Source organism: Fringilla coelebs (assembly GCF_963513975.1).
Source record: "Fringilla coelebs genome assembly, chromosome: 3".
In the NCBI taxonomy this organism is placed as follows: domain Eukaryota; kingdom Metazoa; phylum Chordata; class Aves; order Passeriformes; family Fringillidae; genus Fringilla; species Fringilla coelebs.
The window spans coordinates 46,701,610-46,971,263 of NC_140030.1; the positions used below are offsets into that span (position 1 = coordinate 46,701,610).

Here is a 269,654-nt window from a genome sequence, read left to right on the forward strand (position 1 = left end):
CTGCTCTGTAAAGTCTGGCATCTGGACTGAGGGAAAACCAGTCAGTACCTAGCTTAAAGGAAGGGGATGCCCTCATTAACCTTTTACTGAATTAAGGGTCCCAAGTCATACCAATTATCTCACTTAAGAGTCCAGCACTTGTTTACCTCTCTTCGTGCTTCCTGACATCTTTTCCACACCCAGCTGAAACAGTTGCCTGCTCCAGCTGACACCAGAGCCAGGGATATAGCACTGGCCTTAAAGAAGCAGTGCTGTAATTTATGCTGGCTAACAGGACAGGAACCAGTGCATACATCCCATGCTTCTGCCACAACCAGGATGCCTTTTGCAGAGGTGCTGTAGCTTGTAGGCACAGACAGCTTGGGAGAGTAAAGAAGAGAGGCTGTGCTGCTGAGAAGAAGAAATGAAGCTGCAAACTGGGGGTGAGGAGAGAGCAGAGCAGATGCTGATGTATTACCTTGGTTCATTGGTCCTACAGGTATTGGCCAGGCCAAAACTGCAAGGGATGCTCTCAACTATGGCCTGCTGTTCTTAAACAAACCAAATTAGTCTATGTTACTTGTGAGCTTATGTTAAGTTTTGTTTTGGTTTTTTTTTGGTGGGGTTTTTTTTTTGGTTGGGTGTGGTTTTTTTTTTTTTAGTTCTTTGGTTTTTTTTTCCCTATAGAATCATAGAAGGTTGGGGTTGGAAGCAGCCTTAAAGATCATCTAGTTCTAACCGTAACCGTGTTTGTTTGTATTATTTTGTTTTCTTTAATAAGAAATAAATCATTCAGAAGCATGACTAGACTTTCTTGCAAGTAGTTACATTTAGCTGTAATCTGCCTGGTAGGAGAAAAATTGCACTAGTTTGAACTGGACTGAGTAGCAAGGATACTTTAATCTGAGACAGCAAAGAGAAAATTGTATAACACTGTTGTATTGTCCTGAGTGGGAGAAGCCAGTGAATTGCATGATTTTTCCATCTTTGTAATCAGCTTGTTATGCAGAGAACAATGCCACGAGATTCTGCATTTTATCTGCTGGGTTTTCCCTGGCAGCATCTGAAGAAGTTCATTATAAGTGTTTATCACATGATGCACTTAATCAAACCACTGAAACTCGGAGAATAAGTCATTCTAATAAGACCCTTCAGAGCTGCCTCATGAGCTACTTACTGATGTCCTCTTCCTTGGTGAGTGTACAATGAGTTTCCTTGTATCCAGTCCATGATACAGGAAGTTCATTATCCCCAGTCCGAATTCAGACCTAAAGAAAGGAAGCAGGGCTTACAAAGAAGTGACAGTGATAATTTGCAAAGGATTTTAGTTAGCCACTCAAATCCCAGATAGAGTCAGACTGTAAGCTCTTCGTTAGAACAGCCTTCTGGTATTCAGCATGAGGCACAAGGCAGCTGTATCTACATAGCTGCTTCTAATGTTGTAAAATTCAGGCAACACACAAAAAATTATGAAAAATTCTTCTTTTGTTTAGAGGTTGGGAGCGTGTGAGAGAAAAGGGAAATCAGAACTGAAAGCATGCTTTTACATCTTACACAACTTCAGCATGATAGTCAGAGCTGATAGCTGGGCTGATATGAAATGCCTTTGCTAAATCCCCATGTGCACCAAGGGGTTGAGGCACTGAGACTTGCCTGACAGGCCTGGAGCTGCAAAATGCTGTTTGCAACCTGTGCTTGTACCCCCTATGTCTGGTAGGATAAATGCCTTTCCCTGTGATGTACCTAAGAAATGTCCTGGTTGTAGGGAGCAGGTAGGTCAAGGACTCCTCATTTTACTGAGCTCTGCCACAAAGAGTGTGACACCAGATTTCCTGGCACTCTGGATTTTCTCAAAAATGCTGTTTCACAGACAGTGTCTCATCGTCTTCTTGCCCTCTGCAAAAGACCAATTTGGGCATCACCACAGATGTAGGCTTAGACCATACTTAAAATACAAATGCACTGGATAGTTTTGCCCAAGCACCACCCTCTCTCCATACAATAGCACTGCTGAACTACACCTCTTATTTCACATCATGTGAAGGCAGTACAAGGTCACACCACATCCAGTGTTGATTTTGTGTAGGGATGCACAGGCTGAGCTTGATGTGGGTCCCTGGATGAACCTTTTTTTTTGTAGTGAAAAAAGCTGGGGTCTGGAAAGTTGGGCCTTGGAACATCGGCTGTTTTAGACAAAGCTACTCTGTAAGACATTAAAACCAGGGAAGTGTACACAACTGAGAAATATGGGCAACAGAAAAATGATAACCTGCTTTGATGAGGATGGTGCTTTTCCCCTTGTATATCTCCAGTAAAGCAAGTCACAAAATTCACACTACTGTCCGGGCACTGCTTTGAGGGAGTGGTGAAACCTGTCTCTGCAATGCCAAGTCCATCCAGCCCAGAGCTTAAAATTCAACCTGTTAATTACTCCTGGGAATAATTCACTCCAGCCTGGAGTGAGCAAGGAGTCTTGACTACATCGATCAGTGTTAGGGTCTGAGATGTGCAGTTTTCATTCCTTGTGTTTTGCATGTGTACCTCTATACCTGCCTGTCTTGCCTTGATGCAGCTGTCTCTTGACTGTTGGTATACTGCTACAGCAAATTGTCATCAGTGTGACAGTCAGGAGGGACTGGGCTGCTTTAGTAGGTTGGTTTCCAACTACTAAGTTAAAATAGGACACAAAAGCCTAGGGGAAAATACTGTTTTTTCTCTTTTTCCTCTTCTTTATAAAAATAGTAAGTGCTAAGTTATTTTACCTCTTAAAAAAAGAAAAAAGAGACCAAAAGAGATGAGTCTATGCTAGCTGATTAGTTTTGCTACTGCATTCAATTTTATTACCGTGTAGTTCCCTTCTTCTTTCTCACTTCTTAATTGTACTCTGTCTGTCTTCTCAGGTGCTATTGTGCCTATTTTAAGAGCTCCCCTTCATTTCTCTTTTGGGATAGTCTTACTGCTGGCTTTCTGCTGTTTCAGCTTCTACACAGCTGGTGCTTCAAGGAAAAAACTGTCTCTTGTAAGGCTGTGAGGAGAATAGACCCATAAAAATCAGTAATTTTTGTATGTACGTGCTTCTTTTAATCAGTAAGTTTTCAACAACCTTACCTAAATGGCCACTTTGCTATTATCTCAGCTTCTTAGCTAAGGAGGCTGCAGAAGAGTGAGTGGGTAACTTTCTACTGTCTGCAGCAGAGCAGTAATAAAGTGATGAATAAAAAAAAAAAATCTCTGTTTCCCAAACAATTCTTTGCCCTGTATGTGGGGAAAGCCAGTCCTAAGCATCTGGAACCATTGCTGGTAGGGATATTTTTAGTCAGCTGTAAAGAGGGGTGGTCAGTTGTCCTCTGTATGCTGTTGGTTTGGCATTTGGGAACCACTAGTGCCTTCTCAGTGCTGAGGATAGATTTCAGTGTCTCTGTACAGTCTGTTTGGGGGGAAGTTCTGGGAGGAGGACTGTGGCAGGAGCATCTGGATGTGTGCATTTGCACATGTGTTAGATGCACGCAGCACCTACTGAGAACTGATGTTACCAGATACTGACTGGACTGGGCTTGGTCAGTGCCAAGCTGGGCTCAATTCCCTCTCCTAACCTTAGAATGAAAGATTCTTTAATGCACTCACTGCTTCTGGGATGTTCAACTCAATCCCCAGTACTGTTGTCTGTTTAGAAGTCTTTCTCACTGAATTTCTTCCTTTGAAGAATGCAGCGTTTTTAACAGTGGACTGCAGCACCTGCTGCTTGCTGGAAATCCCAAGGCTGGCACAGGAGCATTGCAGTGCTGAACGTGGCAGTCACAATGCATCACATTTATCAGATTTTCACTAGGTGTAGCTGATGAAAACCAGAACAGACATGCTGTAAGGACTGTCAGCCCAAGTAAAGGAAGGTAGCTTTGAAGAAGGCCTCCAAGATAGTATTTCCAGAATATAATTCCTTAGGAAAAAGGTGGAAAATTCCAAGAATGGAATTCAGACAGAATGAGCTCACTGCAGGTGCTTGTAATGATTTTTTAAAAATCAATTTTAGTTATTAACTATTTTAGTAGTTTATTGGGGGGGGGGTAGGATGTTTGTCCAGGGTCTGCCATTCTTCTGCACCCCAGAAAATCCACACATTTGAGGTTCTCTGGAGCTTTCCAACAGTGTGCATTTTCCTATTCTGAGAAGAGTGGTACAAGTCAGTCAGAGAGGGCTTCATCTGCCCAACCATCAAAGTAGGTCCTGGGAAGTTTTCTACTCCTTGCCAGGCCCCGCTTCCACAACAGCCAGTCCTGGGGGGATTTACATCCACTGGGTTCATCCAAGTTTCACCTGAGATTCCCTGGATCTGTCCATTAGCCCCAAGGACTTGGTGTCTGCAGAGGTTGCTGTGGAATTCCCCTTATGCCAGAGTTAGGTGGGCAAGCAGCTGCTTGCCTCTCACCCTCGGGAAACCGGAGAAGTCCCTGATACTTTTCAATAAAGAACAAGAAAGAAAGCCTGCCTTTGCTTCTGGTGACATTTCTTGCAGTTTGCATGGATCTGTGCAGTGGCATGCAGTGCTCAGAGCCACGATGCAGGGAGTATGTGTGTTTGTATTTGTTTAGTCCCATCTATATCAGCAAGCCCTTGAAATGCAGCCCAGCTGGCAGATCTGGTTAGGCTGGGCAACTTAGCTTTAGATGGTTTTTTGTTTGTTTACAAGTGATCTTGGCCACAGACAGGGACACACAGCTGGTGGTCTGTGCACTGTTCCATGATCGGGCTGAGGCTGGGCTCTGAGCCGATGGAGGCTGGAGTGGGGCTAAGCAATTCCATCTTATTCTTGGCCTGATTTGGAGGGGGATTGGACAGGCTGCTACTCTGCTGCCTTCTTCTGTGGTCTGGCATCTCAGGGCCTGGTTTGGCTTTGCCTGTGTGGGCAGCAGCATTCAGCACCCCTCTGCCATGGCAGTGGAACCTCTGCTTGCTCAAATGTCCTTCCCTGCAGCCCAGAGAACACCTCTTGCCGTGAGCAAAACCTTGTAATACAAATACCACATAAATACAGGCATTTCTCTTCCTGCACTGGTTGTGATATGCAGGTGGGGGAGGTGTGTCTGATGTCTCAGAGAGGGTTTTGCAAGTGACTTTTGTGAGATGTTCGTGTGCCAGCGTGGTGCATGCTGGCTGAGGGGACTGTGTGAGCATCCGTTGCTCTAGGAGAAATGACACACTGGAGCTGTGTAATGATACCAATGTGCTGTGTGCCAGCCTGGAACTTCTGCAGAAGACCCGTGCTGGGGGTTCTGGGGGGGGGGTTCTGCCAGCCCATTATTACTGCAAACTGGGTGCTGTGGCAGCGCTTCCCTGCAGCAACATTGTGATAAAAGGTGGTGGAGGAGGAGGCTGACCAAAGATGTGACCTTCCAGGCAGGATCTTTTTCCCAAATACAGGTAAAACATTAGCAGACTGCTACAGATGTGGGCATGGAGGAACCTGTTAAATTAAAGCCAAAGTGTAACAAGAGAGATGTTTGCTTTGGAAGATAAGGTGTGCCTGTTCTGCACACTGAAGGTGAGGGAACCCCTTGAGACATGTTTTACTTCATTACCACAGGGGACCTCTTGCACTGCAAGGCCACAGAGCTCCCAGTTCCTCCCTCCCACATCCCTTTCCCTTTTAAGACAAGGGGTCTGTCAGCTTTACCAGTGCCTCCATCTGACAGCCCAGAGCATCCTAAATGGTGGGAATTGCTCCTTTTCTTATCTCACTGAGGAGCTGCCTGACCACACTGCCCAAGTTTGCTGCCCAGACTGATGCTGTTATTGACATGCCCATGTCTCTGCTACCTGCAGCCTGGTCAGTGGCTGGAGATGAGCAAAAGGCTCTCAGCAAGGCACCCTTTGGTGGAGCTGTTTTAATGAGCCAGTTTCATTACCTGCCTTGCTGGTGGTCCTAGAGAGGCTGCAAGGAAGTCTGCTGATTTGTTTTCTTAAATGGCATCAAATGATGGCGTTTAAGACCCTACCAGGAGCAAATGAGCTCTTAGAGTAGCATTTCTTGTCCCGTACAAGGCTTTATTAAATTAACTTTGTACTCGAATCTCCCTCTCTGGAGAGGTCTAACTTAACTGTGGGATAAAATTTTGCAACCCTATTTTTGTCACACAGGTGACTTGCATAACAAAACCTTTACATGCATTAATGTCATCTGAGTTCTGGCAAGCCTCCAAAGCAGGCTGTCTCTAAATCCTCTATTTCTATCTTAATGTCGCACTCATCCCAGTGTTAAGTATGTAATTCTCTTGCTTTGCTTACTTTCCATGTTAGGGACAATGGATTTCCTCTCCCACACACCCCTCGCAAATTTACAGGTGCTGTGAGAAAAACCCCTTGTCCTGTCGCCATCCTAGTGATGCCTTTTGCTTCTGTGGGTACCTGCAGCTTGGCAGCTCCAGCTGGGCAGCAGCACTGCCAGCCTGCAGGATGGAGTCCTGCATATTTTCAGCTACTTCTCTGTTATTTGCACTTAATAACTGACTGAAGAGGCCATCTACAAATATATATTTTGGGCTACTCTTAGTAAATTTTCCCTCTCTCAGCCACAAAGCTCTTGTTTTCTGCAATTTCCTTTTCGTATTTTCCCTTAAACCCAATCCATTCTAACATTATTGCATTAGTTTTGAAACAGCTGGTGTATTCTCAGCCTCTTCTTCTTCCTTACCTGCTGATTATTTCTTTCCTTTTTTTTTTCCTTTCCTCACCATCCTCTATACTTCTCCTGTTTGCAAAAACCGGCTTTTCTCCTGCCTCTCCCTCTTCACAGCTCCCACCATCTGTCTCTCTACAAATACAAAGCTTTAGGGGAAATGATTCACTAGGCTGCTAGCTCATTACTCACAGTCTCCCCATCATGGTTCCTGTCCTTGTAGGATGCTCTAACTAATGTAAAGATCAATGAATCCTGGGAATTGTTATTCGATTTAAAAAAAAAAAAAAAAAAAAAAAAAAAAAGGCCCCAGCAGTTAAATAGATTGGGCTCTTTGTACTTCCCAAACAGCAGAGCTTAGTTTTTCTTCCTCACTCTGCTAGTATTGTTTTGCAGAAAAGGATCGTTTAAACAGAAAAATAGAAATAATCACTGGACCATTTAATGCAACCTTGTGCATCACATGATGCAGGAATTACTTAATGAAATTCCCTGGCCCAAACCAAGCAAATCTGTGGTAAATCTAGAGCACATATTTTCGGATGACAGACAAAATGATGAAAGGAATTTACTACCCAGCCTCACTAATAATTTTGAATGCTTAACTGCACTCCCTAATACACTGCTTTGCAAGCAGCTAAACTGACACAGCCTCATTCCCCACATGCTTCTCTCCTCCAGACTTGTGCAGGCTGTGTAGCCCAGAAGGCCTCCCAGCCCCCTGCCAGGGCCAGGGTGGCCAGCTGTCCACCTCTGGGAAGAGACCAGAACCTCTCCCTCCTCAGCATGTGGGTTTGGGGCTCGCTCTTTGCTTGGGTAAATCTTTCCATGAAACTCACAGGCACTTAGTATCTTTGAGCGCTCCCTATTAAATGTGGCAGAAATTGGCTAAGAGGCTCAGAAGCCAATTGAGACAGACTATTTCACAGTGCTAAAACACTTCAGATACCTTGAAATAACAGAGGCAGCCATACTGAGTTGGCAGATAATGCCCCAGCATTTCAGGAGACTCACTCAACCTGGAGGCTGAGCTTGATGTTGTAGTGCACTCTAGGTGACCCCAAATGTCAACCCACATCCCACTCCTTTTGTGTTTACTTTGGTGACCATTTAAGATAAATTTCTGTCGTGATTTTAGGCTGTCACCACATACCAGAAAATTATTTTCTTAATTGAAAATTTATCACATGAGAAACAGACCTCCCTTCCCCACATTTAAGTAGGTGCCAAGAAGTACCACTGCCTAACACAGTTTTATTGTGCCTTCTCAGGAAGCTGCTGAGCATGTCAGGTATTAGTCTGTTTCAGTTGTTGAGCTTCCCTTTTGAAACTGGAGTTGCAAGAAGCACAGAAAATACCACAATAAAAATCATAGAAGTTGACAACACTGAATACACCCTTCCCTTAAATGGCTGCAATTATTTTTGTGCAAGTCTGCTAAAGGAAAATCTGAGTTTTAATTTTTTCTCCATAAGCACCACAAAGCATGTGCTGCATCAACACACCATGCTGGCACCACCTCCACGGAAAGCTAATTAAATAATTTGGATACTGTACGAGGAGTATCAGTTTCTGGGCTAATTTTCTTTTCAGGCTACCAAACACATGTACTTTTTTATAAAGCTGTGTTTGGGTCATTCTATGACAAATATGAAAGCTGGGGAGGATCTTGGTACAACTGCTCTAAAGAATAAGGGCTGCAGAAATTTAAGCCAACAGGGTCCACTGTTACCTCAGTAAGGTTAAGGCTGTTAAAAAAACAAAAAAAACCTCACCAAAGTCAGGCTTATGTGGTCTGTTAAAATATGTTTAATTTTAGTAGACGTGATGTTGCTGAGCCATCCTGGTGTCCAGCACCCTGTGGCCCTCCATCTTCGATTATTTTATTGTTCCATACTGCATACTGCAAGTTGTAGGAGTGAATGTTCTTTCTCTTAACAATTGCTGGCTTCCCAAATGCCAATTGTCCTTTGACATGCTCTGTTTTAAATAAGGGCTGAAGAGCAATAGTGAGGCTGAAGGTCTGCCATAAAAAATACTGCAGTGTTCCATGGCACTGACAGCACACACGTAGTCGTGCATTCAGCTCTCCTTTTGGGGACTATTGCTGCAACACGCTGGAGGTGTGAGGGACCAAGCTGTAAGGAAAGGGAACTCTGGAGATTCCAGATCTGAAAGTCCTCTAATTGAAGACGAGTCTCTTTATGCCAGACAGGCTAAGGAAAAGCTGCTTACCCAACCCACTTCTCAGCTGTCCCCAGCAATAATAGAAGTGGACATGGTATATAAGATTACCTTACAAAAGGCAAATATATTTAATAGTCTATATACAAATTGATGGTTCAGTAATGCTATACAAAGCAGGAATATCTTTAAAGAAACCCTGAGCAAAAAGGAGGATGTAATTTTTATTTTACACTTATTGCAACATTATTTCTGGTATTTGTTTGCTATAATGACTAATAAAAGGAATATGTTAAAACCAGATGTTAAAATAAAAGTGGGCATTCTTTCCATTTGTAGCTTATTAAAAAATGTAGAGAAGAGAGTTCTGCCCCATCAGCTTTGGAAATAGATGTTTAACATGGTAGAGAACAAGCTGAGCCTGAGTAACCCAAGATAACCAATTCCTTTAGCAGAAAGAGTGTCTTCTGTCATCAAAAAGAGCCATCTGGAAGAGTGTTGGCTCCCTGCCAGGAACAACCCTTTAACAACCACTCGTCATGTGCTTTAAGTTATAATGTTCATAGCGGCACAACCTGGAGTGTTGGTAAAGGTCCTATTGGAGGAGCAACGTATTCCTCCTCCCGCAGCAACCGCAAAAGGATGTTCTTCTTATTCTTTGGCCAGCTATAAATGTGAGTGTTCTGCAGCCAGGTAGGCACGTGCTCCTGAAAAAAAACAAGGAAAATAAAAGCTAAATCCCGTAAATCCTTCTGAATCTCTACGAGAATCTTTCAGATTCCATCACACCCTGCCAGGGAAGATTTAATTCTGTCTGTTCTAGGCACTTCCTGTAACAACAAGAAATGTTAATTTGGCTTCAGAATTGTATTTGGGTTCCTAAATAAATGAACTTTGTGCGATCTCACAGCTTGCCTGTCTCTCTTCTGCCATCACATTGGCTAATTTCACCATGTTTCAAAGGAAGTCTGATGTCAATGACAGGCATCGAAAAGCTTGTGAAAATAAACAGAGGAGAGGAGAGGGAGAGGGAGAGGGAGAGGGAGAGGGAGAGGGAGAGGGAGAGGGAGAGGGAGAGGAGAGATTGCAGTGCCCCTAGCAAGGAAAGGCTGCCACATTAGTAGCTGCTAAAGAATCCATACAGCACATTCAGCATTGGGATGAGGATCAAGAGGGAAAGCCTGGGACCCCACAGGAATATTTCACATGCTGGTAGCCCTCTCCCCCTCCCCTTGCACCTTTCTTCACCAAGCATGGTGTGCTCTGACCAACTGAGCAGAAGGCTGAGGCTGATGCTGAGTTTGAGGAGAGACTAAGGCATCTCCAGATTAGCAGGGTCAAACCTCCACCAATCCCTGCATCCTGGAAAAGGTGCAGTCCTTCACAGGGGGTGGCTAATGGCCATTAACATAATGAAGCTGGGACCACCATGGCACTGGAGAGTGACAGCCGGCTAACGGAGACGAGCCTGCTCAGACCTCATGTTTCCATGTTCCCACAGCCTTGGGAAGTTTCCATATGGACAGCCTGGATGTGTAGGGGTGAAGGGCCATTATAATACCACTAATAAACAGAGGGACACATCCTTGACCAAAACCAGTGCATGGTCACCATGAGAAAGAGATTTGTTTTGGAATTGGAGACACCAGAACCCAGCAAAAATGAGACAGCAGGTAAGCAACATGAGGAGCCAGGACATCCAGCACTTGATCCCTGGACCTCTTATTCAGCTGTCCCCAAGACAGCCTCTGTTAGGAGCAGCAGAGTTCCTGTCAAGCTAGTGGAGCTAGCTCCAAGAGGACAGAGCAAAAAGCTGCTGGCATGCACATCTCTGGCACCTCACCAGGGGATGCCCTGGCATGGGCTGCACATGTCCTGCTGCCAGCAAACAGCCTAGCTGCAGTCTAAACCTTTCATTCCCATGATCATGCTTCTCAAATTGGCTGTCTTTTCCTTGGCCTGTACAGCTGTAGGAACAAGGCTGCATTGCTTTCCCTGCTCAGGGAGCAGTTTGTGGTAATTGATGCAACCACTCTGTTAGAGCTACAGGATTTATGTATAGGAAGAAGGAGGTAAGTCACACAGGCACCTACAGATCCATTAGTGTGAACTCACCTAGGCTTCTGAACAAGCAGCTTTGTGACTGGCAGAGGTATCTATCAAACCTGACCTTCCTCTTTCTCCAGTGGCTGAGAAAAGACAGGCTTTGGTCAGTGGTCTCCCTGAAGTGGAGGTTGTTCTTCCAAATGGACATCTCACTGCCCAGGGGTAAGATCCCACAGCATTCCCTTTGGTAGGAGCAAAAACAAGGCTTCTTGCCTCCACCTGCTAGTCTTTTTATTTTGGCATAGAAATGGATTTCAATCTTTGTGAATTTAACTTCTTTATCAAAGCTCTTTGGAATTGGCCAAGAGACTCAAATGTGACTGGGAGAAAGAAAGATGACTTGTGTTTGCATGCACATGCATACCATTGTTACATGGAATTTGTTTCTTTACTAAATCTTGTTAAGAGCTATAGAAGGAAATGCAATTAAAAATGGCAGAGTTTTACCAAATGAGCCCTTTCTCTACCTTTGATAAGAAACTACATTTTTTGGACAAAGGAAATACAGGAGATATAGCCAGTCTAGACTGCAGAAATGCATCCGATAGAGGTCCACATGGGTAAATCATTAGTTAAGATGGAAATTAGTGTGAGAAATGTGTAGTAGGTAAGAAATCAGCAAGTGGATATAGTGAGAGAGGCACTATTCATCCGGAGACAAGCTCTGTGCCTTGTTTCCAAAACTGCTTGTACAGTTTTGTTTAATACCCTCCATAAAGAAGTCAATGCAAAAAGCACCTGGACATGAATCAGCTCTGGTAATAGTTTTAATTTGAGGGAGGTTGTGTAGGGGTAAAGGGTAGCTATAGCTGCTGTTTTCATCCAGAGTGAGAAAGGGGCTTTTCCCTGCCACACAACAGCATCTGTCACTGCAGGTGGGAGTAATGGGAAAATGGTTACTGTCCTTTACATTTTTAAAATTTGGCTGTGTATGTGTGAGCTGAGAGGAAATTCTCTCTATGCCATACGGAGAGTATTCGAATACTCCACAGTTCAAACTACTAGGAAGAGGGCAGAGTGTATTGGTGCAGAGGACAGGACTGTTCAGGACTGTGACAGCAGAGCATGGTTTGACATCTCCTGCTTTCCCTGGCACCAGCCCTGCTCATCCCACCCCCTGGCTGCTTCCAGAGGAGGCCTCTAGCATGGGGCAATCTTGGCTTAATGCTTTGGTCATCAGGTGGCCAGATGAGGAGGACAAGGATGCAAACCTTGAACCAGCAAGACCCACGTTTCCTTTAGCAGTGTACAACTGGAAGCTGGAAATGCCAGTTCCACCTTAACCGTGTGTTGTGCATTCCTCGCCTCATTATTCAGCTTCCTAATGAACGCTCCTTGGATCACACAGATCTCTTCCTGTTGGAGGTCGACTAATTTTCACATACCAGCAGTGCTTTATGATGTGCTGTGTATGAGATTAACTCATCTAATAGCCCCATCCCCAGATGAAACCTCCAAATCTTTTCTGCTTTTTTCCACTGCCAGCTATGCTAACACTTGAACGTATAAAGGACAGTATAAAAACGACAAAATTGAAGTAATTCGCCCACCAACATCATCCAATTGTACATATAAGTGGCAGTTTTTCAGGTACCTCACTCCCTCTGACTGCCTCCAGACTTCATTACTGCAACTTGTTCAGGCTCTGGTGCTCTCCTTCCACCCATGATGTCCTCAGTTACATTATCATTAAGCAGATGAAGGTAGGTGATGTACCAAAGCATTATGCTGAGAAAGAGACTAAAGCTTAACAGCAGTAGAAAATGCTGATCTGCATAATTTAATGAGAAAGGCACCTCTCATAAGGGTTATGTGGACTGCAGAGGGTGGGCAGGAAAGATTCCTGGACCTTGATGCCTTGATAGAGGCAGCTGGATAAACCAACCCTGGAAATTCCTTACAGACCACTGTCTGAGAGAACTGCTGCTATACACTAAATAGTCTTCTGGTAAATAAAGCTGAGCCCAAATTAACATAACTTACTGTTCTGTCTCAGAGCTCCAAGACAGCTGAAGTGCCTCCTGGGACACTTTTCTCTGCAACCCTTAAGGTGCCAAGTGGCTCTAGACTGTGTGTCTGTTCACATGGTGGGCATTCAAGTAGCCCCAAGGTCAGGAGGCCTTTTCCCCGATCAAAAACTGACTGAAAAAATGCTGAATGTTTCTCTGCCTTTGGCCTGCCCAATTCCCACCACTGCTGTCTTCCAGGTACTTACTTAAGGTACGTAGCAGACTGAGATAATTCAGGAAGGGATCTGAATGACATGAAATACCAGAGGTACTGCTCAACCCACAGGACCTCACATATTATACAAACCCAGGGACATATTTTCAAATTTCTGATCTTAAATCGCTGCTTAAATAAAGAACTTCATTACACTAAAATCCACAAGTACGGTGGGACTGCACAGCCTTGTAACCATTGATAACACTGTTTAAATTTTGACTCATGTTCCAAAATTTGGGCACCCAAAGAAATATAAAGATTTTTTCCATACTTTTCTAAAATGCAGCTGTACCTAGCGGCAACATATAAGCTACCCAACAGTGCACAAACAGTGCATTTAGTTATGCAAAGTAAACATGAATACAATGCAGGAGATTGAGAAAACTATAACTGAAGCTTTTTAATATTTTTGTCTTTGTAAAAATCCAAGAGATTTTCTCAGTAAGGTAGAAGAGATGGGAATCTGTTGCATTACTTATTTCTTATTCTCAAATGAATCTTCAAAACAAGTAAGGAGGGCAGAAGAAATTGCAAGTCCTAAAAAATCTTAGTTTGCCTTTGATTGGCCTGTCAAAGGTCAAGAAACAGCCTAGTATTTTAGTATTTATTATACTCTATTTTTATATTCTCAACACACCCTCTTCAGACCCTCTCTTCACATCGGTCATAAATCCTGCCCATCTATCTCGCTCATCAGCATTGCATTTGGACAAAATTATAAAAGGGTTAATATAAAAAGCATGCTTCCTGGATAGATTGCCCCTCTCCATTTAAATTCTTTCAGTGCACAAGGCAATTTGAGTTTTAGTTGTACATTCATCATCAGAAATACATTAATACCCTGATTTACATTGTGGATGAAATGTTTTTTATTTGCATGTACACAAACCTATGAACTTTGGAATACATAAACCTATAAGCTTTGAATATTACTTGTAGGCTATTAAGAACCAAGAAATTGAGTGTTTGGGTTTTAAGATTCCATCTGCTGCACTGTGATCAAAATAACGTGCACTTAATCATGTACAAAGCATATAAGCATGCATGTACGTTACCTTTTTGGCATTTGGGAAAAGCACAGGGATGAATCTGAAGTTCATACTTCCTTGCTGTATAAACTCAATCTGCATCTAGAATAGAACAAAAAGCCAGTTTTATTGTAATGACATGACAGGTTTTTTTTTCTCTGCATGCATCTGAACCCTATGTATAAAAACATTCCTTGCTTACTTAAACTGCTCTTCTGTTAAATGAGTTGATCTACTGCTGGTGGACTCGGTGTTGTTTGGTTTGGCCACTTAATCTAATTCTTCATTGCTACAGAAAGGATACAGGAAAGATCTGTCAACATTTCTTGAACATTCAGTTTCATGGTGTGAAATAATTGTGGGTTTAGCTGCATGTGCAATCCCATGAAATCCATCTTGAACTGGTGAAGCCTGACTTGATTAACACCCCTGTTTGGCCTACAGACAGGTGAAAGATTTCAGCCAGAGGCCAGGTCCATGTCTGAGCCAGGGCCCAGTCTGTTCCCCATGGCCCTGGACAAAGGCATCCCAGGGCTGGTATGGACAGCAAAGTACTGCTGAGAGCTCAGCTGCTGGTGACAGCTCCTAAGAAAACCTGACTGCAGATTCCAACTGTGGGATCAGATGGGTTACAGGCTGAGAAAGGCAGCTAACTGCAAACCAAGGGAGAAAGGATCAGCTTCATGGCTCTATGGGCTCTTCTGGGCTGAATGTGCATCCTGTGACAGGCTGTAGAGATGGGTGTCTGGTCCTCTGACACCTCTCTGCACCCCCCAGGAGCCCCACATTGCATCTCTGGCCTTTGCTTTGCAATTCCATCCTTCAGTCAGCTCTACTGCTGCCTAAGAAAAGACCTCAGCTCCAGGATGGCTGAAGCAACAGGGGCTGGTTTAGAGGGAGGAAGGTCAGGCACTGTTAGATAAGATTGTGCTCAGGGCTATACAAGGGCTCAAGAAGGTGAAGGAGGGGAAAAACACTGAACAATAAAGAGTATGAAGAAATAAGATGAGCATGTTTAATAGGATTTTTCTTCCCTGAACCTCTTAGCAGATGTTAATGAGCATATGAGCTGATGAGAGGAAGGATTAATGAATTCCAAAGAGGGGTGTTTAACTATGGGGATTAGGGAAAACAAAGCAAAGAACCTGCCATTTGGAGACAGATTTGCCTTTTGAGAAGAAGAGACAGTCTTTGTACAACAGCAAATGCATGTCCTTGCTTACCATCCTGTGGATGTATTTAGTATGTAAGCCGTGTTCATCCCTGTCCAGCTGGGATTCAGCCCCTTCCACATCCTGTTTGTATTTTGGACTGATTGCTATGATTATCATCACCGTCTTCTGTTAGGGAGAAAAGCACTTTCATGAAATTGAGAAACGCAGCGTGTTTGGTAGAGGCAGATCGGAAATCTGCCAGTTTGTGTTTTAAGTGATCTTTGTGTTCCTGGCAAACACAAGAGGATCTCATTCATTCTGGCAGGAAATACAGGAGAACTCACACACTCTTTCTCCTCGTTATTTCTCAACATCTCAATATAGAAAATCTAAATGTCAAGAGATGTATTAGCAGCTACCAGTTGACACTTGGAATCCCTGTCATAAAAAGCTACTTTTTATCAGTGTAGAGTGTCTATGTGCATACACATAAAACTTTTGTCTTTAAATTCAGACCCAAATGTTTTCCAACAGCTCATGTAGAAGTGCATCTCTTTAGTCATCTATGGCTTTTTATACAAAAAGCTACTAAAGACAGCAGTCTGTGGAAGCTACTTCTAGTGCTCTCAGTGGAAGAAATGATATCTTTTCTTGCTGATCTTAGTGGTAAAGTGTGCAGAGAGGTGGCTGTGCAAAGAGGGACTGTTGTGGATGACCTGGGTGGGTTTAGGGGTACCTGGAAGCTCTGTCATTATGGGCTGAAGGCAATGCTCCTCCACCTTGCTAGGACAGCCTGGATCCTGCCTCTGACCTGTTTAATCCCAGACCCACATTGAGCTCAGGGGCTATCCTTTATATCTGGGAAACATCTCTCCTCTTTAATGGCAGGCCAGTTGAAATGCAGCAGATGAAAGCTTCCTACTTGTGTTTACCTGGGGCCTGCCTTTCATCCCTGGCACATGAAGCCTGTGTAAGGCTTCCAAATCTTGCAGTCTGCCAGGCATATAATTAACTCTTTCATTCTGTGCTGTATCAAGACAATCTGCCCCACCATAGGGTCAAATATGGTAAGGAGCCATTATCCCTCTCACTGACTCAACATACTCCTGAATTACTTTTGCTTGTGCTTGACATGCATGTAAGCACTTACAGATGTTGAGGGTTTGCAAGAGACATGCCCAGTTGCACACTTTCCTCTCTTGTGTCCAAGCAGTCCCATTCCTCCACATGCAAGGGTTTTGAAGTTAGAAACTGCCTCTACAGTCAGTGAGGGAAACCAAATTCTTCTGGAGTGGATAGTCAGAGAAAGATCCTCAGGTGGAGGCAGGAGATTGTTCTCTGCACATACTGGTTTCTCCTACTGACTGTGCACAAGTCCCAGAGGAGATCTGCCAGCTTGTATTTTAAGTGATAATGATGTTTTTGGCAAAAGCAAAGTCACCCTGTCTTCTGGTTTCATTACCTACATTACACACAGTGAGCCCAAGCCTAATTTGTCCTGATGCAAGCCCCAGTAGGCATGACTGCATTTCCATGGCAGAGGTCCCAGGCTAGCTCTGCATGCAGTTGTATCCTGCCTGCATGGACACCTGCAGGAAACCTATGTAGGGCTGGCTCAGATGGTTGAGCTTCCTTGCTCAGGTGGAGGAGAGTCCAGCACTTCTGTCATCCTGCTCCTGAACCATGGAGATCAGGCCAAAGCGAGTCAGAGACCCGGTGGACACTTAAGCAAGGTGAGAATCCAAGGAAGGCAGCCCTTGGATTCTGTCCAGCAACAGAATTGCCAGTTTGCACCCAGCTGTGCTGGTATAGTCTGACCACTTGGCTTGATTCTAAAGGAGATGTGCACTCACTGCTCAGGGGAACTTCAGAGGAAGTTGCTGCTGCAGGGGACAGCACTGGCAGCAAGATAAATCTGTTTTACTGCTTAGATAGATAAAAAGTGATGAGAACACATCCGTATATCAACCAAGAGAATACCAATTTTTAGTTTAAATGTAGGATGGTTTATCCAGAAGAATCCTTCAGCATTTTAGGTATCAGTGTAAAAGCTCCAGGAGAGAAGGATGAACATGAGCCATGACTATGGCAGCCTGGGATGAAAGACAGATATCGTTGTAACCAAGTGCAGCTAAACCCCACTATTTAAAAAGGGGATGGAGGAATAACTTTTCCAATGGCAGCTTCAGGCTGGATGTAACAGGCAGCATTAGAATTTCGCAAGAATGCCAGGATTAGCTCTTCATTTCTTAAAGAAAGAGCTCTGGGGCCATCAGATACATGTGAGAGATTTGCCTACACTCTCTCTGCAACACCTCTGCCATTTCTACAGGGGCAGGGAAGACAACAGTAGGGTCATGCATTTTCATTCTGTCCCTGCTGTGTATTAGAATAATTCAACCATTTTCCTCAGGTCACCTCTGCTATAAACAAGGTTAAATTGCCCTTACATACATCACCTAGGTAGCGCTCCATCCACTTAATGATGTCAATACCTCGCACCGTGTCCTCAAAGATATCAATCTGCAAGAGAATGAAAGTCTGTAGTGAGCATCCCTTCACCTTTCCTCCCCATTTTAGGGCACTGATAGAGCACCTACTCCTTTCTTTGTTTATGACAAGCATTTCCAATTTCCTTTTCCTAGGAAAAAAATGTGTACATGCACTTCTCCCCTTTCTGTGCAGTCTGGAATCAAGCTGGACAGGCAGCAGGCAGGCAGAGAGGGACTGCTGCAGGCACATCCTTGAGCTCCCACTCAGCTGGCCCTTTGACTGGCTGCCCTGCCAGTCCCCTACTCCCAGGCATTTTTTACTGGCCAGAACAAGGTGCTGCCCACCTTCTCCATCTGAAGAAAATAGCAGCACATGCCTGCTATTTTCTGACTGCAAGGGTCTACTTTAGCTTCATATTGAACTAAATATTCAGGGTGTGTGGTGGGAAGTCAGCCAGGTCACTGATAACTGGGTGCAGTTACCCAGACTTCAGTGACAGCAGAGCAGTGGAGGACTTCATAGGACTCAATATGACCAACACTGCTGGCTTCTCTGCACACCCTGTAAACCCAGAAATCAGCAAGCAGTGACTGTGACCAATGGAATAATTATTAACTTCTCCAAGTTTTTGAAATAAGAGTCATGATCTGCTCTCAAGTCTTTCTTTTTCCCTTTCTGAATGCAGAGCCCACTTATTTCCCTGCTTTGGGGCCATTTTGCTGTATTTATTATTCTGCAACAAGCTCCAAGAGTTGCCTGTCCAGCAAAGGTGCTATTAATGAGCCCTCTACTCTGTAAAGCTATGGTGCCCAAAAGCTTTCTTATGAATTGGTCATAGCACAGAACTGCTGGAGAGAAGTATAACTGCAGTCTCTGTAAAAAAATCTTTGATTCACGAAAATAAATAAGCATGTTCAAAGCTCCCCACTGAGTCTCATTCAATTTAATGATAGCCACTTGCTTAAATGCTTTCCTGAAATGGAGCCAAAGAGTGAAGGTTGAGGGGTCAGGTAGCATATGCTCTTGAAATAAGAAAATATGAATCAAGATTTTGATGAACACTGAATCCTAGAGCCTCTGTGGGCCTCTAAGATGAAGCAAACTCATGAGAAATTCAGTAAAAATCTGAATGGTTTATGGGATTAGAGAGTATGACACCGACCTTTTCAGGCCAATGATTTTCAGAATCCCTTTTAGAAGTATAACAAAGCAAAATCACTTTTAAAGGGATAACAAAGCAAATGAAACCATGAGATGGGCTGTTTCATTAAGCTGTGTGAATTTTAGAATCTACTTTTAGATCTTTTTTAGCAGAAAGTTACATCTGAAAAATTGATGATGTAATAACATGGAAGAAAATAAAAGGTAGGATGGCAAGAATGTAGAATTGACCTTTTGTAATCCTGATATTACATATCAAATATGAGACAATATTAATGGAATAGCTCACAAAACCTCATATTATTGCCCATCTGGTGTCACTGAGTGAAATTTGCCAGGATCATTATTAAAGCATATTTCAAAGCACAAAATTCAGTTAAAAGAAGAATAAACAAAAAGGCAGATCATTTAAGTTATAGCTTGCTAAACCAAGGCTAGTTCATCCTATCTGTATCTTCTTTAGCCTACAAAATGTGATGATAAACAGAGAAACATTTAAATGGACAGTGTATTGCCTCTGCTTTTTTTAAAAAACCTCTTCCCTGGTTGAAAGCCATTTTTTCTGGAAGGAATACTTACAGCAGTTTGAAATCCATTTACAGACAGGAAGTTCACAAATTTCATAACCTCCACTGCTGTATCCACTGAGTAGGTTATAAAGACTTTGCCTGGGAGAGAGAGACTGTATGAATACATAACACATTTAAATACACCATTCAGGGGGTGAGACTGTCACAGCCCTCCTTTAAATACACCATTCAGGGGGTGAGACTGTCACAGCCCTCCTTTAAATACACCATTCAGAGGGTGAGACTGTCACAGCCCTCCTTTAGATACAACATTCAGGGGGTGCAATTGTCATAGCCCTCCTTTAAATACACTATTCAGAGGGTGAGACGTCACAGCCCTCCTTCTCCACCATGCTGCAGGTTCTGCCCACTTAGGTCTCTCTGGATTGTTTACGAAATGTGGGATAGTGCAGTGGCTCAGTGTTGAACACAAGCCCCTGTCACAAAGCCCTGCTGTAGATTTGAGCTCCTCCTGCCTTACTGGCAGGCTGCAGAGGGTAAATTTCTCTGTTGCTCCCCCTGCCCTGTGGCCAGAGCTGCTTTTTCCCAGTGCTTGGGTATACTTGAGCCAGGGCTCTCACCAACATCTCAAGTTACCTGCACTGGCTGCAGCCAGCACAGCTTTCCCCAGAACCACTGATATGACAGAGCTGGAGGAGCCCCTATGCATGTCATCCTGCCTCTCCTTGGAGTAGCATTAACACCCTGTGCAGGCAGGATGCATGGCTGGTGACAGCAATGCCCTTGCCCTTGTGGGAGGGGTTTTCATGGCTTTGCATCAGGGTAAAGCAGCTGGCTGATCTAATCCAGCTGTGCATGTACCATAGATGACCCTGTTTTACCCAGTAATTCCTCCATCTAGGACACACTAACTGATAAAGTAAGGTTTATCCAAGAGTGGCATCTGGTATCATCACTCATTCCTACAGGCCAGAGAGGTGTGGCTCTCTGGATTTGAAAGGTGATATGCAGAATGAAGAATAAAGGGAAAATCACAACCTCAGGAGAGCTGTGGAGGGTTCTTAGCAATGGTACATCTCACCTACTAGTCAGATTGGCATTCAGAAAGAAGCTATTTTTCTGAAACCTAACTTTCCCCTAAGAGTTGGAGGGTGAATGCATCTGTGGTGCTGGTGGCAATAGAAGCAAGTCACTTGCTGTGCTGCCCTCAGCAAGTCCCAGAGTCCTCTCCAAACTCACCAGTTCAGGGAGAAACTGAGGTCAAGGCTCAATGTATTTGTCTGGTTTGGGACAGGCAGAAACATTTTATCCCTCAGGCTTAGTTTGTTTTTAGTCTTTTACTGTAAGCTCCAGCCCCTCCTGCCTCAAAGGGACATCCTGTTTAGCAAGGAGTCATGAAAACAATCTGACAGTATTTACTTTTTGTAAACAAAATAACAAGCAATTAATGACCATGATGTTTTCAGGATTCAAGGGGGTAATTCCATCCCACCAAACACAGACACTCAGACCCAAGAGATGTGGTGACACTCGGTATTTTCTTTTCTTGTTGTCTTATTGTCATTTCCCCCTGCCTTTTCCTCCCCCTTCAGCACTCTGGAGCTCTCCCACCTAAAGCTGTTAGGCCATGCTGTAAAATCTTGCACAGAACAAATTTGCTAACCACTTACGCAATTCCTCCGGCAGATTGCTGGTTCTCAGAGTTCCCCTGGCTGCAGGGTTACTGAGAGGTCTTGGGACTGCAGCTGGAGATGGAAAATTGTCAGAAGGACAACCACATGCTTCATCCAGGCCACATGCCTTGGGGGGCAGCTGACCATTAGGCAGCTGGTTGTATAGCTGGTTTCTACAAAGAAAAGCAATGGAGGATTTGGAAAATACTTATTTTTAGGCAAAATTCAGAATTTCTTCTCCTGTTAATAACATACTAAGAACTTTATCTGCATATTAGCTATGAAAAGTTCTTGCAGAAATGCTTGGCTCAGCATATCTTAGTTATTACTTTGGAACAGATACCTTGGTGACAGGCCACCACAAGAAGCAGTTTATTGGAGAAACATTCATCACAGGAAGTAAGTCATATCATAGCTGAAAGCTGTTCAGTTTGCAATTAGCAGAAGCAAAGGCTGTTTCTGAGTGAGAAATAATGGCATGTCATGGATGTTGTTATGCACGTATGGGAGCAGGGTGGCCCTTGGGTAATGTCTTCCCATTATCTAAAGAATGCTTCATGGCACCTCAGATGCTCTCACGATGTCCTGTGCAGTGCAAGAGGCTCAGAGAAAGCTGGAAACTGGGAAAATGGGTCTACAAGGGCACTCCAGCTCCAGCTCCAGTTTTGGAGGGCCTCCAGTCTTGGACAAACCCAATGTTTTGCCAAAGGAACAAAGTTAATTTCTTGACCAGCAACGGCAGACCCAAACGAGAGTTTCTGGTGTCAGGGACTGGTATTCCAGACCTGCAATAACCTTGCCTAATGTCTTCTTCATTGTAGTAAACAGACAGAAAGGGATGATTTTAGGAAGCTTGGCAGTCCTTGTCCTACTACACTTTGGCTTCAGATTTTAAGTCAGTGCGAAGGTGAATCTACAGAGATTTTTACGCGAGGTGTGCTTGCAATCTGCTGGGTTGAATTTGCTGGATGAATTTTAGGTTTCTCTGAGAGCTTTTCCCCACAGAGCCATGATGCTTAGTCAATCAAGACCACTCTCTTTATTTTCTTAGCCTTCCTTAAATGAATGATGACAGGCTGGTCGCAGCATGTTTTCTGTTGTCACATTAAGATTTGGTTTATTCATTTCGGTGCAGATGTTTTCTGTTACAAAATACTCTATAGGCAAATATTACCAGCATATAACTGCTGTTCCTGGAGTCAGTCTGCAAGCAGCAGCCACGCAGCCACAGGACAGACCCCAAGTACTCTGGATCTCTTTTAGCAAAAGAAAATACTAACAAAAGCAACACATGCCTCATCAATGGCCACAAAACACTACAGGGTGGCTAATTTACAGATCTTCCCAAAACTCCTCCTTATCTAACAAATGTTCCAAAAATCAGGAGTTTGGTTTTAAATTTTACTACTGCAAAGGATACCCACTATTCCCCAATATTTTTACATTTTCATACAAACTATTCAGTGCAATTCTCTCTGCTGCAGGTACTCCTTGATCTTGCTGTCACTTTTTCTGTACAGCCCTTAATTTTTCACAGGCCAGAGCAGAATGATATTTCAACTGTTTGCCCTTTTTTGTCCTGCCCATTCTCACAGTTCCCTGCCAAGACCATGTCACATAAGTGGACATTTTCAAGCACAGATGCCTGTAAGTTTAACACCTCTAAAAGTATTGTGGCACTTGAATAAAAACAGTGTCATTTCAGATATTCTCAAAACCTGAAGCTTCAATTTATTTTTAGATAGCTGAATCTGAAGGAACTCCTGCATGAATAGGATTTCCTGTCTGATAATGAGACACTTATAAGAATATAAGGCCTGGTAATTAGTCAAAAAGCCCTGGATGAAAAGTGCCAGACATTTTGCCATGCAAAATCACAGAAAAGGCTGCAAACTGTAGTGTAGAGATGTATCAGCAACTGATGGGATTTTCTCCCTTTTTCTCTGCACCACAGAAGAGATATGAAGGAAGTCACTGGAAGCCAGTGATTGAGTTGTCCCAGGCTGGTACAGTGTAAAGCTGAAGACCCAGCAAGCCATCAAGCTGACCTTTGCCCATGAGCAGGAGAGCTCTAAGGTTTCAACTGAGATATTTTTCAACCCCTCATCCCTTTAACCTTTAAGCATTTATCTTCCTTAACACATGCATTTCAGGGTGTGCTCTAACAACTATCAGGTATCTGGCTTTGAAGTCCTTTAGGAAAGGGTCAGGCCCCCACTGGGTGTAAAACAGCAAATAAAGAAAACAACCCAGCATCTCACATGTACTCCTGTAGCCTGGGCACGCTCACAGTACAAGGATTCAGAATTACTGGTTGAAAGCCCACAAAATCAGATCAGAGGAACTTCCACTTCCCACAACCCCCACTCCCCCAGGCATACTTACGGGAATCGAGGAGGACCAGGGGAGGAGCACGTCCTCTGGGGTGGTCGATCTCCAGCGCCTTTGGGAGCACGGAGGTTTGAGTAATTTGGGATGACTTGCTGGGCCGGGCGGATAATTCTCATGCAAGGTCCAGGAACAGGAGGAAGTGGTTGCGATGGCTCAGCAAAATGTTGGTAAGGAACTCTGCCATCTGGGAGGGTGAGAAAATAAAGGCAGCAACTATCATTTCAGCCAACACATTTTTGCCTCAGTTTGTGTTTATTCCTTTCCAGGCATGTCTCAGGAAACTGAGCAGTTTGGAGGCATTTGCAGGTATCTCGCTCTGAAAGAAGCCAGATGAAGGAATGTTTTGGAGTCTAAAGCTTGCTATTTCCCATCCACATACGGCACGGTTCAGATCCCTGCTCGGGGCTGGGCTGTTGGGACAGCTGACAGTTAAACATTCAGAGCTGCCTTGTCCCTGCATTTACTGTGCCTCAGTGTTTTTTGGTAGGGTTTTTTTTTAATTTCTTTTTGGCAATGACTTGTGAAAATGAATCATCCCAAAGTTCTCATGAAAGCAGATGCAAAATCCTGGAACAAATCAGTCTGCAACACTAAGGCTAAACAGACTGTGATTATTGTAAATGAAAAGAGGAAAAATAATCGCTTAGTTTGTTACTTCACCCTGTGTGAATTTTCTGTCAAAGTGACATTTTAAGGACTTGCTGCTGCTCCCGTTGCCATCTGAGAAGCTGCAAGGGAAGCCCAAAGTGATAATTTTGCTCAAGTAATTCTGAAAACCTTTACTGTTGCTGGCCACACATAATACTGATTAATAACTATTGTACAGTGGAACTGTTGGCATAAACTGAAAGAGAAAGCAATGTAAGCTGTTTGTTTCCCAATTGGGGAAAAGGAATTTTATTTTTTCTTTCTCTTAGTCTTTCTGCTTGTGGTTTTCATTAGGCTGCAGCTCTGTGCACTTCCAAGCTGCTGTGTGCAGATCAAAGTCCAGCCTGGCAGGGCTTATTAGCACTGCATGATTATGGTGTTATGAGCTGTCTCTAAAAGCCGCACTACTCAAATGCTCTTTTCCTCCAAAACGGTTTTTTAAAATCCTTTCAGCTATTTTTGGGTCATGCCTTCCTTTCCCTAGCAGCCATGAGGACCATCTATCTTTTTTTTTTTTTTTGGGGGGGGAGGGTAAAGAACGAAAACAAAGCTTCGATGGAATACTCCAATTCCAGGAGCCAACACTAAAGAAAAAGACCCCTCCAAGTAACCCCATAATTACAAGATTCCTGATGAAATTGTGAGGCAGCAACATTGTATTTGTTGAGATTGTTTTAGGTGATTTTTCCCACCCCCCCCCCCCCTCCTAACTATTTGCAACAGGACAGGGTGAAAGGGACTGGTAGAACCATACTGCAAGTCAGTATGGTTTCCTCCTGGATTCCTCATGACCAGCTCTAGGGAAGGTGACAGAGATTTGGGAGCCTTGGTTTGATTTGGAGGTTTTAAGGCCAATGTTTCACCAGCTTCCTTTGGATCCGTCTGCTGCTACAGTACATTGGATGCAGCCACAGTTCAAAGCACAGCGTGGCCAGGTGTGTGCGCCCACACACCCCCACATCCCTGAAAGACAAATATCTGAAATTATGGTCCCCGGGCACACGGCACTGTTGTGAACATTTCTTTGACTTCAGAAGCAGTTTTGTTGTTGTATCTCAAATAGCAGGTGCCCCAGCCAGCTTAGAGCCTCCGGGCACAGTTGCTATTCCCCAGGGGAGGTGCAGAGCTTTGTTGTGGGTTGCCACTGCCCAACAATTATCTGAGACACAAGGAGCTGTCAGGAGGTGATTTACGCTGTAGCAGGCATGTGAGAAACAGGAGTGCAGTTGCCAGCTTCTTGGTCCTGACCAAATCTGCTCCAGCCATCTGAGTTTATTTTACTCTTTTTGCCCCCTGGATATGGCTGGAATGGTAGTGATTTTTCTGAAGAAAGCCTTTCAGAGTTCCTGCTTTCAAACAAAATGTCCTCATTCAGTAAATGTCCTACTTCTCACGATGCCTGCTTGTGGAGGAGTTAAACGGAGGTAAATAGTGAGGGGTGTTGTGCAACCAGCTCTTTGTCTGCTTAGAGCTGAACTCAAAGGAGAAGGTAGGAAAGAAAAACCAGAGGACATTTTCCAAATGCTAAGCTGTAGATGTTGTTGAAAGCCAATATGTAGCCCCTTCCCCTTTACAAAGTTCCAAAATCAGAGCTGGAAGCCGAGTTTCTGAAACCCTCCTCTTTCATATACCTAATTATAGCACATAGCTGAAATGACAAAACTCCTTAAACAGATGCAATATAAATGCTGCAGAGTCAAAAAGATGTTAAAAAAAAAAAAAAAGATTTATCAGAACAGGCCTACAGCTTATTATTACAAAGCCAGCCCAAAACAGGTCAGGGTCTCATGAGCTTCATGTAATATAAATTATATCAAAACAATGATATTGCTGTTGAATGTTCAAAGCTCACTTCATAACAGATAAAAATCTCAGAGACTGAAAAGGAATACTAATTAATAGCAGGCTGTAAACTGCACTGTAGTCTCCCAGAGCCAGAACGCCCATATTGAGGGAGTCACATCAGCACTCAGCAACACAATCACCAGCAGCTGAGAGGGCTCCATTTTAAGTAATGAGCTTTCATTTCAGCTGACAACAGAAAAAAAAATTAGGATGATGGATGTCATGCTCTTTTCACATAGAAATAAAACACATGGGTGAGTCTGGTCATAGTGCTGGGAGATACTATTTATGGAGATCAAGGGTAACCTCCCATCCTGATCCTGGCAGGAAATTCTCAACTTCGGGGATCCAAGGGGGAGCAAGGAAATCTATGAAAACAACAGGAATTGAGTGGGTATAGGAGGCTGCCGAATGACTGATGCAAGGAGGAAGGAAATGACTAGAATATGAAATAACAGCAGGGAGAGGCTGTGCATGCTCAGCGTGACCGACAAAGGCTGGTTCCTAAGCAAAATCATTCGCCTGCACTCGATGAGTAACTGCGACCTCTTTAACTTAAGAGGTTCAGAGGTTTTGCAGCAAAGAGTCCAGCCACATAACCCAAAAATCTGAAATTGTAAAATGGACTGCAATTAGATGTTTAAAGAGCTTAATAATTGCATGCTGTGCTGGAAACATGCCCTTGGTGAACGATGGCTGAGATACACCCAGAGAACCTCCAGGGGGGTGAGAGGTGCTACTCACATGGGCCTGGAGGCAGCTGCTGTGCCGGGCAGCGATGCCTGAAGCAGCCATGGGCTTGTGAGGGCGTGTTGGGATGGGGCAAGTGATGGCACACAGGGCACTGCTGATGCTCAGGTCCCAAAAACTCTCTGGAGGTCAGTGGTCCTGGGAGGTCCTGGGGGTTCAGCACAGACACCAGTGGTAAGGGGGGCTCCAGATGCCTGATGCCCATGACATCTTGTGACTGGGAGTTGTACCCAGTATCTACAGTCCCCAGCTCTGCCACGGGCCTGTTTCCTGAGGGTTGCTGTGACTGTGAACTCCCTTGGCTGCTCTCCTCCAGTGAGTCCTCAGGAACATCAGACAAGATCTGCTCTGATTTACTGGACTTGTGCCTGGTGTCAGCTGAAAGCGGTGATCTTGGCTGCATGCCTGGCTCATCCATAGCCATAGAATGTGTCTTAGAGGGAAATACTCCTGATATTGATTCACCAGGGGAACAGGAGTGTCCACCTCCATCAGGATCAGTATATTTTGACCATAAGCTGCTGTCTGGCTCCACGGACAGTGCTGAATGATGATGTGCTGGTGCTCTGCAAAGGCAAGATGGATCAGCCTGAGGTCTTTGAGCAACACGTGAACTCTGGGCCTCCTCATCCTCCATATCCTCTCCAGAAGGCTGCAAAACCTTTTCCAAGACATGTTCAGGTAACTGGGACCATGGCATGGATTCATCCACTTCGACTGGTATGCTTCGACCCACAAAAGTGCCTGAAAAATTGAGAGAAGTAACACTGGAGATGGACAGCCACACAGTCAAATGCCTGTCATCCATCATCATTCACTGACTGTGAGCTGGAATAATGAAGAGCAGTATGTATTCTTTATATTCTTTAATGCTTTTTAAAAAGATGGCAGAAAACAGCAAGAAAGGTCTGCTGACTTTTGGCAAAACAAGAAAGTAGAGGGTTAGCTGGAGTGAAGCTAGTAGAGAGTTATAATTTGGACTAACCTGACACAGAGGCCATTTCCAAAGTTTTTTGTTGAACCGGAAGTGAGTCAGCTGCCTTACTGCAAGGCCAGGATTTTTCAGCAAACTGGAAAACAAGAAAAAGGACTCTTGTGAACACGGTACAGTTTCACATGGGCAATAATCCTAAAATAACTCTATCTCAGATGCTGGAAAAGAAATAGCAGTTAAAGTTTTGGAAATTGTGTTGCGCAAATCAAATGTTTTTTATGGGATTTATGAAACCTACTGTTCCTGCTGACACTGGAGGGGGGCAAAAGCAGATGAACTGTCTCTCAGAAGTAATTCTGGCACCTGACAGTAGATCAGACTTAGGTCTGGAGGTTTGGTTTAGGCATAATCTAGGCAATACAACCACTTGCAATTATTTTATTCCTGACCTTCTAATAACAGCTGATGTATCAGATCTAAACTTTATGACACACTTAGCTGAGTAATTTCAACTTGAAATCTTGTTTCCAAGTGCTGCTCCTTAATTTATTGCACCATTTCTTCCAGTCTATTATCACATGACTCTCATTATTTTGAATTGTTGAAAATTAAAAGAAAATTTAGAAAGATTAGTTATTGGTTGGATTTTTTTTCCTCTTTCCTTCAGAACTGACTTGGGCCCAAAACAAAATTATCACTTCGTTTTGGGACTGCTATCCCAGTAAATTTGGTCTGGCCAAGTGACTCCTGATGATGGACACCTCTGCTTCACCCCGAGACAGCAGCAGTGATGGGTGAAGGCTGAGCAGGCTTCAGGAAGAGCAAGCCATCTTCATCCTCTTGGAGGGTGCAGCTCAGCTTCCTCCCAGCAAATTCTCTTTTTTATCATGGAGTATAGAAAAACACACTCGGTGCTCATCATTTCACCAGCCACTCACCTTATATCAGATTGAAGAAGCTAAAATCCCAAGTAGGAGAGTTATCAGAGGAGAGGGAACTAACATGACAACATTTGGTGAAAGAATCTGGCCAGAAAGCCTCATAGAAAAAGTCAAAATCACATCGTGTTTGAAGAACTTTTAGAGATCCAAGGGTTTCTCCCAACTTCAGTCACAGTGCTTTGAACAAAAAAGTCAAATGAACAACAAATTTAAATGATCACTCTATGAAAAAGAGTTGAACAGGATCACAGAGAGGTACTAAGCAGTGTCCCAGCCTTTACTCTGGCTTCCACAGTGATTCTGTAAAAGCAAATGTTGTGCCCCATGTTTACAAGGCAAGGTTGAGGCTTTACATTTTTGCTGATCAGATCAAATGACACGTACTTCCCCCTGAAAGTACCTCTGGCACAGAAAATTCTGGGTGTAACATTTGCTGGGAAGTAGGATATAAACTGTGCTCTGCTGCTGGGCTGCAATGTAAACATTCCTCCTCTATGTAACTTAAACCCCATCTGTGCAGAAGATTTGCCATATATTCATACATACCCTATGTTATATTAAGCACATCCACAGGGAGAGTTATCCTGGGATAATTACAGTGGGATAATTACGCTGGTACATTTTCCCATGTAGGCAAGTCCTCAGAGCAGCTATTAGCTGCACCAGCACAGCACACACGCTGCTGCTGCTGCTCTGACAGCTGCAGCCCCTGCACGAGCGAGCTGGGTCTGGTGCCAAACCAGCTCCTGCCATTCCAGCACCCAGGCTGGAAAGGCTGACAGCTCACCACTACCACGTCTCTCCCTGAGGTTTGCACCCCTTTTCCTCTATGCCAGGTCACAAACATCAGCCAAGCCCACTGAGTCCTGGTTTTCCGACTGGCATATCCAACGTGATGGGAAAGAGAAAGCCTGGAGCTCTCAGCACCAGTGTCAGGAACTTGATGCTATGCAGGGGTGGCAAAGTGTCCTTTGCCTGGGACCTTTGGTCACAGCCAGTTTAAATGATGACTGCCCTGGGGTGGTGACTCACCAGGGCAGCACAGCACAGTGAGATTTATACCAACCAGGCTGTAAAGCTGCTGAGTCCCCTGACAGAGAAGCACCTGTAAAGGAGAGGTGTCAAATGCCCTGCAAAGCATCTGTCTTCTGCTTACCTCAACAGTTTTGTAAACCTGACCCTTGGATCAGCTGGCCTTGAAGTGCCTGCTCAGACATGCTTCAACTTGAGGATATCTCTGTATGTTTGGTCGTAAAGTGAATGATGTGCACTCCAGCAACACAAATCACATTGCAATCTCTTATTTCCCCTCTGAGCATCTCCAGTTAACTGATTCCTTGTGCAAAATTCACCTGGTGTTCACAAACCACAACTCAGCTGAGGAATGGGGTGCAGGCTCCGCCTCATAGGCCACATGCATTGTCTGATCATGCCTCTATTCGATATAATCCTTAGCAAACATACAAACTCGACTTTTCAGAAACAAATTTGCAATGCCTCATATACCAAGATGCAGTTTTGATGGTCTCTGAAGTACCTGGGTGAAAATACTAGAAAATACTTTGAATTCGGATACCCTGTATTCAATAGCCTTCAGTTTAGCACCATGCCAAGAAGAACAGATTTCTGTGGAGAAACTGAAATCTCAATTCAGAGCTCAATGAAGTAAATGGAAATCTTTCTATTTACTTCTGTAGGTTTTGGATTGGATGTCAGATGGGGTTTAAAAGTCACTAAATTCCTTTGGAGCCTACAACCTTGAAAGCTGTTGGTCTTTTTTTTTTTTTAGTTCCATTGCTAACATCTGACTATCTATGAAATGAACTGCATTAATCTAATGAGAGGGACAACATGGGGAAGAAAACTTCAGGTTTGCTTTCTTAAAGTTTGTTATTTAATGTATTTAGTCTGCCTTTTGGAGAAGGGATATTAGAATTCTAATAAACTGTATCACAAATCATCAGCCACTAAACTCTTCAAATGTCTTGCTTCAGAATATTTCAAAAATGTCTTTCCTATTAGTTTAACCTCAGAATGGATACATGCCTCTTTATCTCCCAAATCAACTTAATATTTAAAAGACAGCCTTATTTCCTTCCTGTGTAACATGACCTCAAAAAATTACTCCAAATACCTGAGTGAAAGAATTTGGTCAGACAGGAGACACAACTAATTCTATCACTTATGTTTTTACCTGCAAAAAATTATAGTTTTTCAAGATAGGTTTTTGCTTAGACCCTGCTGTGGGGTGTAAGCAAAAGCTGAGCTTTGACACCCACTCACAGCCCCTGCTCTCACAGGGTCAAGGTAGGAGGCACCAAGGGGATGAGGGTTTTGGCATTAAAAGAGTAGAAAATGTGACTTCATCCTCCTCCTCCCTCAGTAGCCCTGGCTGGAGAGGGAAGCTGTTACAACAGCAGAGCTCTGTCTGTAGCAATGGCCCCCGGGATAAATTAACCCCAGGACATGCTGAACATCTTTTAAGCAATGCCGGCAGTGGCATGTGGATGGGAATTCCCAAGAGAAATCCCCACACTGCTGAAAATATAACAGATGATTTAAAAACATCCTCCTCCAAAAGCAGTACTTCAGGGTGTTGTTTTCGTTCAGCTGAAGATTCTTGGCTTTTGGAAAAAGACCCAAAAGAGCCCATTATCCCTGTATTTTATGTTGCCTTGTGCTGCTGAGTTTCATTTTGCTTCCTTTGACTTTTCTAGTTAGCTTATCCTGCAAATACAGTTAGGCAGAGGGCAGAAAAATTACCTGCTTGGTCTCCTGTGTTGAAGAACTAGAGGAAAGGAATGCTTCAGCATACTGAAATACCCTCAGAAACCTGTAGCCTGATCCCTTCTCTGGCACACAGGCTGCTGGAGAGCAGAGATCGTGCCCAACCTCATTTGGAAAGACACTGCAACTTCAAGTCAGTTCATGATATTGCCAGAAAATGTGAAGAATTTAATATCCCCCCTGCACCTCTGACTATTCAAGGAGATTACTGATAACCAGCTGGAGGCACTGCATATATTTCTGCTTGTAATAAAGTGAGGAGGCCCTTCCTAGAGGGACAGAGCCTGGACTGCTCCCAAAAATGTCAAGGGAACTCCTTAAACCACTCTTTTTCCTTCCTCTCCTTATACACCCAGTTCTGCAATGTGCATTAATTCAGCAAATAACCTTTGTGGGTGGGTGCTCAGTGATTCAAGCTCCTGAGAAGAACCCCCTTCCAGCTTCCTTGCGAGGCTTCCCACACCCAGAGAACTTCTTCCTCTGCTTCTGCCAGGGAGACAGGGGACACCACCCAGATCTCCTGCTCACATCCAGCTGCTGCTGGCCATGGCCATTCCTCGAAACCTGCAGGGAGAGCATAAATGAAGGGGAGCAAATTATTCTGCAGGTCAGCAGAGATGGGCCTGAGCATCCTAGTTGGAAGCAATGGCCAAAGTCCCCTAAAAATCCTCCCACAGAGGCAAGGGGACAAGGGGAAGGCCGTTGGGCTTAGCTCATCTGTGCTGTTTTCTTGCAGCTGATTGCAAAATCCATCAGGTATTTATTTCATCTGTTTTCCAGCAGGAAGACTTGTCAGGATGCGCTGTCCCAAAACACACACACTAACCATCTATCTGCTTTTGATTAGAAACCTTCTGTCATGAAGAAACAGAGGAGAGAGAGACTGCAACATGAGCATGGTTATGCTCTCTGCTGCTTCTGGAGAGGGGGAGAATATTTTTTGCTCTTTTGATCAAAGATTTATTTGTCTACCTTGTTAAAACAGAAAACATTAGGATAGAAAGAAACCTCACCTTCCTTGGTGCACAACACACAAGGACAGGGTTTTTTATTTGCCAGTCACAGCATTTCTGAAATGGCATGGGTAGAGATTAAGACAAAGCTGAGATCACAAGGGGTGGGGACAGACAGGTATTTCTTGATTTCCAAATAGTTCCTGTGTACTTTGGCTGAATCCCTTAAGCTCCCTGGTGCTGCTGATATCCATCTGCAGGATGGGAGTAAGTGGATGCAGAATCTGCAAGCTGCTGAGAGGATGCACATGCTGAGATCCCAAGGAATGCTGTTGCCATGGGGTGAGATGAATGTAAGTGTGCAAGAGCACTTGCTCTAAGTGCAGCTTTCTCTACAGAAACACTTGACACAACTTTCTTCAAAAAATCCCAGAGAGAAATCCTTACAGGAGGAGCAAGTGCAAATGTGGGAACTGGTTTGGGTCTACAACTTAAATAAGCACTGCCAAGGAAAACCAAGCATCAGAGTTTCGCACTTCACCGTGAGAAATTTCATTTGCTGTCATCATGGATGCTGACCCCCTTCCTTGGGTACCCTCCACAGCAAAGACTAAGGCAACATGTCACACTTCTAGCCCAGACTTTTAGCTCTCTAGGGCAGTAATTCTTATTTTTATGACTTCTGGAAAAATTAGAAAAATAATAAGGAAACAATGTCCCTCTGCCTATATGGTTGCTCTCACTTATTTTCTGAAGCCATGGCGGGAAAATCTACATGTGCCAGGAGAACATACTTCAAATCCTGTCTGTATAGCAAACTTCACATTCTCTTTTGCAGCATTAATGCTGCTTCACTGGACAATCCACAGTGCAAAGGCTAGAGCAGACCTGATATTTTTTGCCTTTTTAGTGCAGACATCGATATACATGTTGAAGGAATGCTTGACAATAAGTAGTAAGAAACTAGAAGGGTGACACCCTCTAGCAGGATCCAAACAGGCATCTCAGATATCGGCAGTTTTCTAAACTTTGTGAAATACGAAAACATCTACAATTATCTTCAGTATCCTTAAAAATGTGATTGTTTTCCAGATGCTAATTCCTACCAATTTCTGGTGCTGATAAAACTCTCACAGGCACTTAAGAACCCCCAGTCTGGGATATCCCATGACCCTGGGACATCCAAAACTCCTGTCACAAAACTGGGGCTGGCTCAGTGGGGTGGGATTACTCTGAGAAGCATCAATTTCCTCAGCCTGCTTTCCTACAGCTTCATGCTTTACATTGAAGACTCTGGTTCCTAAAGAGCCCCAAGTATTTCGCAGGGCTGATGTCTCTCCCATCCCATGCCTGCTCTGCGGCGCGAGGGCTGCGCGGTGCGTGGGCGGTGCGAGGCTGAGGGAAGCCTGTGGGACCTGACGTGTCTCCCTCGGCTGGTGTGAGAACAGCCTCGCTCACTTGCAGTCATGAAACGTGCAGAAATGTGTGTATCTTTCAGACATGTACCCTCTGCCAAACTTCAAAAGCCACTGCTGGGGGTGGGGGGCACTGACAGACACGAACGCCATAATTGCACATGCCTTGCTTCCTGCCTTAGGAAAAGAGAAAGAAAACTCAACTCCATTGGAAAATAAAAAAATGAAAATACAGCATGTTTACAGACACTGCCAGCACTCTGCAAGGGCAAGGCCAGCTTCAGAGGCAGACAGCATTGCAGGCAGCAGCCACCTGTACACCCTGGCCCAGCTACCCACCCTCTCGCATCCCTGTCTCTGGAATCACCTGCCATGGCTGTCACAGCAACACCTGGTCATGGTGGGGCACTGGTGTGGCCAGTCCAGGCCTTGATCCACCCACCCAGGGCTTGCAGGAAATGGGAATTTCTGGTCTCAGGGTTGCTGGTGGTGGTTGAGGACCAGTAAGCCCAGATGTGCCAATCTCAGTGCCCAGCCAGTGCTAACCCTACAAAACCTGTATCCTGAAACTGGGTGAAACGGGAGCGGGTTTTATGTGGGAGCAGGTTTTATATGGCTGATTTTATCCTAATCGAAAAGAAATACTACCATCTTGCTCCCACGTGTTTCCATGCCAAGGCTATAGAGGACAGGGCAAAACCGATGTGTGATCCTATTTTCTTCACACCTTGCAGCCACCTTTCCCTCACCAGGTCTGTGGACCTGTCCCATGCAGTCCCGGGTCAGCCGGGGAAGGGAAGGGAAAGGGAAGGGAAGGGAAAGGGCCATCGGCCAACACACCACCCTGAGCCTGTAGAGCCGGGCAGGGCGGGATCGGGATCAGGCCTGGCCGCCAGTCATTGCCAGGCAACTACGTAAATAGGCAGGACAACATTTCGACACCAGGCGTGTCCGTCCCCAGCCCCCTCCTGATTTAAAAAAAATAAAAGAACAAGAACCAGCAAACAAAACAAACTGCGGCGAAATGGCTGAAACATGTTGTAACCATCTGTGAAAGTCGGGCTCTCTCATGACCCGAGAGAGGGGGGAGAAGCGAGCGAGACAGCGATTTGAGGGGGGAAGAGAAGCCCCAGCGAGAGCCAGGCGTGGGTCAGCAGCTGAGGGCAAACAGGGGCCGAGGGAAGCGGCACCTCTGACACTTCTTACCTTGCGGGCGAGGGAGGTTCGCGCTGGGCTGCCCCAGGAGAGCGAGAGGGCTGCGCGCCTCCTGCGCTCCCCGCCGCGCCCGGGGCTCCTTCCTCAGCCGGCCGGGCGGCTTTCCCTCCTTTTACGACAGCGTCCCTGCCTCTCCCAGGTAAGCGGCAGAACTGGCTCTGCAGCAGGAAGTGGAAGAGGCACGCACGGCTCGGCTCGGCGGCGGGAGAGCCTCTGTGGGGGAGTGACACTCGGAGGCTCAGGGCTCCCCGGCCATGCCTGCGTGCGGCTCGTGGAAGCCGGGCGGCCTCTGCCTGAGCGCCGCGGATAAATAACTCAGGGGGAACCCCGGTGTGATTCCTAAACGAAGTGCCTCGTCGGGAAAGTCATCCCTTGCTTTCAGCCCTCGATCGCTTACTGTCGGTGCCAAATGTTAAATCAGCTGTGATTCAGACTACTGAAGACAATCACATGATGCGTGTAAGAACTATATAAAGAACATTAAAAAAAAAAAAAAAGGATTTCTCGACTCGTTCTTTCTTTTAGGTTAGATTTCTAGATACTTCCAAGTTTCTACACTGTCAAGGAGCAGAAACTCGCTTTTCCTACCAGCTGAAACTTCCGCATTCTCACGGCTCCTGAGAGCCGAGCAGCTCCGGAGATGCCCGTGAGCTGCCCCAGGAAAGCCGCTCTGGCCGCTTTTATCCCAGCCCTCACCACTGTCCTGACCTTCCACTCAGCGCACATCCCTGCCGAGAAGCTCTTCCTGATCTCCAGCCTCATTTTCTTAGCTTAACCCTAGAAGGAGCTGCAGCCTGGGCACGGCTCCTCATCCTCCAAGTGTCCGCAGGCAGACACCACTCGCTGCCTCAATGCCTGGCAGGTCTGCCTGGGCACACAGGGACATCTAAACCATCCCCCAAGCTCCTCGCTCTGCCAGTGCCACCGCTGCTCCTTCCAGTGCCCTTCTTGTGACACTGGCAGAGGAGGAAGGAGCCACATGCCCAGCATTCCTGCCCCCGGGAAGGGCTCTCTCTGCACGCCCACCACTCTGCCAGCTCCTCTTTCTGATCCAAAGGCAAAGCTGTGACCCAGACAATTATCTCCTCTCATTCGGGAATGGCTGCCCACATTTTGGGAGGGAAACCTCAAGCAGCGGGGAGCAGCATGTGCCCCCAGCTGAGCATCAAGTGTGATTGTATTGATGGCAGTGCAGTGATGTCCTGCAGCCTGGGCTTACCTTCCCTCTTGAGAAAGCCTACATCAGCCTGGCCCTGGAGCTTGCAATCCTGACCCCCTCCTTCCCCGCTTCCTCCCTCTAGTGCAAAGGCCAGCAGGACACCAGGGCTGCCTTTTGGAGCATCCTGAAGTTGTTCTTGACTGCTGCCAGACTTTGTGGACAGTCCCTGCTGGTCCCAGCTAGACCCAGATGTGATGAGCACTAGATGCTTACAGCTGGAGTGGCTGCATTACAACCACAGTCATTTGAGTCAGCTGAAGGTTTAATCCCTCTGGCCTGGCCTCTGCTGCACAGCTGTTTTGCACCATGAACACCCTGACAGCTGGCATCTCCATCAAGGCTGCCTGAGCCCTGAGTTGCACCGCACTGGGCTTGGCTGTCTGCCTCTCCTGCCAATTCTCCCACTGGCCTCACAGTGGGTGAGGGCTGCGAGGGGCCCACGGCCACGCAGGAGCCAAAACCAGGACCTTGGTGAATGGATGGCAGGATGGAAGCAGGGAGGGAAAGTTGCTCTGAGGAGTGCCTGACCTTCCTGGGATGTATGTGAGGGATGTATGTAGTGTTTGCTGCGCAGTGACCAGCTCCTCAGGGAATGCAGGCAGCAAGGGGACACGGCAGGCAGAGTGTCCCATGGAATATTTCATCAATACCCACATTTGTGGGGTTTCCTTGTAAAAGGCTCTGCTATGGAGCCATCAAGCACCTCCCTTCACGCAGTGGATGGCCTCCCTCACCGACAATGAGTATGGACAGTCCTCTGTTCTCCTCTGGTCAAAGCCTGGCCACTGGTCTGTAACATCCAGCAAACAAGAGTGTCCACCTGCCACCCCTGTAGACAGCTGCCAGTTGGCCAGGAGAGGAAGGTTCTGGCTGTGAGATCTGTCCCTTGTGTGAGCACTTCCAGGTCCAGAAATGTAGAGACCTCCTGGTGTCTGCAGATACGGCCAAAGAACCAGTCCCTGTCCCCTCTTTAACTTGCCAAGCCCCAGAAAACAGCAAATATTTGGAGCAGTTTCCTCTCACTTGAGCTTTATGTACTTTATTAACAGCCTGACAAAGAGAGGAAAAATAGCTCGAAAGTCACACTCTACTGACTATGTTAACAGCACTGTCTGCCGAGTGGGTTTCAAAGCTCCAGCCCAAACCTAAGTACCCTCCCACAAAGCTGTAGAAACTGCTGCCAATTAACTCATTTTTGGATTAGGAAACTTGGACGACAAATACTCGAGTTTATTTCAGCATTTCAAAAACCTCCCTCATCCTCAAAACTGAAGCCATCATAATTGCCTTCTGAAGGCCTCTTTTATATATTTGAAGTCTTCCTACCCTACTGACTTCACTCACTGAAAGCCAGATAAAGCTCTGAACTCTCTAAAGTTAGTATCTCTTCTGTACATTATTTACAAGCAGAGCGTGATGAGTCATATTGGGCCTGTCATAGAATGGACAGATTCAAGTGCAGGATGGTTTTCTTTGGCAAGGCAAGTAACACAGACCTTTTCTTTTTCTAAAAAGGTTCCTAATCCTGCAGGAGTTGTAATATTTCTTTTTCATTAGGAAGAAAGTGTTAGTATCGAATGCCCCTTCTCATATTTCCTTCCACATCTCTGTGTTTAGAGAAATAAATCATGAATCTTTTTGCTTCTAGATGATTAACTGTTTAAATAAAGCACTGTCATGTTGCTCCTCTTTTAACATTGGTGCTGTGAATTAACCTGGAGACACTGCAGTGAGCCTTTAACCCCCTCTGCCTCAGCAAAATGCACATGATGGTCTCACTCTGGTTCTCTGCACATGGCTTGTCCCTTGCTGCTTTTGCACTGTGAGGAAAACTGGGGCTTTCTGCCATGTCTTGCTGTTTACATTGCTAGGCACATGCCTGCAAAAAATATTTTCTACTTTATTTTAAGGCTCTTGCTTTGGCATTTTTCAGTCACACCCTGGAGAGACACCTGAAAGGAAGGAAAACAGTACTTGAATGTTAGCTTGTGCAGTGCGTGTAATTATACCCTACATAATGACAGAAACCTCTCCTGCTATTTGTTAAGATTTTCCCCACAGCATTATGTATCCTCTTAATTAAGAGCAGAAGCTAAGTAATACCTATTTTATTCCCTCTTGCGTCCAATTAGTCACCCATTGATCATTACCCACTCAACATTTGACAATTAACAGAGCCCCCATTCTCCGCAGGACAGGGATGTGTAGTCCTTCAGAAATGACACGTCCAGAATAACGCGATGGGAGCTGTGTGGATGAGTAATGGGGCAAGAGGTGGGGGGGGGGGGGGGGGGGGGGGGGGGGAAGGCCACCCAAGTGGAACAAAAGACATGTAACATATGCAAATGTTCAATATGTGGTATTTGTTTTATACACTGGATGTATATGAGGTCATAGACAAAGCTCAGCTGGCAGCTGCACTGCTTTTGGGAGGCATGGGAAGCATGGGAATTAAGGGAACACTTGAGCTCTCGTGTGATCAAACGTACCTAGTCCTCTCTCTTTAAGACACAAAGCTGTTCCCCATGTGGCTCGCTGCCTTTGCTTTTTTAGGAGGGCGGGATTCAGCATCTGGTTCTCCATTGTCACTGGGACTATGGGCTGTAGCAACACAGCCCCAGCCAAGTCACCCCAAGACCTGTCAGCAGCTCCACGCAGTTGTGCCTGAGCTGCTGCCAACAGAGCATGGCAGCCCTGGGTGTCCAAGGGGCTCCAGGGAAGCTGCAAGCCCCTTCTGCATTGCCACTCCCTCCTGGGAAGTCTGTCCCAGGAACAGTGATGGCCCAGGCCCTGCGTGGTGCCAGGAGCAGTGTGCTGGGACCCCTGCAGCCCTTTCCCAACACCAGGGACCCTTCCTATATGAGTAGCATTTTCTAGCTGGGGAATTCCAGCAGCCTGTGGGATTTAGAGGCAGCCCAGAGCCTGAACTGCAGCAGTGAATAAAGCACAGGGAATGCCAGGGCTCACAGACAAGCCTCTGGCATGAGGCTGAGCCCCAACAACCACAAAGCAGCCCTGCATTCTTTTTTCTTTTTCCAGATTAGAATTCATCCATTCCAGGGCTCAGGAATTTTGTGTGAAGCTGTTACAATAGGTAGCTGAGCAAGGCTCTGGGTGCAGGAGCTCGGCAACAAATGCTGATGCGCAAAAGCGCAAACCAGAGCCCTTGGCAAGCTCTAGCCTGGCTGTAGGGGAAGAAGGATAATCTCATTTCTTTACTCTTTGCCCTTTTAGCTATTCACAGAGCTTAATGCCGAGTTATTCCCAACAATGAGCCAAACAATCAAACTTCCATCTGGCCTGGTCAGGCAGAACCAACACTTGCCTCGCAGTCACAGGCCACACCAGTCCTGTGGTTTTTCCCCCCATCTTGAACATACACTATTTTCCTCTATGCTGTAACAGAGAAGATATTTACATTTGGAAGCAGAAACCGCAGTTCACGCTCCTCAGCCTGCTCTAATCTCATCGCCCAAATCCCTGGGCACAAGGAAGCACAGGCGCTGTGAGCACAGCTGGTGCTGCAAACACAGCTGCTGCTGCAACCTTTGGCTCTGCCTCTCCACCGCACGATGCAGCGCCTACCAGCTAATGACCTGCTTTTCCTGGGAGGGCAGTTCTCCCTGCACTCCTGCACACTCCCCCTGCAGGCTCCAAACTGCAGCCATGCCCTTGGGAGAAATGTTTTCTCTCCCCGACTTTAAGGTAGCTGCAGGCGGCTCTTTGCAGTAGCCAGAGACCCACAGCATCTCTGGGCTGTAGCAGCAGTGCTTGCTGCTACAACCTCTCCTGGTTTGGGAATAGGGATTGTAGAGGATCACATAGTGGGAACCAGCAGGGGGAAAAAAAAAGGAGAACAAGAAGAAAAAAAGAGCAGCTCTTTTGTTGTTAACAACATTTTGTCCTCTAATCTACTCATGTCCCAGTTTTACATTTTTGTTAAGCTTTCAGCTACAGGAGAGGAATACAAGGAGATAGATTGATGTTTGTGTAGATGTTTTTATGTGTGAATTTCCTTTTGAGTTACAGATAACTACACGCACACGCATAAGAACAGGCTCTGTATTAAAAGTCAGCAGAAAATATCTCACGGACTTAAGGGAAGCCAGCATTTCCTCTCTAACATTCAAAACTGACCTCAGCAACCTGGTTTTAGCTGTCAGAAGTTCTGAGAAATTTAGAAGCACTGAGAGGGAGACATTAGCACCCTACTCATGTGGTAATCCCAGCAAGGGGCCTCTTTTCCTTTGCTGCAGAAAGCACATGGGTTCTGGTTTGGTCTGTGCAGGAAAGTCTGAAACTAAAGTGCCCCTTTCTTCAGTTAAGACGGCAGGGAATGCTGCTCTGGTTGACAGGAGTCCCCTCAGTGATAAAATATCCCTGTGTATGAGTCACAGGAAATTATAATCACTGCTTTCCAAGACTGCAGAACACAATGAGATTTCTGAGCTACAAACAGACTTCAATTATTCTTGAAAGACAGACAGACCCTCAAACTGACACGACTGGAGAAAATAAATATCCTTTTGTCTGCACTGCTGGTGGTAATTTCCCATTAGACAGGAAAGGGCTTCTTTGATGAATGAATATTGTCTACACTTCAGAAGAGGAGCTACTGTATATCTCCTAATAGCTCTTGCATGCTCGGGCTCAGCCTCGTGTGAGGCCCTTAAACCCCTTGGGTGCAATATGGTAGCATTCATTAGCGTGCTGCATTTTTTATTGCAGCACTTGAAAAAAGGACGGTGCACGTTGAAATAAATTGGAGCAACTTTCCACTCACCTTGAAGTTATGGGGCAAGATCGAGATATTTAGCGCTTTGCCTCCTTGGGCTGCAGGTAGTCCTTTCCAGTCTAGAGGCTTCAGGAGAAACACTCACAGTGGAGACAGATTTTCCATTTGTGATTATTCTTGTAATTTTAGCAGTTAATCACTTTTCTGTTTTGTATTTACTTTGTTTTTCTACAGTGGTAATTAAATCAAAACCAGAGCGTCACCCAGAACTACACTGAGCACTGTTTACAAAAGCCAAAGAATATCATGTTAGTGCTTTTTGTCTTTTTCAAAGACCACCAAGTCTCATATAATTGCCTTCTCACAGAAATATAATAGCCATAAAAACCATCCCTTTTGCAGCAGTGTCCCATTTCCACCTGTCACTTTTCCTGAGATCGGTCTTGGGTTAAACTTGGCTTAGAGAAGCCTGTGTCACCCCATCGAGTCCTTTCTGCTGCTGGTAAGTCTTCTAGAAGACCTCTTTTGGAAATCAGCCACCACACTATAGATTGGTTGGGAATCGAGTGGGCTGGTGGGGGAGCATTTGGCCAATTGTTTTTACCTGGGTGGAATTTATGCAGTCATATGTTAAAAAATTATTGGAAGGGAGAGAATATTCTCAATCTCATAAATTCTATTTTTAGAGTCACCACACAACTACTTGTGGTGTATACACAGTGCTTAAGAAAAGGCTTTTATTAATTTATAGCAAAAAAACCTAACAACCTTGTTTAAATTTTTTGCTAATGTTTTTATTTGAGAGATTAAAAAACCCAAACAACAAAACTCCCAACATTAAGAAAAAGAAGCAGAAGAGCTACCGATGAGAAATGGTCTGGATTTGCCACTCAACAGTGGCACCAGTCTGCACACAAGCCAGCTGCAGGCAGAGATCCGGCAGAGACCAACATGGTACTCAGAGACCGAATACAAGAAACAGCAAACCCAAGAATCAGAAATAAAGGCCATAAAACCCCAACAACGCCCCATCTGAGTCATACTTCCAATGAGAAACATAGGCAAACTAACGTTTTAGGCTCGTCCCGCATTACAGATGGAATCTGCACTTAAGTTTGTGGCATAGCAAAGGCTGCTAAGGAACTTGGCAGAATGGCCACGCTTCACCACCGGGCTCTGGGCTGAGGAGGTGACATTTTGGCTTCACCAGCCCGCTGAGTTACTATGGAGTCCTTAGTTCCATGGATGATATTTTAAGGCAGGGGGGTAGCTGTGGGAAAAAAAAGAGGGCCACGACTTGCTTTGTAAGTACTAAGAGGAAGCTAGCAGTCCAGCAAGGATCATGGCCTCTTCAGTACTCCACAGCTACAGGTACAGCAACATTGAATAGATAATGTACATAACATTACTTATAGACTCTACATGTAAAACGTTAACCAATTTATCATGGAAATCTGGTAACAAGCAACATTGCCGTATAAACTCACACTTTGAGAAAGGCTAAGTGTGGAAGCCTCATTTGCAAGAGGATTTTCAGTCAGTTTTGTATAGAAAATATTAAAACAATGACAATTTGTTCTCTGAATCTCAATTGATTATTGGGTTAGTTTTCACAAACAAAGAAAGGTTCTCTTTAGAAAATGTGTGAATCTTCAGAATATGAATTCACAATCTAAGTACTAAATAATTAAAAAAAAAAGTTTCAACTGTCAGGAAGTCTTAGTTGGCCACAATTTTTTAAAGCAGTAACAGCAATACAAGACATAGAAAAGCTTTTCCTGCAACACTTGTAAATGTAAAAGTATTCATGTTAAATGCAACAGAACTAATAAAGAACAAACTGCTGTAAAAGAGAGGAAGGAGAGACTAGCTATGCATTCAGCCATCTTCCTTACAGTTGAACTCCAGCTATTTAAAAACATATTGACTTCATAATTTGGAAAATGATGTCCCATAAGTAATTGGTCTGCATACTCCTATGAAATATGATGCCCCAAATGGCATGACACCCCTTCTTGAAGAGTTTTTAATCACATGTCCACCATTAGCTCCACAGTTTAAACAAAAAAACAACTATCCAAATGTAAAATGCTCTTTTTTTTTAATTACTAAATTAAGAAAGTTAAACAGTTTTAAAATGTAAACTTGTGAATAAACCATAACAAAATGTAATTAAGACTTTAAAATTTGCAACTCAGTATTAAAAACTCAATAGAAATAGAAAGGAATTTTTTTTTTGTGTTTTTTGGTTAAACGTAAGTAATTCAAGGCTGGTACAGACAACTGAAAAGGTAATACTTTGTTCTGTGCATCCCCCATGAAATGTAAAGAAGTGCATAGTAATTCCACTGGAGAACTTGCAGACACAGAGAAAGTAATTTCATTAGCAGTACAGGACACTCAACACACTTATTTTACAATGGAAAAATGTTACACATAAAACAGAAAAATCCTAGTTGCATGACCAACAGTTTAGCGGGGGGACATGGCTAAAATGCTATTATTTTAAGACCATCTGAATGTGGTTACACTGCTCAATAAATCTTTTTGAAACATTTCAGTATACATGTTTTGATACAAGAAGTCCTTGCAGTTTCAATTTTCCAGTTCAAACAGTGATGGTGTAGTTTTCTTGTTTTAAATATGTTCGTTTTAATTTCAAGAACAAATCATCACACACTTGTCAAACATTGGAAACATTACTGTAAATACAGCACGTGATTCCTGAAAGAGCAAAGTTACAACCATCTACAGGTACATAATCATAAACAAAAAGTGCAATCCAATTTAAAAAAATCATGCTTGGCAAAAGCCAAAAATTAGATCACTGGCTTTCAGAATCCCACCAGTGTTTTCATGTCTGCAGTAAAATTATCACTTTCTGGGTACAGCTGCAGCAGGATTCATTCAATTCCAAATGAGCCTCCTCTGCAATAGCACCCATATACTGTATGTACAGGTATGTATATATATTATATATATTTTATATATAAAAAAGCAAAAACCCAAACACCTGTCCTGATTTTTTTATTTGTTAAAACATGAAAAAAAAATGTTTTAGACAAAGAGGCCACTTCTGGAAAATAATACTTTTAGTTGAATCAGGAGAAGACTAGTTAAAATCACATAGGTTTTGCATTTTAAAAAAAGGAAAGCACTAGGATCAGTTATTGGCACTGAGTTACTATTTACAATGAACAGAGGTTTTGCAGTTTACATAACATCAATACAATGCAGTTTTGGAGTCTTTGATTAAGAAAAAACAAGTGTTTTTCTCCTTTTCATCCAGGACATTCAGATTATTAGGACAAGTGGTCATAGGCAAGGGCTGTGGAAGTTCCCAGCTGCAGCCCCTCCTGTGCACTGCAGTGCTGGAAGATGTTGCACTCTGGAGAAGCCAATCACAGAGTTGGAAGGTGGAGAGCAGGTGGGACAGGGCTGAGAAATTTCTGGTAATTCATGACAGTGTCTGGAAACCAGGGATTTACAGGTTGTCACCAGGCTGGTACTGGGGCTCTGTTGCAGTGAAGTAGTCTTCAAGAAAACCCTGTAAATATTCAAAAGTTGGACGCTCCTCTGGGTCTTTTTTCCAGCAGTGAATCATAAGCTCATGCAAGGAGATGGGACAGTCCTGAGGACACGGCATCCGATAACCTCGTTCTACTTGCTCCAAGACTTCCCGGTTATTCATGCCTGTGAAGGGTAAATTGCAGAAAAATGAACCAAGTACAACTATATGTACAACATATGTGGTTTACTAATTTCTTTGGTTAAGGCAAGCGAAACACAACCACACTGATGTCCTATTTCAGCTCCTCATCCACTGCAAGGCAACCTGGATTATTTTCTTTCTCGGTAGAGGGTTTTTAGGATCAAGTGATGAGTAGAACACTGCTCCCATGGTTACCCTCTTGGCTTAGTCACAGTGGGAAGGATTTGGTGCTTTCCCTCTCTGACAGCAGGAACTGTGAAATGTAATATATGATGTGCTTAAGGAAAACAAATGCATTGCAAAAAGTGGAAAACTCAAAATTCTAGAAATTAAGATGAATTTCTGAAACCCTCACCCTGAGCGTGGGCCTTTGTGAAAACATTCTGTGAGGTCATGCTGCAGGACTTCAAGACCAACTGTGCTACTCCTGGCTACCAGGGTTGTCCAGCAGAATTGCCTTCAGTGTCAGCCCAGAAGCTCACTGCTGGTGACCTGCATTCTCTCCATCCGTGTGGGTTAGTGCAGTTTCTATCACAGTCGACTGTTCCCAAACTAAAACAGAGCAAAGCTGCTCACAAGACAAGTCAAATGCCAAGTAAAACATCTCCACTAAAGAACCACAGCTCTCCCTTTCTCACTCAGAAGAAAAAAGTAAAAAGTCGATTACCTTCACAGAATCATAGAAACATTTAGGTTGGAAAAGACCCTTAAGATTACTGAGTCCAGTTGTTAACCTAACACTGCCAAGTCCACCACTGAACCATGTCCCTACAGACATTTTAAATACCTCCAGGGATGGTGATTCATCTTGCTTCACTCTGAGAGTAAGGTCAGGCCCTTTGCTACTTTTTCTTTTCTATGTAACCCCTCGATTCCTCGGCTGAAGTGCTTTTCACCAAACATTAACTGCAAGTCACTCTAAGCTTTAGTTTACACCTCTCTCCCAGTACTCTCTTTTTAACAGTACCAGAGGTAAGACTGGCACCACAGGCATGCAGAGGTGTTTCAGAGCAAACCTGCATGCTGACTGCAAGCTTTGTGCTTGCTCTGCCCCAGTCTCCTCCTGAAAAATATCTGCAGAATTCATTTTCCTGACTTAGCAGGTCCTGCCAAGCATTTCTCCAGGAGAACCAGCAGGGACACTTCAGTTTCTCCATGACTGAATCTAGAAACCAGCGCCTCAATGTTGCACTTTGTGTTAGCTTATCCTCTTCCTGGCTTCCCTGACACTGTTCTTCCCTGGGAAACCTCCACTTTCTTTTTGCAGGATGTCCTTTTGAGGAGTCTTGTCCCACCTCCAGAACCCAAAACCTCGTATTTTTTGTAAAATTATTTGTGAGGAAAAATTCAATCACCTTCTTCAATACAGATTCATTTATCCACTCTACACTTTGACTCATAGAAATGTCTGGTTTTGGTTAGGATGGAGTTAACTTTCTTCCTAATAGCTGGTATAATGTTGTGTTTTGGATTTAGTATGAGAATAATGTTGGTAACACACTGCTGTTTTAGTTGCTGATAAGTAGAGTTCATCCTACGTCAAGGACTTTTCAGTTTCTCATGCTCTGCCAGTGAGGAGGTGCACAAGAAGCTGGGAGAAACTGTATTGTGCATAATTTGTTTTTCTTGGCTTATATGCCTCTCTTTTTCATTTCCAATAAAATTATTATTATATTTGACTTTATTTCAGTTATTAAACTGTTATTATCTCAACCTCTTGGATATCAGCAGAAGGATATTACTCTGTCAAGATAAAAAAAAAAAGGTTTTACCTTTTTTTTTGATTCTCCTCCCCATCCCACCTTTGGGGGGCCTGGGGGTGGGCAGTGGGAGTGAGCAAGTGTCTGTGTGGTATTTAAGTTACTGGCTGGGGTTAAGCCATGACAGGGAATAAAATCCTTACGTTACATAGCATTTAGGTCAGTAACTTAGCTGTAACCTTGGATTTGGTCTTTAGTCTGTATCCTTATGTCCTGGCTGTGTTTAATTATTAAGGATGCTTAGAAAAAACCATCTGTATCATTCAGCCTTTCCTGATCATCCACCTCTAGATTCTCATCTCATGTTAGGATTACAAAACCCCTCTTCCTCTTATCTTGTCAGGGTAATTTCCTCCTACTGATATCCATTTGCAGTGTCTGGGCAAGGATCATATTCCTATCCTGTCACTGTAACCACCCCTGGCATGGTCTCCCCACTTATTCCTTGTATTTATATTTAGGCTCTCAGTTATCCATGTCGTGGTCACAGCATGGTTCTGCTTAGCTTACTGCAGCACCTCCCATTTTCAAACACGAGGAGTACTTGGTTTGGTTTCATATTTGGGTTTTACTGCAAGGCAAGGGAAAGGAGAAAGGAAAAGTAGGGCACTGTTTCTTTTGCTGCCTGTTGTGCATTGAGGAAACTCTCCAGAAAACTGTCTCATACTGTTACAGGCCTCTCCTTAACACTTCCTTTAGCAGGGATAATTGCAAAAAGAAAGGTTAGATTACTGATTTAACAGTATTCCCTAACCTGCAGACCAACACTTCAGCACTGGTTTCTTGTGTTTCATTTATCAGACGCATCCACCCACCATATTTTTGGTGTTAGGTATTTATAAACTAGAAGCAAACACTTTTGAGTGGCTCCTAAAGTGGACCATACTTAGGTCTTCAAAATGATGAAAACAGAGTAATAAATAACAAGCCTCTGCAGACATCAGATTCTGCATAGAGTTAAGGTTCTCCTATATTATTGACTCCAAACTGATGTTGTTAGGTCACAGAGGCTCACAACAAACCAGAACACACTGAATAAATATTTGGATATTCCAAGAACATTTCCAAAGATATTTTACTTTTCATTAGACTACAAAACAGTACTGGTCTGTTAGGCACCACAAACCCAAGGCAGCCTCAACCCAAACTTTCTGGCCTTGCTGTTTTCAAGATACTACAAAGAAAAAACGTGCACATTTTGTTCAGGTTGTGTCCTCAATATTAGTTTTATAAATTTGTGTTTTGAACAAAAATCTGCACATTTTTTCATATCCTTGTCTTTGAATCAGCTGAATTACCTCATATTTTGGGGTGAGAACTTCTGCTGTGTTTTGCTTCCCTTGCATATTAAAGGCTGTGAAAATAACTGTTAGCGGTAACTCATCTGTTTGTGTATAAAAAACCACTAACAAACTGCATTCTTTGCTTTTATTTTGGCAGTACATCCTTAAGTACAACATGGATGGAAGCAGCAGCAGCAGCAAAGCTACTTCCCAATGATTTGTTGTTCTAAGATATCAAATGTTTGGTATTTTTATCCAGTGCTTTACTCAGTGCTGCAAAGCACACTCTGAAACCTGATAACGAACTGTGTGCTGGAAGAAAAACCCTGAGGAGACAGAGGGGGGAGGAAAACATAAACAGCTCTTCACTTCCCTTTGTTTAACAAAAAGGTAGAAAAAAGAACATGAAAGAGACATTGCTGTCTGAAATCATAGTCATTTTTTTGTCCCTGGAAAGTGAGTCAAGCACGGTTTATTCACCACAGTTTAATCCAGGAAAATGCCCTTCTTTTCTTTTCTCCTTTCTCCTTTCCTCTTTCCCTTCCCCCACAGTAAACCCCAGTTATGAAACTAAAGCAAGTAATCCTCATGTTCCTCACAGGAATTCATACATCCAGCAAGGGCTGAAGTACCTAGGATTTGCCAAAGAAATTCTGTTAGTTTTGACATGAACTGCTAATTTAGAAACAGACTTTCAAAGACTTTTATGTCTAAATCAATTGGATTAGTAGTCAGACTTATAAAAATAGCAGTGCTTCAGGTATACATTTTACCTCTTAAATGGCTTATTTATGTTTACAAACCTATTCTATAGACTTACTTATCCTCTAAGTTTTAGCATTTCTCTTTTGATAGCTGGAGTCTGTCATATCTTCACTTCTAACACCATAGAGAGAATATCTGAGCAGTCTGTAAACTCCTCTCTCCTAATGAATACCCAGGAGTTTCAACTCTTAATAAATAATAAATAACATTCTGCTTGCAGTATGCTTCCAGACCCCTTAAAAGTTTATCCTAAAATCCTTAGATCTGTGAAATAAAATTCTCAGCAGCATTCTTTTGTTGGGTACAGCTCTTACACCTGTGTTGGAGCAACACCTGCTATCAATCCGGGGGGGGACAAATAGAGTAAGAGCAGCCCTGCCGAGAAGGACTTGGGTGTGCTGGTGGATGAGAGGTTGGGCATGAGCTGGCAGTGGGTACCTGCAGCCCAGACAGCCAAACGTGTCCTGGGCTGCATCCAAAGTAGGTTGGCCAGCAGGGCAAAGGAGGGAATTCTGCCCCTCTGCTCTGCTCTGGTGAGACTCCACCCAGAACTCTGCATCCAGCTCTGTGTTCCCAGCACAGGAAGGACATGGACCTGTTGGAGCTAGTCCAGAGAAGGGCCCTGAAATGAGAAATGGCTGAGCAAATCAGGACTGATCAGCCTGGAGAAGAGAAACCTCTGGGGAAACCTTACTGTGGCCTTTCGGTACTTGGAGGGGGCCTGTTAGCAGAGCCTGTTGGGATAGGACAAGGGGTAATGGTTTTAAACTGAAGGAGATTACATTTGGATTAGGTGTAAGAGAAAGGTTTTTTACAATGAGGGTGGTAAAACACTGGAGCAGGTTGCCCAGAGTGGTCATGGATGCCCGATCCCTGGTAACATTCAGGTTCAGGCTGGACAGGACTCTTGAGTAACCTGAGATATCCCTGCTTATGGTAGGATTGGGCTAGATGACCTTTAAGAGGTCCCTTTCCACCCAGACTATTCTATCATTGTAGAATTCTATGAAAAATCAGCTTGTGCTCATAATGTTTCAAGAATTACAATTTGGCCAAGAAGAAAACATCCAATTCCCAAAAGATGGCTTTTCCATTACCTTTTTATTCCCTGAGAAAACCAAAAATCAAATAACCTCTCACCATCCAGCTTTATTAGTGAAACCTTCAATAATCTCAGGATGCCACAGGATATGGCCACTCTAATGCTCAGTACAATAAAAATCTACTGCCCATATAGACTGGGGACAGAAATGCAATACTGCTTGGCTTTTCTTAGAAAAGTCACTGTAACTTCAAGTTACAGTGACTTTAAGAGTTACTGTGACACAAAAAAAAAGATGTGGAGTTTCCAATTGTGGCTGAAGAAAACACTGGAAAGTACTTTGGTCTGCTCTTAGGAGCTTGATGAGATGGAGCACAGCAGATGTGCAAATAGCATGGATCTGGGCAATGCTATTGGAAACATTGGAAGACAGGAAACATTACTGTAACTAGGGAGTGTCCCTGCATGCAAACTAATGAGCTATACAGATTACTTTGGGACTTGTGAAGTCCAGTGAGGAGAGTGATTGTTTTAGGCTACTTTACTATTGCTTTCTTCTCTTAGACTGCAGTGGGTTGGCCCTGGCTGGATGCCAAGCACCCACCAAAGCCTCTCTCTCACTCCACAGCTGGACAGGGAAGAGAAAATATAACAAAGGGTTCATGAGTTGAGATAAGGACTGGGATAGATCACTTGCCAAATAGTGTTATGGGCAAAACAGGCTAGAACTAGAGATATCCATTGAGTTTATTACTAACAAAATCAGAGCAGGATAATGAGAAGTAAAATAAGACCTTAAAAACAGTTCTAGCTCCTCCCTCAGTGGTGCAGGGAGACAGGGAATGGGTGTTATGGTCAGTTCATCACTGGTTGTTTCTCATGCAGCTCAGGGAGAGAGAGGAGTCCTTCCCCTGCTCCAGCATGGGGTCCCTACATGGGAGACAGTTCTCCATGACCTTCTCCACCATGGGTCCACCCCACAGCCAACAGTCCTCCTCAAACTGGCACGTGGATCACTCTTCCACGGTCCTTCAAGGGCAGGCTGCTCCAGCAGGGGCTCCTCTCTCCACAGGCCTCCCACAAGGTCACAGCCTCTTCTCAGCCCCCCCATCCTCCCACTACAACAGCCTGGCCATGCAAACCCAACAGACAGACTGGGAATGATGCTCCTTCCATGTCAGAACTCAGGACATCCCTCTGGCTGTCCTGGACTGCCAAGACCCCTGCCAGGGGCTCAGAGACCCTGGCACAGAGCCCAAGACGCTTGTGGTTTTGATTTTGACCCATGGAGCAAATTACCGACCTTATATGAAGATCTGCAAGCCACGACAGTTTAAGTAGAATGATAGTGAATTTATCACAAGGTGAAAAAGTAGATTTTTGGGGTTTTTAAAATAGGGGTTCAGGGGGCAAGATGGAGGAATCTGGGCATGTCCGGCCTTTATCCTTCTTCTTCTTCTTGGCCTCCATCTTCTGCTGTGATGTGTTGGCACTTTGAGATTGGTTTAGAGTAGAAGCTCACTGTCTGACATAGGTGATAGGTATTGGAAAGTAATTGTAAATATTGTACATGTAGTTTTTAGTATAAAAAGATAACACCACCCTGGGGGCAGGCAGAGTGCCTCTGTCTGTCTTGCTGAGTGGACCTCAGCAGGACAGGAGAAAGAATTTTATAGATAAGACACAATAAACAACCTTGAGATGGAGAACTGAGGAGCTCTGACTCCTTCTTCGAGCGCCGGGCTGGGAAAAGAGACTTTCTAACTTATCTCAGGGTCACTCTGACCAGCTAGAGATCCTGAGACTTCCAGACCCAATGCATGCTTTCAGACCAGTGGTCAAAGTAATACAGGAGGGAACAGCAAAGCTGCTCCTAGGGAAGACAACCTCCGAATGCTATTCTTACTGAGTGCAATGCAAACCAAGTTATTTCTGGGGAAAAGGAGGAACAAGTTTTAAAACTCTGGAAGTCATGCCACTTTACTTAGAAATTAAAGCCTGAAAACCCCCAACACCTCCTCATCCTCAAAGCTAGACTATCAATATCTGTTTTTTGCTTTGGTTTGATTTTTTAAAATAAGTTATTTCCTTGGTATAACAGATGAATAGATGCAACCTTGAGCTACAGCATTTGTGAGCAGAGCTTCCTTGCTTACTAATAAACCCACCTGACCTTATCTATCCTATGTGGTGATTACACCTCTTTCTTTACCTTTTATTTACCCTCCATGATGATGTTACACCCACCTACCTGCTGGCTCACTGTTATGTACTTGGCCCCAGGCTTCAGTAGCACATGCTCTCTGGCACTCGTGGCACAGCTTCCCCCAGGGATGAGGAGGCTGAATACAGCAGCCCAAAGGCTGCAGGGCTGCTTGGAGCCCAGGCTCAGAGACCTGCCTGTCCAGAGGCAGCAATGTGAGTAGCACCATAGCTGTCACACTAGAGTTAAAATGAAAATGCTCTTGGCATGACAACTGCAGCAGAAAGCACAAGGGGCAAGGTCAGAGACACTCGTTTGGTATGGCTGATATTTCTCCCTATCCCAAAGGTAGCATGTAAAAAACCCAGATTCTCCAACTACTGCTAGGGAAGGGTGTTTGTCAAAGAGAAAAGAAACTGACACTGAGAAAGGTCCCCTAAGCAGACTCTTTCTTAAGCTTGGCTCCTCCTCTGGCCCAGTCTATTTTTCATTTCTCCAGCGTAATACTGGAAATAGAGACTCTGTGTGAAGGACTGTGAAAGTTGCTTATTTGAATCTGTTGCCTTGTGAAAAGGATAAAAAAGCATAAATTAGTTATCATAGTGGCCCATTATGATCACTGACAGAGAAACAGGCTTGGTTGAAGTATGAACATGAGGACACCTTCCAAAAAGTTGGTCTTGCTTGTGGGAGCTATGGAGTTTGGGGCAAGGCTTTGTTATGAACTCTAGACTGATCTTTATCTCCACCAGCAAAATCTTTACTGCTCATGTATCTCACTACTGCACCAGCCTCTCTTCCAAAATGGGGCATCAGGACAGGAACTGGTTAAAATCTGTAGGACAAGGAATGCCAAGTTTTGTGCCACCCAGTCTGTTTCCCTGCTGTAAACTGCCTGCCTTCCCCCTCTGTCCTACTCTTTGTGCTTCTCCCTCTTTCTACACAAGCTTAAAACAATGGTTCCAGACATGGGAAGGCACGAGGTATGGTGTCCTGCAGGCACGGATACCACCCCAGGACTGGGATGTGTGCTGTAAATCATCTCTCCAGGCACTAAGAGCTTGTCAAGCAAGAGAGCAATCCCTTTGTCTGAGGACCTCTCTCCACTTCTCCCAGCCTGCTACAAGCTGTAAGCAGAAACATCAGGACAACATGCCCACAACTATTTCAGAAACTGGATATTACAGCAGACAGACAGTTCCATGACCCTCTTTGTTTCAAGGCTGTCACTTTTCAGTGTCACATCTTGGGTACCAAAGTGCTGGCAGTGCCAACAGACTGCATTCTCTCACCTATGGGTTGTTTACTTGGATGAAGAGGGCTCAGTCTTGCCTCTCATAGTGATAGAAATCCAATTTTCTTCCTTGTACAAGCTATGTCATAATGGCAAGAAAAGCTCTGTGGGTGCATCTGAACCCTACTCCCTATCTCAGACAGGGATAGGTATTCACAAAACTTTGTTCTTCATGAGGTCCTTCCTCCTCCCAGTGTGAAACAGGAGATAGATGGTCCTTTCTATGTCAGGGGAAAAGAGAGCCTTTTCTAAGGAGCTCAGGAGGTCTTTGTCACCTTGGGAAGTACAAGCTCTCTTTTCAATCCACTTGCAAAGACAGATCCTCCTGAGAAGGCCCCACATCCCCTCCACTGCTGTCTCTATAAAAGCTTTCCCATTTAGGGTCTGGGAAATGAGACTGGACTGCAATCTGTAAAGACTTTGGACACTCAAATGTAAGATCCAGGCTGTAAAACTGGCAGAGGGGAGTGATGGTGACCATGAGAATTAAGACCTCCTAGGTGAGCAACAGAGGAGTCCTGGTGGGAAGGAATGGCTCTGGCCTAGAGCCTGGGCAGGGTGTAACCAAGGCAGTACGTGACTGTCCAAAAAATTGCTGACTTAGTGATATGTAACACACAAAAAATTGCTTCCAGCTACTTGGTGTCTTCCTAGTGCAGGTGGAGGAGAGTGAGCCAGAAGGACTTTTGGCATGTGAGGGCTTTATGTAGTGAGGGATGAAGGGGTAGGATGGTGCTGAAAGAGGAGAGATCCCACTGGTTGCCTTTGATGTGCTCAAGCTGCCATGTAATAAAACTGTCCAGAATTTCAGGACACAGCCCATGCTTGAGATTACTGTCATGGCTCCTAAAGGAAGTTATATATTGCAAGCACTTAATGGACATCCTGTGGACTCTTTCTCCTTTGGTGGGGGAATGAAACATTTATGAAGTGCAGACAGTCTCTGCAGCCATGGCCAACCTTGTGTTCAGCTACAGACTTGTGAGTAAACATAGGGCTTAAATGGTTGTTTTTGCATGGAATGGTATTTTCACCTTAACTCTGCCCTGGCTGGTGACAGCCCCTGTACACCCCCTCTGCTGGCAGTGACTAGAGAATTCCTGCAGCCCAGTCAGGAACATTGCCCATCCTCTGGGAGCAACAATGCACCAACTAGTTTATACATATTTTTTCTCTCTTTGACCTTTGCACAGCATGCAGTGTCTGCTTAAACCCTCAATAAACCTGCAGAAATCATAGCTTTCTCACAGCACTACCAGGAATCCTTATGGCAGGAAGACTTCTGTGCTGACTGGTGACAGAGCTGCTCTGACTGGAGGCAACACCCCACATGGGGAAGTGCTGGGCAGAAGGACTCATCCATTCCACAGAAACATGCCATTATATTTTCTGCTACCTCATTCAGTTGTCACAGCCACACCTTTGCTAAGCTGCTCTCTGTTAGGGATGCCAAAGTTCACTGCTGATCATGAGATGCCTTCCAGTCCCCACATTCTCTCCTCAAATATCAGCTACTGGCTGCTAGGTGCTAGCAAACTTGAAATTCCTGGCAAAAGTCTGGAAGATTAGTTTTGCTGAGTTCAGTCTTCTGAAGTGGTGTGAGACACCACAGGGCAAACTGAACTCCACCTTGATGCTTCTCCTGCCCAATTTGATATATGGATCTGACTGCTTGATCACAGCACAGATTGGAAAACTGAAACTGCTGTAGGGCATTTTCCATTAAATCAACTGCAGTGCACACAGCCAGACTGTTGAGTATTTAGATAATTTTTTTTTGTAATAAAAAGACTAAAAATGCAGCTAGAGGCAGCTTGAAATGCAGGGCATCCCCTGTTACTATCTATGCTGATGAGAAAAAGAAGGGATTAAATTCTTTTCCATGTAATGCATGGTTTCACCTCACCCCTTTCCTCTTCCCCTGAATGCCCCCAATCTTCAGGGGGGCAACACGAATAAAAAGCTCCTTCTGCATAGGCAGATCCAATCACCCCCTCCTACAAATCTTAATCCATTGGACACTTGGCAGGGTTTCAACAAAGAGCCATGGGGCCTCCAGTTCCCCCATGCAGAGAATCTGGCCCTGCTGTGACCCTGCCATGAGCTCTGGTCTGCACATTACAGAACTATTTTCTTCCCTTTCTATCCATCTCAAAAGCAAGGATTAAAATTTAAGAGTTTATAAAAAAGAGATTTGATAGCACCAGACATTCAGACAGTCATCAAATCTTGCAGTGAACCAGACTGACAGAATAAACTGAGTAAGGCCTCTGTGGGAGTTAAACTGTAGGTATCTTACAGTAAATGCAATACTGTGGAGAGCTATTTGCTCCAGAATATAATAATTTTACACTGCTTTCATTAGTTGTCTAGAAGTTATATTAATTCAATTGAGCACAATTAAAACAGTAGAAATGAATGTGTTGAATTGTCCCCTTGTCATTTTTATCACAACCATAGCAAAGCAGCTTTGAGTCAGAACTGTTTTCAAGCATACACGAAACTTACACATTATAGACATTCTCCTTTGAGCTCAGAGAATAGAAATAAACATTGCAGCTTAAACATATGGCCCATTCCCCCTCCTTTTTCCAGGTGAGGCAGGACATTTTTCTTACCTGGGTATGGCACTCTCCCTTTTGTTACCAGCTCTGTCAGCAGGATCCCAAAAGACCACACGTCTGACTTTATTGTGAACCTTCCATACAGTGCCGCTTCTGGCGCAGTCCATTTAATGGGGAACTTTGCACCTAAAGAGAGAATACATGAGTCTTAACCAGAACAGAGACAGAAGCAAAGCACCAGGTCACAGGTGACTCTCGTGTTCTGCAACACGTGCAGGTGGAAGGAGCTGCAGACAAGTGTTACCCAACAGCTCCATAGAGTACACTCAGAGAGGAGAGGTGGGCAGAAAGTGCAGGGCATCAGGAAAGACTAAGCAGGGAAAGGGTCAGTTTGTCCCAAATCACAAGAGAAGAATAAGACACTTCAAGTTTGAAGTTTTATAAAATGAAAAAAAAACCCACCCCAGTTTTAAAAACAAGCCAATTATAATAGAAATAACTTCTCCCAAAGTGGATTAAGTATTTGCAAATCAAACACAGTTGCTACATAGAAGCAGAACTGAGATATACTGGATATGTACCTCCCAGTTTGCCTGTTCAAGCTGAGCAAAATGCAAATGAACAAACATGGTGAAAACAAAAATTAAAAGCAAACCCAATATTTCATTAGAAACACACAAGGATTTGAAAATAATACTGCTGTTCAAGTTGCTTGGGGTGCTTGATGTCAAGGCACGACTTTGGCCTGTGATTTATAACTTGACAGTGTGCTTTAAGCTCCTGGCACTGCAAAGCCTGTAGTGCCTTAAATACGTGCAGTTCTAATGTGCTCATCCATCATCAGAGCCAGTTGCAGTAAGGATAGTGAGATAACAAACCTTTAAACACTGATTTATTTGCTTTTCCAATCACTGACTGTTTTCTTAGGAAAAATATTTTCAGTATGACTTTAAAGAAAAGTCTTGTGGTAATAATAAACTCATAGTATGTACAAAAGATATGCAGACATTTCCCTGTGCCTTGTATTAACATACAGGCAAAAGAGTTGCATTGCTTATTGCTGATCCCTAGTGACAAATGCTCTTGAGTTTGGAAACAGACTGACTTTGACTTCACATCACCCTCTCATAAAAGCTCCCTTTGCTTTCAGGAGGAGTGTGAAAGTGCAACAACGTGGACAAATCACTCTCAGGGAGTGAACTTATGGCACTGTTTAGAGTTCCCTGCTGGCACTGTTCCTCCGTCACATCCAGGGCTCAATGTCCTGTATCTTCTGCCACGCACCCCAGTCTGACGTGACTTAGAGTAAAAAGCACACATGGTAATTCTCATCTCCTTACTTAGTAAAACTTTGATGTGCTAAAATTTTTTCTGCTCTACATGTAAATGATCCTAAGAGAGACTACTCTACGCTAGTACAAATACAATTTTTTTTCCTAGGGAGTATTGCAGTTGATCAGGTAAGTCCTGCTAAATGACTGGAAAATGTCCTGCTAAAGGATGAAAAAGATGCAAGAGAAAGTTTCAGATACCTAATGCCTGAAGTCAGGACCTTAAGTCTAGTTAAGCATCAGCACATCACTGGCTAGATTTGCAAAGGTCCTGGAGGATTTTGGATGCCTGTTCACTTTTTAAAGTCTGTCTCTTATGTATTTTCATTGCTTGACAGGAAGGCAGAACTAAAATTTGGGTGCTTGGCTTTGGTCTCAATCTCCCTCACTTACACTTCTTTGTGTGACCAACCTTGGCTTACAAGACTTAAAATTTGCAAAACTTTGTTTTCTCCTTTTGCCTTGGCTGTGCTGTGTGAGTCCTTTGCAGCAGAAGCTGCCATCACTTGAGCCTCTCTCCTGGAAGCTGGCCCTGCTCCAGCAGCACCAGCAGCCACGTGGGCTTGGCAACTGGCTGCTCCAGCTGCCAGGAGGTCCTGGGGCTGTACAGCCCATGCCAATCCCTGGAAAGCCTGCAAGCTGCATGTGTCTGGTGGTCAGGCTGCCCAGGCAGCAGTGCATGCCTTTAGATGGGCCTGTGCAGGCAGCCCTGGACGTGCGGGCCAGTGTCCCTCTGCTCTCTGCTACGTGCAGCCCGGACAGTGCACACACCCTGTGCCAGCTGGATGAAGGAATAGCTCCAGGCTGACCAGGAGCCTGAAGCCTCAGACCTTGGCTGGTGCTGGGTGGGATGGACATGCAGGGGAGCTTGATTGTTCACATATTGCACACATTTTATTCAACAATTTTCTTCTTCTTTAATCAGCTGTGTTTGTCTGAGAAACTTAGCCGAATCTGCTCAATTCCCTTTTGCTTCAAACTCAGATCCAAAGGTAGCAACCACCTACAACTCATCTTTGGAGGAAGGAAATCTCTTCAGACTCTTTTGTGGCCAACTCCCCCAGTATTTTTGTCTTCCTCAACCTACTGCCAGGGTGTCACTGGGAGATGAGTATGCGTTGTGTTGTCAAACCACAGGAAAACGAGAAGCAAGGTAAGTCCCTCAGAAGGGGGACCAATTCCAGGACATCCCTTTTCCTGAGAGCTAGAGCAGTACAATCCTCACTGGGATGTGATGAACACTGCTGGAAAGATGAATGGTCTGTGCTGAGGATTTTCCAACGACAGGACAGCTATTCATTACTTCTCTGTGCTGCCCCTGCTGTGGATGATTCTCTGTCTACAGCAATTAATACAAAAAATCACGTTCTGCAGTTTGTGCAGCATTTCCTGATAGATGACAGATTTGGACTGGTAGATGGGGAGGAGAAAAATGCAAGCTTGGCAGAGAACTTGCTAGCAGAGCCCTGCCTCATGGTTTTCTGCAACACATGTTGGAGGCTAGATGGTTCAAGAGAGTGCAGTTCAGTATGGCAGAGCTGTCAGTGAAGGGAGAGCAGAGACCGGGGGGAGCACACCAGGCTGGTGACCTGTAGGTACAACACATGCACTGCCTGTGTGGATGGGAGTGTGTTTGTTTGTCTGAGAGGGTTCCCTCCAAGGTGCTGCCCCTCATTCAGTGCCTGGAACTGGAGACAGAGGCAGTGCACTGCTCCGCACAAAAATTCCCAAATGTGTTGAGCGCTGCCCTGAAGCCTCCTGCTTGCTGTAGCTCCATGGAGTGCTAGCACAGGCCAGATGCTGTGCGTGGTTCCTGACAGACACACAGTTCCTGTGCTAAGCTCTCTTCCCAACACACTGATTAAAACCCCCAATGCCTCTCTCTGCCCAGGCCTCAGAAGCTTATTAAACAAACTGACTTTGTGCTGCAAACAAATTACAGCATCAGATAAAACGTGTATTACTGACAAGCATGTTAATAAATCTGATAAACCAAATCACCCCGGCTGACAAGGCAGCCCATCTCCTGCTCTGAAGGCAGATTTTGCATCAGTGGGGGAGGGATTTTTCTCTTTTTGTTGCTGGAACCTGTTTTATTACAAACCAGCACATGAGTAACCCCATGCATGGACACAAACAGCAGACTGCATTCATCAGGTCAGGATGACCTGTCTTTGCCCCAAAACAGGGTACTAATCTGCAGCTTTTATCTCAGTCCCTCTTTTTTTTTTTAATGTTACAGCCCGGGGAAAGCCTTTTTTGGGTTTCTGCACTGCTTGTAACCACATGAAACCAAAGCTGCTGACACAATTTATGGTTAGAGCAGCAGCCCCGAGCCTGTGAGGATTTTTGTGAGGCTCAGCCCTATTCTTGGGACCTCTGCCCGACTCTGCCCAGGCATTCACACAGGTTATCTCCCAGGAGGATTTCCCTGGGAAAAATCAATCCACGGTCCTGTTTCAATTCTTTGCTGGCTTTAAGCGGGTCATGTGATGAGAAGGAGGAGAGGGGGCTGGGATGATTGAGTGACCTTGAGATACAACTCTCAGCATGGTTTCTTCTGAGGCAAGCGAAAATCCCTCAGAGCTTTGGTTTCTTTTCAGATCTAAATCTTGATGAAGTAGAAACCTCTGAAATTCATGCCCCAGAGCCACTGCCAGCTTGATAATGGTCCTGTTCCTGGAAATGCTCCAAAGCTGCTACCTCTTGTACCTTAAAACCAAACCCAGTGGAGGACTCCAAGCTCTATGACCCAAAACCTCGGGGTCCGCTCGGGTTAGCAATCAGGGAATGTAGTGTGCCATTGGATTGCTTCTGGGGCTGGGAAGGCAAAGCGGTAAAAGGTAGAAACGAAGTGCTGAAGCAAGCACGAAACAGGATACGAGTCAGCCCCGGCAGGCGATGCTGGGCGCCGTGTGGGAGGGACCGTGCAATCGCATTTCTTGCGCTGCGAGAGCGAACGCGCAATGACGAGCCTGGCAAACACCAGCGATGCGGAGCGGGCTCCGCAGGCGGACCCCTCCCAGGAAGCGGGGGGCGAGGGCGGGACTGCGCCTCTGAACACCCCTCTGGCTCTCTGCCTGCATTCCCCCTTCCCTTCCCTTCCTTTTCCTCGCCCTTCCCCTTGCCCCGGCCGCGCTGCTTCCCTCCCCAGGGCAGAAGGCATCTCTGCAGGAGCGGAGCGGGGATCCCCCGGGACCCGCTGGCTGAGAGCCAGGAGCCCTTTCTCCCGGGCTGGCTCAGGGAACCGCAGGTGAAGAGCGAGAACAAAGCCCTGGACGCTGCAGCCTGCAGGGCAGTCAGTCACAAACCAGCTCTGATTAGCTGGTGAACAAGTCTCTGCAAAGGGAATGGAGAGAGCCTGGAGGGGCAGGGGGGGAATCCCGCCTATTTCTAGGAAATCAAACTAAGAAGCATCACTTGATTTTAAGCAGGGCAGGAAGGAGTTACTTCTAAGTGTTAAGGAGGCAGAAATGATCTGTGAGTTTACAAACACGTACTAGAGCTCCCAAAATAGCTCTGATTCGTCTGGAAGGCATCAGAAAGATCCTTATTGTTTCATGTGTGCTTAGAGTGGCACTACTGCAAGTGCTGCTGGTGTGTGCAGTAGAAACACGGCCTGGAAAACAACTCTGCACTTTTTATTTATTGAGAAAATTTTAAATTTGTATCAGCTGCCTCTGCTTAGAATAGTAACAACTCTAACCCAGTGGCTCTGTGGAGCACTGGCACTCTCCACAAAAAGGCCGTGTGCTCAGCCATAGCTATGAACCATATCAGTGCAAGGATAGCAGAACTTTGTGGGAAGTCCTTTGCTGGGGGTGGTGGGAAGTTTCTCTTTGTCCTGTAGGATACCACGAGTTTTCAGTCTTGCCTTACAGGGCTGACACAAGCAGCATCACCAATGGAAGGGAGCAACACTCTATGCCTGGCACACTGTGTCTGGGGAAGATGTTGCAACAGCCAAAAGAAGCAATGGGACAGGCTGCAATACAGTCCCCCAGTGTAGCCTTTGAAATGGGTGTCACTCCAAACAGGCATGTTTTTCCCCTCTGATTACTCACTTCCTCTAAAAGCAAGAGGAGCCAAATGCTCATTACAAGCCAAGAACTTTTTTTTTTTTTGTATTATTTAATGGCAGTGTATGGCTGCTAGTCACACACTTTAAATCATTAGTGGCATGACCATCTCTTTCCTTCCTGACAGTTGCTGAGAAATGGCACTGCAGACAACAAACTGCTTTTTATTTACCTCTCATAAATCAGGAGCAGTCAGGCCTCCTTTGTTCAACCCCAAAAGAAAATAAACCGGTCAGTAAAACATTACCACCAGGCTAAGTAATACCCACACAGGTTCAGGAATCCTGCACTCTAGCCTGCTGGGGCTCAAAGCATCCCCATCTGTTTCCTTTCAAAATATTTAATCAGAGACAAAAGTGACAGTGGGGGAAGGGAGCAGGAGATCAAGCGAAGCTGGAGAAAACCACCTCTTCCCCACGCCAACAATGAGCTCTGTGCTAACACACTTAAGCCAAAAGAAGGATGGCTGCTGAGAAGAGTGACCAGAGACTTTAATCTTCAGATTTTGCAAGGAAAAACATTTCCTTTCTCCCACAGGAGCTGCCAGTCTGGAGCGCTCCCTGCTCCCCTCCCCTCTGCTGGCCAAGCTTTCCTCCTGTGTCAAAATTCCCACTGAAGCAGTAGTCAGCTAGATAAACAGAGCAGTCCCCAGATGCATCCCCTTGGAGGCTGAAGTAATAGGTCATGGGAAACAAGCAGAGGCAACCATTTCCTCCTGATACTGTGGTCTCCAAAAAGCATTGCTCAAACTGAAGCTTAACTAAACAAGCCAGAACTGAATTCCAGTTGAAAAAAAAAGATCCATTGGTGCATTAGAAACCATTTTTCTCCTGCAATAAATCAAAGGTCTTAGGCTCACCCTGGCTTGAAAGCCAGGTTAATTGCAATGAAATGTAAATTGAGTGTGTGCTACTTGGTCAAAAAAAAAGCACCCCTTCCTACTCCTTAAGAAAGGGACAAAAATATTAATGAAAGTAGGAAAGCCTTTCTACTTGATACCTGTGGTTACAGCTCTTTGGGTCTCTCTTTTAAGGAATTCTGTAGCTCTGAAGGACTTCAGCCTGACTCGGGGCTCAGGGGAAGGAATTATTGTCTGTTGCCCTCAAGTATGGGAAGGATGGATGACTTCTCCATACTGGCAAAAGGAGATGAAGCCAGGCAAACATGACTCAGATCTTCAGATCATCAGCAATGCATTTTAAAAGCTAAACTAATTCTCCCTTCCCAGACACTTTTTCCTCAGTACAAGTGCTTTCTGCCATGAAAAAAGGGCAGAAGACACCCACAATGCTCCCTCTCCCTGCCAGGCCTGGTGTTACACTTTTCTCAAAGTTTCTGGATCCCAAATCCAGTGATTTTTATTTAAAAATCTAAACTTCTCCTCAATATCAGTCAGGTAGGTTTTCACAACTTTTTAAACATGTGAAGAGGGCAAAACTATTCTGAGAGATTTAAACTGGGAGGCAAACAGGTCATCATAGGATTTCCTAGGGATCAGGAGCCTGAAGAGATTTGGCCAGAAGTAGGTCACATACTTGTCTATGAAAACAAATAATTAGTCATGTAAAACTATACTTTGGGTGGTTTCCAAAGGGAACAGAAGACATGGAAGCAAACCAGGCAGAAATGGAGATAATATAGGATACTCTTTCAAAGCCATTTTGCAGACTGGATCTGCCTGCCTTGTTCAGAGAAAACACTTCTTGTTTTACACAGGGAAACAGCAAGCGGGCAGCTTTCTGTCTGCCAGAGCCTCTCCAGACACTCTTATTGCTCTAGAGAGAATGACACAAGCCTGTTCTTTTCTAACAAGAAGCAATTCCCACCCTCAGGCTGAAATCAATAGTAGTTAAGGCTCTGCATTAGTATCTGTCACGGTTCCTCAAGGACCCCACCAAAGTAATCAGCCTCGCTGTCTGACTGTGAAGCAGGCACCTTGCAGGGTGGATGCAGCCTGCCGTCCACACCCCTGTGAGTGGGTACTGCCCACAGCAGTTCGGGGGGTGAGAACAGCTTGAGAGCTGCTGCTGCTGCTCCCAGGCCAGGGCAAGGCATGCTGGAAACTCTGCGGCTCCTTCTGTCAACACTTGGAGAAAAAGTTACAGAAAGAGGTTAGCTGTTTCCTAAGAATTAATGGCAGGGTCCGTGCTAAAACAGGGACTTTGCTCAAGAGAAGAAACTCACAAGAGGAAACCCGCAAAGAGAGTTTTTGGTGATGCACAACAGGGTTTAATGGGATCCTCCTTGGCTTTGGCACTGAAAGGATGGAGTCGTGTTTACCAACACATGTTGAGCAAGCACTACCAAAGTACTGCCAGCAGAAAGAGAACAAAACTGTAGCTCTGCAGCTTGGACCAACATCTGACAACTAAGCATGACTTGTAAAGAATAACTAAAAAGAGCCTGTGACATGGCTCAGTTTGAACACACATGCTTTTTAGAAAAAGCTACAAAACTCTTTGATACATTTCTATAGAGTAGCAGTGATCATCTGTGCCCAGCACCCTGTGTAGCACTGGAAGATGGCATAAGAAAGAAAGAAAGAAAGAAAGAGAAAAAGAAAGGAAGAAAGGAAGAAAGGAAGAAAGGAAGAAAGGAAGAGAGAAAGAGAGAAAGAGAGAAAGAGAGAAAGAGAGAAAGAGAGAGAGAGAGAGAGAAAGAAAGAAAGAAAGAAAGAAAGAAAGAAAGAAAGAAAGAAAGAAAGAAAGAAAGAAAGAAAGAAAGAAAGAAAGAAAGAAAGAAAGAAAGAAAGAAAGAAAGAAAATAGAGTGCTTACAGAAGCAGCTCCATTGCACAGAGGCACAACTTTTTGACCTGTTTGAAATAAAGAAAGTAAGAATAGTACAGGAGTGATAGTAGTGGTTAGTAAATACTAGAAGGCACACTACAAAAGAAATACCCTACATCCACTTTTCTGGATTACCACATTCTCATAACCAATAAGTAAAATATCCTCTTTGCTATGGCACCATGAAGATCCTGTCTTTGCTGTCATTTCCAGCTGTGTTCTCACTTATCACCTTAGTTTCATTTTGGTTTTCAAAGAAAAGACAACGAAATAAGACGTTCTCTTTAGGACATGCATTCAGCAGTGAACTTCTGACTAAGAGTTAATGTGAGTTGAAGATTTACTGAAAGCAGCTCCGAAGCATAGGAGAGAGAGCTTTTCAAAACCACCTCCCACAAGAATGACACTCAGTGCTGCACCTGCTGCTGCATTTACCTTGTCTGGCTGTATATTCGTTGTCTTCAATCAGCCTTGCCAATCCAAAGTCGGCAATCTTGCATATTAGGCCGTTGCCCACCAGGATGTTGGCAGACCGCAGATCTCTGTGGATGTAATTCATCCGCTCGATGTACGCCATGCCCGCGGCCACCTGCGAGCAGCAGGAGAGACAAGCCATGCATTTAAAACAAACTCAGTTCACACATGGGCTATGAAACACCCACACCTCAGTGCTCAGTACTCTGGAGACAGACCTGGGCCGCCATGTCCACCAAGTTCGGTAACTTCAAAGCTCTTCCTTCTCCGTCCTTTAAGAAATCTAGCAAACTCCCTGTGAATGCAGAGTTGACACAACAGAGAGGTGTTAGGAAGACAACTCATCAGAATGGAGGTGCAATATTAAAGACAGCAATGTTTCAAGTTAAAGGGACAGTTTCAAAAAACCCCATGATATCTCCAAATTCTCCTGTTGTACTCGCTTCACTCTTTAAGTTGGCTTGCAGAAGAACGTGCAACTAGTACAACGAGAGTTGCAGGGAAAGGAAACAGGATTGTTTTAAATTTTCCTGACCATTACTGAGAAAGCTGATATTTCCCAACTTTTCCAGTGCTCTTTAAAGCTACATACCTGCTGCTCTCTAAAGGCCTCAGCTAACTGCAAAGCAGCAGCTCAGTTCCAATCCACACAAGTTATGGAAGAAGTCAGATCCTAGCTCAACCTGCTCCAAAAGAAAGGTCAGCCCAGAGACTGGTGAGCCCAAGGGGGATAGCATTGGCACAGGCTGTTTTTCCTTAGAAATGAGTGGTGCTCCTCCTCTAGATAACCCAGAATTAAATACAGCATGAATCATTAATTTTAGAAGACAAAGGAGAGATGAAATGAAAGCAACTTCAGCAAAAGTTATAAGAACATCACTTTCCTGTGCAAGGGAAAACAAATACCCTGTTGCCTTAAAAAAAAAAAGAGCCTAGGATGTATAGCTTCTGTCCTAATCTTGTATCTGAACAGAGAAGTGTAGCAGTCTCCTTTAAATAAGGCCAGAGAATTGGTTTTAAAAAATAAAGGAAAAAGACAGATGATTAAGCGTTTCTCCCTTGATAAATTGTCAGCCTCAAGCTCAGATCCAAAGATGTAAAATGTTACAGTACAAACCAGTAAAGTAAGCCAAAATAAACCCATACTTCAGAAGGGTTTTGAAAAGTCTTTATTTTTAAAGGGAAAAAGCATATGCTTGTCACTGAGACATATGATTAAAGTGTGAGTTAGTCAGGGCTTGGATGCCTCTGAGGAGGGAGGTGGGCAAGCACCTGCCAGGAAAATAAAAGTCAACTCCAAATAGACTGAAAGAATGCACTTAAAATTTCAGAGTGTATCCTCCAATGTACAATGAAACTTCCCTGTGAGAACTTATGTTTCCTATTTGGTTCTTTTGCTATTCCAAAACAAGCAGATTTTTTGCTCTGCTCTCAGCACCCTGCTGGAGGTCTGATGGAGCAAAAAGTTTTCTTTTTCTCATTTTACTACACTGTTACCAGCTAAGTAGCTTAAGGAAGAGACAAGGGGGAAGGGGAAAGTGAGGGAAAAAGAGGAGAGAAAGAATAATATGTGCAAATCATGTATTAAGATGGTAATGGGTGGACTGAAAGTGAAGTGTGATCTGAGAATGAGGTGCAGTGACAAGATTCAGGATTGGGTAAACAAGGAAACAGAAATCCTAGGCCAACAAGTAAACACTGAAAGAAGATGTCCTAAGAACTCTCTGATGCCAGGAAAAGCTAGGATCTTAGGAAGCAGCATATGGTATCATCAAACCTAGAAAATGCAATTCACTTGCCAGGGAAGTTTATATGCTGAAGCAGTTGGAACGACTTAGCCTGCACCAACTCCTCTTTCCCTCAGCTAGTGTAGATTTTTTTTGTGCATCAGGTTTTGGGTCCAGTTCATAGTGGAATTCATAATTCTTCTGAAGCCAGAGGTGACTCTAGCTTCCTGTTCCCTCTCTCCTTCCTTGCATGCACCCCGCTGCACCTCCCTCTGTATCCCCATGGAGAAACAATAAAGAAAAAATATTATCAAGCACAGCAGCTCTGGCTTCACCTTTACTCATGTACTCTGTGACGATATAGATAGGCTCTTCAGATACCACAGCATAAAGTTGGACCAATTTGTCATGTTTTAGCTTCTTCATGATTTGGGCTTCCTCTAAGAAGGATTCTGGAGACATGGTGCCAGGCTTCAGGGTCTTGATAGCCACTTTAGTATTTCCATTCCACGTACCTACAAGCACAGACACTTAGTTAGATTAAATATCTTTTGCTCCTTTTTCTGCCTGATGCCCAATGTAAGCAAGGAAAATAATAGCAAGGACATTTAATATAAGATTTTTTTTTAAATTTGGTTTTTCATGTTGCCTTATCATTATATTCCTCCCACACCTCCTTAATATTTTATTCTTTTTCTGCTACACTGAAAAATAATACTCCCATTGGCACTGGAGCACAATTGCTGTTGTCCTACTCAGACAGTGTTTCCAGTGATCTCCACAGAAACTTTCTCTGAGTAAGAAACTTGGGACTGCTGAAACCCATCTTTGTGTATTCCCTTGCTAACAAGTAATTGCTCCAGACAACAACCCAGCTCCAGTCACAGATTTGGACAACAAAACCAGTTGAACCAGAATTTCTCAAGTTGCAAGGCATTTTAACATTTTGGTTTTGTTCTCAGTCAGATTAAAACAAACAAACAAAAAACCTCCTGAGAAACAAATCCTGAAGTGATTTCATTTTGGAAAAACAGGTGTGTTTCCCAACTGAAATGTGTCTTTTTCTTCCCCCTCCTTATCCCCAGGAGCTTCTGACAGAAAATGAGGTGTTCCTGTCCACTTCAGTTTGGTCTTTACTAGTGGTCAGCACTGAAATAGACAAGTTGCATCATTTTTCAGCCATCAGCTACCGAGCTTTCTGTAACGTCCAAAAGCCTGCACAAGAACCTGGAGAGAACTGGGGAAGGCTGACTCAGGGCATTGTGCAAGAGGTGGGGCTTCACTTGGGTATTAGAAAGGGGGAGGAGGACTGGAAAGAAGGAAAACCCAGAAGACCTATTAATGTAAACAGTGGGGATTTTTTTGGTTTTGTTTTGGTTGTTTTGGTTTTTTTTTTTTGTGGGAAGGAAAAGGAAGGAAGATTAAAATGAGCAGAAATACCCCTTTCCTAACTGCCTTCTGGTTGTCCTTTGCCCAGACTAGCCAGAGCCCTGCTCCAGAGTCAGGGCTGACATGGCTCTGAATGTGATCTGTAGATAGGGAGCTGCTGTGTGATAAGGCAGAACAACACTAAATTACTTCAGGAATTAATCACATTAAAAACTGCTCTTCTGCACTTGAGCATGAGGACAGCAGAAAGCCCACAAAGTACACAAAGGCTGTGTCATGAAAAAAGGTAACATATAATAACCCTGTTTGTTAAAAGTATGCAGACAATAACAGGGCTCAGCTGATTCATGGGAACTGGTTAGGCCAAAATAACTTTATCATGAGCTTTTGCAACCTGCCAGAATATAAATGATCCATAAAATGGGTCTTTTTTGTGCAAATGCTCCGGTCCCAGGTCTGCCTTGCCTGGCTGAGGATAGCAGAAGAGCAGTGGAGGAGCTGCTGCTCCTGTGCTGCTCCTCACTTTTAAAGGGCAATCCCAAATGTCTGGGGGGGCTTGAGGCACAAAATAGTCAAAAGTGTGCAGGACAAGTTGGTTTTGATTATGCTTTCACTTCATTTCCTTCTGCCAGTTCAGTGCCAGCTGTCACTGAGCTGACATTTCCCTACACTGTCAGTGGAGTAATGCCTTGAGTTTCCTCCTCTGCTACCCCAGCACACTTCAGAAGGACTCCTGAAGCCCTAATTTCTCTCAGTCCTTTAAACCAGAGCTGAAGCAGGACTTTGCTCTAGTGGCACTCCTGTGTAAGCTGGGAAGGATGTGGTTTTGCCTCTAATTTCAAGCAGGGTGGCCAAAATCTTTTCTGATGGGTGACAGGGAGCGTGTTTTGTCTGGAGTCTGAGGCTCCAGGCTGCAGTGGGCCATCAGTCACGGCCACTTTTCAGAGGTACCACCAATTTTATATGAACCAGGAATAAAACCAGAGTTTCATGGGCACCAGACTGGCATTCATAAAATAGGATCTCACCTCGTGTGTTAACAAGATTAATTGTGTACTATCTATCTGTTTAAATAAAAATCCCAGGACTTGTTCTATTACCATGAAGTGTTTTCAGCAAGTCTGTTTTTAAATACTTTTATGAATTTCTGCAGTTTGAAAAAGAAAATAAAACAAAAATGCTCACTTATTGTCTCAGCCCTGATTCCAGTTTAAATTCTTAAATTTTCTTTTTCTGTTTTGGTATATTTTTCTAATAGAAAAGTAGCATAGACTTCCCTCTGAATTCTGCACATATGTAGTTAGTTACTACTTAATGTGTTTTTTATTAATTTTTACTGTGTTAATCTACTCCAATTTGGTAATGCTTCAGGGCTGCTAACATATTTTTTTACTATACATTAAGAAACAGAATTTCATAATTGTAATCGTAATTTTTGCATTTCTGACAGCTACTTGGTACTGGTACTTCGCACTTTATTTCCCATAGCTGATTTTTTTTCTTTTTTACATTAGTTCCTTTAACTTGTCATATCAGTTTAAGGTCTATGGCACACAGAGCTGACCACTAAGTACTAACCTCAACTGGAAACTTGCGTGTACGTTCAAGATGGAGAACAAGAAGGAGAAACTGCAAATATCTGGAAATGCCAATAGAAATGTGTGCAGCTTTCTTTGCAAGAGGTCAACTGCAATTCTGTGAGATTCTATAAATTTCTATATTTCTAGTCTATAAATCCTGTAAATCTCACAGACTTGCTGCTGGGCTCCCTGCTGGAGCACCCACTGGTTGTTTTGGCTGTACATATTTTTGTGTCACTGCAACAAAAGGAGTGGTCAAACTGCCCCCTCAAATTTCTGAGAAGAAACAATATATAGTGATTCTTTATTTGAATTTGTAATTTTAAAGTGTATACAGACTCTATACAGAACAGAATTTGGCCAGAAATTGTGCCACATCTCATGAAATGGCCACTATATTGTGTTTCAATGCTATGGCCGTACTAAGATTTATGTATATTGTAAATTGCTGTTGTTTTATACTCATTAAAAGAATGAGGCCCATGATGGGTAAGTTAAGCTGGCAAGTGTGCAGAAAACAATGTCAGTGGATTTGGAAAAGGTCAGTATTTCTGGACTTCAAAGTGGGGGTTCAGCTGGGTCTGGCAAGTTTTGCCTCTGTTGTCCCTGGTCTCTATATTGAGTTACTGGGTTCTGCTGCAGACACAAATTGCAAACAGACTTGAAGAAGTGGATGCATGGGAAAGCTAGCTTGACAATATCAGCTTGCTGATATTTTCCATTATTTTTAAGCTGGGAGAGTGGATGGAATCATTTTCAGGCTCTGATTCCATCAGTTCTACAATACGCAAGGAAAGAAAAATGTCTACTTACCAGATTAATTTCTGGTTAGCCATTCTGCCTTACAGGTTTAGCATCATTCCTATTTTAATGCCTAGCAATTGTGTAGTCACCCAAATAAACCCCAGGCAATTAATGAATTTTAATGCCCTAACCTCTCATACCACTGTGTGCAAATGAAAGGAAGCTTCCCCGTGGGTTACTGTATTTACCTTTGACTGTTTTGGGCAATATAAACTAACATTTCACGCTATTCTGATCTTTTAGCCTTAAGATCTATACTTGAAATGTTTATTTCTGCCAAGAGGGCCTTAAAAGATCCATCCAAAGCAAAATATATTCTCTGCCTTACCACGCCACACTTCAGCGAAACACCCCTGACCAAGCTTCTGTTCCAGAAATAATGAATCACGTGCAACTTCCCATGCATCTTTAGCCAATCCAACAGTTTGTGGGGTATTATTCGTAGCAATCACAGTTAAGTTAAAACACAAACCATCAGCTTTCTCTATAGGAGAGGAAATTAATAAAAAAAACACACTTATAATCCAAAATTATGCATGCATTGAGAAAGATGGAAGGTGAGGATCTCTCAGTGCTGCAATAAAGTTCATTTGCAAACACTGGTTTTTGGATGCTGAAGGTAAGGACTTTGGTTAGCTTGCAGAAAAAGGCTCCTTGGTATAGCTAAGAGATTACTATGCGAGCCTTGATTTATTATTAAGACAGTGGTAATTTTTCAAAATCAAGACCTTCCAAGGAAACATGGATTTTCCGTTTTCTTTTGCCATCAATTATAGCGAAAGTTGAAGATTAAAGAATTTCAAAGTCAAAGACATGATTCCAAAGACATTTTTCCTAACAGTTTGAGCTTTACTAATTTTTCTTCTTGCGGGTCACAATGTCCTACATTTTCACCTTCCATCTTGTAATCCCCACACAGCGAGCTATTTTAGAGTAATTATTTTGCTCCATACCCATCCATACTTCCCCAAACTGCCCATTTCCCAGTCTCTTGATCAACTGTAGGGATTCTCGTGGAATTTCCCAGACATCTTTGGTTTTGACAGACAGATCAGTAAGCCTTGGCATTCCTTTATGACAGGGGACTACTAAGCGGCAGCAAAGACCTGCAGCTCTCTCTGATGGAGCCAGAAGTGAAGCCAACAGCAAAGGAGAGGAAAGAAAAAAAAGTGTGACATGAAACAAATACAGTAAGCATAAAAACAATGCTACTCACAACAGCTGTTAGTTGCATACCACAAAGCATCCTGGAAGATTAGGAACTGAACATTGAAACATATTCATTTGAGACAGAACAGGAAATATTTTAGTCTCTGCACAGCCTGAAATGGAAGGTGACCGCCATTGGTTTCTCTTGCAGGCTCAGGATTTCCCTCCTCCCACAATGCTGCATTAAGATAACCCCTTGAGTGACTGGTTCACTACGGTACAGTACAGCTTTTTAAAAATAATCTGTCAATTACAAGCTGAATTGTTTCTGAACTGAGTAAAAGAAACACGGAGAAGATTAATTACTTCTTTTTCTGAAAAATCGCAGCCGTGAAAATTTGGTGGAATTTTGTAGCCCGGGAAAAGGCATTTTCCATATTTTGCTCTGTGAAAAGGTGTCTTTGTAGGTGTCATACAAGTCTAACATTCTTTCTAGAGCAAACCTTCATTAACATATGCAGTACCATGCCTCCAGAGCTACCCTGCCTGGCTTCTACTGATTATGCCTCTGTGTTGCACAGAAGTGGCTGCTTCCATGTCTGTTTGTTTCTGCATCTGTGCATGGAAAATATGCCACCCAACACATACCAACTGTGAGGTACAGTGAGGTTGTAAATTATCTTCCTTATATGTGAGCTTTTATACCTCATTTAGCTTGAAGTAGAGTCACCAGAAACAACTAGAAATTCTCCCTGGCAGCACACACCCATCAGGAATTGGGTGGAGAAGACAGCCAGATGTCTAGTATGAATAGCATAAGAATGCAGCAGACAGAATACAAAGAATACAGAAAAAATGCCCCGCAGAGAAGCTGATTTCCCAAGTATAAATTATGAAAAGTTTTTGAGCAGCAAGCATTTGGGGTAATCTGTTAATAATATTATGAAAAGCTAAAGAAAAGGGAAAAAAAACCCCAAAGAGCAAATAATTCAAAATACAAATTTCTGCCTAAAAAACTGACCATGCTGAGAAGCATAGCAATCTTCTGTGTAAGAACCAGTCGTCCTATGCAGAGCTTTGGGGGGCTTTGAAATTGCATTTGTTGTACACCAATTGCCAGTGACAACAGGATGTACTTTTGGGTGGAATAGTGCCTGCCACATTTTATTCACAGGAATAATAAAAAAAGTTTGGTGGGTGGACACAAATAATGTGCATAAAGAAACACAGATATTGCCTCATTTATTTAACTTACTTTAAATGTTAATACTTTCCACATAGAACAGAATTCCAGCGGGAAAACTTATATTTAATGTATCTAATACATGCAGACCTTTTGGCCATTGTTTTAGGTGACTGAATTCCACAATGCAATTCCTATTTGCTTCATTAGCAGCAGTGTGCTGCAAAATGGCACATATTAGCACTCGCTTATTCACAGGGAGTTCATGATTGGAGATGTGCAAGTCAAATTTGGTAGTTCTGTTTGCTTAGAAAAGGGAGAGCTGACAAAACCTTTAGCACAAGGAAGTGTTAGGTTTTAAAAGCTCTGCTGCTGTATCCCGTGAACAGCACTCAAAGACATTTATAACTCTAATGGGAAAGGGATAACAGAAGATGCATTACAACAAGCTGGAGTCATAGATCAAATGACTCTTTAGGGCATCTTACACATACATCAGCTCAGCAGCAAACACTTTTGTTTTAAAATACTTCAGAGTGCCATGTAGTATCTGAAAAATTACCTGAGTAATGCTGAACCAGCTGCTGAAGAGTTTCAAATTGTGCCCGAGTTGTGATATAATATCCACCATTGTCAAGTTTACGAATCTTATAATGTTTGACATGATCTCCTTTCATATCATCCCAGTCTCGAATAGACAGGGAATAGGCACCTGTTCCAAGCAAAGGAGAAATAAAAAATTGCAATTAGCTTTTAGTCACAAAGATTTTGGTTTCCTGGTCAGTTGCTTCAAAGTGAAAGAGAAATTGCTTCCAAAAAGCTCACTGTATCCTGAAAAAGAACAAATTAATCTAACACAATGAGGTAAGTGTCAGAGAAATCCTGGGATGTTGACACCATGTCCCTTTCACAAAGTTCTAGAAAGATACCGGAACTTCTGTGTAAATGAAAACTCACACTTTAACATTTGCTGCTCCAGGCTGTTAAATTGACTTTTCCTATTCTAAGTGTCAGGTTACACTGCAAATACTGTCCTTTATGTAAATGCCAGTGGGTGGTAAATATCAAGATTTCCACAGGAAGCTCTGGAGATAATGACTTTATATGTAGCTAGTGCTGTTACCTGGATGGATCCCAAACTTCTTTATAAACAACCAAATGAGCATATTTTGTACACCACAGTCTTTGGAAGGTAATACTACACCAAGACTGAGAGCCAGTAGATCTGCAAGAACTTCACATTTCACTTCCCAAATCCATGTGGGGCTTTAGAGCTTACTAGTGGGATTCAGATGCCCTAGCACAGGGATTAAGTGCCATGTGAGATGCCTCAGGACATGCTGCTTGGCAGGTTTCCCACAGGCTGTCACATTTTTCCAGCCATGTGGATGCCCTGCGGGCAACTGGAGTGGCTCTGGATGCTCAGGGCCATGTCAAGGAACCTCAGTCGACGGGCTGGATTTAGTTTCAGGTGCAGTGGTGGCAGTCTGCAGGTGGGCTGGGGGGTTGATTTCTGTGCCCAAGCATAAGCCCCTGGTGCTCTGAGGGCAGCTGAATGCCAGCCCAGTTTCCATGAGGGTTGTGGCCACTGTAATGCCAGCACTCGGTGTCTGCAGTCACGGGCAGCTGAACAGAGCCTCAGCTCCCTGCTGACGGCAGAAACAGCTCAGGCACCTCCGTGGGGACCTGCACGTTCAGGTGTCTCGCTCTGGAGGACAGTCCTGTTCTACATCCAGTGACACACGGGTTGGTTCTCTACAGCGTCAAAAGCAAAGCCACTTTTTTACAGAGTAATGCAGCTTCCGAGCAAAGACATGGCCCTTTTCAAAGGCAGCAAAGAAAACAAGTTCTCTCTCATGGCTCAGACAAATATTGGGTTTACTCAAGGGAATTTAGGCATTAAAAGGAGAAGGGGAAACTGTCAGCTGCAGAGAGCTCAGGAAGGCCCTCCTTCTGGAGCCTCTCTTGCTTTCACTGGTAACCATGTCAGCTAAGGGCAGAAAAGGAAAACCACCAGCAAACAGTTTTGTATGACATGAAAGGTGGTCCAAGTGTAAGTTGTCTTTCTTGGATGTATCCTCAGGAAGAAGCCTCCTTGACCACATTAACCAGCAACAGGTTACAGTTGGTGGGTGGCTCACCCCTGAGGGAGATGCAGTGAGCAAAACCTCTCCACCCTGACTCCAAGGACTTCTCAAATTCCCTGTTGTTTGTCCCCTATATAGGAGGAAAAGAGCCGGCACTTAAAACAGATGATTCTGGTTTATTTGAATGGGAGGCACCCTTAAAGGAGTGTCAGGGATTGTTTTATGGGTTTTTTTAAATTTTATTTTAGTTTCATGTGTTTATTTTGGTGGGGTTAGTGCTAGATGATCTTAAATGTCCCTTCCAACTCCAACCTTGCTGTGATTCTGATTTCTAAGTGTAGACAAATACTGTTTGTTTAGGACAGTTTTCTGAAGAGGCTCTCCCCAAGTCAGTACATTCGTCTCAACTAGGAGTTCAAAGCTTTTTGGGGATTTGCAAGCACATCTTGTGCATGCTTTGTACCACCACTCTGGGCTGTACATTGTCAGCCTCCTCTCAGAATTTTCCAGGCAGTCTTCTCCACCAGTCGGCATTTTTGAGTTTTGATCCACTGGCAGCAGCTGTATTTTCTTTAGTCACGCTCCCTGCCTATCTGCTCACTGTTTTAGATTCTTTAGGGAAATGTAAACAATCTGTGCTTCCAGGTCTGCAATCAGAGCTGTGTGGGTGGCCCTCAGTGGACCCCCGCTGACCTCAGATCAAGTTGCAGGACTGGAGCTTTAGCTCAAACCTGGACATAAACAAGAACCAACACATATTTCATTATTCATGTATTTAGGCTGTTGCTTATCTATACTATTCATTATTCTCTGATGATAAATTTAAATGCAAGAGATAGAAATAATAAAAATTTGGGATAGAAATACGACATTACCATATATCATGCTAATGACTTTTTTAAAAAAGCCAAACAACTAAAACCTGTCTTGAAAGACGGAGATTGAAACCAGGTGAAGGATTATACAGACAAGAGCTGATGAAGCACCTGGGTAGTCTGGCATTGAAAAAATGAAAAGCCAGCTCCATATGATTTATTTTGAAAGTAAGAAGAGAAGGCAACCCTGATCAAGGGAAGTTAAATTCATGCTGAAATCATCCATGATGATTCTTCTAACAGGATTCTGATAAATTTTATTATTGTTATTATTTAAAGCAGAAGGGACAATTCTAGGTCATAAAACAATTGCTGCCTTAAGCCCACAATGGCTAGTTGGGATAGGGCATTTTGAGAAGACTTATGGCAGAACACACCACTTGAGCCCACCCAATTGATTTTTTCTCTCTCTTAAACAACAAGCTCTCTGTTTTCTTTTAACAACATACTTGAGCACCACAAGAATGAGAAGGGAAAATAGGCATATTTACAATAAAACATACATGTCTGGTTTTTTCCTATAGCTTTGATGCAAACTCTGCTTGAAGATGTAGACAGCCTTAAGTTTGAATGCAGAGAAATTAAACTTGCTGCTGGAAGTCCATCCATGATGGATTTCTACATTTTTCCAATGCATTTGTGCCTCACAAGAAATTAGAAAAACCTCTGACTTAGCTAAGTAAACAGCGCTGCAAAACATATCCCCTATCACTGTAAAAAACCTGGGGAGGCCAGACTAAACTGATAATGTGGTTTAGAGAAACAGTGTTGTGTTGTTTTTAGGATCCATGGCTGCATATATGAGTGAGTTTTTAAACTTGGCACAGAATGGGATGAAGTCCTGTTCCTCACACACATCAGAGCAACTGCTGGTGGAAAAAAAACAGGTGGAGGCTATTTGCAGAAAAAGAGCAAGTTTGAGCCTGTCTTGCTCCTGGTGAGAATGCCTCGCTGCTATGGGAAGCATGGTGAAGCTGTGGGGTGACAAGAAACTGTCTGCCTGGAACAATAGCAACTCTATTCAGATTTTGCATCAAAAACAGTTTTCAGAGTTAGAGGCAGCAAAGGAAGAATCCAGTGACTTCAGGAGGCAATGATGCAAAGCTTACAATTTCAGATGATTGAATGCAGCTTCTGAAGATAGGTCAGGGAGAGAGGAGTGCAAATACTGCTTCCCTTCTTTAAACTCCTTCGCTAGCCATGACATTTTGCATGCTCAGCCTAGCTGATAGTGTGCTCTGATCAAAGCACTGACAAGTCGGTGCTTTAATTATGTGAACCATCATTAGCCTACAGAACTTGTATGGAATTAATTCTAGTGACTTATGCCTCCCACAGCTTTTGTTTTGGATTGTTGGTTAATTGAGAAATGGCCAGGTTTGTTTTTAGTTAGTTGCAAGTTTTCTGCTCAATAGTTGTATGAATTAGAAAGATCTTTTCATACATGTGAAGCTTTTGAAGAAGATGTTGACAGGCCTTGTGAGCAAAACGTAAAAGCAAAAATAGCACCCGCCAAGAAAACTGGAACTCCTCCAATATTTTTAAAGGGAAGGAGGAGAATACACCCTTCCACTTGACTTCAGCAGAATGGATACAGTTGAATACTTTATGAATATATTAATTAGGAGTATATTCAAGTCTTTTCCCTGTTAATATGTGAATTTAAAACTGCTGCATAATTTTTTTTCTCCTTTTTTTCGTTTCCCCCAAGGCTCCAGCATTTCAAAGGATCACACCATGTGGCTTGCACTGCAGATCCCATGGGTTGAGTGTGAGTTGTACTTTGGTTGTTCTCTACTTTGAGCACTCACCCTAAGACCTAGGATATCCAGACATCCAATTCCCTAACACAAATACATGCAAAAATGATACTTAATCTCTGCCTTTATACCTGTGTGTGAAAACAGGATTTCACACACTCAGCACATTTTTTCCCGTATTATCTTCTCATTCCCAGTCAGAATGCCCACCCTACCTTTGGTAGTTTCGCTTTCCCGGATCAAGAAGGTACCTCTGGGGTTTCCAAACGACAGCAGCTGCCTCTCGGCATCCTTCCGGCCAAGCTTGCCAAAGTACCACCTTAGGGAAATACCAGAAACAGTGAGACAAAATAGTGTCACAAAGCCCAGACAAGGAGAGGATTTTGTGTGGAAACTGTGCTTACTGGGATACAGCTGACCATTTTTGTCACACTGTGTCTCTTTTGTCATGCTGGAAAGCCAACGTGACAAACCCTGTAGTAGATGTTCCCTGTGCTGGGCAGTAGCTCTTTGCATTGAGCCTGTAATCAGCAGGTGCTGAGAATGTTTGGTGTCCTCTACCAAAGGCCAGACTTGGACAAACAGAGGCCAAGATGTGGTGGGTGGAGGGTATACACAGGCAAAAGGGCAAAAAACTTGTCGCTGCCAAAGAGCAGTCTTTGTACAGATGTTGCTATAAATATTTTACTTACATAGTGATTTATAGTACTCAATATTTTTGTTGCAGCACAGCTATAAAATCTCAGTAGAAGGATGAGAATCAACCTCGATGAGATTCTATATGAGACTTTGAGAGGCTTTTACAGCCTTTTTTCCTTCCTGCAACAACATTTTTGTGTTCTTTCCCAATCAACCAAGGACAACCTGGAGTACAGACTCCAGTAGTACCTGCTCAGCTCTATAAGCTCCTCCACTGTATCTTTTATACTGGAAATAATGTGAATACACACATCACTCCTTTTCATTGCATAGATGGGCCCTCGTTAGGCAGCTTTGTGTATGCATTGTGGGCATCCTACCTATCCCAGGATTTGTCTTTGTTGGTACAATGTACCCTCTTTAATGGACAGTTTGCACACTGATTGACTCAAAATATTTTTACAAGTTGGTTCAGGAAAAGCAAGGACACCTTTTGGTTAAAGCTTGAAATTAGCTGACAGTTGAAAAAAGAAAGCAGACCTGTGTTCCTTTAGGTTTTTCTTCCTTTGTTTTGACATTGAAAAAGCACTGAGCTCGTGCTTCTTTTGTTACTAATTACCTAATTATTTATCAGTGCAGGTAAGAACTGAAATAAATATAACGTAAGTCATTTGAAAAATCGCTGCAATCAATCAAAACCAACTCCTCACACCTCCTTCTAATACTGCACTAATGGGTCTTTAGAACAGAAAAAGAAAACATACTCCTCTGCTTGGATGGAATCGACTGGAGCCACATAATTACTGGGAATGTAACCAGTTTCTCCTGTTGTCAAGGAACGGGCCTCCCACCAGTCTCCTTCCCTGTGGAAACAGAGGTGAGGAGGAGAAGTGAGAGCAGGACAGAGCTGTGCAGACAATGATGTGACTTTGCCAACAGCAGCCAAAACCGCGTGGCCGTAAGAATCACAGCAATCATCTCTTTATCACCGGCGTGCTTCCGAGAGAGCACCTAAACCCAAATAATGCACATGTTTCTTTACATCCAGAATTATTGCAGCAGGGATTAGTGCTGTAGTCTTTCAGATGCAGCAGAATGGCATGAAGAGGCAGAACAGCCCAGTGTAATCAAGTTTGGACTAGAATATTGAAAACTGTATCCATAGCAATTATTCTAACACAGACCCTTGAAAAAGCTGACAGGAAAATTGCCAGATTGAATGCTGTGTTCTGATTTTGGCTGGGAACGAGTTAATTTTCCTCAAAGTAGCTGGAATGGGGCCGTGTTTTGGACTTGTGCTGGACGCAGTGCCGATAGCTGATAACAGGGGGATGTTTTCATTACTGCCGAGCAGCATTCCCACAGTGTCAAGGCCTTTCCAGCCTCCCACCCGAGCAGAGAGGGGGTGGGGGCGTGCAGGGATCTGTGTGAGGGGACACAGCTGGGACAGCTGACTCCAGCTGACCACAGGGGTATTCCATAACATATGGCAGCAGGCTCAGCGTGTAAAGCTGGGCGAGAAGAAGGACAAGGGGGGAATGTTTGGAGTGATGGCGTTTACCTTCCCCAGGCATGGTTAGGCATGATGGAAGCCTGCTTTCCTGGGGATGGCTGAACACCTGCCTGCCTATGGGAAGCCATGAATGAATTCCTTGTTTTGCTTGGCTTCTGTGCATGACTTTTGCTTTATCTTTTAAACCGTCTTTATCTCAACCCACTTTTACCCTTCTGATTCTCTCCCCGATCCTACCACGGGAGAAGTGAATGAGTGGCTGTGTGGGGCTGAGTTGTTCTCTGAGGTTAAGCCACAACACAGTGTCACATTCACTGCTAATTTTAAACTTCTATGAGCACAATTAATCTGAAACCCTAAGATATCAAAAAGCCATCTATCAACAGGGCATTTTAGACGGCCTTTAAGGAGCACACTTCATTGTCTAGATTCCCTCTGCTGGCCACCGAGAGGAGGTAGCACAGGACTAGGCTGCATTTTCAAATACTTGCAAAAAGCTCTTCTTCTACAACATTTAAATGTGAAGAGGTTCATGCAGGACCATCTTAATGCAGCATTCTGTAGGCTTAGCATGAATTTTTGTCTTACAGTGGTGCAGACACTGGGACATGGTACTGCCTTTCAGAAAATGCACATTGCTGCAGTCTGTGCAGCTTTAAGAGAAGTTTATTTCCCAGCTTTTTGCAGGATGCGATGGTTTGGGATTTAGCAATTTCTATTTCGTGCTCAGCACCAGATTCACCCCTGTTTAACTCCTACCACTACTAATAAGCATTCTCTTTTCTATTTCTGGATTGCTTAGAAACTCTTTCTCAGTTCCCCTCTCTGTAAACCAGAGAGTTGTTCACTAAATGAAACACTATTATCAAATGTGACTGGAGAATTCAGTCTCTTCTGGAAGCAGGCAATTACAGAAAACACACTGTCTAAGCTATCACTGGAAAGAAAGGTTGTGTCAAGGTGAATTCTTTAAATTTTCAACTTCACTTTATTTAACAGTTTAAAGGAGCACGGACTCTGTGGAAAACAAGTAGGAAACAGCTGTGATTAGTCAAAAAGGAGACACTTCCAATTTTACAGTTCAAGAAACATGAAGTGCAAATAGCTTTTGCAGAGGCTGGCAGTTGACACTGTTTTAATACACCCTGTGTGCATTAGTATATCAGGCAAATGGCCCTTTTTGTTTGTGTCTCTAGCATTGCCAGTCAAGTGCTAACCCTTCCCCCATATGCTGCTGTAGAATATTTCTGAGGCATTGTGCCACACTGAGCTTGATGAATCGTACCATTCCATCTCCCCTTCCTACTGTGCAGAGTCCACTAGATGGAGGTATTTTGTCGTATCTAGGGAGGAAAAAAGCACTCCTGTGGATGATCCCAACGGCAGGAACAACCCCCTCTGCTTTGACAGAGAAGCTTAAATCTCTCAAAGCACTGCCAGAAAGGAGGAGGAATGCAGGCTTTTTTCACAGCTCTTAATTTCAGACCTGCAGCTGAGGTAGGAGGCAGCTAGTCAAGGGGGCCAGACAGGGTGTGGTGGTGGGAATGCTGGGGATGGCCCAGTGTTTCGAAGCCCCAAAGTCAGGCTCTGCTCTGAACCACTCTGTAGGTATCTCTTTCACCCAGACTGCCTTTAGCAAGATTTCTGGGTTCAAAGCACAGGGATACATTTCAGGTGTTGCGCTGAATGTTTACTCCAAAGCACAAATCAAATTTCGGTTGTTGAAAGCTAGAGCAAAATCCAAATCCAAACCCCTCCAAAAATCCAGACAAACTTACTTTTTTGCACATATTGGCAAGCAGCATTGGCAGGTGCTTAAAAATGGGCTTATTTCAGGTAATTTCTGATGTAAGTGAAGAGAGGAAGCATTCTTACAGAAGAGCAGCTTTCTGGAGATTCCCAGTCTGGCTGTCCCTACTCCAGGGGTGTGGTTATGGCCATGTTTATAAGCAAATACACCTAACTACAAGGGGAACTGAGCTTCTATGATCCTACAGGAAGATAAATGAATGCCTGGTCTTTCTTCCTTGCTTAGAAACCCTTCTTCCAGGCAGTAATTACCTGCATCAAAATGCATGTACTGCAGCCACCGACATGAAGGGGAATCTCTCTGTCTCACCAACTCCAAGGATGACAGCTCTGTAAGTCCTGGTGGGCACCACCAGATTCCATCAACTGTCATGTCCAAGGTATTTAAATTGTGTGGAAATTCTTATTTCAAGTTATGGCATAGTTTGTGCAAGGTTAGGAAGCACAAGGCAATGTGAATAAAAATGTATCATAGGTTTAAAAAGGGTTTGTTTCCAACCCCTAATTTAGAAGCAGAAAGGTTTTAAACTGCTGCTCGCTCTACAAATCGTAACTGAAGTTTCTGTGCTTTCATCTACATCAAAGCTCGTTGGCTTCATGAAATATTCCACAGAATTACCTGATTTTTTAAAAACTTCAATGCACATTAAGCCAATTCCAACCCTGCAGTTGCTATATTAAAATTGACAGGAGTTGCACCAGGGGTGAATTCACCTCATTGTCACATATTATAAGAAAAAATGAGAAGACCGATATCACAAAGCCTTTAGAAAGGGACATACTTGGTTGTTAACCCATTTTTAGCTCCACGTGATAGCAGTAGTGAACATAACACAGAGCCTGCCACTTTATGCTCTTAGCCAAGAACTGCAAGATGTTCAGATATAGGTCAGTAGCACAGTGAGTTTTAGAAGTTATTTTTAAACCGCTAAGGGATTTTTTTTTTCTATGGGCAGTTGATAAAATTAATTTTAAGTTGATGATTTCCAGGATGGAAATGTGGCTTTCATGTCAGATGCAGCAGAACCTAGGAAGTTCTGACTGTATCACCTACCTTTAAAAGGACAAAAACGCTTTTAAACTTGGCACATACATCTGGATAACGAATCTTTCGTGAATCAGCTTTTAGCTCATTTCTGTGTAGGGATACTTGCAGCAGATTGGAAAAACTGTTAGTACATGCCTTGAAGGACCTCTGTAGCTACTGATAAAGTACAGAGCTGGTAGTCTCAGTTCTGAATGTGGGGTTACTGTAAAATGTAAGCAGTAAATCACACAATCTAACAGTTTTTGAAAAGTAAAGCTGCCTGTGGTTGAAGTGTTTTTTCCCCAACAATAGAGCACTCTGCAAAAGTGCACTAAATGCAAGGACGAGTAAGTAAGCGTAGAGTAAATCCCCTCCATACTTGAATATCCAACATCAGATTTTACTAATAACATAAGCAAACATTATTGTAAACATTGTCAGTTTGAAACTATTAAAAAGTAGATTCCCAAGCCTAAAACTTACGAGCTGTTAAGTATCTGGAATTTTTCTCCTTTATGAAAACTCAAGTCATCTTCTGTTCTTGCTTCATAATCATAAAGCGCCACAAAAAGAGTTACACCTAAGGAAAAAGATAAGTGGGTTATACTCCATCACAAAAGACAGGAGGGAAAGGAACTTCAAGAGATGATGTGGATAAGCCACAGGTAAGCTGCTCCAGTTGCTGAGGAGCAAACCAAACTGAGCCCTCCAACTTTCTGAACGACTCTCATCTCTCTGGTCTTAGGCAGCCAGTGGGCACTCCACCTCCTCCACTCTGTACACTCACAGGATCCCAAGCAGGCAAAGGGGGTTGAAGAGACAGTTTAGACGTAGCCGTGCCAAGTATTTAACTACTTGAGGTGGCTCAGCCCACACTTTACACTCCCTGGTAGAGGGATGAGGCAGTTAGCCAAATTTGGCATGTACACATAATTTCTCAGCCCCAAGTGAACCTGCAAATTAGCAAAGGACCCAGCTCCACCCTACTTCAATTCTTCAGACTGTTTCATGAAATAACTCTTGCTAAAAGCAACATGCTGAGACAGTCAGGCCTCTGCTGTAGACACATGATTGACACTAGGAGCACTAAAATAAGATGTTCAAGCTCACCTGTTCCTCCTCTTGTACGCAGCGTCCCTGTATGAGAGGAGGAGTTGACTCCACCAAACACAGTCAGTCCTTGGCCTCCTGTGGCATGGAAGTTGTTGTAGTTTGGGATTGAAGTCACACCAAAGCTAGGATAGTGCTGAGGAGTAGGATCTGTCCCATAGCGGTAGCCTGAGCTTTGAGTTAAACTGCCATCCCTCTCGTCAGTCAGTTTTGTTGCTTCTTTGTCCTTACATTGCACACAGCCCATTATCTAAAATCCTAGGAGAGGAAGGAAAGCATAGGTGCTCATATGTTGATGCTCACCAGATGTCCTCCAAACACACATATGATGAGGCTTCAATTAAGTTCACTGCTCAAAAGTTGATTACTTTGGAAAAAAACCTGCAGTGGTTTGAATATAAACAGCAACCTGTTGGAAAAAGCTCACACAAAATCTTCCCCAAGGCCTGAGGAAGGGGGTCCTGCCTGCTCTTAGGGTAGTGGCAGATCTTTGTCCAGCCCTGACTGGTGACATTTTGCATGGAGGGACCAAGAGGATGAAACACATCTTGCTCACCCTTTGCCAGGAGATGCAACTGGCAGGCAAAGGACTCGGCCAAAACAGTGCAGCTGGTGGTGTTCAAGACTGCCCTCAGAACACAGAATCAGGCACTTAGCTTGTGGTTCATATTTGACCTTGCCAACTACACAGGAGTGGGCTTCACCTAAAGACAAAACCCTTCTGCCATTGCTGGACCTCTGCATGGCAGGCAGAAAAGCAGCCACAGTGAGCCAAGAATTAAGAATTATTACAGCAGGAGAGTAGGAGGGAGATAACAGAGGGCACAGCTGACAAAAAAAAAAAAAAAAAAAAAAAGGAAGCTCCTTAAAAGGAAGCTCCTTTTCAAGCAGTACCAAATTGAAGGCTAAAACCACTGGTGACAGAAGGTGGGGCTGGCAAAGGTGCACGTGTTAAGAAACTAGAGAAAGTCCCAGAAGAATGAACACGTCAGATGCAGAGCAGCTCCAAGTACAGTTTCTACACAGCATGGAACTGAGAGGGTTTCAAAAATTACAGCTTCAAAAAGGTTGCTCCAAGTTTTTTTCTTGTAACCTCTTGCTCAGCACCCTCATGGGGCACTACCAGCCTGGGTTGAACTCCCTTTATTTTAGAGAGTTTATTTTAGCCTCTCTCTGCATGGAGGGAGACAGAGGGTGATTCACCACAGCTCAGAAGCAGTCCTGCAAGGTTAGTCCTGTTACCTGGTGTTGCCTTTCATCTGCAGCTCTAACTTTCTCTAATCCATGTGGTGGTGTTACTGAAGTCTTTCCTATTGGCCCAGGTTGAACCTAGACACAAAACCCGAGTTTCTGGTGTTGGGTGGGATGAACCTGGGCAGTCAGACACTTGTCTGGATGCCTCCATGATCTGAACCAGTACAGGGACTCTTAGACACAACCTGGCACACAAACATACTCTGAACAGTGGCGTTGGAAGAGAAGTGGCAGAAAAAACCCTAAAAAAACTGCTTAATAGACATACTTTTTTCAGAATATATAAATAGACAGGGAGAAAATGCAGAGAATGGAAAAAAAATACTGAAGTACTATTTTTATTTTTGCTCCACATTTCTTGTCACATTTCAGACCAATATCTGCTACTTTGTGTAAATAAAAAGTCTATGCTTTTAAAAATTTTGTAATTTTTCTGTAGCTGCTAGGCTGGCTATTTTCTATGCTTTACCCCAACATCAACACAGGAAATTGGTTTTGACAAACTCATGGGATTCAGAAAAAAAATGTTTCACCAGTGTTAATGCTTGAAAAATCATGCAGCAGCTCCCTGATTTTCTGTGACAGTTCACAGTCTGGATACCTGCTTCCCACATCTCACCTGCCTAATTAAAGAGAAAAACACGTCTGTTGAAGGGTTTGCAGACACTTCCAGTTATTCTACAAGTCAGTTCAGAAAAACAAGCATCATTTTCTCTGCCCAATGTGACCCCCATCCACAAGATGGACTAGAAGGAGGATCTGGGAGAATAAGGCCTGTCAGTGTGCCCTTGGTGCCCAGGAAGGTTATGGAACAGCTCATGTGAGCGCAGTCACAAGGCACACACAGGCTCAGACCCAGCCAGATTGAGTGGAGGACATCACACAGCCCTCAGTGCCATGGCCTAGCTGACAAGGTGGTGATCAGTCAAAGGCTGGATGCTATGATCTCAGAGGTCTTTTTCAACTTAAATGATTCTGTTTTGCTGTAATTTTATCTTTATTTATTTCCTGGAGTTGTATTGCCTGCAGTTAGCATGGGTCTACGCTCTCTTGCTCTTAGCCTGACTTAAAACTGCCCCTTTTTCAATTCTTTATTCCCTTCAAGACACCACATCCACTCAGCAGGGCTCCCTCACCAAAATGTTCAAGTCTTTTGGGGAGAACAGAAAAATGGACTCCTGACCCTTCACTTGCTGCATGGGTGGCATCAGCTGGGATCCCTCAAGAAACTAAAGCAACAACTCATTGAGGGAAAGGGGTTTGCAAGCGTGGAGGCTGCAAAACACACTGCTGCTGTCACTGCTGCAGCAGCCATGTGAGCTCCTGCCTCTGCTCGCCCTGGGAGCTGGGCTGGAGCTGGAGGTGCAGAGTGCTGTGCATCCCCAGGACCAGCAGTGACACCAGGTGAGCCACCCCTTGTGGTGAGGGGGCTGCTCTGGAGAGGTGCAAGAGGTGCAGAGGTGCCCTGGCCAGCTTCATATCAGCTGTGAAAAACTGCTTGTGGAACCACAACTACTGCTTTTACCATTTCAACAGCAGGATGGTCTGGCTCTGGAGAGCCTTTGTCTGGAGATGTCACCCAGAACTGAGGGTTTTCCTTTGTCTGGAGATGTCACTCAGATCTGAGGGTTTTCCTTTGTCTGGAGATGTCACTCAGATCTGAGGGTTTCCTGGCTCCTCTCAGAGCCTCTGTGAGCACTGCCAGGGAGTGAAGCTGGAGCTCAGGGAAGGCAAGAGCCCTGTGTGGGGATGGCTCATCTCCCTGCAGAGCCCAGAAGGCTTTGGGCGGGAGGGATGAGTCTGGGACTCACTGCTTGGACCCTGCTACACCTCTGGGAAAGCGTGGCTGTGATGTGCAGAGAGCAAAATGTGGGCAGTGAGCAAACTCTGGGTGGGAGATGCCACCAGAGAAATCCCAGAAATCAACACAAAGGGCGGAGAGGTGCTGACCACCTGAGCAGGGGAGAGTAAGCCATTAAATCAGCCTGCTTAAAAGCTGCCACATGGGCTTATTCACCTCAAAGCAACTAAGTGATATGCAGGATTTGCTGTATAAAGAAGAATTTCACTGCCTTTTTGTTGGCTTGCAGGCTTACATCCCTGTGAAACTCTATCACCTCCTCCCTTTCCTCTCCCAGCTCTGTTTCTCCTCTTATTTTTTCGCATGTGCTTTCATGAAGAAAGTAGAGAAAAAAATTAAAGAAAAAAAGAGATAAGAAACATGAAATCTGTGAGACCAGTGGGAGGGAAAGTGGTTTTCTTGATGCTCATTCACAAACGTTCAGCTGAGCAGAGAAAAAAAAATCCCCACTGAAATCCGGGAATATTTCACGTATAAATTTACAACTGCTGACAAGACAACCCTACATAATTCATTTACACACTGATAAGGAAAAAGTTGAAATGATAAATCAGCTGCAAAAAGAAAAAATGCTACAAGTATTTAGTCTGGAGAAAGTGAATAAACAAGGGGATGGTATACATTTGTACTAGTGGTTTTAAAAAATGGTTTGGGTTTGTATTACTGGGAAATTATATGTATAGAGAACCGGTGAATTATGAATGTCTTGATTTTTGCTTGCTTTATCTTTTCACTGGCAATGGCAGCACACAGGGAAGGAGAATTTGATGCAAAGTGAATGACTGACAAAATGGGCTTTTTCTCTCTCTTGTCCCCTCCCACTGTCACGGTGTCTAGACAATCCAAGTATAAAAACTGCTTGATTGCAGCCCCTGGTAAAATGTGACAGAGGGTGTTACATGCACACATCTTTTCAAGCCAAGTCCCTGAAAGTTGTCTGTTCTTGGCTCACAGCATTGTGGGGAGTTGGCTAAATGTGAGAGAATACATGTATGAGAGTACATGCCTAAAATGATTTCAGCTTACTCAGGGGGTTCATAGACAATAAATATCACCTCCATTCAGCACTGGCCTTTGTGTCAATGAATGGAATCCAAAAACTAATCTCCTTCAGTATCGCAGAGCAGGATTTTAATATCCAAAAGCTTCATCTCCCTGCATGTCAGCATTTGGAGCTGTGGAAGGCTGGAATTATTCAGCCAGCTCTGAGATCACCAAGCAAAATCTGGAGTTGTTTTACACTAAACTCTCTAGAGATGAGCACACAATGTGGCTCATCCAACATGCTGTGCATCCTACAGTAAGGGAACAAGTTTTTAATCCATTTCCACTAGGAAAGGCAGCATTTCTCAGGTGTGTGAGTTATGGATTGCACAGCATTATCATAGTCTGACACTGGTAATGTTAAAAGGTATGTAACTGGCCTAATTAAAATGAACTTTTCTAATGCAAGTAACTTGAATTTGGTTATTTTGAAGTTGTGTTTTTGTGGGCAATATAAATGTGTTTTTAAGAAAACATAAAACCCCCCATTTTCATGGGTTTTGGGACTTCCTTAGAGACAAATGAAAATAAACATTGTATTATTTGTCTCCTTCCTTGCCCTTATTGCATTCCTTGGACTCCAACATTAACATTGCAAGCAATCCAACATGTGTCTAACCAGAAGAGTAGTTTCCACCCACATTGTGGAAACATTTGTCGACAAGGATATAAAATTCATTATATCATTATTAATAATTTATATAGTCAGAGCACCTTAATCACTTTTAGGTAGGATACAGATGAAGGCTAAGGAGATGTATTAACATTATTATTATTACTGTAAATCCTCCTCCTTCGGTTTTTGTTTTTGTTCTTGATGCAAAATGGAAGCCAAAACTGAAACACCCAACAAAGCCAGACATCCACACCATTAACAAAAACAAAAGCTGTCCTCTGCTAGCTAATCAAAACCTAGGAAAAGTCCAAGAGTAGGAGGAAAATTTCTTTTTTTTATACTTCTATTTTAAAAGTAAATGCTCCAACATGTGATATCTGAGAAGCCAAAAGTACTGATTAACCTTTGCTTCTGCAGTAGTAAGCATATGGATGGGGGGAAGAGTGGTGTAAATTCACTCCTTCCAAGCATCAGAAGTTTTTCTCATAAGCTTTTGCAACAGCTGAAAGTCTGAATTATGGTACATCTTCAGAACCTTCTTTTTTTAGAGTTGTAAGAGAAAATAGGTCCTAAGAATGTTTGAGAGAGAGGTACAGAGAGATACAGGGGAAAACCCGTCTACCCTGCGCCCTTCGATCCACGCCGTGGCCTCTGTCCTCTAACCCCTTGCACAAAAGGGAACGTGCACAGGAGAGGGCTCCAGCCTGCTGAAGGGATGGAGAGCAGGTTCAGACTCCACAGGGTGCATTCTCTTTCCTCCTGGACTTCTCTGGAATGAAATCTGATGGCATATTTTAAAGATTACTTCTCTCAGTGAAAAACATGAAAGGGATAGGCTGGATGACTGGTAACTGGCAACTGCCTTTTTCTGAGCAAGTCTTGCAAATCTTGTCTGGAAAGCATCAGCAGGGAAGCTGAGTTAAGAAATAGTTATGTTAAAAGGAAATCAGAAGCACAAAATCCTTGGCTTCTATTCAGTCTCTGTGGTGAACAGGCATGAATCAAACTAAGGGTTGCATCCAGCATGGCTGTGAAAAATGAAATCTCTAAGGGCTATCTTCTTGGTGCTTTATGTTTTGCTGAAAGCAAACATATCAGTCTGTAACATCAAATAAACCAAATTTTATGAGCTACCGTAGGATTTAATATTCAAAATGCCACATTCTGAGTTACTGTGAAGGTTCAAGGAGGACAGAGACGGCTTTCCAAGAATAAGAACTCCAAGAATTTTTTAAAGACACTTTAAAAATGACTGTGGAATGCCTCCTGCAGGCTGTATATGGGAATAATCAACACAGAAATTCACCCCGAAGTTGAAATGTCTTACTTTCCATGCCCTATTAGCAGCTCCTAGAGAGAAACTGATGGATTAGGTATTTTGAAACACAACTCTGAGACCCACTGAACTCTCCAGTTTTCAGAAAAGCCTCACTCACCCACTTTGACCATTACAAGTCACTAGGAAGGCACTCCAAGTTGGGCAACAAATAGGCACTTTAAACCAGTGTTATGTAGGTCAGTAATTCTCATGCTGTCTGCTTGCTGACCTCTCTTTGACTCATATCTATGCTGATGGGGGCATTTTGGATTTCCAGAATTAATACTGGGTCAGTTTCAAGCCAACTCAAATGAAACAGATGGAATAAAACAGCAGCACTTATTGCATTATTTTTTTGCTTTTATCTATTAACTCTGGGACATTTTAGAGGACTGCCTATATTCCAGCTTTGCCAGGGATTCCCCAATTTTAAGGTCAGAGAGATACAACAAATACTTTAAAATTAAAACTCTTGGGTGTTATTCATTATTCTCCAGGCTTGTGGGTTGCAGGTTACTATATATACATATAATTTTTACACTAAGGTCCAATCCAGAAAGAATATAATTTTACTGTATTGTGATAGATTCAGTTCAGCTTTGAATAAAGCTGGAGATTTGTGTAGAATTCTTGCAAATTTACATGTGCACCACACTTGTCATGCTGCATTAAAAAACGTAAATCAGAGAAGACACAGTACCACCACTGGATGTCCTCTGACTGTTAAAGTTATGCAGAAAATCTCACATACACAAAGTCATGTTCCTGAACAAAAAGCCAGAAACACCGGGGCAAAACTTCAAGTATGTTTCAAAACAACACTCAGAAATTCCTGAGCTGCATAATTTGATTTTTAAGGGAGACCTTTAACGCTTCACTCCCAGATTCTGCTTTAGTGGGCTGAGCAGGAAAAAACTCAGCAGTTCAATGTTTATCTGCAGCAGTCAAAAGTCAGCCTGCTGCCCAGTGTCCACGGCTATCCATGGCTGGAAGAGCAGGAAGAGCAGTCTCAGCTGAGCTCCTGCTGCCATACTGCCCTTGTTCAAAGCAAATGCCTTTTACAGCGCTGGAGTGCTCTTTTTGTTGTTTCTTGTCAGCTTACAGTTGCTTTGGGAGTCCTCTACAATGGTGGCAGAAGGGGGTTCAGGAAAGGGAGCAGCTCCAGCTGCTGTGAAAGAGCAGACCCTGGAAGGGGCTTTGAAGTGCCATAGTCTGCTGTTCCTCCCCTTTGCTGAGTGACTGGGGACACAGCCCTGGAAACAACAGGGCTGTCTCCTGACACTACAGACAAGGTTTAAGCTGTAACACATGCCTGCAAAGCGTGGCCCTGTGCTCGCCTTCCCTCTTTTCCCCTTTGAGACCGGAACTAAAAGACTAAAAGTTATGAGAAATGAAGGTCTGGGCTTCACCTTCCTGTTTAATTTCAGCCAGCCTTGGGGGTCAGGACCAGGGAAGAGGAGGTGCATGTGGAAGGGCTCCACTGAGCTCCAACCAGAGCTTCTGCCAGAGGCTGTGAGCACAGCTGTCCGTGGGGCAGGGCGAGTGGTCACTCAGGGCCAGGAAGGAAGAGCGATGAATGTCTTGGTCCCCCTCTGGCAAGAGATTTACTCCAACCCAGACAATCTGCTTATTATCCATCTAGCTATATGATCTATTCATTGCAAGTTCGAGAGGAAAAGGGAAGTCAGTGTTCCAGCTGGGCAGGGGGAACAATAACCACGTCCATGTGTTCTTTGAGGGTCACTTGTGGTGGTGGGGCTGGATGGCAGCTGTCTGCTGGGGACGTCACCTGGCCAGGCCACAGGAAGCTGCATTACCGCAGTGCTGTTTGAACGGCCCCAAAAGCTCCCCAGTGCAAGAAGAGAAGATAAACCCTCCAAACTGCCCCTGAAAGGACACGTCTCCACCCTCTTGGTTTTGTGCAGCTTCTTTGCCAGCCAAGTCTGTGAATGTCAGGGCCTCATCTTTTTCAAAAAGCAGTGAATTCTCTTCCACTCCCTGTGATACATCCCTTTCAGCAAAACCAAACCAGGACAAAACACAAGAAGCAATTAAAGGCTCACGCTGCAATCTCTTAAAGTTACAGTAACTGAGTTATGCCTCATACTGTCTCAGGGCTTTTAGTACTTTGAAAAAAAGATGCCCTAGAAAAACACAGTAGCTCTGAGGAAGGGTTCTTCTGTGATTTTTTTTCTTTTCCCACTAACCTCCAAACTTCACTTGTAATATAAAAGAAAAAGTGTTATGTGTAACTTCAGAGGGAAGGCCCTCAGGTTTTACTCTCATGAGCTGAACAGCAAGTCAGACTCAAAACTGCACATAGGATTTTTTTTTTAATGCTTAAAATGTGTTAAAAGAATCTTTGAAATGAAGAACTAATGGCAGCACCTACACACAGTAAACACGCTGCTTACTTTAGAGTTAACCCCCAAAGAGGACAGATCTATCCCTGGTTCTGAGAGAGCACCATGTAAATTCAAGGGTGTGATTTGGAGCTGTATTCCTCCTTCATCAGGCTGCTTGTGGCAGCCCTATTCATGAGCAGAGAGAAGTGGGGGGTGGATGGTCTGCATAAGCATTTTGAGCTAATGCACCTAAATTTTGAAGTGCCTTTTAAGTGTGTAAATTAGAAAACCTATAGCAAGAGAACAACTGCCGCAAAATGCCAGAATAATTTTGTCTTGGAAAGAGAAGAAATAAAACAGTGTCTCCACTGATTTCCTCTTTCTTTTTTCCCATTAGGAGAACAGAGAGATGATTGCAGGTTGATTCACACTGTTCTGATTTTTTTCCTTCAATTCTTATTTTTAGATTCTACTCAGGATTAATGGGTGTTCATCTGACCCACAGTATGGGAGCAGTGCAGAGCAGAGTGCCAAATGTGAATCAGGATGGGCAGGGAAAGAAGGAGAAAAAGGGGAAGGACACAGTAAAGAAGTTCTGTTTGCCACTGTGGACTATGAAAGAGGCATAGAAAAAGATTTTTCTCTCAAAAAACCCCCTCACTGTTCCTCCCCATCCCCCTTCACTCATGCAGGAATGAAACGAACCCCTTCTCTGCCTTGTCTGATTTCTGTGTTGTTACTGAAGAACTTGGAGGATGTGACAGCAAGAAAAAGGGAGCAAGCTGAGTCTCAAATCAGGAGACTTACTTTGAAAGGGGACTTACTTTGAAACCCTTCAGACACCATTCCCTCCTGAAGGGGCTCTCATTTCTTCTAGGTTGCTACTGCTAACATTTTAACAGAATTATTTAAATCCCTTATTTGTCCAGTTACGCTGGGGGAAAAATACTCTTCTTCCTAAACACGAGCAAACATTTGCCTGTGGCCATCCCACAAGCAGTCAAGACCTTCTTGGTTTCTCACTCTGCCACTGCAGCAGGTAGGCAGGGGGAGGTTTGGGAAGGGACAGAGCTAGGAAAGCTGAACCCAACTATCCAAAGGTGTATTCTACACGCTCAGTGCGTGAGGAAGAGTCCACAGAGGTTTCTCTATTTCTGTGTATTTAAAACAAATAGTCAAAACTGGGTGGTAATCTGGAGCAGACAGGGAGGGTTTCACTGAAAATGACTCTGTGATATGCCTTGTGAAACACACAACTCCTGACAATTCAGGAGATCCGGAGATCTTGCCTGGAGTTCCTCCCTGTTTCCTAGCACAAAGAGACAAAAAGCTGGAGGCCATTGAAATGAACAACTGTGCTGTCCCCACAGCACAGGGGACACATGTCAGATTTGTGGATTGTGTTGTAGAGGGAAAAGGACCTCTTGATAGGGAACAAATTGGCACTCTAAGCCAGGCTGGCTGGGAGGGTCAGGACAAATAAGCAACCACAAGCACATTGAGCACAAACTGGATATCGAGTAGAACATCAACCAGAGCAAAGGCTGTGAGAAGATGACCCTTTCCAGTTCCTTATATGCTAATTACAGGATTCTGAAAAAAATGGATAAACCCTCTGCCTATGCAAAACAGTACTCTTGAAAAATAATAGTTATATTTAGGCTATTATATTATTAACAGAAACAGCTGTAGCCAATTTAAAAGATCCAAATGGAAGAGGGTGGTGCCAGGCCATATGTGTCACAAATGACATCTGAGTGACTGACAACTAGGAAATTAATAACCTTGGACAGTTACAGGATGATGAGCTTCTCCAACACTTATGTACAAGAAGTACAAAATCCTTTCCTGAGTTACTCCGGAGACCTTATGTCACTTACGTCACTTATGTCACAGGGCCTGTCCTTTCCAAAGGGCTACCAATGACAAGTTACTAACCCCTAAATTCAAAAAAGGATTGGCCTTCCTAACCTTGTGAAATTAAGTCTCGCCAATGAGTCATCTACGGCCCTGGCCTCGCAGCTCCAAAGGGGACAGGAGCAGCTCAGAGCATAATCACCCGAGGTGAAGAGCTGAGCTCCACCACACACGAGCTAAACCCCACAGTGGTCACACCTGAACTGCCTGTGAGTCACACGGGGGTTAGCATGGGAGCCAGAGCATCCCTGCTCGAGACTTTGTCTCAGTAGAGAGGAAATGGTCACAAACCAGAAGTTACTGGTTTTTTAGACTGAAAAGGACCAACACTTCCTGTGCAAATAGTTAACATTGTGTGCAATCAAACCCAGACCAGAATTTTATGCAATATGTGAGCGTACTCTCTTTATAGATACATAAATTAAAATCCTAGTGCATGCTTTCTGAGAAGCAGCTTCACAAAACTGGAGCGAATGGGAGTCAAATCAGGCTGAAGGCAGAACATACAGAAAGTTGCTGACATCTGCAAGCAGTTTAAGACATTTCCTAAATGCCTACAGTGTTACAACCATGGAAATGGGCTAGATAAAAATAACACACAACACAAAAAAAAATCCCCAACAGCTGGGTTTATCAGGGAAGTGAAAAAACATATAAAATGTTATATAGAAAACTGGTACATGAAAGGGGAAAGAGGAAGAGATAATAAGTAGCAAAAAAAGCTAAAATAAAGATTATATACAGGAATCAAGAAAAAAAAATAAAGGCACATAAAATCAGAAATACATTTAAAATTTTTTAAAGCAGACCATGAAAGATGAATCCTGAACAATAAAAATTGTAGAAACGTTCATTACAATATGACAGCAGCAGAAGTTATTCAGTAAGTGTTTCCGATTAGCACACAGGTAAAAGGCTGGATGATCTGTTTATGGTGATGATAATGAAACAGCTTCCCACCACAGCAGCCCCTGGAGAGGGGATGTTAAGCAGCAGATAAATGATTCTGGGTGATTCAGATTAGCTGCTAGAAATAAATTTGTCTCAAAAGGTTTACAGAGGTAGCCTGGGAGCTGCTACTGCATCTAAAGCAGTTCTTGGCCCTTGGGGAAGGACCCAGGACAGGTAGAAGGCTCATACTGGACTACCTTTTGAGAAGGGTAGAAAGTAATTACAGGCCAGTTGGATGAGTCTCCAGTATTTTGCAGAGGATAGAACAACCAGCATCGGCCTCAATTAATAACTTTTTTCAAAGCTCTGTAATTAAAGTCAATTAACTTGGCTTTAAGGAAAATAGATCCTGTCAAACTAATTTGATGTAATTTCTTGCAAAAATTACAAGTACACTTGATGAAGGCAGCATCGTTAACAGTGTTACAAACCTAAGTCATTTGACTGGTTCTGTAGAATATCTTTATGAATGCTTTGAAGCCTACATGGAATGTCTTCATCTGTTCAGGGAGAGCAGGACTCCATTGGTGAAGAGCACTGCATAAGATCAGGCTAAAACCTTGAACCTGCTTTATACTGAAGTCACCTTTGATCCACAGTCATATTAGAAGTATTAAAAAGCTGCTAAATTAAGGAAACCAAAGTGTCACTGTGAATTGGAAACTATTTATTAGCAAACAAATGGGTTCCTGTTGGATTCTGCAGGCATTGGTGATCATCCCTTTACTATTTAATAGCCTTACCAGTGACCTGGATTAAAGTTAAGTCATTGTGGTTAGACATGAGACGAGGAATGGCAGAAAACAAACCACAAAAGAGCAAGCCTGACACAGAGCAACTGGGGTCTGTAGAAAGATGGGAGAAAGCAGTTTAGGTGTTAATATGGCCAAGCACAAAATCACCTTATGAGAATGAAGAATCCAGGCCATACTTACAGGATGAGAGGGAGAGAGAGGACTCTATCCTCCGAAGCAGAGACTGAATGTGAGACCCGGGGTCCTGGGAAGCAATCAGCTCGACATGAATTCCCCACGCAAGGCTGTGGCCAAAAGGGCTAATGCGAGCCTCAGCTGTACAAACAAATGAAAATCAAAAGATGAGTAGGTAGGTTACGGGGACGCTGTGTTTGGTTCGTGTTCCTCTGCTCTGTGAATAACATATCAGGTTCTGCTGCTTCATTTTACAAAAAAACTGTTGGAAAACTGGCAGAGTGTTCAGGGAAGAGAAATTAAATAACTGAAACCACTGGGCTACAGGAGGCTTCATTATAAACAAAAATCTTAGAGGGAGTTTTGTTATTTTGTTCATGGTGCAGCAGTATTCTTACACTGAATAAATTTGGTAACAGCAGACTCTGGTCTAGCAAAGGTAGGAATTACACTGGGACTGAAAATTATTCCAATCCAGGCTATGAACAGGCAAGTTTGTTCTGCTTGTTCAGCAATGATGTGTTATAGCAAATTAACCAGTAATTAGCCCTTTGCACCACAGGTTATGAGGTACCGCCCACCTCTGCAAAGTTGAGAAAGTAACCGCGCTTGGTTCAAAAACAACGCGTGCCCACACTGCTTGGGTAAATTGCTACAAAGCAGGAACTCCTGCAGGTGAGCTGAGTGGTCACTGCACCACACTGCTCCGTGCTGCCACCAAGAAACATTCCTTCTCCTTGCAGGGTATTAATCCCAGCAGGCTTCCTGCTCACAGCTAACAAAACACCTCTGGGGAAACCCCAGGCTTTTGGGGATGAGGTGCCATTTAAGTACGGATGACACCCAACTGTCCATCTTCTGCAGGGTCTGCAGGCAGCCTCTCTCAATTCCCAGGACCTGGCCGCATACAAAGCCTCACTGTACAGAGCTCCTCACATTGAGATGCCAAGGAAACCATTTTTAGGAAGCTGATGGGTGTTGTTACGGCTCTGCCACTGAGAAAGCACCGGTGACTCCTTGTTTCAGCAATTCACTTCGTCTGCTGCCTGCCAATGGGACCTTGTCCCAGGGATCTGGCTGGGATCTCATCCCAGCAGCACCCGGCCACAGAAGGTGACCTCAGAGAATTACGCTGCGGAAAAGAGTCCTCCATACCTCACTGGTATTTCCTTTCCCAAATTTACCCTTTTAGGACGAACTGGTGCACTAGCTACCTTCTTCATGGAAATCCTTCGTGCAGAACGAATGGATATGAGCACTTATCCTGCAGGAACCTCCCAGGTCACTCAGGGCATCTACCTGTCTTCTCCTTCCCTTACTGCATGCTGAGGGAACTGGGTGCTGCCAAGAAAGCTTTTGGCTGTCTGTCCCAAGGCTGGGGTTGGGCATTTGGGTTCTTGAGGACCATGTGTTCAGCTGTGGGGCCCTGGTGACTGAATTTGCTTCATCTCACAGCCTGCCAATATTTAAATTTGGTGTTTTTTAAGGAGGCAGCACAAGCTTTTGTGCATGCTGTCTGTCTTAACCCGGGCCTTTGGCCAGAAAGTATTAATCCTATCAATGTGCAAGAGTGGGAAGGCTGGAAGTGTTTGATTTGTGCCAGTTGCTGGCATCACCTCATTTTAAGCTTCTGGAACGAACCCATTTATGACTGAATGCTGCAGTGTAAATTCTGCAAATAAAACAGATAAAATAATCTCAATTGCTTGAACTCAGGACTAGTTCACATATGCCACTCGAGAGATTTAGAAGGCGTTATTTCATACAAACATCTAATTAAACTTAATTATGGTTCTACAGTTATTTTTATGTTCAACAGGTGGAAAAAATGTGTTTTTCGAACTTTTGGTTACGCTCAGTAAGTGATGCCTGCTAAAACACAGCATGCACAGCATAGTAAAATCTTGGTCATATGTCACAAACATAAAAGAAAGATCCTGTCTTCAGTAAACACGTAGTGCAAAGCTTCTGCAGAGTGAATCACTGCAAGAAAGTTTGTAAAAATTTTAGGGAGGAAAAAGGCCTGTCCAAGTGTGGCGTGTATGTACGTGTATGTGTACATGCATTCACACACACCCCACTGCTTCAGCTCTGCTATATCCAGCATTCCTATCAACAGTTCCTGTCAACAGTCAGCTCAAAACTCTCATCGGCAACTCCTTAGTCACTAACAGAGCAGAAATTCAGGGAAAGCTCATCAAGGACAAGGTTTCAGCTACTAATAAAAGATGAATCAGAGCCTGCAAAAGTACAGTTTGAATTGTGCATTTTTGCATCTTTATACTTTCTTTCCTCCTGGATCCATTTTCCCCCCCTCTCCCTCTGGCACAGCCCCAGCTACATCCTACAGTATGAGGATGTTCTGTTAAGCACACATGCAACGGTGTTTTTAAACCTTGTAAAGGCTTCTGTCAAAAGATGTACCAAGGATCACGTAGGCCAGACTCCAGAAATAGAATTTTACAGATGAAGTAACTGTGATAATCTTCCTAACTATAAACTATAAAAACTACATAGAAGTAAAGAGCTTTAATACATGGATTTAAAAAAAAAATCTTTTTTTGAAATATTCCAAAATAAATCAGATGCAAGGCTTTTCCTTTTATTCTAGACACACAGACACTGAATTAAATAGGAGAATGTGAAACTAACTGTCCCATCTGCCTTTGTAATTCACCCAGACTAGACACAGAAATGCTATGGAATTTAATGCAATGAACCCCAGAAGTGTCACTTTCACAAATCTCAAGAGGCATCATTGACCTGAGGCTGGCTGCAGTTTCTGCCCCAATTCCAGTTTAATGTATTCCAGTCTGACCCTCAAGCGACAGTGCTGCTGGAGAACACGCTAAGAAACAAATGCAGGCAATTGCTTTGACATGATTCTTTTGGACGCAGGCAGATCGAATGTGCTGATGTCAACAGAGACCAGAAGAGAGTTTCATCCAATCTCCTTTCCTCGCTGAAGAAAACAATGAGAGGAAACAAAGCACAACCCAAACCCCAGCCAAACAACATGCCCACCTCCCAGCAGCAGTACTGATACATGCTAAGAAAGGGAGGAGCAAGGAAAATGTTCCTAAAGTAGCGTTTGTACGTATACACAGCATTTCATCAATAGCTTCAATTTACATGACTTGTGTATGTAATTGGCTCTTTGCACATAACATGCATGAAACATCTGTCCTATAGGAAGTATTAATTTAAAACCCCAGGAACAGCCTAATGCAGTCCTTTGAGGCCACAGCACATTCAAAAGAGTTCCTAACATAGTTCCCTCTACTTAATGTAAAGCACTCTTCTTCCCTTTCTCACATGCTTCTAAAATTTAGGGGGCTGCATGGACCTGCTCTCAATATAATTGTCAGGACTCTACCTTCCTGCCTTGCCAATCACTTAAATATCCAAGCTCTAGCATGCTCTGGGGCTGCATGGTTTGAAGTCAGACAGTTGAGAAAACACTGACTTTTTTCTGCACAGGGACAACAAGAAGAGAAGCTGGGAATATTTTTTCCATAAGAAAGATGAATTATGGTAAGAAACCAGATCAAGGATTCCCCAATGTCTATCCTGAGAATAAAAGACTGAGCTAAAGATTTTCTTCTCCACCTGGTGATGTTGCTCCTGAAATGACTTCTGTAAAAAGAGGAAGACCCACACATCAATGATGCAGTTTTTCAGAACTCACCAGGGAAAATACCAGGGTTGAACGTGGCTTGTCCCTCAACTTTATACAATAAAAACCAAACAAAAAAGCAGATCTCAAGCTCATTTCCTCCTGTCCCTTTTACTGCCTCTCCTAAGAAAGGCTTGCAGCTCTGCTATTTACAGTTTTTCTTTTCTCCCAGTCCTCCAGCTCCTCCCCCATCAGTCCATACAGAAAGATTGTCTGCAATGGTTTAACACAAAAAACAGATGAGATACTTAAGGCTTCCCCTTTCTGTGTTCCTGGAGTATTTCCAAGAAGAGAAAGTCTTGTGAGGATTCTCACTTTGCTCTTCTGCAGCTACTTGTGTGGGTCACTCTACCACAATAAAAGCTTGCATCTGTTACCTGACCACGGCTGAGAGACAGATAAAGATTACCATTTTTAATGGTAACTTTCTGTAGGAAGTGTGGTATGAGACAAGAGTGGTCATGTGCAACAGCCACTGAAGCTGCTTGATGTGGAACATTAAACCACCCCTACACAAAGTAGAAGCAGACTTTTGTCCTTTGCCTACCGCCCTTTGTGTGACCTGCCCCCAGAATGTGGCCACAAGTTGCGGTCCACAGTTTGGCTGAGCATCAGAAGCCGCAGAATCTTTTACTCTGTGCTGGGACCTCCATAAGCGTCACACGGCTCGGGCAATAAGGATTTTAACACCACCAATCATCAGGAATTATACACAATTTAGTCATAAAATCATAAAGTGGTCTGGGTTGGAAGGGACCTTAAAGATCATCTTGTTCCAACCTTTTGCCATGGGCAGGGACACCTTTCACTAGACCAGGTTGCTCCAAATCTCACCCATCCTTGCCTTGAACACTTCCAGGGATGGGGCATCCACAACTTCTCTGGGCAACCTGTTCCAGTGCCTCACCACCCTCACAGTAAAGAACTTCTTCCTCATATCTCATCTAAGCCTACCTTGTTCAAGATCTTTATTAATGGCATAGGCATTGAGATTGAGTGCACTCTCAGCAAACTTGGGGATGACACCGAGCTGGGTGGTGCCATTGACACACTGGAAGGAAGGGATGTCATCCAGAGGGACCTTGACAGGCTGGAGAGGTGGGACTGTGCAAACCTTGCAAAATTCAACTAGGCCAAGTGCAGGGTCCTGGGTCAGGGCAATCACCAGCATCTGTACAGACTAGGGGATGAAGGAACTGAAAGAAGTCCTGTGGAGCAGTACTTGGGGGGACAGGTGGATGGAAAATTGGATATGAGCTGGCAACATGGGACTCCAGCCCAGAAAACCAGCTGAATCCTGGGCTGCATCAAAAGCAGTGTGGCCAGCAAGTCAAGGGAGGTGATTCAGTCCTTTTACTCTGCTCTTGTAAGGTCCCACCAGGAGTTCTGCATCCATCTCTGGGATCCCCAGCACCAGACCTTGGACTTGTTGGAACAGGTCCAAAGGAGGGCCATGAAGATGATTAGAGGGATGGAACACCTCTCCTATGTAGACAGGCTGAGAGAGTTGGGGTTGTTCAGCATGGAGAGGAGTCCAGGAAGACCCTAGAACACTTTTAAAGGAGGCTTACAAGAAACATGAAGGGAAACTCTTTACCAGGACCTGCAGTGACTTTTTAAAAAATTCAGTTTTCAACTGAAAAATGGTAGATTTAAACTGGATATGGGAAAAAATGTCTTACAGTGAGGACAGTGAGACACTGGAACAGACTGCCTGGAGAAGTTAGAAGGTGCCCTGCTGCTGGAAATGTTTGATGTCAGGCTGGATAGGGCTTTGAGTAACATGGTCTAGTGGAGGTGTCCCTGTCCAGGGCAAGAGTGTTGGAGTAGATGAACTTTAAAAGTTCTTCCAATGCAAGCAATTCTGTGACTGGTGATTCTGTTACTGAACTGGATTCTCACCTCCGTGATTGCTATCTCAAAACACAGCTGGTGCAGTTCATACAGCTGGGACTTAATGGTGCTGTAAGAGAACGTGTGGAATATGGGTACAAACCCATACTACTGTAGACAGAGATAAAGGAAGCACGTACACTCCAGGATAAAGGCACATGAAGGAGAGGGGATTAAGATACCCACATGCACAGATGATACAAAACAAAAGGCAAGAACCAAATACCTTTACACTGCCATTTGTGTGAAGAGTCAGTCTATTATTTCTTCCACACTGTAAAGCCGTGTTTGTTAGGATGGCCACAGCAGTGATTAGTTATGTAGTTCACGCTCACTGTCTTTTCAGAGCATGAGAGATCCAATCATCTGCAGCCTTCCAATACTTCCCTCTAAACCTGCTCCTCTGACTCCAGTTTTCAGACACAGCAGATTATTTGTTGTTTGTCTACTGCAGGCTGTTACAATATTTTTACAACGGGAAATGTGTGTTCCATACGTAAGAAGACTACACTTACAAGAAATAATGCAGGAAAGTGATCTAATTTCTCTTCTGCTTCCTTCCTTCTGCAGTGTGCTGCATTGAGATGTTTGTTCCAATACACAGATACCAGTTCAAGGCCAAGATTTTATTTACCCTGATTGTACAAAACAGCACTTAAACTGCAACTCAAACACCTCAAGCTGTTTTGCTCCATTCATGTTCATCTAAGTGATTTAGGTAAGTGGGCTTAAATTTCTCTTTTCAAGGTTATTGAACCTGTCTTATCCACGGCCAGATATTTTTATGGCAGTGCTATAGATTTTAAACTCCTGTGAATAAAGAACACTTTCCAAAGTTGCAAACAGCAGAAAGAACAGGAAGTGTCAATTTGAAGTGAACCTCAGTGTTGCAGACTGCAAGAAAATGTCCATTGTGTTGCATTTAGGGAAAAGAACACAACATCTTCACTAAGCACTGCACCTACTCAGGGATGTTACTCAGCCACCACTGCTAAACAAAGACATCTGAGTAACTGCTACACTTCACTTCTCTGCTTTTGGAAAACCAGTTTTTAATTTAGGAAGTCTGAGGTAGCCTTTTAAGAGAAAACTTTAAAGCATTCTCCTGTTTATTACTGGGACTGACAATACATGTATAGAATAAATTATAAATTGCCACATGCTACTGCGTCCAGTCTGCAAGCTAAAAGCTGGCAAGAGACTCTATACTGCCACAGGGCCAAATCTGCATCAGGCAAGTTGTTGAATTTGGTAAGTTATGAACACCAGCAAATTCACAAGCTGACTGGTCAGTGCTGACTGCTCAATGCCAAAATTCTTGGAAAGGGATAAACAGATGGGTCAGGAAAGGACAGAACTCTGCATAGCTGTAAAAATAACATCTGAGTTCATTTGTTCTCTATCTCTCATGCTGAAAACCATCAGACCATTAAAACTCCCCACTGTATCCTGCATTTTTTTGTGAGCTAAGAGGACAAACTCTTTCATATTTACATGTTAGAGAGGTATTTAAAACAAAAATGAAATCAAGGGATACTTCCAAAAGTTACGTTTGTTTTGTATATGATGTCAGTAGTGTATTCTTCTGGCGAGGCAATACTGTCTCTGAAATGCAGGAGATTTCCCTACAGCTGGGCTGGAGCCTCTGCTTTTTGTTTGCATTTGGGCACTTAACCATCTTCCCCGAAGATGAAGCATGAAAAATGAGGCTCCATGTTTCCTTTTGTATATATATTTTTTCAGATGCCAGGAGCATAAATATAAGCAAAAGAAAAGGGTCCCAACCTTGTCAGCTTCCCAGAACTATATTTTGTATGCTGGTGCTTTTGTTTTCTTGCAAGTTCAGCACTGCTGTGACGGCGGCACCCTGGATTCCCCCTGCCCCCAACGAGTGATACATATTAGTACATCTGTTTTCTCTGTAAAGTCTTTCTGCATTCTTTGCAGGGCACAGGAAGGATGTGGGCTCCTTTTCACATTCAAATGAGGCAAATTAGCCTTTGCCTGGTTCCTTCAGTATAATGCTTATTTTACATTTAAGCGTGAGAAAAAGGGAGGAAATAAACCCCAATACATTAGGTAGGTTGCATGTTCCATTTTGGTGCAAGCCTCACTGAGCCTTGTTTTGTGAACTGCTTTCCACAGGACATGATTTCAGGATGATAGTTTAATTAGTTCAACAGTGTAATTATGTAAAACGACCAAATAGTCTGCACAAAGAAATAGCTGTCACAGACACATTAAACATGAGAAAATAGCTGAAAATGCCAACCTGGATCAGCAGGGTTCAGGCAATCCAGGGCTGACCAGCTTGAAAGCAGCACTGCAGGAGAAAATCTGAGTGTTCCAGTGAAAACTAAGTTGAACACAATCCAACAATGCTCCCTTATGGCATGGCAAAGGTGGCCATCAGCTTCCTGGCTTGCATCAGAAAAAGCACTTCCAGCAGGTTGAGAAATAGGATCATTCCCCTGTTTTCAGCACTGGTAAGACATGACTGGAGTGCTGGATTCAGTTTAGGGATCCCTGAAAATTTGGGGCTCCCTTGTACAGAAGAGATATGAACTTAATTGAGCAGATCCAGTAAAAGGGCCACAAAGATGGTTAAGATTTTAGACCATCCATCCTATAAAGAAAGGCTGAGAGAGCTGGGTCTCTTCAGCCTGGAGAAGAGGAGGCTCTTTTAATGTGTATAAATACCTCAGGGAAGGCAGTAAGTGAGACAAGGCAAGACCTTGCAGTAGTTTCCAGTAACTGGCGATGGACACAAATTAAAGTACAGGAAATGCTGTTTAAACATGAAAAAAACCCTCTTGTACTGTGAGGGTGCTGAACACTGGCACAGGTTGCCCAGAGAGGCTGTGGAGTCTCCATTGGTGGAGATATCCTAACCCCACTGGAAATGACTCTGAGACACCAACTTTTAAACTGGCCCTGGTTTGAGCAGAGGGTCGGAGTAGATGATTTCCAGACACCCTTCCTAACTACAGCAGTTTGGGATTCTGCCAGGTCATGTGAAGACCTGCTGCACTTACAAAAATCCTCCTCTCACTCCTTTTACAAGATAGAGAAAAATGTAACAACTCTGTAACAGTAACAAAAGCATAGTACACATTTTGCAGGGAAATGGCGTGGTTCAGAGTCCCTCTTTTTTATGTCCTGTGCTCCAGTCCAAGTGGTAAAGCTAAGAGATGGGATGCAAGGAAAAACCTAACAACTGCTCGGTAAACTGTGCTTTACCCCAGACAGTTAGCTCCAGGTGGAAATTCTGTGCATGCTCTTTGTCATGAATTTGTCATGAATTTGTTGAAGTTGTCAGCAACTTCTTGCACAGACGATGCATCCCATGCACCAGGTAACACACCCCACATACAGAGAACAGAGAATGAAGTAGTAAGGTGCTGTAAATTTACACACAGCTTTCTGACAGAAATCTCCTCAGGCAAGAAGCCCTTAGCTGTGTGACAGTTGTGTGCCAGGTCTGACAGGTTTTACTGAGAGACCTGGAAGAAGCTTTGGCGCACCTGCTAACGCATGAAGGGCTTTATCCATCTCGGCTGCCATCCTCGCCCACACTTCTGGGATGCACCAATCTCACAGCAAGCAATGGGCTGTGTCCTTGGTCCAGAGGCTTGCAAGAGCCATGTCCCAAGTCCCTGCTCTGCTCACAGACTGCCCCTTGAAATAAGTTACTTGCTGCTGTTCCTGGTTTTCCCCCTGTTCTGACCCGAGTCATGCACTTTGCCCTCAGCCCGCATGAGCAGAGCCCTGCCATGGTCTTTCACCCTCTCTGTGAGAGCCCTGAAGCCTCCTCTGACACGGAGCAGCAAGAGCTCCTACACCCTCAGAGCTGACACTGGTTTTTCAGACACCTGGCTCAGAAAGAACACAACCAGCTGCTGTTCTCACACACCTCTGCCTCAAAGCCAAAGCCATCCAAACGGATCAGTCTTGCAGCACCACTGTGTCGTCAGCCTGATCTCCCCTTCAATTCCATCTCCCTGCTTCAAATAGGAGCACAAAGTTCCAACTCAGATACCTAGAGTAAAAGATAATCCAGTCTAGATTTAGATCCAGACTTCCCCCAAAGCCTGAGCAGACTCAGGCTCTAGCTACCCTCAAGCAGTAGGAACAAAAGGGCTGCTCAATTGGACACCGATGCCTTTAACACTGGTTTATTCAAAAGTGTTGTGGCAAAGAGGTGAGTGGAGAGCCCTGAATAATTCAGAAAGATCTCAAAAACAGAGCAAATGAAAATATACTTCAGGCGTCCTCGGAGCAGTCAGTTTCTCTCTACTGAGGCATCCATAGCACTTTTAATCCATAATTTCCATTTTAACCTGTTAAAATAATGAGATTCATTATTCCTGTCACATGTCCTTTCTGAAGATGCTGGGAGGATGTGGGAGAGGTAAGAGAGAAAATTAGTTATCAGTCACCACTTGCCAAGAGTAGATTAAGCACTCCAAAGTTACACATTCATGTATAAATTACTCAAGGGACTTTCATTTATTCCTTTCCTCCTAGCTTATATTTTTTTCTTCCTGTCCTGCAGCCCCTGTTCCCACTGCTCTCAGTAACGACTTGCCTGCAAAGGACAAGTTGGACAGTAGCAAACAATTCTGGATTTTCCCCCCTTTCCTGATGAGAATTCATTTTGACTCCCTTTCCCAGACCTCAGAGCATGCCTGATTCCTGGGAGCAGAACAGAGAAGAAGAATAGAGTTAATCTTTAGCAACGTGATAAAAATCACTCTCTCACACAGACAACTGGAGAGGGATTTCAACAGAACTGTTGTGCCAAGCACCTGATAGCAAAACTTGAAACTGTTGCCAACCCACACCTTCCTGCTCACAGACACAGCTCGCTCAGTCTCTCCCCGCCACTCCCACTTCTCTACTAAAATCTAAGTCACCACTGAGCAAACCCTCTCACCAAAATGAGAGGCCACTCTTTCTGTAACAAAGACACAAGTGTGGCTGCATTACAGGTGGGGCCAACTCATCTCTCTTTCTATTTTTTTATAATTGAAAAAATATTTGTGAAAAGCACATTTAGTGACCAGATTGGAGAGATGGCATAGGAGGACAGGACACAGAGGCATTTCATGGCTTTGGTGCAATCTAAGAAGCCACCAACAAGCAGGCAGGTGAGCTGAGCAGCTGGGAAGGGAGGGGAGCAGGGGGCAGCAGGAGATGTGGAAAGGGCTCCCAGCAGCTTGCTCTCCCAAAGCCAGAGTGCCAGCTGGCAGCTACGTGTTGCTGGTTGCGTGTGGGCTGTGAGTATAAGAGAGGAGATGAGCCTTTAGGGGAGGAGCTGTCTGATAAATCATTAATGAATGAAAATATGAAGTAATCAGTCTGCCTGGGAGGCAGAATCATCTAATGATGAGGATGATGGCCTAGGAAGCAGGAGATGAGGTTCCTATCTCACCCACAAGACTGCTGGCACACGAGCTCCTTTTGACCTGAGTAAGGAGATAAAGTCCCTTCCTTACACTGAAGGGCTTCTTTCTTAAAATCAACACAGAAACCCCATGATCTAGGTGATAATAAAATTGACAGCATCCTTTGTGGAAACTGCACCCCCAGCTTCTCTTTTGTTGCAGGCAGTGCACAAAGAACCAATATTCCTTCTCAGAGACATTTTCACCAAACCAGACTTTTGTCAAAGCAATACCAAAACCTAGCACGACCTTTCAGCAGCACCAGTGGCATTTCATTTTAAATCGATTAACTACACACACAGTACTAATTACCCATGGGTGAGGTTTTTTTCTTTTTAGCAATCAGGCTACTGGCTGGAAATGTAATGGTATGTCTCTGTGTGAACAGGAACACTCTACTTTCTCTGAGCTCTCTGAAACGAAGAGGAAAGCGCTTGAGAAATGATGTTTAAAGGGGCATTTGTGTTTATGGGGATAGCTACAGGGGCACCAGGCACACGCAGTCAGAAAGTGATGAGGTTGATATGGGAAGGGGCAGGAGGTTAGCACAGTTTCTTTTGCACAAAGACCTAGCAGAACGTGTCATGCTGCACAAAATCAATACAGCCCTTGCATGAAAAAGCAATTGTCAGGCTCGTACAGTTCTCAGGCTTATTTGGAAAGATGCTCACAAAGGTGATTCTTGATTTTTATGAAATCTTTAACTGCTCTCTTTCCTCTGTCTTAAGTTCCTTGAACATTCAAGGGTATTGTTTTAAAACAGAGTTATTCTGTTTTAAAACAAACCCCAAAGACACACATGGCACAAATTGAAACCATCTAATGTTGGCACATGTGAGGGATCAGAGGTGCAAGGGCTTTATCTTCCAATGTACTTAAAACACGATTTTCCAGAGTGAATGATGCATAGACTGCAGCAGAAACCATAAATAGAAGGCACATATGGCCATGACAGAGACTATGTTTATAGAAACTCAAACAAGCACCTGAGGAGATCTGTGGTTTTTAACTACCTACCTATTTGTGGCACTGAAGTCCAGTTTAATTGTTCTGCCAAACATTGCTGAGCCACAACAAGTTTATTACAGTTTATGGAAGAATCTGCTCAGCCAATTTTACAAGGAAATTGCCTGTGCCTAATCTAATTGCTAAGAAGGAGCTAAAATTACATTAGTCCTGGAAAAAATAAGAAAGAAACAGGAAGCTCCAAAAGGTTCATGAAGCATCACAAGGCTGTTCCTGTAAATCACAGCATTGCAGATTTGAGGATGAGATCCCTGGAGAGGCTCCCAGTCACAGTCAGACACTGTTTTTCACCCAGAACAAACATTACACAGGTGAGATGACTTACAGCACATAAAAGTATGATTTCTCACATACTTAATCCTTCTTCTGGTTACTGAATACATTTACATAATAAGTGGGGTTTGGAAATTACCCACTGATGAGATAATACAGATTTAAATGATTTGCAGTGCCAGTTTCTTCTACTTGCAAGCTATAGCAGTCCTTGCAAAAGATTTAACTGGGCTCCATTGAAGAATCCTATTTCTCAAGATTTTGTTTAATCATAAGATAAGCAACACCTATAAAATTTAACAAATGGGTTAGGATGGCTTAGATGTTTCCAGAATCTTGCAGAGTACTAGCATGCAATAGCAGAAGGAATTATTTCTGTAAATTAAATTTTAATTGGGGGTTGTTGGACATGTCAAGCAAGCTACAGTCAAGCTTGTTAACACAGTAAATGTGTCATTACCTGCCACATAATCACAGAAATACCTCTGGAGAGTCACTTACTAGTTTATGTCTTGCCAAACTAACCAAGAACAGATTTCTGACAGCACCAACAGCTGCTTTGACACTTTGCATCAGCCACCATGATTTCAACTGGCATACAGCCTGTTGTTTTGCTCATGTGTTCTGGGTTAAAAATAAAAGAAAAAAAAAAAAGAAAAAGATTTTTAAAAACCAGCTCCCTTCACACTCCCCCACTCCACTGACACAGAGGAGCCTAGAGCAGACAACCTTGACTCAAACTGGTTAAATACAAGAAAGGGCAGGTTGTGAGCAGACAAAGGAAGCTCCAAGGGCATTTCTCTCAGACTTTCACAGTTTTCTGGTACTTCAACCATCCCTGACTCGCAGAGCATATTAAATTTGCTGCTCTCACTGTCCGCTATCATTAGAGAGCTGTCCATCAAAAACCAGATTTCTATGAGAGCTGGTTAAAAACCTGAAGAAAATATACAACTAATTGCCAGCTGTGCCTAGGGTATCTTCTTCATTCACCCTGGAACAGGAAAATGGTTTTATATTTTTTATTGTGCTTTTACCTGGGTTTTTTTTGTTTGTTTGTTTGTTTTGTTGTTGTTTTGATTGTTTGTTTTGCTTTCTTTTATTTTCTTGTGTTAAATAGTTAAGGAGAGTTCTTGTCTGGGTGATAAGTAAAAGCATCTCCAACCCAGTGGAGCCTAAAGCCACACCATAAAGCTCCTGGAATTTATCCCAGACATAAGAGATTCAAAAGAGCATAGCAAGCCATTGACTACATTCATGAGTAGCTTCAAAAAGAGGAGAAATATTCTGGGCAAAAAAATTACCCTGAGAATTGCTGGTTACAGTGGAAGCAGAGCAGTGTTGGTAACTTGACACAAAAATTCTCCACCCAGCAGCACTCTTACAGCTCCTACTGAGGCAGGACACTGGCCTGGGATGGTACAGGACTCTCACAGTATTGAGCAAGAGTTTTCTTAGAGAAGAAGAGGTGGTTAAAAGTGACAGCTTAGGAAATTTTTATTTCTTTAATCAGAAACACAACCACAACCAGGGAAATATTTCATACAGGGAAATATTTAAAACCAGGGAAATATTTAATATTTATTGATGCTAACTGAAATACTTCATACAGCAATTAGAAGACCCATACAATACAAATGACTTTCCATGCTGTCTCAAACACATGCCTCAAAACAAACCCCATAAATTTCTTTTGATTTCTGCAAACTTAGAAGTGCTGTAAAAGGGGTCTTGCAACACCAGAGTAACAGGTCTGTTTCCCACAAAATTTAAAATTCAGGTCTCACATACATTCACCCAAATTACACATGCAGAAAAGCGTGGATGAAGGCAGGTGCAAGTTAGGGGACCTAAACTGGATGGTAAAGCAAGCTCACAAAACCAATATGAACGTGAGCTCTTCCCAAAGACCACTGGCTGTGCACAGCAAGCAGCTCCAGTGCTTCCTCTCTCTGCCTGGAAACAGAGCTCCTTCTTCAGAGCTCTCCCCAACATCCATCCACCTTCTGAAGAGTTTTCAAGCTGGCCTGCTTTTTGCCCGCTATGTAATCCATAGTGCCTTTGCACACTGCTGCAAGGGATGTTAGATGAAGGGTGCTACACCTTTAGCTGAGCATAACCCATGTGCAAGTGCTCAGAGCACAGCAGGAGCTGCAGTTCTGTGCAAGATTGGCTGCTGCTGATACAAGCCAATGGCATATCCCACACACATGACTGGACAAGGAACTGTGTCTGGGTAACACCACCCCACATGTACAGGGTGACACACACATGGAAGGCACATGCTGCACTAGCACAGGAATGGTGAGCACGTTAGTACCAACACGTGAGAATTCTGTTTTACACTAGCAATGCAGCTTGTGTCTCCAGCCTGCTCCTATTTCCTTGGGGTGAGCAAAAGGCAGTTGCAAACAGCCCCATTGTTCAACACAGGCTTTCCTTCTGCTGTGTCAGCTTTGATTAGTGCTCTCTCTCTGTCATCTGAAACACTTGGCTTATAAACAGTCTAACCTAAAAAAGAAAATGAAGACATATACTGTAGTTTACAACTGTGCCTGATAATCCCCCAACACTATCTAATGACATACAGGAAAGCCAGTGGTTAAACTCAAACTAAGCCTCCCTGTGTAATTACAGGCGGTTAGAGGGCAAAACTTAAGAGAAAAAACATTTTAAAAACATTTAAAAAAGCAAATGGAATGATCTTGGGCTTCTACAAAGGCATTTAGCAGATACCAAATGGTCATAATGGGTATCTTTGAAATAGGACAGTGGATGGTGCATTGTCTTCCCTGCCAAAAAATATGCCCCTTCACTTGTATACAAATTTGTTTCCCTGTGTTTTCACACATTTGGCATAATGACCATGGTAGAAAACAATGAGAAGCCTACAGCATCAATCAGCTCTCAGTCCCTGCTTTCTGTATAACTAAGCATGTATTTTGAGATACCCTGCTCTATAGATAGAGCAGAATTTCCTGTAACAGATCTTTCATCAGCCTCTGTCTGACAAGAGTAAAGACATGTAGTGGCCTAAATATTTCTCATCAAAGGATGTAAATGGAAGGAAATAGGGGAAAGGGGGATTATGTTTGATAGTAAATGGCATGCAGAGAGACACTAATTCCCTAATATTGAGGAATTAGAAGAGGAGGAAAAAATGGACAAAAACTCTTAAGTGTCACGCACAAGCAACAAATATAATGGAAAATGAGGACTTCCCCAGACTGATGATTCTGTCCAATTACAGCTAACCAGACTCAGCACCCCTCAGTAACAGATGCTGGTGACTGATGAAATCACTAACTTAAAGCATACTGTACTTCAATTTGGTGTAAGTTTCCACTGAAGAAAAAGACAAACTTTTAACTTTTGACAAGCAGCAAAACAGGACAAGAGAAGACCCAAAATCCTGTTTCCATAGTGTACAATTGAAGTTTTGTTCACATAGAGTTTTTTTTTCTATGTAGCATCTTAACTGCATGAATGGGAATGTCTGCTAACCAGGGATCAAAGCAGTTAACATTTCAGATCCTATCCAACATCTATGTCTATTTTTAACTAATAATTTCACAAAGAATCTGAAATGTCTTGTGCTAATTTTATCCTTCTGCCTGTAAAGTCATTACCTTTAGTTAGCATGATTTTGCATAAAACGAAGTATAAGGTAAGAAATGCAGTTTAATTAAGTAACAACACAAAACTTTTGTCAGTAAATCAATGCTATCTGAAATCATAGAATCACAGAATCACACAGAATCAATTAGGCTGGAAAAGACCTCTGAGATCATCGAGCCCCACCTATGACCAAGCACTACCATGTTAACTAGATCATGGCACTAAGTGCCACATCCAGTCTTTCCTTAAACACCACCAGAGATTGTGACTCCAGCCCATTCCAATGCTTAGTCACCCTTTCTGTGAAGAAATTCTTCCTAATGTCCAACCTAAAGCTCCCTTGGTGCAGCTTAAGGCTGTGTCCTCTGATCCTATGGCTTGTTGTCTGGAAGAAGAGTCTGACCCCACCTGGCTGCAGCCTCCTTTCAGGTGTTTTCAGAGCGTGGTAAGGTCCCCCCTGAGCCTCCTGTTCCCAAGGCTGAGCAACCCCAGCTCCCTCAGCTGCCCCTCATATGACAGGTGTCCCACACCTTACTGTCACTGTCCTCAACCCTACACAGTCTGCAAGCTCCCTAACACACAAAGGCTCTTCTCCTTTCCTGGCCCTTCTGAAGAGCTTCTAGCCATCCATTGCAAGCCATGCCACCACGTTTCCATGATGTCACAGCTCTCCTGGAAGATTGTTACAGGATTCAGCACCCCTTGTAGGATTAGGAAGACTAGTGCTCAGCACTCAGCACAGCATTCAAAACCCTAGCAGAATGAGACAGTAGATTTTGTATTTTTCACTACTACCGTTGCATGACACGATCAAGGATGCACACAATATTCAAGGCTTTTCAAGCTTTTGCCAGGGGGAAAATCTCAAAGCAGACTTCTCCTTGTCTTGTAATACTAAACAGGCTGGGCAGGAATGACGTTTACACAGTTGAATCTTTTATTATTATTTCTTCTTAAAAACAATAGCAGCAATATGACTTGCTATATTAGGTGGACTCCTATAGGTGGGTGCTGAACAGGTATAAAGGTCACCAGGACAAAATGTTATTTATGAGAAGGTTGTATAAACCTCTGAGGTTTTCAGAGCTAACATGAACACAAACTTGTCATGAATTTAAGCTCACTGGATATTTTCTGAAAATCACCACCAGTGAGTTCCCTGATAATATGTCTTGGGAAGAGCTGACTATTCCAACCAGCGGAGGCTGCAGAGGACCCCTTGGAGCACAGGAATGTTGTTGCCCATTGCTAGCAGGGCAGAATGATGTGGCACACTCCCTAACAGAGCTTTCCACCTCAGCTAATGGAGTGTGACACCTCAAGCAGTAATCTCCCACATCACTGAGCACTGGCCCTCAGGATCCACCCATCTTAATTTTTATTTTGGAATGGGTATTGTGATACAGCACTGCAGGCATTCTCAAGACACGCATTAATGCATCGTCCTTACACTAGTTTCTGTTCTTGATTTTTCTGGATTGTATCCAAGGCTTTCTTTTATCTTTGAGCTTAGCAGAATAATATAAATAACTCAATGTCCAAAAATACTCAGGTTTGGTAATCTGCAATGAGATCTCTCCTCCTCTTCATGATCCTTTATATGCAGTTTCATTACATTTGTGTCAGATGAGCATTTAAATGAGAGGCAGATGTAAGGAGAGATGAAGAACTAGAGCAGTGTGCTTATGCTATGAGGTGGAAACAGACACACTTGTACCTGGAGATCCATGCCAAACTCTTATTGAAGAGATCACTTGCCTATATGCAATATATTTAATGCCCAATATAAAGCTGCACAAATAGCACAGAGAAATCTCCTAAGCAAATCCCATAATAATTAAATCCTGATACCACAGCATCCTGTATCACACACATGCATGCATTCTGTCCCCCACATAGTTTCAGCAACCTCCACTGAACCTGGCTGATAAAATAGTCTCCTAAATGACTGTAACTCTAAAATCTATTAAATCCATGAAGTATTGATGAGGCAGAATTAATGCTGAGAAAATTACTTTAACCATCTCTCTCCTCCTGTATTTCATAAAAGAAATATAGAAGAAAAGCAGTGCTGTGGCTGGGACTGCAAAATACAGCACACTTAGGTCAGGAAAATCTACATTTGCCCACATGCCTGATACTCTACCTATAGATCTATTTGTCATTACAACACTTATTCCTTTAGTAAGACTAATATACAGACATACAATATACATTTCTATATACAATATATAGAAATGGCCTTATCTGATGCCCAGAGATCATGTTCTCCTTTCTTTTTATTCCCAGATATGATCTGTGTCTTGCACACAGCATTATGCAGGCTCTCTCTACAGTGTTCCTCACTCCCTACACTGCAGGGCTCATTAGCTGTGGGTTGAGAGCATTACCTGCTAAGACCCTGTTGCTGCCTGATTATAAACTTGGCACAAACAGACCCAAGTTTGGCAATATTTTCCATGCTGGGTGTCTGCTGGGAGGCTTTTTTCCCCCTTGCTTTGTTGCTGTTTTGGATTTTTGGCATGACGTCAGCCAAAATTTTTCAAGCTAATTCTGAAGCAAGGCATGGGAAACTGGAGTGATTTATTCATGTGAAAAGCTTCTGGTCTCTCCTTGAACAGCTTGAGAGGTTTTGTGATTTGGACCATAAACTTGCAAAGTGTCAAGGCAAGATCTTTGTGTTTTGATCTCTGCAGAAAACTCCCAAACACGACTAAATTACTAACCTCTGAAAAAATAAACCTTAATTTGTATGAGCTCACTAAGGAGGTGATGCTTCCTAGCAACTAAATTCCCTGGAGATCCCACCTACAGTGCTCCAGGATCCCACGAGCAGTTGGGTGGCACCTGCCTGCTTGGAGCTGCAGTTTTGCTGTGAGTGATCAGAGCTGGCCATGAGAGCAGCTGCAAGGCTGCTCCATAGCTAATTCTGAGCTCCTGAAGGGTGGCATGGCCCTGAATCAGGATCAGGCAGGTGCTTGCACTCAGTTCTCTGCACGGCAGGAAGGGGAGCATAAGGTGTGAAACATGCCCGAGTGATGGAACAAGAGCTTTTGTATCAACTGCACCAAGGCACACAGAGAAAAGAGCAACATTGATGTAACACCCCCTAATGCAACGTCAGAATGTTCAAAATGTAATGTTTTTCTTTTAACAGAGCAACTGGAAGGTTTATTATCTAGATTAAAACAAAAACAAACACCAAACCCCACAACCAATTTAGCACTTGCTCAACCCTATGATGGATACTCAAGCTGCTGTAACATCATGACCCACTGCAAATGTCTTTGCCATTGAGCCAGCCAAGAGAGCAGGGAAATACAGCTCTCCTGTGTGAAGTGCTCTGTTCCATCTGCTGTTTTACCTGCCCTTCCCTATTCCTTCTCCAGGGGCTACAGCAGGACAGACATCCACATAGATGGCCCACAGATCAACTCCCTTTTGCTGAGTAACTCCAACAACTGGATCACCTCAGACTTGGTGGGGGGGAGGAAGAAGGGACAAAAAGCTATATTAAATGAATTACCAGTGAAATGTAGGAAAATTACAGAGTCTGAGACACAAACATCTCTCCTGCAGGAGACTGGAACGTAACCTCGCTGTGTAGGGTTATCTGATTTAATAAAGGGAACACGAGTGTAACAATGCTTCACAGAGAGCAGACTAAATCCAGTCTGGTTGGGACTGGACACATGCAGTGCTGGGCAGGGGGCAAGCCACATTCCTCAGGAATCTTATGGACCAGATTGAACATTTACTACACCCAGCAGCATCCACGTTCACATCTTCTGAATGGATTAGACTGGAAGAAGAGAAACAGACTAAAATTGAAGGTATTACAATCATAGCATAGCAAATCTTGGTAAGCCCCAAATATATCAAAATGTTCAAGCATTTCCCACGCTTTCCATCCTAAGAAGAAAGATAATCTTCGGCCCATAGGAAGGGATAATGAAGATAAGCAACAGAAGAACACTACTGAGGCACATCAGTGCCCAAATAAATGACTTCAGAAAACTAAAAGCTGCTAGAAATAGGACCAAAATACACCAGGTCAGCCCTAATTACAGAGAACAGCTAATGGCTCGAGCAAATCCTCTAGTGGGTATGGCAGAATACATGTAATAAAGCCCCAGCAGCTAATTTTTGCAGTGAGAGCACAGATAATACATAGTTGCTCTGTAACACTTTCTGTCAGAAACCTGACAGGTGTGAAGAATTACCAAGAGAAGTTCAATAGTATTTTTGGTAGACATCAGGGATATAAATAATTGTGCCATACAAATTGGACACCCAGGAATGCACAGGGCATCACAGTCTTTCTAAAGGCAAACAAATTTACTATGTATAAAGATGCTGGTTTTATATAATTTCTTATATAAAAATATAAAATTTGGCTTTATGTAATTTCTTAAAATCAAAGCAGCCATTACATGCTATTTTTTTTTAAGTAAAGAGAGAAGAAAAACCTAACTCTTCTAATATGGGGGGAAACCTCCAAAATAGCAGATGAATGTATGTGCAGAAATCCAAATTTTCCTTGATTTATCTGAGCTACTGATATAAGAACTGAATCCATTGTATAAAATGTGCAGTTGCTTCTAGTCTACAGAGAAGTGTGCAAATAGAAGCAAAGTTTCTCAGATTTCAGCTGAAACATCAAAAATAACTCAACTTGGGAAGGTATCCCTGTCTAAATTCAGAGGGAAAAGAGCCATGGACTCTCAGGCCCTGAGATACACCTTCAACATCAAGGCCTGTGTTTGAAGCATTCACAGCTTTTCTGGGAAGAGGAAATCTATAGGAAATGGATGAATGCTCAGTTGCACACCTGGTGCAGAAAGATGCAGGCCAGGTTTCTGGTACAGCAGTCCCTCAATTCACTTCAAAGCTTTATTCTCCTCTGGTCTTGATGGCTGTAACCAGGGACAGGGACAGAACCCCAAACTCTACAGTGTAAGTCAAGCTTAGAAATACAAAAAATGTTATGAAAGACAAGAGTTTCAAGGGTAGTGTGGACTGGCAAAGAGCAGTGTGACTGTGGGAAAAAACACAAAAACACAACAGAAACCACCCCAAGGTTTTCTGTCCTACATCAGTCTTGTGACTCGTTGTGATGTGGAAGGGTGGCCGTTCGTGACATGCCACGGTCACCCTACAGTGCCACACGAATATCTGCTCTGGCATCCACGAGGCTGCTTCACAGAAATCTCATCAAATGAAGGGTCTTCTCACACTGTCATCAGCTTAGCTGAGGGAGTTTTAAATTCAGCCAAGATTCCCCTCCCAGCATCCAAGTATACGTCTCTAATCAGCTCTTAAATCCATTATGAGTTTTTGATCTAGAGGCTGCGTGACCTTTTCTAGGACTTTGATACAAGATGAACAAATAACTGCTGAGCCTCTGAGCTATGTCAAGATAAATTCAAAACGTCCTCTTGATGTCCAGTACTTCTTGGATTCAGTAGGTTAGGGACAGAGGCTGGGCAAAACTGTTCCCTTGTCATTACATTTTCTGCGATTATTTTTAAACTCCCTGGGAATTCGTAATGCCATAGGCAAACATATAGTAGGGTCAGAGATATTTCAGAGATCCTCACATATGAGAAAATCAAGGTCCCTGATTATTCTACCTCAAAACAAGATGCTGCAAATAGTTTGAAGTGGGAAGCGTGAAAAGAACAGCTGTGAAAACAAAGAAAATTTGCGCTCTGTTTATGTATCTTAATGGCTACAGGAAAACAAATTTTAGAGCAAAATCCTGGAGCACAAACCCAGCTCCAGACTGACTTGAAAAAATTCCTGGATGTTTACAACCCAGCAGTGAGAAGTGCCTCTTTTCATTGACTTACATCACTATAAGCAAGTGAGGAAAGCTGGCAGTTTTCAGTTTGTCAGCTAATCCTCTTCCACATTTCAGAATTCAGCCAAGTCAAGCAGCCGTGCTCTTTGAGTCTGAACATCAGCTATAGGTTGAGAAACATTGCCCAGGTAGAACCTCTGTGAACCAGATTGTCGTTTGGTTTTTTCCCCACTAGCAAGTTTACTGTATCTGCATGACACCATTTTCCATGGAGCCACGTGAAGCAATGTTCCTGATTTTGAGATCTCCTTTGAGAGTTCCCTCTCACAGGCAGAGAAGATGCAGAGTTTGCACTGACAGACAGCAAACAACAGAAGCAAGATGAAAGCACCTTTTTCTCTCTGAGGATGGTCAGACATAACAGATGCCCAGAAGGGCTGTAAAGTATCCAGGCAGCTGAATTTTGAAAATCAAGGCCCTGAGCAAGCTGACCTAATAGGACCTGTTTCAAGTGGGGGTTTGGACAAGACCACAGTTTGTTCGAGTTTCTTGGCAGTTTCGCAGCAGTTTTTTCCAACCAGGATTATTCCATTCCACAATTCTAAGAAGCATGCTTCTCTCACTTTCCCCTTGCTGCTCCTGAACTGTGCTCTCTTATGAGGGCCAGCCATGGAGACCAGGCTGACCTTAACAAGCATCTTTGAATGGAAATTAGAACACAACCATCCAACTACCAGGGCTGCTGATAAACTTTTTTTTCTTTGGTGTTGCATAGCATCACTACTTCCAAATAGTCCTCCTCTTTCACCTGTGAACTTTGTCATACCCCACACAAAGTTCAGCCAATCTTTAAGGAAGAGCACTGGACAACTTTTAGGAACAAGTATCAGTACTACCACCAAAAAGAAAACTAAATATCGTTTGTAGTAATGTCACAAAGTTTTGTGGAAGTCACCACGAAATCTCATGGACTAATGAACTCATGCTCTGATCTGTGGCTCATCTGTGACCCTGCAACCAAATTCTAGTTAAAAAAATTGTTTGTATTTCTCATAGGGATATAGATGCAAACTTATAACATGCACAATTGTCAGAAAAGCTGATCAGAAGAGAGAAAATAATTTAAAAGAGTGAGCTGCAGAAGAGTTTACCCAGGAACAAATGGGCAGGACTTTTCATGTGTTTGGCCAGCTTCTTTGTGAATTTCTGGGCTTGGCTATCCTCTTTTCCTGTCTCTTAGAGTAAACGTTCTGCAGAAGGGTAAGTGATCTACATTTAAACATCTGCTAGCTAATCCAGATTTTTCTATATGATGTAACAACATCTAGGGGTTTTTAAATGGTAGAAAAGAACAAGTGTTCTCACAGAGCCAGTCTTTAATTTTTGGTTTTCTACCCTGCAGGCTATTTGACTCTTAAGTCTTCTGCCAATGGAGAATAAACCAGTTTTCATCTGCAATCTGCGCATTCTGCCTGGAGAAAAAGCACCAGCCCAACACCCTGCTTGGCCAAGGGAAAGCAGGGACACAGTCTTCTGCTGACATGTTTCTTTTCCCAAGGGTGATTGATTGGTACTATCCAGAACTGTGTATATTGACGGTCTCCTGGAGGGAAAAGCAAGGTGAGCCCACTGACTGCTCCAGATCTGCTGCCTTTATTTTTTGCAGGTTTGAAGGGCTTTCTCTGAATCACTTCCCTCTAGTTGGGACATGCCACTAATTACCTCCTGCTCTTCTCTCTCTCCTTCTACTTCAGAGTGGTGCAGCTCAGCAGCACAGACACATGATGTGCCATATTTCCAAAGCACTGAGGACCAGAGAAGTCTGTTGGAGGCTGATGCCTCTGGAAGTGTTGCATACAACACAGTCAGACAAGCAGCAAAGCTTGTCATCTGGTATGGAAAGGAGCAGTAGGAAAACTGGTACAGCACACACTAACCATCTCCTTATCGCTCAGACATATGCAAATCATCCTAGTTCCACATGGCAAGGGTGTCAGACATTCTGAGAAGAGATGTAAAGATTGTAGAGGGACTGGACACCCCCACCACTTTGGGAAATACATACTCCCTCTGCATTTCCTTTCTCCTGATCTTTTATACTGCTAGCATGTTTTTTTGTAGCCCTTGGTTTTTAATTAGGCCTTTTTATTTCTTCTACTCCAGGTTTTAGCTCAACCACTCTTCAGCAGAATGGAACAGCTACAAACACAATAAGCAGATGCCACTGGAGCAAATGAAAACACATTCCTTGCCCTGAGGCCCAGCATGCTGTTCTCTGTCAGTGCTTCTCAAACTGCGAGTCTCCATACCAGAGAAAGAACACATATAATCAACTATATCTCTCTATTTTCCAGAGCGAAAAAAAAATCATTAAAAATTAAAACTGAAAAAAGATAAAACAATCTTTCTAAATTTCTTGTGGAAAACCAAAAATGATCAAGACAGCACCACTTACCACAATTTCCCGCCTGAAGAGAACAAGTTTACATTCACCACATTTCCTCACAAATGGCTTGAAAACATGCCCTGTAAAATAAGAGAGAAAAGGAGAAAAATAATAAGTGACTGGAACACCACAAATTATGTGACACTTTCTTCTCTCTCTACTAACATTTATCGCCAACTTCCACCATTTTTCCCAGTTTAGGAAAGGAGTTAATTGGATCTGAACCTTCACAACTAATTATTGAATTCCACTAGTATTACAGAAAATATTAAAATAATTGCAGGACTCCCTCAGACTGCTCAGACACATCACTGTCACTGACATGATGGCTATTCAGACTTAGGGAGGCAAGGTCAACAACAAGAAATGCACAGCAGCACACAGCAAGTGTGCCAATTATTTTAGATCCAACCCTAAAAACATTGGTCAGCCCAGTATCTCTAAGTCATTCCGTTTTAACAAACTGGTTTTGGAATTGGATGCACGTAGGTTCATGACAGCCTCCGTGTTTGAAAACTACACAAAGGGAAAAAAGGGGTTGTGCCACACTTCACTTTTAGACTGTATTAATTACATGGCATTCTCTAGGAGAACAAAGAGGGAGAAGAAGGAAGCCAACACAATATCCAGCTTGACACACACTAGGGCCCGTTTGAAGAAGATGGAGAGCAAAAGTGACAAATGCCATCATTTTGCCGACCTTGAGAAAATTTCAAATGACAGCTAAGCTTTATTTTCCCTTAAGGCGAAATCTTTGAAAGAACAACTAGTGGAGCACAGACTAACAATGATGTTAAAATGTTTAGTTTGTAAACTCCTAGAAGAGGGAGGAGGCAAGGATTCTGCTGGTGCTCAGGGTTGGGAGGGGTAACTGTGCAGCAAATGGAGAAGAACATAACTTTCAGTGGCCAGGTGTCCACACCAGTGAAGCCAGACTAAATTTGAACTGCTTCTAAGTCCCATTCTCCCCCAAGTACATGGCTGAACTTCTCACCAGAGAGGTATCTGTGAAATTACTGCTGGATGAGTGACTTCACAGCTATACACAGATGACTTGGAGCCCTGCACTACTGATCATGAAAACCTGCCTCAGCTGCAGAAACAGCGACTCTTGTGCCAGCACCTCTCCTGAAAGACGCTGTAGGCATAAACAGGAAACAAAAGGGGAATGGCTTCTTAAATCAAATTATTTTTACCGGTCATCATTACATAAAAAGCAGTTACAAAATTAGAATTTCTATTAAGGAATAACCAAATAAAAATTCCTCTAAAACCTGGAAACGGAATCACATTGCTTTAAGTCCTGATTAGCAAACAGGCATTTGATGTTATAAAGCTCAGACTTCATTTGAGTGGAGGAATCAGGGTGGGGAGAAAAGAAAAAAGCATCATTACAAATCAGAGGAGGCTGTTGTGAGAGATTTTAGGAACAGACATTTTCTAACAGAAAGGTAAAAATGTAAGCATCTTCTCTGCTTGCTTTCTTTGTTTAGCAATTGAGAAAAAGAGTGGGTATATCAAGGAATAAAGAAAAAAAATGAACACCCCCTCCTCTCCCATCACCTTTTGTACAGCTTGGCAGAGTTTATGAAAACACTGAAAAAAAAGTGGGTCTTAACTGCTTTGCTCAAACAGGGAAGGTGGTTATTATTCCAGCTCCATCTATTTCCCTCCCTAGCTTCCAGGCATTTGGCCTGGAAAGAAAACATCAAGTCAAGAAACTCCACTTCTGCCTCCGAACTAATTGGATAAAATCTGCATGCAGAAAAATTAGAAGCTTAGGAAATGAGCCAGGTCCAAAACAATCCAATGGCACCTCAACTCTGGATTAGCTCATTATTTACTTCTACACCGTGAGTCTGATTTAAAATTTCCTCAGAGGAGTGACAAATAAGGGAACTCTGTAGTCCATGCTGCCGGTCCCAGGAATACTTGAAAGACAAGGACTGGCACCACTGCCAAAAGGGGCTGAACTCCCCCAGCACTGGTGTGGAGCTTCTGGATGCAGCCCTGGCAGTGCTCCCTTCCTCTCTCCCTTCCTCCCTCACCCCAGCACAAGTGCCTGTGCAGCAACCAGGATTAAATCCAACTGGGGAAATTCTTCAGACAAGTTTCTTTGAGGATTGACTCCAAAAAAACCCAAGACAAACAAATAAACAAACAAATAAAATAAAATAAAATAAAATAAAATAAAATAAAATAAAATAAAATAAAATAAAATAAAATAAAATAAAATAAAATAAAATAAAGTAAAGTAAAATAAAATAAAAGGAGGCCTGTGCTAACTCTAGGGTAAAAGGGAGGAAAAGATGGAAAGGATGGACCAAGAGTACAGCTCCACTTGTAACACGTAACTTTCCTATGTTACAGCATGCTGCTGCTTTAATACATGCCAAAGGAGTCTAGCCCAAGCCTTCCACTGAGACCATGTATGACCAAAACTAGCAAGAGGATTAGGGAAAGGAGTGTCTTGTTAAATCCGAGGCAGCCACACAGTTTGCCACATCTCTAGCCCTGCAAGATTTTCAGAACTGTAGGGATGGCAGATAGAAAGCTTGGGGAAGCCTTTGGCTTGGTTTTAGATGATGGCCAAAAATGTGCTCTATCTCTTAGGCTGCAAAGGAGAAGAGAGGCTTGGAGGTGGAACAGGGAGACAGAAGGGAAGGGAAGTATTTTGCTGAATAATTGAGGGTGAGGGCGGGACATATCATGCAGAGTAAACCAAAGATTATTCACTTTTTATTTGTCTTCAGTCTGGGGGCACGTACACAACTCAATTTTTGTCTTAATGATTTTCATTCTACTCAAGAATGTAGGGGAAATATTGCTTTTTCTTGAAGGCTTTGGATCATGATACATATCTCCAAATTTTGATGAGCACGTTTTAGAAAAACTCTGCTCACTTTGGAGAGTACAGCACAGGAGATGCAAAATAAATTAATACAGACAATCAAGACAATTAATCAAGGCAATATAGGCTTCTTTTACAATTAGCATAACAAATAGAAGAGGAAGCAAACAGTTTGTCCAGCCAGTGTCCAAATGAAAGCTGTCCAAGCATCTCCTCCTACATGGTAAGATACAGAAAATCCTTAGCCCACCAATGGACACAAAACGTTGTGCTGAATCTCAGAGCAACATGATTTGAAAGACAGCAAAACACTTCTGGGGGATAATCAGAGTTATTATCTGCCAGGGCCAGCCTTTTCCTACAGGCAGCATGAGCTTCAACACACTGCCCCCTTTTACCAAAAACCCATATCCCCCTCCTAGTGTTACACTTATATCAGCAATGTAGTTATGTAGCCATGTGGAAAAGTTACTTTCTTTTTGTAAAGAAGCATTTTGTGAAATGATGTGGCAAGCAGCATAAATAGACATCATTTGTGTGTTCGGTTTCATGACATTGTCTGCTTCATGAGACAACCTCTACTTTTCCTCATCAGCTTTCAGATGTGTTTTTGTCAGTTCATACTGGAATCAGAATTAAGTTTATTACTGCTGACAAAGAGAAATCACTGAAAGCAGACATGGTAAGTACTTTTTTTTCAACCCTGCACTCCCAAAGCCATCAGCACTCACCAACTTCAAGAGTTTTTGAATCAAATGCATTGTGAATAATCCTAGATGTGAACCCACAAAACTCCTGATTGTTCATTGAAGCAAAAACTCTTCAGTGACAATTTACTCACCATTGAAAACAGATAATAACATGACTGAAGCATAAAAGCAGCCACACAGAGGGTGCTGGTCTTGTACATGTTGCAGTTCATATGAGTTTCACCCAGCTGGAGGAAGTGGCTGGTTGAAGTCATAAGCGGTCTCACATACTTTTCAAATGCCAGTAGATGCAATTGAGTTTATGGCACTCAAACACAGAAGAAAATCTACATAATTATGAACATCTGTCAGTTTTCTGTTAGCAACATGCTTCTGCTGCTGTTTTTTCAAACCTCAAGTAGAAGCAGGCATTCCTGGTGCTTGGGCTGCTGTTTTACTTGGCAAAAACTAGGAAGATTAAGTTTTTCATGCTGAACAGTTTACAAAGGAACATGTCTGGATCAGGATGTGTAACCAGTAAATGAGCTGGATCCACTTTGAAAGAAAGTGTTGGTTAGTCTCTTCAGCGTAATAGCCTGCCTTTTTTATCTGTTTCAATGTCAGTCATGCTTATGTTACACTACATCATACCACAGAGATTTGGGGGCATGAATTGGTCCAGAAAGTTCTTTTCAGTAGTAGGTCACTAGGACTCTGCTCTAACAATCTCGAGTTACCCTTAACAGACTGGTTGAGGATTCTGTCACCCAGGACTCTGCTGACACTGCTGTTTGAACAAATCTATGGAACCACACATGTTCAGTTTTTAATAGAGTGCATGCAGCATTTTCCACCTATTCCCACCACCTAAGATTTGTAACCTTACTAAAACCAAAAACCAACTAATCAAAAAAAAAACCCCAACTGACCAAAACCAAGAAACCCCTTCTAGAAGCAACATTGTACAGAAGGAGAAAAACAATATCCTACATGCTGAATTCACACAGCCAGTTTATAAAGGAACTGCACATCTTAACTTACATAAAGTAATCCTTTACTGTGCAATGCCAGATTACATATAAAGAGCCCTTATCCTGTGAACATCTGAAATCTTTCCAACAATAAAACATTTAAAGTTTAAGGGAAGCTTATAGGCTTGTTCTTACACAGAGACAAAAGCCTCCCTGTTAGCCTGAAACCACCCCTTTTCTAAGTGAGGTCCCAGATAGCTGGCACATGATATGAAAAAGCCTTGTCATCAACAGGCTTGGGGAGAGAGAGCTGAGGGCAGAAAGAGAGAGCTCCCAACAAAATCTGCTCTTGCAACAAGTCCAGACACAACTCTGGACAAATGCAAAGGGAAAAAAAACACCAAGCACCAACACTATTAGAAGACTTATACTAAGACAATACTATTCTAGTATTCTGTCCTCCCATGCAACAGTGCCAAAACTTGGAAAGAGGACAGTGGCTATGGGAGAGGCACTCTGCATTTTTTCATGTCAAAGTCACTGGGTTTCTAAAACAGTTACTGGAAAGCTTCCGCACATGCAGGATGTAAATAAGGATAACTAAGTCCCTCTGTTAAAGGAGTCCAAAAGTAGTTTAGAAGTTTCAAAACAAGAATGTTTGCCTGCACCATTAAACTTGTTCCTGTCTAAAAACACGTCTGCCCTTTCCATTTGGAGCAAAAGGAACTCAGATGCAAAGTCACCACTGCAGTGGCAACAAGTCTTAAGAAACAGGAAACGTGGGAGGAAAACACTGGGAAAACACAGAGGCTTTGCTCGAACTTTTTCCGATTTAATAAAATGGAGATATGAAGAGAAAGAAACCCACCAACTGTGCTAAAGATCAAAAGCTGAGCTGCTGTATTGACTCACCTTTAGCAGACGGGCTGCTGTCAGCTGTTGGCCACGTTCTGTGGCTCCCAGCCCTGCCAAAGCTGCTTGCTCTCCTTCCCCCTGGGCTGTGCCCCTCACCCAGGCAGTTCAAGCCCTTCGATACTGCCAGCTCAGTATCGGTGGTATCAGTACCTGTCCCCTTTTTCTACTTTCAAGCTGGATAAACTAAACAAAATCTTCATTCACAACTCCTTTTCCATGCATCAGCTTGGCTTTGTAACATGGCAGAGCTGAAAGCATAAAGCTGGGATCTGGAAACACGGCACCATCCAACCAGCAACTCCTGTGTGGAAAGCGCCAGCAGAGGCAGAGAGGGTGGACGTGTACAGAGACCCAGCAGAGGCAGATGCAAAGAATCAAAAAGATGCCAATAAACCCTCAGTGGGACAGCCAGTGGTTAGGGTGAGCAAGTGGAGAATAGCACAGCAAAGCCACTGGTGACAGAAAGGTGATGGCGATGGCACTCACGGCCCATTCACAAATCCTGCCTTTTGAAAGCGGTCTGAGAAGAGCCCAAAGCCTGTGGCACCCCTGGTCAGCTGTGCAGCTCTGTGTGAGCTGACAGCCAGCACATGCTGTGCACAGCTCTGCCTCCCCCTGGAACTCCTGTCCTGGGTCAGGAGGCCGTGGGCAGCCACGGGGCTGAGCAATCCATAGGGGAAGCTATTAGCAAGCTCAATACTGAGTAGGCACTCAGACTGAGAGTGTTACATATGAGGGGCATGTGATTGCAGCAGCACACTTCAGTTCTCAAAATAGTAGAAAAAATACTTCATTAATTACGGGAAGAGCACTTGCGTTTCACTTTGCAGAAAAACGAGAAATATTATGCCCAAACAATTTTTTAAAAAATAAATGAATGGAGACCATAGTCCTAAAAATAGACTGAACTCTCTATCCCTCTGAGCTGGCTCCTAGAAATGCTGCTGGGCATCTCTGGGGCTGAGGGAAGGCACAGGCAGACAGTGATGCGGGGACATGGTGGCTAGAGCCAGTGCTGCATCCCTCTCCCAGACCCTCAGCCTGCTCATCCTTACCTGCCCAGTATCCCAGAGGCATCAGTGAAACACTTCTATGGCCAGAAATAAGTAGTCACACCATTATGAAAGTTAAAAAATACAGTGGGAAAAAAACCCCATGCATAATTCAAGGTTTCAGAAGCTTTTGTTTTAATAATTGATTTTCCAGTTTGTTTCAAAGAAGAAAATGCCTTCCTTCTAAAGATACAGGATTGACCCAGAAGGACCTTTAGCAGAAACTGGCAAAACAGTGTATTTACAAACCTTCTGCAGAAGCAGTAAAGGCCATTTAGAAGTGCAATTACAGTGCAATGCAAATGTAGTTTTTCTGTATACAAAAATTTGCTTTTGTAAGCAATTGTTATTACAAACAAATTTCCCCTTCCCCTTAAGAGAGAATCTTAGTTATACAATAAATATTTTTGTGCTTTGATCAGTGTGCATGGGTTTAATTAATGATATTTTTTCCATGACATACAATAAACACATACACAGAGAATATATATAGAATACATTAGCTAGTGTTGCAATATTACAGTACCCATAATGTCAGCCATTCCCATTATGGAAAAAATCATTAAAAATACACACATGGGAACACACAGTCTCAAAGTCCTGGCAAATTTACTTTGAGGCTTTAAAGGTTAAAAGAATTCAGCACAAGTATCTCTTAGGACAAATTGGGGGTGTTTACTAAGGACTTCTTGTCGTTCAGTCAATACATGGATTTAGCTAATTTTAAATGAGCCAAATGATACTTATATCTTGTACATGTAATACTTTAATGGCTTGATCACTTCCTATTGTGGTTTCACGACTTCTGTAATTCCCAATTGTCACAAAGTGAAAAGAAAGCATGGTGGGGGAAGGGGGCAGGCAAGGTGAGCCTTTGCAGAAGATAGCCCACCTACATGTGTCACACTTCCTGATGTGCAATATAAAAATGCTGAAAAGAGGCTGAAATTCTGCAAGAATGGGCTATTTGTAAATCTATTTCTGTATCAAAGAAGGCCCGTGATGTGAAAAGTAAACAGTGCAAGGAAAGAATATAGCAACACGATTAGAATACAAACAATGAGAATGCTGCACTGTAAACTAATTATTAACTACAACAAGCTGAAAATAAACTGTTTCCTTTTTGCCATGTTCACTTTAATCTTCTGAGAGGCAGGAAGGGGGAAGACAGGAGGAGGCAGCGGTTTCAGACGTGTGGAGCTTATCAAATCCCAGATCGGATGATTAGAGCAGAGCTAAAAAGAAAACATCCTCTCTCCCCACCTCTCCTCCTCCCCAGAAAGGAAGCACAGCCTTTAGGACCAATCTGCAGTGTTTGTTTGCTGCTCTTTAAGGGATTACTCTGGAGAGCGTTTTTCTTAAGCTGTTCTTATCTCTTTCTGGAAGTTTCAAAATAAACAAGAGTACTGGAAATAGAAGAACAAAAAACTTGACTTTCTGGTTTATTTTTTTTAATAGCGAGACAAGTAAAGAAAATAAATAGGGTCCTTCATTGTCACATAAGACAAAACGGAAGAGAATATAACCTTGAAATCTGAGAAGCATTGCAAAACCTAGGAAAACTCACCAATAGGCTGAGGATGGGGATAAGTGAAAAAAAAAAAGAAAAAAAGAAAGAGGGCTGTCTCTCATGCTACTTCCCTGATTATTTATTTACTTACTTTAATGACGAGACTTTATGTTGCTGGGTTCTGTATTCAGGAAATAACATGAATAAATACATAAATAAATAAAAAAACCAACCACAAAATTGACTGTCTTTTGACAATTTACCTTCAAAAAACACCTTAAACAACTACCCCTGCTGTTTAGTGGCTTCCGAAAAAGACTCTCCCATAGTGAAAACAGGAAATTAAATTCTCAGGACAACACACTAGAACTATGAATGAAAAGACTTTGCACTGATGTAATGCTTCAGCCTCAAGTTCTAGATCAAGTCTTTATTCTTTCACACTGTCCTTAAAGACAACAGGTTTTCCCTCAGAAAGCAAGTGTCCCAGTGTGAACCAGAAATATGCAAGGCTCATGTAATTCCAGGATTGTGCTACATTAATATAAACCTCTTTGCAGTGCAGAAGCCACACAAAAGCATTTATTCTGCTGAAATATTCTAAGGATTTAAAATGTTATCAGTATTCAGTGTAACCTCTTTTTTTTTATTTTTTATTTTGTCTTTTATTTTTCAAGACTAAGCCATCGCCTGATCAGTGGAACTAGTGCAAGTGAATTTCCAGCTCATCTGGACGTGTGATGCTAACTTCACAGTGAGAGTCCTTCCCACATTACATCCTGGTGCTCTTGGCTCTCCCACAGCCCCAGATGCCTGGTGCCCAGTCACATTTACTGCACAAGCCCTACTGCAGCCCCTGCTCAGCTGCTCCAGGGGCTCTGCAGCACCCTGCTCCTGCTGCCACCACGCCCAGCCCATGTCCCTGCAGGAGCTCCTGCCCTGGAGAAAGGGCAGGGAAGTCAAATGCTGCCCCTGAAGGCCCCTCCCTGGCTGGAGACAGCCTGCAAACTTGTAAAGAGAAGGACTGGTGTACAAACACACTGAGTTACAGCCTAACCCCCACTTCCTCAGGAAACTAGGCTACAAGATCTGCTTTTTCTCTTGCTATGCCCCCCTCTTATACCACCAACTATGCAGATGCAGCTTTAAAAAAAAGAAAAGAAAAAAAAAGAGTAGCATAGACATAAGGCTTAAGGGCCTATATCCCCATACAGCATCTGGATTTCTGTCTCAGACATGTTTCAGAAGTGTCATTGATTTCCTGTTTAATATTCATGCTTTATTGCTGCACAAAGCCAGCCTCTGCTCAAAGAGCGACGCATTACTCTCCTATCCTCCAAGAAGATCCCTAATGAGGATATTCTGGTTTCTTGATGTTCAGAGGCCTTCTGTTGGTGTCAGCAGAAGATTGGCACACGCTCCAACACATGGCACACGGACAAGGAGGAGTCAGCTCTGCCTATTAGAACAGAGCTACAGGAGCAAAAGGGACCTTGAATGACCATCCAGGTGGCTTCCCTGCTCAAGGCAGGAACAACTATACTTATCTTATTCTTTTTATTAGGCCACCTGACCTGGCTGGGGAAAAAAGATGTGTTTTGAGGTTCCCAGTCCCTTCCTGAGCCTGAAACCTCTCCCCTGCGTCGCCCTGGTCCAGCCCTCAGACACACCAGTTGGTCTGGTAAGATCCCTGCCTGCAAACCCTGCCTTCCTTCCATCGCCATGGTTACAACCATGCTGCTATTACTGTGCATGTTGAGCCTATTTTTAAAAGCCTGCAGTGACAGGAGATGCTGGTTAAGGCCTTAATCTCAATAAGGTCTAAAATTACAATGAGTGCTTACTACTTGTGCAAGAGCTGCACTCTGAAAGCTGAAGATGGGTGGTGAGCTGCTCTGCATTGCCTGCACGCCAGACAAAAAGAGAACATTTTGAAGGAGAGACCTAAAGGACAAGAGGAAAGCAGTCCTGCTGATATTAACCGGGTGGGTTAGGTCAGCAGAAAATCTGTAGTGACATGTCAGAAAGCCACTCGTGCACTGGAGGAGACAGGCATCACAGGAGGCTGGAGGAGAAAGATGCCCTCTTGGAGCTGGCTGACAGATGGGAGTAGAGAGGAAGGGAGGGTCTTTGGGGATAAAGATAGGCATCTTGGGCTGAATGATGAAATCAGTAGAGGAGTGCGTAGGGAAGGTTACACTGCTAAAAAATGAGCAAATGGGACAAATTTTGTTAGTGAAGACATTCTGGACAGATGGAACTACAATCTGAAGCTGCCAGAGAAAGTGATGTTGCAGTAATTCAAGACAAAAAATGAGTACTTAGATGTGAATTTCAACTGTGTGGGGTGGATAGCACAGGGCATTTATAAAGACGCTGTATGCAAGAAGAAACTGCTGATCTCAGAGCAAAGACTCAGGGAACTAAGAGATGGACAGATTTTGGCCTGGCTGAGGGACACTGATGTTGTCCATGGCAACAGCAGTGTGAGATAATGTGTAGTGCTGCAGGTGGAGGGAGGAAGGGAGGTATCAATGGATATCTGTTTAGTCATGCTGAATGAGACTTGATGGCTTGGTATCCACAAAGAAGTGAAAAAAAGACTGATTGAGGTTATAGCTCGGATGAGGGGAGAGAGAACTAGTTTTATGCTCCAGTTTCAACAACCTTATATATCTATGTATCTATGACTGGTGATTTTATATATATATATATATATATATATATGTGTGTGTGTGTCTGTGTGTGTGTGTGTAAATACGTATTTGTATAAACACATATTTGCATACATACATGTAATAACTCTGTATGCAAGGGAATCAGAGATAAAGCTGTAGTCAGAATAGGAGAAGAGAAAAACACAGCCCTGTACTCCCTGACAAAAAACAGAAGTGGAAAAAGGTCTTTCTCCTTTCTCTTTTTTTGTAGCATTGGTAACAAAGCATGTCGTAGCAAAATTCTTGCCTGCTAACCCCCTGGAAAGTTTAAGCAATCAAAAAAAAAATTAGCACTAGGACTGCATCATGCAGCTCAACAAATCCTTCCACATTCGGAGGGCAGGTGTCCCATGCACCCACACTGCCACACACCTCAGAGGATGTGTGAACAGCTACTGGCTCAGTCAGCAGTGGCTTATCTGATACAACACCCCTTAGAGCACGGGAGAGGCGTATTTTGGTCTAGTGATGGATGCGTGTGTAGCCATGTGTCAAATCTGCCAGCATGCTGAGTGCTGGAAACAAATGGCACTTTCAGAGCAGCGCATCTGGGTCACTGCCTGCTCTTGCTGTGCCTGTGAGGACTGTGGGGAAGAACAGTGCAGCAGGGAGAAGCAGGCTGCAGATTTAAGGAGCTGTGCTGGCAGGTAATATCTAGGCCACTGTTTGTAAACAGGATACTCTCACCCTGGAACAACAGAAGGGGCTTTTTGGTAGTGTAAGGGTAAGTCTTTTGCCCCCCTACGTGATGAGGTGACACTGGTTCATTTTCTTCCTACTCTCACTTTTGCAGGTATATCCAGAATAATAACCCACATTCAATGTCCCTCCCATCTCGAGTAAAATAGACTGCAAATCACTGAGAAATAACACACAGAAAGTCCTCACAGGCTCTGCTTTTGAGTGCTGTAACTAGCTTGGACTCACACATTTAGGAAATGTCACATTTGATTTTGACCTAGAATCCAGTTCACTCTGCCTCGCTGAAGCACAAGACGCCCCATTCATGCGGTGCCTGGAGCGCAGCCTCCAGCTGCAGAATGTGGGTTACCAGCAGCAGGAGACATCTGAGAAGGAGCATTCAGAGCAGCACGTGTGCCGCTTTCAGCCGTGAACGCGTTTGATTATGAACTCCACAAAATGCATGAATGGTACAGGCTGACGGTACAATCCCTGCAAGTACATATCCATAACAATCCTATGGAAAAAGGAGGGATGCACGCCTGAGAGCAACAAAGAGGTGAGACCTTTTTTTCCTCTTTCTTTGGAATATGCAAGTCGGCTAATTAATTTCCCCTCCAAAAAACCATTTGCACAGTCTGGGAGCAGCTGCAAGGGCCAGTTGTGAAGATTTCAGTAGTAAACACCACCATCAGCAGCTAATCAATAGTCATATTTTAAACCTAAACCTAAAAAACATGAGGTTCCTTTTCCTCGCATATACTTTTACATCAAATGACAAATTGTCCAGAGACTTTGGGATCACAACAGTCCCACAAAGCCACTGGCACTGCAGCTGGACGGTCTGTGCAGAAATGTTACCCGGCATGCCAAGATGCCCTGCTCACCACACACTGCAGTTTTCACCTTGGACAACAACCAGTGTATTTGCTCTGCTTCCTCTCCCTATGCTACACATGTGCCCATCCACTGCTTACTGCACTTCCAGCCCACCCTCACAGAAAACTACAAGTTGTTTGAAGCACCTCATGCATGGAAGGGTATCAAAAAAGGGATCTGCATTTGACCTTGCCATACATGTGTATGGGGAGTGAAAACAGTGCTCTCCACAAGCAGAAGGATGCATTTAAAAGAAGAGGACAAAAAGTAAGAGAGAGCAATGGTTCCTCATAAACACGTGTGTTTTATCAACTGCCTGAACACCAAAGCATTTCCCTTTTCTGGACAGACACCTCTGGGTCACAACTTTCAGCTCTCTGAAAATTTCAACAGCTCATTGGCTTCCATTTCATGTAAAGAGGGGGAAGGGACTGAGCATCAGACAGTCAAATGCAGAAAGGGATTTAAATGGAAACTGAAATTTATCTCCCAAAGAGAGGGCTTCCAGTACCAGGACTATGTAAACCGAAGAAAATAAGAAGGTGCAGAGTGACAGATGCGTATCATACAGCTGGGACCATTTATGTCCATAGAGTTTTCACTGCATGAGCAGTAAGAGAAGACATTTTCCTCCTAGGCAAGTTCTTTCTCACTCTAGGATCACAGTGGAGCAATTACAAGCTTCCTAAAAGCCCTGCAAAGCTTTCAAGGCTTGCAGTAGCTACAGCTTCTGACCCAGACTCACTGTAAGCATTAGTAGAGAGCAGTGCAGTAGAGAACATTGCAGCCTGGGTGAATAAATAAAAACCAATGTTTGTGACTTCAGCAAGTCCTTCCCTACTTGCCTTAAAAATGTCCAGTGGTCCTTTTGGTATTAGTGATGTAAAAAATTAAGACTGTAACAGGCCTGTTTAGGAAGACTGACTCCTTTACTCCATCAACAGAACTTGCAGCGTTGCCCTGCAAGTGTCAGGCGTAGCTCTCATTTTGTGGGGGGAAGCGCCAGCACCAGCACATACAAAGTGACAAGGGTATACAAAGAATTTTGTAGGCTTGGAATAAAACCCTGTTTGTAGGATTCACAGAAAGAATTTATGTTAACAGAGCAAGCTATTTATAGCAACTCTCCATAGATATGAACTGTCTCTTGGTTCCTGTCCTTGTGAAACGCAGCTTTTTAGCCAGAGAAACCCTCCCTTTACTCTAAAAGCGTGGGTGAAGGGGGGCACGGGGAAAGGGAAGCTACTCTCTGACATCCACCCTGCTGGCTCCAGTTATACTGGAGATAAGGTCTTCCTGTGCTGTGGCACAAAGGGGAACTGATGGCCTGAGCCCAGAGCAGCCACAGCACCCTTCCCCAGCCCCCTCAGCCGTGCAGCGGCAGGGAGAGCTGCCTGTGCCAGGACCTATTGCTCACAGCTCTGGGCTGTGCCTGTCCTTGCTCATGGACACACAGCAGCACTGCTCTTTCCCAGGTTCCTCAAGACATGAATGTTTAATTACAGGCTCTTAGGCAACGTTAATCCAAGTATACCTAAGGAAGATTACAGTTCCTTGAAAGGGCGCAGGGGCGAACCAAGAAGGAGAGAACCCGGTCTCTCCCCAGCCAGCCCAAACCAGAGCAACATGTACATATCCTCACATTTCTTACACTTTACATACCTTAATTCTAATCACACACAGCCAGCCGGCTAGAAACTCACATTCCTGTGAGTTTCACAACCCTCATCACATTAGCAAAATCATTACATGAAGTCTCACCTATTTGTTACAAATGACCCAGATCCACAGTCAGTTGCTTACTATGCAAGCTTAATTAATTTTTTTCTGCCAGTTTGCTCAGACAAGAAGCTGAGCAAACTGCAGGCACAAGACTGCACCCTCAGCAAGTTTGCTGGCACCAGGTTGTGTGGTGCAGTTGACATGCTGGAGGGAAGGGATGTCATCCAGAGGGACCTTAGGAGGTTTGAGAGGTGGGACTGTGCAAACCTCATGACATTCTACAAGGCCGAGTGCCATCAGGGTCAGGGCAATCTCAAACACAAATACAGGCCTGATGGAAAACTGATTGAGAGCAGCCCTGAGGAGAAGGACTGGGGATGCTGGTGCATGAGAAGCTCAGCGTGACCCGGCACTGTGCGCTCACAGCCCAGAGAGCCAACTCTGTCCTGGGCTGCATCCAAAGCAGCGTGGCCAGGCAGGAGATTCTGTCCCTCTGCTCTTGTGAGAGCCCACCTGGAATGCTGCATGCAGCTCTGGGGCCCCAGACATGGGGAGGATGCAGACCTTCTGCAGTGAGCCCAGAGGAGATAATGAAGATGATCAGAAGGCTGGAGCACCTCTCTTATGTACGTAGGCTGAGAGAGCTGGGGTTGTTCAGCCTGGAGAAGTGAAGGCTCCAGGGAGACCTCATTCACCTCCCAGTACCAAAAAGGGGCTGCAAGAGAGCTGGAGAGGGACTTTCTACAAAGGAATACAGTGACAGGACAAGGGGAAATGACTTTAAACTGAGAGTGGGTTTAAATGAGATATAAGGAAGAAACTCTTTACTCAGAGGTGGTGAGACACTGGAACAGGTTGCCCAGAGAAGCTGTGGATGCCACATCCCAGGAAGTGTTGAAGGCCAAGTTGGATGTGGCTCTGAGCAATCTGGTCTTGTGGAAGGTGTCCCTACCCTTGACAGAGTGGTTGGAACTAAATGATCTTTTAAGGTCCTTTCCAACCCAAACCATTCTCTGATTCTATTAAAAAGAAAAAAAAAAGTTTTGGAAGAAAAAAAAGGCAAAATAGAGCAGTTTTGCTGTTTCAAAGTACAAAAATAGTTGATGAATAAATCAGAAACTAAAACATGCTCACGCAGACAAGTCCCTGATTTCTTTTAAGTACTTACATAAATAAGATGCAATTGATTTCTATATCCCTATCAGTAAGGGTTCTGTTGTTGGTCTTTTATATCTCAAGATCAGTGCTATCTGGCCAATAAACTACACCCTGGTGTTCAGAGATAACAGTTTAGACTGACTTAGAAAAGAGAAAATAATGAAAAAAGTCTTTTTAACTGACAAAAAGTTTTTATACTTTGGCAAAAGCATTAGTCCAGACTAAAATAACCTCACTTTTCTCAGTTGGGACTCTACATATCCTCAGTATCCCCTGCCCTTTGCAAACTTTAGAGAGAACACAGGCTCTCACCATAATTTTGTCACTAAGTCTCATCCATCAACAACTCTGCCATAAAACATCTCATAGATGGTTCCTTCACACTGCTTCCTTTCAGTATCTCATGCCTCATGCTGGCACTCTCAGTTGGTTTATAAAAAGGCATATCTTAAATCAAATTACTGTACCAATAATCTTAAATTATACTAATGGGAACTCTGAACTGAAAATAAAGCTCTAAAAGCTATAGGGTATACATATATCATGAGACTTTATTAAACTATAAATCTGTTGATTACAATCTTATTTTGTAAAGACAGAATTATCTTAAGCCAATTTGTTGCTGAACATAATAGCATTTGGTGTCTATAATAAAAATTAGATTATATCAGGCTAAGTTTGTTTATAATTTTAGATTAACAGAATTAGACACAGTAAAGTGTTCACACGGATGAAATAATGAAATGCAATATGTTTTCCTTTCATTTCCATTCCCTGAGTACTTGCTTCACAGTACCAGAAATATTGTTTGAAAAGAGAAAATTCTCCTTCTGCATTTCACAAAGACTTTGATTACGCTGATACATGACATCACTTATTGAATAGGTGCACCTCCAAAACAAATCAGAAGTGCTGATGAAGATAAACCTTGAGCTGTCCCTATCCTTTAGACTGTTCTGCTGCAATTCTCCATTTACCTCAGTTCACCTGATTTTCCCATTGGTTACATTGCACTGATCACTGAACCTTTGAGACATGGGGGGTCAATCTCAATCACTCCAAAATGTTTTGGTTTAAATTATGAAACAGTGATGGGCGAGCAACACAGGAGAGCACGTGTGAGCAGGAGCTTCAGAGGTTGGCTGTGTCACCCCAGAAGTCCTGTCTCAAACCACAGCCTGGAGGGAAAAGCAGAGTGCACACAAAGTTTTTACACCCCTGCACTCAACAGAAGTAGAAAGGTACACCTACTAAAATGTAAGCCTGAATGCAAGTGATATTTTCTTGTGCTGACAACTCCGAGTCATTCAGACTTACAGATCACTGATTCAGAGACTTTGCACCAACTTATTCATTGATGACTGACCAAATCACAAACCTCTGCATGAAAAACTTTGTGCAAGCTTCTACATGGTCATTTCACCACCCTCATCACGGTCATCACCATCCTTCACAGGAAGATCTGGGTGATATGGTTGGGTTCATATCATCCCTAGATCTTGGTCATGGTGGCACTCAGCTTCCTTTGGGAGGAAATTAATGAAATTTGCTCTGCCTCAAGCCATGTTTTTTACATGTGGGCTGTTTGGGAGGATTGTGAGGACACAAAGTGCTGGTGGTGTGCAGCCAAAGCTGCCTTTAAGCTTTTGCTCTGCCCTGCTCAGCCCTTCCATGATGATTCAGTTTCTTTGCAGTGGCTGGAAATCAACTGCAAAATAATAAAGTTTTCCTTCTAGCAACCGGTATTTTTAATTCTCTCTGTCCAGTGTCATAGGCAAGGAAGGAAAGAGAACGGAAGGGAAAGGAGATCCCACATACTTCAGCTATTTATTTAGATTTGCTGCAAATATTCAGAGGTCTCAATTGTCCTGTTACCCGGACGGTAAATAGCAGTAGTGACGCACTCCAAGAAAGTATCCCCCAACGAACAACCAAAATAACTTCTGCCAGCACCAACTGTCATATGTCAAAACTCCATGCTATTCTTGGAGCAGATGCAGGCTCGGGAATTTTTCTTTCTTTCTTTCTTTTTTTTTTTTTTTATAGCCAAGTAATTTCAAACCAGTCCAACCAACACATGCGATGTGTGTGATGGTTTTGGCAGCCGCTAATTTTCTAAATGATAATTACTGGCAGTTTATCAGCCTTAACAGCTTGAGACAGGCAGTTTGACAATGTTAGCGGACACTGCTGAACCAAAATGCGGTTCCCACGGGCTCTCTCACACACTTTTTCCTTCTTGCTGGTTGAAGAATTTCAAGTGCTCAGCTATGATCTGGCAAATCCTTACCCTGCACTGGTTCTCAGAGCACTGCCAGCAGGGCTCTATTAAACCTCCACATTAAAAAAAACCCCAACTTTTACAATGTATTAATTGTACCCCCTCTGACACATGACTGCAAATAGCTCTGGCAAACAACTGCACCTCGATGAATAAAAAGTTTGTTTGACCAAAGAGGAATTGGAGTTGCTTGGCACTGAAGATGAATACAGCAAGCTCCAGCTGACACATCTTGCACAGACTGTCCTATCAGGTCTCCTGTACTTATCCTTATATACAAGACAGAGCAAAACTTTGCTTGAAGCTTTGGATTTAAAAGACCAAGATTCCTGGGCAAACTGAAGTATTAGCCTCTTCAGACTCTGAATTTATCTTATTAGCCCTTTGCCAATCTAGTGACTTCACAAATGAATTTTTACAAGTTGTCTTTTTTTCCTCTAGCTGAGGCAAAATTTTTATTAAACACACACACATTACCGGAATACTAGCAAGAAATTTTTTTTTTTTTTTTTTTTTTAATCCTGAAAGCTGATCTTCCATGTTGTATTGGAAAGCTGTAATTCTATACTCTATACTTTAGGGTGAGTTGAGGATGTTAAGTCACAGGTACTAAATCTCTGGAATGTCAGAGTGCCATGCCCACTTTCAGCCAAACCTTCAATGCTCCTGATGTTTTTTGCTTCTGTGAAGCCCACTTTATGCCATTGTCTACACGATGCAAACAGTCATCAGCTCCATGTGGCCTTCCCCTCTTGCAGGTTTTTATACCCTCTGTCCTATAGAATTTCAAATGATAATCTCTCTGGGCCAACAATTTCAGAGCCTTAGCCACAGAGAAGAAATGCGCTTTTGGTCATCATTCTGCATCCAGAACTCCCCACTCTCACTGACAGGGATTTTATGGAGTAGGATCTTCACACGGGCAAAGTGAGATGCTTTACATCAAAAAGATCAATATAACTTAAGGACTCCTTGTGTGGCAGCTTGGCATTGTTCTTCTCATCCTTCTAATGGGAATTTTCCCTTTTCAATGGGAAAATTCTCACTCATTTCTGTAGGAGCATGCTCCTTCTGACAGGGAAAAAAACCAGAAAGCATGTACAACTGCTTCCTACTGTCAGTAAAATGTAAGTTCCTTTTTAGGGAGCAGCAGAATCCACCACAAATGTTGCATTCCCAAAATCACAAGTATTCTCCCCTAACATAAAGTACAACACCTTAGTGAAAATATATTGCAGGACTTTGGAAAGATAAAAGGGACAAATAAACCACTTAACCTTTTTGTTTGAAAAACCTCAGATAGGAACTGGAACCTTTCATTTAAACTTTACACTACTATAGTGGCCTGAATCCCAAGGCAAAGCAAACACCTGAAAGAGACAGAAAAAGAGCCCAAAACCTTGAACATAAGCAATTCCCTGAATATATTGGAAAAGTAAACCCAGGTGCTTCTCCAGATGACCCCCTTCATTCCCTCTCTGCCAGGGAGCTGTTCCCCAGCTCTGAAACCAGAGAGCACCCCTAGCAGGTCTACACCCAGCTGGGGAATACCCCCTTGCCCATCAGCACCACTGCTCAGAGCATGGCTGATGTATCAGATGAAAGCAGAACCTGTGGCCCCACACACACACCCTTGGGGCAAGTCCCAGAGCTTTCAGCAGGGACTGCAGAGAGGCAGCCAAGCCTCAGCCTCTTATGCCCACCTGAGAGTTCCCTTCAGAGGGCAGAGACTCATTTTGGAGGGTGCTTAGAAAAAGTATGCAAAGCATCATCTTTGTCTAACTACAAAACCCCAAACTGTGGGAGGCAGGTTGATAGCAGATCAAACATTCATCCCTGTGTAGGAACCCCAGAAGAAATCTTAAACTGTGGAGAAAGGGGTGAGGGGTAAACACCTACTTCCTTCTGCTTAGTAGTGGTGGAAGGAAGTCCTTTACAGAAGGTGAAAGAAATGTAATTTCAATGCACCTCAATGCCAGCCGACCCTCCTCTGTTACTGGAAGAAATTTTTAGGACAGCGAATAAAGTCTGGAGTGGGTATGGGGAAGAAGTTTTCCCCACAAAAAAATCCCCCACCAACACTCCTCCCTCTCACAGTGACACAAGCAGCTTGGCAGTTTAGCCACCATCTCTCTCCAATCTGCACAATGCCCTCCTGGCAGAGAGCAGGGCAGGGTGGCACCACTCATGCAGGTGTGGAAACCGAAAGGTCAAAAATGTACAGGGGTTCAAATTCTGGAAACACCAAAGGGAGTCTCTACTTTGGGAGATGGGGGGGATGTTCTACTGAGCCCCTCCACTGCTGCACACCTCGTAGCCAAGACTCCAACAGCTGTGTCTGGGCATCTGTGTGCACATGTCCTGAACAGTCCTAGGGCAGAACCTCACCCAGACTCTGTAAGACTTGTGCCTTACAGACCCAGACTCCCAGGCTTGTGTAAGAACTGTGATGAGCAATTGTCGGAAGATAAAACATCATCTGCTTCATGCCACCAGTTCCTTCCAGCCAAGTACTTATTCCTGCTGTGAAGCCACTACTCACTTCTTCAGAAGAGTGAGTGATTTCTGAGGAAGAAGCACATGACATATCCCTCTGGATGACATCCCTCTGGAAGGGTGAATGCTGATGCAGGCTGTGTCAGCTGCAAGTCCCCTGTGCAAACATGAGTGATCTGTGCTAGCAGCGGCTTCTCACCTTATTTCTCTGCAGAGGCAGGCAGCTGCACAGGGGTTTGAGAGGAAGCCTGTGTTGTTATGGAGGCAGACCCTGGTTTCGCTTTCTGTTCCGTTCTCCACGCTTCTGGGCAATAACTAGGGAGAACTTCACATTGGGGTAGTAAAAAACAGTCTAACAATTTTGTTGCTTCCCTTTAACTTGTGCACTCTTCTCTATCATCTCCTTTCACATGGAAAGATGGTTAGTAGCTTTCTCAGCTGTGACAAATGTGAAGATGATCGTAGTGACTGTTAAAAGATTTAGGGAAGAATCCCAAAAATGGTATTCGGGAAACTGGCTTCTAAATTCTATTCAATATAAGTTTAAATCCTTAAGGATCAGCTTGACTTTAGCTTTACAACTTTAACAAGGTAGTCAACAACATTTTGTTTAATCACCTGTTCCTTCAACTTTGTGTTTTTACTTCCATGAAGAAAAACGTGGCAAAATAACTAGAACATTCTTCTTATTTGAACAAAATAAGAGAAAGTCTGTGGTGCGCACAAGCAACTGAGCATGAAGGATTTAAAATACTTTTCAGTGATATTTCTGAGTGCAATTTGCGTTAGAATCACCCACCCAAACAGCAAAACACAACGGCAGGCAGCCATTAGATATATGCCTGCATGTAAAACACAAGCTTTCTGTAATTGTAACCTGATTTACATGGGTGACCACACAACTCTCAGATTGTGAAACATCTGTGTCAGTCTGATTTCTCTTTCCCTTTAAGCTTATCTCCTTTCAGCTGTCTGTAGCTGTGATTTGTCATGGGAGCTTAGGAGAGGAAGGTAAGTTGGTAACAGCAATGTGGCAGCAAGGTCAGTGGATGCATTTATTTGTCTCTGTGGTCACCCTCCATGTTCCTCAGTGCACCCAAAAAGAACATCCTCTGGCTTCACCAAGGTGAGCAGAGCTTACAAAACAAAGTCAGGTCATACTTGAATAGGCTTCTACAACCACTGTAGATGGCAACTCATTAAACAACCCCCCACCCATTTCAGGGTGGGAAGTTTAGGTGCCAGAGACAGGAATTGCAAGAATCAGTGAACTTTCTGAGAAAGAAAAAAGACAAGTTTCCTTCCAGGAAAGTGTAAAGACCTTGACAAACTGACCAACATTTCTCCAGGAGAAAAAGGGAGCAGTGAGGAGCAAAACCCAGTCCCCTCACAGAGGCTATGTAATATCTGAGATGCCTACTCCCAAATTCCCCAGCAGCATCTTCATAGTGGAGAAAGAGGAAGAACAGCTCAGGGCTCACCAAGGACACTGGCAATTTCAGCAAAAGAATGCTCTCTTACCTGTAATTCAGTAAGTTGGGACACATATATCATTAAAAGACCTTCCAGTTTCAAAAGCTTTACTGTAGAGCTGTTTGGGAGATTTGTATTGACACCAAAATACTCCTGCATCTAAGCATCTTATTGTTCCTAAAAGAAAAGTGTCCCAAAAATAAAAATAATCCATTGAGTACCCAAAGAATCTACTGGTACGGCTCCCAAAACCAAGACTGGAAAAGGGCAAATAATTAAGGATTTCATACATGTCCTTTTCCTCATCTTCACATGAGATAAAAGTTCAAGGCTTCAGTGTGCAGAATTAAAAATACAACAACCCCAAAACTATTCACTCTATATATCCTAGGGGAACAGCACTTGCACAATTTAAAATTGCTGGTCTGATGATTCTTCAAAACCTCAAATGGAAAAATGATGAGTATCTCCTAATAAAATCCCACATTAAAAATAGGACTCTACTAGCAACGTATACTCAGTCTACAAAGCATTCCAAGGTCTATGCAAATAAGGAGCTGAACATTATACAAAACAGTTCTAAAAGACTAAAATAAGTAGGCTTCCTAAATGACAATTACTATTTTAAAAAGTGATTAGTTATCCCAGGCATACAACTTTGCATTTGAATGAGGTTGGATTTTTCCAGGCAGTTTCCCCAAAAAGCACAAGTGACTTTGTGACAACACCACCTTTGGGCACCCCAGAAACAGTTAAGAGATTAAAATCATACACATCCCTATTTCTTAGAAAGCCTGGACGGGGAGAGTTGGAGAAGAATGAAATCTTAAACGCCCATCTGAACATCCCATGAGACACACATTAGTACAGTCAGGTAAGAAACTAATTAGCTCTCATATTAATCACACACTGTACGCGTCCCTACCAATGCCCAAGCAGTCAAGCTGTGCCATGCAGATCTCAAGGATGGGACAGTGATGGTATTTCACACCAAACAAACCTCTCCCTTCACACCTGAGCAGGAGATTCTTGAACAGCACCATGAAAAGCACAACTGTGAAGAATGAAAGCCAGAGATATGAAGCAATTACTCCTTTTTCCTCAAGGCCACATGATTCTCGAGATAGCTAGTTATTGCACCATCACTTATAAGATCCTACAGAGGAGGTCAATGGCAGTTCCCTCCCTTCACGCTTACGAGTTCCACAGAAACAGGTAATCTTTATTATTTATTCACCAGTTTCCTTTTACAGTTGAAAAATCAGTAGGTGGTAGGAAAAATCAGATCTGCAGTCCTGCCTGCAGATCTGTCTTCAGACAGCCCTGTCTGTAAACAGTCGCCTCATTCTCTTCAGCAATTAAATTATTTTCTAGTAGGAAATTAAGAAGCCACTCTCATTTCCATCATCTCTTGCTTTGCAGTCACTCCAGGAGAAGACAGCTACATAATTAATCCAGATATTGACCATGTGCCATGAGATCAGAGCTTTCATTCCAGCGCTTCCTCTGCACCTTTACCCATGTCCATGCCCAGTGGGACATGCAGTGGCCGTGACCTGCTCCCCAGCCAGCCGGCTGGGACGTGGAGCATGGAAGCTCTGCAGAAAGGAGCTCTGATGTTCTCCTCACTCCCTCCAGTGCAGCGAGCACCAGTGATGGCAGTGGTGATGGAACACCCATGTGTGGTTTGCACAGCAGTGAGCACCAGTGATGGCAGCAGTGGTGGAACACCCGTGTGTGGTTTGCACAGCAGTGAGCACCAGTGATGGCAGCAGTGGTGATGGAACACCCGTGCACGGTTTGCACAGCAGTGAGCACCAGTGATGGCAGCAGTGGTGATGGAACACCCATGTGTGGTTTGCACAGCAGTGAGCACCAGTGATGGCAGCAGTGGTGATGGAACACCCATGTGTGGTTTGCACAGCAGTGAGCACCAGTGATAGCAGCAGTGGTGGAACACCCGTGCACAATTTGCACAGCAGTGAGCACCAGTGATGGCAGTGGTGATGGAACACCCGTGCACGGTTTGCACAGCAGTGAGCACCAGTGATGGCAGCAGTGGTGATGGAACACCCATGTGTGGTTTGCACAGCAGTGAGCACCAGCGATGGCAGAAGTGGTGGAACACCCGTGCACGGTTTGCACAGCGGACATTACAACACAGGTCTGCTTCAGGGCTTTCTGCAGGAAGTAAGCGATCTGCGACAGGAAAGTCACATGCCTGCATCTGAAATAGTGCTAAAGTTACGCCAATGAGCAGATGAATAAATGGAAAAGGGTGTCATGATTGCATGTTTTAAGGAAAGAATGTATTAAAATGTGTCATTATCAGAGCAAAGAACGGAGGCAAAACTGGACTGGCTTTATATTTGCTTCCCTTTTTTGCTAGTTCCAAATGAGGCTAGGGAAACAGGAGACTTGCAGGATCTTCTTTGGTTGCTAATTCATGCAGGAATAAAAATGGAACACTATCTGGGGAAAAAAAAAAACCTGACCAACTGTACTTCTTCTGGATTATGGAAGGCACAAGACATGAGAGAAATGCTAATTCTTGATAAGCAAAAACAGCACAACACTCAGCCTTACAGAGAACTTTAATCCCCTGCAGCCCCTGGTGCAGACCGCAGCGAACCAGGCTCTCTCCCTGCAGCCACGGAGGTCCATGGTGTAGCAGAGATCCACCTGAGGCCCCTGAAGGGTCCCACCAGGGCAGGTGGGGACCCAAGGGAGGCTGTGACACTGTGGAAGGTGTACTGACAGGACTTGTGGGAGACCCATGCTGGAGGGAGCAGCCTGCTCCTGAGGGGCTGTACCCTATTGGAAGGGACCCACACTGGAGCAGCTGGTGAAGAACTGCAACTTGCAGGAAGGATGTGCTCTGGACAAGCTCATAGAGAAAGGATTGTCTCCTGTGGGAGGGACCCCACACTGGACCAGGTGAAGAGTGTGAAGAAAAGTCTTCCCTCTGAGAAGAAAGGAATGGAAAAACAGAAACAGCGTGCGTGAACAGACTGCAGCCGCCATTCTCCATCCCCCTTGCACTGCTGGGGTGAGGAGGCAGAGAAAACTGGGAGTAAAGTTAAGCCTGGAAAGAAGGAAGGGTGGGGGGAAGGTATTTTATGATTTAGATTTTATTGCTCATTACACTACTCTCATTTGATTGGTAACATTAAACTAACTTTCCCTAACTCTTCTGGTTGCGGTAGTACCTATCACAAGTGATCTCACCCTGTCCTTATCTTGCCTCATGGATGTTTCACTATATTCTGTATCCCCTGTCCAGCTGATGAGTGATAGAGTGGCTTGGTGGGTACCTGGCATCCAGCCAGAATCAACTCACCACAGTTCATAATTCATCAATAACATTAGATCTGTCAGAAAGAACCATAGAGCTGTGATTCTGCATGGTTTATCTAATTGAAAGAATTAGGTCTCTGAAGTATTGCTTTCATTGAAAAGACCTTCCTGACTTGGCAATCCAAGGTATTTGGAGGCTGTCAGTAATTCAAATACACAAATCAGGCCATTTCCTTCCTTATACCAGCTGTCCAAAAGGCTTTGGGAAAGGGATACTCACTTTTTCCAAAAACATCCAACAATATACAGCAGACATGCAGAAATACAGGTTACAGGTATTTTTTACAGGGTGCAAGCATGAGAGAAAAACAGGAAGGTGAGAAGATGAAAGTAGACAGATCTGAGAGAGCTCTCCAAAGAAAGCCAGTAAAGCTAGTTTTTATGGCACACAGAAGAAGTTATCTCCCCCTTTGGTTTGCATTACAGCAGCACAGTAAAGCCTGACCTGATGATGTTTTTGTCAGTTTTCCTAGATAACAGATATTAAAAATAATAATTTAAAAAATCAGATTAATTCAGCAGGTGAAGGAGAAGTAGTACTCCCCTGTTACCGTCATATTTTCTGAAAAATCTCTTTGCCCAGGATTCTTCTCCTGGGAAGCTGAGAAGCCTCAGAGAAAAATGAAAACAATAATTATCTGATTTGTTTCTCCTGTGTTTTGCTGCTTTGGAATGTGGTTTGGAGATTGTTTATCCAGCAGGTGGTTGTTTCATTAGTATTTTTATGTGAATTGTTTTTACTTATTGGCCAATTACAGCCAAGCTGTGTTGGACTCTGAAGAGAGAGTCACAAGTTTTCTTTAGTATTTTTTAGTCTTCTGTCTGTATCCTTTCTGTATTCTTTACCATAGTTTAGTATAGTTTTAGTATAGCATTCTTTTATATAATATAGATCATAAAATAATAAATTGGCCTTCTAGGAGCATGGAGTCAGATTCATGATTCCTCCCTTCGACAGGAGTCTCAGTAAATACCACACACCCCAGGCCTCAGACCCACTGAATTCATAACCTGAATTCATCCAGGATGAAGGCAGCACATCCCTTTGTTCCTTGGCTCACATGAGAGAGATGCAGAAGCAAGAGTCACACTCACTGAGCCAAAATGAGGGGACTCAGGTGGCTGCCTCAAGAGTGATGCTTTGGGCTTCAGATAAGTTTCATCAGCCAGTTACATCTGATGCCACTTAGGTTCCCTTAGGTGATGTAACTTATTTATGGGCTTTTAAGTGAGATTAGAAGTCATGGGGGAAAGGAAATAGATACTTTTCAAAACTGACATGATTTGGTTTCTTAGTGAAAATCGCCTCACCATCACTCTGCCTAATTAACCAGAAAAGGGATTAAAAGCACGAACATCAGCAGTGCAGTTGTTGGAATTAAAAATCAAGACTTGCCTGGTTATCAGGCCTTAGAGTCTTAATTTAAACAACTTATTTTGTGCATCTCTCCCAGGAGCCATTATAATCAAGTCAGTGACTATAGGAAAGCAGATGATGAAATCTTTATGTATTCTAAGAGGAATTTCTTGGAAATCTCAAATTTTGAACCAATAAATATGAGAAATTATGCTAAAATGTACAGAAGAAATTGATCTCGACTGAGGTAATTCCTTTGTCTTGATCCACAAGAAAAAAGGAGATGTTCAATGGAGCAGATGCCTTTGACAGAATTCCTCCCTGGGATGTATAATGGGGCACACCCAAAGAGAAGCTGTGGCTGAAGGAAGCACAAGCCCTGCAGCTCCTTGGTGGTGCTGCACTCTCCTGCTGGACCAGGACCAGCGTGGCAGGGTCAGCAGGCAGCCAGGCTGGCCAGGCATGGCATCTCAGTCCCAGAGGTGCTTACTGCACTGCTGAGGTCCCTGGAGCTCGTGATGGGGAGCAGGACAGGGGTCCTGCTCTGCAAAGAACCTCAGGCATGGAAACTGGCGGGCTGGGGACCTAACCAGCAAACACCGATATTCTTCAGTGTGCAGAGAACAAGTGTAAACCAGGTAAAAATCCCCATCACCTTATGGGCAGCACCAGCACCTCAGCACAAAAATCACTGTTTCAGGTTGCCTACTCATGGTATTCAATCTGTGGTCATCAGCTTATCCCTCTCCTGACACCAACCTTTTCCAAAGTACTAATGGGGAAAAAAATATTCCCAGGGTATTATGCAACTTTTGTGCTTGGGCAAAACTCTTCCTTTGGCCATCAAAGATGCCTATCAGGTTATTAACTTTGTTTTTGAGGCTACATAAAATACCATAACATTCAAACTGATACATCTTCTCTGTACACCTTCAGTTTGGTGTGTGGACAAAGTGAAAAGGTTCCTATTTGACAAGCATTGCCTTGCCAAGCTCTCACACAAATCAAAGAGCATAGCAGGAATGACTAATGAATAAATCCCCCCCCCCCCCAAAAAAAAAAAAAAGGGAAGTAAAAGGATGTTTACAGATTTCCACAGAGATGTGGTCTATTATGAAGCTATAACTTCCTATCTATTGAGTGTTTACTAGAAAGGCTCAGTATTAAGATAAAGTCTTTTTGTGGACAGGAAATGATCCATGAAAAATTATACAGATACAGCAATTCGCCATCAAAATGGGAGGAAACACCTTAAATGCTAAATAACTAAAAGCTTACATGGTACTAGAATACTATTTAAAATTAGGAGCAAAGATTTATCTTGGACATGCACTTCCTCAAAACCTTATATGAGATTTTATCCAGCCCTCTTTTACTTGGTCAGATGGCTATAGATTCCAAGGGTAGTTTGACAGATTAACAACTGTAGGGTTAGACATATGTTTCATTAAACACAAAACCACATTGTGTGATAGGTATATTTGAAAAGCCTATTCAGATTAAGTATAATTGATATCTACAGATACATCTGCACGTTAAAAAACCCCACACTTACACACTTAAGTGAACAGAGAACTTATAGGAAATAATATGCAGAAATATTTCAACCCTAGGCTCACATTTACGGTCTACTTTCTTCACTCATGTATAATTTCATGAAGTTGCTCTATTACAGACAACAGATAACAGACAACACTGAGCTTGGGGAAGAAAGATATAATCCATCAAGATTATATATTTAAAATTTCAATATCTGTTTAATGAATTACAGCTTAATCTACATTTTTGACTGCAGAATGATATGTTACATGTGGCAATTTTAATCTAAATTCCACAGGAAAGGCACTTCCCATCTGCAGCTGAGCTCTCGGTGCACACCCAAAGGCTTCATTCAGAGCCTGCTGTTCAGCAGCCAGCACTAGCACTGCACATGTAGCCATGCCACCAGCAAACACAAAGAGCTGCTAACTAATTCATGATAAAGAGACTGAAAATGGTTCCACGCAGCCAATGGCACCCTGCTTTTAGAGAAGTACTTTGAAAGAATACCACAGAAGGGCCTTTTTGCCAAAGAATGGCACTGTCAATGACTGGTTCAATCCCACTGATTAGGGTCTTTCCATTAACTTCAGCAAGCTCCCTAGCACTCTCCAGATTTTTGTTATTAAAATAGGCTGACAAACAACCTAGGCTCAGCTCACAGCTGAGGCTGGCAGTTTTTCACCCTGCACTCTAACAGCCTTCACCAAACCCCCCTCACAGGAGAGCTGACAGCCCTCAGTGCCATGAAGAAAGCTCCATGTGGAGGGGAGTATCTGTGCTTCTGAGCTGGGTATGGAGTCACAGAACAGTCAGAGTTGGAAAGGGCCTCTGGAGATGATCTAGCCCACCCACCTTCCCAAGGCAGGGTCCCCTAGAGCAAGTGACATGGGAATGTCTCCAGACCTTGCTGGGCAGCCTGTTCCAGTGCTCTGCCATCCTCAGTGTAAAGAAGCTCTTCCTGATGTTGAAGTGGAGCTTCTTGCATTTTAGTTTATGGCCATTACACATGAGGCAGTTGTTAACAGTACTTTTATTTTTGGCTCCTATGATATGTTCATATAAACATACATTCGTCATATGAGCAAGCATCGTTGATTACACGAGAAGCATATATTTTGGCCCAATTATGAAACTGAAAAATAATTTTAAAATATGCTAGAAAAATTATTTTTTATTAGCAATCATTTGATAGGGCATCAGAATATTTTGGGGAAGGAAAAAAAAAAAAGGAAGAGGTTAATTCTCACTTCCATCCTTGCTTTATCGCTCCAGAGCTAAGTGTTGTTTAGTTTTTGGCTTCTTTACCACAACAAAGCTGTGACTTCTCTATGCTTTCACCCAGAAACAAGTCAGCTTGACACATTACCAAGGAATTAAATTTGTGTTATCTCTTTATATAGAGAGAAGTCATTTAAAATATAATAAAAAAATTAAGGTCTGATTTTGTATTACTGACACTGTGAAACAGTGAAAACTAAACCAAGCCAAGGATCTAGTTACTTCTGGGTTATTTTAAAGTAGTCTCAAAGATACACGTCACCAGAAAACAATGGCAGCTCAAGTGAATGATTAAATCCTGAACCTGCATACTGTACATGATGGCAGATGAAGGTTTGTCTAGGAACTTCAAATTTGGAATGGAACTAAACACATATTCAAAGACAACCAAAGTCTTTACCCAGATTAATCAGGAAACATTGTTTTATATGAGGGGAGACAAGGGCCTCATTCAAAGCAACCCTCTGTCCTAAAATGCAGATTGCACTAACATGACTACAAGGTAAGTGTTTCATACAAACTTCTGTGTAGATGGAGACATAATCTGTGGAGCTCAAATTGCATGAACCTTGGGCCAGAAGTCCCAAATGCTCTGGTCCCAAATGCTATATAACAGATTGTGGCAGCTTGTGAACTTCTAGTAGAGGGTGTATATTGAGTGGTAGTTATCCACAAGCAGACTTTTATCCTGTGTTATAACTGCAGGAAAGCCCAGAGTTACTCCAGACAAAGGGCTGAGAATTTTTACAGCAGTTGCTGCTCAGAAACCCACAAGCTGCGACACACCCCACCTTATTCCACACTTCTTGTTTTCTCTTAACACCTCATTTCGCTTAAGTAGCTACTGCTCCCCACACTCATTTAATAGGTGCAATACTAAATAAAGATCATGCTGAAATAACCTTTAAAAACTTTTTGTGAGCAATTTTTTCCTCGCACGCATGAACTGATGGCAGATATCTTCTAAGTTAATTTCCCCGTTGGAAGCAACCAAAAGGATGAAACTGTACTCATTAGAATACACAGAAAGAAAGCAATAATCCAAAGCTCCATGCATGCTTAACAGAAAACTTAGAATTGCTCTTCATCTCACTGGTCAAATTTAGAAAGAAAATTATATTGACTCACTAGAACTCATATCACCAACCAACCATTTAAAAGTACTTTAAAAATTTGGTTTAAGAGTTATACAGAAGATATTTAAACTAAAAAGGGAAACTGATATTAAAAAAAAGATAAAAATCCCAAATGTTTTAATTAAATAGCTGAAGTGTTAATTTCTAGAAAAAAACCAGAAAAACAGCTGGAAGCATTAATAAATATACTACTAATTTAAAATTTACATGTCAATAGCATAAACACAATCTCCAGTGCAGTTCTCCCTCCAAAAGAAACAAATCAAATCCATCCACTAAAAACCCTGCTATATACAACATTTTTTGTACTTGTAAAACACGATTGCTAAAGCCCCACAAAAATGGGGCAATCTAGGAGTCATGTTGTCAAAGGAAATGTCTCTGAAGTGCACCAGAATCACAGAATATGCTGAGTTGGAAAGGATCCACAAGGATCACCATGTCCAAGTTGTGGCATTTCACATGCAAGCAGCCCCAGCTTAGGTCACAGAAGGTCAAGGTTGCATTCTCAGGCTTAGAGAGAAGACTTGAAAAGCAAACAAAAACAGTGAACTACTAGAGGTCAGACTTGGTTAAGAGAAACCCTTCTGACCTGTGCAGTAAAATCTCATCAACCTCCCAGAAGACATTATTATACCTCCATGGACCAGTGAAGAAGCAAACAAATTTAAATTCAATTTGGTCAAATCTAGCTCTGCTTAGTGCTGCTGAAACACACAAAATAAATTGCCAAATTGCTTCAGTAGCCAAGATGACTCTGGCTTTCTTACAGCTCTCAGTGATAGATGTAGTGAAAGCAGAGACCTTCAGCAAATACTTCAGTTTGGTGAAAACACATTGTTTCCCTTCTATCAAAGCCACACAAACTTGGTCTGAAGAGATTCACAGGAGGACAGAGGAAGCTGATGCTAACACAGAGGTGCTGACTGGAAAGAATACTGGAAGTTGAGCTCCTCATCTTGCTGCCCATTGTCCTAACGTGAACCACAAGACAAAAGAAGCCAAATCCAACAAAGAGGCCAACACTTACTGGAGTTAAGCTTTTCATTTTGTATCCCAGCACTTGAGAGTCCTGAGGAATCTCAAAAAAATACAGACTGATGAGAGCAGGATGATGAGCAAAGCCTTACATGAAAACTGGGGAGCACTTTCTCCATCTGGCTCCACACTAGAGAGCCCCATCTCTCGTTCACAAACTAGTCAGTGTTGCACAAACCTTTCCTTCACAACTACGAAGTTTCATCTCTGAGTCCACCCAGCTACTCCCAGCTCCACCAGCAGTTTGCACCTTGCACATAGCAACATGAGCTTTCCCTCTGCACCAATATGCCAATCCAAGCTCCCTACACAATATAACCACAAGTGTTGGCTCCTCTGCCTAGATGGCTTTGCAAGTTATGAGATTTAAGGCTACCAACAGAAGAGAAGCAGCAGGGGCTCGTTCACCCATCTGTTTTAACGTGGCTGTCTCAGCTTCGCTCAGGGCTGTCACGTCACAGGAGCACAGGCTTTCTCCTCCATTCCAGCTCCTCGTACCTTCTGCAGAGGACAAAGATGAGAAGAAACCTCTTCTGTGGCTCTGGCCACACGCCCCAGCACCCGCTGAGCCAAGCCATAACTGAGGAGTGCATTAGCAAGCACATCACTAGAATCTCCCGCACAATTAGAAGTGTCAGGACACAGGTTTAATTTATGCACCACACATACTACAAAACTGAGCGAAGAAAAATTGTAAAGTCAGCTGCCTGAGGCAACAGAGCTATTGTAATACTGTTTTCTGTATTATAAACCATAATGATACTCGTTTAAAAAGTCTTCTGTTCCAAAAGTTTTAAGTGGTAGCTTTACACAAAATTTTCTGTCAGAAAGGGGAAGTCTGGCAGTTCTGACCTGATTTTTCCGTTTATGTGATGGCTGCAACACTGAATATCTTGATGAAAGGAATTTCTGCTAAAGCCTGTACTCTCTCATTTCTTCTTCTTAGAGCTTATTCTGCAGCACTTCAGAGAGCTCCAAGACATTACTGTGTCTCTACCCTATGAGACACAGCACAGATACAGCTGCTTCTTGGGATTTCAAAAATAATTAAAGGCACAAGACAACAAAGGAAGGATGGAAGAAAGGAAAATGTGAAGGAGGCAACACGAGCCTCTTGCAAACAAATGCATGCACATTAAAGTCTGTTAAAAGGTGTATGTTTTCCCATGTGATATGTTATCTTTTCTACCAGGCTAATTTGACATAATTACCTCAGAACATTTATTTCAGGAAACATGGCGAAACATGGCTGAAGTTTATCCATTTTGTTACAAATTTGCTACATTTCAATATACTCCCAGAATTCAAAATATTCCTATGCTTTTTAAAAGTTGTGGCAGAGATATTGTCTGATTTAATTAAAAAGAACAACTGTGTCTTTCCTGAAAGTAGATGCACGTTTGACAGGATTAAGTTTACGACCACTGTTTTAGCTGTTCGTGATTAGTGTCAGTTCAGAAGCTTCTCACAGTTACATTAAGGAAAATGCTACCGAACAAAACACCACCAGCAGCAAACCTAACCAGATAAAAAAGGAAGGGAAGGCAGATTACTCCACGGTAGGAGGGGCTGGAAGACTTTTTAGACTTCCTGGAAGTCTAAAAGCTCCTGTGTTCCCTGTGCAGGAGCCAGAGGGCTCTCATGGAGAGGTCTCACCCACCCAGCCATCGCCGCAGGAGGTTCGGAAATGCCCTCACCCTTGGTACATGGGGAGATGTACTCATGCAGATGTGTCAGGGGGAACAGTCACATTTCCACAGTGTGGAAACAAAGGATCACACAGCCCTCTCTTTTCCTGCCTTTCTGAATTCCAGGGATAACAAACGCCTCGGGTTAGGCTGAGGTTGCTTCTTCCCCCGTGTCCTCGTTCTCCGCAAGGAGGTGAGCTCCAGGACCTTGCACACTCCTTGTTACCCAGGTCCTGGGGAGCTCACACAATGAAACACTGAAAGGGAAAGCCACAAACAGCCTTCTTTCCCCCATGGCACACTCAGAAGACCAGAAAACCGCTTCTTACAGGAATTGCCTTTATTTCCTGTAAGAAAGCTGAGAGAAGTACGACAGATGGCTGTCACCACCTTCCAGCCCGCTCCCCCGAAGCACAGCTACTTCTTGAGAACTTAAGTAGGGACAAACAGAAAGCAACAATGGTAGTTAGGCTGGAGACAGAATAATTCCTGGAAATATACCACACTAATGATTAAATATATTCACATCAACATGTATTATTTATGGATGAAATACATAAGTTATCCCCACTATGGCCTAGAGCATTTGCAGTTTCCAAAGTGAGGGAAATGCTCGTGAAGCGCAAGTAGTTTGTCATTTTATCAACAGCTCTCAAATCCTCAAAAATACTTCTTAACTACAACCAGAAAAATTACAGACCACAGCCATGTTTGCCTTGTGATTACTTGAAACCTAAATAAATCTTCTCTTTGAAGTGGAAATGAAGGTTTTACCGAGTTTTTTGCCACAGATTTTATATATAAAAGCACCGATTTAAAACTTATTTTATCCCAACCAGGATAAATTTTGGAAACACTCTGCTTACTTCTTGGATGGGTTTATGTTTGATTCAATCACAGTAATTCTACAGCTCTCATAATACTGAGAATTAGTCAGGAAAACAAAGAAAACTACCGATATTTCCATGTATAGATGACTGGTCTGCAGTTTGGTGATCTTGCAACCAGGAGTGGGAGAAATCATTCTCTTCTTCTCACATGGCATAAGCAATTAGAGGCAACCTCAAATTACATGAATTCTCTGCTCCTGATTTCGCAGATATACTCTTACCTTAAGCCTTTAGATTACCCTCAAGTCTCTACTCTGAAAAACTAACACTACACTTACATCTCAAGTCCCATCTTTGCCATCAGAAATTTCACTAACTGCACATATACCCTGCAGCTTTTTTTTTTGGAAAATTATTTCAGGACCACAACAACCCTGAAGAAACACCGAGGCCCCGATTAACATTCCCTATGGAAAAATCTTTGTGAAGAGATGGTGCTTGATAACATCTGCAGGACCACCTGGGCAGCTTTGTTGCTGTTGAAGTCAAAGTGGGCATCTCTGAATATTGCAGACCCTTAAGGAATTCAAACTCAGGAAAAAGACCCATTATAGAAATTAAGCCAAAATACAAGGAATAAGTTTTATTCTATGTTAGTAGTCTGCACGGTCAGACTGGATAGGACTCTGAGCAACCTGCTCCAGGTGAATATGTCCCCACTCATTGCAGGGGTTGGACCAGGTGACATCTAAAGGACCCTTCCAACCCAAACCACTCTGTGGTTCTGGGAGAAATCAGTGGGCTAGCAATGTAGGTCCATTCCTCCATATCTGCTACAGGCAGAACAGCGTCTAGCTTTGCTGCATTGCTGCCAATGGTGTTAGAAGGGCTATTAAATGTCATGAGTAAGATTTTATTACAGTCTAATTACAAAGGAGGTAAGAGAAGATTCATTGTCTACTCTCTGTCTCATGTGGTATTAAAAACATTTCCCAAAGCAACACAATCTGGTTAAGTCAAAATGAGCTACTAGACTTGTTGGGCCACAGGTATGACCCAGGTGTAGCAACTCTGCCTTTTGTTTAATGAAGAGGAAGGGAAAAAAAAAGGCTGTATGATGATTCCAGCAGAAAAGGAAGAAATGGATCAAATGGAATTCTGACAGGCCAATTTAAAATCCCAGATCTTAATGGAAAGAAGCAGTGATTTATTTTTGGGGGTACCTGTAACTTCCCAACACATTGCACTTCATTGCTTAGGAAACCTTTGTGTCTGTGGACCTTTTGTGCTGATGTTGTATGCCCTGAGTTCAGGCTGAGTGTTCTGAGGAGCTGCAGCCAAAACAACCCAGTCACTTCCAAGAATGTAGCTGGGCAAAAAAGGGAACCTTTTATTCTCAGAACACAGGGCATTGAAACTTGTCCCAGCATAAATTCTTTTCACTCCCCAACTTGTGAGTACTTGAACTCAGAATTCCAAACCGGCTCTTCCACAGTGTTTTATCCACAGGTTTGTAGAAGTGAAATAAAAACATCATCCTGGCTACTCTTTTGCAAAATCTTCCTGTTTTAAATTAGATATAAGAGAACAGATAGCCAGTCTGCTAAATCAAGGACTTAACACTCAGTCATTTGATAAGCACAAGTTTCAACAGTGCTTACTTGTACAAAATGATGGTGTTGGGATATTTGACACTTACATTTCACAGATGTAACTAAGTTCAACCCAAGCCCATTGAGGACTCTTATCAGATGAAGGCTGAAGAGATATTTACTTGCAGGAGATGAGAGAAAATTTAAACTTCTTTCATGGTCCATATAATTTCCTTGAGAAACTTTTATTTCTAGCCATCAGAGATATGAAGTTGTGTATAAGATATACTGTGTGCTACAGCAACTTCTTTTCCATTCAAAAAGGCTGATTCCCATTTTTAAAAAGCAGAATTAAACTGCAATCTCAGCTCAGAATTAATAGGAACAGCAAATACAGTACCCTAAGATAGAGTGCCTATAACATACATAACTTATCTGTACAGAACAAGCTGGCAGAGCAGTTACATCTTTAGCAAACCAGACTCAATATAAAAGGGATTTACTTGCATGCAAGAACATTTGCAGTCTCTGTGCAGCTTTACTTTGAATAGATTTAACATTTAACTAGTTCAACCACATTAATCCTTGAGCTCCATACTCCTGGAAAAGTATTTATCATTCTTCATTTTGAACCAAAAATGACATTTGTGGCAACAAAAGGTGGAATTTCAAAGAACTGTATGCAAATTTTGAAACATCAGTATCTAAATAAATATGAAAACCTCCCAACTTCCTCAAACAAAAAAAGTAAGATTCATAGCAAAGCTATGCTCTCCTCATTTATATCAGAATAAGTTTTAAACTTTAAAAGCCATAACTTGGAGCAGCTTTTTCTCAGATAGTAAAGGCCATCACTTTTGAAGTGTCCCAATTGAAAAAGCTAAATTGCAGCAATAATGATGAAATACTCCAGTCAGAAGGACCTCTAGATTGAAATTTTAAATGAGAAACCAATTCAGTGCAGTTACTGATAATGCAAGTTAATTAAAAGCATTTTTGAACATTTGCCCTATTTCCTCACTGTGATTTCCAGGTTTGCTGAAGAGTTTCCTATTGTGCTGCACATCATGCTCCAGGGTATAGCAATAGCTGCCCTTTATGCAATGCCTTTATTCGATACTTTGAATTTTACAGTTTATCTCGAGATAAAGGCAGAGAGAAGCAGATTAAAGGAAAGTATGTTTTACTGCCATTATGCTGCTTTCCTACTGGAGAAGGACAGATGGGAGTTTGTACAGCTAACTCCACCCTGGCTGTCTCCCATTCCCTGACACTACTCACTGCTCCTTCCCCCTGCTGCACACCACAGCCTTCCAAAACAACCCCACCAAAATGAAAAAAACCCTAATGCCTCTGTGTACTAACCCAAGAAAGGACTATGGAGCAATTGAGAACAAACATGAGAGCCCTACAGCAGCACATCCACCACTCTAAGACAGCTACAGAGAACTGTGCTGACATTTTGAGATGTGTGCGTATGCACCAGCCAGCAGAGAGGTTGCCGTGTTTTCCTATCCCAAGTAACATGTAAAATGCCACAGCACCTGGGCCCCAGCTCTGGTTCAAGGAAGATTAACTTGCTCTTCACCTTAATAGCTTTGGGCAACTTTGTCCCTCTCACAAAGGGAGACGTACACCAAAGCTCCACCATCACTGTGGTAAGAAAATTTCCTTGGAAGCCAAAGCTTCCTCTCCACTTCAGACGGATGTGAGAGATGACATGCCTTCTGCAGTGGGGTCAGATTTTTCAAAATTAGCTCATCCACTGGTTTATGAAACTGAGCTTGTGAAACACAAAGGGTGTCTCCTATTAGTTTAATCAGATTTCCTGCCCCTATAAGCCACAGACCCAGAAAATCCAGCTCTCCCATTCCCTAGAGGGCTGCTGTCTTGTGGATGGCAGGAGAAAGGAGACTGTCTCCTGCTCCTCATGGAGAGATTCCCATCCTTCTCCAGTAGAAAGCTCTTCACCTGCCTGTCACCCTCTTCAATAACTTGTCTTGGAAAACTACAACAGCTTGAGTAAGTCTCATGTGACTTGTGGGTCTGCACTTTGATATTTGTTCACTGTCCAAATCTGTTCCCTCACACTTCAACAAAGCACTTTTCTCTTTCTTCTTCCTTTTTATTTTTAAATTATACTCTCCCAGGCAGACACCAGAAAAATCCCTCGTACAGCAACTTTTCCTCTCAGTAACACACTCAATTTGCATCTTCCAAATAAAAATTCTCATCTTTTCTCCCACCAGTTGAGACTTCTGCTGCCAACTCTCCTAGCTCTCTTAATCAAGCATATTTGTCAATGAACTTGCAATTACAATGTGTGTGCTTGATAAAGCAAAGATATGTGTAGAAATAAACTGCCAAACACTTTCACAAATTAAACAAGACATTAAGCTGCCTCTTGCTTCCCTCTCCCTAGTTCAATTCCTCTCCAAAGCCTTGTATCCTCCTTCTGTCTGCAGCCACCTCCACGCCTGCTGTTCTGAGCTGTTCTGCCCTCAGCTTGATTCAGCCTTTCTATATTTCAGCATATTTTCCTCTGTCTTACTAGCCTTATGCTTAGACTGGGACAATGCAGAAACCATTATGCCACTCTTAACCCAAGTTAAACAAAAAAGTTCCAGCCTGCTCCATTCTAAGCAAAAGCACTTTCTGAAATACCAAAATGCATATGCCTACATTTTATAATAACACAACCAAGCAGCTTTCTGGTCAATGAGTGTAAAGCACTCCAAGTTGTTTTTTTTTTTTAAACTCCATTTGACTTCTTGGATTCAACCCACTCTTATTAAATATGTACAGGACTTATATGATTATATAGTCTGGGTATATAATAATATAAGGACTGTGGGTTTTCCCTCATTTCACAGCTACATTGTTGGCTTTATCTTTACAGTTGCTGCCTTCTGTAGATGCTCTCCTGTCCTGGCTGTATTTTTTATATTCACTACTTCCACCCTTGAACCTTTCCTCAACCTTTATTAAAAAACCCCCAGAACCAAAAGCCCAACAAAACCCCACCCAAATTCTCTTTCTCACCTCACCCATGTCCCGACAGACACGCGCTCAAACTCCCAGGCTTGTTTGTGATCTGCTGCCTGCTGCTCTGCTCAGAGCCCTTCAGAGCATCTCTGCCCCCAGCATCTCCTTGTAACACACACTGGAGGAACAAAAAAAACCCAAACAAAACAGCCAGCCTCACCTGGACCCTGCTGCTGTTTCTCCTTTACCTTGGAATAGAAGCACTCCACTAGAGTTGTTTCTTTCAAAAAGACTGCTGGCTGCAGCTGTGCCCTGGCAGACAACATTGGTCCACTTCAAATAGAGAAACAGGCTTTATTTCCATATAAATATACATCCTCCACTGAGGAAGGGAGGGAAGCAGCACAGAAAAGGAAATATTGCAAATATTGCAAGCACACGATTTCTAGTAAGTTTTTGTCAGTGGATCTTCATTTCTTTGCTCCTTGCAAAGGCTATAATACCAATCCACTTAAACCTTATTCTGTTTGCAAGAAACAGCGCCTTCTTTCTCACTACTGATTTCCTGACTTCAGCGGGTTCACAGGAGGGTTCACAATCCCTTTATTGTCCACTTTATTAACAAGCATGAAGGTTTTCGTTTACTATTTGAGATTTCCATGAGCTCTCAAGATCAGGAGAGATACTACTGAAATGCAATTTGATTGCAAGTAAGCACCAAAAGAATAAAGTGGGACTAGAACTTGCAAGTTCTGGTTATTTCAGGACTTGTGACTGGCACAAAGACCCCTCATTTTGTAGATAGCTACTACTTTTTCTTCAAAGACTAAACAGCACAAGCAGTGTCTCTCCTGAATGTTCCACTGGCACCACTTTTTTCCTGAACACAAAGTAAGTCCATGTGGTTTTCACTCTGTTTCATCCCCTGACCTCTTCAACTAGCTTAGGCTGCAGCTCTGTCTGTGAGTGGAAACAGTACATTGGCATTGCAGACTACTGGACTGGTGGGGGAGAGGACAAGGTTAAACATTTAAAGACAAATTAAAATCCCATTTAAAATGTTTCTGATCCCTAAAAGTGTTTGAAAATCATATAGACATGGTGCTTCCCTCTCGTAGGTTTCAGGGGAGTCTTGCAAGCAAGATTTTCATTGTACTGAGACACAAGAAGATTGAAGTCTGGGTTTCATCCCACTCCACAGGTGGAATGAAAGAGGTCTTAATGCATAGATGGTAGAAAATTTCAGTTCTCGAAGAAGTGAAACTCTCAATACCATGGACATGTCATCTTTTCACAGTGTTTTTGTCATACAGATGCTTTGGTCACACAGCAGTACAATATGTGCTACTGTAAACTTGCTTAAAAGCATCTTCCCTGGACTCTGAGGCAAATGCAATAGAGCTGTATTTCAGAATTTTTAAAATTGAATAATTTTTCCTTCATGTGCTGTTTGAACATGAGTGCCTCCAAAATGAATCACAACATGATTACTCTTCCACAAACATATACTACTGGCATGTAATAAATCAGCACAAAACACTAATGATCCTAAATAAAACCAAATAGAAAGAAATAAAAGAAAAAGGACCATGCAGTCCATTTGGGAAATGCTTCCTGAAGCTGGAGAGAGAGAGGCTTCCTGCAGTGCTAACATCTGCACGAGACAGAAAATTTATTTCCCCCTCTCCCCAGAAAGAAATAGAGATGGAGGGAGAAGAGGAAATGGCAGACAGCAGATAATCTCTATTTTACACCAACAGACAAAATGACAGTGGAAAAGACTTCTGCCCTCTGGGGTTCACAGGAAACCAGTCACAGGATATGTGCTCCTTTCAGTTCAGTAAGTGTACACTATGGCAAGTTGTGTCAGAAAAAAAAAACCACAAATGGATTTTTCTTTAAGTTACAACCACAAGCAGCATCACATTTTGCAAAATCTCTTAGTATGTTGAAGATTATGAATATAGTCTTAAAAAAATATTCCTACATTTAAGTCTGGAAGCAATGATACAACACCTGTTTCACATATATATCACTTGTGATTTGCTCCATTAAGCCCAAGGAAGAAAGCCTCTCACAGACACAAATGACCTGGGGTTGGTTTGGTTTTGGTTTTTTTGTGTGTTTAAAGAAACAAAACTGAAATTGCAAATCCAAGTTCCATCAAAAGGCTTTCAGGTAACCTTTTCTCAGAGTGCAGTATAAATGTTTACCCACTTCTCTCAAAATGTCATCAACGTTATGTTTGGGACATGCAGTGCAGGCACTGAACCAGCTTTTACTCCTACAATAATGTTAATGGGCACAGGATGTGACTGCATTGTAATTATTTCTTTAGACTCTTTTAAGTGTTTTATCAAGTGTCCAAATATTACTGACCATGTGCTTTTCAGGATTTTCTTTTTTTATTATAATTCATAAGTAGCTTATACAAACACAGCAGGGATTATATGACTCAAGTGCTGTTTTGTGGCTTTGAAAATATCTTTACTTCAAATAAAAGTCAATTGCCAAAAAAGATCTCCTCACCACTGACCTCCTCTAACAATCCTGTCCCTTCTTCTCAAACCAAGGTAGCAGTATCAAAACAAAACAAAGAACAACAAAATTTTTCCCCAAAAAACGAAAGGAAAAAATAAAGCGGAAAACCCCAACAACTTTCAATATCTCCGACAGTTTGTCAAACCTGTCATGTTCAAGGTAAAAGTCATTGTAACACTGAAAACCAGAAATTTTTGAAAAACACAAAGAACACAACCTTTTGGTTCTATTCTATTTTTTTTTCTGATTGACACATGCCAGCTGTTCAATGACTGTTTTAATGCCTTCTACTTCCACTCTGTCAGTAAAAACAACAAAAAAAATCAGTTCACATTTAACAAAGGGCTCATTTACAAACACCTCATATAGCAAGTAAAATTTATATGTAGTTTCATCCTTTAATGTCTTCTGTTCATCCTAGAATCTCATTCACCAGCACCAGTGCATTTCACAATATCCTATCACCCCACTGCCACAGTAGAGATTTATATATCCTTGAAGTCTCTTGCTGAGAGTCAGAAAAGGACAGCTTGATGAGTTTGTCCTTTGACATGCAAGGAGCCCAAACAGCTTTCAGAAGTTTTCTACCTCTTATTTTTAAACAGATGATAAACTATGTTATAAAGTTAAGAGAAATTGACCTGAGAGTATTAACTGTCAAATGAGAGGAGGAAAGTGAGATCATAGGACTGAGCTCTTTGTAGAAATCCACGAAAAGAGGTGCTGATGGTTAATTAAGATTGTGCTGATAAGTGCCAAAAGTCAAGTTCTCAATTTCCCCTACACCTTCCAAGTGTAATTAGGTTTAAAATAAAACAGAGTAACAGTGCTGACAGACACGGGATCGCTTGTTTATGTTCTGACCCTGCTTTGTATTACCTGTAAAGGACAGTAAGATTTCATACAAAGAGCTGCTTCACATTCTTTGACTGAAGAGCTCTTAGCCTGGCACAGACTGAACTCCAAAATATTAGTGTTAACAACAAACAAACAAACAAGCAAAAAACTCCAACCAAAGCTAAAAAGAAACAAAACCACTCTGGTCACCCCAAACTAGAGCCAGGTAGTTAGAAGAACAGAAGTGCCATTTGTAAGCTCTTTCCAGGGTGCCAGGCTTCCTTGTAGAATAAGCCGTGCTGCCTGTAACCCGCTGGGGTGCCTGGGAAGCCAGCCTGTGGCTCAGAGCATCCCCCCTTCACACACACACACACACACTGACACAGGTGTACAGCCCCTCGCAGCCACAGGAAGGGAGAGGTGAGGACGCCTACTCTGCCAACAGCGCCGAATTTCCATCCTGCACCGTGTCTCGCTGGTTTCTCGCTCGCACAAAGGCTGGTTTGTCATCTTTGCCACAAGCACTGCAGGCAACGGCGAATTAGTGTGGTTCACATGTGCTGACTTGCAGCACCAGTTTGCAGAGACCTCTCTGGTTATTGAGTGTGCTGCCTCGTACCTGAACAATAGCGAGCCCCAAGCCTCAGCTCTTGCTCTCCCCCATCTCACTGCAGACTTGTGACGAAAGACCAGTTACACACATGCTGGCATGACAAAAATGTTAAGGCTATGTATGAAGTTACGCACCAAACCCGAGACTTCCCAGGGCTGTTGTGCTGCTCACATTTGCCTGCCCTCCCCCAGCTTGCCCAAGACTTTACTGATGAAGCTCTTAATTACATGGTCACATGGAAAGCTTCCCGTAAGAGCAGAGTCTCCCATTCAGTGCCTAAAATGGCTGGTGCTAATTCAATGGGGATGTTTAATACTTTTTTTCCCTTTTGACATTCGCTGTCATTGTACAGAATGATCTTCTCAGCTTGCTCCAGAAAGACAACCAGCTCACTCATGGGTCCCTGCGCTGCTCAGCACATGAGTTCTCCCTCACAAAGCATGCATTTTTTTGCAGCATCCTAAGACACCAGGAGTATTATTGGTACTTCACGACAAAGACAAGATAAACTTTAAAGTTCTTTATTTAGGTGCCCAGTTTGAGAGAACTAAGGCCTGATTATTCAGTACATCCACAGCAATGAGTCCATTGACTTCCTTTGCAGTTGCACTAACTTGACTCTTCTCCAGTCATCCCAGAGTTTATTAGATTGCTATGCAGCAAAGTAAGTCACTTCTCTTAGCAAAGTGTGCTTAAGTGGAGCCTCTCTCCCAGATGCCCAGCAGGTTCTTGCCTTTCCCTTCCTCCAAACTTCCCCACTGCTTCCATGCAGCACCTCCCAGCTCCTGCAACATGTGAAGCTGTGATTCAACAGGAGACAATCTTTCCTGCTACTGCCCTGGTCTGCTCCATGGGGCACTAAAGTAAACATGGATCTTCTCAGCTGAAAAGCCCAGGATCACAACAGGCAACTAAAACCCGAACTGTAACACACAACCACTGATACTGCAAGCACTTAAGCCTCCTTGACATCAGGAAAAAAATTCAAGGAAATATTATTTGAAATAAGACTATTTTAAGATTGTTAAAAGCAGATGTTTCCCCTCCCCTGAGAAGTTCTCATCATATGAGGGCTTGTGATTAATCAGCAGGCTGATGCACAGTCTCTCCTTTTTAAGCTCAGGGAGAAAAGGGAAACTTCATGCTGTTTCTACTGCTGGGTTAACCCCAATCAAGGGGGAGGACAAGGGGTACACACTGTTTATAAACAGATTTCATGGGTTGTTGCTACCTGCAGAAGGAAGAGCCCAAGCCCTCAAAACTTCAGCTCAATTACTTCCAGATTAGAAAAGGCAGACTCTGTAATCCATGACTTCTTGCTCAACTTCCTTTAAAGTCTTCTCTGCTGGCAAACAGGTTCAGAGAGGCTAGAGGAATTGGTCAGGATGATTAAAAAGGAGACAGAATGAGACAGGAACACATGAGCAGCCTTGAAAGATGAGGAAGGCTTTTACAAAGTGACAGTGCATTTTACTTGCACAAGAAATGTAGGCAGGAACAGATGAGCTTCCAGGACCTGTTCTCTTTTGGTCTGCTGCTTCTCTGAGTACACTGAAGGTAACAGAGATGCTTTGTGCAAACACTGATGACAGATATTAAAAACTCTCCAACTCTTAGAGAGTTGGGTGGAGAGGATGGAGGGAGCAGTTGGAGACGTTCTTCCCTTGAACTCTCTGGAAATTGGCAGTGACCTGCCTTCACTGTATCCTAACTTGTGCCATTAGGACTGGAATGATTTAAGACCCCTGCATATCCTAAATTTCTACCATGCAGAGTTTTGTGTCACTCTCAGAAGCTGTTCTCAGGAAAGCAAGACTCACAAAACCTCAGCTAGCATCTGCCCGCCCTTATTTCAACATGCCTGTGTGCTTTGTGGTTTAAGAGGCAGCCTGAGTCAGTGCTGATGTAAATACATACATGTTGTGTCAGTTCTGGATACAGACACTGCAAAAAGCCATGAGAGATACTTGGCAGAGATTATGGGTGGGCACTCCTCCCACTTAGCACCATTACTGCACACTGCTGATGTACACGCTCTAACAGCAGCTGGAAAGCTCTGGGCAATTATTTGCAACTGAGCTGGCAACTCAAGGCTATCTTCTGTACTTAAGGAAACCAAATTCCCTTAGAGGAGCAGCAGGTTATTAGTATAGAAGTAGTGGCAATACCTTAGAAGCCACCCATCTCCAAACACTCCACCCTCCTCTACGAGGCCCATAGAAAGTCCCTTTCAAAAGGCAGCGGAGCTATTGCAAGTGCAAATTTCTAACTCTCTGAAGTAGCTGGGAAATTATCTGTTCTGGACATCTATTAGCAGAGTCCTCAAATATATAACACAGAGAAGATCATAAAAACAAATTACTATGTGCATTTTTCTTCTAGACACATCTGCATAGCAATTTAGGGGAAGATCACTGGGAAGCAAAGAAGGCATTCTACTGGATGTGAGTAGCCTGTTAAACACATAAAAAGCCAAACCAAACCCAAACCAAGCAAAAGGCACCCCAAAATCCTGTCCAACCTTGAATAAATCTATTAGAGCTCGCACACGGGCAGATAAATCCTTTTCACCGTGTCAGTTTAACAAAAGATAATATCAGTTTAAGCCAAGGTGGCACAATTTGTCCAGTTCTACTCAATGAGAACTAATGCAGGATGCTTACTCACAAAAAGAGTGGTTAACACAACTGACAAACCATTCAATGCTTAACAGGAAGTCTCAAGAAACACCAAGTTTCTCAGCACCCAATATTGCAGCAATCTATTTCTTCCTCTCCCCTCCCTCCTTTTTTCTTTTTCTCTAGAGGATGAATTTATCTCAATTCCAGTAAAAGCAGAAGAAGCAAAGAGAAAAACCAGTATGTTGGCTGCTGCCTTTGTTGCTGTTGAAAATGAAGAACAAATATGAAATACTCCCAGAGGAAAGGGCTGGCCCTAGCCAAAACTTCTAGAATAAAGCACAGACATAGAAACCTCAGCCTGCAAACAGAATGAAAAGTGCTCAATTCACCCCTAAAATTTTCTCATACCGAGTAGTTTCCATAACTAAAATCAAACCAGCAAGACCTTAAAGAGATCAAGCAGAACATTCCTGAACTTCTGGAGAATGAAAGGGATACAAGTGAAACATCTTTTTTGGGACATAAAAAATCTCTACTCCTAGGAAGAAGCGACTGAGAATTACACATTCTGGGTGCTACCCATGTGAATTTAAATAGAGTAAGGCATTATTTCTGGTTACACACCACTCAGCCATTTTTCCAACAAACTTGAGGAGGAACATTTACTGAGACACAGATGCAGCCAAGTAATGTCATTAAAATGCCATGACTGGCTGGTAGAGTGAGTCTGGGAGACTGCTGGGTATGCCTAGAAGACACACTGGCTATCAATTTTTTCAAACCCTCTATAGAGCATTGTGAGTTCAAGTGGCTTGGCTTACTTTTGCTGTATAAAAGCCTGATAAATAAATCTACTGATAAAGATTCTGCATTGAAAAAATGAAAAAAAAAATTATTACTTCAGGTATTGAGCAGCTACAGTTTGAACTTCCTAGAAACAAGGGTCACTGAATTTAAATATCAAGTTGTAATCCCTGGGCCAATAAAGCTCTGTTTCTTACTAATGCATCTTCCTTTTTTCCCCTTTACTTCCTAGTTAGTTGTGTCATTGAGCCTTCCCTTTCACCTTCCCTTTTGCTCTGTGTCTCCTGCCTCCTGAAAAGGTGAGAGAAGAGCTATGGCTAGTCAAGCAGAGCATACATGCTGACTTGGTTTGGCAGCATCCAGGTGTTTGACATCCACAAACACTGAGAGTCCCTTCAGGAGGGTTAAAAGCAGTGTCTCCACACCTGCCTCTTCTGGAAAACATTGGTCACGAATATCATTCACAATCATCTTCAGATTTACTCTGAGGCATCAAAAGACTCCAAATTTGCAGGACAAGTAAGCAAACTGCTTAAAGCTTATGCCTACAAGAAGCAAAATATACAAAAAGCTACGCTTTTAACATTTATTTCTTTTCTATATTAAAAACCTCACTGTACTACTTAATACTTTTTAAATTTTGCAATACATGGACAGCTGTACTGTGTGGTCCCTCACACTACAGGGACAGAAGACCAAAGGTACAGTTTCAGAAAGCCATAAAAGTAGCATGAATCTTCAAATATTCATTATGTAAACCCAAGTCATTTCTTATACTTCCTATTGTTCTTAGTTTGCTTGATAAGTATTTCTGTTAAAGAATGCAAATTTGTGTACAGACAAAAAAAAAAAAAAAAAGAACTGGTATTAAAAACTGAGGCAAAGGAACCCAAACCACAGGTGCCAGCAAGGAACTTAAAATTTATTTGAGGAATTCTGGCAAGTCATCACAAATGAGGTCTCATAGGAATACCAAAACTAGGTTAGCAGTTTCTTTTGAACATCAGGTAAAGAAAAAAATGCCCCGAAAACACAACAAAACTACTGCCAAGTGGGCTGTAGTTTATGCTGCTTTCCTTCTGGGTTCAGGCATTGCTCATTAATATAAATCATCATCCAGGTCTCTCTCCCTTTGAGTCAAAAAGGGGTAAGATATCTCCAAGATATCTTCAACATGTTCTCTCACTCCCCCAAAAACCAAAACCCAAAGGAAAAAGTGTTCAAAACCGGTTAGCTATATATACAGGCAATGAATGGCAGGTACTACACCTCTAGTCCAACATGTGGCATGCACCCAGATTTAGGCATATCAGCAGTCTGCAAAATTATGATTCAGAGATAAAGTTACTTGAGATCCTCCCAATCCTTTTGTTTTAATACAGCGTACGCCTTACTTAGCCTCTTTATCATATGCGGAAATTGCTCTTTCAAGTTCCAAAAGTAATCCTTGACAAAAGGACATTGGAAATTCCTACACCAAAGAGGCAGAGGGAATAAGAAGCCCCCTTAAAACAGCAGTCAATACCTGATGTGCGTTGGGTGAAAGCCCAAGGCACCGCTTTTCGAGCGGTAAGCCACCACACGCTTGTCAGAGAACAGAGTCACAAGAAGAGGAGAAAAAAACCCAACTGACTCACATCTCTAAGATGAAAGGACTATTTCTGACATTTTTGGTTCATACACATGTTGCACACAGGCTGGCAGTGTGCTTGAACAGCCAAGGTCACTTGTCCTGGAGGGCATCTGTATCTCCAGGAAGGTTTGAGATTTGGCCGGGGTGGAAGGGGTGAGGGCACAGGGAGTCAGTGGGCTTGTCTGTTTGGAAGCACTGACAATGCCTTAACTATTGCAAAACAGGGAAAAGAAAATAGTGTTAAATGCTTCATACTGAGCAATGCTCCAGCTCTACCACTCCTTTTACAGAGAACTTCCCTTGTTTAATTTTTTTTAAGAGATTAAAAACAATATACAAAGAAGTCAGCGTATTGCTTAGAAACATCTGCCAGCATTAACATGAGAAAATTAAGAATATTTTTAGGATCAGCCTCTACTACGCCCGCTTATGCATCAGCAATTTCAAAACAGCGTAGATCAGCCACAAATCAACTCTAACAACTAGTCTTCCAGCCAGAGCAATCAAAGTATATATATATTAAAAATACCTGAGTCACACTGGTGGAGCCAACCTCCAACACAATTTGAATGTGTTAGATTTAATTGGAAGGTGTTGACAACTACACACACATTTATTCCATAAGAAAAAGATAGTCACCTTTGAGATCTTGAGCAGCAGTAGCTACCACTCTACCTTGGACCTCAGTGGCCAAATGAATATGTAATATCTCTAGCTCTAAACTCCCACTCCTTCCTTCTCTCCTCCAAAACCACTCAAGTATCTAAATATTTAAGATTGGTAACACTGGCTTCTGGTCTTGCCACCATCCAAATTTTAGGATGAAGAAGGCTAAATGTGCTGGCATTGTCTGGAGTAGGTACTGATCTCCTGCACTTAGTGCTGTTTGTCGCCTCATGTCCCCAAGTTTCTACCAAGATAATACACATCACACTCTTCAGAAAAGGAGTTTTTGACTTCTCTGTCTTTTTAACAATAACCTAAGTTTAATCTTGCATAGCTCATTTAAAAAATTAAATGTGAGTTGAAACACATCCCCCTCATCTTCCCATTGGAACTACTACGCTCAAGCTGCAACCGAACACCAGAAAGCTTGCGAGCTCTTCCCATGACTTAAATCAAAACTGGAACAAAAATTCTGAATGCTTTCAACTCTCACTCTCTCCCCCACAAGAGCTTAAATACTGGGCCAAGTCACCCTAGTTTCTGATGAAATAAAAGCAAATAAATAAAAGCATGCACCCTTCCGAGGTGGTGAATCCCACCTGAGCGGCCATGGCAAGGGCTGCTCACCAGCACTGCCCTTAGCACCTGGGGAGGGTGTGTCCCCAAGGGGCCAGGGGCGTATGTGTGAGCCCATTATTTACTGTGAACAGGCAAAACTCCCCATCTGTCCACACAAACCAGTGATCAGATTAGTAGTAAGCCTCCACTTTGATATATCTCTTGCACAAAGTCCTTCTGCTCTGTAGCAATGCCTCAGTAACCTGAATGAGCTGTGTAACCCAAGGGTTGCTTCAAAACCAGGAGGGGCTTCTTGCTCACTCTGAGCTGCAAGCAACTCATCCTACAGTGATAACTGTACTGAGTGAAAAAAATATAACTAATTTTCTGGGGCTGGGCAAAAAAAGTAATCCATCTTTTTATTTTTTAATCACCGTGAATATAAGCAGTTCTGCAACATTATGATCAGAGCATTGTGAACACCCATTAGCTCAGGGATAAACAGCTCATTTGTGCTGGGAGATGAGAGGATTTGCAGGCAAGGCAAGGAAGGTGAGCAGTGGAGAAGACCAAGGTAAGCAAACATGAAGGCAGGATTGCTGTAAGCAGGGTTATGGGAACAGAACAGATGAAAGAGGGACCACTAAAAGAGCTTCTGTCAGCCATAGCCAGTGCCACAGAGCTAGAACAAACACCCAATTAAAAATCAGAGGAGGAAAACAGTGGTAGCAACAGCCAGAGCAGGAAGGGGGACTTTGAACAACTCCTATGGTGGGAATAAATATTAAAGGTTAAATTAAAAAAAAAAAAAAAGAGGAAAAGAAAAAAGAGCAGCCTGACATTTCCCCTCCCTAGGCAACCTTCCCCTGCTCAAACCTCTCTACCACTTCCTTTTACACCAATGGGCTGTTAAGGCTTCCTTTTTCTTTGATGGAATAGATACCAGGAGATCTCCAGGCACAGCAAGCACTCAGCCCAGCCATCTCCCTGGCCATCAGTCAGGCAGGCAGCACACAGCATACACTCAACACCTCAGACACTTCGCCACAGCCACCCGTGAGCCAGAATTTCCTAAACTAAACATTAATGTATTACACATTAAAGCAGGTACATGCAGGTATAGAATCTATACCTTCAGCTCATCTCCCACACTGGACCTCTGAGCAAGGTGATGTGAGAGCCACACTCTCTTGGAAGCAGCAACAACTGCAGGATAAGTCCCACGTGCACAGGTTTGCTGATGGTTGGGCTTTTATCTTGTACTCCAGTTGTTCTGTGTTTTTTCAGGCCAATATTAATTTCAGTACTTCAACCACTAATCATGAAATTTTCATTTTGTGTGTGTTTGGAAAAAATAATCAAATAGTGTAGGAAGATTAGACCTTAAAAAACACAAACTACAGCAAATCACATGTAGTACGTCAGACACCAATAACAGCCCACTCACAATGACAGAGCCTCAGAAATCTAGTGGAGAAGAAAACACCTTCGGGTATAAAATTTTAAGCACAAGTTTTTGTCCCACAGCTTCCATGAGGCTCGCCTTCGTGGCACAACTCTTAGTTCAATCCTCATATTTGCTACCAAACATTAACTTTAAAGCAGGGAACTTAGCAAATAGCCAAAGTACTGCCAGGAAAACAAACAGAATACACAGAATGCATCTCTGCATATGCTGTTTACTAGGCATTTTCTTCACTGTTTTAACCAAAATGTGATACAATCTTGCTGCTTCAGGTTATATTGCAGTAGGAAGCCTGAAGGGCTGGTGCAAAAAAATCACTAGAAGGAAATTGAAAACCTTTGCAGTTTTCTGTACACAAACACTGGGTTGGCCACCTCCTTCGTGGAACTTAAGCAAAGGACCATCACTGCTCCAGCTCTTTTTGAAGTCACAGAGCCTACAAGTACTCCCCTGTAAGGAAGAGTTTCCACCAGCTCCAGCTTGAGGGAAATGAAGATAACTGGCAGCAACTGAAGATCTGGCACCAAATAAGCAATTTAATTAGCCAACAGGTGGAGTGAAGTAATTATTCCTCTCTCTGCAGCATTTGGGAGACCACATCTGGAGTACTCGGTCTGCTTTGGGAGTCCTGGGAAAAGAAAGACGGACGTACTGGAGTGAGTCCAGTGGATGTCCACAAAGCTGCTGCAGCACTTGACATGTGAAGGCGAGATTGAGAGCTGGGTCTGTTCAGTCTGGCCTTGGAGATACTCAAAACCTGCCTGGATGAGACCCTGGCTTTGAAGTTACCCCTATTTTGTTCAGGGAGATTATTTCCTTCAAACCTACAGCTCACCTCAGAGATGTTAGAAAAACTATCAAAAAATAGTTTAATGAAAAAGCTAATAAAAAAGTACTTCTAGAAGGAATCTGTTATCTCTAGAGAGATCAGTTACAGAAAATAAATTTTTATAATATGAGTGGGTAAAAAACCCATAGGTGATCATTCCTTTAAACAACATTAGGCGTTTCTCCCCATTGTCCTCCACCCCCTTCTAAAAGTATGATGTGAAACAGTTCAGAGCTACAGACTTGTCACAATTTAAAAACGTTTGGCAAGTTCCCATACCAATAATCATAAAGTAAATCTACATGGCGTGGTTTGACTGACATTTTCAAGATATTTTCTCAGAAATTATACCTCACAGTGGCAACTGCTGATTATGGAAGAAATTCTTATCACAGTTTTGGGTACCTACATTATCGGCAAACAGATTTTATTCCCTTTGCAGAGTTGCTTACACCTGCATTTTCTTCATATTTCTGTGATATTTCACTTTTGGAAGAGAGTGTCAACAACAGTCCAGTGGCATTAAGAAATCCACAGATACGTATTAAAACTTCAAAATTAAACTTGACCTTAAACTAGGTCTCTGCACTCGTTTACTTCGGCAAGACCTCACTCATCAAGAATTACTCTCCAATTCTTACGGCGATACAATTTGAATGCATCCTTCTTTAAACAAGGTAGATTGAAAATAAACATTGCACACTATCACAGCACCATTGCATTCTACCATAGCACTGTGTCACCTCGAAGTTTGTGGTTAGCTGTTCTACATGAAGCTCCTATGGAACATAATAATATAATATAATATTAATCCTTGTCTTTCGTGGGGCAGATAATGTAAAATAAATAATAATAACAATAATACTAAAAAATAATAAGTTTAGTACACAACTTTATAAAAAGCTAGTTTGAGTAGTCTGATGCTATGAAAATGGACATTCATCTAGTTAACCCACTCTTTCTGGTCGTTGCTCTCTTGTCTCTCCTTTTTTTGAGTCAAGAAGTGAATCACAGCCTCTACCACACCACCCAGATACACTCACAGCAGCCACGAACATGTCACAGTGGTCCTGGAAGCAGGGCAGGCACATGAGCACAGTGCTCCTCTGGGGCTCCTGAATCTCACACTGAGCTCCTCTGCCCACCGCAGCACAGTGCTGAGCAGGCACTTGGGTGTCTTGGGTCCCAGACTTGCCCTGCCCAAGGAAATAAAACCAAAGCAATGCTGCCCACATGCAGGCCCAGATTGGGCTCAGCACAGTCCTGCTGTGCCACACCAGCTCTAAAGGATGACAGATATCTTCTGCAAGACTCAAACTGACATGACCAATCATGGAGGAGCTGGCCACAAAAGCAAGATTAAGCTGACTCGTTTAACACCTACATCTATACACTCAGCTTCACAAAGCAGAAGTGCCTACTAACTCCACTGCACGGGGAGGGGGAGAAAAAAAATCCCCCAGCCCCAAACAATGCAACCTCATGATTTTAAACTAAGATTTGCTGAAAATGTAAGGAAGGCCAGGGACAAAGTTACTTCACCCTTAAAGAAGTCACTGAATCACACTGATGGTCAGTGGTTTAAAAAAAAAATAAAATCTATAAATGCAAGAATTTTTTAACGTTTTACAGGGCCAGCAGCAAATTCCTGTGAATGTCGAGTCATCAAGCAGTGCAAAGCAATGCTCTCCCTGCCCTGCCTGAGGAGGAGGAAAAGGGACACAGTCTTCCCTGCACACTTTTATCTGCAGCCCTATTTGTTCCTTTTTGGCAGCCCCACTTGAGCATTAGGACAAGGAGTTCTGCAGTTTTTAGACACGCCAGTAATGCTGCCCTAAGCAAGAAAGACAGTCAATGCTTGTCTTCTACCTCCCCCCATGCACAAAAGGTCACTTCCGACCTTCAAATATAGGGGATGCTTCTTCCACAAGGTCACCACATTTAGCAGCTCTCTTCTCAGTTAAATTTTTGGGCTCACTACTTTTCCTGCAAAAGAGAAACTCCTGGAGAGGTGTTCAAAAAGAAATTGAAGCCAGTGCTATGTGTGGATTTTTTTGAGAGCACACAGCCTGCTATACTGAGAGTTAAATCTGGCTCTTTGGCTTGTCAGCTCCTGCACACTGATCTTATCCCAGTTGGAGGATGATGGGCTTACAAAGTTTTTCAACAGTGAATACAGCTAGTTTCATTAAACATTTTTTTCTCCTTTTAAAGGTGGTTTGCTTCAGCCTTTCTGAATAAAATAGAAGAGATATTAAAAAATAAAAATAAAATAAAAATCCAATAGCTATTTCTCTTCACAAGTCCAAAGTATGAGGTCTTATGAATATAAAAATCACTGACCACCCAAAGACACCTGGAGAATCTAATATTTGGAAAGAAAGGCCTGCATATTTAGCTAAAGACTGTAAATTAAAATTATGAATAACCTGAGATACTGTGCTATTCAAAAGATTAGTTTTAAACAGTTTTATCCCTTCTTGAAGAGAAAGAAACCAGCAAGACATTTTCAATTAATTTGGAAATGGAAGTGAGAGTATTTCTTGATGAAATCACCAATTTAAATGCTGCACAGAGTAATAACATCCAAAAATTTCATAATCTGTAGGCTATCTCACAGAAGGAAATGTAGGAGTTTTCAGTTACTTCCCAGAGAGGAAGAAAGGCAACAGAACTGGCATTTTTGCTGATCTTTAGACAAAAATGTTGCTGGATATGGGCTCACTCTCTGTAATTCAAAATTCATTGGCATACAAGGACAGCATACAAGAGGACCCGTCCACAGGAACTCCTAAAAGCACGCAAGAGGTCATTAACTTCACCATAATAAAAGCCCTCCACCATTAACCTCACCACCAAGAACAAAAACTGAGCATTTACATCTAGTTTAAGACAAGAAACAGTCTGATTGCCTTCTCAGATAACAGAGGTTTCCGTACCTAGTCTCACAGATGCTCTTTTTTCTTGGAAAAAAACATACCACAGCTGCCTGGTGAGGGGTGCCCATAAAGAAAAAACAGTCCCCAGAACAAATAGCCTCTCTTTTAAGGGTGTGAGGGTTTGTTTTGCTTACACCTGCTCTCCCCCTCTGTCCCTGGGGTGAAAGCAGCTGGCTGGAGGACACAATCATCACCTTCTCCCAAAGAGGGCTATGAGCTGCTCCTCTCTGCTAAGCCCTAAGTAATGACCAGGCATGGGATGAAGCTATGTCCCCAACAATTCCATCACCCATTGTGGTGGCTTCTGGCTTGGAGAACTTCTGAAGTAACCAACAACAATTCTTCTCAATTATTCTGGGCAAGAGCATCAACTTCAGCCTTAAGCCCCAGAGCAACTCTGTGGTTTAAAGGTCAGGTACAAAGATGGAAATAACCCAAAATGCATGTTAAAAAAAAAATTTTAAAAACCCAACCCAACCCAATTATCTGTACATTGTTATCAGCAGGCAAGATAGGAAATACATGATATTCCTAAGTCATGCCAGGAAAACTTTCAGAGCTGTTTTTTTTGAAAGTGGTACAGCTGCAAGTCAAAGATCAACATTACACAAAATGCTCTTTCACACACAGGTCGTTCAAAAACAAGAGAGGTTGAAAGGTCTTTATTAATACAATAAAAAGCCTTCAAATGAATGTTAAAGTTTATTTGTTAAAAATCAGCAAAACAAAAAACCCAACCCCACCCCCTCCCCACCCCCAACAAGTAAATAATTGAAATTGTAAAGAAAAAGGATGCTAGGAATCACCAGGTAGGTCATTAGGGAACTCTCATGGAATGGTAAAGTTTTTTTTTAAAAAAGCACAAACCTGAATGGGCATTTAAGATTAATCTTCGTTTTCACAGACAGTTTAACTTCTCTGTATAGAGAATATAGCAAATTTCGACCTGCCATGATTGAGATTATCTGGCAAAAATATTTTCAACTTGGACTATACCAAAAAGGATTGAGAACTATTTTGGTCAAATCTGTTAACAGAGGAAAACTGGAGCCAAGAGGAAAAGGACAATTTTAAACAGAGAAGATATTTCATGTAAGCCAAGCCAATCATTTGAGGTTTCCTCCTTACTCCTCCCAAAATCACTAAAACAAGAGTTATTTTCACGTTAAAATGGTGCCAAACACTTCATTCTGTTAAAGCAAATGTCCTCAATCATACACACACAAGGGCAGCTTCCTCTGCCTGCTTCAGCCAGCTCTTCCCTTGGTCTGTTCAATGTCCCTCCGCCCTGCTACTCCTCCCCTCCTTCATACACTGTCCTGGTGCCACTACCATCACTTTCAGCTTCAAAACACTTTCCAAATTCACCACTGGAGCAACAACACCTTGGTGAATCAAACAGTACTTTCCAGGCATTTGGTACATTTGGTCTGAAATGCAAGGTCTTAGTTTCAGGTTATAATTGTCCTCACACAGCCAAGGCTTTAGATGTTGATCTGTCTTTTAGAGCTCCCAGAGCTGCTGCAAGGGAGCTTGGAGGATGTGCAGGTGATCTTTCAGAGGCCAGGCCAAGAGCTGTGGAGCAAAGTGAGCTATGTGAGGTGGAGTCTTTTTGTTCAGGGCTGGTTGCTGATAGTGCCTTTGTTTTGGGGAGAGCAGACTAGCTGCTCTCACAGCACAGGATTCGATACTATTAGAGGTGTCTCTGGCTCCTCTGAGGAGCTCTGACTGGGATCCATTGTACTTTAAAGCACTGAACACATCACTCACAGCCGCTTCTCAACATCCCTCCTTTCTGGTTGTAGCCACAGGGAACCTAAAGCAGGATGGAACAAAGAATTTCCCTAGGCCAGACAAGGCCTCCAGTCATTGTTGCCTCCTAAAAAATCCACCAAAATAGAGCAACACAAATAAGCACAGAAGGGTCACCTTCCCCGTTCTCATCCAAACATTCTCACATTGCTGCTGCCTTGTAGCGTTCACCACATTAAACCACATCTCAGTAAGAGGAACATCAATGAACTTGCTCTAAAAATTTAGGTTTCTGCCTTAAGCAAGAAGGACTTATTACTCACAGACACTTAAAAAAATTATAGTGTGGGAGAGGCAACTTTCAGATATGCAAGACCTCTCTGAATCAGGAGAAGCTGGGTAGGAAAAGGTGGGGGAACCTCTCCCCATAGCACCTTGTCACAACCAACATCATCCATTCAAACTGGGATGTCTTTGATACAAAAAAGGAGCTGCATTTTAGGAAGGGTAAGTCTAAAATTAATCTGCTGTCTTCTTCCTTCCTGGCAAAAAGATTTAACCCAGACCATCTAATTCAAATCAGCTGATACTGCCAGGCTATCTTTTTTGATAGCTTTTTCAGATTAAAAACATTCATTCAAATTCATAGTATACAAGAAATAGAGCTGGTCAGGAAAAATCTGACAGTCATTTTCTGCAAGATGATTTAGTTCTATCGACACCTTAAAGCTCTGCAAAACTGCTGCTGATTTTATACTCCAGTAAAAAGTCAAGGTGTCAGAGGTTCTATTTTGCTCCAAACAGGTGGCAGTATTTTGAGTTGAAATCCTTGCTTTCAAAGCAAGTTACCATTTAAAACAGTCAGAAGCAAGATGAGGCATCATGTTTTGACTGACTTGAAATAATATGATTTTTCACCTCCCCCAGTAAAGCAGTGATACCGTTCAATTTTGTTTCCTTTCCAAGTGAACCAAAGTTCCAAAAAAGCTCTACAAAATGTGATTGTTTTCCTGCAGCCGGTGGTAAGGACAGCAACGGGGCACTGCAACTCCTGCAAGGTCAGGCCTGTTTCCAGTTTCAGGGCTGAGGGACACCTCCCACAGACAGGTTTCACTTGACCACTGACAAAGCAGAGGCAGATTGCCTGCCCGAAACCAGCGCCCTGCCCGGGCCGGCAGGTGAGGCTGCCCCGGAGCACAGCGCTAACGGGCTCCCGCTCCCTAAGGAGAGCCACACACGCCTCGCATGCACCGAAACAGCTCCAGCCTTTCATGCTCCACCTGCACCTGTCATTTCCCTGTCTGGAAGTCAGGCACAAAGGGCGAAACCCATGACAGGATGCAAATGCTAGAAATCCCAATTCTTCTACACCTGCATGTTTATCGTCTACTGAAACGCAAAGCTGGCTGGGGTTTTTTTTTGGTACGGTTTTCTTTGTTTGTTTGTTTTTTTGTAATTTTGGGGGGGGATTTTTGTTTGTTTGTTTGGGTGTTTGGTGTGTTTTCTTTTTTTAATATATATAAATTATTCCTACCTCACCAAAAGAAGGTTAGGTTTTTAACCTCTAATAGCTAGCCTTGAGCCACCGTGGTACCAAGTGAGACACCCAGCAGGCGGGCAGATGCAGCCCTGAAGTTTCACCACCTCCTGAAGCGCTTGGCATTGGGTGGCCCTGGCAGCATTTCCCTGGCTGCTGGGAACTCAGCTCTGAGGTGCACAGTGCGTTCAGCACAGCACAGCACAGCAAGCAGCCACAGGAGAGCCACATCTCCAGGGATCGCAGCTCAGGGTGCTCCTCACGGAGGCACGCAAACCCTTTTGTGGGTTTCGCCTCAAGTAAATGGCTGACTTGCACAATACAGACCCGCAGGCCTTTTGTCACCAAAGGAATCCTTAATTGCTAGATTTCAATGAGACTGCTCGGGTGAACTAGATTTGTCGGTTCAAGTCCTGGTTTTGGAGTAATGGGTCAAAGGGACTCCTGAAGACACTTCTGTGGGAGCTGCAGGGGTGGGACAGGGCCAGGAGTTACTGGTTTGCTCCCTCTGAAAGGAAGGTCACTTTGACAATACACACTGCCAGCAGCAGACTTGCCCATAAAGCAAATTACAAAGCACTGTCCATGACACAAACAAACACCATTATTATACATTCAAAGTAGTGCCCAAACTGAATTAAGCAGAACTTTACAGAACAAGTTTGAATCAAATATTAATGTGCACCCCAGAGAGAAGGACGAAGGGAAAGCACATGCCTCCAACTCTTTTTCTCCCTGAAGTAAAAAGCACAGTAACGCAGCAAGACAGAAAAGTGAAGGTGCTGGTTAAATAAAAGTAATTGGGCATAAGATGGCAAACAGCTCTATACTTTCCTTATCACAATTAAACATATGATACCGTAGATATACCATATTACAGTGTGAAATCATGACGAATGTGCTGGGCAGCTTTCACTCAGCCACAATTTTGTTACACTGTAAGTCAGTGCTGATGACACCATGTCCAGGTTAGTGTATTCAGCTAAGCCACAGGGCCCCTGGTCAGAGAGGCCCTCACCATATCAGACTCCACTCATGATTTCAGATGACACCATTTAGCTATTTCACATAAAGGCATTGTGGAGTCTGTTGCAGTCTGTCAAAAATAAAAAGTTCCTCAGCAACGTTTTTCTTACTCATATGAATTAGAAATTTATCACTGGGTCCTAACTTTTAAAGACACTTGTTAAAATGATTAATAACCAACTTCCTTATACCACCTTATTCATTTCTGGCTTACATTGACTGCCATGCCCATATGCCAAAGTCATTTGTCCCTCACTGAAGACATGTATTTACCCAACACCAAAATAATTTCCAGAGAAGGCTGTTCAGAGTTTTACACTTAACTGGTATTTTATGCCACTATGTCTTTCACCAGCAGGCAACACAGAATTTCTGAAACAACATGCCGGAAGCATAAACCACAAAACACCACAGCCAGTGGCCCACCATCAGACAACTTCATACTGAAAATTGTTTCTTTTGCCAAAGACAAGCCACACAGATGAGACAGTAATTTGTTGGAGGTGGAGTGGAAGGATGCTTACAGGCACCCTCTAAGAAGCATCTGAACAGTTCAACAAATCTGCAGCCTACTATTAACAAAATACAAATTTCTAAAATATTAATTAGGCAATCTTTCTCTTTTCCATCAAAATTATAGCTTTATGGGGTAAGAAGGGCTCAAGAAGGAGCCCAATGTCTTTTTTCACGAGAGATACTATTCTTAAAATTGTTCTTATACTGTGAAAAGACACTGACCTACTGACATCCATCAAGTGCTACTAGTTTTCTGAGCACGCACATCAAGGTGCTGAAAACTCCTGAAACACTGGGGCAAAAGTAACAACCTTTCCACTTTAGCGATACTAAAGAAATGTGCAACTATAACAATGAACTGTAGCCCCTCCAGTTTCCCATTGGGTCAAGCAGTGGCTACAATGGATGTAACTGAGAAGTTGGAGATGTTGCCTTCCCTCCCTTCCCACTCTGGTATTTTTCTTCTGCACTCCTTTGTTCACTTAACAGGACTTTGTTTCAAGTGTGTTTTTACTCCTTCACTGCATGACCAACCCACACAGTCAGAAGACAGGCTTATAAAAACCACAGATCTCCAGCAGGGAGCTCAACGGTGGGTGTAATATTGGACACAGCTCTCCATTCATCACGCACATTCTCTGGATTTCAAGTTGACAGTGTCCCTTTAGCTTACTGTTCCTCCTCATGGGAGACCAGGCGAGTCAACCCTAATGAAAACACTTCCTCCACCAGCATATAAACAAACAGATCTTCACCTGCAACTCTTCTCAGCTTCCAGAATGCTTCCAGTTAAAAAGACATCAAGACAAAAAGAAAAAAAAAAAAAAAAAAGAAAAAAAAAGGAAAAAGAAAACAAAAAGGGGTGTGGGAAGGAGATCCTAAAAAGTGTTACAGCTGCAGGGATGGTGGAAGGAAGGATGTGGGAGTTAAGGATACAAGGAGGAAAATGACAAGGTCTCAAAGGCGTTCCCAGTCTTGTGCGTGCATTTCAAAAGCCCGGTCCGCCCTGGTCACTCGTTATTTGGCGTTTTAGGAATCAGAGCATATCAGAGTGATGGATGAGCAACTGCAGAGGGTTGCTTTCCACCCAGCCCAAATCTTCCCCACCAGCACCTACTCAGCCCTGCCCTCCCCGTCACTGCCGGACGGACCGAGGTATCATGGGCTTGTTTCTACAAAGTGACCCCCTTCCCCGGCCAGCCCTCTCCCAGAGCTCACGCACACGCAGAATCCACACAGAGCAGAAATCGGGCGAGATCCCGAGGAAGCAGAGGCCAAACTGAGCATTATTAAGGAGGTCGGGCGACACGTACACGGTGGCTCTGCAGACGCAGCAAAACGCTGGCACCCATGGTGTGGCGTTTGGTATCTCTCCCTAATCTCAAATGTAGCTGAAAAGGAACTGGCACCAGATCAGCGGCCTCGTCTGGGAAGGAACAGAGAGGCTCTAGGGGAGACACAAGAAACAAGCCTCTTTTCACATCCTACCACCCTTGGGCATTTTGTGCGTCCCTTCTTTCTTCCCTGAAAGAGGCCTTTGTCACAGACGCGCAAATCCTATACGATTTATTTCAGAGGGAGAGAAGGTCTTTTTATTTATTTCCTCCCCTCCCCTTTTTCGCAGTTCGGCGACAACAAATACGTCCCTGTGCTGCGCCCCCTCCCCTCTCCCCGGCCGGAGTCCGCGGGGGCGGGGGACACCGACACGGGCGACCCCCGGGCACGCAGGGGCCGCGCACGGGCGGTCACGGGCGCTGCCCCCGGCCCTGCCCGCGCTGCGGCCGCGGCTCCCGACGGGCGCGGGGTCCGCGTGTTCGTGCGTGGGGGAGCCCCGCAGCAGCGCGGCCGCCTCCCCTCGCCGGGAGCCCCCGCACCCCGTCAGCGCTCGGGCGCACAAAGGAAACAGACCCGCCGCAGCAAGCATCCATCCATCCATCCATCCATGCATGCATCCCCCCGCCCCCGCTCCTCCGGGCGGGCTCCGGCCCCTCCGTTACCTGAGGCGGCTCGGCTCGCTTCGGCTCGGCTCGGCTCAGCGCAGCGCGGGGCCGGGGCGGCGCCGCCGCACTCGCATCCTCCTCGCTCCGCTCCTCCGCCGGCTGCCCCCGCCCGCCCGCAGCGAGGGGCGCCGCTCCGGGCGCCGCTGCCTCTCCCGGGGCAGACGCGCTGCGCCGAGCCGCGGCCGGGCGCGGAGGCGGCGACTCCGTGCGGCGGCACAGCCGCAGCTTGGGCAGGGATGAGCTCGCACGGGCTGTCCGCGCTGCCGCTGCCGCTGTCGCCTCGCCTCCGCTCCGCTCCGCCCGGGCGAGCGCGGCTCGGGCGCTCCCTCCCACCGGGGCTCCTGACAGATGGCGCAACCGCAGCGCCGCCGCCGCCGCCGCCGCCCGGCCCCGCTCGCCCGCCCGGAGCCGGCAGCCCCCCCGCCCGCCTCGCCCCTCTGCGGGGGCGGCCCCTGACTGACAGCGGCGGCGGCCAATGGCGAGGCGCGACCGGCGGCAGCCGCCACTCTGATTGGCGGGCGCGGGGGAGGCGGGGCGCGCGGCCGCGGGCGGGCAGCGCCCACCGACGCCCCCGGGCAGCGGCCGCCGCTCCGGGCGCCCGGCGCGGCCGTGACGGAGGCGGACCTGGGCTGGGAAGGGAAGAGAAGGGAAGGGGGCCGGGGGCGAAGAGGAGGGAGAAGGAAGGAGAGGAGGGGTTGTCGCTCCGTCTCGGGGTTCGCGACCGACGGCTGCCAGCGCCGGAGCGGTTCGCGATGCTCCGCGCGCCGCTGGGGCGCCTCGGGAGGAGAAGGGAGGAGTGAGCTGAACGTCTCAACATCCCCGATGAATGGGAGAACAATCTTAAGCAGATTATGCGTCTTTGTGGAAAACGACGGCTTGTTTTACTATTATGGTTTTTTTTTATCCGTAATTCTTGAAATTGGCAATAGCGGGTGATAAGGCAACGGTGGTAATGAAGTACGCGGAGGTTTTCCAGAGTTATGGTTTTATTCCATTTTCCACATTTAATCGCTGAGTACTCAGCCGGCCGTTTTGGGAGGAGCGTCAGTCCCACGAAGTTGGTCTTTCAGGGGTGTACCAGCTGTCCCCATAGCACGGCTGGGGCTTCGGTCTGGCACTGTAGTCAGATGTGCGGGCAGCCCTGTCCTCCAGTCACAGGGCACCCTGCTCCACCGGCAGGTGATTGGAAAAGTTCTCCGTACACTTTGTTCCCTTCAGGTTCTCAGCAACGCCATAAATGCTCCCAGCGTTTCTCAAGGTGTTGCATCCACCTCCAACGCCCACTGAAAGCACCACATGCTCCAGCTTCAGGTCCTCTCCCCAGCACCGCCCTGTCTGTGACCTTGAGTGCTCCCATACTGACAGATTGGCACATCTCACTGTCACTTGTCTCCTAGGCTTGGAAAGCACTTTTGCCTTAGGACTGAAGGAGTTGCAGTTTAGGCTTCAACAAGAGACATACAAAATACAAAAGCAGAGGGAGAGAAACTTAATTAAGTATGTTGAAATAGCAAAGAGAACTATAACACAAGTTTGCAATAAATGAGGTTTTCATTTCTCTCCCACTTCTCCTTAGCTTTAATTTTTGTAAGCTGGTATTTAACCAGAGAATTATCTCATCTTGGCAATTTGATTTCCTGATGAAATGACAGTTTTACAAGTTCAAATACAAACTTATATCTTATCAAGGTGTCTACAGCTGAGTGTTCGGACAAAAGACGTTTTCCCCTCTCTGTCTGTGTGACTGGGGAAGTTGTGTGTAGGTGGCTCTTGATCATTACATTTCAGGACCAAAGAGAGTTTGTTCCACAAGTTCACCTAAAGAATTTGGAGAAGATGGGGAATCCCGAAAGAAAATGTCACTTGTGTCACTTCTCATTTTAAACCTCCTTGTAGATGTACAAAGAAACAAGTTTTTCAGGCTCCTGGGTAGCTCATTTTTAGTTTCCAACTTAATCCTTCTATGCAGATTGGTTTTTTAAAATCATTTATTTTACCATGTAAAAGGTATAATCAACACAAGAAAAGAAATGTATAGATCAACTGAAAACCCAACCTTTGATTTTCTTCCTGTTGGATGAAAACTGCAGCTCAGTGGAGAGGTCTGATTACGCCTTCCCAGGAACACCCACTGGGATCCTGATGCTGTAGACTTTGAGGAGCTGAGGCTGCAGCGATTGGGCCAGCAGCAGGGACCAGTTCATGCAGAACAGAGCTTCACCTGGCCCAGAGCTGTTTGGAGGCAGAGCAGATTTATAGACTTCCAGCTTGGAGACTATCAGAACTGCAAATGGTGTCTTAATACTCCAGGCTCCTCAGCAGAAAGCCAGCACATGGCTCAAGGGAAAGGGGCATTTTTACATGCCTTGTTTGCCTTTTCTATGGGTTTATACATAATCTTACCTCCCCACAAGTCAATAGAGGTTTCTTAGGGACCTCAAGCACGTTGTAAATTAATCAAACAACCAGATGTTCTTTCTGCAAAAGCTACAGGACAGAAATGCACCTAATTTTATAATCAAAGAAGCGGGAATAAAAAATCTCTGTCTGAAATTTGAATGCTCTTGCTCTGAATGAAAACTAGAATGGCACAAAGAAAAAAAACCATAACAGACAAAAACCTACTTGACCCTCTTTTTTGAGCTGAACAAGAAAGTAACCAACTAATCAATGACATCGGACCAAAACAATATCACACAGCAGCCACGGGACTGCTGTAAGCCTGGGCAGACAAACTGGCTCAGCAGCATGTCATCAAAAGTCTGATTCTGAGCTAATATAGCTGGAGAGGAGCAAGGTGTGGAGCCAGGAATCGAGTGCTGGAGTTGCCTGGGAAGCACAGGAAGAAGCCTTGGGTTTCCCCTTTAGGGTACCTGTATCTCCCCTAGGATCACAAAGCTGCTGTGAGTTCCTGCAGCCCCAGTGGCAGAGGAGAGATGTGCTGGAGTGTTCTCTCTGTGTGAGTCAAGCCCACATGTCCTCACAGCAGCTCCTCCTCACACAAGTCTTGTTCTTTAGTAGTCACCACTATGGTTTGACTGTATTGATATTTGCCTCCAGGAATCACCCAGAAAACCTGACAGACATTCTCCCAGTTAAACAGAAGAAATAATTAGATTTACCTACATAACACCAGAACAGTTCCTTATACCGTCCTCTTATTCTCTCAACTTTTCTAAATACCTTAATCTTTAAGTTCATGACACTGTTTTCTCCCACCTTTGTCTGTGTAGCCTTCCTCCTCATGCCAAACTATTTTTCCTTTCTCCAACCTCACTTTAAAACACTTATTCATTAAAATCTTGAAATAATGTCCATTGAAATGCTGCTTTTCCATCAGTCATTTTCATGGAAATACTGTCAAAACCTTAAAAGTGCAATCACATGTGCTAAACAATGTGGTGTCAAGATTTTCTCCTCTCCTTCCTATTTCCTGCTCCTATCTTCCTATAGTGATACATGGTTTCTCATATGAAAAGAGTCTGACTAGGATTTATTGGTATAAATAATTTAGCATCTGGGAATACAGGGTAGCAGTCACAAAATGACACACAAGTGTCTTTTGGACTTGTCAGTGGGCAAGAAGTCGGTGACAGCTATCATGAATGTATGCTGAATAAATTATATCCTCGGTTTGCAATGAAAGGTAATATTTTGAGAGGCCAAACATGCTCACGGCTGTAATAGCAAGGAGACATAAAAGCAGCTCTTTTGTAGAACAGGGCAGGACATCAGTTCAGTTTCCTTGGTTGTGTCAAGCCACTCCTGGTAAAACTAGGCTGACTAGAATAACCATCAGAATTATTTGCTGGATACTTCTGAGCAATAATCTGTAAATTCAGATCCTAAGGAACTTGTATTTTAAAAGATCCCCAAAGCATTAAATGTTATATTGTCTTTATTTTTTTTAATTAATAACAAATGTTATTATTGAGATTACCTTTCATAAGGATTAACAAACATCATGCTTAAATTCTTCATTCAAACCAATGCACTAGTCACAGACTGATAGGTCACTAATCTGCTTCACCATTTTATCTTCTGTCTTACACTTCCTCCCTTTTTACATTGCTAACTTGGCAACACTTCCATTTGTTTTGGTTTTGGCTGGGTGTATTTTACCAGCCTGTCATGTATAGCATATTATAAATAATTACAGAGCAGTGGCGGGGGGAAAGGGATCTGAACTTGCCTGCAGTATTTTAGGAGGCTGGCAGTATTTGCCTCAAACATCCCACTATATTTTCAGGAGGTGCTTCAGCTGGGGAGTGCTAAATGGGTCTTGCTGACTCACAGGTGATTACTGCCAGGGAATGCTGAGGTGACAGGTCTGCCTCCCTGGGGACAACATCTCTGAGGTGTGAACAGCAACCTGGAAGCAGAAGGGAAGTCTTGAACTGAGCTCTTCCTCATGCTCATCAGCAACAGTCACACTAATACACAGAAGCTGAAGGAAGGGACAGGCAGGGTTAGGAAAAGGGCACTTTGACATTTGTGTGTTAGGTAGATCATTTGTGGGAGCAAGCAGACAGGAGAAACATCATCACCTCATATCTTTAAGGAATAAAGAGAAGAGGCCTTCCTTACTGGAGGGTCTAATCTCAAACATTTACACTCATAAAAGCCTGCTTTTCTAACTGTCTTAGAATATCCCAAACCCAACAATAAGAAGAGGTGTTTCCTCAGGCGCTACACAGACGTTTTCCAAAACCAGCAAAGCAGGTGTTAAACTGCAAGAATAGCATCTTCAAATGGCATCATGCGTTTTCTAAAAGTCAAATTTCCGTGTTTATAAGTTCCAGATGTGTTTGCACTCTCTGTGGCTACACATGGACACGAGGGATAAAACAGATGTGGGACAACCTTAGGAAATCCAGAAATAGCATAAAAATATTGAAGCCATTTTTCATAACTTCCAGATTTATTAGAAGTCACATCCTACTCAAGTCAGAAAAAAATTTCCTACTCTTATTTTAGGTACTCAAAAAAACATTTAAAATTCTCTGAAAGTTGGTAAAAGGCACGGACTTTCAGTAAAAATATTTTTTAAATGACAGCGAGGAGCCTGTGGGACAAGAACAGTAATTTGTTGCATTTATAATCCAGCCAAAAAATATAGCATTTCTCTTCTTGGGATGGGCTATTTTCAAAGATACAGGAGGCATTACAGGTGTATATTACATCACATAATTTTGTAGAGATGAAGAACAGATAATATGCTTAAAGATGTGCCATTGTCCTCCTTCTCCTGTCAGCATTAGCCCTCTGCCAAGTATCAGAGGAATGCTGGGAAGGCTGGCTTCCTATAGCAGAATAAAGCCCAAGTTTTTTCTTAAATACTACTTTCTTCATTTATTTGTTGACACCAACACCATAGTAGATGCACTGATAAACTGCAGATATATTTCCAAGAAATAGGCCCTCGTAGGGCTTTGTGATTCCCAGAGATATACAGTTTTCAAAGAACTACCTCCAAATGCCAAAAAAAAAATAGAGGTATACAGTTTCTTGTCTGTCACTGTCTCCAAGTCACACTGTGTAACAGAACACAGCAATCTTCAGGTCTAAAATGTCAGCACGTGCTAAGAACTAACTGAGTCCATGAGGATACTCAGACTATCCTAGGGAGCACTTTGACTTCTGTTCCCAACATATGAAATGGGGGCAAAAATGTCTTCTTACTTGTGCAGCCTGAAGATGAATTATTATTTGTGAAGAATTATAAATATCCTGGGCAGGCTGTACTGCCGAAGCATGAGAAAATTAGTAATACTCTTTCCATTGTGGGGCTGAATTTTTGCACAGTGCCACCTCCTGAATGTGAGGAGAGGCATAATTCTATTTTCTCTCTAATCCTTTTGGCCATTACGTCACCAAATGAGTCAGGATCTTCTCAAAAAAAAAAAAACTATTCATGTTCCTGTGACTAACTGCTGCATGCACTCAGGGAGGCTACAGCAAGGTTATGTAAACTGTCCCAGTTCTGGCACTACCCAACTGTTGAACTCTTGACCTTCCACTTCTCGTGTTCTTTTAATCTATTTTTGGGTGTGATTTCCCAGTTTTCTTGGTTTGTTGTGGTTTGGTTGGTTTTTTTTTTTTTCCCTCTATTGGTAAAATAACCCAGAGATCTGTCAGCTGGAAGCAGACGGATTCCATGCGTATCGTTAGCAAAGGCATATGCTAATGAGCTTATTAGAGGGTTGGGAGAATCCTTTGGTTGCCTGCACTCCTCCTCCTGGAGGCTGCAGTTACCACTCAGAAGCAGTGGGCTGTCCATGTCTGCCTGGGACAATTATTAGCAGCGAGTTTCCAGCTATCTGCTGACAGTGGAGTGCTGGTGGGTGTTCCCACAGTTTGGGGTGGGAGCCAAGCTTTTCACAGGTTGTCTTACATGCCTTCTTTCCCAAATCTGCCCCTTTCTACTCATGCTCATAGAGGCTGTGTTCTCTCTAGTGCCCCATCTGTTTGTCCCTACCACACACCAACAGCCTCGATGCGCTGTTTTACTGACAGTAACCCTCTTTCTAATGAGATGCTGACTTGTGGACTGGATTCCAAGTAAGCATTAATAAGATTTGCATTTGCTTTCAGCTTATTAATCAGAGCCTCTTCCGCTGGTGTTATCTCCAAGGAAAACACATCCTAGCCAGCAGTGTGCTCATCTCACTCTTTACCCACGCTGTGTCTGCTGGCACCTGCAAATGGATGCGACTCAGTGGGAGCCTCCCACAGAGCAGCCTTCACCTTGCTGTCATCACTGGCAGCACCATGGAATGCTGTTGTGGAGCTGCAGTAATGCCACTGCCCTTCTTTTCCATCGTTCTCACCTCTTGCAGTGTTCTTGAACAGACTATTTTGTTGACAGTGTCAAAGTGAACCTGTGCCCTCATCGGCTTATTTTCTAACTGGGAGTCTTTATTGCTTGGCAATTGCAATTGCATCTGTCATTAGGGATGAATTCTGGATCCTTCAGCTAAAGAAAAACCAATAATCATGGCACTGTGCCATAGGTTCCTGTATACAGATGACCATGCTCATCATGTGGACATTCTCTAGCTGCACTGGAAAACAGATATAGGATGTAGTGAAGCCAGGCAGAGCATTGCAGGAATGAAATAATGTGGCCGCACTGCCCTCTGAGATGCACAGCCTGAGCTGTCTTCACCCAAGAGCAGAACTAAAAACTTTCTAAGGCTGTTTCTACCCAGAAAGGGTATCTGCTGAGTCTGGAACAGATGACCATTTTGCTGAACTGTTCAAAGCTCCTTTGATTATCAAATCATAAAGTACCCAAATATGAGATTGTTCCTCAACAATCAACAAGCCTCCCAAAGCTGCAGCTGCATGCAAGGCTGAGGAGCAGCGTCCGATGTAAATGCAAGATTTAAAATGAACCAGACCCAGAACTGTTAATCCCCTAGTAGAAGAGAGAAAACACAGAAAGGTGCCCATATGAATGCAAAACCCAAATTGCACAGAGGAAAAATCTAGACAAACAAAATTAAAAGGGAAAAATGAATAATCTGAGGAATAATAAAGGTCTCCCTGCACACAGACTTTGTATACAGTATTCATGGAAAGAGAAGTCATTGAGATTAAATGTACTGATAAAAGCAATAATACAAAATAACATTGTCAAGCAGGCAGGAAGTGAGACCAAGAGTCAGATTTTGCAGACACGTGTTATTAATGTGGTGCAGGGGCATGGAAACAGGAATGATGTAAACCTCAGAAAACCTAATGATATGAATATAAGGTAACATCAAAAAATCTGTTCTGAGATCAAACCCCATGATGCAAACTAAAAAAACCCTCAGGAAATCAAATGCAAAAGAAGCAGTAAGATTGTAGGGAATCTGTGAAGCGATAAGATTTCAGTCTTGTCTGAGAGAAAAACTCAGTCAACCAAAGTACTACAATGGCGGTAGGATGGTGTAAAATTCAAGCTGCCAGCACTGCTCTGAGTCCCTTGAAGGTGAGGTCAGCAGGTCATGGTGTCACTGTGTCAATGACTGTACCAACTCAGGCAGGATAAGCATCTTCTGTTACACAGATCACACCGACATTGTGCGTGAGTGTTTTGCTGCACCCTTCTCTTACACGCTTTTCCTACCAGGAACAGCAGGATGTTCTTTCTTTTCAGATACCCATGCTTCACTTCACTTCAGTGTTTGTTTCATTTGAGAACTAAGAAGGGTTGGCTGGTAATCAAGCTCCCTTTTCCCAAGAGTGCCTTTTGGGTGTTGCTGAAGCATGTATGCAAGTGTGCTTCCGCTTTCCCTGTGCTGTGACTGGAGGAGGCAAAGCTCAGCAAGCACAGCAGCCAGGACAGGACAGCTGGAGTTCATGACTAAATACCTTCCTGGATGAGGATTACTTGCTTTGGAGGAGCAGGATGATTCCCAGTGCTTCATGGCTAATGGGGGTAATGTTAAAAGCACCTAGGTAAGTCAAATTGCTCCTCTGCAAGATTATGGGCCTTATCTAGATAAAGAAAGTTGGCAGTGGCATTTAGGCTCCTATCTGCAGAAGTGAGTAATCCCTGTCAACAACATAAGTGGAATTAGCTGAATCTCCTGGGAGCAGCATGTATCTCACAACCTTTTGCTGGCCACAACCTGGTTTGATAGAGTTCAGTAAGTGGAATAAAATTTGACTGTAACCACAGTAAAATGTACTTTTCTGCCGTGTCATTCACATGCATTTGCTGACCTCCTTAGGAGTATGTGCCAAAGGCATAAAAGCCACAAAGCTGCATCTAAAGATAGTTTCTAAATGCCTTTTATAATATTTTTTTAAACTAGCAGACATTATTTGTACTATTTTCCCACCATCAAGGGAAAATTTCCTTTTTTTCTGAAAAAAAGGAAAAAAACCAGCACAGACATGGTTACCATTTATGACCATTGCATACCACCAGAAAACAGACAACCACTTATCCTGTCCCCAAATAAGGCGACAACCCTACGTGATGTTAGTGAATTGTATTTTGGAGTGACAATTACTACAGCAGAAGACAGCTGGTAGCTTTTTCACTGAGTTCATTGTCACCACAGAACCAAAAGACACCCAAAGGAAGAAGAAATGTCTAGCAATCACGTTTGATGTGAGTCTTTTCACCATTAAGTTTGAGGGTGTAAAGCAACTGAAGTAGAAAATGACACTAAATCACTAGAGAGCGTTTTAAAAGAGTTATTGCTCGTGACTCTTCATGATGCTGGAACTGCAATGCTAAAACTTTGAGGTACACAACAAAAAGAGGGAATTAGATATACATAGCTGACTTAATTTTCTGGTCATGAAAGTACAGCAGATGAACCAAGATGTGGGATCCTCAAAATGCTAGAAAAACGGGTAAGAGAAAGGCACAGAAAGCAATCAAGCCAATTATTTACCATTGTCAAGGAAGCATCTGAAAGGGAGCTGACAACAAACCCTATGAAACAAGTGCTCATATCTATAATTTTGTGGAGCTGGGCATATGCCAAAGGAGAACTCCCACCCACATGCACAGAGTACTTGAATTTTTGAGAAAGTCTGGGCATACAAGATACACCATCATAGATAAAGGCATTTGGCTCACAGCATGCAGATCACAGATGCTTCCTCAGAGCACCTTCTGAAACTGAAGCGTGTCTCCAAAAACCTGGAGATGTCACTGTTTGGCAGGCATGGCCAGGGATATCAAAGACCTGGTAAATAGCTGGGGTTCATGTGGGTATGTGCCAAAGCAACCCAAAGCTGATGAAATGTACATAACATTTAGTTGGTCTGTGCTCTAAATAAGGGAGAGCCTGGGAATGAACTTGAGTATTGGCAGCACATTGTCCACACTGTTTAATTATCCTTCCTGGCTTCTCTTGGATGATTCAAACTTAGGTTTCTTCAAGCAACTATCCTGCAGGTTAGTAGGCATGATCTAGTGTGTTCCATTTGAAAACTGGGACCAGGAATCAGTCCCTGATCCTCCCTTATTCAGTGGTAGAGACATAGATAGTTGCTTCAGAAAAAGTTAAATCTTGGTTGTGCTCTCCCACCCACACCACAGATATTTTTCACTGCTGCCTGATTGAGCTGACCTACCTGAGACCCTGACATTGCCTTGGCTGCCCATCCCTCCCTGTCTGTGCACAGGCTGTGGACTGTCTCTCAGTCTGACAGGAAGCAGATGACTGTCAGACACTGCACTGACCACAGCAGGAATCATTTCAGCAGGCCTGGTACCCTCAGCCTCGTGCTTTCAGATAATAGCCCTGACTCAGGCCACTCTGTTCAGATGATTTACCTTGGAAGAGGAGTCCTACGCTGCCATCATTTTATGATGATAAAGCTTAATCCCTTCTTAAAAGTGCCACAGACCTATAAAAGCAAACTGCTAAAAAGAAAATATATGCCAAGCCATCCCTGAATTTAGTAACATTCCCTGCAGAATGTGTTAACAGCAGCCTGGTGAAAATGCTTGCTGTCAAGATGAATATATACCTTTGGTACTTTACCCCATCAAGCAGAAGTGGTAGTAAGAGCAAGAAATAGGATGAAAGGGAAATACTTGTGGGCCAAAGCCTGCCACCATGGGCAAACTACGGTCCTCCAAGAACTTAACATTAAATTGATAAAGCCAGACGAGAAAGTATCAGCCCATAATTACTAAATACCCCACCACCAGCAGTGCAAGGCTGTTAGTTGTCAGTGGGAGAATAGCCTGATGCATATTTTGGTATTGAGCACCTAGAAAGTAAATACCTGGCTCTTACAATGCCTCACAAACCCAAGGTGTTTGCAGTCAAACACGCAGATCACTCAAAGAGAGATTATCTCTAGAGATAATTAGGCGCTATCTTAACACATAAACAAGGAGGAGTATTCACTCTTATTTTTTGAGACAAATTCAAATGTTGCAAGACTAATCACTCAAGTAGGAGGCTTTATACCAGGATTAGGTATGTGATTGTGTCTAGGGACCTCAAAAACTCAACATGTAGTGTTTGACAAAGGTAGAGAGTTGCAGCAACTCTTGGCTCTGCTGGTTCTGGCAGCTGCAGTGGAGTGGGAGTAGTGCGGGAAGGCTGGGGCGCCTGCCCAGGGCTGCTTGGGACAGGAGGCCCAGTTTGTTCCTACACTGCTGCCCCATGAACCATTCCATGCCCCTTGGCCACCAGTGGGCAAAGGGACTTTTATCTTTCTCTCCCTCTTTCTATCTGTGCGTGCGTACAGAACCAGAGGCATGAGGTTTTGGAAGGACTTGGCCAGCCAAAATGAAAGCCAGAGAAATCATTGGAGCAGCCAACAGACTCCAGCAAGAGGAAAAGGGGACACTGAAGCACAGAGTAGTCTTTCCATTAATTTCAGGGCAGGCTGGATCAAACCCATATAAGCCCAAGGCTAGAAACAGGAAACATCATGCCAAATATTAGGAAGCAAACTGTGGCAGTGAAAGCAATCAAGCAATTTGTGCACAGGGAGGGAACAGAGCCTTGTCCTACTATGGATGGGGACATACTATTACAGCACTCTAGAATCCTTTAGAATGAGTTTCCTCACTATCTCGTTATTTAGAACTTCTTTGTTTTGTTTTTAATCCATTGTGCTCAGAAAGAAAAATATGAAGAGAGCACTCTTCTTCCTTCCATCCTTGGGAATAATAGGGCATTTCAGGCAAAGAAACCTCTGGCACTTCAAACAGCAGAGGTAGAGATAACATTCCTTAATGAATTATTTGGTGACATAATATGACAGTGCCCAAGAGATTCATACTTTGAAAAATATTTTGGTATTTAAATTTAGAGAAAGGAACATTTAAATCAGAAGCCAGGAATCTCCCTTTACTCTTTGGGGCCTGTTACTTTGTTCTGCTTTGAGGTGTGCAAAATTTACTTTGACATCTCTTGCTTCTGGAATATTTAAAATTTAAGATGATTTTTTGACAAAACAATCTAATTTTCAGAGTTTTGTGTTTCACACTTCACAGATGCTTGGAGTCAGATGGGCCAGATTCTCAGTTCTACAAAAACTCATTGTAATTACCCAGGGAATCTTAAGGGAATTCTTAGATCAGCACAGTGAGAAAAACAATGGACTTCACCATAAGCATGTCTCATGGAAGTAATGAAACAGTATCAGTTGGTTGGTTTTCTCTGCAAAACAGGTATTGTTAAATACTATCACTGAAAAAAATAGATCTGGGAAACGCTCCATAAACAATCCCAAATGCCCAGAAAATCAGCAATCTATGGCTTCTCCTCCTTGTTCTGGTCTGGGCTATTGTTTTGAGCTGTTGCTGGCACAGTACTTTTGTCCTGTCCCAAATCTTTTTTAAGTGCAGACACTTAAGATCTAATCAGCTTTAATGACCCTTTGAAACTGAGGGCATTATCATTTAGCACTGTGCAGTGCAGCACACTGCAGAGACCCTCAGAGCATCACATGAGCTCTTCTGGACCTGAAAGACATCATTGTGCTGCCTGTTTTCCCAACAAATTTGATAATTTCATGCATGCTTTGGGAACCAAGGCAAAGATTTCTGCCAGGTGCTTTGTATGTCTCATGTCATGCAATTCTGAGCAAGACTTTTGGCATCTGTGAGTTCAGGCATTTTAACTGTATGGTCTTTGGAGTAAATCCACCTGTGAAATCAAGCAGAGCTGCTCTTGAAAGGGTCCTCTTGAGAAAGAAAGGCAGACACTAATGTGAGAAATAGCTACTCACTTTTCATAGTTTAGGAAGGTTTATTAAACTTTATCAAAAATACAACAGAAGACTGAATAAAGAAAAAAGGTTCTGGCACTGAGAGCAAAAGATTTCCCCTCCCATGTGCTCAGTGCCCTCACAACGGAGGTTTTTCCCTTTTAACCCTTCAACCCCTCCCAAAGTTCTGTCCATCAACCCCTTCTTCACTGTCCAGTGGTGGAGAGCTCTTCCTCAAATCCTGGTTGGAGGTCAGATGTCACCATAGTGACAAGCCAGCCCTCCCAGGTGTCCCAACTCCCGTTGTCCCTGCGGGGGGGTACAATACAACTATAAATCTATAAACTTGTCTTAACCTATATACACGATATTTGTCCATTAATTGTGAGAGTCAATCATCACATTACTCATCTATCACACTGAAACTGGACGTCTGGCCGAGGTGAAACTAAAGGGGGAAGAAGCAGAGAAGAAGAGGTACCTACCATTCCTCCAGCAGCTCTCTCATGCCTCCAGGACCAGGTGCTGTTCCTGTGGTAGCCCTCACTCCAGCACGCTCACTGGGCTTACCCCATGCTCACACTGCTGGCACAGAGGAGCCTTTGTAGAATCACAAACCCCTCCAGCCTTACTGGCAGTCACACCAACTTGCACACCAAAGAGCAAAGCTATCTTGGAACTACAGACAACAAATGTGGTGGCTGGCATTAGAGTGCATATTAAATGTTGCATTTTCCAGTCTAAGGATCAGCTGTTGACAGCGATATGATCTATGCTAGGACAATTGCAGAACAGTTCAACTTTGCAAGAAAGGAAGTGAAAAGTGTCATAGTACGGATTTTATTTTTAATTAATAGCTGCATGAAGTTACAAATGAAATGCTGGAAACAGTTTTCAAGAGTGTTTGGTCAGTCAAAAGCTAGGTGAGATACTCAAAAATGTCTGATAAATTCCACTCGATGTTGTATCATATCTGGAAACTACAACATTTTCATTTTGTATCAGAACATTCATATAAGAGCAAAGGGAGTGGAGAAAGTAGCTGTGAGGAACTTAACCAATTTATGACCTAGAACAGTAATATGAGGCTTAGGTGCAAATTTAGAGGACCCCAGGGAACATGACAGATAGCCAATAAAAGAAGTAAGGGACCAAGGAGTCCCGTGCCTTATAGAGACCTCTGCTCATTACCTGAACATCCTCTGTTCACTGGTAAAATACATATGAGTGACCTGTCCTGGCCACCTGAATTGTGGTTCACAGGGCCAAATAAACAACAACAAACAACAACAAACCCCCCAAAACCCCCCAAACACCAAAAACAAACCCACAAACAAACAAAATCAAAAACAAACCCACAAACAAACAAACTCCCAAGAGTAAGCATATATGGAATTAGCCATCCACACTTTTGCACAAGTAGAATTGCTGCCAGAGAAAAGGATGTCAGTGTTAGCATCCTCACTGGCGGCCAAGAAAGAGAAATGTGGCTCTGTGGTGAGCCCTCAGTCCAATACAGTCCATTCTGGTGCCCCAGGGTCCTCTATTGTAATGACTTTTTCCTGGGAAAGAAATTCCCTATTTGTGCTATGATGTTGTTCAGTATAATATGTCTTGTTCTGAAAATGTTTTTTAACGTATTTCCTTTTAATATGTGCTTACAAATTGAATGTATACCCATGTTTATATAACTGTGAATAATTGTACTTGTTTATAAGAATCTGTGATTTTTGTTCATATTCAGCATGGGCTTTTCATACAGAGTTTAGAAGTGTTGAAATCTAATAATTTCTTTATTCTTCACCAAGGGAGTTTTTGTAAGTGAAACATATCCATACTAAGAGCATTCAAAGACATTCAGGCTCCATAAATTGATCCAAACAATACAAACATAGAATTCAAATTTCTTCATTCATCTTCACAACGGCTGTCATTTAGCTCCAAAGTGATTCTTTTTCTCCTACTCTGCCCAACTCCCAACTCCCCCCCAGCCCTTTTTCCCCTTTTTTTTTTTTTTGTTATGCAAACTTGGCAGATGTAGGCTATGTATTAGGTATGTTTGAGGATTATGGTTTTGCTTTGTACCGAATGAAAAAATGTAATTTTCTGTTTCAAGGGAAAAAATCTAAGAAATTAACACTTGTTGGAAACTCTGTCCTCTCCAACCTTCCAGCTGAAAAAAAAATTACTAAATTGCATATTGTTTATGAGACTTAAGTGGTCCACAAATGATGATTAAAAGTTTCCTAATTTAAAGTTATTTAAAGAAGTACAGACTTTCCACTTAGTCATTTGTGAGTTTAAAGTTTACACTTGTATCAGGATAGAGGGGGGTTCTCTGAGATTTTTTTGCTTCTGAATGAACTTTGATATTTATCACAGGTCTGAGTGATTTGGAAAGGAAAGGGAAGTATTAATTGCTATTACAAGTCCACTTCCCATAGCTTGAAAATCTTAACTATCAAAACACCCTGTATTTCATTTTAAGCAGTCTTTTTCTTCTTTGTCTCTAATGTACCAATAACCTCCCAAATGCCATTTTTTCATCTACTTTTCATACATTATCCTTAAATTAGCAACATTTACCTTGGAAATGCTTTATTGTTTCAAGTATTTTGACTTTCCTGTATGCATTTGGAAAGCACATCCGCTTCATAAACAAAAAATAATATAGATTTTTCTCTTTTTATCAAATGTCATTGTGCAGTGAGAAGAACTGTGAGGTGCTTTTATTGAAGTTGTTTTCTTCTCCATTATTGCTGAAGGCTTTCAAAAAAGGTATGATCTAAATGGTAATTATTGAGAGCACTTTCAGGACTGATCATGATTCCACAGTGGGACTAAGCTGATGTGCAATTATTGGGGGTTTTTGCCACATTTAGTGGAGTTGCTCCCAGTTTATACTAGCAGAAATGAGAATATTCACAGAAATAAAGGCTGTGAAGCTCTTGGAAATATGTCATCTTATGTCTTTGCTGTTTTAGACCTCAATTTCCCCATCATTTGAATTCTGCTTTGAATCTCAGCAGTTCATTAAATACTGTGTCAGTGAAGTCAGAATTTGGAAGATCTGTTAATGAGTTGCTGTTGGGGAAGGCACCTTAATATGATGGATGTGGTCTTGGATTTTACTGAAGTAACTGTGAAGAAGATTTAGGAGGCTTATATAAGAGTACTGGATGATTTGGGGAGAAGAGGAAGTTAACTGGAATTCTGAAAGATGGTCCTGTTGGTTTTGTGAAACACATACTCTTCTTTTTTCTTCCATGGGAAGAGGGACAACCCGGCAGCCTGCTCCTCCACCTGGATACCTGTAATCCTCAAATCCCTAATATTTTCATCATAAACATTTATGGCCAGCTTAATTCTCGCTTCCTTTCGGTATGTGGTCATTAAACTTCAGTTCAGTTTCCTGGAATTGGAGTTTTTGTGTGCCCCCCTCCCCCCCTTTTTTTTTTAATTAAAAAAAAATAAATTCCTTGAATCTCTTCCAAAAGGGTTCTGAACCTTATAGCAGAAATCTTTGCTTGGCCAGGCAATTTGTGCACTTCCTGTCATGAGGCCCACCACTGGGATGGATACAAGAAACTTGATGAGGTATCTGAAATGGCTCCAGTACCCACCCAGCTTATCTCCCTTAAGTGACCTTTCTGAAGTCAACAGGCTTCGTAATGCTGCCTACAAAGTGATATTTCATATTAACTTTATGCAAAACAAAAACTTAGCTTCCCAAAACTTGGTGATGTCCAAGGCCTTTTTATCTTCCTTCTTTTCTTGAGATATTTTTAAAATTTTATTACATATTCAATCCTTTCTGCCTGTGAGGCATATTATCACCAAGTATTTAAAAATTAGCTCTGGTAGACTGCCTCAAGGAATAAACTTGTCCACAGACCTTGCCCCAAGCAGGTCCAGCTATAGCAGAATGATTCCAACTCACATCTGTCACATTTGCTTTGAGAAGCCAAGAGTGATGGATATTCCACAACCTCCCTAGGCAATCTTTTCCACTGTTTACTGTCCTTATCACCAGAGGAAACTGTCTCTCGCACCAACCCTTAGTCTCTCTTGGTGCAATCAAAATACATTACACTTTTCCTATCTCCAAAGAACATATGAATAATTTCTTTTCTCCCTTTTTGCATCTGTCTTTTCCTTAAAGGCTCTTACTGTCTCTCCTTAAGATTTTTCCTGCTACACCAATCAACTTCAACCCTTCCTAGCAGTTCATTTTTCCTACACCCTAAATTTTTAATTCTGACTTTTTTGAAGGATGGTGCCCCAAACTGGGGGGATATTTTCTATCAGAGACATTAGAAGCAAGCACCAAATAGAACACGAAGATTATTTTACCTATTTTAATAAAAGTTCTTCTGCATGGCTCACTGGAGTCCATTAGACCCCATGTGACCTTCTTCAGCCTGGTAAGCCCAAGTTTCCACCAAGCTGAGGTGGAGGGCACTCCCTTCAAAGGGCTGCTCAGGCTTACAGTGACCATGAACAGAGGTGCTATTTGAAGATGTATTAAGAAGAGCCTGGAAAACAAACCAAAGGAGTGGGGACCCACTGTGGGATGCACTGTGTGGACAGTTCCTTTGTATTTTAAATCTGCTTGGAATCATGGAACATAAATGAGTTAAGAGATTGTAGGAGACTTGTATGAAAAAAACCAACCAAACAAACAAAATAACCCCAAAACTAACACACAAAACCCCAAAAAAACCCCAAACCCCAAAAGACCAAACCAACCAAACCAAAAAAATAAACCTCATAAACCCCCCCTAGACCAGTAGCATATTTAAGCTCTAGAGCTGACAGGTGCTGAAAGGATTCAAGAAATTATCCAAAATGAAAGCAACTGGAGTCACCCAAATGTGAAACTGCCAAAGTGTGTGGGGACTGTCAGAGGGTGTAACATGTGCTCTGCTTTTGGTGAGCCAAACTCAGCAATGGAACAAGTACCTGTGATGAGGGATGATGAGCTTATTCTGGGGTGATTAATAAAAACAACATAATTCTTCACTTACATACGTTAGAGAAGTGAGCCAAATGTTTAGACACTTACTGTGGATGAGATAGTTTGTCCAGAGGATATCCAGGCACTATGATCTGACCTGGAAAACTGCCCAAATGAGAATGTTAATTTTTCAGATGTTTTAAATTAAGAACTGTGCCTGGAAGTTAACTTTTCACTTAAAAACGAAACCTCATTTTAATCCAAGGTCTGTCTGTTGCAAGCATAGCAATCACCAGTCATGCCTCTCTTAGTGTAGTGCTGACTTTATGAGTTGCACGTGGTTTGTAAATGAGGGGATAAATAGGTATCAAACGCTCTGTGCAAATTTACCACAAAGACATCTGGATTTGAGAGCCTCCCGGCAGGCAAGTTGCTAATGATCTCAAATGCTTCCTTCAAAGAGAATGACTTGGTTAGGTCTCTGTAGCCTTTAAAGATCTACAGGAAATTCAAGCAGGGAAATGGCATAGGTTTATTTTTAGTCATGGATACGACTTCCTTCAAAATAATACACGTGTCAGTCTTGTGAAGTAAGCTGCTTCTTGGTCTTGTGCATTCTCAAAATGCTCATGCCTTCCTGCCTTGCAGAATTAATAGTACTTCTATTGAAAAGGCAACATTTCAGCAGGGTGGCCATGAACATCTCTGTTTTATGGATTCTCTTGGCAGGGATATGTGTCCCTAAGGGAAGCATAGTTTGGGTAGCTTTGCATCAAGGATTACCTTTCTTCAGCCTTGAGACTGAGGAGGGATGAGGCATGGAAGAGAGACAGGGATGCTGTGGCAATCCCTAACCAGTGGTTCCATGACTGGTGCGGCTCAGCAGATGATGCTGGGTCGCTCTTCAGGACCAGCCACCACCAGCTTGACTTTCAGCCTTAGTGCACTGCTGCAGCTGCTTATCTGTGCCCCAGCTGGGCTGGCCACGTGGAGAAGTCACTGCACTGATCAAGCCAGGGTTTTCCTGCTCCAGCAGAAATTAAGGGTGATGACATACAAGCCTTAGGGATCTGTTTAGCCATGGATGTTCTAGCCCAGATCCTGGGAGTCTGAATAGCCTGGGAGTCCCTAAATCTCTCCACAACTTTTGCTGAGGACTGGAGCAACACTTTACAGGGTTGATGGATAAGGTCTGGTATAGAACCCTGTCACCCCAGGACTTGTCTCAATTGAAATGCCCAAAGTTTTGCTCAGTCTAAATAAATATGTTGCTAAATGTTGCTAAATGCATCACTGGAGTACTCAGGGAGCACAATCTCTTTAGGTCATAGAATATCTTTTAAGGTTTTTTTTTTAACCCACAGGATGGGTCTTTGCCTTTAAGCCCAGTCCACACAAATGTGTACACAAAGTCCATATTTTCACGGAAAGCAAGGCCCTGGGATAGAGGATGTTGACATTGGAAAGATTTCCTAGTCAAACTGTTTTCCTGCCCTGATTGCTCTCTGGGGTCCTGGGCATGATATACATTCTGTGGTAGGGGCAGGGAAAGAAGGGGGGATAAAAACTTTCAAAAGGGTCTGTGCTGCATGTTGCCAAGTTTTGTGTGGTAACTGGCTTCAGAAACCAAACTTCTTTTAGAAACCCTTCCTCAGGGAGATCCCTCCTTCCTCAGGTGACTCATCCCAGGCTCGTGCTGTAGCTGGATCACACACACAAAACAAAAGCATTACTACTCAGTGCTGCTTTTTCCCACCAGCTTGTGCACAGTGGCTGTGATCTTCCTGTGGGCTTCAGGTGGGCTTTGGTGGTTTTCCCCATGAACTGTATGGGCTGCAAGGCAATTCAGCCTTATGTGAATCCCATGGCACCCTTAAAGAGAAAAGACCACTGTAGCTGGGGCACTAGCAGTGAGACTCCATAAAAACTCAGCATAAACCTGATGAGGCTCTTTAGCTGATGATGAGGAGGGATGTGTCTGGGGATCTCTCCCAGGGTTAGCACCAACAGTGTAAAAACCCAAGTTTTCCTCTCCCCTCTGTATAGTTATGTGGATGTTCTAAACCAAAGAGGCCTCCTGGAAGGAGAGGAAGGTGAAAATGTCTTGGGAAATAATGGCTTATTACTCTGGCAGCCAGTCTTGGCATGCAGGCTCCTCTGTTTGCAGCTCCCTTTGTTCTGCCTGAAGTGGCTGTGTACAGCAGATGTCCCTGAGCAGGTCCACTCTTCTTTCCTCTGGCGGAAACAGTTACGAGGCAAACAACATTAGTTTGGCTACAGGGATTTTGATCTGTGGAAAGAAGTTTAAAAAAGCCTGGTATGACAGGGGATGTTTCTCTGGCACCAGGCAGTTTGGCAGTGACACATCTGGACACCTTACCCAGAGCCTGTCTGCTGGCTGCCAGCTGATAGCAAAAGGCTGGGGTACATTTACTCACTGGTCAGCCTGTCCCATCTCTTGCTTGCACTAAATGAGGCAGACAAAGAAAATATGGCCAGATACATATGTGTGCCACCTCATGGAAATCCCTGTTTGAGTTAATTTTGGAATTAGCCTGGGGATGGAAAGTTATGGCAGTTGTTGCTTAGGCAGAAAAGTGAAGGAATAACAGCACAGTACAATATACAGTGAGACAGCAACATGAGCTCTGTGCTAAGCTCTGTGATGATCCCTTGGCAGCACTTGGGCACTACAAAAAGTAAGGGAGGGGATTCTCTCATCAGGGAGTCAAGAATGAGTTGGCATAGCAGCTCTGCACTAACCCTGCCCAGCACCTGGGATGTGGCTTAAAGCAGGCAGCAAATGTAAAACAGGAAAGCAGCTAAAAAGATAAGGCTCTTTCCACACCCTATTTTTATACGTGCCCAGATCCTCCCAGGTCTGAGGCTGGAGCCGACTGGGGGCAGTTAGAAGCCCTGGATGTGATCTCAGTGGAGTCACATCTCATTCCAGCATTGCTCATCTTGCTATTCCACTCAGTCACACACAGGCTTGACTTCCACTGCCTTTGACTCCCTCTCTAGGCTTGCGTACACTGACACAGGCTTGGTGTTGCTGAAAAATGGGCAGTGTATTCCTCATGCAGCTGTACCTGGGATTTACATTTAGATCATGGCTGCCCATGAGGCAAGAGATGAGCTAGATGGAGACCATCCATGATGGAACTGCTAAACTTCTTGCAGGGCTGTGTATATCTTTTCATACTCATAACCTCTTGTGAAAGTCTGGGGTAAACCTTCTAGCCTTCCACCTCTCCTACCTAAGCCAGGTTTTCTACCTCTCTTTTCTCCATGGGAGTCTATTTAGAACTGCGTAATTCTAGACAAGCTTCCCCCTAAACAAATACTTTTTTTTGCTGCAAGCTTGGGGGAAGGAAAACAGGAATTTTAGATGACATGGTAGGAAGTCACTGGGAGAGGTCCAATAGTCCATGTTCAGGAATGTGAATATCTCCCTCCTATTAAAATGAAGGACTGCCAGTCTCCTATGAGGGGGACAAGAGAATCTTAACATTAATATGCAATAATATACTGCTGTATATTTCCTGCTGTAACTCCATACCTCTTTGTGCAAGTTTTGAAGAAGTGTCTGGAAGGCAGGATTGACCCTTAGTTGCTCTTTGGCTTTACTTGCAAACGAGTGAAACAAGGCAGCATTGATGATGCTGGGGCCGACTGGTGGGGGTGGGTAAATTTCCCTGCTATCCAAACGTGAGTCCCCATCCAAAGCAGCACTCCTTGGCACCCACGCTCCCCTGGCAGAGTGCTGGGTGGCCCCAGCTCTGGACTGGCCCCTGTGGGTGCAGGGCTGTGCCAGAGCAGTGTTTATTTCCCAGCACAGGTGGCTGTGACAGCTCAGGTCACCCCCAGCTGCCCGGGCAAGCCGGCTGCTGGGTCGAGGAGCCCACGCGTGGCGCAGTCCCACGGAACCTGCACCATGTCTGTGCCCGGGGCTGGTGGAGCCAAGGTGGTCCTTGCATGCATGCTGGTTGCAGATTTAAAAACCCCCTCATGAGCACTGATAACTCTGGATCTGTTTGGACACAGGGAGCAGGAGGCACATCAATGCCAAGCTCTCCACTGCAGGGCAGATACGAGGGATATGGGGCTACTCTTCCCTTTGAATGATTTGTTATGCTGTTTTCTTGGGATCATTTTAACACATCTAAACTCTTCTCTACATATTTGGAACCAGCAGTGCTGCTCAGAAATGGCTTTTCTGGTCAATTTTCCATTGAAGTTGATGGTTTGCACTCCCAAAATATCACCTCAGGGTGGGTTTTGGTCCCTGTGAATGGATGGGGATGTTTATGGCTCCCAGCAGGACCTCCGCAGCATGTCAACTAAAAGAAAGAAAACAAGTCCCCACACTGCCATCAAAATCAGCTGTGACAATAAACATCACTGTCCTGAGGGCTGAGAGAGGAGGGTGGTAGGTTAGAAGGCACAGGAAGCTGACAGCTTGGGTCAGTTTTCAAATTACCCTGGCCAAGCCTGATTCTGGGTGAACTTCATCAAGGGGCTGGTTCCTTATAAAAAGGGAAAATGCTCAGTTATCCTGAGGCTTTTCCTCAAAACTCTGGTAGACAGAGCTTCAGAAAGCAGCATGTTGAGAAGGAATGGGTGAGATTGCCAAAATTTGAGGGGAACAGCTGGTTTCTGCTGTGAGTTGCAGCAAAACCCCTCCCAGCCAGTTGTAGACCTCACTTGTGTTGTCTGGGTGAACTGGGCTGGTGTTCACCAAGCTCTCCTTCAGTCCAGTGGCATTTTCTAAAGTTGTATCATCTCATACCCCCAGCTGGAAAGCCATTTATCTCTTGTCTCTTTGCCATCCCCTTTACAGCATGGTTTATCTTATGAATGAGATCCCAGGTGACCTGCTGAATGGATCCCACATTTAGGAAAAGCCTCTTATGTTTATTTGAAAGTATCACCAGAGAAGTGAAGGGCTTTGGTATGGGATGTAGGAAGTCAGACAAGAAGAGTGATAAACTCTGGGTTTGCTCTAGATTACATGGTTGAAGAAGAGTATTTTTGCAGTGTACAGTACTTCAAACAAATCAGCTGAAACAGACTTTTTGGTGAGGTAATTTCCAGGCAGGTGTAATAAAATTATGCATTTTGCAAACTATGCCATTGATGGTCTTGTCAGGAAGCAGATGGATACCAAATATAGACAAATCCACAACAAACAAGGACCACTTATTCGCTTGTTTGAACACCTTCAGTGCTGGAGGTCTCTAAATCACCCTTCTGAGGGTGCTCTAAATCCTACAGTGATAGGAATGTGCAGTCAGAATGTGATTAAACCATTATGGTGAACTGCAGGGGGAATTAAGATAGGTCTGGTGGCAGCTTGATTTTGCATCTTGCAGTCCTGCTGCTGCTAAGCTATGACTGCAAGCCACAGACCTACCTCCTGATATGATCTTGACAATTAAGAATTAAGTAAATTTGGACAGAAACCAACATAAGGATTCAACCTAGAGATCACTATTTCTCACAGAATTGTTTCCCTGCTCTGCACAAATACTTCATACTAGAACTCAAGAGTCCAGTGTTTATCTGATTTCTTCTGCTAACTTTTAGTTTCGAAAAGGAAGATTTTTTTGGGGGGAAACTTTTATACTCTACAGTCTACAGCCTTGCTTTCAGTACTGAAAATTTGTATTTCATATTTCTTTGCTAGTGCTGCCAGATATACCAGTACTTATTATGTTTGAGATGAGTTAAAAAAAAAAGACAACTTCCTTTACATTCTGTGTTTCTTTCTTAGCTTGGGGAATTAGATGCAGTTTTTAATTTGAGTATTTTTGCTGTTAGGTTCCTAGTGCTGTCTTGCTTGTGGTGTGGCTACTACATAATAATATAATATTTATTTATCTGAACCAGCTGTTTTTAATGGAACAGAGCCCTGCTCCCCATCAAACCTTTCAAACCACTTCTATTTACTTCAAGCTCTGGCAAAAAAATAAAGAAAAGAGAAAAAAAGAAGCAGGCTGTCTGTGAGCTGACAGTAGCCTTTCAAATATAATGATAACCACCTAGCACTGATGAGAGAAAACCCTGTGCTGCAGCCAGGTACCTGGGGACTGCCCTGCATGAGGACTGTGGGTCTGTGGCCACCAACTTGCCCTCCTGTTGAGGTCCAGCAGCGGGGCTGAGAGCACGACAGGCCAGCTGCACCTGGGCCCAGCACGCCCTGCAGCCCAGGGACAAGCTGGTGGAGCAGAAGGGATGTGTGGCTCCCTGCCAAGGCCCCATCCTGCACCATTCTGCCTCTCCAGAGCCCTGGGCTAAAGGCACATTAGGATCTCCCCTGTCACACGTCCCATTTGTTACTTTCTTTGCCACCCTTTATGGTGGAGCTTTCCTTCTTTCACAGGTCTGCTCTGTGTCTGTCCTGGAAAGAGAAACATGGAGATTATTCAAGTCTGATAATTCACGGTTCAAGCAGAACCTTTGTCTGGCTGTGTACTGAGTTGTTTCTGAGCACCAGCAGTGAAGAATTACACTGCAGTTCTTCCCTGAGTATTTTTTAGTGTTTATTTAATTTTTAGTAATTGTTTCACAGTCACTGCTGCTGGCAGCATAGAGACATCCCATCCACTGTTTTGAAATCTGGGCTTTAGGAGAGTTCTACTGGACGTGTGGCTGTCCCACACGGAGCTGAGACAGGGATGCTGCTGGAGCGGCACACTAGACCAGGGTGCCAGTGTGTGACAATGCCCCATGCTGGAGACCAGGGTGCCAGTGTGTGACAATGCCCCATGCTGGGGGCCTTGGTGTCCCTGGCAGGCAGAGGGATGCTGCCCGAGTCCTGTGAGCACACCTTGGCCAGCCCACGGGCTTTGCATCGCTTCTCCTGCCCCAGGGCACGCTCCAGCCCACCTGCTGCTCCCGATGGATTGCCTGAGTACAGGCAATGCCCGGCAGGGCAGTCGCAGTGGCAGAGCTGTCCCCTCTGCAGGCAGGGCTTTTGCCCTCCCTTTCCAGCCATTTGTTCTTCCAGGGAAATCTCTGCCATCGGAAATAGCTCTCCCCTCCCCCGGCGCTCACCCCGCACGTGTATTTATAGAGAGCAGCCGCGGTCCCGCTCGGCTCAGCTGGGGCTGCTCCAGCCTTGCTACGCTGCCGCTGTCTGTGCTTTGACAGCCCATGCCTAATAAAAATTCAGTCCCTTGGCTCCAAGTCTGGAGCTCGCATCAGTATGCAAAAACAAATGCAAATAAGGGAGAGGTCTTGCTGGTTGATGCAGGTGAGCAGAGGATGGTGCTGCCCTTCTATTAATCTTTTTCCTGGCTTGGCTTTCATTTTGACCTTATTGCGAGTCTTGGCTCTGGAATTTCCACTGCCTTTTCCTGTGGCATTGCTTGTATAGGGACAGAGTACATTAGCAATCAGATTCAGCATCATTTTTTCCACTCTGTCTGGAACTCTGCAGCTCAAGGGTGTCAACTCTCCTGCTGATTGCTTTGAAGCTACTTTTTACCATCTCAAAAGTGTCACTAAATTTTGAGATATCTTCTTGTTAGAAAAGACAGGGAGAGGTTGCTGCTCAGTTTTCTCTCTGTTTCTCCACTCAATTATTCCTCAGAACAACTTATTATAACATGTAGTCATTCTCTTTCTGACCAGCATGGATTTCAGCCAGTTGATTTCCCATCAAGCGCAATTTTTGCTATTTTTTTTCCTATTGCTTCACTTTTATGTGGTTTTTTTTTTTTTTTAAGTGTGTGCAGCACACAAGATTCCTACAATGCCAGAAGTAGATTGAGTCTGTTTCTGTAGCTTATTTACTGGTATCTAGCAATATTTATTTAATGTTAATTTTGAATACATGTATTTTAGAACCCGAGTTTTTGGCAGTTAATTTCTACATCTGGGTCATCAGCTTGTTGTTAATTTTTGGACAGCTGCTCCTCTGTTACATTTTAAATACTGGTTTTGGTTAGGGATGGGCCAGCTAGTTTATTTCAAGTAAGAACAGTTCATAGCCATCGTGCCTCACACAGGCTCAGAGGGGATCAGCCAAAACCGTGGGAATAGAATAGATTTTTTTTTTCCTGAGGCTGAAGAGAAAGTTTCATTTAGGGGACTCACTCTGTTCCTCTTCAGATGTCAGTCAGGTAAATTGTTCCTTCAGCATGGTTGGCAGCTCTTTCTTGGCTGAAAGCAGACAGACAGCTCAATCTAATTGCACAGAGAGGTTTGCCTGCTTTCCCTTTTCAAGTAAAACAGGTTTATATGTTTCTGTGGGGCTGGCTGAACAAACAACAGGTGGATCTAAAAAAGCCCTCTGGAAAATCCCTACAATTGATGCCCTGGGAAATGACAGGGGAGTGTGTTAGAGCCACTCCCCTCTCTAGGGTAGCCTGTGTTCTGCTAATGCCCTGAGAGAGTAGAGAAGTGGAGGAGGGGGACAGTGCCAGAGGGAAGCCTGGCAAGAGAGAACAGGTCCTGAAAGTTTAGGGAAACTGAGCAAAACTCATCACTTTATGTACTTGTCAGTATTCAGCCTAAAATCTCTGTCCCACTGAAATTTCTAGGGTTCTGCAAAAATCCCCCTTTAAATATAAACAGGCATTTGTGTGCTTGTTATACAGATCAGTGTGAACAGGGAGATAGCCATCTAAAAATAGGACATGATGACTTTTCAAGTAGACGCTAAACAAAAATGTGACAGGGCAGTGCAAGGTGTTAAATTACTTGGTTGTTTTCGACGATAGTTCCACTTAAAGTATGCAGTGTATACCTCTTTACCTTACTGCCCATACTAGGTCTGCTACTGCTGCAATAGCACCAACCTCCAAAAAGTACTGAATGTCTTTTTTTTTTTATTTTTAATCTTTCAAGAGGAGCTTGAAATTGGGTCAGATTTTATTCTCAGTCATTGATCACTAAACCTACTGTAGCCTTTTTCCTCTTGAGCTACTCAAGGGGAGGAAGGGCAAGGGGAGTGATCCACACTCAGAGCTGTGGGGTAAGGAGCAATGGATGAGGAGGGAACCTGCATCCCTGACCTGCTCCTTATGCATCCAGGCAAGTAAACAGGATTTTCAATACTTTAGGGCAGCCAGCAGTCCTGGTTTGTAGGTGAATGGAAATACTGCTGGCATTTCATAATAAATAAAAAACCAACCCAACCCAAAGCAAGTCAATCAGTCCCTCCACTCTAAGGATTTTATCCCCCTACAATACTCATTTGGCAGCATTTGCCCTGGCAGTGACTTGTGCTGATAAACACTGGGAGATGCTTGGAGATGTCTCATCTAGAAACACAGAAAAAAAATCTATATGAACAACTGCTGCTCTAAAACATCTACCTTTGGCTGCAGCATGGTGCCCCAACTCAGCCCGTGTGCCTCTGTTCTGGAAAAGGATTCACATTTTTATCCAAAACGAGGGCTGGGAATCCATAAATGTGGGCTGAGGTCATGCTGTGTCCAGTCCTCTCATCCCAGTCTTCTGCCCTGTTGCCTGCACTGCCACCTCCCTCCTGCCTGCCCCACAGGTTTCCCTCTGCCCAGAAGGAAAGGGGGCTGTCCTCCCCTTTAGTATTTAGTATTTAGTAAGTTTATTAGCAAGAACAGAAAGCAGCTTTTAATGAGCAATGAGACCAAAAGGCATTTCCACGTGGCCAGGTGGGGCTGGTCATTTCCAGTGAAAAAAATATGCCATACACAGCACACCAAAAATGTTTGTGACCTGGCTGTTTCTGAGAGGTCGTTTCTCATACCACAGAAATTCACCCATTGCAAAAATCCCTTTGAGAAGATACACTTGGCTGGGTGCTGCCTACTTGAGAGCAGGGCCCTCTTCCCTTCCTTGCAGTTGTTTTCTGGTGGACCTAATCCCTCTAAGTTTTTCTCCTCATAGTGACACAGCAAAGTACCACCCAGCCAAGTGTATCTTCACAAGGGGATTTTTGCAATAGGTGAATTTCTGTGCAATGAGAAAGGACCTCTCTGAAACAGCTAGGTCACAAATATTTTTGGTGTGCTCTGTATGGCATTTTTTTTTTCTTTAATTACTTTTAACTTTAGCTAACAGTTCTCTGGTAAGCACCATTAAAGCTTACCACAAAAACTGTAGTGACCTTGTGTGTTTCTGTCAATACAGAACAGTTCTGGGAGGAATCCACAGTCCTGTGGTCCAGCACAGCCTGTCTCTGGTTCTTCTCCCTCTGAGTCACAGGGCTGTGTCACCAGGAAGGTCATGGGACTGCCAAACATACCAGTGGGGGGATTTGGGGTTTCTTTCACCATAACCTCAGCTGATACCTCTTTTCCCTCAGTGACCTTCTGTGGGTTTTTACAAAATCTAAGCCATATGCAGTGTTGGCATATAACCATCCAGTCGATATTTAGGTTCCTGGGAAGCATCCCTTCCATGTGGATGTCACCAAGTTCCATATCCCCAGATCAGTTTCCATAGTAACTAATGCTATTCAATGAGAGGGGGGAAATCAGAGGATTCTGAAAGGCAAAGACTAGCGCTGGAAGGGAGTAAGTGGAACAAACAGCATGTACAGTGGCTAGGAACACACCACAGGTTTTATGATGTGTGTTTTAGGGAGACTTGCATGGTTTGTGAACCGTTCTTTTCCTCATGAGATGTGCCAAAAGCTTGGCGGTGCAAAATAAAGTGCGGTGCTTCACAGTATCGCACTCACACAAATCCTGTGTCAGCTCATATTTATTCACACACTTGTGAGCACATGGAGACGAGAGGAAAATGAGTTTTATTCCCTGTTTCAAAGAGAATTGTCATACCAGTATTTTGGAGAAGCAAACATGCTTTCTTTTGACGCTCCTGCCTCATCCCTGCTGTAACAATGGATAAGTGGAAAAGAGCAGGAGTCAGACAGAACCACTTTTTAGCTCCTCACTTATTCCCGCTGTCATAAATGCCACCTTCAATGGGTATAAAATGATAGTGCTGCTAAGATATTGTTACATATGGTGGTCAGAGTCACTACTACTGATACATTGCTGCTTGAGCTGTGGGATCTGAGGAACAGAAGTGTGTATTTTCCTTCAGCCATGTGGTATAATCAGGCAACAAATATATCGGTTAAAAATATATCTGAAATTAATTTATTATGTGAATCTAGAATTTTGCACATTACAGATTGCATGGCACGACATATATTCCTCTGGAAAGCAAATGCTCAGAATGTTAATTCTGTAGAAAAAAATTTTCGAAAATCAGGAAGGATCAGTTCAAAAAGCCATAGGAAACTCTGCATTCATACATTTGTACAAGTGTACCTGTTAAACATGCATATGGCAATGCCTCGTCCTAGGACTCAGGGGGCTAGGTAGAGGCAAAAGCACATAAAGGAAGATTCATGTCACCCAAGCTTAGCTGGGTGAAGAAAGTTGTCTGAGTTAGTTCTCTTGGCTCCATCTTTAATTAGTGGATAGTAACAGATGTCTCCTGTTGGTGACTCACCCCATCTATTTTAGGTTGCCCATTAGAGGTTCCTGTTTCTGTTCCTTCACTAAGAGGGAATGAGTGGATGATTAGATTTAAACAGCCAAAGGCTTGTGAGGTGAAGCCCACCTAAAGGTGTGCATCCCGTGATGGTCAGAGGGCGGTAACTCTACAGAGAAAGAAGTTTGGCTCTCCTGCTCTTGTCCCCATCCACAAAATGGACTGTTTGTTGTCACTGAGGCCCAGCATGGGCCTTGTTCTTAGAGTGGTACATTTAATTGCACCCACCCTGTCTGTTAAGGAAGGCACCTGTCCCTGCTAACCCAAAACTGGTCCTGGGCACCATCTGAGACAGCACTGTGGGGTGTTGGCCTGAATCAGCAACATAACCACAGGGATAGTTTGACGGTGTGGAAAAACCCCAGGAGAAGAGCCATGACACAGCAGTGTTTACTGGTGGAGGTGTAGCTAGGGAGTCAAAACCAGGACCCCATGACATGGACGGGCACAGTGACGGGTGTGACGTTATGTCTGGTAGACAGAGAGATGACTAAGAAATTTGCTTTAAGTTGGGCAGCTCGTGTGACGGCTGTGACAGAATTAAAAAAGCAGATCCACTCGGGCGGTGAAGATCTGGGGCAGGCAGAGAGCACAGCTATTCTGGGCCCTGCTGAGGCTGACAGACGCACACAGCGCTTCCTGGCAGTGTGCTCAGGAGCGGAAGCTTCGTGCAGAGGTACAGCCACTTCTTGCCTCCACAGCCAAGCAGGTAGGAGCAGCCGAGCAGGGAACGTCACCCAACTCCAGCTCCCCGTTTACACGGTCCATCTCCTTCTGCAGCACCGCTCAGCAGGAGGAACCAAAACCTCCTAGAGGAAAGGCAAGGTGAGGAAAAGCCAAATAAGCTTCAGGGCTGCAGATGCTAATGCTCTCTGTGAGCTTTTCCAAGCTGATTCGTGTCACCGGGGCACAGAGGTGGGAGAGTGAGCAGGAGCTGTCATCCCTCAGCACCCCTGAGCCCTTCTGCACCAGGGGGAAAGAAGAAAGCTGCCAAGAGGCCAGCGCCCCGAGGATGGCCGGGGATTGCACAAGCTGGATGGCACCGTGTCCTGACGGCAGAGGAAACCAGAGCGCAGCCCACAGAGCGCTGCAGCCGCCTGGCTGTAATGCGTTTTGCCCTGTGATAAAGAAATTACACAGATTACAGCTGAACACGGAAAATATGATTCATCCGGTCTCCAAGCACCGAGCCCTCCATCCATCACGTCCGAAGCGTGCAGCGGAAGCCGAGGCGAGGCGCAGTCTCCGGGGAGCGGTCGAGAGGCTCCGTCCCTTCCCGTTTTCTCCCTTCTTCCTAAGCACAGGTGGCAGGACCTTGTTCCTGCTAAGAAGACCTGGGGGGAAGTTGTGAGCTGTGGAGTGACCGGAGGCGCTGCCGGTGAGCAGGCAGTCACCGTGTGAGCTTCCTCCGGCGCCCGGGCAGACCCTCAGCGCCTTCATCTTCCTCTGCCTCGGGCTGCCGCCGCCCGCTGGTGCCACGGGACGGCGGGGACGCCTCCAGGAGCGCCTCAGCCCCGACCCTGCTCCCCTTCGACGAGAATAAATCGTTGTGTTCCGTGTACTGAAGTGCTGATGAGAGCAGACGAAGCACGGCGGATGTGCGGGGGAAACTGCGACTTCCTTTTCTCCTGCAGATAAAAGTAACGTCCTGTGTGCAAAGGTGCAAAGGTTTCCCGTAGTAACATCGCTGTGGTTAAGCCTGTAGTCCAAGAGAGTAAGCTGAAGCTGCTGAAGTTCGATTTGCATCGCGAATGTGCACAATTGAGAGTGTTAGTTGTTTCATTGGAGATGCAGGAGCCGCAGCCAAAGCATATGTGTAACTCCACTTGTAGCTCAGGCAGAGCAGGAGGATATAGGACAGGATATGCAGCAGCTGGTGTAGTGCTCAGAAAATGAACGATCCTTCTTTTCCACCAACACTCTTAATTTACAGTAGCCACACAAGTTTGAAGACTACAGCAAAAATCCTGTAGGGCTTTGCATTCCTTGCCAGAGTCAGAAAAAGCTTTAAAACTGGGATAAGAGCGACAGCTAAGAACGGAGAAATTGTAGTAGAAGCTTTAGTATTTGAAATTTTTCATTCACGTTGGAATCATTACCCAATTTTGTTGTCACAGAAGCCTCAGGATCCATCAACGACTCGGAGCTTTTAGGTTCAATTAAGACACCACCATTTCACGTGATACCACAAGAAATATTGTTCAGATGAGAAGGAAGAGACAGCACACAATCATGTCAGCACAAATTCATTTTACACCTGCCTGTTAGCTAAGCTGTCAATGTGCCATTCATAAGCTTCCCCAGCACAAGGTAGCATTGCTGTACCCAGCTTCAGTGAGGATTAACCTAAAGCAGGATTACTCTGCTTTTGGGCAAGTCTGAGGTTGTAATCTGCCCCCTCCCCTCAAATATTGTCCAAGTAAAGTGCATGGAAGTATAAGACTCTGCTGCAATTTTCCTCCTACATTCTAGCCCCAGACATGTTCTATCACTTGTTTTATGGGAGGAATTTGCCTGATGGGTGGGACAAGTCAGGGACCTTTGGGGCAATCCTGACCATTCCCAGTGCAACATCCAGTGATGGAGCCTGAGCTGCTGCAGGGGTCTGAAAGATGTGTGTTCTACTCTGCTTGCTTTGTAGGGCAGGAGGTAGCCAGGGACAGAGAGGTGCTGGCAAACAGTGTGGAACAGTTGATGAGCACTTTGAGAAACACATGTGCTCTGTGAATATTGCACACAGCAAATGCAGCATCCCCACAGATCAGCAGCAACTCCTGAAGCCAGAGCTGTGGGATTCACACTCCACCATGAGCCCATGCTCTGAGTATCAGGGGAGTGAGTGATGCAGAAGAACTGAAGTCTAGGGTGGGTTTTATGCCTTTCTTTAGAAGACCAAAATCCCATTTCTAGCTATGCATCAGCCTCGTTTATGCTTTTGGGAAAATTGCTTAAAGGCACGTTTTTCTATATAATAAATCAGAAACTTCCTTTGATGCAACTTCCGTGAGTGTCTGTGATTACCTCCCAGAAGCTGGATCATGAGGAGGTATTTTAACTTTTGTCTGATAGCAGGACACTGGAGGATGTCTCAAATTAGCAAGAATTAGTGAGGACAAGGCCCGAACACAGGTAATTCCCTTTTTGCTCTCCATGATCTGGTTTCCATTGGAAGGAATACTTCATGTTGGGAGGGTGAGGCTGCTTGCTCTGCTGATCTTTTCATTTCTGGACCAACCCCAGTTTAGTCCCTCTCTGATGAGGCTAAAATGCCTACTGATGCTGGCAGAACATCTCAACAGAAAAGTGAGCTTCTGCTAGGGCATTCGGGATAAGTTTAAGGAAAACTGCTCACAAAAAAGTGGAGAGAGAGAGAGACACAGAGACATTAAATATTTTAGTTACACAGTCTGGTTGGGGGTGTTTAAATGCATTCAGGGATTAACACTTTAACACTGTCCACCCAAACTCAAAATATCACCCTAATAAAGTTTGCAAAAGTGTACGCAAATATTGTAAGTGTAAGATTAAAGAGAGGATAGTGGAAATAGAAACCTTGAATAAGTAAAATAGTTTTATAACTTGTTACTGTTATTTTGACCTTTCAATATGTTTTCCTAAGTTTTATTATGAGGCAGTGTTATGTTTGGAAAGGAGGTGTATGACCTGTGAGGTAGTGTTCCATGGGAAAGATTGCATAAGCTGTGAAGAAAAAGTTAGGTCCCTTTTCTACATTGGGTAGGGTAAATTAAATTACAATTTACTATTCTGGTTTCCTAACACATTTTGCTTCCCATGGCCCAGCATGCACACACACATATGCAGAGCAGCCATGAAGTTTTAAGTTTGTGCTGTTTTGAAGGGAGAATGCCCAAGTCCTTTTTTTTTTTTTTTTTTTTAAATTTAAAAAAACCTCCCGAATCGTCATAACTTCTTTCTTACTTTACAAAGCAGAAGACTGGAGAAGTGTGATGATTTTGGCTGGGGTAGAGTTAACTTTCTTCTCAGTATGGGGCTGTGTTTTGGATTTGTGCTGAACACAGGGTTGATAATACAGAGATGTTTTTGTTTTTGCTGAGCAGGGTTACACAGAGCCAAGGCCTTTTCTGCTCTTCTTGCTGCCACGCTGGCATAGAAGTTGGGAGGGCATGGGAGGCTGGGAGGAGACACAGCTGGGACAGGTGACCCCAACTCACCAAAGGGATATTCCAGACCATGTGACATCATGTTCATTACATAAATAATGATTATAAAAAATTGAGGGAATAGGGAAGAAGAGGGGGACATTTGAAGTGATGATGTCTTGCCATGTCACCATTATGTGTGATGGAGCCCTGCTCTCCTGGATGTGGCTGAACACCTGCCTGCTCATGGGAAGCAGTGAATTAATCCCTTGTTTTGCTTTGCTGGTGTGCACAACTTTGCTTTCCCTATTAAACTGCTTTCATCTCTGCCTGTGAGTTTTCCAGCTTTTACCCTTCTGACTCTCCCTGATCCTGCTGGTGGGGCAGTGAGAGAGCAGCTTTGTGGGGCTTGGCTGCTGGATGGGGTGAAACCACTCAGGGTGTAATCACTGACATTCTTGTCAAGCAGCACCACCAGGTGACCCCTTTAGCCTCTGAGCTTGAATCTTTTTTTGTGTTTGGTTGAAGTACTGCTGTTGTCCTTGCAAGAAGTACCTACTGCTGGCTGTGCTTTTTGGCTGTAGGTCTGTGTCAGGTTTTCTTCATGGATGTGAGGACCTTTTCTTGATGGCAGCACCACAGGCAGTGCCCCCAGTGTTGCCCTGTGCTAGCAAGAACAATACTCGGGACCTACAGATTTGCTTGTAGGTGGGTGTCCTCCATGTGAGCACAAACTGAGGGGTGTATCCCTTTCTGTTATCTTTCTTTCTCAACCAAAACAAACTCAAAAACTAAAATGGGACTGCTCTCTAAATTTCCAGAGCCCTCATGCTCATGTTGCAGAGTAGTTGTGCAGAATAGTTCATTTTGAGTATGATATTCAAGAAAGTGAAGTCTGTTCTTGGCATAGGAAGTCCCCTGCTGCTGTTATTTCTGATTAACTTGTTATAATCTTTGTTGATGATCAAGATTTTTATGTTTCTTCAGTTTTATGTTACAGTCCCTATTGCTTGGGAGTAGCATTAATAGATTCCATTGTGCTTTCTAATGGTACCAGAGCTGATGCTCTGACTCTCTCTATTCCTCTATGTTGACATATACATTTTTCTTGCATGATTGTTAGGACAAAGAATATTCTTCTGAGATTACTTCTTTCAATCAAGTTGGAAAATAGTCATCTGATAGCTCCTTGTCCAGTCTGAATGGCAGCAGTGGGTACAGTAATACCCAGTATAGAGCCACTAAGAGATAGTGGCTCTATCTCTTTTTGTGTAGACATGTATTTCTTATAAGCAAATGAATCAGTTCAAGCTCTGTGCTTCTCTGGACTTGCTGTGAAAGGGCTTTGTGGTGTGTTCCTTCACCTTTTTCCCTGAAACATTAAAAAAAAATGGCTTGGTTTTAGATTGCAGACTGTTTATCTCCTTCAGATGCTGTAAAGATCAGCCCCATTAGCACCTTCCACTGTGCTCATTTTTCTACAGCGCTTCCCACTTAAAGTCTGCAGGTAACCTTGCACTGTTCTGTGTGAAAGCAGTAGTAAAAATTTCTTTCTTCTGATAAGATTAAAAAAAATTGGCTTTGATCCAGACTTCACAGAAACTCAGATTCACACAGGGGTCAATGGTGATGATAATCTTAGGTAATGGTTTTCATTAACAGTCTTCTTAAGACTTTGCCTCAGCAGCTCTGCTAAAATGAAAGTTCTTCAGATTAGTGACCAAGATGTTGTATCTTCTATCCCTGTGCATCTCTTAAATGACTTGCTGAAGCAGTTCCCTGGTTGTACATGTGTGCTCATGGTCCCAGAAGCACATCCCCTGCTGCAGGCAGGGAATCCCAGGATCTTGCCGTCAGACTTTCCTTCCCCCTGCTTGTGTAATGCTTCTTCCTAGCCTTGAGATGGGGACTGTGCTCCCCCTGCCCTTGTCTCTGCAAACTTCTTGATGATGAAACTCTAGTAATTAATTTTCAGAGCCTTTCTGAGCTAAGGGTCTGCCAGAGCAAGATAGGGCACGTGGAAGTCTCCTGCAGCAAGGGTGTCTCCTGCAGCTGGGGGATGAGGAAATGTCCTGCCAGGGTGGCATGGGAGTAGGTAATTATCCATTAAGGAGGAGTTACAAAGGCAGGGAGGATACGGGGTGTCACCTTGTGCTGCCTCCAGAAATCCCACATCCCTGTAGTCACAGAGATGCAGTTTATGAAAGGCCACATGTCTGTGGAAAGTAATCTGGGCAATGAAAGCCTGAGAAAAAAGAATCATCTCTGTGAGCACAAGAGTCTCTTGTGTGTCTTATTTGAAATCGAGTACCTTTGCATGTTTATGTTTTCCTTTGTTTTCTTACTAAGAGCACATGAAGGCATTGACAATGAGTAAGTGGAATTTAATTACAGGATCCTTACTCCAGTCAGAACATCTTGCAAATAAATTAATGAATTACTCTAGGATTCTCTGAGGCAGAGAGACATTGTTAATATTACCCTTTGCAGATATCTTGCTTTTGTTTTGACATGTTTTCCACACACGAAGGATGGAAATATGCTCACAATCAATGCATTCTTATTTTGGTTGGGAAAAAATGGGATGGGAAAGCAGGAATAGCAGGTGAACACCAAACAAAAGTCTTTATGAGGAGATGTAATCTTTCCTTTATAATGTGGGGCATCTGCATGGTTTGGCTGGACAGCAGCCTGCCTACCACTGATCCTTTGCAAACCAGGGGGAACCTTTCCTCTGCAGTCACAGAGGCTCAGGAACCCCACAGCTTAACCCTATGTTAGCTATCAGTCTGTGAACATAAAGAGTTTTGAAAATGGTCTGTAAAAGCCTCTCTGAGAAGGTTTACTGCTCAGAGGACCTCTCTAGTCATCTCAGACCTTTCCATGGGCTCTACACTAGCCATGCTAGCTGTTCGCAGCAAAGATGTTTTGTACAGTGGTGGCCAGCATGTGCTACTCAAAGGGACAGTGCTCTGGGGCCACATGGCTGTTCTTACAACATGGACAAACATTGTTCCCCTAAACAACTTAGATTATGGGGGAGTCAAAGGGTTTTAGAGCTTCCTGTCCCAAAATCTTGAGAGTGTCTCAAATGGCTGAGTTCTGTGGTTTCTGAGTCTGTCTGCGCAGTGTGGTATTAGTCGCCAAGATCTTCCCAAAAACATCCTTGGAAAACAGCAAGAAGAGGCTGATGCCAGGACTTAGGCATTTTCACAAGTCTACCCAGGAAAAAAATAAAGCCCAAACCATCCAAACAATGAAATTCTACACACAAATTTCCATGACTCAGCAGTAGAACTTGCTAAATATGAATAGTGATTTGTTTAGTATCCAAAAATTCATCGTATGCTTCCATCCCAGCCCCAAGGAGCATTCAGCCAAATGATATGATGAAATTTCGCGTGTAAAGTTGCAATCCTACTCCTTGACAACACTTGAAAACAATGAAAAGCTTCATCCATACAAATACCATGTGAGAGCATGAACTCGCTCGGGGAGAAGTGCACTGCGATCAGACTGACCCGCTGGGGAACTTGGATAAAGCAGATGTGGAAATCCCAGCCTGGAAAGGACTTGGGAGGTCACTAAGGTCAGGTCCTTGTGCTTGCAGGGAGTTGTGTCCCAAATCTCATCCCAGCTCCATCTTCAAGCTGACCAGGGCGTTTGTCCTTCTTCCACCCATGTTTTGGAAACATTTAGATCTGACATTAAAATTGCTTCTTGTATTTGCAACCATGTGTCTTCATGCATTCCAGGTAAATAAGTGATGAAGCAACACACCTTATGACTCACTTATTCTTCTCTTTATATGCAAGCTTAGAATTTCTGTAACTGCAAAAGGGAAATAGAACTCAACAAAAGTATTACATAAATGTGCAGTTGGAATTTAATGTAGGTCTAGGCTTACCAGAGTCTTCAAAACTACTCCTCTGCGGAATGAATTGGAATGAATTAGGAAAATGGATGGAAGTGCCAGCTACATAGCCTGCTTCTGTTTTATGACTAAATTTCAGAATCATTCCTGTTGTGACCTTCTGACAAATGTTCTGCCCTCCCCAGGTGTCATGTGCACAGCACCAAAAAGCTTTCCTTTCATGTGCAAAATCTCCTGGAGATCTCAGGGTCCCGAGGTACCTTCAAATAAAGAAGTAGGGGTATAAGGTGAATAAACCAAATGTGCACACGTGTTTAGGTCCCAGGAGAAGGAATGAAGAGTGTGTGATAGTTAAGAGCATGTACAGCAGCCCAGCCTAGAAATGGAGTCAGCTTCTGGATTTTTTGCATGTAACGGCATCAAAATGCACCCAACATGAATGTAGTCTCCCCTATTTCTTATGAAACATTGGAAAGGTCAGTGTGAGCAATACTCTACAAAGGCATTTGAAAGAAAGCCCCATTTGAGAAAAATGAACAGTCTGAAGCACTGGTTTTTAAACTTTTCTTCTCATGACCTTGTTCTGTCGTGGCCTCAAGTGGCGGTGGCACTGGCATGAGTGCTTCCAAGCTCACGGCTCCAAGAGAGGGAACCACTGACCTGGAAACACCGTCTGGCCAGCAGCTCTGAGGCAACTCCCTTGCTTATCATTTGTTTGTACTGCAGGCAGGCCCAGAGAGATGCTGCAGGGCTGGGTGCCAGCAGGGTGCCTGGCACTCGGTGATGATGATGACAACAGGGGAGGAAGCAGCTCGGTGGCTGCAGCAGGACCGGTGGGCTCAGCTCCTGAGGCCTGGGAGACAGGCACTGTGGCAGAGGGTGCTGGGGGAGCAGCAGAAAAGGATGCCCTGGGCTGCTCAGGGACTTTTCTGGGGACTTCCTTTCACAGCAGATGTATGGCAGAGCCGGAAGAATTTATGTATTTGCTAGAAGAGCTTTGCAATTATTGAGCAACACCGGGGGAATTGTGCTATGACAGGAATTCCTCAGAATGACCAGCATATTTCAGTTTGCTTATTCGATTCAGGGCACAGAAAAGAAATGGTCTTTTTTTATTTATTTTTGTTTTTCCCCTTAGCCTGTGTGCATTTCAACAGCTTCACAGCAAGGTTGTTTTCAATTACAAAGAATTGTAGGAAGGTAATGGACATGACCAGAGACATTTTGGTAGAAAGTAGTCTTAATACTCACTTAAAACACTACCAGTACTCCTCATAGGTCCAGACTGCTGCTTCCCAAAATTTGTTCTAGCACACTACATACTTTACATAACACATGCTACTTTAAATGAAAACTATTAGACCAAAATAAACAGTAATAATTTTTCTCCAATAACTTTTTCTTAGGTGGGGAGTGACTCAGCAACGAGATGAATGTTGGAAACAGTTTTTGTTACATACAATGTGAAAATGGATTCTCAAGAAGATGTAGGAAACCTGAGAAATGATCATGCTGAAAAAGGCATAGGAGAAATAAGACAGGCAAAGGTTGAATTGAACCTGAACCTGTAGTATAAAGCATCTTTACAAAGCTGACTCCAAGTTTCAGTTGCAGACGTGAAGCCAAAAAAGTATAGCAGCATAGCAGCAGATCAGATTTCAGAAGGGAAAAAATAATTTGCAGATATTTGAATAGTATTGTCAGAGGAACTGAGGAGTAATTCTTTGACTATTTGTTAGTGGCAGAAAAGAAGAAAGGAAAAAGGAAGAATATTCAGGGCTAAGAAAGATGATAGCTACAAAAGAAATATATAAACTGAGTTTCATGAAAAATATTTTGGCAGAATGCTTTATGGAAATGGAATGATCTGTGCAGAAGCTGATCAGGCCTTAGGTGGCTTCTGTAGTGATGATGAGTTTGTCTCTTGGTGTTTGACACCTGACCAAGATGAAACATGAGAGATCTTACAAGAGGTGAGCATGGGCATGGGCCAGGAGTGGGAGATGAGCTGACCTTGCATCACAGCTGCCCACTACAAAAATACCTTTCTCTGTCATGTTCCTGCTCGACATGCCACTTGATGCAAGAGAAGAATGAGACTGGGAAAATTAGGTGCATGGCATAAAATAATGCCAGAAGGATGTGAAATGCTGGAATTAAGGCTGAATAAGGAGAAACAGCTGACAAAATATGTTGTTGTCTGCTGTGATAAGAAGTTCCCTGCACAGGATGTGCCACATGAAGATGTGCAAAATCATCAGGAACCACGGTTCCTATAAAGGAAACAAAACAGGAAATGTCATGAATCATCAGCAAACAGGCTGTGGACAGGTTACATGGCTTGATCCTGAATGAAATTAATAATTCAGCAAGGTTGGGAAAAAAGAGACTTAATTAGCACCATAACATTATGACACGAGCTTGGGAAATACAGGCTGAAAATCGAGGCTGATCATCTGTGCTCAGCCCTGCAAGATGCGTGTGAGAGAGAAGCTACACTGCCACAGTGTGGGATGCCTCATTAAACAAACAGTCCCAGACACTAATTAAGAGTATAAAGAAACAGATACAAGGAGGCAAGCATGCTTGGAGACTTGGGAAGCTTCGGGATAAGTTGACTTGTGCACAGTAAGCAGTGACAATCTCTCCACAGGAAACTATTTCACTGGCATCCCATCTGTAATCCTCAACTAATTACCCACTGGTTTGCATCTCTGATTCATATTAAAATTCCTTGTGTCCATTTATTGCTTGTATAGTTAAGAAGAACTTGAATGCTGGAGGAGAAGGCAGCATTGGGTTTTTGGTCAAGATAAGCCAACCCGGTAGTACCCATTTCAGAGAAAAAAAAATATAAGGAAGAGGACCAGTGTGATAGAAATCCCACAGGCTGACATAATTATCAAGTTCCAGTTAAAGCAATAGAAACCAATAAAAGGGAACTGGTGTTTCAAAATAAAGGGCCTTATATGTGCCTTAATCCCCTTTCTCCAAAAATCTCGCTATCTCTCAGTTTCCATCCATAGCTGAATAGGCATTATTCAGTGATTCTTTGCACTTGATACAGTATAATTCAGTGGCTGTTGCTTTTCGTTGTGAGTCACCTTATAATAAATAGGGTGCCTTAGCTGCTAGATAGCTCTTTCCTTTATTATAGCAGTGACCTCTAGTGTACAGCCCTCAGTATCCAGAGCTAGCAATTCCAGCTTGCAGAGCAAGGCCATTTTCCATCTCATGGGAAGGAAGCAGCCTTACAAAGTGACCTTTCTGTTTATTTTGGATTTCTTTCAAAGAAAACAAAAAAACACTCCCTTGAGACTTTAATAGTCAATAAAGTCAGGCTACATCAGCACGCTGGATCTGCACGCCCAGCCTTCATGCTCCAAAACATTTTCATTTTGGAGAGGCTCAGGAAGAAATTCTGCAGCCTGTAGCACTGCCTGTGCTGTTCTTTTATATTTTGACAAGGCAGATTACCTGCACATGAATTTTCTTTGTTAGAAAGCTAAATGTCAGATGCATTTTAGGGCAGGACACACTAATCTAGTGCCTAGTAGGTAAAGTCAGCTGGGATTTCTTGAAATGAAATGTGCTAATTATTTGTAAGATGAATTACATTTAATTTGTTTCTGCTGTAGAAATTCCAGGGGAATCACTAGGACACACAGCAATAATCTTCCTCTGGCTTTGAGCTGTGTCTTTGATGGAGGCCAGCACAGGATGCTTCACCACTTGTATTCCTATAGGAATACTGTGGATTTCATTGTGTGATGTTGCTTCTTCCCAGACAGTGAGGATGGAGGTTGCCCTGTTCCGCTGTAGCTGCAGGAAGGGAGTCCTCTCACACAAGCCAGTTGCCTGCCAGACATCCCTCCAGGGGCCACTGAGGGCTGCCAGAGAACTGATTCTTTTACTCCTCTCCCTGGAGAGACCTACAGACACCCCAGCCTTATTCCCCTGGAGGCAGAACTGGATGCTGCTTGGAGAGGAGCTTGCCCATGGCAAGTGATGGGCACCAGGGATCTCTCCAGGCTTCACTCTTGCCCATAGAGGGGCTGGGATATGAGGATGGGAATGCAGGAATGGACTTTCATGCCCACAAAGTTGTCCTGGGACTTGCCCCTGGCAAAATGAGTCGTGTCATCCAAGGTGTGATGGTGTATTTCACCTTCTGGTGGTCTGGCACCACAGACCACTTCTAGTCTCCCACAACCAAATATCTTTGACTGCATATTCATATTCAAGGGCTACTGATGATTATCAATACTATTTAAACTTAAGGACATAAATCACCATGTCAGGAAAGCAGCTCTTCCTAAAAACACAATTGTATTTCAATCTGGAAACCTTGTCTACCTTGACAGGTGTTTCCATTCAGTAGTCACGGGTGTGTCAATGTAATTGAGAAAAAGGAGCCATAATTCAAGTAATGAGGAGGTGAAGGGTGGCTGGTGGGGTTTATTCACCATCATAAATAAGCTAACCTCACCTGTACATTGCTTTCTAGATGGTGAAGTTACAGACAATCATGGAGGAAGGGGTCAGGAGCTTTCAGGAAAGTGAAGAAAACACATTTTAGTACTGTTGGCTTCCTGCTGCAAAACATCCAGCCTTACTGCTGAAGTGTTCCAAAAATAGACAGGCTTGCTCATTAGCCTTGTGAGCATTTAAATAGGAGAGGGATCGTTACCCAAATTATATCCCTTAAAAAGGACTTTCACACTGGGGTAAACTTAAAAAAGAACATTTACGCAAAAAACAATTTTCTTTGCCTGCAATCTTCTGTATTCCCCTAACTCTCATTGGAATAAAAAACTTCCTCCCTTTCCAGCCCGATTCTCTTTTTTTCTTAATCCAGCTGTGAAATCATAAAGCTCAGTGTTTATGACAATAGTTAGCTACCATGGAAACAGCTATGTCGTCACAAATTTAGCCTTATGATATGACCTCCCTGACTGCAGGAACAGTCAAAAAGGGAGCTCTGTCAGAAAGAGACCTTGTTTAACCAGAAATGTCTATTTTAAATCCTTTTGCACAGCACACACAGCAGCTCTTTAATAAGAGGACCTTTGATATGAACTGTGTACCTCATTACATACTGCTTTATTATGCTGTTTGAATTGCTTTGAATGTCACCTCTGGATGCAAGCTGTCCTTTTATTGTTGAACATTTTGAATTCCCAATGTCCTAACACAGCACTGTGGTGATTTCTACAACTTCAGATCATTGCCCTTCTGAGCAGTTTACTGTACCCTGTGGTTTTGCTTGTTTTCTTCTTTTCAAACTGAAAAAAATATTAAAAGCAAAAGAAAAATCTATTCTTGAGCAGATGTTGGAGGGAATCTATTGGGATTCTGGGACACCTCCTGCTGCCACGCTGTGTGTGCAGTCCTGTCATCATGGTTGTACAGAAGAAGGGTCTTTTGTGCGTTGGTGTAGCCAGATAGATAAAATTTGATGGGCATCTGCCACGCCTTGCCATGGTATCCCCTGCCTCCAAGTGAGACAACCCAGGCCTGTACGTGTGCCCAGGGGTTTCTAATACAGAGGGTGCTGGCTAAATGAAACAGAAAGTGCCTGATGAAAGACAAGAGCAGCGTGACCCTCACTCCAGAGAAACAGACATAACATTTGGCAGCTGAGGCCATAAACAGCTTAGTCCTCCTGTGCCCTTGCTCACTGAGCCCAAGAGATGCTTCCCTGCAGACCTCTTGCTCCAGTGAATGAACCCATCTGCTTTTGCCTTCAAGCCCAGTGGCTCTGGGGAGCTGTGGAGCACTGGGGGGTTCCAAGGGGCTTTCTGGTCCCCAGTCTCTGCAGAAGAGAGCTGTGGGAGGAGGCTACAGCACAGCATAGCCTTCCCCCTGAACAGCAAAATAAATCTTTCAGAACATCCACGGTACACCATTTGGGAAAAAAATGAAACCCTGAAGTTAGGAAAAGGGTTACCAACTCCTCCTCAGCATTTCAAAACAACTCACCATTTCTGCAGGAGGCAGTGTCCAGCTCCAGCCAGAGGACAGGGGCCCCTCTGAACTGTCACACTGTGGGAAGGTCCCTCTGCACCTCTCTGTGCTGGCTGATGTATTATTTTGGATATCCACACAAAATAAGTTTACATGATTTTCAATAGATTACCTGTGATATAAACAAAGGGGAAAAAAAAAGCTTCTATGAGCAAGATGAGCAACATTTTAAAGTTCCTATAGCTCTGAGCAGGAAAATCCTTCCAAGGATACCTGTGTTGAAACTGCTCATTAAGATAATTACACTGAATGAAGTGTGGGAAGTGTTATCAGAGGGGCAGTGGTGCAAAGTTCCTGTGGGTGGGAGGAGGAGGGAGCCTGGTTAGCACAAGCTGGTGCAGCAGCACCCTGCAGCTGCAGGAGCAGTCAGGGCTGTGCTGCTGCATGAAACTGTGCTGTGCTCACAGTAGCTGCAGCCAGGAGCACAGGCCTGCTTGGACTACACAGCATGTCCCATCTATTTCCATCAGTTATGGAAATTCTGCATGGTTTCTTAGAAGTACATGCCACTTCATCCTTGCTTTCCCTGTTTGTGCTCTGCTTGTTATTTTGTCATCAATAAATGGACAGGGGTGTGGTCTGTGCAATTGTAGAAACAATATTTACACCTCACTGATTTCTTTGGGTATCTTTCTACCTCTTTTGAACACATTTAGTTTCACCTTTTTCAATTGTCAGATTATTTAAAATGTTTTTTTTGGTTTTTTTTGTTTCTCTCCAGGATTTCCTTCAGCATTTTTTTTTGGTCAGTTGTGACAGAAGGATGCCCCACAGAAAAATGCTGTTCTCACACCAAGACCTACCTGTGTCAGTTTGCCTTGGGAAAAGCCCCTGCTGGTTTTAGGCATGAGCAATGGTCCTGCTTGGGATGCACATGCAGTGCTCCTGTATGGCTCAGGATCCACTCTCATCTGAGGCTGGGCTGTGCTGTGCAAAACCAACATCCCTCCTTTCTGTGTTTATGCAACTGATGTTTCCCTCGGATAGGAGGCATTTCACACTTGTCTTCTTAAATCTCAGCTTCATTGCACTTCATTTCTACAACTTATCTAGCTCACACTGTGTTTTAAGGCTCTTCTCCAAATTGCAGTACTGACTTGACTGTGAACCTTGCTCTCCCTCTTTGGTGACTGCAGTGGAACATTTACCTCAAGAAGGCTCTTAGCCCTAAATAACTTTCATGTGTCAGACTGCCCCAGCATCTCCCATGCCTAAGTACTGTAGAGCCACCAGACATTCCCACACTGCTCCTTCAGCCTCACACCTATCCCATTTTGGGGTGCCTTGTCAGCTGTGGGTGCCTCCTTTTAACATGTTGCTTCCTCCCCCTCTGGTGCTGAGCAAAACATGAAAGGCTCTGTCCTTTTGGTTGCTGGCTGTGGCTTGCAAAATGCAGATGTACAGTAAATGACAAGCCTGGCAAGGGCTGTTGAAAGGAAGCAGTGGTGGGAAGCATTTCAGTTTAAGGAGAAATAGCATGGGCGTGGTGCAGCACTGAGAGAAAATTGGATAGAAAATGAAATCGGAGAGTTAAAATCTATTTTTAAAAGGGCTTTGAAAATCTGGCTGGGGCCAGGCCCTGTCTGAAATGATGTATAGAGCCATAACTGTTTCCTGGGGCTTGCATTTTCCATAAGGGAGAACATCTGATAGCAGAGCAAGAGGTCTGCTCTTTCTGAGTACATCCAGCGAAAGCCTTATCATTCTCATGGGAGAAAACAGAGGACACTTGTTACCCTGCACACAGCACAGATGTCTGGCTATTCTCCATGCTAGGTGAGATCTTCTGGGCATGAAGGGAAAATAAGAGCTCAGAAGGTGAGAGATGCATCCCTTTGTAGCAGAGAAGTGACAGCATCTCACCGGGGCAGACATTGTACTTGGTGAAGAACTGCCAGGAGAGAGATCTGCATAAAAAGGTGATGCATGCAGTTACTATATCCACTGAGTTTGTAACAAAAATACACACTTTTGTTTGTACAGTCAGGATTCTCTGTGCTTTCTGAGGGTGTGCACAGGAGGAAAAGCTGCTGGTGTTGAAAGCAGATCTCTGTGCAGTGCCAAGGGGGGTTCCCTGGAAGCCAGGAGGGATATTGGGGAGCACCTCTGCTGCTTGCCCACTGCTGGTGCCCACTGCTGCCCTGGGCACCCTCTGTGCCCCTTCCAGCTGAAGGTCAGGAGCAGACCCTTCTTGCATATGAGTCATTTGACTTGCTTAGACCCCTCTTTCTGAGAAAACAAAATGCACCCAAAGAATAGTTTTTATCCACTGAGGACAAAAGAAGGGTGGATATCCTTAGATGTGTATTTGGAACAGACATCTGCCTTGTTTGCAATTGAAGACCTGCAAAAAACCCCAAAAAACCCCTACAGACAGCTGCATCTGGTCTGACAAATTACAGCCCCGAGCCTTCCCGGCGGAGGAGCCAAGTCCCAGCAGGCAAGATCTGCTGGTCACTGCAGCGGTACACGAAGATAAAACCCCACAGCAGGGTCAGAGGAAATGCTTCAGCAGAGCTCCAATGGCTCACCACTGCCCTGCAGGCACCAGCAGAGCACTTAGCTGCAAACCATCTCTCCCCAGTGCCAGGCACTCGACAGCTGTGCAATGCTGCTGGGAGCATCGCTGAGCCTTTGAGGAGTTTTGTTTCCAGGCCTGGGGGCAGTGGCTGGTGGCTCAGCTGGTGAGCTGGCCGTGGGGAGCTGCTTGGCAAAGGCTGTGCCTGCAACAGCCCATGCTGACCCAGAGCTGCAGGTGAGCCCTCAACAGGCAACAAACCTCACCTCCAGGGCTTTGTGAGGCCGTTTCCATGAAGCACAGCCCCCCCAGCCCTCTTTCTTCCTGGCATGAGTGATTTGGCTGCTGACACCAGGGGTACCTGCACACAGGGGATGGACACCGCTGCTGGGGTCTGGGGGAGCATGGCCTGCAGAAGGAGCAGGGTCAGGAGCTGCTCCAGGCAGGGGTGCCAGTGCAGAGGGTGCCATTCCCTGGGCCAGGCTCCGGCTTCCTGCTGCACAGCCTCAGCAAGAAGGATTGGCTGCAGGCAGAGGCGGATGCTGGAGCCACCCTCAGGGGAACTGGGCTGCTCTCACCAGCCCTGAGGGGTTTGTAGAGCCCTGAGGTCACTTGCTATCATGCCGAGGGGGTGGGAGGGTCTGGTTTGCCCTACAGGGAAGGAAATGCAAATGTGGTCTGAAAACCAAGTGCTGAGGGTGGCCGGGTGAAAGCAGCAGCATCCAGTTTTCATGCAGGCTGCCGAATAAGTCTCACAGCAGAATGGCAACCCTCCTGATAGTCACTGGCATTTTCTGCCTCTGGAGAGGCAGTGAAGTTGGCCTTGAGGCTGTAGAGGGGCACACAGCAAACAGCCAGTGTAATTATTATGTGCATTTGGGAGAACAACCTGATTTCTTCTTTTCACTGTTTTCTTTTCCTTTTTTTGTTTTTTTTTTCTTCCCTTTCTACTCTTTGTTCACCTGAACAATAGCTACTATCACTGTAGCTATATAATAGCCACCACCAGTTTAGCTATACTGTGCAAAACATACATAGTAGTGTTGTGCATATATATGCACAAAGAAACCTTCTGTTTCTGGGGTGGTTAGTCAGCCTCCTTTGGAAACACACCTTTGACTGCTGTCTTAAGCCTTCCTTCCTTCCTTCCCTTCCTTCCTTCCTTCCTTCCTTCCTTCCTTCCTTCCTTCCTTCCTTCCTTCCTTCCTTCCTTCCTTCCTTCCTTCCTTCCTTCCTTCCTTCCTTCCTTCCTTCCTTCCTTCCTTCCTTCCTTCCTTCCTTCCTTCCTTCCTTCCTTCCTTCCTTCCTTCCTTCCTTCCTTCCTTCCTTCCTTCCTTCCTTCCTTCCCTCCTTCCCTCCTTCCCTCCTTCCCTCCTTCCCTCCTTCCCTCCTTCCCTCCTTCCCTCCTTCCCTCCTTCCCTCCTTCCTTCCTTCCCTCCTTCCCTCCTTCCTTCCTTCCTTCCTTCCTTCCTTCCTTCCTTCCTTCCTTCCTTCCTTCCTTCCTTCCTTCCTTCCTTCCTTCCTTCCTTCCTTCCTTCCTTCCTTCCTTCCTTCCTTCCTTCCTTCCTTCCTTCCTTCCTTCCTTCCTTCCTTCCTTCCTTCCTTCCTTCCTTCCTTCCTTCCTTCCTTCCTTCCTTCCTTCCTTCCTCCCTCCCTCCCTCCCTCCCTCCCTCCCTCCCTCCTTCCCTCCTTCCCTCCCTCTCTCTCACACTGAACCCAACAAGAGGACAAACAGCAGGAGAAGATGCATTTCTGATAATCCAAGGCAAATTCAGGCAGGAGAAGGAGTGTCTCAAGTTGAAGTGCATTCCTTATCTCCACATGCCTGAATGTCTAAAATTCTTCCCATGTAGGAGGGAAGCAGTGCCCTTTTGTATAAAACATTTGGGAAGAAGGTGGTCCAGATAGGTCATCCTAAATCCAGAGTGCACGTACTGCCTTGGACCTGAATGCCAGATGCCTCTCAGGTGAGTGTTAGCACACAACTTTTTTTTTTAATTTCACCTTCTTCTTATGAGGGGTGAATCGTGTCCCTGCTTATCAGCTGCCAGCTGCTAAAATGGAGCTGCAGTGGTCTTTGAGCTGGGCAGTTTCAGTGTGTGTGCATGCACTCCATCCCCTGTGCTCCTCAGAGCACTCCCAGCAGAGCCTGGCAGCCCGTGCAGCAGTATTGCTCTTTTCTAGCAAGACAAAAGCTCTGCCTGGAGAAACTGTCAGTGCACCAGCTTCAACTAAGAAATACCAGTGTGTCTAAAAGCCATTGAGGTGCATAACCATGAAGCACCAGGCTGAAGAGCTGCAATACCCCTCAGTCTTCAGAGAAGTGCTTACCCTCAAAGATATTTTTCCTAAGCAAATACTCAATTTAACCACCAGGGAATTCTTTTAAATTCCTATCTGGGCACCAGCAGGGGCAGACACTGCAACTGCAGAAAGTGGGTGCTGGTTTTCTGCAGAATGCGAGCTGGTGGAGGGAGCTGCCACCCCTCAGAGCCACCTCCAGCACCCAGACTCTTGGTCCTTGGGTCACCCTGCTTTGTAGGCTGGCCACATGTAGCTCTCCAGACAGCCTGCACTGGTAGTGGTGTACTGGAGGCAGGAAATGTTAGGAGGATTTGGCTCATCAGAAATAGTTTCTTGAGGGGAAAGGAGAAGATGGAGATCCACTGTAGAACTTTGTCATCTATAATTGGATTTTCCCTTAGGTCTAACTAAAAATAAATTAGCTAATAGTATATTCAATTAATTTTGCCAAATTTGAGCAATTCTTTTAATTAGGAGGGAAGAACTTAATCTCACAGAAAACAGACAATTTCCAAAGGCTGGCACAGGAGTATGCCACCTGAGTGTGTCCATATGAATTGCTGTGAGATGAGGAATGCACACAAACTTACACAGAAGATATAATTATGTGCAAGTAGTAGAGACAGCAGTGCAGTGTGAGCTATTTAACCTTGAGGAAGTGGCATGTGAGGGTGGGAGGACAGGTATTGTGGAGCTTTTTATTCTTTTAGTGAGAGACTGTCAAGCCAGTGTGTTATGATAAAATCAGAATTTCATTTTAGTGCTAAGGCTAGGCACATTAATCGAGTGTCCTTACACACATGTGGGTGAGGAGAAGAGGAACTGCAACTTTCACAGTCCTGCTGCTGAGAAGTGTGTTTGTCTGTGCTTCAGCAAGTGCTGCAGGAAGGTTATTTACTAAGCTTGGGAGGAAGCAGGAGGGGAGAGACCTGGTGTGGTTGTGGCTTTATTGATGTTACAGGGCAGTGGCACTGGTTGCAGGCAGAAATTTCAGGATGCAGGAAGGCATTGGGATCATTGAGCCTTTTGCCTTTCTCTCAGCACACCCCAGCATGAAAGACCTTGTGGTGACACACACAGAAACTCCCCAGCTGTAAAAATCTCTCTTTTAGTGCCTGGCACCATATATTTGTACATGATCAGACTTTGGAGAAGAGGGTGTTTAATTCTGATAGCTAGCTACTCCTCTTTGGTATCTTACTGACAGTACAAACAGACAAAAGACAAAGTAATGTTTTGCTGCTTCTCATTTTTTATGAAAGCAACTGTTAACCCACTGGCAGGTTAACAGAACCATGTGTGGGGATTACAAATTATAAAATTTGACAAAAAGTTCTTTTAACCTATTTTACAAAATAAATGTTCATGTATTACGCATTTAATTCCATTTCTGTCTGTCCTGTTGCTCAATAAAAGAAATATTTACTTCTCTCTTCTGTTATTAGAAAATCTGAACTAGGAAATGTGCTGAAGAGAGGAGTGATTGTTTTCCAGCTGAATCCAGCTGGATGGACAGAAATCTGTTTCTTTCTGAATGCTGCCTTACATAGACTCTGAAATATTAAGTATAAAACCACTAAAAGTACTGCACTAGTCAAAAAAACCCAACCCCACACCAAAAAAGCCCCTCCCAAAAGCAAAATAAAAAACCCCACCACCAAACAAACAAACAAATGAACAGAAAAACAGTCCCCAGCTCCTGTAAAAAAAAATCAAACCCCACAGAAGAAAAAAAGGAAAAACAGAAGAAAAAAGGAAAGATAAAAGAAAAAGTTAAAAAGGAAATCCAGTATTTCGTTCTTCAAGAGTTTCCATAAAACCAGAGCATTTCAGAGGATTTTGAAACCATCGTTCTGCACAAGCTTACATGACAAATCATGTGTGATGACAAGTCCAGAAAATTATCAGGAGTCTTGTGATCTTTGGTGTTTTTTCCTTACAGTCCCAGTTTGTGTGACTAAACAATTCCTTGGCAAACCAGGCTTTCAGTTTTGGAAAAAGTTTGTAGCCCCTTGGCTGCAGAGCTAACCTCAGGGACCAGAAGTCTAGAGACTGAGTAAACAAAAAAATAATAAAAATGTTCATTTTTAAAAATCATGTGCTTTTCAAAACAGCTTTATGAGTTTTGAGGTTTGTGGCATGGTTGTTGAGTGTGTTAATTTAGGAGTATCAGTTCACATTTGGGAGGATGAGCTCTTTCTTCCCTGAGTGTCAGCATGGCACCGCTCCTTGTGCTGGGGACAGTTATGGGTACTCAGTTGATGCTCCAAGAAAATCTTGGCCCAAATCTTTAGTTTTTCCAGGCAAATTGTGGAGTTTTGTTGTTCTTTTGTGGCAGAGGGCTGGTGTCCTGCAGCTTCAGATGAAAAGGTAGGGTGGGGGATCTAACCCAGCTGCTGCCCCTTCATTGTAATCAGAGGTCATGCCTTGGCCCAGCTTTGCTATGGAGTGAAATTTGGTTAGTTTTTCAGATAAAAGAAATTGGCCTTTTTTTTCTGTGTATTTTTTCTGCAACACTGTGCTGTTTGATGTGGTTCCTGAAATGCAGCTGTTGCTGCAGAACCCGCACCTTTTCTGTCTGGCTGTTGGGAAGAGGGAGGACAGAGGACCCTCCCCCAAAAGCCCGCAGGGATAACCAGGAGTGTTACATCACAAAATATCTCCTAGGTCTCAAAACTTTTTTCTTTTGAAACCCCAGCGATGGTCACCGTAGAGACTCATCTGTAGCTTCTGCGGCACGTTACAGCTGTGTTTAAATTAAATGTGTATACTACAGGTTGGATATTAGGAATACATATAAATGTATATGTTGGATAGTAGGAAAAAGTTTTTAATGGAAAGAGTGATAAAGTACTGGAGTGGTCTGCCCAGGGAGGTGGTGGAGTCACCATCCCTGAATGTGTTTAAAAAAGACTGGATGTGGCACTCGGTGCCATGGTTTAGTTGAGGTGTCAGGGAACAGGTTGGACTCGATGATCTCTTCCAACTTCTTGATTCTGTGATTCTGTATTTCTGTATTTCTATTCTTAGCCAAATTAACACATCACTCTCTAAATCTTTTCCCAAATTGCCACTGGTCTGAGAAGCAGCCTATTTTAGTAACCTATTTCCACTCTGGAAAGCGTCCATTCATTATTAATATTTCTTGTCTCACAACAAATTTTGCTTACGCCTTCCTCTTTACTTACTCAGCTTTTGAAACATGTCTCTGGGGCAAATACCATAATCATTCCCTGCTTCCCTCTGACAGAACAAAGTAAGCTGCTAAATCACGGGGAGCCTGTACTTCTATAAATTGCCCTGGCTCCTGCTTGGCACTGGCAGCTCCCCTCCCCTCCCCTCCCCTCCTTCTCCTCTTCCACCTGCCAATGCTCGGCGTGCAGCATCGCACAGAGCAGAGCCACTTTTGGAAAAGTCCCTTTGCAAAAGCTCCAGCTTATGACCCAAATTCTCAGTCCCCATTAGGTGACACTAGAGCTGTTGTTGCTATAAAAAGAACTCTTCAGTGGTTGCCTCTCAGAGCTGTAGCCATCCAGGAATATCACAGCAAAGCCACTTTCACATTTTCTGTGGGTTTTCCCCCTGATTATCAGGATATAGGCTTCGCCACAGTGCTCTGCTTGACGCTTCCAAAATGGCATTAATAACCCAAGGGGTGAGAAATGTCAGATCTGCTGGACTTGCTGCTGGGTGTGGGGCAATTACTGTCTCCTATCTCCCACCAGATATTCTTCTTTCTGTAGAAATAAGGATTTCTTTCATGTATAAGACCTTGGCACGACACAAAGAGGACTGTGAAACATTCAGTCTTTCCCCACTACAAAATTCAACACAAACTCCCCTCCTGCCCCTCTGCAAAGGAGAATGATGATTGTGAAACAGTGTCTGGTGCCACCCACACTTAGACAAAGCAGACACCCTCAGGACCAAGGGCTTTTAGTCTCCTGCCAGCCTCACCAAGGCAGCTGTCTGCAGGAGCCTGAGGAAAACCAGGAGACAGTGCAGCTGACAGTCAGGGCAGAGCAAAACCCTGCCCTCCAAGTGGCCATGGCCAGTGGAGAGACCCCTGAACAGCCTCCCTTGCTGCTGCTGGGCATGCAGGTACCCATGCTGGTCTGGTTCATTGCCCCTCTGTCTTTTCTTTTATTAACCTTGCAATTCCTCCCTCTGCTTCAGGAAAGTCAGGTTTACCTAATCCACAGTAAGTCTGAAAAACCCCAACCCACGAAGCAGTGACCAGCTCCTTTGTAAGCACTGTCTCTGGCCAAGACCAGCCTGTGCTGAGGCTGGCAGGGGTTGACAGTGGGGACAGAGGCACTCAGGCCATCCCATGGGGTGCTTCCACTTTGGGGTGCAGGGTAGCAGATACTCTTGTCTGGGTAAGGCAGCTGAGTTTGTAGGAAATCTGTATAATCTTTTGTCCCGTTATGGTTTTTCCCATACGTGTTGCTCTGACCCTGACTGTCAACAAGAGCATTCCACTAGAGGGCTTCTAAATTAGTGACAAGTTCTAAGTGAAAGGAGGGGCAATAAAACCCAAAGAAAGAAGATATGGCCCAGATATGTTTCTATTCCTCCTTCCTTCTCTCCCACCCTTTATAAGCAAAGAGATCACTTAGAGGGTGCACAGCACCCGGAGAAAAGCTGCAGCTTAGTTTATCCCTTATTTTGTTGTGCTGCTGATGTGCATGAGCCATGCTGGGAACAAGGAGTCACCTGTGAGAATTGGTGTCTGAGGGAGCCTGGACCAAAGGGAGCCCCTCACCCTGCACAGTGCTGTCCTCTGAACTTGCACTAGCAGGAGCTCCATCAGAGATTGGATGTGAGCCAAAGTATGGAAAGAAGATAAAAAGGCTGATAGAGAAAAGGAGAAGGCAAGTATAGAAGAAGATACTACAAATCCTGTAGCCTGCACAAGAGAAGATGAATGTGCCTGGGATACATTCAGAGAAGACTTAAAGGGCCATTATTTAAAAGGAGCAAGATAGTCAAGCAATTGAACTTCAGATTCAGACAGGCTGGGGATATGCATTGGATTTGTTTGCACAGGAGAAAGGGTTCCTCAAATCTAGACTGGACAGCCTGCAGGCAGAAATGCTGTAGGTCAACAGGAGCTTCTACACTCAGTTCTGGAGGTGTCTGGCTCAAAATGAAGCTCTGTGTTGGGTGAGGTAGAATATAAAGATGTAGTCATCTCTGAGATTTTAAATTATAGGTCAAGTGACAGGGTATAAATCAGGAGGGAGTCCCTTTGTGTTCATCATTGTACAGATGGACACATAATGTGAGCAACTTGATGGAGCTGAGGATGTTTGTATGCCTCAGGCCTTGATGGGACTCAATTAGTCTGAGCATTTAAGAAGATCTTCTGTATTTCTCTCTCAAAGGGTCAGAAGTTACTCGTCCTAAAGGGCTTTTGGCGCTGCTGAGTGCCTCAGCTTTGATTTCATCCAATCAAGATTGAACTGATCTGCTATTCCTTGTAGTTTTCTCCAATTTTCTGTGCTCATCAGGTCAGGCTCCAGCCCTACAAATACTTAGGCACACACCTTTATGCACATCAAATAGCCCCTCAGTGCAACTGCCCTGGTCGGATGAAAGCACATCCTGAAGTCTTTGAGGAACTGAGGCCTGGGGTCCTGGAGGGAAGGTAGTCTCAGCTTGTAATACCAGTTAAACATAAGGCACTCCTGTGGCATGATGAAAATACTAACAACTGCTGTTCAGTATTATTTTCTGCACTGTGTGCATTTTTTCTAAATGTTTCATAGCAGCACTGGTATTCAGGAGAACTGCAAAAGCTGTTTGCTTTCCGAGTGCTGTAGTTTATCCTGTCGGAAAGGAAGGAAGGAAGGAAGGAGAATAAAGGCAGGTATTTTCAATAGCAGTAATTGCTACTGTGACAGACATCTGCAGAAGGCGAAGGGAGAGCTGAGGCACTGCTGTGCTGAGGGCTGTTCTAGCCACCAACAGCAACCTGTCTGTCTTCTCCTTGCTGGGGACTTGCTCTGGTCTCAGGACAGGCTGACACGGGTTTCAGATCCTATTGGGCCTCTCATGCCACTGGCCTCCCCCTTTTCCTATGTGACTACTGATTTTAGGTCTCATGTTGTTGTTTTAAGAGAGAGGGACTAACCAGGTTTTCTTTAAGCCCAGTTTGTTTTAAAGAAGTATCCCTTGGATGCTCTGAATGGTTTTTCACCTTTGGAAAAGCAAGCAAAGATATTCTGCTGGGCCAGATTTCCATGCTGCCATGGCAACTCTGTTTGCAGGACCCCAGGTAGATATTTTAAAGGTGTGCTTGGTATTTTCAAGAGAGCTACAAAGGGCTGACAGTCATGTAGACACAGTCTCAGTGTGCAGTTGAAGACAAAAGCTGGCAACTGCCAGATGACTATAAAACTGATTGAATAAAGTGATTTTTAATGATAGTAATTTCCTGATTTAATGCATAATAGGCAACTGCACTCTGGATCCTGTTAGCAGAAGGTACATGGAAAAATGTCAAGGTAACTTTTTAGACCCAGAGGCTGCCTCTCCACTGTAATAAAACAGAGCAGAAATCATTACCTGGCCCTGAGGGCTGCAGGCACAGCGCTGCTCATATCTGTACTAGTAAATTCACTTCCCCCCAAAACTGGATCAGTGTCTGCTCCCTAGCTCCTGCAAAGGGTGCCAGACCCATGCTGAGCCCTGACTGTCTGGGAGAGTGTGAGCAGCCGGAGGACCAGCATCGCTGAGGAAAAGCTGAGCTTGGTTCAGTGCTTTGAAGATGCCTGAAGACTCTGTGGGCTGTGCATGGAGCTGAGGTGTTACAATCCATACATGAGCTGCTAAATTTACGTGGTGTGGCCCCCCTGCCTGAAGTGGTGTGTCTTTTTGCCCTCCCCTCCAGCCTCCTCTCCGTCTGGGCGAAGTTCAGGCTGCCCATACATGTGTATGAGCAACGTGGGTGCCAAGTGAGACTTTGCTGAGATTTTAATTGACAGCTGAGCTTTACCCTTCTCTACCACTGCAATTACATCCTCTGGGCTATGTCTGTGGGAGTGCATTTGCCCATGGCAAAGGTCTGGAGCGTGAGTTCTGCAGTCCACTTAATGTCACCTTCTCTCTGCTGTCATCATAACCCAGGCTGGGTGTCAGGAGTGCCGCTCATCCATGCGTGTGCACCCCGGGCTGCCTCCCAGCACTCTGTGACCTTGCCTTGAATCAGATACATGACTCAGGGAAGCATTTTTGCCTCGGTTCTCCATTGTTTTTGTCGGGATCTAGCTGCAGTTGGGGCAGGACTAAGTCCTCTGAAAGGTTTTGAGTTAGTCTGAGTCCATTGTGGGGAAGAACTTTGGGAGGGTGGGAAAACCTCACAAGTACAGATTAGATATGAGCTTTTTCCTGTTGTTTCTGTGTCAGTATAGAAGCTCCACAGCATTATTTGCAGTTGTTTCCTTTATCTGCCTGCTGGCTTTCAGGGAGGAAATTTGCCTGTGTTTTGACACAGCAGTAAGAGTTGCTGTGTGAAACTGGACAAGGCTATTGGAGGCACAATGCAAGCTCCCCACCACGAATACAGCAACTGTTCTAAATATCCTGCTTCCAAACAGCATGTTTCAGGGAACATCTGCCATTGTCCACAGTTGCAACAGAATCTCAAATAAGCAGTTTCTAAATACCACCTTTCATAGTTCCTTAAGAAAAAAAAATCCAGTTGCCAGTTTATCTAACCTTACCTGGGTCTCTCAACAAAAACTACTTGGGGCTTCTTTTCTGTTGAATGTAGCTTAAGTGTACAGAAACAGAAGCCAGAGCGTTCATTTCTTCTGTTCAGAGTGAATGAGTAATGTGAGCATATTCAACATCTTCAGAACAGTGACAATGAATGAATCCTCTGTGCTCAGAGGTACTGTAGTGAGTTTCTTTTTTTTGTTTTTTTTTTGTTTTTTTGTTTTTTTGTTTTTTTTTTTTTTGTTGAAGCCCTCTTCATTTTGAAAGGAAGAAGCTGGTAGAGGGTGCTGTGCTGTGCTGGTTAGAGCTGCCAGGTCAATGCTTGCTGGTGTCTGATTTCTTCTGGGACCTCACTCTGGGCACTGCCAGAGGGCCATCCTCTCTCATTGCCCCTCACATGATGCAGGGAGCCAAAAGCACTTTTCAAAGTCATCTGGATCATGGGCTGGTCCTGACTGCTTATGCCATGCTAAGAGCTCTGCTGTGGTGCCAGTCCCAGAAACTCAGAGGGAAGGCCAGGAGGGACTGTGGGGTCATCTGAGCATGTCCAAACAGCAAGTTTTACACTGTACCTGGTCACCTAAGCTTTGGGAACAACAATCAACAATTACTTGTTTCATTCAAGTAGTTGTGCCTAGACAGAAAACTCACACTTGTCTCATCAGATGTCACCCCAAGATCCCAGCATGGCCACCAGAGACAAAAAGGCACAGAGATACTCAAACAGATGCAATTCATTTCAGCCTGAAGATGAAGTGTCTGTTTGAAGAAATGATCTGCACCATGAAAGTACTCATGGTTCTCCAGAAACAGAAAGAGTTCCTAGCCACATGTACCCGTCCCCACTGCAGGACAATTAAGGGAGTCTGACCTAAAACAAAGGCAGAGAACTGCCACGTCCCTCCATATATTGTGTTGTAGTTCATTCTGTTAAATACAAGAATTTGTCTGGCTTGAGGTTCCCATTGTTGTGCCTTCCTATCCCCTCTCTTTCTTTGGTTAAAGGGTCTCTTGGTACCTTGGTAGGCTTCCCTCAGAGTGTCTCTCTGGAGCACAGATAAACATGCATGACCTGTTAGTCTTATGAGAAAAAACCCTGACTTTTATCCCTTAAAATGAACCTTTTCCTTCTCATGCATGAAGATGCCCACAGAAGGGGGAGGTTGCCATCACTGAAGCTGGTTTACAGTTTTGGTGAAACAGGCTCTGAGGCAGGAGTCCAACCTTGGGATGCCTGGATGAGGCCCCAGATGAATTGGATTCCCCAGGAAATGTCAGGGTTACTGCTTGTTTCTGAACTCATTTAGGAGAGCAAACATGTATTTGACTGAAATAAAAAACCAAGCCACTGCTGCAATTTTTTTCCCCCGATATTAAACAAGTGTTTAATTAAAAAAAATATCTGACAGATGGCAGGGCTGTGCCTAATGCAAGACTGAGCATTTCTCTGGTGAAATTAAGGTGGTCTGAACGAGATCTAAAAAGGCAAGGGGTGGAGAGATAGTTGCATTATTGAGAATATATAAAAGAAAACCCTAATACCTTTCTTGCTTTAAATTACATTGGGAAGGTTTTCTTCCTTTTTCCTAATTAGCCATGTCTGGTTCATTCAGAAGCCTCCTGGGTGTCTGCCCAGGTACTCCAGGGTATCCTTCCTTGGGTAGCTGGTCAGCAGGAATGGCAGGATGAGGTATCAGGTACAGTGCCTGCACCCCTCAGCTGTAGCTGAGGTCTCCTAGGCAGGAGACCAGAGCAGTGATGAGGGGACACCTGCCTCATGAATGCTCTGGCTCCAGCAGCACTAAACCTTCTGTTTCTCTTCCATTTCGATTTCCCTGGTTTTGCTTTCTGCCACTGCATTGTCCCACTTGGAGTCAGCACCGTGTCCCCCTCCACATGAGGAGATAGAATTGTAATGAGGCAAAAAACCATAAGGTGATGTCTTTGAGTGCAACTTTTGCAGAACAGATATGGAGAGTTTTGTAGCTATCAATAGGACATGACACATTTATAGAAAATGCAAATGAAGTAATCCTTCAAGCAAAACAGTACTGAAAACCTTGGATCTCAGACACATTATTCTCTTGTTTGACCCATCCTGTGGGCTTTTCTGGACTGGAAATGTCTGATTCAGGTGCAGTCATTCACCAGGAGACTTCTGCCTTAACCCCTTCCTGGTTGTTTTTTTCTTATCCTTCCCCTTCCACCCACATGGCAAGTGAGACTTGGGCAAGTCACCAGCTGATTCCTTCCTTCCATCCTTTCATTCTGGTGGTGACAGTGAATATGTTATTTGGACCAAAGAATTGGGATAAAATAAATGAACATAGTTGTGCAACAGAGGTGTTTGCCTTTCCCCTGATGATTTACAGGGAATTGTGCAGTAGGCATGGAAGAGGAAGGATAACTGTACAACTGAATTGTTGAGGGGGTCAACCCAACACAACTCAGCTTGCATTCTCCTGAAAGCTGGGCAAGCTTGCAATCCCTCTGGAGATTTTGAGTTGATGTGCAGTTTTGATTGGATGTTTGTAGATTTTGAAGCTTTTTCTCTAAAGGAAAATGAAAAAAACCCAAGTGTGAATGATTAAACTGGGTTTCCCATAGGTTTTGCACTTTGATACAAATTCCCTGAGGTGAGATTCTTAAGTAGAAAAATAAAGAGATTTCATACCTTCGTTTCCATACCCTTGTCATAAAGAGGCATGGGTTTTTTTTCTCTTGGATGATTCAATGCTTTGTAGACCCTGAAAGACATAGCCTGAGGGCTGGGACAAGAACTCTTTTATGCCCTTTCCAAAATCTTGCCATTCAAGCATCTGAACATGGGCTGTTACCATCTTTGTGAGCCCTGGACCCTGGCCAGATCTGCTGTGCCCACCCAGCATTTGCTCTTTGGACTTTCCACCACTAGTTCTGCAGCTTCTGCTCTTTTTATTGTACCTTCGAATGAAGGAATAAATCCTTTCAGCCCTGAAACTTGGAGCAGCTTCCTTGTATTCAGGAGGAGGGATGTGGTGGTGACCTTCTTCATTCATGAGGACAACAAAGTGGAGATGATGCCACCAGCAGGGAGAGGAGCAGGCACAGCCTTCCTTCCCCTTTCCAGCTGTTTTGCTTCCTGAGACACTTGGCATGAAAAATGGGCACCAGATCTGGCCAGTGCCCTACAATTTACATGTGTTTCTGGGTCTGTAGAGAGCATCACATACTTTTCCTGTAGACCAAAGAGATGAGTTTGTGTTTTGGTGCCAAAATAAATCCGGAGATAGCAATGTGAATGCATTAGTTTTTATGTGGGATTTTTTTTTTTAAGGTTAATAAAGTATGTACTGTGAATAAAATAAAATTTTTAAAAAACACCAACTAATGGCTTGGAAAAAAATATGACTCTTTTTTTGTGTCTCTCCCATGCCCTACCCTCAAGGAAGGTTTGGGCAGGACATTGACTAGGACCTTATTTTCATTTCCATCAGGAATGTTTTTTAGCTGGCACACAAACTACGTGTGCAAATAGTTCAGGATCTTGCGAAGCTGCTTTACTATTTCCTCCTATAACTAATCATGGAAACCCTTTGAGAACTGTACAAGCCTCAGTGGACATTCACATGTCTCCTGACATGCAGGATTAGCTGCCCTGCTCAAATATTTATCCTGACTGTGCTTCTCCCTGAGGAGCAGCTGCCTGCCTGCTCCGCAAAGCAGCCCAGCTGTGGGGGAGAAAGGAAGGGGAGGCCAGAGCTGCCAGCACTGGGGTGCCCACAGAGCTGGGCCATGAGGAGAAAAGCTGATTTGCAAGTACGGTTGGGGCTGATCTGAGTTTGTTCTGTCACAGTGAATTCAGCATCAAACCGAAAAAGCAGAGCCGCAGCACTGTGTGCAGAATCGGCCAATTCCAGCGTGTAATGGGTTAGCTCGGCACAGTTGAGCTTCAGTGGGCCCCCAGTTTGTCTTCATTTTTATTCCTTCATTTGGCTTGCTTTTTGCAGCCTGTGCCTTTCTGGATTGATTGCACAGAGCCTGCCCCACGGAGCTAGGCAGAGCACAGACTGATCCTGTTCGGTGTGTACAGATATTTTTAAATGATCTGTTAACCAGAAACATGGAAACTCAGGCTGTCGTTGATGACAAATATTCACCTAAAAAATTCTGAGAATTCCTAGTTTCACATTTCAGAGATGTGTGCTTTGGAATACAAGCACGTTATGGCATCTTTTCTGCATTTAAGGCGTGTTAGAAGAAAATAGGATACAGACAACTACCTGCATAAATCAGTTTTGAAAATGGGACCTAGTCTTAAACCTGCATGTAAATTTCTTCATATACAAGGTTTCCTGTTACAGCTCAGAGAAACTTTATGAATTAGTTTGGAAGCAGAGCACAGCTGAAACAGAAACAGTGGCACACTGTGGGGAACGTGGTATAGCTACCTTTGTACAAAGCATTTCTGCCCCTCCCACAGCAGCCTCGGTGTTGCACATGCTATTGCTGAAGTGAGTATGCAGGACAAGATGAATTTCTGTCTCATTGGAAATACCTCCATCATCCTGGGAGAAGTTCCTTAGCCAGCTTGCTGAGAATGTGCTGTTGTTGGTTCTCCCGGAGGAGAGGTATGGAACATTTTTGAGTGCCACTTTTGTCTGAAACTCAATTTGAAGAGAAGCAAAAATGGCCCAAATTTACAAAAGCTGAGCAGCTGACCAGCAGAGAAGAGAGGAACCTCACAACACTGCATTGGTGGTGGGCGGCTGATTCCTCTGCAAGGTCCATCACAGCTCCTGGCCTCAGACTTCCAGCTGGGAGCTTCACCATACCTTTGAGCATGGCTAATCCCAGGACCTGGTGCATGCCACGCTGCCTGGCAACAAACCTGCCACTCCCAGCAGGGAGATGTCTGTGCCTCAGCATGCCCAAGTTACCAGCAACAGCAAGCAGAGCTCCTAGCAAAATCCATCATGTTTTTGGAGCGCTGTTGTTTTGAAGAAGGCAGTTTCCTTCCAAAGCTCGTGAGCAAATGAGCAAACAGCATGTGAGACAGGGTGAGCCAAGGGCAATATGTTTCCATATAATGTTCCTATTCCTTTTTACCCATCTGTTTATTTATTTGAATGAAGAGACACAAACTGTAGGTCTGACTGAAACAGGAGTCTCTCTGCAACATCCATGCCCAAAGAACAATGAAACAGGACAATGTGCAAAAATCTTCCTGTCAAAAGGTGAACCCCCAGCTCTGGTGTGGGTCTGGAACTAAAACCCAGTTATTAGGAATGACCAAATCCAACCCTGGCTTTGATGGATTTTATTGCAGTAACTCCACCAAGCCCAGTAGGGAGCATTGAAAATCCTGGCCCACAACAAGTGTCAATAATGAATACCTCTGGCATTTTGTCTAAGACCTTGTATCCAGTTAGAATGCATGGTTATATCAATTTATGGGTTTATAACTCATACTTTTCCATCTCTTACGACAATGGATTTACATGGCATATTTCACAGACAGGAAGATGATTTTTTTTTTCACCAGAGAGATGTGTGCAGTATGTAGAGGTCACTGAATATACAACTAAATTACATTTCCATTCAGAGTGGTATTAGAATGGCACCAGATAGCAGAGCAGGTTTAGTTCAGGAAATGAATGATGTTTTATGTAATCAAATCTGCAAGGGAGATTTGGCAAGGAGGATGCATACAGACAAACTATTGCTGAGTCTGGACATGACATTAAAAACATTAGTTCTTAAGTTGTGGGGAAGGAAGAGGAGAGGAAAAGGGCAGACCGCCTCCATTTATTGAAATCAGAGCCAATAGTAGCAGAGACACAGACTCCCATACTCAGTAGTCAAAGCCCTGGTGCACTATTTATGCACAGGAGTTAGTGCTGTTGTCTTTGTGGTCTTAGGGATCAGTGCTGCAGCTACTGTGAGGTCCAGCCTCCCTTAAGTGCATTTGTTAGGGAAAGGCAGTGAAGGCACCTTGCTGCTCTGGAGAGCTGGGTCCTACTGTAGCAGAAGTGGTGCTCCTAGCAGCAGGCCCTCCTCAGGCTGAAGAGATATGCTGATGGATTTGCACACATGTGAGCATTCCTCCAGCCACCTAAAATGACATTTTCACGGGTTATATCACCAGAATGTCTTCCTCGGGGAGGAGCATTCCTTCCACTCCTTCCAAACCCAACATTTTCTATCAATCAGCTGAGTTGTACTCTAACCACAATTTCAAAGTTTCATTCTTTAAAGCTCAGATAACGTTCTCCAGGTGATTCCAACAAAATACACCATATAAAACCAATGGGTAATTCTACAGAAATATCTCCCTCCTATTTCCCAAGACTGGGGACCATTATTAACATCAGGGCAGTCTTTGCCAGCTCACACAGAGCATTCCCAGTCCTGCACTGGTCACATTCTTTTTCTCTGCAATGCAGAGAGAAAAGACACATTTCAAATGAATGCTGTGTGCTCCCTTGCAGTGCTAGAAGAAGAATGGATGTGCTAGTCCTCTGGCCTTCCTCACTTCTTGCAGGCTGGAGAGTGAAAGGGCTGCAAGAGAAAACTGAACCTGAAATGTCCTCAGACAGCCAGCACTGCTCACTATTATCCCTCTGAAAGGCTGCCAGGAGAGGTTTAGCAGCCTCCACCCTTGGAGGTTTTCCAGATCCAAATAGACCCATGAGTAAAGGCAGTCTGATCTCAGAAGGAACCCTGCTTGAGCTGGGCTTGGACTAGAGACCCCCTGGGCCCTCTTCCAGCCTCAACTACCTTCTGAGTCTATGAAAGAAGCTATGTTTTGATAGGATAGAAGAGGCTTTAGAGAAACCTGTGTGCTATGTTCAGAAGCTTTCAAGGGGAAACACAAGCTTCAGTCTGCACTGCCACACACCAGAGTAACATAATGAAATGAACTGATCTGCTGCATACACTTGTCACCCAGGTACTGCCTGACCTTCATCTTGAGTTATGTGACAAAGTGATTGAGCTAAAGAAAAGCAGTTTTTCAGTGTTTTACAGCTAAATGCTCAAGAGTTTGGAGGGGCAGTTCAGGGTGCATTTGTAATCACAGAGGGCATGTGGTGCTCTGAGTCCAGGAGCCAAACAGAAGTGCTTGGACTGGATTTGATTCCCTGCTCCCACTACTGCCTCTGTCCACGTATGGCTGCTGTGTCAGTGTGGTCTTTGGCAGCCTCCCCTGGTAACTCTTGGGCTGCAGGAGGTGCCTGAGCAAGGACAAATGTGAAAGAAAAACATTTACCAGGGCACCACCAACATCTCTGCTGCAGGGCTGGAGCTTTTGTCTCACCATGGAGACCCTCACGTTAGCCTAAAAATCAAACACATCACCTTGATAGTATTAAGGGGGAGGGAATTTGGAGGTTTGAACTATCTTGTCCTTAAATGCCATGACACAGCAATAGGACAAGGTGCATACTTCAGGGAAAAGTACATTATAGTTTGGGCTTTCCCACTAGGATTCCATGGAAAGAAACAGTGCTGAATATGTAGCAACATTTTAACATTTTATAGCATCTCCTTCCCTCTTTAGAGGGCATGTACTGACTGTGAATTTTTATGCAATGCTTTGCGAGGCACAATACATCAGAAATTTTGAAGAACTCTGCTTCCTCCGTCTCAGAACATACATGTATTTGGGGCTCTGCCCTTCAGATTTCAGAAATTCCTGCAGTATAGATTTAAAGACAAATTAAAAATAACACTGCATTTCCAGCAGCAAGACTTTAAGAATCAGATGTCACCCTACCCGACCTCAATTAAGTCTGGCTGAATCAGCTGGATGGGATCAAGCAGGGTGTGAAAATCTGTATTCTAGCAGTGGGCAGAGAAAAGAAGGCCAGTTGGAAATTTCAGTGTGAAGCTGGTTCAGTATGAAGAGGAGAATTTCAAGTGTGAATGCGTGTATGTGTTCGTGCATGTGCTGGGGAAAGTTGGTTTGGCAAGGGAGACAGAGGAGAGCTTTGTGTTCAGTGCTTCCTCTGACACAGCTCAGCCTGTTCCCTATCTTCCAGTTTCACTTCTGAATGTGCAGGAACATGCGGTGGCTCCTTGTTCCCACCATCTTCATCATCCCTTATACTCAACAGGTAAGTTCATTAAAAAGAAGAAAAAGATTTTCCCCTTCCTCACCTTGTCCCGGTTACAAGTTTTTATTTGCTTTATGAGGAATTAAATTTCAGAGAAGTAAATTCCTCATAAAGAATAAGGAGCCATTCCCTACTCCTGAGTAAATTTCATTTGCAGCTTATTTACTGCATCAGTCATGTTTTGGTAATTTTTTTTCTCTCTGTACATTGATATGACTTGGTGGTAAGAAAAAAGTGTTAGGGAAGCTTAAATTGTCACTGACCTTGTTTTTTTTCTTTTTTTCCTTTCTTTTTTTTTTTTTTTTTAAATAAGCAAAAATTACTATCTGATACAGTAAGAAAGTAAACATCTTATCCATGCTCATATTCCATATATACATGTATACCTGTGTTTGCAAATATATATATACACACGCAGCAGTCTGACTTCAGGCTAGTTTTACAAACAAGAAAAGAACCTGGGCTGTGTTATACTTTGTCTCTTATGAGACAATTTTAAGTGATAGCTTTTTCTAAAGGTATTTGTGTCAAAGGCCAATTTCATTACTTATTTACCTAATTTTGAAAATCAACTTTACGTGTATACAGTGTATTTTTCCTTTACAATTAAGATGAATGTCAACAGAATTTTCAAATGGCTGTCTCCCTCCCCTTTCTGCCTATTTAAAGCCAGACTAAGATAACCAAACATTAGTGATAGTACATTGCCTATTTTGCTATTTGCTTATTTATGCCATACTGACCTTGTTCAATCTTTAAAACATGGGAAAACAAACAACACATGAAGGGTTCTTACACAATGGTCTCATTTTCTGATCTGCCCATAAGATCAGGAAAAGTATGCAAGGGGCTTGTGTGATGTGAATAGCTTTGGTATAGAAACCTGGGGAAGCACAAATTAGAAAAATATTTGACCTGTAAACTGTACAAGCAAACTTTTTAATTGTAACTTAATAGATATGTGAAGATTTTTCATGTCAACTGAAGTTCTCAGTAATTCCACAGTTAAAACTGTCAGATATTCACCTGATGGTGTTTTTCTTACTTTTAAGGACTTTTTTGTCTCCCACCTTTCAGCAGACATCTTTCCCCAAAGAAAGGAGAGAGAACTCCTCTAAGTAGAAGTCTGTAGGTTTAAAGCATGTTTCAATTTGTAATACAAATTAAACACATTGGTTGACGCACATAAGATTACTTCCTGCTACATATACCCATTTTGAAACATATCTGATTCAAGCCTCATAAGCTCATATTGCTGGCATATGGCCAAATTCCTAATGATAATAATAATAATTTAAAAAATAGTAATATTCTGCTTCTAAAGAAAGAAGCAGCAAGGAACTGTTTCCTACAGCAAATGTATTGTCTTAAACACGGCTAAATGTACAGGAACACTTGCATGTCTTGTTTCCAGAACAATTCTTTAAGAGCCTTTATATTCCAATGCACCCATTCATCAAATTAACATTATGGTTTATAGAAAAGGCTTAGCTGTCTTAAAAAGTATACTTGAGTTAATTGTTTCTGTATTATTGCTGAATTTAGGTAGAAAGAATTAGAAGAAATCCTTTAATAAATTACACATTTATGAAACTATCTTCTTCCTACTGCATGGAATACCCCATGACATTGTTTAACATCTATCTACTATATGAATTGCTTATGTAAATTAGTATCTAGCTTAAAAATCATTCAGCCAAAGGAACTTGAAAGCTACTGCTTTGGAGCTTCATTAGTGGCTGCAGATTAAGATATCATAAGTATAGTTGTAAATGACCATGAAAAATGGAAATTAGGGGCAGAAAAAAGGCTTTTAAAAGGTCATTTACTACTGCATTCAATTAAGCCAGCTCAATTATGCTGCAAGAGCTTTCCTGGGCTGTGACATACGAAATGCTGAATTCTGCAGATACTTCCAGTTTGGAAATTAAGCAGCAAGGAACCCCAGCTGAATGACCCCTTTCCCTCAGCATGTCCGCTGGAGGTGATTTCTACACCAGTAGATCCTTGCAGTTTGGAGAAACAGAAACTGATAGGCTTCACATGCCCAGAAAAAAAATATAGGATATATGTTCTGGGCTTTTTTTTGCAAGCTTGATGGTGGTACTGGCACCTCGTGAAGGGCTTGGTCTTCTTTCCCTTTTGCTCTTTGGGCGGTCAGAGCTGTGTGATGAGAGTGGCTTCCAGGCCCTGGGTTGTAGAGTGGTCAAGTGCTGTGCATGCCCCCACTTAACTACAGAACCAGCCATCCATGGAGAATAACTGTACCATCATCTGCATCTCTGCTGAAATCAGCAGCATGAAAAGATTTAATGCTAAGATCTAAACTGCTAGGTTTTAGTTGTAGTTCTTAAAAAATGCAGATAGACTATAGTTATCTCAAATAGATCCTTTCACACTGTGCTAACTTAATCTGCCCCCCATACCTCAGAAAAATAAGCCCATCAAGAATTAGTTTGTCCTTCCTTTATTTAAAAACAAAGAAGAAAAAAAAAAGAAAAAAAAGAGAAAAAGACATGAATTCTGAGACAGAATGTGTAAATCAGTAAATTCTGGTTAGGTCTTGACTTCCTGCTGCCGATACAAATCTCTTTAATGAGATGTGTTTTTGCTCTGTAAGCTCTGGATTCAATGAAGGCTTAGTCATGCAAATAAATGCACTCTTAGAAAGTGACCTATTAAACTCAGTACAGCTACTTGCCTCCCTTACTAGGATTAATTGTTTGCATCTAGCACAAGAGCATTTGTAAATATTATAATGCTTCTTCCCAAGCAGCTACTCAAATTTTGGAGCAAAAGTAACATTCAAAAGGGGTTCTCTATTTTAAAGGGGTCTTGCCATCAGAACTGGCACACAGGACTGTGGCTGGCTATAAAACACTATGAGGAATCAAAAGCTAATTAATTTGATAGAAGGTTTCTAGGAAGAAATACTTACAATAAAACCACCATCTACTTTAAAAAACTTTTAAAAAAACTTATTTTCAGTTTTGTTTTATAGAAGGCACAGGAAAGACCAGTGAATTGTGTTTTGTTCAAGCAGTAGGCCAGGCTCACAGGTGGAACATCTCAGTGTATGACTGATAAAAATGCTCCTCTGCCTTCTACGTAAACCTCATGGCCTCTTTCACTTTTTGATCTTGTGAAATGAGAAATGTGGCTTATTTTTCATGCAACTTGACAGTTTTTTCCATCTTGACTTCATTTTACGCTATTCCAGCTACACATGCTGCATTCAGTGCTCAAAACAGCCCACTCTGTGTAAGTTTTTCCACAGCCCGCCAGAGCAGCCTGGAGACAAACCTTCAGAACCTGGTGAAGTCCAGCGCAAGGAGGTTTGCCGCTGGCCGTGCCGCTGCCCGCCGGTGCCAGCCTGCACCCCTGGGGTCAGCCTGGTGAAGGATGGCTGTGGCTGCTGTAAGGTCTGTGCCAAGCAGGCAGGAGAGCCCTGCAATGAAGCAGATGTCTGTGATCCCCACAAAGGGCTCTACTGCGACTACTCGGAAGATGAGCCTAGGTATGAAACAGGCGTGTGTGCATGTAAGTTGCTCCTTCACGTTCCCTTCTTGAAATCCAAGAGGGTGGGAACCTCCAGGTGAATGGTTTTGGAGGAAAACTCTGCTTGCAGGTGCTGTGCAGCTCTGTGCTAAAGAAGTCATCCTAATTTAGTCCTCCAACTGCTCAGTCAGAGAATCTGAGAGTAGGGCTGGGACTGTATTTAAACTTACCTGCATTAGTGAAACCAGGTCATTGTGCACAAGCCTGTTATTGGCAGACATATTGATGTCTGATTTACAAAGCTGTGATGTCATAAAGACTGATCACATTTTAGCACCCTGTTTAGCAAGACCCACGTGGTCTTCCCATGTTAGTAACTGTTGTTCACCATTTTCAGATCTGGTAGCTGTAGGATGTGAGCTCAATGGAGTTTATTACACCAACGGGCAGACCTTTCAGCCCAACCAGCTTTATAAGTGCTTGTGTGTCAGTGGTACAATTGGATGTACCCCTGCATTCACACCAAGGGTAGCAGGAAGCCCCTGCGCCAGAGTCCCAGGCAGAAAGAAGCCAGGACAATCCATCTGTGGCCTGGGACAGCACAAGCAACTTCAATCAACCAACTACAGACTGATGTCAGGTGAGCCTGACTACATTGGTAAACTTTCCTGCACATGAGCCTTTCTGCATTTAGTGTCCCTGGCGCCAGCAGCCAGGCAGGCAGCGCACTGGCACTTGCCCAATTCTTGCTCAAGGCTTTTGCAAGAGTGACTGTTGTGTCCCACTTACCCCTCTTACTCTCAGGTCACAGACTCATTTCTCTAAACCTAATAAATGTGAAAAGCAGAAAGGCTTTTGGCTTCTGTCACCAGGGAATTGGCCAAAGCATCTTTCTGCCGAGGTTTGCTGCTCATCGGATGCCCAATTAGGGATGCTGCTGGACAGCCATTTTGCAGCCTTGCAACTGCCCCACTTTTTTTCCTGCTTTGCGGTGTTAGGCAGTCTTGGCTTTCACATACATATATTAACACAACACAGGTCTCTTCTTTCAATAGAAAGCAGAAAATTTAAAAAAATGCCTTAGTGGCTTTCCCATATTCTCAAGTTTTGGTCACTGCAAGAACAATACCCCCCCCCTTCCCCCAGTTCTTCATTCAGTCTGATCAAAAGCACTCATCAGCTTGTCCAGGCAACTCTGCCAGGGTCAGTGGATCCGTGGATATTCCCTAAAATTCCATTCTTGCTCTGCTGCTAACACTAGTTCACTTTTGCACTCTAAGGAAGCACCATTGCCAGAAGCAGTTATGCCAGCCCTTCCCTGGCCACAGCTGCTATGCTTGTACCATCTCCTTCCCTGTGCATGTGCAACCTTCCATGCTGAAAGTCATCTTCGTTACAGCTACTGCAGGTACCAGAAAGCAGAGCCATTTATTTGGTGGTAGATGGAATCACCATCATGCATCAATAAAATGAAAGGATTGCAATGCTTATCAGAAAAACTTTAGCAAAGGCTGCTGAGTAGATGCACATCAATCAATCTGCAGGTAAACAGACCTGCTTACAAAACCTGAAGTCCAGTTTGGACAACTTCCCACATGTAAGCAGTGGGCACACAAGTAAGCCAAATTAAAAAAAAAAAAATTCATCCTTACTTCAAATTATGATTCTGGAATTTGGATCAGTTGCACAGCATAGCCTTGAGAGCAGACACCCAGCTGGCAAAGCACACTTTCTGTTGGGATCAGTTCCGGGTCCCAATACCCTGTCCCTCTGGTGGCTGTACGATGCTGCTCTTTGGGAACCTTCTGAAGAAAAACACCTGGAAATTTCTTTTCCAAGTAAAGTCTTCCCCGTCCCAGTCCAGCAGAATTATCTTGTCAACTTGTCCATGAATTCCATGGATGGCTCAATGGGCTAATATGTATTTTGAAAAGTCCCTTTTCTGTTAAAGTGGATAGTAAGTGCTAAGTTTCATTTTACTCCTCTTGCTTTGTTTTCTGGCTTTCCATTTCAATTTGATTTACCTAATTTAGATACACAGAGATGTAACTAGGCCATACTTTAAAAAATGTACCGAGTATAAACAACCATTTAACTTCCTTTTATTTGTTGCAGATCTGTGACAGGCTTTTAAAATGCTTGCTTCAATGAGATCTTTAAATTGCTGTCTACTTTCTAAGTAGACAGCAGTTCTGGTAATTCCAGGTAATTCTGCATGTGCTCTTACACAAATGCACAGATTCCACATAGGTTTTTTGTAGAACTTTTCCACGGCAATTTAGTTTTCTTTTTAAAGTGTACTCCACCTAATCCAGCCCTCAGGCTTTTTAGTGGTATCTGAAAGTGTTTGAATAATTTTATTCCTCAATACAAAACCTACAAAGACACAAATATTAATGTTCTCTGCAGCCTTTATAAACCATGCTTGGTCTAAAATAAAAGAAAAATCTGGACATTTCATAAGAATTCCACAATTAGCTCTTTTCACACATTTCCATCACATGAAACTGGAAGGTCATATAATACATGCAACTTCATAGTCCCTGGTAGGATCTGAATATACAGTATCAGCAAAGTGTAACTGCAGCTCAGCTGTATTTTGTATAAATGCTATTTATGTCTCATTTTTAGGCTTACCTACAGAAGTACCTTCATGAACAGAAATCAAATTCTTATCCTTGTATTTTCAATTCATCCTTTTGGGGCTGCATAAATAAAATATTGCTGTCTTAGCTTACAGAAGCTTACCACTAGTTTTGAAGAAAAAGTGCCTCATACAGGCAACTCCCTGGACACCCTGTTCCAGGACCTGTGGCATAGGCATATCCAGCAGAGTGACCAACGACAACAGAAAATGTGAAATGAAAAAAGAAAAGAGATTATGCTTCATCCAGCCTTGTCTGACCAATATGTTGAAGAAAATAAAGGTATTTTCTAACATAAAATTAGTTCCTAATAGAAAATTAAAATATTGGAACTAATGGAAAAATGGATGCATTAGCAAGTACTAATAAAACATTTACTTCTTTCTTTTTTACGGGTTTTAAAATAACTCTTCTATGTTTTCTACCATTAATGTTGATGTTTCAATAGCAAACTACAGATGTGCAATTTCAAACAAAAGAATGTCCTGAAATACAGGTGCTGCTAATGTCCTGATGCACAGTCACTCTGAAAATATTTATTTGTTGACTGACAAAGGAAAAATCAGGCAGCTGTCAGACTGAGTAACTTTCAAGATATTTCTAAGTAGATGTTGCAACTTTTTCTTACATGACCTGCAATTAATGTTCAGGGTTTTCTTTGTTTTAATATTAAAGATTCCAAAGGGAAAAACATGTCAACCAACTTTCCAGCTTCCAAGAGCAGAGAAGCTAGTTTTTTCCGGATGCTCAACTACTCAAAGATATAAACTAACTTTCTGTGGAGTGTGCTTGGACAAGAGGTGCTGCATTCCTAACAAGTCCAAAATGATCACTGTACAGTTTGAGTGTCCCAACGAAGGCTTCTTCAGGTGGAAGATGATGTGGATAACATCGTGTGTGTGCCAGAGGATTTGCAGTGCTCCAGGAGATATATTTTCCCAACTCAAACTCCTATGACAAATTATACCACTGACTGTAACACATGGAGTGCAACAGCACATTCACACCCTGAAGAGTCAGCAGAACTCCCTGCCACAGCAGTGTTTCTAATGAAACTACAGAAGTGAATATTCACTCATTTATTAAATAGCACCTGTAAAATGCCAGAGGGCATATTTTTAAATGAAACATGGGGAGATACATTCCTGAGAAGGATGTATCTAACACCAGCAGCGCTCAAACAAGAACTGTTGGTAACAAAGAAAGGTACAGAAAGAGAGCTTCGTGCCCCACCATAACAAGCTTTTGCCTACAAATACAAATAGATACTCCTACCTCTTGGGAAAAAAAGTGCCCTGTAATATTTCATCTATCATTCTTCATTCTTAAATTAACATTTTCTGCTACACATCTGAAGTAGTAAAACACATCAGTGCTGAAGCATTGAAACAGAAGTTGTCAACTTCAAACTCAGACTGCTTTTTGCAACAGATAGTATTTCTCTAGTGTTATTGACATAAACACTGGATGCGCAAAAGAACAAATAAGTGGGCAACTGCAGATAATAGATGCAAGACTTAAGAACATTTATATTTTTAGAACATTTTCTTAAAAATGCTCTCAACAAATGTTATCACAATACTTTATTGAATACTTCTGGGCTTATACATTCAAAATTGTGCTTACTTACATATCTACTCCAACTAGAGTACTAGAAGGACTTTAAATTTCAAGAAATCAATCCATTCCGATCTGTAACAGTTCACTGGGAAGCAACTGGAAATAGCTGTACATTCTATTTTGTAAAAATTCTTACTGTAATATAAAAAGCTGCATGATACCCCGATAATTATAAATATTAAAACATCTATTTTACTTGCATTCTGTCAAGGCTATAAGCGTTTTTCTCCAAATGGTCATCATAACTTCATCATAAGTGCATGATTTGCTCAGAGGTATTCTGTATTATCTCATTATCAAGTGCAACTCAGCACTCATGAATATGAATCATTAAAATATTTATCAATATTCCAAGCATAATACTTGAAACAAAATTAATTTTTTTGAATTTTCTGTTATTTCTGATTTCAATATTAACTGAGGATCCTCTAATATAGTTAACTACAACACAGCAGCAGAAATACTAAAACGAGGAACATAGCTTAGAGCATTCTGAAATGTCTACTGCAGAGTGTAAGAAAGCAGTTTCATTAGAGACTTGCTTTCATCTTTGAGAAGACTACATGGGCTTTTCTTCTTTTCGTAGTCGCTTGTTATAAACTAAATCTAGCCACGGTGATCCTTCTTTGAAGCAAGACCAACCTTTAGTTTACTGGAAGTTGAAAGTCTGAGAAAATAATTACATTTTTGGCTGCTACATACCACCTCTCCTCCTATTCTTCACAGCATATTGTGTGTCAATTTACTCCACAGTTAGGATTACTGTCCTTACTGATACCAGCCACAATTAGGTGACTTCAAATCTTTCTCACAGGCATGGCTCCCCACTTAATGACCACTCTTGAGGTAAGGAAGCTGTTGTGCTGGTCCTACTTTGGAATTACAATAGCCAGGCATGCTGAAAGTCATTCTGGTTAACTGAAGTGGCTGGATGTTTAGGGAAAGTGCTTTTTTGTTGTTGTTGTTGTTTTTAAAATCTTCCTTCTTTAAACAGCTATCTTCAGTCTTGAAGGATCTATTCTAGGCCCACCTTTTGTAGCATCCAATTCATTGTACTCTTCTATTAGGTCAGACAAAGAGGCTATAGCTTCTGAAAAACAGCTTTGCTCCATCCCATCTACTTGCAGATAATGGTGAAGGTGAGCCTAAGAGAATAAAATAAAAATCAGAGTTATCCTTTTCTTGGTATTTGATTGCTTTGGCTCAGTAAATACCATTTAGCCTGTACTGAAGGGGAGAGTGCAAGCACCGTTGAAACGGCACTTAGAGACTTATATCGTGACATCCCTCGTTTAAACACTTGACAAGTTTGGTAACAATCCCCTAGTGAATCACAGTCAGTATTACTGACTTCTTAAAACCCATCTTTTCATATTGTGTTCTTGGGTACACCTGACCTGGATTGGGTGTACATGGCAGGGTTTTGGCAGCAGGGGGAGTGCAGGGCTGCAGGGGTGCCTTTTGTGAGAAGATAACAGGAGGTGCCCCCATGCTGAACAGAACCACCCCAGCCAGCTCCACTAGGGACCTGCCACTGGCCACAGCTGGGCCCATTAGTGATGCTGGTAATGCCTCTGTGACAATGGATTGATTGAGGGGTAAAAATGCTGCACGACAGCTGTGACATAGAAGACTCAAGAAAATGTGAGAGAAACAGCCCTGCAGACACTAAGATCAGCAAAGAAGGAACAGAATCCTGAGGCTGGGAAGAAGGCAGTGGAGTGGGGGTGAAGGTGTTTTCAGTTTTGTTTTTATTTCTTGCCATTCTACTCTACTATTATTGGCAATAAATTAAACTAATTTTCCAAATGCCAAGGCTGTTTAGCCCATGACAATAACTGGTGGTTGTTCTCCCTGTCTTTATCTTGACCCACAAGTTTTTCACTGTACTTTTCTCCTGTCCTGCTGAGGAAATGAAATGAGAGAAAGCTTGGTGGACTACAAGGTTTAGATTAGATATTAGGAAGAAATTCTTTACTGTGCACTGAAACAGGCTGCCCAAAGAACCTGTGGATGCTCCATCCCTGCAAGTGTTCTTGGCCAGGTTGGATGGGACTTTGAGTCACCTGGTCACACAAATAAAACCTTGGGCTGTTAATTATAAACAGTCTCTTCACGACACTAAGATCTGGGTTTCAATACTGCAAGATGCTAATGATTAGTGATGATGATGTTATAAAAATAAGAGTTGCACCTTTTTCTTGTAGAGTTTCATAAATCTGTCTTTGAGTTCAATGAAAGTTGGTTTTACACAGGTGTTGTTTGCTAAAGCCAGAAGGGAATGGGAATGGCCCACAGGAGGTACTGAACACAAACCAGTTTTCCAGCCCTCTTGATTCCAGGAGACAAAGTGCAGAGAAGGCTTCAACCTGTGATAAAAAAAATTGATTAACTAAGGAATATAAAGAACACAAAGGCTAACTACTAACAGTTTCAACTAAGTCTGAAAAGGTTAACATTTAAGGATCAGGATTAAGGAGGACAGTTATAACTATCACTGTGAATAAGATATTTTAGACTTCAGACTAAACCACTGCGTCTCTATGTTAAATTTAAATTGCAAACATAAACTGTGTTTTGTTAATTTAATGCATCAGGATTTGAAAAGTGAAGTTACAAGTACCTGTTTCTATAAAAGGGACTGGAAGCACTCTGAGATTTAGTAAAGGGGCAGATTAATACTGTGTGAGGGCAATCAGTCTACCTGTACTTTCGAAATAAATAAAATACTTTAGATTCCTAGAAATTTTCCCCATGCACCCCTGTGTGCCTATATAACTGTTTTACCTGCCTTTCCAGTTACAACTATGCAGCTCAATACTGTTCAAGGTAGAAAATGGTGCTAACAACACAGGGTTTGTTCAAATGAAGATGATTTCCTACCTACATGAAATAACCATGGAAAAAGAAGGCCCTTCTGTTCAGCAAAAAAAACTTCTGCTACAGAACTCATTACTCCAACATCCTTTGCTGTTGGGAGACCCCTGGAAGGCTGCGCTTTGCTTTTTTTTGCAATTTGGAGAAAAAGGGAGGTCCTACTCCTCTCTATTTGGAAATCCAGGAATAATATGACTTTTTTTCACTCACTACATAAGTTAATTATGTTTTCTTCCCTTCTAAAATTAAGAAAAGGAGGTTGGAGTAAACTGATTTGGTATTGAAACTGTTCAAATGAAAAGCTGGAATGCTCTGGACAACTGCCAGTTTCCATACAAAGCCCATGACTACTCTGTGTGGTATTACAAACCTTTCAATATTTCTGCGAAGGTCTGAAACCTGGACATTCCCTCGAACAAGAAGTGCACAGGCCAGGTAGAGGCTGTGCTTTGGATCTGCTTGAATTAGTTGATGATCTCTGCTAAATGCATCTGAGAACATCTGATCCAACCTGGGTAAAAAGAAAAAAAATATCTACTGTTACTAAAGTAGGATACCAAAGTTCCTCAGAATGCCCACCTTCAGGGTTTAAAAGTTCATAAAATCCTGGATAAAGGTATGTTTGATCCAGAACAAATGTAGATGATAGGAAAGATTCAAACCTTTATATGTACATATGTTGGCATTAGAGTTTTTAAAAACACACTGGATCCATTTTTTCCTCAACCTCAAGTTACAAGCCACTGCTGAATCAGAGAAGTTGCCTTTATAAAGGCAATTTGAGGCCAATGGTTACAAAGTCTTAACATTATGTAAAAGGATTTAACTACTTGGGGTTCTGGTTATGTGGCAATTTGAGTGGACAATCTCACTGGGAAGGATCTGACAAGGGATATCAAAGTGCTGACCCTTACAGAACTGATTATCTGCCTGTTACACTTCATTATTTAAAAGGATCAATGAGTCATAGAACTGTATTAATTTTGATTAATGATTTGGGAACAGACAGGCTATATCTACTTGTCTAGTCTACTTATTCTAATTTTATCACACATGACTGCTTTAAAAGATGACACTGCAGATCATATTCTTTCTCTCTTCACTTCCTTAAACCAAGTTTCACTGTACTGTGGGTACCAAAGATGGTGTTCTGTGGGCCCACAACATCTAAACTATTCTTTCCATTTGTTCCAAATGCTGTATATTTATAATCTCTTTTTCTTTTTTCTTATATCACCTCTGCCACCATCTGCCTATTACAAAAAAATAAAGGGGACAAAAATATTACTGTTCCCACTTCATTCTGAAACATCTTTGACCACCTCCTCATAGTCAGCTACCTTCCCCCAGCCCTGTACTGTCTCCTCAAGGTATGTTCTCAACAGAGCTGACTGTTACAACTCGTTATTGGAAAATAAGTGTGGTCCTGCCCTCTTCTCCACTTTGCACACTTCCATCACTTACCCTTAGCTGTCTCTACCACTATTTGTCTCTATCTCACTCTTGCTGACTGAACATAACCCACCAAACCCAGTAAATCTATTTTAACTGGAAATTCTTCTGCTATGTCAATGGGATAAATATCTCACAAAATCTGAAATGTCAGCTTATCATTATAACAAGATGTTAAATAGGCTCATTGCACTCACTGCATCTCTCACTGAAGTAAGATAAATACTGAAGGATTTCCCCAAAGAGCCTAGTTAATCCCTTGTTTGCCTTTAGAGTATTTTGTCAGTCAAGTGCAAGCTGTTACACAAAAAACTTGTGGTGTGGGTTCTAAGTAATACATTTTCCCAACAGAAACACTTCCAGCAGAGATTAAAAGCATGTCAAGTTTACTGGCTCAACCATTACATAGAAAAGGGCCAACAGATGTTTCATAAATCAGCAGGATGAATTTGAAAATGCAGCAGAAATAAAAGTTTCAGAACTTCCACCCTTAGTTTTGCTACAGAATAGAATTTTTAAATGAAAACTATGGAAAAATCAGAAATTAAACTTTAATGTGAAACTCCAATAATATTTTTTTCTTACCTTCTAGAAGGAACATTAACATCTGCCAGTGTATACAGAGGAGTCAAGCTTGAAACCAAATAATGAAGTCGAGGAAATGGAACCAAATTCATGCTGATTTCATTAAGATCCATGTTTAGGGAACCTTCAAATCTAGCAGAGCTGAAAAATTAACAAATTGTTATGAAACTGATATAGAAGTGATTTACTTAGTTTGTAAGGTAAACTTCCATGAAATCTATTTTTCAGCTGTTCTGTACAATAAAACTGTAAAACGACACAGCATTCAAGCATGTGTTCAAGTATAATTACAAAACTTTCACATCTGGCAGTAACAATGCTATGTCTTACTTATACTTCTCATTAAAGAACAGTAAGTTACCAAGAATGATTCCTTGTTTCCCAATTGGAGTCTTTAGTATTGATTTATTATCATTAATAATGTTTAATACCACTTAATACTGGTTAATACCAGTAAAATAATACAACTTTTACCTAACAGGCTATAATAAAACACATGTGACTTAGCATTCCTGACAAGCTGTTTAAAAGAAAAACAGGCCAACCAGAAGTATATTTCTGGCAGCAATAGACAGTTTATGAGCACAAATGATCTGACAATATTTACAAAATAATGCCTAGAAAGGCAAACCTCGGTGGGTTCCATTAGGTACTAGTAAAAGACAATTTCCTTCTGCCTATAAACTTACCTCAGGTTTAAGACTATCATGGCTAAAGAAATGCCACTACAATCTGAACACTTCCAAATACTTTAGCATTCAGTAACCAGTTCTTATAAAGAGAAGACTCATATTGTAATATGAGTAATTAATGTAATTAATATTACTCAAGTTGATGCAGGCCTGCATATTTACAGCACACACCCCTCCAGCAATCCTACTTTGTTAGAGAGGAATAACCTTTACCTTGTCAGGTTCAGCAGCAAGTTGGCTACAATGTTATTCATTGCATCAAATGGCTTCTCAGGTAGTGTTTTTGCACTGCCTGCACTCGATGTTACCAAGCTGTTTTGCTTCACAGTTGATCCTAACTTCCCAGAATTGATCATCTGATGAATTTTATTAACTATCTCAAACAGAGACTTTGAGAGAAAGGAAAAAAAAAAGCACAGAAGTAGTCTTGAGTACAGAACTTTGAAATTCAGTACCACACATTTCATTTCTAAAAATCTTGAAAGCTCAGACATTGCGCTGTTAGGTTAAAGATTATACCTTGGTACATCGAAGTCCAACTTTTGAGCAATTCCAGTTGACAGAACTGTTTCTAAGTCTGTGCCTTAGATAACACAAATATATACACAGCTTGACTTGGAAGTTTGAATTTTATTCAACTATTCAAAATGCTTATGAAAATTTAAAAAGCAGTTTTAGAAGAGAACACCTGTGAAGCAAAAAAATATAGTCTCTAACTAATTTCACTTTCTCTTGCTTTTTTCATAAACAAACAGCAAGACAGCCACCAAAGCTAGATTCAAATGAGTCTAGCACTTTGCAAGGTATATCCATGATTCCCATATCACTAATCAGCACAGTTAAGCTTGTTAGAATCTGGAGAGATCAGAGGTCCTTGAAGCACCCTACTAATACTATGCACAAATTGATTGTTAAAAGAATTGAAGACACTCTATCTCAGTAAATAGAAGCTTTTCACTGTTTATCTTGAAATAGACATTCTCTCTAAAAATTCACTCTACCTTAGTTTGAAGGAGCAGAGCAACTTTTTAGTGATACCCATGTTCATTTCAAAAGCTTGCAAGTGACTTAGAAGTTAAATTATTACTTTTAAAACTGAAATTATGCTTTTGGAGATTTGGTATGCAAATCAGTACTGAAAAGGAAAAGAGATTTCCACATTCTAATAAAAAAACATTACATAAATAGAATATTATTTCTTACTTCATTCTCTATTGGTAGCACACAGTCTGCATGTTCATTAAGCTCCTTCATAGCCAGAACGCTGTTATATGGAGAAGTAATAACATCATCTTCACCAGAGGGATAAACTGAAGTAACAAATCTATATACTTCTGGGAATTCCTCCTCAAGCAAATTTAGTACAAAAGTTCCAAGACCAGATCCTGTCCCTAATTATAAATGAAGACAGAATGAGAGATGACAGGTTCCACACATTATCTTAGGCTCTATGACTCATGTAGGAGACATAAAACTTTTCAATTATATGTGGTAATGAATATTTTCTGAAGCATTTGGCTAACAGTAGAGGCTTCTTAAATGTAATTAAGTCAGGAAGGTTTGTCCCAGACAGGAAAATAATTAATAAAATTATTTCCCACAGTATGTCAGCCAGAATGAAGAATACAGTCTCAAAAATTTCTGCAAACCAAAAAGTCCTACTATGTAACAAACATTTTTCTGACCTAGTATTTCTACTTCTTATTTTGAATTCTTTAATTTCAATTATGAAACACAACATTTGCTTAAAAGCATTGAACTGCCTCAAACAATACTATTTTTGTTTTAGGGTTTCTTTATGAAATTTTCTGGTTCTTCAGTAAAAACAGAACTGTCCCTTCCCCCCAGCACACAGGCTTTTTACCTCATTAACACTAAGCATACAGTCCTGAGCACAAAACAAAGAACTGAACTGTGGTCTTTTTCTGAATATTTAGCTACATTCTCAGTGGCAGACAATTTAATCTATGAACAAGACAGCAGTTTTCAGAATAACAGAAACAGTACCTCCAGGGCCTCTGAAATTAAGCCACAAAAAAGGCCCCTGAAAAAATCCTTGCTTCATATTTAGAGCTATTTTCTGTGTCTTTTTCCACATCATAACCAGTAATAATACATGCTACTCTCAGATTTCTGGGGTAGGAAGGCTTAATGGCAATGCAATAATGACAAAATTGTCACTGCAAAGGATTCTTCCTTTTGGCTTATTAACTAACTATATCAGATTCAAGAGAATTATGAGGAAGGAAAACAGAAAAACAATTTTTTTTAAAAGTTAAGCAACATCAGAAGTCTCCTTCAAAGCCTTTTTGAAAACTCTTTCCCCACAATTAAAATGATTTTGACAATGCTGTTGGTGTTCAGAGGTCACTGACCCTTCTTCTGATCAGTAATACCTGAGTGTTTGTCTTTGGTACCTGTCTTGTTCTACTCACTGCCTCATCTTTAGAATTTTAGCTGCATTTTTGTTCTGGGTAGCACATCACAGCTCCTCAGTGCTCTAATAAAACTAGTGATAAAAATTACAGGTCTATTTAATTGTACTATGTTAATTTTTTAAATCTACATTCTGAATGATGTAGATTATTATACTGATTTTCTTTTCAAGATCCATGTATTTTCTTTTTTTCATTTGTGGCTACTGCAGTCATACTCCCCATAAAAAGATTACTTACCACCTCCCATGGAATGAATTATAAAGAAGCACTGTAGACAGTCACAATGTTCAGCAGTTTTTCTCAGCTTTTCCACTATGTTTTCTCGGTATTGACAGCCATATATCTTATGACCTACAGCCCTGAGGATATGAAAAGTGTTTCAAAACCTCACCCCAAAAAATCAAACTTGAAATTTTAAATCCGTCTATGTGACATTTTAGAGTTCAGAGTCTAAAGCTGGGTGCAACACTTCATCTGTGAGAGTTTCTAAGTTGTGACTACATATGAGAATATGGGAGTCAGGACATAGTTTTAACTTGGAGGATGCAAACAGGTCTAAGTTCACAAGTCTGGAGTATGCACTTATTATTCTGTACTGAAAAGGAAATAACTCTCACACTGGATAATCCAGTTGTAGTAATGAAAGCTACATAGTCCTTAACAATTAAGATATCCCTATGTAATAAGTGTACAGATAATCTTTTGAGCACTATGCAAGTCAGTTGCTACTAGTAACAAAAAAACCCCAAATGGCTCATTTTCAACACACTTGCCTGCTAGATGGTAAAGCTGGTAGATGGTAAAGACTGCTTTACTCTCTATATTGCACTCTCTTTTGGTACATTTGCTGGTGATTTGCTTTCCAGACTGTAGTGCACTGAATATTATTAGAGCACCATTAAGGTCTCAGTGAAAATTTGGAATTCATCATGTTTACCAAAAGAGAAATTCAGAAAAAGATTTGTTGTGTAGTATATATGCACAAAGTCAGACTCTGCTTAGAAATCTGAAGTGCATTTGTTCATACATCCCATTTCCACAGTAGCTGCACAGTCTCAAACTAGATTATGGTTTCTACTAAGCCATGAAAGCAGCTGAATGCCAAAGAAACAAAAATAAAAAGCATGCTCTTTTGTAAAGAAAATCAAAAAAGAAGGAGAAAAAAAGAGACAAAATTATATCTCAGCAGAATTATTCTTCTGTAAAAGCCTTTTCAAAGCCCTCCTCCAGGCAACAGTGACTCCAAGTTTGCTGGTAAAATGCTGCAGCTCTCCAGGTGCAGAACGAAAGCTACGGTTTTCATTTCCCCTTTTAAATGCCATCTAATTAGCTGCTAAGAAATGTGTTCTAAAGAGGTTCTCACCAGTTGTTTCCTGAACCAGAAACATCTGTGATAAGCTGCTTGCTATCAAACACATCCCTCAATGGTCCCTGAAGAATTTCATTTACCACACCCTCCTCCATGTCAATCAACAGTGCCTTCAAGAATGGAAAGAATTTAAATTCAGTCAGTAAGCAAACCACCCTTGAAATAATCACACAAAGAAATATGAAATTATTGACAATATGAAAGGAATTCTGTTTCTACTCTGCTCCAGAGAAACCTTTTCCCGCTCTAGTTGTTAACTAGGAGACCAACTAGATTCACCTTAGCTGATTTGCTAGTTGTTCAACAGGACTTCATTTCAGATGAAATTTTGTTAAAATTTTAGAATGTTTTTATAAGTGGCTCAAAGAAACCCAACCCTTAGTTAATAATATCTGCAATCATTTTATTAAAATTCCAATATGAGTTACTCAACAAGATTGGCAGCAAAGTGCATTACTGCATTAATAAAAGTTAATATTAGAAATTTTACTTTCAAAGCAGTACTTAAACCTGTATGCAATTTTAAGAACTTCATGAGAATTCCCACACATTTGGACATAAATATTCAATGTAAAAACAGTGACCTTTATAGATTGCCTTACTCGTGCTTTTAAAGTGCAGATTTTTCCTTTGTAAATATCAGGACCATTATCACCACTTCTGAAAAAGAAATTGTAACAGAAAAATCAAAGATCTTATTTGCAGCATAAAATATATACTACAATAAAATTTTATCTCTTATATATTGTGTTTGGAAGACTATGACAACGCGAACAAACAGAAACACCCTGAATATGCTGCTAATACCTTATAATTCCTGAAAGTAATGCAATTACAGGACATGAACTCAATCAGAATTAACCTAAACATTACTTCAAGAAGCTGAAAGATAAGCATAAAAGTTTACTCTCAGATACAGCCTCTGCTTTTTAGCAATTCTACAAGCACTGACAAAACTGGAAAGGATTATCTTTTATCAGCATGTGATATGTGTATCCACATCAAACAATGGAAAAAAACTCCAGATGAACTTTTCAGTGGGGGCATTACAACATCGTGCTCGTGTTCCAGATGTGAAAGCTCTGTAACTGCACCTGCACAGTGCTGTGCTTGACTTATTCTGCTTATTATGATTTACCACTTCAGAAACCTGCTGGGCTGACACAGCTAAATCCTCCTTTCCCAGGACTGGTTCTATTGAGCCAACACAGCAGACTATGCATGATGTTACAATTTTCCCACTCAAATGATGAGATACTATGGTCTGGCCAAACTATATTCAGCACAAGGGGGAAAAAAAGGCAGGGATCCTGGAAGACTGATCTTATTTCCTCTTCCATTACTTACCTAATCTGGGAGCTGGCCAAGCCTAAATTTAAAGTACGTCTTAAGACCATTCTACATTAACCACCATTATAGTCACAAAACATCAGCTAAAATTCACTACAACACCAATGTCCTGAGCCTACTGAGTCCCATCAGGAACAAGGGGAAGAGTACAGGGCTGCACTGGATTCCTCAAGAATTTTCCAACTTGTCACTCAAAGATGGTCTCTAGATATTTCTCAGTAGGTGAGCAGCTCACAGCAGCCTCCAATACTCATGTGATTCCTCCAGCCTACACAACACCTGCAGGACTACACTATAGCACCAGTAAATCCTCCTAGAGAATTTCTCTTCCGGGACTAACAAAATTCAAAGAGGAAATAAAACCAACCTCAAAACAACATTTATTTTTCTTACTGTTGGCTTTGTGGTCTTTCATGCCAGATCAAACCTTCAATCACTTGTATTCAATTACTGAAAAAAAATCCCAACATTCCTAGAGCCATGGCATGGCTTGGGTTGGAAGGGACCTTATCCAGTTCCAACCCCCCTGCCATGGGCAGGGACACCTTCCACTAGACCAGGTTTTCTCAGAGAGAAAACAGATGTTTCTATTGCAGCCAAGCTGTCAATTACAAATTTGGTGCTTTCATCTGGCACATACAGAAACAGACTTTTTTTATGATCCAATTTTCTTGATTTAAAAAAAAGTATTCTTGGAAATAACCATATGGAATGACAATAACAAAGTTCAATACATTTGCAATGCTCTTTCAAAGAGGTAAAAAAAGCAATTTGGAATTCAGTGCTCTACCAGCCAAAATCTCATTGCTGTACTGCAACCTTTTCATACAATGGAAGGAAACAGAAGTTGGTCAAACAATTTTTATTAATTAAATGCAACAGGCTATCCCAAGTACACATTTTCTTCTTGCAAATTGCAAAGATTTTTGTAACTGGAAAGATAAGAGATGACTGAATGGTTTTAAGGTATGGATTGGTTAACTTATAAAAAACAATTATAGGGTAACTAAATAGTCAGACAAATAAGACTTTAAAAAATGTCAGTTTTTTCTGACTATCTTATACAAATTCCTCTTACAACTCTTCAAGAAATGCTGCTCAGTTGGTATTCAGAGGGCATATAATCTGATTGTTATCTCAGTGGCAAAAGCCATCAGATCCCGACTGTCCACTTTTGCTACAAAAGGAAAGGAAAACAAACGAACACACTTTCAACACATTTAACTACTGAAGTTTATATAGATAAAGTGGAAATGCAAAGATAAGGTTTTGAGGAGAATACAAAAAAGCAAAATCTTTTTCTAGTAGTAGCTAAATATGACTTAAAGAAAACTATGACTTAGGTTAAAGGAAGATACTACAAGGGCTGATCCAGCATGTAAACTCATGAACTGCTTGACAAAAACTTACCTTGTATCTACGTTCCTAAAGAAACTGCTTAAGGCTTCATCATAAATTCCTTTCTGAAAGGAAACAACACAAAATGATGTGTAATGTCAAAAATTCTCAGTGCTTTTTCATGGAATAATTTAAGTTGGCAGGGACCTCTGAAGGATACTTGTCAAACTTCACCACTTGAAATTGAGTGAACATCTCTGGTGAAACCAGCTAGTTCTAGTCATCTCCAAAAAGAACATTTCATTGAAACATCAGCTTGCTATTAAAAACTGAGAGAATGTAACTAGGAAATTAATTTTTCAGCAGAAGATTAAGCAACTGCAGTAGTTTACTGAAGATCCCAATGCAATGATTAAATTGAAGAGCTGCCCTTCAGCTGACTCAGTTCATCACTGATACAGCTCTCAGTTCATCATGGGTTCCAAGCCTGCGATACCAATGCCCATGGAGTTCTGCAGAGAGGACAGCACAATCACACTTATTCTTATCAGAACTATGAACTCCCTGGCAAGGGATAGCATGGTAATTACTTACCCCAACATAAAACTAAAGAGATCTGACAAGTTTAAATACCTTAAGTGCTTTATAGTCACAGCAAGAAAAGTGTGATTTTGTATAGGGTACTCGGCACAATCCTATGCCCTCCTCATGTTGCTATTTTGGTCAGTAAAACTGTACAGCAAGCCATGGCATGAGCTAACGTAGAAAATAATGGTGGGCTTTGGGGGTGTCCTCTTTTGCTTTAGTGCCAGTGGCAAAGTACCAGCACTGAACAGCCCTCACCGTGTTGTGAACTGCCTCAGACGTGCTAATGCCTGGGAGACACACTGAACTTTTCAGAGTGCAAATGCAGGAGAAAGCTGACCAGAATTAGTGATCACAGAATATTCTGAGTTGGAAGGGACCCAGAAGGAACATAGAGTCCAACTCTTAGCCCTTCAGAAGACACCCCAAGAGTCCCACCATGTGCCTGACAGTGTTGTCCAAATGCTTCTTGGGCTCTGGCAGGCTTGGTGGTGGCGAGTCTGCTCCAGCGTCCAACCAGCCCCTGGGCGAAGAACCTTTTTCTAATATGTAACTTAAATGTTCCCTGACACAACTTCAGGCCATTCCTTTGGGTCCTGTCACTGGTCATGACAGAGGAGAGATCAGCGTCGGCCCCTTCTCTTCCCGTCAGGAGAATGTCGCAGACTGCAATGAGACCCTCAGTCTCCTCCAGGCTGAACAGACCAAGGGACCTCAGCTGCTCATCATATGGCTTCACCTCAAGACCCCTCACTATCCTCATGGCCCTTCTTTGGATGCTCTCTAACAGCTTAATGTGCTTTTTCACATAGGCTGCAGAGGCAGCCAAAACTGCCCCCAGCACTGGAGGTGAGACCACCCCACTGCAGGGCAGAGCAGAGCAGGACAATCCCCTCCCTTGCCCAGCTGGCCATGCTGAGCCCGGTGCCCCCAGGACACCACTGGCCCTCCTGGCTGTCAGGGCACTGCTGACCCATGTTTCACTTGCCATCGACCAGGACCCCCAGGTCCATGGCGCTGCTTTCCAGCATCTCTTTCCCCAGTCTGTCCGTACATCCAGCGTTGTCCCATCCCAGATGCAGGATGCACTAATCCCCGTTAAACTCCACACTGCTGGTGACTGCCCACCCTCTGATTTAACAGGGTCCCTGGAGAGTTAACCGTACGTTTTGTTTTCACGGTTAGTTAAACGGCACAAGAAGCTGGGGGTGCTTGTGCTCACAGTGAAGCGCCCTTGGTTTAAGCAAACAAACACAGCGCTCTGCAGCCACAGCGACAGAAGCGGACGGCAGCGAGGGCGGCTCGCCCCGGGCCGGCGGGGCAGCGGCGCCCTTACCTTGTTGACGGCGGCGTGTTCCCGCAGCGCCAGGTCCCAGAAACGGCATCCCACCTGGTTCCCGCACTGTCCCACTGCAAAGGGGAGAGACACGGCTCAGGCAAGGGGAGGGGGCGGCGGGAGGTCGGGGTGCCACGACCCCCTTACCCTGCACCACCACCGACTGGGTCATGGCAGAGCCGGCGGCGCAGGCCTCTTTCGAAATCGGCGCCCGGAAGCCGCGCCCCCCGAGTTCCTGCGGTGGAACGTCCCAACCGTCGCTTCGTCTGCGGGCGCTCGCCGCCCGCCCGCCGCGAGTGGAACGTGCCATTAGGGAGCGGGGGGGAGAGCGGGGGGACAGCACGGGGGTGTGGTGAGGGTTTCAGACGCTCGGTGAGTCTGAGGGGGACCCGAGAGGGGCTGCGGGGTCTCGGCTGCAGCCCAGATACAGGAGGCCTGACAAAAACCTAACATAAAGTCCCTGTACAGGAGAACAAATGTATTTCCATATACTACAGTTCATTATCCTTTATGGATAAAATGTTGCACTAATAAAGCGCTTTATTTTCCCCAAATACATAATTCAGGGAGATGGCGTGAAATGTGTAAAACGGTATGGAAATACAAGCTAAAAATTAAATGAAAAAGCGACCATTTGGAAACGCTGGAATGTACCCTCCCACCAGGCTTGCACATCAAGCTCAGTTTCATATTGTGCGTATAATTGTCCACAGTGAAAAAACGGGGAGTGTAGAGATGCTGTTGTCTCAGCACGGCAAGACTGGTCTGCAACACAGCTCAGCTGCAAAATCATAGAATCCTTTAGGTTGGAAAAGACCTCTAAGACCATCAAGTCCAACTGTTAATCCAGCACTGCCAAATCCAGGACTAAAACAGTAAAGAATGTGGGACATGCAAAGATTGCGGAAAGCTGTCTTGTGACACAGATGGCATCTCTGCTTCCTGTGGGAGGACAAAAGCAATTCCATGCAACCCAGTCCATTAAGTTTTATGGCTAAAACCTTCCAGCAAAATACTCTTTTTCCAAATAGATTATTTGTAATGCTGGTGTACAAAAAATTTTGTTAAATAAAATTTTTAATCCTTTTTTTGCTCCTAGACATGACCTGGTGTAGGTCTACAGAAAAATAAAATGGCTATTTATTAAAAAAAAGGAGTATAAAACTCCTGGAAATATTATGCATATATTGCAGCAAATAAAAATATTGTACAGTACAAGAATGCATTATATACAAGAAATAGATACACAGACTAAATTTGTGAAACTTAATTGAAATCATGTTGTTCTTAAGAAAAAGTACTGGGTGGCCCAAGCTTACTCTAGCGCCATGTATGAAATGTGTGAAAAGGACCAATGGCTTTAGTGTTATAGGCATGTTTAACGTGAATAGAGTACTACTGCTTCAAACTGTCTTTTCTATATTAAACAGAAAAGTAGGTAGTCCTTTCTGTCTGGACAGATTAGATGTAACCTATAACTTAATTTTGTTCCCTGTATTTTTTTGAAGTGGTCCAAACTCGTAGGCTGTGCTCTCTTCTTCATACTAGATGTTAAACTGCTTCTATACTTCTTGCCTACTGTCACGTCCTTAAAGTCTTTTCACATGTCTTCTCAGCTTTAATTAAGGTTAAAAGCAGTACAGCATTGTTTATAAGCATTCCAACCCTTAATTTAAATTCTACAGAATCTCTTAATATTACTGTATCTGGCTTTCTTTCTTCTTGTGTAATTAGCTCCACTTTCTACTTTTTTTAAAGTTAGTTGTAGTTTTTGTGTTCTATGTCCCATGAAGATTCAGCTTAGTGAGATTTGCTCTATTGAACATGATGTTGCAACAAGACACTCTGGCTTCCAGTGTTCTTTAAGTGGTGTGTGAAGGCAAATGTAAAGTGATTATTCTCTTTGAGCTTGGAAACACTGTGAATTGGAGATGCAACTGAGATTCATGTTCATGTGGGGATAATTTTTAGCTGCCAAAGGAGGTCCAAGGGTAGGAAGTTGATGTGAAGTAGCCAGTTTGGCTTGGTGCATATGCTCAGATGTTTAATGAGACAGTCAGCTCAACTCTGTGAAAGAAATAATCCCACACATGACTTTCTGTTTTGTTAGTAAAATATGCATGGATCGATATAGGTCCCCTTGGAGACACTTTTGTCTGTGTTAATCATTTAATCAACAGACTTATGGTAATATGTGTTTCTTACCCTTAATTTCTCAGTAACAATTTGCTGATGTGTTGCACAGGAATGGTGTTCTGCAGCTTTGGGACACAAATTGAATAATTGTATAAATAACTTACTGTATTTTTTTAGTGGAAATGAATCTCCATGGACCACAGTGAATCTGTGAATAACCCTTAAATCCCACACTGTAACAAGAGCCAAAAGTGCATCACAAGTTAAATATGTGTGCTATGCTTTCAGCATCTTTTTAATAAGTCATTTGACTATTTTAGGCCATGTGCTGCTATAGGGAGAATACACTGGAATTTGAACTAATGTTATGCTTTGACTTATATTGTGAGTTAGTTCACATATGAAGGCTTGTTGGTTTGTAATTTTGATTTTTTTCCCTGTTTTTTGTGTGTTGAGTCTTTTTTAATTTAGAATTGTTGTATTTTTGAGAAATTACTGTCAGGCTTGTAACACTTCATCTTTCATTTTTCTGGTCAGGCTGTTGTCCGTGCTCTGGATTCTTGAGGAGAAGGGTATTCTCTACAAATCTTGAGACCTAAGAGATACAGGGGGCTGAGATCCCATTTAAATCCTCTATTTTGAAGCAGTTTCCTGAGCATTTGATCTTGAAATTGGTTTCTTTATTAGATAGTCTTGCAAATGTCCAATTTCAGAATATTTTGGGATACAATAACAGCATAGTTGCAGCCCTGATTTAGATAATGGCTATAACAATACTTATTAAAACCTTGAAGGTGCCAGAGAAAAGTTATAATCTACTTAGAGTTAGTGCTCATTTCTTGTAGGTTTTTTGCAGAATTTAGATGGTTATATTCATGTTAAAATGGAAATGGACAATGTGACAATGTAGCTCAGAACTTGAAGGTTTTCCCCAAGTCTTTATAGATGAAGGGTTTTGTACTTTGAAGGTATAATTTTTAAGATAGATACAGGAGACAAATTGAATTCTGGGAAGATTTCTGCTTAGGCAGTTGCCTTCTCTTAAACTCCAGCAGCCTTAAAATGAGTGCAGAGGTATGTGCAATATAATGCATCACAGACTGGCTTTCTTTGGCACATATGAAATGGTAATGTTAAAGGTCTATGTGGATGTTGTAGGCTGGGAAATTATTTTCTGCTCTCTCCTGAGTCTGCAAGTATCCTCTGGTTTATGGGGTTTTTCTTTGGAAACCCTGTTCTGCAGAGGGAAATCCCACACCTCTGAAGCCTAGAAGGGAAAAATGATGAAGACACCCTCCAAAACAGTGCTGTTTGATTAGCTGGTGATATAGTAGAGAGAAGTAAATTGAATAGTAGCAGTTTATGAATTTTAATTGGTTTTTATTCACATACTGTTTTAGTGTATTTTTAGTTTTCCATATATAAAATATGCAAAGGACTGATTAAATCAGAAAAGTCATTCTTAAACATAAATCCACAGAATGAAACCAAATCACATTGCAGCAAATATAGCTAAGAGAAATATTGTTTATTCACAGAGCTTGGATGTGGATATGAGAAAATATGCTTTGGTTTGAAGTAGGTGTGAGACAGAAAAACATTCTGAGCATGTGTGTACCAGTTAACATACAATGCTCCACTTAATACCAGCATTTGCTAAACTCTGATGCTCCTAGGGGCCACAAGCATTTGCTATTCCTGGCTATCTCTGCTGAGCAGCTGCAGGCAACTCAAAAGGAATTTCAGTAATCCTTGTAACCAATCTATCTAAGCAGGGAATCTGATGTTTTTTTCTCTCCAGCAACAGGGTCCTGGAGACCAGGGCCTGAGGAAGCTTAGCTCAGGTTGTGGTGTCATGAGCTTTTTTGAGCTAATCTAACAAGTCACTGGCACTGGGAGGAGAGACTTCCTTTTTTACCCCTGCTCCTATCTGTACAGCTCTGACACCACCCATGGCCTCTGTAACCACTGGGAACCCAGCTCACGGAT

The 269,654-nt window shown here is 43.2% G+C and overlaps 4 protein-coding genes across 11 annotated transcripts; 1 reads left to right on the forward strand and 3 right to left on the reverse strand.

The window, feature by feature from the left end:
* Positions 1 to 9,057: 9,057 nt before the first annotated feature.
* Positions 9,058 to 35,234, reverse strand: TRAF3IP2 (TRAF3 interacting protein 2). 6 transcript variants are annotated; one of them, XM_084202953.1, is made up of 11 exons: positions 35,078 to 35,234; positions 31,891 to 32,067; positions 27,827 to 27,911; positions 26,836 to 27,585; positions 23,593 to 23,782; positions 21,205 to 21,380; positions 19,584 to 19,672; positions 17,805 to 17,873; positions 15,420 to 15,536; positions 14,224 to 14,298; positions 9,058 to 9,543 (listed from the first exon to the last, which is right to left on the reverse strand). In XM_084202953.1, exons 3-11 carry the CDS (start codon positions 27,840 to 27,842, stop codon positions 9,397 to 9,399), a joined length of 1,629 nt encoding a protein of 542 aa, XP_084059079.1. In that variant the 5' UTR covers positions 27,843 to 27,911; positions 31,891 to 32,067; positions 35,078 to 35,234; the 3' UTR covers positions 9,058 to 9,396. The 6 variants fall into 6 exon arrangements, 3 of the variants coding, with proteins under 3 accessions (XP_084059079.1, XP_084059078.1, XP_084059080.1); XR_014616043.1 differs by lacking the exon at positions 31,891 to 32,067 and adding an exon at positions 14,399 to 14,485 and having other exon boundaries at positions 9,526 to 9,543; positions 17,810 to 17,873; XR_014616044.1 differs by lacking the exon at positions 31,891 to 32,067 and adding an exon at positions 14,399 to 14,485 and having other exon boundaries at positions 9,526 to 9,543.
* Positions 35,235 to 41,877: 6,643 nt separating this feature from the next.
* On the reverse strand, positions 41,878 to 180,259 carry FYN (FYN proto-oncogene, Src family tyrosine kinase). Of its 3 annotated transcripts, none has more exons than XM_084203508.1 (14): positions 179,937 to 180,259; positions 119,414 to 119,484; positions 95,229 to 95,363; positions 82,988 to 83,245; positions 82,361 to 82,457; positions 78,293 to 78,391; positions 77,105 to 77,208; positions 72,730 to 72,879; positions 70,164 to 70,319; positions 66,398 to 66,577; positions 64,554 to 64,630; positions 64,297 to 64,450; positions 55,718 to 55,849; positions 41,878 to 44,733 (listed from the first exon to the last, which is right to left on the reverse strand). In XM_084203508.1, the coding sequence occupies exons 4-14, from the start codon at positions 83,232 to 83,234 to the stop codon at positions 44,525 to 44,527; spliced, it is 1,605 nt and encodes a 534-aa protein (XP_084059634.1). In that variant the 5' UTR covers positions 83,235 to 83,245; positions 95,229 to 95,363; positions 119,414 to 119,484; positions 179,937 to 180,259; the 3' UTR covers positions 41,878 to 44,524. The 3 variants fall into 3 exon arrangements, with proteins under 3 accessions (XP_084059634.1, XP_084059633.1, XP_084059635.1); XM_084203507.1 differs by lacking the exon at positions 70,164 to 70,319 and adding an exon at positions 70,789 to 70,953; XM_084203509.1 differs by lacking the exon at positions 70,164 to 70,319.
* A 63,434-nt stretch (positions 180,260 to 243,693) lies between these two features.
* On the forward strand, positions 243,694 to 250,844 carry CCN6 (cellular communication network factor 6; the record flags this gene model as incomplete). Its single annotated transcript, XM_084202622.1, has 5 exons — positions 243,694 to 243,744; positions 247,011 to 247,284; positions 247,640 to 247,882; positions 249,976 to 250,169; positions 250,563 to 250,844. The coding sequence occupies 5 exons, from the start codon at positions 243,694 to 243,696 to the stop codon at positions 250,842 to 250,844; spliced, it is 1,044 nt and encodes a 347-aa protein (XP_084058748.1).
* Positions 250,845 to 251,510: 666 nt separating this feature from the next.
* On the reverse strand, positions 251,511 to 265,839 carry TUBE1 (tubulin epsilon 1; the record flags this gene model as incomplete). The annotated part of the gene is made up of 12 exons (XM_084202623.1): positions 251,511 to 252,652; positions 253,702 to 253,876; positions 254,755 to 254,895; positions 256,422 to 256,562; positions 257,327 to 257,502; positions 258,317 to 258,504; positions 259,789 to 259,910; positions 260,915 to 261,030; positions 261,523 to 261,580; positions 263,681 to 263,733; positions 265,530 to 265,624; positions 265,677 to 265,839. 12 exons carry the CDS (start codon positions 265,837 to 265,839, stop codon positions 252,494 to 252,496), a joined length of 1,587 nt encoding a protein of 528 aa, XP_084058749.1. The 3' UTR covers positions 251,511 to 252,493.
* Between the last annotated feature and the right edge of the window lie 3,815 nt (positions 265,840 to 269,654).

Excerpts from the sequence above, each read along its gene's own strand:
- TRAF3IP2 (XM_084202952.1), bottom strand. Across the intron at positions 19,673-21,204 it reads CAATCTGCCGGAGGAATTGC|GCAAAGTCTTTATAACCTAC; the intron begins GTAAGTGGTTAG and ends TCTCTCTCCCAG. Across the intron at positions 17,874-19,583 it reads TAAATGGATTTCAAACTGCT|ATTGATATCTTTGAGGACAC; the intron begins GTAAGTATTCCT and ends ATTCTCTTGCAG.
- FYN (XM_084203507.1), bottom strand. The coding sequence starts at position 83,234 with ATGGGCTGTGTGCAATGTAAGGACAAAGAAGCAACAAAACTGACTGAC. Across the intron at positions 72,880-77,104 it reads GGAAAGCGAAACTACCAAAG|GTGCCTATTCCCTGTCTATT; the intron begins GTAGGGTGGGCA and ends TGCTTGGAACAG. Across the intron at positions 55,850-64,296 it reads CGAATATACAGCCAGACAAG|GTGCAAAGTTCCCCATTAAA; the intron begins GTAAATGCAGCA and ends TTCTCTCTTTAG.